This window comes from Phyllobates terribilis, unplaced genomic scaffold (assembly GCF_046119375.1).
Source record: "Phyllobates terribilis strain yellow unplaced genomic scaffold, ASM4611937v1 Scaffold_3__8_contigs__length_932513732, whole genome shotgun sequence".
In the NCBI taxonomy this organism is placed as follows: domain Eukaryota; kingdom Metazoa; phylum Chordata; class Amphibia; order Anura; family Dendrobatidae; genus Phyllobates; species Phyllobates terribilis.
In genome coordinates, this window is record NW_027362763.1 from 854,249,206 (window position 1) to 854,537,563 (window position 288,358).

General features: G+C 44.3%; 1 protein-coding gene and 1 long non-coding RNA gene across 3 annotated transcripts; one reads left to right on the plus strand and one right to left on the minus strand.

Moving 5' to 3' along the window:
- Positions 1 to 35,662: 35,662 nt before the first annotated feature.
- LOC141257698 (regulator of microtubule dynamics protein 2-like) lies at positions 35,663 to 207,170 on the minus strand. Of its 2 annotated transcripts, none has more exons than XM_073672549.1 (11): positions 206,889 to 207,170; positions 187,357 to 188,060; positions 168,429 to 168,627; positions 166,962 to 167,064; positions 158,638 to 158,698; positions 113,995 to 114,070; positions 110,605 to 110,682; positions 57,533 to 57,631; positions 50,641 to 50,694; positions 40,811 to 40,891; positions 35,663 to 36,571 (listed from the first exon to the last, which is right to left on the minus strand). In XM_073672549.1, exons 2-11 carry the CDS (start codon positions 187,794 to 187,796, stop codon positions 36,518 to 36,520), a joined length of 1,245 nt encoding a protein of 414 aa, XP_073528650.1. In that variant the 5' UTR covers positions 187,797 to 188,060; positions 206,889 to 207,170; the 3' UTR covers positions 35,663 to 36,517. The 2 variants fall into 2 exon arrangements, with proteins under 2 accessions (XP_073528650.1, XP_073528651.1); XM_073672550.1 differs by lacking the exon at positions 206,889 to 207,170 and adding an exon at positions 201,710 to 201,819.
- A 5,695-nt stretch (positions 207,171 to 212,865) lies between these two features.
- On the plus strand, positions 212,866 to 236,714 carry LOC141258376 (uncharacterized). Its single transcript, XR_012318311.1, has 3 exons — positions 212,866 to 213,014; positions 233,553 to 233,688; positions 236,523 to 236,714. It is a non-coding gene; the product is annotated as an uncharacterized lncRNA (long non-coding RNA).
- Positions 236,715 to 288,358: the final 51,644 nt, after the last annotated feature.

The window sequence follows — 288,358 nt, forward strand, 5'->3', positions numbered from 1 at the left end:
AGAGGACCCTCGACCCGTAGAGGAAAGGGAAGATATGGTTAGTACTGTGCTCGGAGACTTCCCTCGGTCTTGGACTCAAGTCAATGGTGCTGTTGTGGTACCCGTCCTCACGTTCCTCCAACCAGCATCCCAAGTGCCTACGGAGACGCAGGTAGAACTGGAAGAACAGCCGGTCCAGGAGGCAGAAGACCCCACACAAGCAGACCAGGAGAATCAACCCTCTGCTTATAGTGAGCCTGCCATACCCCTAGTGAGCCAAAGAGTCCGTAGACGGCTGCCCAGTTTACCCTTGACAGCCCCTATACCCTGTAGCTCAGGACCAATCAACCAGCTCCGTAGGTCCACTAGGGTCACTAAAGGCCAGCTGCCCATACGGTGGAGGATCTAAAATATTCAAGCTATTTTATTAATGTTTACCTGTTTATTGTTGCTTGTGTATAATTATGTGTTTCTAGTTATTTATAGGAGTCTTTGGTGGATTTACCGGGAATCCTTTGTGCATATAGTTGGAGCGTAACCCAGGACGGACTGAAAGACTGTTAAGGACTCGGGGCAGGACAGACCCCTACCTGGTTACGTCTCCCTGTGTTGGTGAAATGGACACCCTTGTTTTCCTCAAAAGTTACACCCGGTTGCGGACACGCCGTGACCACCTTATGTGTTGTCTCTATTAGAATGTTATTGTTTGCACCTTGTTATGTTTACAAAAGTATGTTTAGTCCCGGAGTACTAACTTTCACTAGGGGGGAATGTGGCACCCCAGGGGTCTGGTCTCCACAGTAATAGCAATGTTATGTCTGAGAGCAGGTGGGAGGTCTCTTGGTCAGGAATCCTATGCATGCCACACCTCCTGCCCAGTCCTGGGAGGGGAAGAACTTCCCCTATATAAAGCTGGGGCTGAGGCAGGGTTAGTGAGTAGAGTAGAGTTGAGAATAAGGGAAGCAGCTCTAGGAAAGAGAGATCAGGAGCTCTGGGGAAGTCGTGCTAAAAGGAATCAGGGGCTGGCAGCTGAAGAGCTCGCCCTGATTGAAGAGTTACCACCGGACCCGGAGTCCGAGGCTGTGGGGATTAACCCAGACCCAGCAGCAGAAACCGCCCGGCAGGGGATTTCAGGTCCTCTGGCCAAGAAACCCGAAGGCACGGTCACACGCGTGGGACCAGCACCGCCGTCGTGGAGCGGAAGCCACTAGAAGGCCCCGAGTCACCGGCCATACCGGTGAGCACCACACGGTACACTCAGGGACGTGGGCTACCTTTACCCGCCTCTAGAAAGAAGCCAGAAGAGTACAATTAGTTGGGGAGGCCTACAACTCCGCCTGGCCAAGGGCGATCCCATCTGCTCAAGGACTGACCAGGCCCCGACCACTAGCCAGTACTCCGGGAGGGTCTATCTTTGTCACCAGTAAAGACCCTGAACTACACCGCATCGTCTCTGAGTGGTTCCTACTACCCCCATCATCCACGTCGGCTGCCCTGAGGCCATACCCCTCCCGTTGGGGGTTATACCATCCACGCTGCACCATCCTTCCACCGGCCTCAGCGGTCTGCCCTGCAGCGGCAGCTCCATAGCTGCATTCAACGGGTGGCGTAGTCGTCCTACATCTACTGCTAATATACCGCCACTTAGTCTGACTCCCTGGGCACGGACCGGGTCATCGCCACGAGACTACTACCCCTATCCGATCCGGCTCCGGGTAGGCTCCCGCGTGCGCAACGCTGCGCGACTCAGGCCCAGGGGCGCGTCACTGTGATTGACCTTAAAAAAGGCAGTTCATGCTCGGAAATCCTCCTATCTGGCTGAATTACAACAATTTTGCAAAGATGAGTAGGCCAAAATTCTTCCAGAGCGTTGTAAAAGACTCATTGCCAGTTATCGCAAACGCTTGATTGCAGTTGCTGCTGCTAGGGGGGGCCCAACCAGTTATAAGGTTTAGGGGCAATCACTTTTTCACACAGGGCCCTGTAGGTTTGGATTTCTTTTTCCCTTAATAATAAAGACCTTCATTTAAAAACTGCATTTTGTGGTTACTTGTGTTATCTTTGTCTAATAATTAAATTTATTTTGTGATTTGAAACATTTAAGTGTGACAAACATGCAAAAAAATTAGAAATCAGGAAGGGGCAAACACTTTTCCCAACCACTGTATATATGCATTACATATGAGACTTAGTTCAGAACTGCCATATATGGAAATCCTTAGTAAGCTGTAGAATAAACTGGAAGCAGTTTTTCTTAATCATACACTCTGGGAACCTTATGCTTAAAATTATTAACGGAAAATGAAAATAACCAGAAAAATAGCCTATATTGTGTAATTATTATAAAAGTCTTTTCTAACTTACTATAGGAGTTAAGGAACTCTGAAGTCAACTACAGCCAATAATATCTACATAAGTCCTGGTTAGTTCTCGCAGGTCTAGGACAAGGTTACTATGCACCATGTCACAATAAGAAAACTCCTCCAGACTATAAGAATAGCGGCAGACCACATAGCCACTATGGCGCACGTGAGCTGTCTAGTTGGCACTAACCCTCTCACTCTACCCACCTGTCATCACAATTTTAACAGTATCTATGTCTTCAGGATGCAGATACTGTTGAAAAGAATAATGCAGCTTTAACTTGTCAGCTCCATGCTATTTAGTCTGTGGGTCTGAGACTCAGCACATCAGGTGCAATGATGTCATTAGATTGAGCCTGCCATGTGGAATGTTAGTCTTCACACTGCATAGGGCAATGCAGCGTATTGGGGGAATGCAGCTGGGTAAGTAGTGTTTATTTATTTTAAATGTCAGTACTTGTGGGGACTGTGGGGGAGATGATGCTGTACAGGCCATCATACTGTGTATAGGGAAGCTGTGGGGCCATCATACTGAGTGGGGGCTATCATAGTAGGTATAGGGGAGCTGTGGAAGATATCATATTGTGTGGGAGACTGTGGTGGCCATCACACTGTGAATTAGTGATCTGTGAGAGACATCATACTGTGTAAAAGGCTGTGGTGGCCATCATACTGTTTTGGGAACATTTTAGGGGCATCATGCTGTTGGGTCACTGTGAAGGCATAATGTGGCAGCATAACACGTGCGGAGGCTCTGTGGTGGCATCATACTTTGCTGGAGGGACTGTGGGGTCATCATAATGTGAGTGTGGGAGAGTTTACTGTGGGGGTATCATGTTGTGTGTGGGCCATTTTGAGGAGCATCATACTCTACAAGGGCCATGAAAGAGGTATAGTAGTGGGTGAGAAACCTAAGGGACTTCAGTATTGGTATAATTAGTGTGTACATGCTGCAATGCATGTCCTTCTCCCTGTTTTTAGAAGTTGACAGGTATTACCCCATCTATTCCACTGAATATGTTTTGGGGAGAGAGGGGCAATTAGGAGTTTTACTATTTACTTTTACCCTGTGATTTCAATGCATGCCCCTGCATATTACTATTACTAAAACTAAATAGTCTATAAAAAGGTGGCTGATTACAGTTAATACTGTTAATATTGTGTAGTGTTTGTGCTAATAAACAAATGCAGCTGTCGCTCAAACTCTAAAGGGAGAAGACACCCTGAAAACTTTTCTGGAAAATTGCATAATTTATGTATTAATATCACATAACATTATCCCCTCAAGGACAACTACCTGACTGATTCTAGACTGAAGATAAGAACATGAATTGAGTATGATATTATAACGAATCCATCATAGATTTTATATGGAACCCGATGTCAAGTACTCTGGAAATTCTTTAGTTGGCTACATCAGTCCACCAGTGTGCCAAACATCAGAAATTGTTTTTACATAGCTCAGTCCATATTAATGTGACTTAAATAGTTCATCTTCTATTTTTCAATTAAATATGGGATGTTAAGAGTCAGTCATGTCAGACGCAAGGGGTCTAATGGGTAAAATGAAACACAGATGACAAAATATCTATGTAAGAAGTCTGCTCAGTCTGTTTAGTCTGGCAATCCACTCAAGGTTTTAGATTTGGCATTAATCTTCACACTTTTTGCGATTACTGAAAAAAGTAGGGGAATAGTGCATGTAATACCTCACAAGATTAAGGTACACATTCAATTTCAGAATTTAAACAAAAAAATTTGCTAAGATCTCAATAAGGCTGCCCAGGGGTGTAACTAGAGTCCCATGGACAGCCCTCAGCAGCTTGTTGTTCAAATGCTCAGACCTAGTGGCAGAATCTTATTGCAGGTGTCTATAACAAACAAACTTAAAAAATTATATCAGTATACTAGTGGTAAATCCCATCCAACTACCACCATATTGATACTAAACAAAACATATGGTGGTAGATACCTGTTTTATACAGGTATTTTGCACACAATGTAAGATAATGTAGTACAAAAAGAATGAAGTTACGCACAAGTGTGATCTTCTGTGGATGGTGTTGTTTACTTACCCACACAATAATAGTGCCCCATACTGAAATACTGCACCCAAATATTAATTATGCCCCCTTTAGGCCCCATACACTACCACTGCTTCTTTTGGTGCCTCACTCTGTTGTTGAGTCCAGACTCAACATTTTTCCCCTTTTGCACACACAGTATTACCTCACTTTATGCCTTCATATTGAATACAGTAGCACAGTGATGTCCTCCTTATTGCTGTGATAAAGTGGTAATGTTCCCCTTTATACCTCAGCTGACAGGTCCCTCATAAAGTCCCCATATAATAGAGGCATTTCATTAATATCCTTTGTGCTTCTTCCTTAAAAATACTGTCCCTTTGTGCCATTAATGCAGTGACATCACTATGTGGTATGACATCCTCAGCTTTCTCCTACCATTTAATTTATCTCCACATTGTTATAAATGTCAAATGTATTTATATCCTGAGGTCCTGAGTGGCTTTTACCTTGACACTTGGGGTTTGAGGCCTGGATGCCCAGTGCAATGTCAGTGGTAAGCTCCCTTTAAGTGTTCAGCGAATTTGTTCGGCATTTCAAATTCGTGTTCGGAGTTTCGGCTTGTTCGCGTAAAAAAATTGGCCCACGAACATCCCTGATTTGCCACGCTGCGTGACAGCGTGGCAAATCAGGGATGTTCATGGGCGGAGCAGATTTTTGGGCGCGAACAAGCCGGAATCCCACGAACACGAATTTGAAATGCCGAACAAATTCGCTCAACACTATTCCCTTTTCCTGCACCCCCCTGAAGCTTGCTGTAGAGGTACAGGTGCATCTCACTAAATTAGAATATCATCAAAAAGTTAATTTATTTCAGTTCTTCAATACAAAAAGTGAAACTCATATTATATAGTCATTCCATACAGAGTGATCTAATTCAAATGTTTATTTCTGTTAATGTTGATGATTATGGCTTACAGCCAAAGAAAACACAACAGTCATTATCTCAGTAAATTAAAATAATTAACAAAAAACACCTGCAAAGGCTTCCTAAGAGTTTAAAAAGGTCCCTTAGACTGTTTCAGTAGGCTCCACAATCATGGGGAAGACTGCTGACTTGACAGATGTCCAGAAGGCAGTCATTGACACACTCCACAAGGTCCCAGAGTTCCAATTTTCATTTGGAAATCAAGGTCCCAGAGTCTGGAGGAAGAGTGCAAAGGCACACAATCCAAGCTGCTTGAGGTCTAGTGTGAAGTTTCCACAATCAGTGATGGTTTGGGGCGCCATGTCATCTGCTGGTGCAGGTCCAATGTGTTTTATCAAGACCAAAGTCAGCGCAGCCGTCTATCAGTAAATTTAAGAGCACTTCATGCTTCCCTCTGCCGACAAGCTTTTTGGAGATGGAGATTTCATTCTCCAGCAGGACTTGGCACCTGTCCACACTGCCAAAAGTACCAATACCTGGTTTACAAACAACAGTATCACTGTGCTTGATTGGCCAGCAAACTCGCCTGACCTTAACCCCATAGAGAATCTATGGGGTATTGTCAAGAGGAATATGACAGACCCAACAATGTAGATGAGCTGAAGGCTGCTATCAAAGCAACCTGTACTTCCATAACACCTCAGCAGTGGCACAGGCTGATCGCCTCCATGCCACACCGCATTGATGCAGTAATTGATGCAAAAGGAGCCCCGACCAAGTATTGAGTGCATTTACTGAACATACATTTCAGTAGGCAAACATTTCGGATTTTAAAAACATTTTTCAAGCTGTGGTTATAAAGTATTCTAATTTACTGAGATAATGGCTTTTGTGTTTTCATTGGCTGTAAGCCATAACCATCAACATTAACAGAAATAAACATTTGAAATAGATCACTCTGTTTGTAATGACTCTATATAATATAGGAGTTTCACTTTTTGTATTGAAGAACTGAAATAAATTAACTTTTTGATGATATTCTAATTTAGTGAGAAGCACCTGTATATGAGGAACCTAATATATACCTCAAAACAAATCATTCACATCAGCTCATTAAATCTTGGTAATTAGGTAATCTTGCTGGGTGCGGTGCACAGAGAGACCATGGGCCAGTTCCCAAGTGAAAGCAGAAACATAGAACAACAGATTACAGCAACCGCAATGAAAAGTATTGAAACTTCATTATTAACTTAAAATAAAAAGCGTAACTTAAAAATAAGAAAAAGTAAAAAAAAACACTTTTCCTACGTGTTTTGAGCCCTAATTCTTTGATTACGGCCTGGAGCCTGTTGTTCTATGTTTCTACCTAGTATATACGTGATCAACTCATCATGCCTCTGATTTTGGATGCTCCATCAGACATACTCTGTACATAGAGGTATTTTCCTCTAATAGCATTGCTACTCAGAGAGAATATCGTCACACACATGTAATTCGAAGGAATCTGTATCGCTTATACTTGACTCCAAAACTGATCCAAAAAGGAGAGAAGTATGATAGAAAGCCGGATACTCCTCTCTTATGTTTACACTCATGGCCTTGAGTTTCCTTCGAAAACTGCAAAAAAAAAAAAAGGGGCATATGTGATTCCAGCCTTAGGCTATGTGCCCACGATGCAGATGACGCGCCCCCTGGGCCTGTGTTGTGCAGGGGAACCCGGAACCGGGCCTGTTGTAGAATGCTGGGGGTTGTAGTCTCCGTGTGGCGTTGACCCGGTCCGTGCCCAGGGTGGTCAAACCAGTGGCAGTCTTAATGTATAGCAAATGTCCGACTACGCCACCCGTGGATTGCGGTCAGTGGGGTCCGCCGCTGCGCTGCCGACCGCTGAGGCTGATGTTGTTTGCGCAGCCGAGTATGGGATAACTCCCCACGGGAGAAGTATTGCCTCAGGGCAGCTAATGTGAGAGATGATGGGAGTGATGGTGTGAGGGTCCCAGTGCTAATGGTGCTGGTGCGGCAAGGAATCACAGAGACGTGAGGTGCAGTTCAGGGTCTTTACTGATGGTACAAGGCAGACCCTCCCGGGAGTACTGGCTAGTATAAGGGGCCTGGTCAGTCTGCGAGCAAGCAGGAGTTCCCCTGGCCAGGTGGAGTTGCAGGCCTCCCCGTTTATCTGCACTCTTCCTGGCTACCTTGCTGTCAGCGGTTACAAGTAGCCCACGTCCCTGAGTATACCGTGTGGTGCTCACCCGTATGGCTGGTGACTTGGGGCCTTCTGTTAGCCTCCGCTCCTGGATGGCGGCGCTGGTCCCTTCTTTGTGACTGAGCCTCCGGGCTTCTATGGCCAGAGGACCTGGAATCCCCTGCCGGCTGGTTTCTGCTGCTGGGTATATATCAGTCCCCACAGCCTCGGACTCCTGTGTCCGGTTTTAGTAACTTCAGCCAGGGCGAGCTATATCTCTGCTCACAGCCCCTGGCCTTCTGCTGCTGCTCCTACAGAGCTCCTGGTTCTTACTTCCCCTCTCCAGGCTCTGACTGCTCTGCTTGTTCTGCAGGCTCTGTCTCTGTCTGCAGCTTCACTCACTAATCCCGCCCCAGACCCAGTTTATAAGGGCAGATTCCTCCCCTCCCAGGTCTGGGTGGGCCGTGTTGCATGTTTAGGGCTCCTGACCAGAGAAACCTCCCACTTGCTCTCAGACATAATATCTCTATTACTGTGGCAACCAGACCCCTGGGGTGTCACACAGAAATGCTCCGGATTTTTTCCTGAGCGTTTCTGCATCTCCCTGGCAGAAAAAAATGCATGCAGACTGTACATGCGGATTGTACATGCGGATTGTACATGCGGATTGTACATGCGGATTGTACATGCGGATTGTACATGTGTTTTTCCTGCCAGGGACAATCAGATGTGAAGCGTTCTTCACATGCATTTCCACATGCGGGTTGTCAAGCGCTTTCCAAGTGATTTTAGCATCACTTGGAAAGTGCTTGACAACTTGGTCACACTATATAAATCCATGCAAAAGGCATGGATTTATATAGTGTGACCATAAAGTATGTTAAAAAATAAAAAATAAATATCATACTTACCTTCTGATGGCCCCCGGAGTCTTTATTCGTTCCGTCCTGGCTTGCCGGCAGCTCGCGGTACACTGAAGGACCTGCCGTCACATAACTAAATGACGCCTGCGCAGGTCCTTTAGTCTACTGCGAACTGCCGGCAAGGGACGACAAGCACACAGGGGGCCATCAGAAGGTAAGTATAATATTTATTTTTTATTTTATTCTTTTTTTTACAGGTACTATGGTACCCGGGTCCGGAGGAGAGTCTCCTCTTCTCCAAACCCGGGTACCATCCGCACATTGAAACACATGGAATCCGCTTGTGCAGATCCAGTGATGCAGATTCCATGCGTTCCAATGCAAGTCAATGGCGGTGAAAACTTAGCACTTGGTAGTGCTGCGTTTTTTTCCGCAATGATAATCCGCAGTGTAAATTTCCTCAGCATGTACACAGCACATGCGGATTATCATTGGGGAACATGGCAGGCCTTCTACCATGCGTTTTTTAAGCGTTTCTGCAGCGTTATTGCCGCTGCAGAAACGTTTAAAAAACGCATCGTGGGCACACAGCAGGGGCGGAACTACCGCCCGTGCAGCCGGTTCATTGAACGGGGGCCCCTCCAGCCTCCAGCAGGGCCGCCATCAGGGCATGACTGCCCTGACTCTAGTATGGGGCCCGGCCGGTAGGGGCCCCCTCGGAGGCCCCCCTCTTGTGCGTCTCTCTCCTCATGGGGCCCCCGGCCCCATGCTAAGCGCCGGGTCCGGAACATCTCAGTGCTGCGCTGCTCTGCTGCGGCAGCGCCTTTATGATTCCCCTGACTTCCGGTCATGTGACCGCGCCGTCACATGACCGGAAGTCAGGAGAACCTGGTGTCAGCGATTTGGACGAGCGCCAGGATTCTGCAGGGATCGCATGGGGGTAAGTATAACAAGTTTTATTTATTTTTTTAAATACAATTAACTAGGAGTGGGGGTAAATGGGAGATGCACATGGGGGGAGGGGAATGGGAGATGCACATGGGGGGGAATGGGAGATGCACATGGGGGGGAAATGGGAGATGCACATGGGGGGGAAATGGGGGATGCACATGGGGGGAATGGGGGATGCACATGGGGGGAAATGGGAGATGCACATGGGGGGGATGGGGGATGCACATATGGGGGATGCACATGGGGGGAATGGGGGATGCACATGGGGGGAATGGGGGATGCACATGGGGGGGAATGGGGGATGCACATGGGGGGAATGGGGGATGCACATGGGGGGGATGGGAGATGCACATGGGGGGAATGGGGGATGCACATGGGGGGGGAATGGGGGATGCACATGGGGGGGAATGGGAGATGCACATGGGGGGGAATGGGAGATGCACATGGGGGGGAGGGGAATGGGAGATGCACATGGGGGGGAATGGGAGATGCACATGGGGGGGAAATGGGAGATGCACATGGGGGGAAATGGGGGATGCACATGGGGGGGGAATGGGGGATGCACATGGGGGGGAAATGGGAGATGCACATGTGGGGGGGATGGGGGATGCACATGGGGGGGGGAATGGGGGATGCACATGTGGGGGGAATGGGGGATGCACATGGGGGGGAATGGGGGATGCACATGGGGGGAATGGGGGATGCACATGGGGGGGAATGGGGGATGCACATGGGGGGGATGGGAGATGCACATGGGGGGAATGGGGGATGCACATGGGGGGGAATGGGGGATGCACATGGGGGGGGATGGGAGATGCATATGGGGGGAATGGGAGATGCACATGGGGCGGAGGGGGATGAGAGAGGTGCACATGGGGGGAATGGGAGATGCACATGGGGGGGATGGGGGATGCACATGGGGGGGAATGGGGGATGCACATGTGGGGGGAATGGGGGATGCACATGGGGGGGAATGGGGGATGCACATGGGGGGAATGGGGGATGCACATGGGGGGAATGGGGGATGCACATGGGGGGGATGGGAGATGCACATGGGGGAATGGGGGATGCACATGGGGGGGGTGGGAGATGCACATGGGGCGGAGGGGGATGAGAGAGGTGCACATGGGGGGGAATGGGAGATGCACATGGGGGGAGGGGGATGAGAGAGGTGCACATGTGGGGGAGGGGGATGAGAGAGGTGCACATGTGGGGGAGGGGGATGAGAGAGGTGCACATGTGGGGGAGGGGGATGAGAGAGGTGCACATGTGGGGGGATGAGAGATGCACATGGGGTGGGATGAGAGGGGCACATGTGGGGGAGGGGGATGAGAGATGTGCACATGGGGGGGATGAGAGCTGCACATGGGGGAATTGGGAGTAGGGGGATAATGAGCTGCACATAATGAATGTGGGGTGGGGGAGAGTAAATGATGATGGGGTGGGGAGAGCACGGACATGATATAATGAATTGGGGCAGGGGGTGCATGTAAATAATGAATGCGGGGAGCAGGAAGTATAGAGTAGGGGGCGTTGCGGATGCAGGAGTGTAACTGGTAACAAATTGGTGGAAAGTATAGAGGTTCTAATTCAATTATATATTAAGTGCCTATTTACAGTTAATGGGGGCACCGTGGTGGATTACAATTTATATTTGGAATGGTGGGTTGCATAATAACTATATATTAATGGTGGGTGCACGTCTGTATTCAGCTGCGTAATGTAGAAGTTGGGGAATGTGCTCTAGATAACTGTGTTATTTTATGCAGAGCCGAGTCCTGGCTGGAAGACGTGATGGAGGTCTGTGCTGGATGAAGGAGAAAAGCGTAGCTGAAGGACTTCACCTAGAGACGTCACCAGTGAGTCAGTGTATTACATGTACACTTACACTATATACTATGTACCGGGCTCCTGTGTATAATGTCACTGGTGATCACTGTATTACCTGTACACTGACACTATATACAGAGCTCCTGTGTATAATGTCACTGGTGATCATTGAAGTACCTGTACACTGACACTATATACAGAGCTCCTGTGTATAATGTCACTGGTGATCACTAGATTACCTGGACACTTAAATTATACATACCATGTATAGAGCTCCCGTGTATAATGACACTTATGGTAATATTAGTAATGTGGTGGTAATATTAGTAATGTGGTGGTAATATGTGGTCTGGTCATGGTGTGGCAGTTTTTCTTCCTTCTGTGTGGTATTATTCGGTCACTATGTTGTGGTAATATGTGGTCTGGTCATGGTGTGGCGGTATTCCCTGTATGTGGTATTATTGGTCATTTAAAAAAAAATGTATATGATACATTCCCTTAAAGAAAACGAAATAAAAATATATCTAAAAAGAGTATTGGATATTTTAAGAAAATTTTAATAGGTGAGAGTAGGGCCCGGCCAGAAGAGTCTACCTTATCGTGGTGGTGGCTTTAAAAATCTTTTGGCCAAAACAAAAGCTGCTGGCTATGTATGTGGCACCGTCACATGGCCGAACGTCAGGAGAACCTGGTGGCAGCGACGTGGACGAGTGCCAGGATTCTGCAGGGATCGCATGGGGGTAAGTATAACAAGTTTTATTTTTTTTAAATACAATTAATTAACTAGGAGTGGGGGTAATCAGAGATGCACGGGGGGGATGAGATGCACATGGGGGGATGAGATGCACATGGGGGGGGGATGAGAGATGCACATGGGGGGGGATGAGAGATGCACATGGGGGGGATGAGAGATGCACATGGGGGGGAGAGAGATGCACATGGGGGGGTGAGAGATGCACATAGGGGGGTGAGAGATGCACATGGGGGGGTGAGAGATGCACATGGGGGGGTGAGAGATGCACATGGGGGGGATGAGAGATGCACATGGGGGGGATGAGAGATGCACATGGGGGGGTGAGAGATGCACATGGGGGGGTGAGAGATGCACATGGGGGGGTTATGTTTACATAACTTTGTTGCCTTATGAAGGGCAGGGGGGGGCCCCAAAAATTTCTTGCACAGGGGCCCACTACAGTCTGTGTCCGCCCCTGGCACACAGCCTTATGCTTTTACATTTGTTTTATCTTCTTTCCACAAGAAAACTTGTTCACTTGCTTCAAGTTTAGTGCAGGACGCTGGTAGGTTTTCCAAGAGGAACAAGCGAAGGGGAAACTGGTGAGATAAGCGGTGTATGTATCTGTAGGATCCAGTTTCATCTCACAACATCCTGTATGAATTATCGGCATGAGACGTGTTGCCAATCAGTGTCCTCCTAAGTGCGTGACTAAACCTTGTACAGTTAGCTGATTGCAGATAATAAGTTAATAAACAAATTGCTTTTGAAGTTGCCTCTGCACCTCTTACACAACCTATTATGAGAACAGCACATTGTGCAAAGCACATGTGTGGAGAATGCACGCCATGATTAACACTTACTGACATAATTACAAAGAAATCTGCAAGACTGTTGGTCTTCACCTATAATACTTCCCTATGTTACATGTTATGTTCACTATGATTGTTAAACACTTAGTAGGCAAATAGATCACGTCCTTTTTACCCCAAAAAATGGTGAAGGAAAGTTACAAAGTTTTCTGCGCAAAGAGTAATTGTGCAACAGTTTTGCAATTATTTGAGCTTTATGCCAGCTACACCATCTTTTTGAAAAGTGGCAAAGCTTAATGGGAGGGAGTTGCCTAGTGCAGCTGGATAGATTCAAAATCATTTCCACCACAAAACTGTTGTAAATTATTGTAGAAATGTACTTTGGTCTATAACCATCAATGACTAAAGTACTTTTCTGAATTTGGCACATTGGCAGCTGGAAGATGTGCCAAATTTATTAAGATGTCACAACTTACCTCAGATGACCAAGAAAATATATACACCTTTAGGCTGTGTGCCCACTATGCGTTTTTCAAGCGTTTTTGATGCGGAATTTCCACAGCGTAAACGCTTGCAAAACGCTTGGTAATACGTGCCCCATGATCCCCAATGAAAATCTGCATGTTCTGTGCCCATGCTGCGGAATTTTCCGCAGCGGATTTTCCTTGCGGAAAAATCTGCAGCATGTCCATTATTTGTGCGTTTCTGCAAGCGGATTTGACTGCCAAGACCATGGAGAAACGCTGCAGAAATGTTCTGCTTCATTTCTGCATTGTGGGCACATACCCTTAGGCCATGGCCCCACTATCAGTATTTAGTCAGTATTTTTTCTCAGGAGTAGGTGATAAATGCAGAATTGCTGACTTGTTTCTATTATACCTTTTCTCTGATTGTTCCTCACTTGATTTTGGCTCCCACTCCTGAGAAAAAATACTGACCGAATACTGACCAAATACTGATAGTGGGGCTGTGTGTGGCCTTAGTCAGAGTCTCTATGACAAACATGTGGATTTTAATTGTTTGATACTTATGGAATAACATTTGAAGTTTGTATATATTTTTTGGATGTATCATTAAACTTGACTTTTTCTTGAACTACTTTCCTGACAGTCGGCAGCATTTGAAACAGCACCCAATGCATACAGAAGACAGATTTGGTCATTTACTGCACAGAGAGCAATTTATTCACCCTTTGCTTAGTACTCCAGATAACTTTTGATCAACACTGATATAAAAAATGTCAGTCTTGATGAATTTCCCCCATAGAAACAATCAGGGCAGGACTGATATTTTTTAAAAAACTGGGCCTCACACATTCAAATGCCCATGGCCCCCTGAGCTCCGCATACATGTCCTATACTCCGACAGTTACTCAATTACATATAAAATTTGGTGGACATATGACAAATGGTTTTGACAGGTAGGGAAGCATGATCATGATGAAACACAAGGATCATGGTATTCCCATTTCCCTACAGGTTTTATAATGGGAGGTCTTGTTAATTCATTTGTCATAGAAAATATTAAGAATTTCTCTCCCCCCACCAAACCCTTTGTCACCCCTCCCTTATTGACCATCTGTCAGAGTAAAAGAAGCACTCCATGCAAATCACAGCACACACAGGAGAGGTGGCCGGGTCAGCTAAGAAACAATACGCATAATTTTCCGAATCTGTACGCCCTTCCGGTGAGCTGTATTGCTAAAGAAAGGTAAATTCGTAATTGAAAATATGGTATCACTTGCGTGCTTCTGCGATCAACCTGCGGGGTGTTATCGAGGAGTTATCGCAGAAATAAGATATTTTAATAAAAACATGAAGGGTGGTGACGTGCCCACATGATGTCATCACAGGGGGTGTGTGGGCAGGTCCCCCCCTTTGGCATAAAAGACCCAGCTGAAGATGAATTGTCTCTGCGATCTGTCAAGTAAGTTCTTCTTTAATCCCATTTTATTTGTGTAACTGTATATTCTGTTTTGTGATGTCTCTCTTTGTAAAACCTTTTGTATATTTTTCATAAACACTGCCTCCCTTTTGGCTTAAATATAAAATGTAATAGTTCTGTTTCTTTTGCTCTGTAATCGTTCCCTCCCTCGAAGTCATACACTACCAGAAAGCAGGCGTGTCCGATCAGGCCTGTATTGTATTTCAAATCTGATCGGTGGTGGCAGCGAATAATATTAATTGGGTTATCGTGAGGCTATCAGTGATAGTATGAGGCCAACTGCTTTAAACCCCGTCCTGAGCATTTTCCTGTAATGGAAAAGGTCGGGGACTTGGACATATTTCTGTGAAGGTTTGAAAAAGGCTGCAGGCAGTACCAGAAGCCAGAAGATCAGTGGGCTAGATATTTAACTCCAGAGCTCAGAGGAAAAGCTCTGGAAGTGTTTGCTTCTCTCCATCGAGAACAAGGTGGAGACTATGAGGCCATCAAACAGGCCCTGATAAAAAAAGTACCAGCTGACTCAGGAAGTTTAGCGGAAAAAGTTCAGAGCCCTCCAGCGTGGACCAAATGACAGCTATGGCGATGTGGTAGATGGGCTCAGGACCAACTCAGAGCAGTGGGTCCAAGGACTGTCAGTCACCACCTTCGAGGACCTGAAGGATCTGATGGTGAAGAACCAGTTTCTTCATCTTTGCCCAGTGGAAGAGCGACAGTTTGCGCTTGAACGAGAGCCAAAGAGAGCCGCCAAAGCAGCCCAGATCGCGGATGCCTATGAGGCCAACAACACCCCAGAGGTGCGGAAGTCAGCCACCGCCAGCTGGAAAGGGGGTAAGCAGATAACCACCCCCCCCCAGTGTTCCAGCCAGCCGGCCCTCAGCGGGTCCTGCCTCATCTTCCAGCACCCGGCCTGCATTTGACTCCCATGTTATACTTGTGACCAAACAGGTCACGTCAGCCTTGACTGCCCGGAGAGGCAGAAGACGAACCCCACACCTGAGGTCCTAGGGTCTAGTGCAGTCATTCTTTTTGTGGGTGGGGTGATTGGAAGGGCCCGGGAGAACTTACAACCGGTTACGGTGGGCAACACCATTGCTGTCGGGCTTAAGGACACTGGAGCCGAACGGACTCTCATCCGACCTGAGTTCGTGTTACCAGAAGAACTCATCCCTGGGAAGACCCTGACTGTCACCGGGTTTGGGGATGTTCGCTGTCCCATACCGATGGCCCGAGTTTTCCTGGACTGGGGTGTGGGGAGGGGGTTAAGGGATGTGGGGGCGTTGGAGAATCTCCCCACTAACGTGCTATTGGGAACTGATCTGGGATGGTAGGTTGCCCGATACATTCCTGACAACCCTCCCAGATCTTATATGTCATATAATGCTACTGTCAGTGTCCATGTAATCCATAAGAAAAATGTGTGTTGTGGTAAAGAGGAACTCAGCCACATCACGCCGCAGAGTCATGCTGCTGAGGATCCCCTAAAACGTGCCAGTATAAGTGCTATGTGCAACGGGAGCAGGCAAGGACACCAGGAAGCAGGTCGTCCCTTGCAGGTGACCAGTGTCATGACAGATGGTGACATGGTCGGTGGTAGCTGCCCCATAACTAGCACAGCTCCAGGGGAAACGAGAAAGGATGGGGAGAAACACGGGGATTATAAGGAAAGTGGTCCCATGCCACCGACCAGTGTCACGACGGACTGTGACATGGCCGGTCATAGCTGCCCCATAGTTGGCCTGGCTCTCCAGGTAACAATGAGGGGTGGGAAGGTAGGCCCCACGACAGGGAAAGGTAAAAGAAATGTGGGTCCCACTGTCTGTCAGGAGTGTGGGAGGAAGGTACCCATAGCCTGTCAGAGGGGTGGGGAAAATGTACCCCGAATTGGTGAGGGTGGTGGGTGAGTTGGGTCCACGGCTTGTCGGATTAGCAAGAAGGGTGGGCCATAAGGTAGGCTTATGGGGGGATCCAAAAATCAAAGAGGGGGAGATGTCATAGAAAATATTACGGATTTCTCTTCCCCCACCAAACCCCTCTTCACCCCTCCCTTATCGACCATCTGTCAGAGTAAAAGAAGCTCTCCATGCAAATCTCAGCACACACAGGAGAGGTGACAAGCTCAGTGTCCATTCTAATTAACATACGAATGTAGTTGTAATAGCAGAGGCCTGTGATAAATCTACACCTAAATGAAAAGGATGCAGTTCCTAGCTTCAAAAGAATTCTCTCTCACCCCCTGGGCATCCCCATTTGCTCAACAAAAATCTACAGTCTCGCCGGCACGGACACAAAATATGGAATATCGGAAGTTCTATACTTCCAATAATAATGGGACACATTATTAGTGGCAGGGTCAGCTAAGGGACAATACGCATAATTTTCCAAATCTGTACGCCCTTTCGGTGAGCTGTAATACAAAAGTAAAAAATACCAGACCGCAGCTATGCCATGTGCGGTCTCTAAAGAAAGGTAAATTCCTAATGGAAAATATGGTATCACTCACGTGCTTCTGCGATCAACCTGCGGGGAGTTATCGCGAAAGTTAGATTAATAAAAACATGAAAGGTGGAGCCCCGCCCACGTGATGTCATTACAGGGCGTTTGTGGGCAGGTCCCCCCCTTCGGCATAAAAGACCCAGCTGAAGATGGGTCCATACTCATGTTGGAAGTTACATATTTATGTGTAAGCAGGGGTCACGTTCGCTGAACGGGCATTGGAGTGCTTCCCTCCAGCTAGACTGAATCGTCTCTGTGATCTGTCAAGTAAGTTCTTCTTTAATCCTCGTTTATTTGTGTAACTGTATATTCTGTATTGTAATTTATCTCTTTGTAATACATTTTGTATATTTTTAATAAACACTGCCTCCATTATGGATTAAATATAAAATTGAATATGTTTCTTTTGCTCTGTAATTGTTCCCTCCCCTGAAGCCATACACTACCAGAAAGCAGGCGTCTGATCAGGCCTGTATTGTATTTCAAATCTGATCGCTGGTGGCAGCGAATAATATTAATTGGGTTATCACGAGGCTATCAGTGATAGTACGAGGGCATATACACATATTCCATGCTTTGGCAGGTGGTGTGTATGCCATACGCTCACTGCGAGCTTGCTGATAACTACTTAGTGAGAACAGCCTGCAGCCTCCTATAATGATCATTGGCTAATCATGCAATTGTCCGGACAATAGGGGGCAGCAGAGAGCAGTTTTCACAAGAGATCACAGTGGGTGGTCTCTGTGAGTAATGTGAAGTCCTGTGAATGTTAGAACCCTCCTGTTTGTTTTTTCCATCTTGTGCTTTGCGGTCACGTGACCATCTGCCTTTATATTTCAGCTCCGCCCTTGTGGCTGTGCTGGACTTCAGTGTTTGACTGTTTCTCTAGCCTGGTGCTTCGGTTCCTTTCTCTGTCAAGTTCGATGGGTCCTCTGGGACCTCTAGTACATTTTTGTCAGTTTGTCTTTTTGTGTTCTGCAACAATTTCTCTGTTTAGGAGGTGTCCCATTTTTGTCCCAGTCCTTAGTTCTTTTAGGGACCCCTCCCTTAATTCTATAGGTCTTCGTTCAGATTAGCCGAGGACTAAGGCGGGTCTGTTCACTAGGAACAGGCAGCCCGCTACATCGTAGGGATTCAGCTTAGTCTTACCGTAGGGACAGCTTTCCCCTATCTTTCCTTAGTGCATGTTGCAGATCATAACAGTGAATCTGTTAGGGGGACGATTGCAAACTTTATTAAATAATGGAAAGCAACTGAACCCGGGGTCCGCGATGCAGCCTGGTGGACTGCGGCCGAACACCTTCCTGGGTGAGAAGGTAAAACAACCAACTTAAATAACAATCCCCTCCGTGTTACTGCACACCGGAAAGGGATTAGAGATTCGCACTATCTCTGTTAACTGCACGAGAGATGTGCGTTAAATAACGTATCTGTAGTCCTGTTACTGCACAGGGACTACACAGTTGGCGCTAGGATGTGTGTGTGACTCACGCCGTCAAATACTCACGCCGTCAAATACGTGCTCCCAGCCGGCGTGCTACCGGACTAAGGAGTATCTCTCCACGTGGCTTACAGGTGGTACCGGGAATAGGGTGTCTGCAGACTGCTCGGGGTGTAAGGTGACCCCTTTGTCGGAGCCAGACTGTCAGATGAAGCTACCTGCCTATTTCATCTAAGCCTGCCTATTTCCACTAAACCTGCCTGCCAGAAACTAAAGCACACATGGAGCCCAAGAGACCAAGAGTCCACACAACACCATCACAGCTCAATGATCAGAGCGCGCCGCCATGTTTGTGGGCGGGCTTTTTAAATATTAAGCCCTGCCACCGTCGCACCATTGGTGACGTCACCCGCGACCAATCAGACGGTGCCAGGTCACCGGATCAGCTGACTCCCAAACCACCAATCACGGTCCGCCATATCACGGGCATGCTCAGTACAGAGAACCCTGGACTTAGGCTTTAGCAGCCTTGTCTCCCTCCGCAACCTATCCTTCATGTTGCTAGGAACAAAGACCCAAGAGACAACCTGTACATCTCGTGCACCAGCTAGGCATTGGGACTGATGATGATGCTAAGCAGCATCAGCCCTGGCTGGACCAGAATGAGAGACCACAGAATCCACTGATGGTTCAGAACCCATTTTGAATCCAGCAAACACCCGACACCTAACAGAATCCCTGACAACAAGTGTAACTGTATGTGTACCACATGACTCCAGGAAGGTGAGTGACAGCTGAAGTTCTTTCAATAATACCACTTGTACTACCCAAATAGCAGCCCAGCACTGTGTAAGTTGTACATTGTCACACCCATGAATGTTGTTTTATGATCCTTATAACTTCCATGGCACCCATAGAAGCTTATTAGTCTGCTGTACACTTATTTTTGATTCAAATTTCATACTATATAAAAAAATATTGCGGTGTGGTCAATTTCACAGGCTATAGCTCTTGAGCAAGGAACCAGGGGGTTGTTTTCCTTTTGATTGTTCTTGCGTTGAGCAGATTCTGTTACACCATATGTACTGAGGCACTGATCTTAAATTGTTGTCCTGTATTTCTGCGCACTTACGACTATTCATTTTCTGGTTTATACATATATCTATTGTACATTACTTTGCATGACTACAATCATAATTAAACATGACTCTCTCTTTAGTTCTGTTCTACATAGTTATATTCATAAAATAATTGCAAAATAAATTTCATTTTACTAAAATTTTACAGACAAATTATAAAACACGATTGAAACGGTCACTGATACAGAACTGACATTCACATTTTACAGTGTTCTTAAAACGTATTCCTATAAAACTAACTTGAGTCAATCTTGGCATGCAAGGTGTTGATGAGAAGTCTGGGTGTGACATCATACATCCAGACTTGTAACAAAATGTTATATAGTTGTCAAATCTATTCTACTGCTGAAAAGGTGGAGGTATAGTAATTAGTGATGAGCGAGGGTGCTCGCCACTGCTCGGTACTCGCCCGAGCATCTCACTGCTCGAGATGCTCGGCGCTCGCCGAATATTTCCGGGGTTGCTCGGCGGGAGTTCGGGTCTCCTCCCTGCAAGTTTGGCGCTCTTTACAGAGCCAATGAACATGCAGGGATTGCCTGCCACTCACTGTAATGCCGTAGCCATGTTGGTTGTAGCATTGTAGTGATTGGCTGGCCGCATAGCGTCATCGGGTCTATATCAGACCTGGCGCTGCCATGCTTGTCACAGTCACTCCGGATCAGACTGTGTACGGAGAGGTGCTGCTGAGCTAGGAAGATTTGCTTGTTTCTAGTTAGTGTAGTATACCAAACTATATTAGAAAAACATATCCATCTCAACAAACAGTCCTTCTGAGGACTAATCCATCTGCAGAGATATCAGGCAGGCAGTGTATATAGCAGACTGCAGTGCATATAGCACAAGAGGCTCCATTCCAATTCTGCCTTCTGCTGCTCTTAGATATTTCTATACAAAGGCCCAGGTCTCAGGGGCCAGGAATACTTTTATTTCTATCTTAATCCTCATTATTTGCTTAAAAAGCTATCCAGAGAACACAGTTTTTCTGCGCCATTTGCTTGTTTTGGGAGAGGTGCTGCTGCGTCAGGGAGAGATTTGCTTGTGTATTAGGTAGTGTAGGGAGAAAAACCGTACATTACACATATCCATCTTAACAAACAGTCGTTCTGATGACTAATCTATCTGCAGAGATATCAGGCAGGCAGGGTGTATAGGCAGGCAGTGTATATAGCAGACTGCAGTGCATATAGCACAAGAGGCTCCATTCCAATTCTGCCTTCTGCTGCTGTTAGATATTTCTATACAAAGGCCCAGGTCTCACGGGCCAGGAATACTTTTCTTTGGATCTTAATCCTCATTATTTGCTTAAAAAGCTATCCAGAGAACACCGTTTTTCTGCGCCATTTGCTTGTTGGCACTGCAGAATGCAGCCAGGTCCTTTCCATATTAGAACGCTAGAAATCCAGCTATTTAAAACTGTGTTTTCTCCGTCAAACGGATCACATATACGTTGTCAGAAAATACTGCCATTTCTGGCCTCCATTAAAAATTTCCTTTAGTGTGTCAGTGAAGCAATTCACAGTAGTTTGCTGTTCAAACTACTTACCTACAGGCCAGCTATGTGAAACTCTGTTTTCTCCGTCACACGTTCGTTCCAAACTCAGTCATTTGTAGTGAGCATGGAAGATACTGTCCTCCATTTAAAATGGGCAAGGCACGTGGCAAGGGACGGGGAACTGGACGTGATGGTAATGGTGCATGCAGAGGCCGAGGACAAGGCCGTGGGCAAGCTGGAATTATGCCACAACAAACACCCATATCTTCTTGCCTGACCTTCCTGTCCCAATTCCTAGGGGACCGCAGCACACCACTATTGAATCCAGAGCAGTGTCAAAAGGTTGTTGGTTGGATAGCGGATAATGCTTCCAGTCACTTAGCCACCACCACCACAACCACCTTGTCTTCCACGCAGTAAAGCCTCAGTAGCCGTGAGTCTGGACCGCATATTCCTCACCCTGATCCTCCTTCCTCCCACCATGCCGAGTACCCAGAGACAACTGATCCCACACTTGGACACTCTGAAGAGCTGTTCACTTTTCCATTTATAGATTCAGGACATGCAGAGCGAGGACAGCAGCACACAGGGGGAGGGAGGCAGAGCACCCCAACAGGCAGGAAGAAGCAATGTGGTGGCCGCAGACAGAAGGCAGACAACCGTTCCCCGTAACACCAACACAAAGGAAGTTGCCAGTACAACTGTTAGGTCTTCTCGAGTCTGGTTGTTTTTTAAAGACTCTGCCGATAACCCCAAAAAGGCCATTTGCACCACCTGCCAGGCCAGCATCAGCAGGGGTGGCAAAACGACCAGCCGGACCACCATCAGCATGATCAGGCACATGGCAGCAAAGCACCCGACTTTTTGGACCGCACCCCAGGGTCCAGGAACAGTGTCTGCAGGTGGCACCATTGCTTCTTCTGCTGTTGTGCATGCAAGCCAATCCCCTGTCCATGGTGCATGCAAAGACGCCTCCTGCCCTGCAACTGTCGTTGCGCACTCTCAAGTAGCAGCATCAGGAAGCACGTCCATGTCCTTGTCCCAGCGCAGCGTTCAGTTGTCCATACCCCAGTCCTTGGAACGCAAGCGCAAATATGCAGCCAACGCCCCACAGGCCACACTACTAAATTCTCACATTTCACGACTGTTTGCGCTCGATATGTTGCCTTTTAGGCTCATGGAGATGGAAGCATTCTGCAACCTGATGGCGGCGGCCCTCCCTCGGTACTCGGTCCCCAGCCGCCACTATTTCTCCTGGTGTGCCGTCCCTGCATTACACAAGCACGTGTCCCAAAACATTAGCCGTGCACTCAACAACGCAGTTACCGGGAAAGTCCAGCTAACCACGGACATGTGGACAAGTGCTTGTGGGCAGGGACAGTACATCTCACTGACGGCACACTGGGTTAACATAGTGGAATTCAGGACCCAGTCGGACCTTGGGACAGAACACGTCCTCTCGATGCCAAGGATTGCGGGTCCTAGGTCAATCAGGGTTGCCCCCACGGTCTACAGCTCCTGCACCTCATCCTCCTCAGCCTCCTCCTCAGCCTCCATCTCCGAAATGACCACATCAGTCACAAGCTGGAAGCACAACAGCACTGCCTCGGCCAAGTGGCAACAGGCTGTGCTGAAGCTAATATGCTTAGGTGACAAACCGCACAATGCTGAAGAGTTGTGGACAGCTCTGAAAGAGCAGGCAGATCTGTGGCTCACACTGCTGAATCTACAGCTATGCATGGTCGTGTGTGACAATGGCCGGAACCTGGTGGCGGCTCTGAGGCGAGGCGAGCTCACACACGTACCATGCCTGGCCCATGTGCTTAACCTCGTGGTTCAGCGGTTTCTCAAATCCTACCCGGAGCTGCTGGATCAGCTTGTTAAAGTACGCTGCCTGTGTGCCCATTTTAGAAAGCCAGCTACAGCTTCCGCCGCCCTTGCTGTGTTTCAGCAGCGTTTGCAGCTTCCAGCTCACAGACTGGTGTGTGATTTTCCCACGTGTTGGAACTCTACACTGCAGATGTTGGGAAGGATTTGTGAGCAGAAGAGGGCAGTTGTTGAGTACCAGCATCAACAAGGCCGTCGGTATTCAGTTCAGACTCCACACATAAGACCTCAGGAGTGGACATGGATGTCAGACATATGTACCATCCTCCAAAACTTTGAGGACTCCACCAAGATGGTGAGCGGCGATGGCGCCATAATTAGCGTCACCACCCCGCTTCTCTGTCTTCTGAAATGCTCTCTGCTCACAATCAAAGAGGATGCATTGCAGGCGGAGAACAATGAGATGGAGCAAGGAACCATACAGGGTGATTACATACAGCCAAGCCTCATCTCATCCCAATGTGGATTGGGTGATAATGAGGAACAGGAGGAGGAGGAGAAGGAAGGACAGGAGCTAGTTTCATGCACTATAGACGGTACTACCTGCACAGCTGTCATACCGTCTGTTCAGCGTGGATGGCCAGAGGACAGAGAGGAGGAGGAGAGCATGGTCAGTCATCCTCTTGGTGAGGACACAGAAGTCTTGCCTGTTAGTAGTCTGGCCCACATGGCTGAGTTTATGTTACGCTGCCTTTCCCATTGACCCTCGCGTTCTCAAAATTTTGGGTGACAGTCATTACTGGTTGGTGACACTTCTAGACCCACGCTACAAGGAGAACTTTATATCTCTTATTCCTAAGGTGGACAGGTCTACAAAAATGGGGCTGTACCAGAAAGCCCTTGTTGCGGAAGTATTAAAAAAATTCCCATCTGAAAACGCTGGCGGCAGAGGGCACACTTCGTTGGACAACCAAGGAGTACAGGCGAGAGAGACACAACTTCAATCCAGCAGAGGCAGGGGAACACTGTCAAAGTTCTGGGAGCGTTTTCTCAGACCCTCCCATCGCACAGGCCCTGAGGCGCAGGGTACTCTCACAAGGAGTGCAAAGTTTTGGAAGATGCTGAGGGAGTACCTTGTCGACCGTACCAACGTCCTCCGTCATTCCTCTGTGCCTTATAATTATTGAGTATCCAAGCTGGATACGTGGAATGAACAGGCTCTTTATGCCTTGGAGGTCCTGGCCTGCCCTGCCGCCAGCGTTTTATCAGAGCGGGTTTTTAGAGCAGCTAGTGGAATTATAACTGATAAGCGCATCCGCCTGTCAACTGAAAATGCTGACAGGCTGACTCTTATAAAAATGAACAAGGGCTGGATTGGGCTTGACTTCTCAACACCACCGAATGATAGCAGCGTAACATAAACTCAAATCCAGTGTCTTTTCTTGGGAGGTACATTCCCATGCACCTTTTCACACCCACACATGGGTATATGCTTCCTGATTTTGGCTATTTGCTCTTGTCTTCCTCCTTCTCCTCATCCTCCACCACCATATCTCCAGGGTGACCGTGTTCCGTGATGCAACACCCACATAATTTTTTTAAAGGGTGTTTATGATGTCCGTAAAAAATTTTTTTGATACAGTATGTTCATGTATACCCCCCAGGGGTAAAAGTTTGTCAGCCTATACACTTGTGCATGGGCATTACAAGTATAGGAGGCCCGCTCCTTTCTAATGGGAATATTTTTTTATGAGGCCCTCCTCCACGTCTCTTCCAAGAGGCATTGAAGTGCCTCCAAATTTTTGGCAGCCCTTGCATTCACTGCATAGGCCAACACTATGGGAGACTCTCTCCTTTATAATGGGAATTTGTCATTACTGTGGCCCTGCTCTATGTGTCTTTAAATTCTTAGTGGGTTTTTTCCCAAATTTTGGCAGCCCTTGCAGTCACAGCATGGGCATTACCACTATCGGAGACCCGTTCCTTTATAATGGGAACATTTTTTTACTGAGACTCTCCTCTATGTCTCTTCAAAGGGGTATTGGGTTGCGTCCAAATTTTTGGCAGCCCTTGCAGTCACTGGATACGCAATAACAGTATAGGAGACCCACTTGTTAATAATGGGAACAACAAAGCATAGCCGGCTGATGGCTCTCTAACAATAGCGAGGGCCGACTGCTGGCCTTTTAAGAATAGTAAGGGCCGTCTGATGGCCCTATAAAAATAGGCTTTATGACTTTCAGAGTCCCTCCATCATAAATAAAACAGGATGTGTCTGATGATGTGTCACACACAACATTGCCAGATAAGGTTGTAAAATGTTAAAATGACATTTCCCGGTGAATGCATTTGTCTTAAAAAATAACGTAAAAAAAAAACAATAGGATCTTTCTTTAGTATAAAAAACAGTGTCACCAATTTAACCTCAATGTAATCACATTGTTCAGCTCCTGCACCTCCTTCTCCATCTCCGAAATGACCACAAAAGTCACAAGCTGACAGCACTGCAGCACTGCCTTGGCCAAGCGGCAACAGGCTGTGCTGAAGATAACATGCTTAATTGACAAACAGCCCAGCGCTGCAGAGTTGTTGAAAGCTGTAACACAGCAGCCTGATCTGTGGCTCTGACCGCTGAACATACAGCCAGGAATGGTCGTGTGTGACAATGGGCGGAACCTGGTGACGGAGAAATGACACCCAGAGTAGATACGGTTTCCCTCTATGCCAGTCCTTTCACCGAGCTAAAGAATATGGCTGTGGTGAAATACAACTGAGCAAAAAAAGCTGTGGACTGGCTCCGTACTGTCCCTGGCCACATTCACCTGTCCACGTGTTTGTGGTTAGGCGGTCCTTCCCAGTAAGTGCACTGGGGAGGGCACGGGTAATGTTGTGGGACCTGTGCTTGTGGAAGGCGGAGACGACACCGGGAGAAACAGTGGCGGCTGGGGACCGAGTATGGACACCCGGCCGCTGCTGGCATGAGGTTATGAAAAGCTTCCGCCTCCACGAGCCTAAAAGGCCACATTTCAAGTGCAAGCAGCTGTCAAAAAATTGGCAGTATAATATTGCAGCCTGTGGGTGGGTGGGTGGCTGGCTGCATACTTGCGCTTGCAGTCCAAGGAATGGGTTAGGGACAACTGAACGCTGCACTGGGACAAGGACGGTGATTGTTGCAAGTCTGCAACGACAGGTGCATGGCGGGAGGCATCTTCGCATGTGCCAAGGATCACTTATGATGGGCACACTTTTAAGCAGTGACCTGGAAGTCAGAAATGCTTCCAGATGTCTTCCCCATGCTGTTCCCATGTCTTTTCAGCACTGTATGCATGTGTCTGATGATGTGTCACACACCACATGGCCAGATAAGGTTGTAAAATGTTAAAATTACATTTCCCAGTGAATGAATTTGTCTTTGTTGAAAGCAATGCAAAAGTTCAAAAACGCATCAAAAACGCTACGTGTGAACATAGCCCAAGGTGTGGAGGAGTATTTTTGGTTTTGGTTATTTATTTTGCCTAATATACAAGTTATTACCCTGGAAAGGATGTTCCTTAATATATTTCCCAGGAAAATCCATTTTGTTTTTGTATGTTTTATTGTGAGTCCATAAAAGTGCGTTATACTCTGACAACGTTGTTGACAGCAGTGACCTGGGAGTCAGAAATGCTTCCAGGGGTCTTCCCCATGCTGTTCCCATGTCATTTGAGCACTGTTCCCATCGATTTGGGCAATTTTTAGGCCCTCTGCAGACCACCGGGGGGAGCCACCTGAAAAATGCTCGAGTTTCCCATAGACTTACATTGGGCTCGTTGCTCGGGTCGAGCACCCGAGTATTCCAATTTGCTCGACCCGAGCAACGAGTACCAGAGCAATTTAGTGCTCACTCATCACTAATAGTAATTGCTTAACCCCTTTACCCTGAAGGCTGTTTGCACGTTAATGACCAGGCCAATTTTTTCCAAGTCAGACCAGTGTCTCTTTATGAGGTAATAACTCTGGAACGCTTCAATGGATTCCACTGATTCTGAGACTGTTTTTTTCATGACATATTTTACTTCATGATAGTGGTAAAATTTATTTAATATGACTGGCGTTTATTTGTGAAAAAAATAGGAAATTTGGCAAATGTTTTGTAAATTTTGCAATTTTCAAAATTTGAATTTGCATGCCTTTAAATGAGAGAGATATGTCAAACAAAATAGTTAATAAATAACATTTCCCACATGTCTACTTTACATCAGCACAATTTTGGAACCAACATTTTTTTTGTTAGGAAGTTCTAAGAGTTAAAAGTTGACCAGGGATTTCTCATTTTTCCAACAAAATTTACAAAACCATTTTTTTAGGGACCACATCACATTTGAAGTGGCTTTGAGGGGCATTTATGACAGAAAATACCCAAAAGTGACACCATTCTAAAAACTGCACCCCTCAAGGTGCTCAAAACCACATTCAATAAGTTTATTAACCCTTCAGGTGCTTTACAGGAATTTTTGGAATGTGGAAGAAAACAATGAACATTTAACTTTTTTTGAACAAAAATGTTATTTTAGACCTATTTTTTTTATTTTTGTAAGGGTAACAGGAAAAAATGGACCCCAAAATTTGTTGTGCAATTTCTCCTGAGTAGGCCGATACCCCATATGTGGGGAGAATCACTGTTTGGGCGCACGGCATGGTTCGGAAGGGAAGGAGTGACATTTGACTATTTGAATGTAAAATTTGCTTGATAATTAGTGGATGCCATGTCGTGTTTAGGAAGCCCCTGATGTACCTAAATAGTGGAAACCTCCTACAAGTGACACCATTTTGGAAAGTAGATCCCTTAAGGAACTTATCTAGATGCGTGGTGAGCACTTTGTACCCCCAAATGTTTTACAAAAGTTTATAACGTAGAGCCGTGAAAAAAAAAACACTTTTTTTCCACAAAAATGAACTTTTAGCTCCATTCTTTGTATTTTCACTATGGTGACAGGAGAAATTGCACCCCAAAAGTTGTTGTGCAATTTCTCCTGAGCATGCAGATAGCCTATTTTTAAACTACTTTTGAGGCACAGCGTAAAGCTCAGAAGGGAAGAAGTGCCATATTGGAGTTCATATTTTGTTGGGCTGGTTTGACGGTGCCATGTCACTTTGGCAGAGCCCCTAGGGTGTCAGAACAGCAGAACCACCCATTAGAGACCCCATTTTACAAACTACAACTCTTAATGAATTCATCTAGGGGTGCAGTGAGCATGTTGACACCACATGTGCCTTCCAGAATTTTACACCATTGGACGGTGAAGAATGAATAATTATATTTTTACCACCAAAGTTTTGTTTTAGTCCCAGATTTTCCATTTTCACACTGGGAAATGGGTAAAAATGGCACCAAAATTTGTCACACAATTTTTTCTGAATGTAGAAATACTCATACTGTATGTGGCTGTACAGTACTGCTTAGCCACACGGGGAGACTCGGACAGGACAGAGCGCTGTTTGCCTCCTGGAGCACAGATTTTCCTAGAAAAGTATGTAGACTCCATATACACAGCTCCTAAGTGCTAGAAGAGCAGAATTCCCATTCAAGTGACCACATTTTGGAAATTATACCCCTTTGGGAATTTATCTACAGGTGTGGTGAGGATTTTAACTACATGGGTATTTTCCAGAAACAAGCAGCATTGGATGCTCCTTAGAGAAAAATGGAAACTGCCGTTGTAGTGACCAGTACCTTATGCTCAGCTCGTGCTTCTGAAGACACGCACCAGTAAATTAGGCAGGCTCTCATCGCTACAGAAATGTCAAATATGTGAATGCTAACTGCGGTTTATGCACACTGTGGGGATCAAAAGGGAGGTGGGCATTTGTATTTGGGAGCACAGAATTTTCTGAATACACATTTCGCTTTTCCAGAGCCTTTGTACTACTAGTAACATGGAAGCCCCCTATATTTCCATTAACAGATGACGGACCTGAGCGAGGACTTACTTTTTTTATGGATTGAGTCGAAGCTTTTATTGTGATCCAAAATGTTATGTAAAGTGTTCCCATTTATCCTGTGCTCTACGTTGAGCATTGATATTGGAATTTCCATTTAAATCTCCGAGTGACATAATTCAGATGAAACCCCCGAGGGAGGAATCCATGCACTATAATGAGACAGCAGAGTTAGGCCTCTTTCACGTGTCAGTGTGCCGGTACATGTGGTGACAGTTTCCACACGTACTGGAGACACATACACATGCAGACCCATTCAAATTAATGGGTCTACGACATGTCAGTGTGTTTTCACGGACCGTATGTCCATGGGCAAAACAAGTTGACATGTTAGTTTTTTCCCGCTGCACTGGCCGCAAAATGTCCCACACTGATGACACCCATGTGTTATCAGTGTGATATGTACCGGCGCCTGGGAATCAGTGTACAGTTAGTGCTGTTCCCAAGCACCGGGTGCTGAATGGTGCCTTCATCATTGTCCCCTGCTTGCGCTGCGATCAGCGCGAGCAAGGGACAATGATGAGAGTAGTATTTTGCTCCTGCTGTGTCCTGGTGTAAAAATAAGAATAAAAAAAAAATCCTTATACTCACCTGTCTGAAGATGTCCCCCGCTGTAATCTACCTGACCACTCACACAGAGGAGAAAGGAAGAATGACTCGCTCCAGCGAGAGAGCTCCGGAGCTGCGTTGAGCTCAGTGAGTGACAGGACACTGCTCGCTGAGCGCAGCTCTGGGGCCCGCTCGCTGAAGCGAGTCATTCTTCCCGGCGTGAGCAGTCAGATTGGTTACAGCAGGTGATATCTTTGGACAGGCAAGTATAAGCATTCTTTTATTTTATTCTTATTTTTACACCAGGACGCAGCGGGAGCAGAATACTACTCTCAACATTGTCCCTTGCTCGCGCTGATCGCAGCGCCAGCAGGGGACAATGATGAGGGCAACATTCAGCACTCGGGAACAGCGCTAACTGTACCACTGATTCCCAGGCGCCGGTACGTGTGCTCCTGATGCGGCACATGGTTGCCACACAGATGCAGATGGGCACACATATCTCCGGTACTGTTTTGTCCGGTACCAGACATATCAGGAAGTGTGAAACCGGCCTTACTCTGGTCTCCGTCTGGCCTCTGTTTAGCGGTGTGTTTTTCAGAGGTTCACAAAACTGTGGCCGATGGTACTTTTATGCACTCCTAATAAAACGACGGACACTGTGGGATCACAGGCCAGACGGCGTCCACGGTGCCTCCATCTGCCTCATTACAGGGAATCTTCAGCCGGGAGTTCCATCTGAATCACGTATTTCAGATATTTACACAGAATCCCCGGTGTAAGCGCTCAGGGCAGAGGGCAGGATAAATGTGAGCCGAGTCTTACTGCAATCTTTGGGAGATAGAATGAACAAATCAGCAGCAGGTGAAGAATAGGTTTTATTTATTTTTACGCCGTTCCTCATGCGGTATAAGTGATTAGACGACTTTATTCTTTTAGTCGGTGTGCGATTACAGCAATACCAGATTTATATCGGGTTTTTGTGTTTGGCAGCTGTCACACAATATATACTGTTTTTTTTTTTGCAAAGACTAGTTTTTGCATTGCCATACTTTGAGAGCTATAATTTTTCCATATTTCGGCCGACAGTGTCATGTAAGGGCTTGTTTTTTCAGAGACAAGAAGTTTTTATTGGTACTATTTTCGGGAATAGTTTTCTAGTTTTTTTTTATGCCGTTCCACGCGTGGTAAAATTGATAAGGCAGCTTTATTCTTCTGGTCAGTAAGTTTACAGCAATACTATATTTATATTTTTTTAATGTTTTAGTACTTTTACACAAAAACTTTTATAGAAAAAATAATTTTTTTTGCATCACTTTATTCTGAGAGCTATAACTTTTTTATTTTTTGGCTGATGGAGCTGTATGGTGGCTTGTTTTTTTGCGGGACAAGATGAGGTTTTCAGCGGTACCTTTTTTATTTACAGTCTTCTTTTTGATCTTGTTTTATTGCACTTTTTGTTCAGCGGTATTCACTTTTTTTTATCATGTTCACTAAAAGGGCTAACTAGTGGGACAGTTTTATAGGTCAGGTCATTCCGGATGCGGCGATACCAAATATGTGTACTTTAATTGTCTTTCATTTTTTTTCATAATAATATTTATGGGTACAACAAATATACACTGCTCAAAAAAATAAAGGGAACACTCAAATAACACATCCTAGATCTGAATGAATGAAATATTCTCATTGAATACTTTGTTCTGTACAAAGTTGAATGTGCTGACAACAAAATCACACAAAAATCATCAATGGAAATCAAATTAATTAACCAATGGAGGCCTGGATTTGGAGTCACCCCCAAAATTAAAGTGGAAAAACACACCACAGGCTCATCCAACTTTGATGTAATGTCCTTAAAACAAGTCAAAATGAGGCTCAGTATTGTGTGTGGCCTCCATGTGCCTGTATGACCTCCCTACAACGCCTGGGCATGCTCTCCTTAGTCCAGGTCTCCTGTGGGATCTCCTCCCAGACCTGGACTAAAGCATCCGCCAACTCCTGAACAGTCTGTGGTGCAACATGACGTTGGTGGATGGAGAGAGAAATGATGTCCCAGATGTGCTCAATCAGATTCAGGTCTGGGGAACAGGCGGGCCAGTCCATAGCTTCAATGCCTTCATCTTGCAGGAACTGCTGACACACTCCAGCCACATGAGGTCTGGCATTGTCCTGCATTAGGAGGAACCCAGGGCCGACCGCACCAGCATATGGTCTCACAAGGGGTCTGAGGATCTCATCTCGGTACCTAATGGCAGTCAGGCTACCTCTGGCGAGCACATGGAAGGCTGTGCGGCCCTCCAAAGAAATGGCACCCCCACACCATTACTGACCCACTGCCAAACCGGTCATGCTGAAGGATGTTGCAGACAGCAGATCACTCTCCACAGCGTCTCCAGACTCTGTCACGTCTGTCACATGTGCTCAGTGTGAACCTGCTTTCATCTGTGAAGAGCACAGGGCGTCTGTGGCGACTTTGCCAATCCTGGTGTTCTGTGGCAAATGCCAAGCGTCCTGCACGGTGTTGAGCTGTGAGCACAACCCCCATCTGTGGACGTCGGGCCCACATACCACCCTCATGGAGTATGTTTATAACCGTTTGTGCAGACACATGCACATTTGTGGCCTGCTGGAGGTCAATTGCAGGGCTCTGGCAGTGCTCCTCCTTGCACAAAGGCGGAGGTAGCAGTCCTGCTGCTGGGTACTGGCCTGTCTCCTGGTAGCGTCTCCAGCCTCCGGACACTACGCTGACGGACACAGAAAACCTTCTTGCTACAGTTCGCATTGATGTGCCATCCTGGATGAGCTGAACTACCTGAGCAACTTCTGTGAGTTGCTACCACGAGTGGGACAGCACAACCAACATTCAAAAGTGACCAAAACATCAGCCAGAAAGCATTGGTACTGAGATGTGGTCTGTGGTTCCCTTTAAATACACAAGATGAACACTTGAAATGGTCTAAATTATTTTAACCAGGAGTGATCCAGGAGCCTGTGGTGCCCACAGAAGAGAGGGTAGTACTGTAACAAAGAAACTGACTCAGTGACCATTATGGTTCTGTTTTTTCCATCTGGAAGAGAAGCTTTGTATTTGCACTCTCTATAACCTTCGGGGCAAATTCCTCAACCCATTTTTTTTTAATCAGCAATGCATCTCCTTTGTAGGGGATAGTCCTGCACAGTTACTACCAACAAGGGCTGTATCTCTTTTTCCACAAGCCCTAGTGTTCTCAGGTAAAAGGGGGCTGGCCATTTATTGTGCCATATTTTCCAGTACAGTTTAAAAAACATAAAAATGTTGTACATAGCCATATAATACTATGGTTGATAAGCCTGGGCCTTGGTCTATTTGTGATAAAAAAGAGCTTTGAACATGACTCGGTCCTTATGCAAATTACTTCTCTGAAGTCAAAAACTTAAGCTGCTGTGGCCAGAAGTCAAAGCTATACATCCACTCAATATGGCTAGATTGAAGTACCCGAGGGTAGGTAATCTCAAGACCTTCTCAAATCTTGTACAAGTGCTGTCAAAGTCTACTTCAGCAAGTACTTGCAATGGCTTTATTAGTGCACTGCAGAAGGTCACCATGCTTCACTGTGCACGCATCTAAACTAGGCATCAAAAGCACACGCACAAGATTTCAGAAAAGCTTCGGCTGGTGATCTCAGGAATATTAATCATGCAACATTGGGTACAATTAGAGCACACCAAGCTTGACTCCTGGGAACAGCAACCTTACCTCCGTGACTGCAGACCAGCATTTTGTATTTGGTGCAAGCAGTCTTCAACCCCTTAATGCAAAATCAAATACATGTAAATCAGGGGATAAGATGCCTTTGCCAATTCCACTGACCATGTACATGATATATTAAAGAGAACCTTTCTTAAAATTTTTCATGCTGAACTGGACAAAGGGTGTAATAGTGGCTGCAGAGTGGAATGATTTTTATTTTATTTCACCTCTCCGTTGTGGACATATTATCAAAGTATTTGGCACCCAAGTGGGTGTTATCAAACAGATTTCACTAAGGTCTACTATACTTCTTCACAACATATGATGTGAACCAATCATAAGCAGACAGCAACACTCAAAGGAAATAAGAACATGCCCAACAATAGCTTAGAGAATATTTCTTAGTATACAGATATATTGATACAGTTCTGATCCCCTAGTCTAACATCTTGCATGAGTCAGTGTGGCAGAGTTTAGCTGTGTCACATTACAAACCCTTCTTTCAGCTCTCCTGATTACCGAGTGTGCCAGTAACCAAGCTTATGCTCTGCAGTAACATCAGGGTTGTCATTATGACTCACTCGGGAACAGTCCACTCTGGAATATTGTTGGTGTGAGATGTAATGACACCCGCTCTTATCTCACTGCAGAGTGATTAAAAGTTGAACACAACAGATGTTAGTGTAATTACTGACATCTCCAGACAGGCAGTGCAGCAGAGGTGACAGTGTTATAAGCTGAGCTGATAGAAAGGTTTGTAATGTGACAGCTAAACTTAGCTGCTCTGCTCCTCCCACCAAAGGACCATATCTGAAAGGTGTTAGTTAGTCATCTGTTCTTCCTAACTATGCAGGAGGATAGAGCAGGGCTGTCTGTCAATATATCTCTCACACACAGAGAAATATGCTCTGAGCTATGATGGGGTCATATTTTCACACTCTGATCAAACGCTGAGAAGCACTTATTTCCCATGCAGCTAGTATTTAAAGAGTTTTACCACAACAGACATTTATCACCTAACCTGTGGAGAAGTGATAAATATCTAATCACTGGGATCTCACTGATCACTAGAACAGAGATGGTGAGCCACCTTTTCCTACTTATGGCACCACCGCAATGAGGAGTAGTTTGAAGAGCTGCTCTTGAGCATGTGTCACACAAGGTGTGGGAAAGACTTAGTGTAACACAAATGGAAGAGGGAAAGGGAGCCCAGACATTAGGGAAAGGGGGGAGTGGAGACCTCCTAGGCTGATCTAATATCACCCTGTCTCCACTAATGTCCCTATATTGGTTCTTCACCAATCGCCGCACGCCAACCTCGCACTGTCTTTCCCTGGCGTGAGGCCCTTGCTAGGGAAGAGAGGGGGATGAGCGCTAGTCGATCCCCACTGACAACTAAAGACAACAAGGGGGAGCAAACAAGGGAAGATAGTTAAGCTTTAGTCGACTTCAGAGAGATGAACACCCGTCCTCATAGCTCCAGGGAGGAAGAAGTAATGCACTTGCTCCAAGGCTTCACAAGGGATAATGTGAGTATCGCCGGCACCTTCTTCAAGCAGACAGCAGGTATTTATACACCCAGGTCAGGGTGTTAAATAGCCAGAGGAAGGTAGCCGCTGGGTCCTGGAGAGGCAGCCTCTAAGAAGGTGTCTGTTATGCCAAAATTAGAGATCTTCTGCAACCAACTGCAGGGCGACTCTCTGTCACTTCTGACACACCCATGACAGCATGCTCCTCATGGCTTCCCTGGTCTCTGTGTTTTGACCACAGCGGTGATATCACACCTTCAGCTCAAATCACTGCTGCAACCAATGACTGAGCTCAGCGGCTTTTGCTGTCTACATGGACAAACCCGTTGTACTCCGTGATTGGCTGCAGCAGGGATGGGAGCGGTCAAAGTGATATCACCGCTGCAAAACAGAGAACAGAGTCGGTGGTAGGGAGCTGGCACTGGAGCTGGGAAGGATAAGTACTACCTGGCTTTGTTATTTTACATTACTAGAATGGTTTGGGCTCCACATTTCTAAAAGTGGAAAACCAATAGGTGTTGCATAGGTGATACCATGTTGCTACTTTTGACAGCAATGTAGTAGGTCTACCTTCTTTATTTTTATTTGCTTTTAAGAAATGTATCCTGTGCATTTCACAGAGAAATAATGACTCGTAAATGGCTCATTAAGAAAAACAAAACATTAATTTAACATAAAATACTTTTATTATGTTCCTTAGTATTGCTTATTCAGTACATTATTCCTTATACCCTCATACAATATATCAGTATATAAAGACATAAAGGGAAACTATCAGCAGGAAATTACATTTTATTTAAATCTGTTTTTTAGTTCTTTGTATTAAAAAAAAAGTGAAGTTATGATTTTTTCAATATTACAAACTTTATTAAAAAAAGAAAAACTAAATATGTAATCTTGAAATTTTCACACTGGCTACTAAAACTTTTTTAAAGTCATTTTCTGTACTTTTATGGCAAAGCTTCATGTTATCAGAGGCAGTATTACAATGACAGGTAACACCTCTAAATACAACTGTTAACACGGGATCCACCAATGACAATAGCTCTCCCCCTTTATAATTAGCTTTTCAAAGGCTTATTAGACATTTCAGTACAAAAGGTAGGGTAAGGAACCAACCATTGTAGCAATGTACATGTATTGTTTCTTAAAAGAATAGAAAGTTAAGAGTCTAAAAAAGCCCCAATAGCTAGCGTGAAAATTGTAAGAGTTCTATTTTTTATCTTTGACACAGATCATAATATGTAAAAACAAATGGTAAAAAGGTGTAAAAAAAACCACTTAATTCAAAAATCTGATTTAAACAATAGGTCATTTTCTAATGATAGCATCCCTTTAAAAGCATAGGTTTGGATGTAATAACCTATGCATGCAGACATCTTCATTTCAATTGGTCCTAAAACAATCTCTTAGCATCACCTTTTCAGAAATGTCAAATGCTATATCCACCTCTGCAAACATATTTTGCTTAATTTAAAATCTGCTACACCGTGTTTTAAAGCATAATTGTCTATCAGGATTACACTGCCAAGCGTTCTATTAGGTAATGGCTCTATAATATAAATCACCAAATCAGTTTTTGTAAAACAGGTCACGGTAGTCTAAATTATAATCAAAAGTTAAACAATGATTTTTGACAATCCAGTTAAAAAAATCATTATTTGCATGATATATTAGAGTTTTTTTTATCCAAAAGTGATAAATGGCTATTTGGAATCTGTTCATCTCACTGCCTCAAAGACACAGTCAAAGCTTCCAAATCTTTCTGGGCATCGATATCCTAAAATGAAGACAAATCTGCATTAATGAAAGTGTCAATATAGTAAACTAGAACATTTCAATTCTCATTGAGCCGGATTGGAATTTCACATCCAAAGAAATGCAAATCAGTTAATGCATGGTGCCTCTATACTTTTATATTAGGTAGCTTACATACAGCAGTTGCTCTCTAATATACTTTAATAAATGGAATCATTACAATCATTCTGAAAAAGAAACACTCATCCACATGGAATTCACATCTTTTACATGTCCTATAAGACAGAATAGTTTACAACCAGGCTTGGACTGGCCCACAGGAGAACAGGAGAATCTGCTGGTGGGCCCCTGTGCAAGAGTGGCCACCACCCTCTTATAGGAGCAGTACTTGGCGCAATATACTTGAATCACTATGTGCAGACAAAGGCAGCATTGTATTCATTTAACAATCTACCCAGTTCATTGTTATATAAATGTGTGATTGAGAATAATGTCAGATTTGCATGTAGCTGAAAAGTGGGGCCCTGGAGTTGGTTACTGGTGGGCCCTTGGCACCCCAGTCCAACACAACAACTTGTAGCAGCTGCTCCATAGCAAAGAAACAATCCTGTAGCATGCCGTTAGATTTTCGGGACAATCACAGGGAATTATAAAGTACATTTCCTAAAGCTGCCCTGCTTTTGCTTGCAATTGGAGCTACAGTAAAGTATAGTCAATGATTGGCTGCAGCGGTCAAGTAGGTTATACCTGGCATAACCACTGCAATCATCTAAACAAAAGATTTTAAGAGTACCAGGGATACGACACTGGAACAATCGGGATTAAAGATTTATGCTCTGTAATCTGACACTGACATGTTGTAGGGACAGAGACCCCGATACCATCAATGTATCACTTAGTTTACTGGGTGGAACAATTATGATAGCATCAAAGTTTCTCTGCTGATCTAGCAGAGCTTGGAATGCTGAGCCCTGTATAACCCCACCCACACCACTGATTAGTAGCTTTCCTTGTACAATGTATATTGACATAAAGCGGCTAATCAGTGCTGGGGAAGGGTTGGACTATGAGGCAGCTTGGCCTGTAGTGATAATCTCCTGTAGAACTGAAGTTAACTATCGAAAGCTGTGATGGTCACTACTGGTGTGAAATCACAACCCCATTGCAAAATCACTTTCCTTACATGAAAAAACTTTTTTTATGGCTACTGTCAAACTATTTAGTTCAATGGGACAGTGTCAGTGTTTAGGAGTTCACTGGGGTTGGATATGTGTGTACATTCATTGGCAAAGTATCTTCAGTCTTGATTTGCATTACAGTCCTTTCTGAAAGAGATGTCCTATTTCAATATATGTGAATGATTCACGTCAATATCTAAACAATACTGTAGGAACCATAACACCCAAGTACATCCCTATGAAACATCTGTCATTTAAATAGGTTTTTATGGTTACCTATTCATAGGAATGGCCATCAGTTCACAAATTGGTGGTGCTCCAGCTCCTGACATCCCCAAAAATGCTGACTTAGTCCCCCCTCATTGTTTACTAGCCAGATTTCTGTATACTGTATGTTATAGTAGCTGTGTCTGGCATTGCAGCTCATGCTCAATCACTAGAATTAGCAATGCCAGACACAGAAACTATAAAATATACAGGAGCGAGCCTGGTAAACAATGAGGGCACGCAGTCAATCAGCTGATCTTTGAGGGTGCCAATTGGACCCCCATCAATCCTTGCATTGATGGCCTATCCTATCCTAAGGGAAGACTATTAATATCATCATAAAAACCCAATTAAATGACATTTACGTCCTATGGAGGTACATGGGTGTTCTGGTAGCTACAGTATTGTATACATGTTGTGACTAGTAAACAAGAAGAACGAAGCAGTACCTTCAATCAGCTTGTTGGATGGATCCGATACTGATGGCCTTTCCTAAAGTTAGGTCAACAATATTATATGGAAAAGACAAACTTAAGGAACGTGCTCAAGCACATGAGTCAGTTAAAATCCAACTCCATAAGTAGATGCACATTCTTGAAGAAGCCAAACTGAAATGCATTTTGGATCTATATTAGAACCTTGCACCACTGTGAATAGGGATTGAGACGAGTCTCAAATGCATCTACTTATGGATACCTAAGGGGTAACATTTCTCTTTGCGGAGAGTGACATGTTAAGCATGTCAAGTTGCAGAGACTTTTAAAGCCGCAATGCTCCTCTGGGAAATATGCAAATTGTCTGAAGAGACAATTTGAATCTGGAGAGACAATTTGCATATTTCCCAGAGGAGCATTGCGGCTTTAAAAGTCTTCTCACCTTGACATGCTTAACATGTCACTCTCCGCAAGGAGAAATGTTACCCCTTAGATAACGGTCTGATGCCTCTCACCCAGCCAAACCAGAACTTACACTTTGCACTGATGAGGGGCAGTAACCTGAAAGACAGTGTCTGCAAATTCAGTTTCTGGTTCTGGCTTTTATGCTAAGTCATGTGATAAGGCTCGTTAAAGGGTCAATATTGACTTTTAGGATTGCTACTTCCTACAGGTGACACTAGAGATCTAGTTCTCTTCAACTTATGGAGTTTTTGACAATGATCAGTAAAACTTGGAATTTAATCAATTCTCCGATGCAGGACACATCTATCAAGCTTGCCTTTTCGACTAGTTTTCCTGGGTTCCGGCCCAGAACGCAGCTGTTTCATGTATACGATTCAATTCACCTTCCACTTATTACCAGCAGAATGGGACCTCTCTCTATGTTTAATTACAGTCCATGAAAACCCGTTAAACCTCTGAATGACACATGCCCTGGTCATAAAACTACTACATTTTAAAGTATTCTTCATTTATTTAAATACTTAAATGTTCTAAAATGTTATGACTAGCTAAGCAAATTGGATATTTAAATTAATCATGCAGAAACGTGTTGATCAATGGTTCAATTAAGGTTAGATAGAGCTCATCATCAAGAAGACTAACAGGACTGCAGCAGAGAAAACCGCTTACTGTATTTTTCGGACTATAAGACACACTTTTTTCATCCAAAATTTTGGAGGAAAGTGGGGGGTGGTCTTAGGCCACGGCCCCACTATGAGTATTTGGTCAGTATTTTTTCTCCGGAGTGGGAGCCAAAACCAGGAGGGGGTGATAAATGCAGAATTGGTGCACTTGTTTCTATTATACCTTTTCTCTGATTGTTCCTCACATGGCCTTATATAGTCCGAATGTACCTTGTTGCTGTGGATGGGTAAGGGGGGGAGGGAGCAACAGCGGCGGAGCAGTGGGGCACAGGAGGAAGGAGCCGCCTGCTGCAGCCTAAACTGTGCCAGCTGCTAAAGAAAATGAATATTCACTGCTCACCACACCCATGGGCGTGTGGAGCACTGAATATTCATTCTCCTTAATAGCGCGCGCACAGTGTCAGCCACAGCCACGGCTCCTGCAGGTGCTCGGCAATCATGTGCTGCCGCTATTAAAGAGCATGAATATTCACAACAACCCACTCCCTTGGGCGTGGGGACTACTGAATATTCATGCTCTTTAATAGCGGGCACACGTGATCGGCCGGCCGCTGCAGGAGCCGCGGCTGACACTGCGCGCTATTAAGGAGAATGAATAGCTGCCAATCAGTGGTGTGGGTGGGGCTATTTAGAGCTCAGCCTTCAGAGTACCGTTAGATCTGCAGTAGAGATTGTATCACTGGAATCGGGGCCTCAGACCCTACATCATGTTGCCCTTGGCAAAAAACCTGCTGACAGATTCCCTTTAGTGCACAGCAATGTTGCAATGCTGAAACGAGAGAGAGAGGGTCTTCTCTACTGAAGCTTGGATGCTTACAGTTCTAATAAAAAGTCAATGTATGCTACAGCCATAAAGTTTCACTGCGATTTAACAAACTTTACAGTTGGAACAATGTATTTTGACAAGGCGCTTTCTTGTGGCATCCACAAATGCAGATGTGTCTGCCAGACTCCAAGATGGTGAAGCGTTATTCTACAAACAGCACTCAGTGCGTCTATGTATTACATACCGTAATTCTTGCTGATCCTACTAAAAAGTGTGTAGCCAAGCTGCAACTTGTAGCATGTATATAAAACTGAAGTTTATACAGCAAATCTGTTCATCCAAAGGACCAGACCAATAAAACTAAAAATTATTCCATAAGGATTTAGACTAGTAAGTCAACAATTCAATAAATCAATCTATGAAATTGCAATAGTACTGTGTTAATACTGTATCACTTCCAGTCCTCACCTCTTTAGTAACTGATGGCATGGCGGATGCTTCATCATAGTATTTGAGTGCAAGAAGTTTTTGTCCTAGGTCCTTGTAGCACTGGTATGCAAGATAAAAAATAAGAAACAAGGGATACAATAAACATAAATGTACTTCCAACTTTGTAGTATATTTTATATGATAAAACTGCCTCCTCCACTTATGAGCCCCTTCTTCCATTCCCCTCGCCATCCCCTCTGAAATGAACAGCTCAAATCCATTGTTCCATACAAGATTGTAAGGAAGTTATAGCTCTTATTATACCCTAAGGAGGAGGAACAGGGATAGGGCAGCAGAGTGAGAGGCAGAGAAACAGATTGTGCAGATTCTAGCTAGCTTATGCCAGTGCTGGAGACACATTTACAATGCTCAGTACTGCTGTATCATTTCCTCCATTCGTCAGCTGTCTCTATCTGTGCGATACCAAAGGGAAATATAGCAGGAATATTTCATATTTGTGTGTATAGGAGATATGCATGAATATATATAATAGGATGTCATGTATAATACATGTTGCTTTCGTATTTTGATTAGCACTCCCGTTGTGTATTTTTATAAATTCATAATTGGGTATTCTCTGAATAGCGCTGCTTGTTACATGTTTCTAATAGGGATCTCAATCTATTCTTCTACCTTTGGTAATTTACACATCTATACTTTATGTAGTATAATCATCACTCCATAATAGCGTATGTGAGCAGTGAGTCTAGACATGCCGGCAAGTCTTCATAACTGAAAGCCGGCGGCTTCCAGGAGGAAAAGATTTCATTTTCTGTAAGACTCTTAAAAGCTTTTGACTTTTCAGAGTCATTTAAATTACTTTTTTGCTCCATTTTGCCTGAGGAAAACAAGCTACCTAATAATTCGGCATACCTTGATTAAGGGTGTTCATATCCATAGGGAATTGCTAGTCCGTGGATGGAAAATGGCATCTACAATCACACCATGCGGATGAAGATAACTGAGCAAGGCTATTGTTGGCTCATGTGCTCATAAAACTGTGACAAACCTATCAAAGTCCAAATACAGATGACTGAGATGGCACATAGAAAAAAAAGGATCAAATGCTCATATACCTGCCTGTGATGAACCTGTAGCCGCCATCTTGGTAATGATAAATCATATCCAGGGATGGCCACACTTCAGCAGCCCCCACCCTTGGGACCTTCTGTTAAAACGTCAACTAGATAGTTTCCCCCCATCCAGGCTCCTGTAAGATAAGAAGCCTACTTAACACTTGAATGCTAGGAGCTTCAAAGACTTCGAGAGGAAACACAGCCAGCAGGGGGGGGTGCTTCGTCTATCTGTACCTGACCATTTGTCCCATAGGACTAGTTTCTTTGTCTGTCACAAGCATGGAGGCATAAGATATAGAAACATGAAAAGTACACGCATGTTGCATGGGATGGGCCAATAAAAAAATATCACGGCGTCCCGGAGCCATTGCGCACACAAGCCTCCGCGGTAGACGTTTGTACGTGCTCTGGAAGCCAAGATATAGCGCGGAGCCATTCCTGAGGACCGTATGGTATCATAATTGATATCAAAAGGTCGGTTACGGCGGCCCGAATCCATGGGAACCCCTGGGGGTATCATGAGACCATCCCAGAAGAAGTTATTGGGTTCCATAGAATTTGGGCTTCTGATCGAAGTTAGACCTGAGGGTGGAGACTGAGCCAGCTGACCTCACAAGCAGTGGGCGGGACGGGGCAGGTAAGATAGCAGGACAGACAAGAGATAAGTCAGTCTTGACCCAAGAGTGGTGTGCTGAACATCTGAGCACCAGCTGAGGCCACCAAGGGGAGGAGCAGTTTGACCATGCGGTGGTAGGCCTCAGCCTGTAACAAAGAACCGTGCCTGCGATCGCAGAATCCTCTCCCTGCGTCACAAGAAAATCAAGAAACCGGTAACTGATATGCTGTGGTGATTCTGTGTGTTGTATTCCATTGTTGTATAGTTTAGCCTGACCTTATACCTGTGTATATTTAGTTGTATATCGTGTATCTAGTGTATTATTATAATCAATTACCTCAAGTAATTGTGGGCCTGCCTTTTATTCTGCATAACGAACGCACGTCCGTGTGAGCTCGGCTCAAGCCAAAAACGCTACCCAGGGTTGGTTCCTGACCCGATATAGGCCCATTCACGGACTGGGCGTATATCTAAAATAGGGACTGGTGGCAGCATACCAACTGGGGATTGGGGAAGGCTGGTAGTGACGGTCGGAGGTTCAGATATATATATTCCTGGCGCGGCCAAGGAAGATATATATACCGCCCTCACTACAGAGGGCCCCGATACCCAGTAGGTTACAGGACAGTCTCCCTGGCGACCGCTTATCCTAGGTGCAGTTCCTTGACTGACCTGAGGCTAAGAGGGCGCTAGCGAGTTGTGCTGTGTAGTGACGTTACGGTTTAGTGACGTTGAACGGATAACACACTACCGTGTTCCCTGCGCTGGTTGCAGCTTCCTGGCACTACTTTCTCTAGGTGCAGTACCTTGACTGACCTGAGAGGTAAGGGGGCGCCAGAGAGCTGCACCCACCGGCCGGCTTTCATCACATTGGTGGCAGAGCGGTGGGATTGCAGAATAATAGTGTTGTGGGACCCCTACTCCCAGGCACTAAAGACTGCCAGTGGTAACTTCCACTGCTGGAGTCTTAAGGTCAGCCCAACGTTAGACGGTCAGGCTAAAAGTATAACAAGGTGTGTGCAAACTCAGGGTTGCAGCGGTGTCGGTTACCAAGATGGCAGACGGCACCAGGAGCAAGACCCTGCAGGAGGCTAATGCTACGGTCCGTGTGGCAGGAGGGGAGGACATTGTTACTCATGGCGAGGAGGAGTCCAGCCCGGGCACCTCAGGGAGCCAGTCCCCAGTATACGGTCCCGCAGTGGGCTGCCCACCACCTACCCAGCCCAGCCTGTCCAGATCACAAGCCCTTTTACAAGCGGCTATGGCAAGTCTCCAGTCTCATGGCGATGCCGTCTACAAAACCCTCCTGGCAGCATCAGAGAAGGCAGCGGAGGAGGAGCGCGAAGCTGCGGAGCGCCGGGAGGCTGCGGAGCGTGAAGCTGCAGAGCGCCGGGAGGCTGCGGAGCGTGCAGAGCGAGCTGCGGAGCGCCAGCACCAACTGGACCTGGCCCAGCGGGGGCTTCCGCTAGAGCAACCAACCCATCAGGAGACCAAGTCGTCCAAAGTCCGAGCCTAGGACTTCCCTCTACTGGAGAAGGATGGGGACCTGGACTCCTTTCTGGTGGCATTTGAACGGACCTGTCTTCAGCACCATCTGGCCCGGGATCAGTGGGCCAGATACCTGACCCCCCGTTTGAGGGGTAAGTCCCTGGATGCCTTGGGGGACTTACCTGCCGGGGAGGTACAGAACTACGACTGCATCAAGCGGGCCCTGATCCGGCAGTACAACCTCACTCCCGAGTCGTACCGCCAGAAGTTCCGGAGCCTGCTGCGTGGCCCCAAGGACACCTGGACCGATCATATGCGGGCGCTGTTGAGAGCCGCAGAGCACTGGACCTCGGGTCTAGCGCTTACTACCCGCCAGGAGGTCCAGGAACTGTTCGTCACGGAGCAGTTCTTGTGGAACTGCCCAGAGGACCTCCGACAGTTCCTCCGTGACCGAAAACCAACAGGGGCTTCTGCTACAGCCGCCCTGGCAGACGAGTATGCCAATAACAGGGCGCCTGAGCTGAAGAAGTCTGCCAGCAGCACCTGGAGAGGGGGTAAGCCCAGTCATGCCCCTGTTTCCCCGGCCCCTAGAACACAAGGGGTGTATCCCCCTGTTGCCCTCTCCAGGCAAGGACCAGACGTAAGACGTTGTCATCTATGCAACAAACCAGGACACTTTAGGGCTGAGTGTCCCCAGCGCCAAAAGACCCCATCCCAGTCCCAGAGAGCGCCCAATGTTTTGTGTGTGGGAGGGGGTGGTGGTAGGTCCCTGGACAACATCCAACCCGTCACCATAGGCCGTTCTGCGGTCATGGGACTGCGGGACACGGGCGCTGAACGAACACTGGTACGGCCTGAGGTGGTGTCCCCCCAGGACTTGGTACCAGGAAAGACTCTTTCCGTCTCCGGGGTTGGAGGCGTGGAGCCGGCACTTCCCGTTGCCATGGTGTATTTGGACTGGGGTGCCGGAAGGGGGATGCGGGAGGTGGGAGTAACGCCAAATATTCCTGCAAATGTTTTATTAGGGACCGACTTGGGGCGTCTAGTATCGCAGTATGTACCCTCTGAACCCCCAAGTTCGGCCCCCCAAGAGTGTATTGATTTGTCTGCTGCTAATGCCAACCATGTTGTATGTAGTGTGTGTCCTGCTGAGGAGGAGGGAGTGAAACCTGAGGGTAACACCTGCACAGACACAACACAAACAGGGTTAGTGAAAGCAGGTGGGGAGTGTGGGGATGCCCGCAGAGGTGCTCAGCCGGCGTGCCGTGACCTCTTGTCCTCCGGTGAGGGAGGGGGCGGGCAGGATTCTGTAGAGGGAAGCTCAGGGATGGAGAGGGGGGCAGCTACCGGCAGTGTAGGGCTCCCAGGGGTATCCAGGCTGCTGAGTATAGGCCCACTGCAGGGGGAGGAACAGGCCATGGGAGGTGGGGGTGTCCCAAGAGAGGAGCCGCCAGGTAAGACCCCAGGGCAGGAGTTCCCCACATCCGAGATGTCCAAAGGCCTAGGAAGCCTGCCTGATCGGGCGGCTTGGTCAGAAACAGAGGGGAAGCAGGCACTACCCACGGTCACAGCGGTCATAGCCGCTGTCACCAGGAGTGGGAGCGCCGGAGCCCAAGGAGCCTTGCAGAGGTCCGACGGCTTCCCCACTTCTGACCAAGTGTCTGCCGGGTCAGACAGCGGCCAGGTGACATGCCCGGAGGGGCTGACAGAGGATGTGGCAGTTTCGTCGATTCTGGCCACATCAAGTCAGGAATTTCAGGCTGCGTTGGAAGCAGACGACAGCCTGAAAGCTCTCAAGGAACAGGCGGCACAGCCTCCCATGGAGTCAGACTGCGAGCGTGTGGTCTGGGACCAGGGACGGCTGTACCGGGTAACGGTCCAGCAGGGTTCACCGGAGGCGTGGCCCAGGGACCGACAGTTAGTGGTACCCTATCCGTTCAGGGCGGAATTGTTGCGGATCGCACACGAGATTCCGATGGCCGGACACCTAGGGATCGCTAAAACCAAGGCCAGGATAGCTCAGCATTTCTACTGGCCTGGGATGGGAGCCGCGGTGGGTGCCTACTGCCGTTCGTGTGACACCTGTCAGAGGGTGGGGAAGGCGGGGCCGCGCCCCAAAGCCCCACTGGTAACTCTGCCAATCATCGAAGAGCCTTTCTCGAGGGTCGCTGTGGATCTTATTGGACCTCTGTCCACTCCCAGCCACTCCGGGAAATGCTTCATACTCACGGTAGTGGACTATGCCACCCGGTACCCGGAAGCGGTAGCTTTGTCGTCCATTCGGGCCGACAAGGTGGCTACCGCCTTACTGGAGATCTTCTCCAGAGTGGGTTTCCCCCAAGAAATGCTCACCGACCGAGGGACCCAGTTCATGTCGCGGCTGATGGAGTCCCTCTGTAAGCAAATGCAGGTGCAACATCTGGTGGCCAGCCCGTATCACCCACAGACTAATGGCCTGTGTGAGCGGTTCAATGGCACCTTAAAGCAGATGCTTAAGATGTTGGTCGACTCCCACGGGAGAGACTGGGAGCGTTACCTCCCACACCTCCTATTTGCTTACCGGGAGGTTCCGCAGGCCTCAACGGGGTTCTCCCCCTTTGAGCTCCTGTACGGGCGACGGGTACGGGGCCCCCTGGCTCTGGTGAAGGAAGCATGGGAAGGGGATTTGGCCACCCCCGAGGTGTCGGTCATCGAGTATGTCGTGCGCCACCGGGACAGGATGATGGCCTTGGCAAAGCTGGTGCAGGACAATATGGCCCAGGCCCAGGCCGACCAGAAGCGGTGGTACGACCAGAATGCTTGTGAGAGGACCTACCAGGTGGGTCAAAAGGTGTGGGTACTGGTCCCCGTACCACAGAACAAGCTTCAGGCAGCCTGGGAAGGTCCCTACTTCGTGCACCAGAAACTCAATGCCGTCACCTATCTGGTCACCCTGGATCACGCCCGTGGAAGGAGGAAGGCCTTCCACGTGAACATGATGAAGGCTCATCATGAGCGGGAAGCGACTGCCCACCCAGTGTGCAACCTTCCCGAGGAAGGAGAGGTAGAAACCCTCCTGGATCTGCTCACCCAAGCCAAGGCGGGTGGGTCCATCGAGGATGTGGGGGTTGGCCACCAGCTCACGGAGGACCAACGGTCCCAGCTGGGGACCACCCTGCACCCCTTCCGGGGGCTGTTCAGCAGCCTGCCCGGAAGGACTGAGATGGCTGTCCACGACGTGGACACTGGCGATCACCCGCCGATCCGGCGTTCAGCATATCGGGTCTCTTTCGAGGTGCAGGGAAACATGCGCCAAGAGATAGACGAGATGCTGAAGCTGGGGGTGATCCAGGCATCCAGCAGCGCGTGGGCCTCGCCTGTAGTCCTCGTACCAAAGAAGGACCGAACTACACGGTTCTGCGTGGACTACCGGGGGCTCAACGCTGTAACGGCCACCGATGCGTTCCCCATACCACGCATCGATGACCTGCTCGATCGGATGGCCGGGGCTAAGTACCTGACCATCATGGATCTGAGCCGGGGGTACTGGCAGATTCCTCTGACCCCCGCGGCAAGGGAACGCTCTGCCTTTATCACCCCTTTTGGACTGTACGAGTCCACAGTGATGCCATTCGGCATGAAGAATGCCCCTGCCACTTTTCAGCGGATGGTCAATACGCTGCTTGAGGGACTTGAAGGGTACGCGGCTGCGTACTTGGACGATATTGCAGTCTTCAGTCCCACTTGGGAGGATCACCTAGAGCACCTGCGGCAGGTGCTCGGTCGGATCCACCGGGCAGGCTTGACCATCAAGCCGGAAAAGTGCCAGCTGGGCATGAGTGAGGTCCTCTACCTGGGTCACCGGGTAGGCGGGGGGGTTCTGAAGCCAGAACCGGGGAAAGTGGATGCCATCGCATCCTGGCCCACTCCTAGGACCAAAAAGCAGGTGATGTCCTTCTTGGGGACCGCCGGGTACTATAGGAGGTTCGTCCCACACTATAGCATCCTGGCCAAGCCCCTGACGGACCTCACCAAGAAGAAGCTGCCCGTCGCAGTCGACTGGACAGTCGCCTGCGAGACAGCTTTCGGGGCACTCAAAGCCGCCCTAAGTAGCTCCCCTGTACTGCAAGCTGCCGACTTCGACCGGCCGTTTGTGGTACAGACCGACGCCAGTGACTTTGGCCTCGGTGCTGTGCTAAGTCAGGTCAACACGACAGGCCAGGAACATCCTGTCTTGTACCTGAGCAGGAAGCTACTGCCCCGGGAGGTGGCTTACTCCACGGTGGAAAAAGAATGCCTGGCAATTGTATGGGCCCTGCAGCGTCTGCAGCCCTACTTGTACGGGAGCCATTTCACCGTGGAGACGGACCACAACCCAATCAGCTGGTTACACACGGTCTCTGGGTCGAATGGCAGGTTGCTACGCTGGAGCCTCGCTCTCCAGCAGTACCACTTCTCCATTCGCCACAGAAGAGGCCGTGACCACGGTAACGCTGACGGGTTATCCCGGCAAGGGGAGGGTGCAGAAGGACGCACGGGGGAACACAGGAATGTGCTACCCCCTCGCGCCCTCGTATAGGGGGAGGTGTGATGAACCTGTAGCCGCCATCTTGGTAATGATAAATCATATCCAGGGATGGCCACACTTCAGCAGCCCCCACCCTTGGGACCTTCTGTTAAAACGTCAACTAGATAGTTTCCCCCCATCCAGGCTCCTGTAAGATAAGAAGCCTACTTAACACTTGAATGCTAGGAGCTTCAAAGACTTCGAGAGGAAACACAGCCAGCAGGGGGGGGTGCTTCGTCTATCTGTACCTGACCATTTGTCCCATAGGACTAGTTTCTTTGTCTGTCACAAGCATGGAGGCATAAGATATAGAAACATGAAAAGTACACGCATGTTGCATGGGATGGGCCAATAAAAAAATATCACGGCGTCCCGGAGCCATTGCGCACACAAGCCTCCGCGGTAGACGTTTGTACGTGCTCTGGAAGCCAAGATATAGCGCGGAGCCATTCCTGAGGACCGTATGGTATCATAATTGATATCAAAAGGTCGGTTACGGCGGCCCGAATCCATGGGAACCCCTGGGGGTATCATGAGACCATCCCAGAAGAAGTTATTGGGTTCCATAGAATTTGGGCTTCTGATCGAAGTTAGACCTGAGGGTGGAGACTGAGCCAGCTGACCTCACCAGCAGTGGGCGGGACGGGGCAGGTAAGATAGCAGGACAGACAAGAGATAAGTCAGTCTTGACCCAAGAGTGGTGTGCTGAACATCTGAGCACCAGCTGAGGCCACCAAGGGGAGGAGCAGTTTGACCATGCGGTGGTAGGCCTCAGCCTGTAACAAAGAACCGTGCCTGCGATCGCAGAATCCTCTCCCTGCGTCACAAGAAAATCAAGAAACCGGTAACTGATATGCTGTGGTGATTCTGTGTGTTGTATTCCATTGTTGTATAGTTTAGCCTGACCTTATACCTGTGTATATTTAGTTGTATATCGTGTATCTAGTGTATTATTATAATCAATTACCTCAAGTAATTGTGGGCCTGCCTTTTATTCTGCATAACGAACGCACGTCCGTGTGAGCTCGGCTCAAGCCAAAAACGCTACCCAGGGTTGGTTCCTGACCCGATATAGGCCCATTCACGGACTGGGCGTATATCTAAAATAGGGACTGGTGGCAGCATACCAACTGGGGATTGGGGAAGGCTGGTAGTGACGGTCGGAGGTTCAGATATATATATTCCTGGCGCGGCCAAGGAAGATATATATACCGCCCTCACTACAGAGGGCCCCGATACCCAGTAGGTTACAGGACAGTCTCCCTGGCGACCGCTTATCCTAGGTGCAGTTCCTTGACTGACCTGAGGCTAAGAGGGCGCTAGCGAGTTGTGCTGTGTAGTGACGTTACGGTTTAGTGACGTTGAACGGATAACACACTACCGTGTTCCCTGCGCTGGTTGCAGCTTCCTGGCACTACTTTCTCTAGGTGCAGTACCTTGACTGACCTGAGAGGTAAGGGGGCGCCAGAGAGCTGCACCCACCGGCCGGCTTTCATCACACTGCCTAATGCCAATACACCAAATGCGTAACTCTGTATAGACCTGAATTCTAAGTATGCGCTCATGTATCCCTAGATTATGTGGAGAATAGGTCAAAAATAAATAACTGTATAATTTAAAAAAACGCTATTATGGAGTGATGATTATACTACATAAAGTATAAATGTGTAAATGACCAAAGGAAGAAGAATAGATTGAGGTTTGCTTTAAACTATTGGTAGAGATCATAGAAGCTAATCTATACCCACCAGCTCAGAGTCCGTTGCAAATTAGAGATCGAGTCTACAGAAGGTAAAAGTGGTGAAAAATGCTATAAATAAGTCATATAATGGCCAGAAATAGTGTTACTCCTCATGCAGACACAGGACAGCTTATTCTGATAAGTTACTTGAAAGCATTTAAGTCCGTAGAGCTTTGTCTTATAGATCACTGCTGCTGTATGGAATAAAACCTCCATAATACCCAATGAAGGGAGTTAATCCATATGAATCCATATACAACACTAGGGCATAGTATGCACCCATAGGAACTGTAAAACTCAGATTAAAATATCAGCGTGCATCAGGCAACAACTTCCTCCTACCTTTGCCAGATACACATAGTTGTATTTGGAGTACCCAGGATGCATTTCTTCAGCCTTTAAAATGAAGAAAAACTTTATTAAACAAAAAAAATACAAAATTATAAAAGGAAACAATGTATATCACAGAGTATTAGAGAATGTGACAACTCATACTCATATTTATTGTATACAATAATACACTGCATTTTTAATAATTGGGGATTTGTACCTAAACCTATTCAGTTCATCATTATTGAAAGGGGTTTCTTGGTATACAATATTTATGGCTTAAGGGTCAAGAACTGATTGGCAAGAATCCAAGGATAATCACAGAAAAGGGGTCACTTTGCTCACTGGAGTTCAGCCTCTCCGGTAGTAAATGACACAGCACCACTTGGTCCATGCAGCTTTGTCTGGTTCTGCAGCTCAGTACCATTTGCTTGAATGGGGCTTTATCAGCAGCATCAGACACGAGCAGAACGGAGATGATTACTGCACATTCGCACCGATGTCTATGGCAAAGTTAAATAACATAACTTAAAATTCCATCACATCATAATGACTTGTCAATTTTTATGATTCTGAATAATAGCAAACTAAGGAAATATTGTGACTCAATGGATAACTGGAGAGCGCAGTGTCACGAGTGTGAGGATCTTTGCAATTTTAACATGTGATGTCAGAGCTGGTTTATAAAAGGGAAGAGGATTATTGGAACAGGACATTGGTAATTACAAAACACTCCCAGGAAAGAAATACACATGACAATATAGTCAGAGGGCGTTTTCCAATATTAACAACTTTTAACTTATCTACAGGGTAGATGATAATTGTCTGGTCACTTGGGGTACAACTGATGTGACCTCCTGTTTATGAAGGTCACTGCTCCCATGTGTGAATGGAGCGGAAGTGTGCGTGCTAGCCTACGGCTCCATTTACGGGCTGCTAGAGTGACAGTGGCTTAGAGATATCCCGAATACAGTTGTAATAATTAGTGATGAGTGCACGTGTTCGTTACTAGACTTTGCCGTGGGTGCTCGGGTATGCACAGGGTATCGTGGGTACTTAAGGGACATTTTTGAGTCCCTGCGGCCGCATGTTTCACGGCTGTTAGACAGCCACAAAACATGCGGGAATTGCCCATGTATGTCAGGTAATCGCTGTCTAACTATTTTAATGGAAGCGCAATAAGTTGTCTTGCTTGTGCCTGGTGACTTGAAAAGGAATCTTGCACTGTTTAAAGTGAACCTGTCAGTAGATTCATCCTGTCCAAACCACGGACCGAATGAATCAAAGTCCGGCTGCACAAAATAAAGTTTCAATCATTAATAATGTCCCTGAGAGATCAATCCTCTGTAATACATAGCGCTTCAAAATAGCATACACATTGAGATGTGGGTAAAATCCCAAAGAAAGACGAGAACTATGAAATAGAATCAAGTACATGCAACTTTATTAGGAAAAAAACATTAAAATACAACAGTAAGTGCCTCACTGTAATGGACATGGTATACCTCGATTACAATAGATAATGATCTAGGCCAAATAGCATAGCATATAGAATATAGGAAGGAAAAATAATAAAGCAAGTGCAAAAAAATACTAGGTCTCTGCCTGTGGACCTTGGTCGGCTCTTCAAACTACATATTTTTTTCATTTAATGGATGCAATAGAGCAGCCAGGCTCCGATTCACACAGCCCATGGTATAGACAGCATGAATCCACTGACAGGTTTGCTTTAATGATTTGGTTGATCATAATATAGTAGGCACACTTTACCACTTTACACTTCCGGATCTAAGTCTAAGTAAGAATATGAATGTTTTCTGCTCTGTTCACCAGAAAAGAATAGACATCATATACGTAGTCACGTCTCATAGTTCTCCTATTTTATCATTTGACACTAAAGTCAATCTGCTTTGAATACCTTTTTGTTTATTCCTATAGCAAAGCTCTAAAGCCCCCGTCTCACATAGCGAGATCGCTAGCGAGATCGCTGCTGAGTCACGGTTTTGATGACGCAACAGCGACCTCACCAGCGATGTCGCTATGTGTGACACTTTGCAGCGATCAGGCCCCTGCTGTGAGGTCGCTGATCGCTGCAAAGTGTCCTGGACCATTTTTTGGTCGTTGCCCTCCCGCTGGTCAGCACACATGGCTGTGTGTGACCAGCGGGACCAGCGATCAGGCTGGTAACCATGATAAACATCGGGTTACTAGGGGCACACGCGCACTTAGTAACCCGCTGTTTATCATGGTTACGAGCCTGCTAAAGTGAGCGGTAACCTCCCGCTCACCGTAGCAGAGTGGTAACCACGATAAACAACGGGTTACTAGGTGCGCGTGTGCCCCTAGTAACCCGATGTTTATCATGGTTACCAGTCTGCTCCTGCTTCAGCAGGCTCGTAACCAGGAGCAGGACATCGTGGAAAGATTCTTTCCACGATGTCGCTGCTCCCCTGATCGTTGGTGAGCCTGCCTGTTTGACAGCTCACCAGCGACCACATAGCGACGCAGCAACGATCCCTGACAGGTCGTATCGTTGTCGGGATCATTGCAGCATCGCCAAGTGTGACGGGGCCTTAATTCTATTCATAAAGCAATTCTTTGACTGTGTGTGGAGGAAACCAGGGGACTTGGAGCTCTGTATCAGACAGATGGCGTTAAGATATATTCCATATTTGCCATGTTTTATAAACTCTTTTACCCCATCAATGCCTTGTTCTCGCATCCTAAATGTACATCTAGCCTTGAAGGCGGCTTGTGCACTTGCCATTAATGTGTAACTGATTTATTTGCTCTAAATGACACTGCTCTCCTGAATCTGGCATTGCTTTGTTTTGTCCCTCTTCTCTTTGTGTGTAAATCTAATCTTGTTAACTCATCAGAGAAGAGTTGGGGACCCGGCCTCCTTGGCTGACAAAACTAGATTCATAAACCAGGAAGAGGGGGTCGCAGTGCAAGAACGGAGAGATGCAGAAACAAATAAAATAAATAAAAACAATGCCAGATTAGGGAGAACAGAAGCATGTAGAGCAGGAATACAATAAACAAATACAAATTATATATGGCAAGTGACAGGTCCTTTTTAAATGAAAGATTAAAATGCAAACAAAGGTTAGCACATGAGGTCAGGAGCCCTACTGAAGTGCTTGCTCCAACTATTATCCTTCTATTTTACAGACTACTGAAGCACCTCCAAACCTTGTTATGGAGACTGTGACAAGGTCACTGGCAAAGTGCTGGAGAGAAGGTGAGTAACATACCATGTACAATGGGGAGTCCAGCTGTGATGCCACCCTTAGTTTACTCATACATAGAGGCGGGCACGCAGGCAGCACCCTGAATGGCATCCAAATCCTTTTATTCATTGTATCTCACAGACACGTGAAGGATTACAGCTGAAGCCGGCACTTCCTACATTTACGACTCCCAAGTCATCTTGACACTCCGTGAAACACCAGTGAGCCTCACACTTGCCTCCATGCAACTACACTCTATTCACAGAGGCAAAACTTCCTCCAAGCCCCAGATTTTAATGGTTGTCCCCATCCTGTGGGGTCCCTTCCCAAGCAGAGTGAGCCCCGGTCCTGCCACACCCTGGTCCTGGTTACCTCCAGCCGACGAGCACAGGAGCAGGAGGAGCAGCATGGCCCGGATGTGAGTGGCGAACACGATTGACAACTGGTCGGAAGGAGGGGGGCATGGCCCAGGTAGAGCGTCATGACGGGACTGAGAAATGAGTACTCAAATCGGGACAGTCCCACCGAATATGCGACGTTGGGAGCTATGGAAAAAGGTTAATCAGCCATCTTAGTGCTAGGGTGATTAAACACCTGTAGAAAGGGAGGAACTCAGAGGATAAAATCACAGCCTTTCAGTGCATTTGGTGTGGGGAGGGCCTGGAGGCACAACCTCTGGAGCGGTGGTGTTCATGTTAAGGAAAGCTAAACCTTGAGTTGCTTTGTTCCTTAAGCTGGTGGTTACCCATAGCAACAAGGTATGTGTCATACGTTATGGTTATGTTTTTTGTTTTTCCTGTCAGGCCAGGAAGGCCGTGCTTGTTCTTGCTAACTTTGCTGTATTTTATGCAGTGCTCTTAATAAACTCAGCAGAAGATTTAAAGAGACAGTGTTTCTGTGTACCTCTATGTGCAACCATGTGAGTCGATCTACCACAAGATGTGTGCATATATATATATATATTGAATGTAATCAAGAGGAAGATGCATTTTCATCCAAAAGCAGTGTGAAAGACTGGTGGAAAGCATGCCAAGACGCATGAAAGCTGTGATTAAAAATCATGGTTATTCCACCAAATATTGATTTCTGCCTCTTCGAGAGTTAAAACATGAGTATTGTTGTTTCTAAATGAATAAGAACTTGTTTTCTTTGCATTATTTGAGGTCTGAAAGAACTGTTTCTTTTTATTATTTTTCATTTGCTGCCAAAAAATTCTAAGTTTTTAGCTTTGAATATCAGACATATGTTGCCAGTAGTTTATAGAGTAAAACAACAATGCACATTTTAGTCAAAAATATAACTATAAAGAGAAAAATCAGAGAAACTGCAAATTTGAAGTGGTCTCTTAATTTTTGCCAGAACTGTATATATACATACACACACATATACACTGTGTTCCAAATTATTATGCAAATAATATTTTCTCAGATTTTCCCAAATTACCTATATGAATTGCAGTCATTGTAATTTTCCAGTCAAATAACTATTAGAGTACAATTGAAAGGTTTTTGTACATACTGCCTATGATAACAGTATATTTTAAAAAAAATAAAAAATTCAAACTGCACTCAAAATGCATGTTCCAAATTATTATGCACAGCAGAGTTTTCAACCTTTTCATTTTAATAAAGAACAAAAAAATGGTCATTTCTGCAATTATAAGCATTAGCAGGTTATTACAAACTGAAATCAAACAGTTTTCAACTCAAAACTTTATTCTAGGTGATGTTACATTTGCACATAGGACCGCTTGTTCGAAAGGAGCTTCTGAACTCTCTCGTCCATTGAATTTGGCAGGTTTTGGATGGTTTCTGCTTCAATTGTTTTGCATGAGGACAGAATACCCTCCCAGAGCTGTTGCTTAGATGTGAACTGCCTCCCGCCATCATAGACACTCCTTTTGATGATGCTCCAGAGGTTCTCAATGGGGTTGAGGTCAGGGGAGCATGGGTGCCACACCATAAGTTTGTCCCCTTTTATGCCCATAGCAGCCAGAGATGCAGATGTGTTATGTGCAGCATGAGACGGGGCATTACCATGCATGAAATGATCTCGATGGTCCAGATAGATGGAGTGGAGGATGGCTGGTTGATGGACACCCCATGCAAACACAGCTACGGCGCTAACAAGGAGGAGGTGGAGTAATGTTTTGGGCTGGAATCATGGGGAGAGAGATTGTCGGCCCTTTTATGATCCCTGAAGGGGTAAAGATGAACTCCATAATGTATGTTGAGTTTCTCAAACAGCACTTCCTTCCATGGTTCAAGAAGAAGAACCGTGCATTCCGCAGCAAGATCATATTCATGCATGATAATGCCTCGTCTCATGCTGCACATAACACATCTGCATCTCTGGCTGCTATGGGCATAAAAGGGGACAAACTTATGGTGTGGCAGCCATGCTCCCCTGACCTCAACCCCATTGAGAACCTCTGGAGCATCATCAAAAGGAGTGTCTATGATGGCGGGAGGCAGTTCACATCTAAGCAACAGCTCTGGGAGGGTATTCTGTCCTCATGCAAAACAATTAAAACAGAAACCATCCAAAACCTGACAAATTCAATGGACGAGAGAGTTCAGAAGCTCCTTTCGAACAAGCGGTCCTATGTGCAAATGTAACATCACCTAGAATAAAGTTTTGAGTTGAAAACTGTTTGATTTCAGTTTGTAATAACCTGCTAATGCTTATAATTTCAAAAATGACCATTTTTTTGTTCTGTATTAAAATGAAAAGGTTGAAAACTCTGCTGTGCATAATAATTTGGAACATGCATTTTGAGTGCAGTTTGAGTTTTTTATTTTTTTTAAAATATACTGTTATCATAGGCAGTATGTACAAAAACCTTTCAATTGTACTCTAATAGTTATTTGACTGGAAAATTACAATGACTGCAATTCATATAGGTAATTTGGGAAAATCTGAGAAAATATTATTTGCATAATAATTTGGAACACAGTGTATACACATATACACACACACATCAAGAATTCTGTATATAGCAGAAATTCATAATTTGTACAGACACTCTAAATAGGATATCATTTTGTTCTACATTGAATGGAAACAAACTATAGAGTTAAGTTTTGTTAAAGGGGTTGTCCAGTACATTGATGGCCTATCCTTAGGATATGTCACCAATGTCTGATCGGTGGGGCGACACCGCTGCCAATCAGCTGTTCCCGGTGTCGGTCGGAACTTCTCAGTTGCAGAGTTGCACAGCACAGCTCCGTTGACTGTATAGTGGTCGCGGCCGGGTACTGCACATCCACCACTTGTTGAAATCAATAGGGGGTGGATGTGCAGTATCTGACTGCGGCCACCACCTCTGCAAATGAGAAGTTCTGGTAGGCATCAACATCGGGAACAGCAGTCTGGTGGGGGTGCTGGTGTTGCACCCCCACCAGACAGACATTGATGACTTATCTATCCTAAGAATTGGCCATCAATGTTAAAGTCCCAGTATTGAGAGTTTTATATATCTGTCCTTGTAGTGGTAAAATTTAGGGAAATGTTTGTGCCAGAGTTTTCAGTTTTCTCAACTTCCTTTTAAGTTTTCATGTCAAGGACACCAAATACAGGGTTCTGATACTATGCGGTCATTCATTTATAGTAAAATTTCACAAGTAAACAGACAAGATCATTCCATTTCTAAGAAAACTGTAAATATTTACCTTGAGAAAATTCTGCAAGGCCTCTTGGACTGTCGCAGTGGGAGGATTTCCAAAAAGAGTAGCAGCAACCTTTCTCTCAATCCAGGACAACTGAGAGACCTAAGGAGACACAGGTAACGATTTGGTTCAAGAAACATATTTCTTTCTCATCAGGTTTTTCTTGGAAAAAACTACATTTTTAATAATTAATAAATCAAACACTTGTGTTTTTTTTATGAAACATTTTAACAGTAATATCTGTCAGAAAGCTATTCTACATCTTCCTGTAGGTGTCTTAGAAATCTTTTAGAGATCAAAGTTGTTTATTTTCTTTAGAGCTTTTCAATTTTTGGCAGACAGAACGCTCAGTGGGTGGGGCTTAGTCAAGGGGTGGAGTTTAACACTGCAAGTCTCCTATATTTTGGAATATTTTGATCTCCTACGCCTTGGATGTATTAAGTATTTCAATTTTTTAAGGATCCAAAAGAATGTGTCTAGCTCACACAGGGAAAATATTATTTAATGTTAATTTGAGAATAATTTAAAAAGAATCAGTAATGAACAACCTGTGGATATAACCATTACTGATTCTTTCTAAAAGATTCTCAGTACACATTGAAGATTTTACCTCCATTTGAGCTGGATATATTCTTCTGGATCCTGGGTAGGATAGATTCACATGGCTAATTTCTCCACATCCGAGAAAAACTGTCTGATCAAAGTCTGATCAGAATAATCAAAGTGGCATCAGTTTTTCTCGGACATGGAGAAATTTCTCTACCTTCTCCATTCTGTCAGTTTGTGAAAATCAGACCTTTTTTCACAAACCCATAGACTAGCATTGCCAATTTTGCTCCAGCACTCTGATCAACAATCGAACACGTTTCTGATTTTTTTCAGCAGATCAGTCGGTCCAAGGAAAAAAAAATCAAACATGTGTACAGCCCCATTGAATATCATGAAAACCACGGATATCACTTGTACAAGAAAATCAGTCGCCTGCACAAGTCCTCAGTCTGACCAAAGGCAGCGCTGATTTTCTGCTCTCTGGAGTATATCAATCTTACCTAGTGAGCTGGCTCTCTTTTTACCGATTTCAATTTTTTGCAGTTTGCAATTGCAATATCAAAATAGAAAAGATTATATAATGTAAGGTTTTTGATCAACTGCTCATTTAAATTATTTCCAAGTAACATACTGAGTTTAGTATCAATGTGCTTGGTTGAATATTTGGTACAAAACTTTGCAGTCAGTAAGATTTATTCAAAGCTAACAAATCTCACATCCTGAAATTGGCAAAATAAAAAACAACCACACATTCTCATGTCTGAGTGGCCATGGTTGGGTACTGCACATTCACCTTTTATTCAAATCAATAGGAGGTGGATGTGCAATATCCAGCGGCAGCCACTATCAAAAGATGTAGCAATTGAGCATTTCCGGCCGGCAGCCTTCCACGCCAACATCGAGAGCAGATGATCGGCGGGGGTGCCGGGTGTCGAACCCTGACCAATGATAAAGTAGTGGACAACCTCTTTAAAACAAATAATCTCCAGCAGTTTTATTTTGATAGGTGACTACAGTTATGTTGTGTAATTGTATTACTGTCTGGAGCTTAAAACCCATGAAGTCTCTGTATCAGACTTCATCCATCATCTATACATACATTATGCGTCAGCACACTGCAATTAATGAATACATGGAGAGGTAGGACATTAGTGATAGAGACCATCCATGTTTAGGTACACAATGTGGTTGGATGGCTTGTGCACTTTTTAATCACAAAAACACCCTTCGTTTTTTTTTTTTAAATATATCATTTTTTTTTATTAACTTTTTCAAAAAGAAACAAAACATACCAGATTAAGGTGATAATCAGATACCTGTTCGCAGACAGGGTATAAAGAGATAGTTCTTACATATTTGATTGGTAAAGCAAAACAATATAATATAAGAACTTAATAACAATGTAACTTACATCAGTTTAATTAACATGCAATTCAGTTGATACTCTGATTTTTTGAAGCCATCTTGTTAGATAAGGCCACCTAGGTTAGTATTATAGACCTTCACCGAATGATCCCTCCATTCCACTCCACCCCCCACAATCCATGAGTAATGGACCTAGGCTATCCCCAAGATCTTCCAGAATGTACCACGCTGTGGAAGTAAAGGGTTCCACCATTTTCTTTTTTTCATTTAATGAGCAGCAATTTCCTTATTGCTAAGGGCGTCTTGTTGCTCTATTCCCATAAAATGTTTCATTTGAGCTGTTAACTCTTCAATGAGGGGGGTGTTGGGTTCTAGCCAATATTTAAGTAATTGTTTTTTTGCCAGGATAAGTAGGGTGTGGAGCAATTTTAGAGAGTTTCCCCTCTTCCCCTCAGGGTTTTCTGTGTTGTTCCAAAAATGTAACAAGGCTAGATAAGGGTAAAGAGTAGACCCTGGACCCCATATGGTGTCGATCATAGCGGATACTTGTCGACAATATGAAACTGAAGACGGGCATGACCATAGGTTGTGCATGAGGTCGGATAGTGGAAGGTGGCATTTAGGGCAAGCTGTTAGCCTGTTTGAAAGCGGATCTTTTTTAAGTATGTTAAATGCATAAATTGCGCCATGCATGATTTTATATTGCGTTTCTCTCCATGCTTCGTTTATAATGTGTTTTCTTATTAAATTCCAGCCTGACCTGATCTTATCAGAGATCCATCCATCTTTGCTCACTTGAGTGGAGAAGATGGGATGCGTTGTCTACACCTGCTTGTCGCCGTTTCAGAAATAGTTTATTTTCATTACCCTGGGGGAATTCTGGGTTTTGCCATATCGGGAGGTGCTTTGAAATCCTGAAAGAACGCCCGTATTTTTTTCTGACTGCCTTCCATGCGGAAATAGTGTCCCTAAGGATTGTTGACTTTTTAACTGCCGAGGGAAGGGAGGTAAATCGAGAATGAAGGAGGGAAACCAGGTCAAGGGGGTATGCATAATCTGATTCCAACGTGTAGTCAGAATATGTACATCTCTTATGAAACCAGTCTATTAAATACCGGAAAAGGCAACCAAGATTGTAATCTCTGATGCTTGGGAAATTAATGTCTCCGTCGTCTTTGGAAGCCATAAGTTTGCTCATACTAATCCTTGGACGTTTTCTTTTCCAAATAAAGTGACTGAAGGCCCTATTGAGTATAGTTATGTCCGTGTGTTTCAGGAGTAATGGCAAGGTTTGTAGTTGATACATAATCCTGGCTGTACTGATCATTTTTACCAAATGTGTCCTTCCCATAAAAGTCATGGCAAGATTTGCCTCTAATTGATTGATGATTTTTTTTTATAAGAGGAGGGTAGTTTAAGGTGTATATAGATGAAGGCAAACAGCCTATTTTAATTCCCAAGTAGGTGGTATGTGAAGGTGCTAGGGATATACCATTTACAGACCCATCTGGGCAGCGTTTTGTTCCCTTTTAGTTTAATGGGAATATTTCACGTTTTTTAACATTGATTTTAAACCCCGAGTAAGAGTCCAAATTTTTAAGTAAGTCTAATACTATAGGTAGATGTTGGGTGGGGTTAGACATAAATAAAATGACATAGTCAGCAAAAAAAGCCACCTGAATTGATTTCCTAGTAAACTGAATGCCTGTGAAAATGCTTGGATCAAACAAAATGTGGACTAAGGGCTCCAGAACTAAGTTGAAGAGGAGTAGGGACAACGGACAACCCTGCCTCATTCCTTTCTCAAGGGGGAATGGAGTGGACAAGAAACCCGGAGTGTAAACCTGAGCCCTTGGAGGTGAATATAGATTACAAATGTAGTTAAAGAAGGGGCCTGCTAGTGACATTTTTGTTAAGACCATATACAGCCACTCCCAATTTATATTATCAAAAGCTATTTCCACATCCAAGGAAACAATCGCTGGGGAGCCCTTTAAATCTGGTAAGGAGTGAATCTTATCTAGTACCAGTAGTACTTTTCTGATATTTAGAGTGGCCGAGCGACCTTTTACAAAGCCCGCCTGGCAGGGGAAATGACATGGGGTAAGATGGAGGCCAGTCTGTCAGCCATTATTTTAGATATGATCTTAATATCAGTATTAATGGGAGAGATTTGTCTGTATGAACTAGGGAATAGTGGGTGTTTATCTGGTTTTAGTAGTAATTTAATATACGCTGTGTTTGCAGAAGGAAAAATGGGGTCGCCTTAAGATAGTTTATTAAAAATTGATTCCAATAATAGGGAAATTTCCTCTCTCAGAGAGTTGAAAAATTTATTTGTGCAACCGTCTGGGCCGGGTGCTTTGTTCGGTTTTAGGTTCTTAATTGTATTTGTGACCTCTTCCAAAGAGATAGGTTTGTTTAAAATAGCTTTTTGTTCCTCGGAGAAGATGGGTAGCTTAACTTTATCATCTAAAAGTGTAATTGAGGAGGAAGGGGTTTGATTTGAATTTTTGTAGAGGTCATTATAAAAAGAACCTAATATCTCATTTATTGTTTTAGGGTTGGTGTGGATTTCCCCGTTGGTACTTTTTAATTGAAAAATTCCCTGTGGTTTTCTCATCCCATTAGCTAAATTAGCCAACATCCGTCCCGATTTATTTCCAAATCTATAAAAATCTATAAAAATAAGCTTCAGTGAATTTTTTCCCTCAAGTCTGCATATTGATTGAAATCCACTTGTTTTTGCGGCCAGTAGTTTTTATTTATGATGGATGGGTCAAGCAAGAATTTGGTGTAGGCTTGTTTTAAGTCATTAGAGAGTTCCCCATATCTCTTTAGAACTTTTTTTTTGTGGGAAAATGGATACGCCAACATTTTCTCCATGAGCACTGCCTTGGCCGACTCCTACAGTAATATTGGGCTGTTTTGGTGTTCTGCGTTGTCTGAAATAAATTCTTGCCACCATAATTTGAGGGAGAAGGTAAAAGAGTCATCTTTACAGAAGTAATTGGGAAATCTCCATAGAAAATCTGTGCCTCTGGGAAAAGACTGTGATAGTTCCAGAATTACTGGAGCATGGTCCGAAATAGCGATATTGTCTATGTGTACACAGATCAATTTGGCCGACAGGGAAGGGGAGACAAACATATAATCGATTCAAGACCATGAATCATTGGCGTGTGAGAAATGCGTAAATTCTCTATTGCTAGGATTAAGGAACCTCCACGAGTCGACTAAGTGACATGTGCACATGAGAGGTGATAGCATCTTGTCATGTGTAGTTGTTGACTGTATGATGCCTGTAGTATTTTAATGTCTTCATGTACCAACACTACTAAATTGAAGTCACCCCATACTATTTTATTGTAGTTAGGGTCTAGCAAAAGTCTAGTTACCAATTGTTTGAAAAAGGATTTATTTACTACATTAGGTGCATATACATTATAAATGGATAAAACCCCGCAGGGCGTAGATATTGTTAAGTGAACCAATCTACCCTCACTATCTATTTGTTGGCTGATAATCTGGTGTGAGAAGTGTTTGTTGATAAGAATTAGGACCCCAGCCTTTCTATTCACTGAAGAGGAACCGTAAACGGCGCCCACCCATAACTTCTTCATCCTAGGGAAATCTGTCTCTGGAAGATGTGTTTCCTGAAGGAGGGATATGTCGGGTTTTAGGCGTCTGAGAATTTTCATACGTTTTTGGGGAGATCTCAAACCCTTAACGTTCCATGACACAATATACATAAATAGAAGTAATATGGTTAAATCAAATTGGTGGGGTATTTGTAAAATAATGATGGCAGTGATGGCATTCAACTGGAATAAAGAAACGGAAATCATTTTCAACATTATATACCAAAATTGAACAACAAACATTCAAAACAGTAGAACATATTAGTCCTAGCATGAGCTGAGGCATTTCATCCCAGCTGGCTAGGAGAACCTTTCCCGTGGGCTTCAGTTCTGCCCAACCATGTGTATAAGATTTTCAAATAAAATCTCCCGTTTTGTTATTTTCATTTTTTTTTTGCTTTTTCCCCTCATTTGCTCCCAGTTCTATCCCTCCTCCCCCCAATTAGTAAAACTTGTCATTTACTGTATTAGGAGTCCAAAGAGAGAGAGGGAAGGGCGGGAGCAGCAATTTCAAATTGGCTACTCAGATCGAGGCGTCCCATGTGTAGAGAGGATAATTTCCTGAATAATGAACTTTTTTTTGTCACATTTTTGTTAGGTCTCCTAATTTAACTGTTCGGCTTCCGAATCTCTCTGAGGCTCTTGGACATGAAGCCTCGTTGTCATCTTGAGGGGTCCGATCCGGCCTGACCCATGGACACAGCAGGTTATTGACAAAAGTTTTGGCTTTGTCCGGAGATATGAATTCACGAAAAGAGCCATTTGAGTCTTTCAATCGTAGAGTACATGCATGGGTAGCGGAGTTGAAAGTGGACCTTTTCTTTATGGAGTCTAGTGCAGATGGAGCTAAATGCTTTACGTTTTCTGGTCACCTCAATGAAGTAATCCTCAAAGAGCAAAATTTTATGACCCTGAATGACCAATGGGTGATTGAGTTGTTTATAAGCTTGTATAATGTCTGCTTTATCGTTAAAATCCAGGAATTTCATGATGACCTGTCTAGGTCTGGATGTGTCCCGGTTCATGGATGTTGAGGGGCCAATCCCGTGTACTCTTTCCACCTTTCTGCCCTCAGGTAACTTTAGAGTCTTTGGGATATCGTTTTCACATAGTGGTTTCAGTACACTTTGGGGATAGGATTCCGGTAGTCCCACCAGACGCAAGTTGCTCCGTCGGGAGCGATTCTCCAGATCATCAATACGGTCTCTCAGGATCATGTTTTCACGAGCAATAGCTGTCACTTTTGCTTGGTCCTCCTTTGAGTCATCCTCATTGGTCGATACCTGCGATTCTAAATCAGTCAGCTGTCTGGCTTGTTCATCTTGCCTAACATGTAAGTCCATCAGGGCAGAATTAAGTGTAGATTGAATGATAGATGTAATTTTCGGTAGCAATTTAGCGGTGACCTCAGCTGCCAGTTCCGATGGGTCCATTTGTGTGTCCCCTTTCCTTACCGAAGAGGTGCGGGGTGGTCTAAGGGAGTGCCATGCCTCCTCGTTACCATCTATTTGGGAGAGTTGTTTCTCTTGATCAAGAATTGAGGCCATCTTGGTATGATTAGAAATGTCAATATGGCGAGAAGAGGTGGGCTGCTTTTGCCCACTATGAAGGAAGTAGCGGTCCATAAACAAAAAAGTTGGTATTTAAAGATAGCCTTCAGCTAGGTGACGACAACAAAGACCTTGAGGGTTCTGAATGTGGGAATCAGATGGTTAAATGGGAAACCATAGGGGAGAACATAAGCGGTTAATTAGAATTCACATGGTCGGCGCCTGAACCGGAAGACTTACAGATTCATATTTTGCAGGATGTTCTTATTTCATGGTCATCAGAGTAAACTGCCTATTGTCCATTTATAGATTTTATAGATTTTATGCCACACCGTGGCTGGGCATTAGAAGGTAGCAGTAATAAATCTTGGATGCAGTACCGGGTTAAGACTGGTTATGGTGTTATTTTGCATATATCCACAAGATGCCGCCAGAGACTCTGCGATGGTGATATTAGAGAGCTTCTGTATATTAGGAAATGGAGAAAAGGAGCCTACTGCAGGATTTTCATGTTCACAGGCTTTTTTTTTTCCACCTATAGAGCAGTATCTATGTGTCTATAGAGGTTTTATAATGGAAGGGTGATGCCACAAATAGGACTCGGTTCTATTGGATTGACCAGTGTGGATTTATTGTGGCCTCTGTCAGAGTCTGTGCTGCTAATAACCAGCTTCTCCTCGGGTCTCACTCTCCCCAAGATGGCGGGCGCTTCTGTGGTGGGAAACCCCCTCAGGCGGCAGATGCGGCTCAGAGGGCAAGCCTCCGCAACCGCCAACAGCTCCTATGTCCTCTCCTCTATGTGGCCCGTGTGCGCCTCAGGTGTCTGTGGGGGAGCCGCCAGCATGGGCCCCCGGATGAGCGTGCGTCCAGGACTCTGCAGTGTACGGTGTGAGGCTGGGCGTCAGGGTCTTCCCCTACCTTCGCTCCGGATCTTACCGGACAGCGACTCAGCAGTCGAAGAACTTCTCTCCGGTCACCGTCTCTTGTCCTTTGCGGCAGGAGGGAGCCGAGCCCCAAGCGATCCTCAGAACCTCTGCGTGACCTCCCCAGTCAGGACCGCCGGCACCCTCCTGGGCGCACACCGGGACTGCCCAGCAGGAAAGACCGCAGCTTCAGGGATCCAGGTAGGCCCGACCTCAGAAATCGGTACCACTGCTCTTGGAGGCTCTCCGTGGGATGCCTTCCAATCCTGGGTTGTCACCTGAGATGTTAGAACGGTGGATGGACCCGAGAAACTTGTTTTAATTGCGAGTTAGACTCAGGGAGCTCCCAGCTTGATGTCCTTCTCCTTCAGTAGCTAGACATGCCCCCCCCCCCCCCCCCACACACACACACACACACACCCTTTGTTTTTAACGTTTGCAGCAATATTGGAGTTCATGTATTCATTAATTGCAGTGTGCTGACACATTATGTATGTGTATGTTTGTATATGGGCCACATAGTGTACTGGTGCATTCATTTAATACTAAAAGGTGTGAAGACCCTGTTTTTCTTTTTTCATCCATAATCTGTCTATTTAATGGGCTAATACTAAAATTCAACAGTACAAGAGGGCCCCATGAATAATCATCATGTCTAAAAGCAATAGACTACTTTAACATTTATCTCCTAGAGTGATAAAACTAAAAGCAACTTTACCGTCAGGAACCCTAGGCTAAAACTCAACCCATAAAAATATGTCTTTCGAGAAGTACAGTATTATTTTGACTAACCTGCTCCTCTTTGATTCAGTAAGTGTGGTTTGGTCTCCTGAAGAGGCACATATGGTTGCAATCAAAAAGGGTATGTAAAAAATCTGTGTTGGCATGTATACGAATAAAGAGAAAGAGGAAATGAGTGGAGTAAATTATCTATTTTGATCGTGGAAGATATGTGTTCATCTAATATATGTTTCACAGAAGAAAAAATTTACACTGTGAATTAATCAATGATAACAATAATAAAAAGGAGAGTTGGCTCAGTACTAGAGGGTCATACAAGTGCGGTCACAATATATGCACCTGTTGTAAGTATATGAAAAATACTAAAACATTTGTCTCTTGTGCAAATAAAAAAGAGTATATGATTAATTCATACATAAACTGCAACACAAGCAACGTGGTGTATACTGTGCGATGCGGTTTGTGTGACCTTCAATATGTCGGCTGTACAGGGGGGCCGGTGAAAATCAGGATAAGACGTCACCTCTCAGACGCCATCAGTAAAATCATTAATAAAAGTTCAGCAATTTCCAAACATTTTATTAAAAGCCATGGAGGTGATGTGTCTTCTTTTGAAGTGTCAGGCATAGAAAAGGTTAAAATCCCATCCAGGGGTGGTGATATCAAAAGAAAACTAATAAGCAGGGAAACCTGGTGGATCTACCAGCTGAACACTAGGGCGCCACATGGTATCAATATCAGGCAGGATCTGATTTACCACTATGAATAGAGATATGCATATTTGATGTAATGTGTGTTTTCAGTCTGTAAGGGGTTAATCCCCTGCCAGGTTTCTCTGCACAGCTGTTCCCATCTAGTGGCCGGATCTGGTGAGCGGGGACTGAATTGTGAACTAGTTTAAAATGTTCAGTCTGCCATCAGATCCTTGTCAATGATTAAGACGCACTGCTTTGCGTCGAAACGCGTATGTTTTTAATGTCTGGACTGTGACGTAATGGATTTTATACCATTTGAAGTTATGAAATAAATGAATAATGGATTTTTAATGGACTTATAGCGCTAGACTTATTCCTTTCTAAGTTCTGAAAACTTGCCGCACAACAGGATCCGTGCGCTCCAGGAGGTGGTGAGCAGACATTAACTTTTTTGTATGTTTTTCAAGTGTTTTGTGAAGTCTAGCTCCCTCTCTAGAAGTCCATCTCCCCTCAGATAAACTGGATTGTCGTGGAAGTGTATAAATCCGCCTTCACATAATCATTTTTCATACTTCTTATAAAGGAAATAATTATTCTTGATTTATGATGCTAGAAATTTAAAAGCATCTGCTATTTTTTCAAATACTAGAGGAGAATCTACTCCTGACACCCAAAAATTAGATGAACTCATGAAAATGTGGGAAAAACAGAGAATTAAAGAGCTTCGGATCTGGTGGGATTGTACCACTTTAAAATCTTACATTGATCAAGACATGATCCCGAGGGGATTGAGGATTAAAAAACTATCCACTACTCATTTCTCTGAGGGTTTTGAGAAAAAATGGTTCAATACCCTTAACGAATGCTCTTTTAAACTAATGGACCTCATTATAGAAGAGGAGGAATCTTTATTATCATCTATCAGACTTGAAATCCAAGAGACCAAGAATGCATTACAGCAATATAAGTCTCTTAGAAAATTTAATCAGTGGTCGGATAACATAAAAACCAACCTGGTAAAGTTAGAAGACCAGATTACCAAGATTAAACAATCTAAATATCAAATAGACTGTAATGATTACAACTGCAATGAGGTGTATTCCTGGTCTAGTGAGCGTCGGAAAGGACGCAAAAAAATCAATTCTCAAACAGAATGGAGATAAAACTGATGATCGGAGACACAGAGTGGTCTTTTCTGACACGGACACTTCACATACTTCCCGGGAGAACTCCGAAGATAACGATACGGATGACTCCTCAGGTCTTTTTGCAAGAAAATCTGGAGGAGTTACATCACACTATATGAAGAATCAGCAAACAACATTACAGAGGAAACCTGATTCAGAACATTCAGCTCCAAAAAAAGGAGGAGGAAAAGGAAGAGAGGTAGGAGAGCTGGATAGAGACATAGAAAGATATTCCCTGAGGAAAAAGCAGAGGAAAGCACAGTAATAAACCTCTCCAGTTACATAGTATCTGAAATGCAGCAAAAAATCCTCTCCAAAGGGCTCTCTTTTTCTCCAACAAAAGAACTGGATGTATATCATACACTTCTGGATTTAAATAAATTCGTTAGGAATTTGACACTTAAATGTCATTTTCTGGATGAGACCAGAGTAAATGAAACAGAAATTTCCATCAGCAGTGATCAAACTCCACCATTGTCTTCAATACCCGCTTTTGGAGAATTATGCTCTTTACAAAATCTCAGAACTTTGGGTGCAGAATCTATAACTCAAGATGGAGATCTTAACAAAAATTTTTGTCTGAAAAAGCCTTTTTATTATCCAATAAAACCAAGGTCCCAGATCTTAGACACATTCCAGGAAATTGTTGAACGGGATTTGATCAGTTAGAAGGAAAATACCAGCCATGAAACGATAAGAGATAATCTCAGCAGAGGCGAAAAACAGGCCCTGAAAGACCTATAATTAAACACCAATCTAACCATCAGAAGGGCGGACAAAAGGGGCGCTGTTGTCCTCTTGGACTCCTGTCTAGTGTTGAGCCACCCCCGTAGTGTTCGAGTTCGGTTCGGTTCGTCGAACACCCGTGTGTTCGCCGAACTGTTCGTCGAACTGTTCGTCGGACACCTTCGAACACCGTTAAAACCAATGGCAGGCAAACAAAAACACATAGAAAACACCTTCAAAGGTGTCCAAAAGCTGACAAACTGCTCAGAAGACACAACTAACACATGGAAAAGTGACAAGTACATATAGCCATGCGAAAAGAAAAGAGGTGGAGGAGTAAAAGGAGGGGGAGACACAGATATAGGCATGTCATGCCCTTCTAAAATCCAAAAAGTGAGAAGCCGACACGTTCAGTCCGCTCCTGCCCGTGCCACCTCCGTGTCGCCGGGTTTGTGCCAGAGCCGCGGTGAACCCTGACGGCCAGCCCCCCTCTCCCAATACTGGTGCCTGTCCGCTGGTGGGTCGAGCGAGCCCCCCTGTGGTGGAGGCAGCTCTAAGCTTTTTAATTTAAATTGTCTCTCTAATTTGAATAAATACACTTTAAATCCATTTACAAGGATCTATTGGAGGGCAAGTCTCATGCCAGCAGCCGCGTAATTCCAGCTCCAGTAGCATCCACTAAAGCTGCTGCAGTTAAAAAGCTTTTATAAGGATCGAGCTCGGCTGTCCACCGCAAGGCATCCTACTGCCAGTCCGAGCCCCTATGCCTTGGGGTGCCTCCTGATGCTCTTCACTGAGTATCCCGTGGTCCCGAAGCATTTCCTTTGAAAAAATGAAGTGTCCAAACTACAGGTGGTGTAGCTTGCTTAACAGCCGAGATAATCCGCTGACTAGCAGACACTGCTACTAGGCACAAAGTATTTCCTGGGCTAGATGCAGCTAAAAATTATTATTAATTTTAAATCTGGTGAAGCTTTAGTATAGATGGCCTAATAGGATCAGTGCTGCACACTGCTACAAAGCCCAAATTATTTTCCAGTCAAGATACAGATAAACATGATTAGTAATTTTAAATCTGGTGGAGCTTATTATAGATGGCCTAATAGAATCAGTGCTGCACACTGCTACAAAGCCCAAATTATTTTCCAGCCAAGATACAGATAAACATGATTAGTAATTTGAAAGCTTAAAACGGTTGGTAGGGTGATTTTAACCAATCATCAAGCTTTTACTCTCCCCAGGATGACACAGGGGTAGAAAAGTCGTTTCGGATCCATGATTTGTTCATCTTTATGAACGTGAGTCTGTCTACATTATCAGTGGAGAGCCGCGTGCGCTTATCTGTCAGCACACCACCAGCAGCGCTGAACACACGTTCAGACAGAACGCTGGCTGCGGGGCATGACAAGATCTCCAAGGCGTAAGTGGCTAGCTCCGGCCATTTATCCAGATTGGAAGCCCAAAAAGAGCAAGGGTCCAGTGACACAGTCGTGGCTTCAATGTTTACTTGGAGATACTCCTGTACCATCGTCTCTAGGCGTTGACTATGTGTCAGACTTCTTGTCTCCTGTGGCCTTGCAAAGGATGGGCTAAAAAAGTGGTGAAATGATTCCGCAAAATTGATGTTACCAGCAGATACTGTGGTTCTGTTACGGTTTGAGTGCTGAACACTTGACGGTCCCACGGTTGGCAAGTTGGAACTGTGAGATTCACTACGTGCACCACTGGTATTTTGTGGAAAAGCACATGTAAGATTCTGCAACAGTCTCTGCTGATACTCCTGCATGCGTGCATCCCTTTCTATGGCAGGAATAATTTCTGCAAATTTACTTTTGTACCGGGGATCTAACAGTGTGGCAACCCAGTAGTCAGGATTATTTCTAATTCTCACAATTCGAGGGTCATGTTGCAGGTAGTGCAGCAAGAAGGCACTCATGTGTGTTGCGCATCCAGGAGCACCAAGTCCCTGTTGTGTTGGTGGCGAGGTAACAATCATGCTTCCTTCCTCTGTCCTCTCCCCCCAACCTCGCACAACAGAAATGTGATCAAGGTCTCCCTCATCTGATGAGTCTTCCATCAGTTCGTCCTCCACTTCTTCCTGGGCTCCTGCACCTTCCTCACTAGTTTGGCTGCTACCATGCGCCCTGGTAAAACCATCTCCCCCACCCTCACATGCCTGCCGCCTTGGTGCTGCCGACCGTCTGGACCTTGCAGATGTTAGCCCTTCCGCATACAACTCCTCCTCCTCTACTTCCTCCACCTCCTCTTGTGCCAACACCTGACTCCGAATTCTGTTTAACGTGCTCCAGCATGTAAATCACCGGAATAGTCATGCTGATAATGACATCGTCAGCACTAAACATCTTCGTCGCCATTTCAAAACTGTGCAGAAGGGTGCATAGGTCCCTGATCTGAGACCACTCCTCCAGCGTGATTTGCCCCACCTCTGGATCTCGTTGGCCCAGGCTATACGTCAGAACGTATTGCACCAGGGCTTGTCGGTGCTGCCACAGTCGCTGCAACATGTGCAGAGTTGAATTCCACCGGGTAGGCACATCGCATTTTAGCCGGTGAAGTGGCAGGCCCAACGACTTCTGTAGAGATGTAAGTCGCTGAGCTGCGGGATGCGAACGGCGAAAGTGAGCACACAGCGACCGTGCCCTCTGCAGAAGGCCATCTAGTCTGGGATAGTGGGCTAAAAATTGCTGGACAACCAGGTTCAACACGTGAGCCATACAAGGCACGTGTGTGACATTGCCCCGGCGAAGGGCCGCACCCAGGTTTGCAGCATTGTCGCACACGGCCTTCCCTGGTTTCAGGTCCAGTGGAGACAACCATTCATGAAATTGGTTCTCCAGAGCTGACCACAACTCCTCAGCTGTGTGACTCACATTTCCCAGACATTTCAATGTAAAAACCGCCTGATGACGTTGAGCCCTACTGCCAGCATAGTAAGGAGGTGTGCAGGATCCCTTCTGCGCAGTTAGAAAGCTTGTGGCATGACCAGACAGGCTTTGGGTGCAGGTGGAAGACCGAGAGGAGGTTGAGGAGGCAGAAGCAGTGGAGGAACTTTGACATAAAGAGGATTGACGCACAACTCGTGGGGACGGCAAGACTTGGACAGCAGCCCCTTGTCCTGCTGTCACCATAGTTACCCAGTGCCCAGTCAGCGACATGTAACGCCCCTGTCCATGCCTACTCGTCCAAGTGTCTGTGGTGAAATGCACCCTGTCACACACAGAGTTTCTCAAAGAAGCGGTGATGTTGTGTGCGACATGCTGGTGGAGCGCAGGCACACCTTTCTTTGAGAAGTAGTGCCGACTGGGCATCTGGTACTGGGGCACTGCGACGGACATAAGGTCTCGAAAATCCTCTGTGTCCACCAGGCGGAAAGGCAGCATTTCTGTAGCCAAGAACTTGCAGATGGTGAAATTCAACCTCTTAGCTTTCTCATGGCTAGGAGGAAATGGTCTTTTACTTGTCCACATCTGAGGGACCGAGGGCTGGCTATTGTGCTTAGACGGGGTTGATAAGGGTGTCCCCGGCAAACTGCCGGTCTGTGAGGAAGATGCAGGCGGACATGTTAGGTTGCCTTGATCCAAAGGTGGTGCTATCGATGTCGGACAGCGCTCAACACCAACTGGTGTTACCACCTCCAAAGAAAATGATGACCTGCCAATCACGCTGGCTGTTGCAGGTAAAGAGGTGGCAGGTCTGCGCCCCAAAACAGGTGTGACTGCTGTCCCTCCAGTCACAGAGGATGAAGAGGCCGCGGATGCACAAGATATGGCAGACGGCGGTTGGCCCGGCCGGCTAGGCCACATTGTAGCACACTGAGCTTCCCACTGCAACTTATGCTTCATGTCCATGTGCCGGTTCATGCATGAAGTACTCAAACTATGTATTTTTTGGCCTCTACTTAGCTTTTGCTGACAAATGTTACAGATAACACGAGTTGGGTCATCTTTATCGATCTGAAAAAATGCCCAGGCTATGCAAGGCTTAGCACCCATGCGACCTGAAGAGCCACCACGACTTGTGGTGAGAGGCAGAGTTGTGTTTGAGGATGCAGTTGTTGACGTGCTTCCAGTACTACGTCTCTGTCCAGGAAGGCGCAACCTGACCTCGTCGTCACTAGCATCTTCCTCCACCTCCTCTGCTGACCTCATCTCTTGGCTGACTGTGGGTTGACAGTAAGTGGGATCTCCAACCTCATCATCATCACCCTGTGCGTTATCACACCCGTCGTCCTCAGAGCCAACCTGTTCCTGCCCTGACAAAAAACTAAAGTTGTCGCTCCAATCAGGTATTTGAGTCTTATCATCGTCTTCCTCATTGTCTCCACCAACAGGAGTTACAGTTTGGGAATGAGGGTCTACATTATGGTCAGAACCTTCTGCGTCTGGTCCTGGATCCGACTCAAAGATTCTGGGCATCAGTGCAGATCATTTCCTCGTCTGGATTCACAGAAGCGCTGGAGTCGACCTCTGATTCCCAGGCTATAGTATGAGTAAACAGCTCTGCAGACTCAACCATCTGTTCTACCTCATACTCAGACGGGCAGCTGGAGATTTGGGAGCTGTGAGGAAGCAAGTGCGATTGGGGTGACACCTTTGAGGACTGGAGTATTTGTGATGTTGAAGTTGATGTGGAGGAGAGCCCACTTAAAGGAGCACTTGATATCCGTTGAAGCACCTGCTGTTTTTGTGCCTCATCTGGAATTTGTAGCGATTGGCGTGGCCGTAAGAAAGGGATCTTATCACATTGTCCGCTAAAAGAAGTAGACATTTTAGTTTGGCTGGAAGATGGTCTTTCTTCTGCAGATGTTACTGTTGCTTTAACACCTACCCCACGGACACAACCTTTTTTCCCCTTCCCAACACGCCTATTCCCCTTTCCACCAGCAGCAGGCCTTTTTCCACTCATTTTGGTGGTTAACTAATTAACAACTCTGGAGTTGTTTGCACAAAAAAACAATGGATGGCAACCGAGCAGAGCTGAGTGGCCAAACTGTGGTATTAGGCCAAAACTATTGGCTGGGTTAGATGCAGAAAAAAATTATATTCAATTTGCAACCTGATGGAGGTCAGTATAGATGGACTAATACAACAAGTCCCACACACAGCTAGAAGCCCAATATTTTTTCAGAGGTAGATGCAGAAAAAAATATATTCAGTTTGCAACCTGATGGAGGTCAGTATAGATGGACTAATACAACAAGTCCCACACACAGCTAGAAGCCCAATATTTTTTCAGAGGTAGATGCAGAAAAAAATATATTCAGTTTGCAACCTGATGGAGGTCTGTATAGATGGACTAATACAACAAGTCCCACACACAGCTAGAAGCCCAATATTTTTTCAGAGGTAGATGCAGAAAAAAATATATTCAGTTTGCAACCTGATGGAGGTCTGTATAGATGGATTAATAGAACAAGTCCCACACACAGCTAGAAGCCCAATATTTTTTCAGAGGTAGATGCAGAAAAAAATATATTCAGTTTGCAACCTGATGGAGGTCAGTATAGATGGACTAATACAACAAGTCCCACACAGCTAGAAGCCCAATATTTTTTCAGAGGTAGATGCAGAAAAAAATATATTCAGTTTGCAACCTGATGGAGGTCTGTATAGATGGATTAATAGAACAAGTCCCACACACAGCTAGAAGCCCAATATTTTTTCAGAGGTAGATGCAGAAAAATATATATTCAGTTTGCAACCTGATGGAGGTCTGTATAGATGGATAAATAGAACAAGTCCCACACACAGCTAGAAGCCCAATATTTTTTCAGAGGTAGATGCAGAAAAAAATATATTCAGTTTGCAACCTGATGGAGGTCTGTATAGATGGATTAATAGAACAAGTCCCACACACAGCTAGAAGCCCAATATTTTTTCAGAGGTAGATGCAGAAAAAAATATATTCTGTTTGCAACCTGATGGAGGTCTGTATAGATGGATTAATAGAACAAGTCCCACACACAGCTAGAAGCCCAATATTTTTTCAGAGGTAGATAAAGAAAAAAATATATGCAGTTTGCAACCTGATGGAGGTCAGTATAGATGGACTAATACAACAAGTCCCACACACAGCTAGAAGCCCAATATTTTTTCAGAGCTAGATGCAGAAAAAAATTATATTCAATTTGCAACCTGATGGAGGTCAGTATAGATGGACTAATAGAATGATGCTATGCCCAAAAGATTTTACTTCACTAGGTGCAGTAAAAAAATTGGTATTCTATACACAGGTGGTATATCTTGCAACACAGATAGGCTACTCGACTGACTAACACACTCTGCAATAGGCCAAAAAGGATTAGCTTTGCTAGATTCAGCCAAATGCTGTGAAAAAAAACTTGCACAGCACTGGCACAGACCTGCCTGGCAAAAACTGACAGGAACTGATGTAACCTAGTCCTGAAAAGGACTCCAATTACAATTAGTCTTTACTCCCACAATCTATCTATTTAAGAGCACAGACCTGCCTGATAAAAGTCGTAGGAAATGCTGTAACCTAGTCCTTAAAAGGACTGCAATCACAACTATTCCCTACTCCCAAGCTATCTGTAGATTTGTGCGAAAATTGGCTTGAAATTAACAAGGTATAGCGCACACAGCAACAGCGGTGCCGTCTAACATGCAGCTGCAGCAGTGAGAAAATGGTGGCGACGGGGAAAATGGCTTGGTCTTATAGGGCAAGGACATGTGACATACACTGCCAATGACACATGCCCTTGCTTGTGTGAAAAAAAGCACTTCGCTCCGTGTGTGCGCTGCGGATAGGCTGACAGATTGCACCTCCCCACTGTAAATGCGGGAAAGAGAAAAAAAAAATGGAGATCTTCATTGTTCCTGCAGAGATCCATCCCCTGCCCCTCCCCCCACCCCGCTGTACACTCAAACTGCGTATTAACATTAATTTTCATCATTACTGAGAAAAAATCCAGTTATGATTTTGGTGCACGAACAGTTATCGAACATAACCTCGAACAGCCGAATTTTTCTCAAATTGTTCGTGTTCGCCGAACGGCTCGAACACCGCCCAAAACAGCTCGAATTTGAGATTGGCGAACAGTTCGAGTAGAACAACGCTCATCTCTACTCCTGTCTTTATGAGAAGTTAAACCAGGATATGCTTCAGAATGAGGACATTTATAGACCTCTGAATAATAATCCTACGAAGGTGTTCCAGAATAAATTTAAAATTCTTTGTCGGAAGGTGTAGCATTGGGGGCAATTACCCCAAAATTATCAGAAGATCTATATGTAGAGTGCCCTATTACTCCAATCCTGCACTCAATTCCAAAAATTCATAAGGAAATTTTTCCTCCACCTTTGAGGCTAATTGTGGCTGGAATAGGGAGTGTGGGAGAAAAACTGAGTGCCTGGCTGGACATGTATCTACAGCCTTTAGTACAACAAATCCCAGGATACATAAGAGACTCTAAACATCTTATCTCATCACTTGATGGTATTAGGCTGTCTAAAAATTGTATTTTTATTGCCTGCGCCGTCGAGTCCCGGCGCTGCTCCATGACCTGTCTTTGAAGATTCTATCCAGTCACTTGGATAAATACAGTAATTATAAAAAAAACAATCCAAGAGTTTATAGTGATGGGGGTAGAGTTTTTACTTAAACATAATTATTTTTCATTCAATAAAAACTTTTATTTACAGGTTCGTGGAGCACCGGTGGGTGCGGGGTTGTCGCCGTTGCTTGAAAATTTATATCTGGCAGCCTGGGAACAGGATTTTGTTTTTTCCGGCGCGGATCCCCTTTCTGCCCACATCAGGTGGATGGGTCGTTATATCGATGACAACCTCCTAGTGTGGGACGGGACGGTGGAACCCGCGTCAGAATTTATCCAGCATTGTAATGACAATGGAATGAATCTGAGATTTACTCATTCAATTGGAATCAGTTCTATTAATTTTCTGGATGTGACGCTTAGTTTGGATTCTGTGAATCAAGTTGTAGTGTCCCCCTATCGCAAAAGTACAGTCACAAATTCCACCTTACTGGCACAGTCATGTTGTTAGAACTCTCCTGTTAGTTTTTTTTCATCTTGCTGGTCACATGACCTTTTTTGCCTATTTAATCCTGCTCCGCCCTCCTGGCCTTGCTGGACTTCATTGTAATTTCTACTCTTAAGTTAGCCTGGTGCTTAGTTACCTTTCTCTGTCAGTTTAGCTAGGTCTTCGGACCTTTATGTTCTATGTTGTGTGTTTGTCTTTTACTGCTACAATTTCTGCTAGGAGGTGTCCAACTTTATCCCAGTCCCTAGTTCTTGTAGGGATCCCTCCCTTGCATCTATAGGTCTTCGTACAGACTAGCCGAGGACTTTAGCGGGTCTGATCGCAGGATCAGGTTCCCCGTTACATCGTAGGGATCTAGCTTAGTTCTATTGTAGGGACAGATCTCCTTTCTTTCCTTAGTGCTTGTAGCAGATCATAACAGTAAGTCCAGCCCAAAAATATCTCTAAGGAAAGATTTCCAGTTTCCATCATGGTGTCGGTTCAGGATTTGGCTCAACGCCTGCAGGGACTCTCTCTGGAGGTGGCCGAGCTCCAGCGACACGTGAGTAGCTGTTCTGGAGCACATTTTGTGGAGCCAAAGGTACATTTGCCTGATTTATTTTTTGGTGATCAACAAGAATTTTTTTCCTTTAAAAATGCTTGTTCGTTGTATTTTCGTTGGAGACCCAGATCCTCTGGTGATAAATCACAGCGCATAGGGTTCATAATGTCACTTTTGCGCAAAGAACCTCAGGGTTGGGCCTTTTCTCTCCAACCTAGTGATCCATGCTTTAGATCAGTGGATAGTTTTTTTTCTGCTTTGGGTTTGTTGTATGATGATCCTGATCGTGTCTCATCAGCTGAGACTGAATTGAGACGTTTGAGGCAGGGATCAGGTAATGTGGAAAAATATTGCTCTCACTTCCGTCGGTGGTCTGCCCAGGTGGGGTGGAACGATTCAGCTTTGAAAAGTTTGTTTCTTGCGGGGCTAGGTGAAAGGGTTAAGGATTTGCTGATTGCTTATCCCACACCTGGAAACTTGCAGGAGGCAATGCAATTAGCTATACGGGTGGACAGGAGACTGCGTGCAAGGGTTAATGAAAGTAAATCCTCTGCCATGTCAGCTCCGAGTCTTGAGAGGGTCTGTACTGACTTTGGAGAGCCGATGGAGATTGGGGCGATGGCACCCCGCTCTCAGGAAAAAGACCGCGGATCTTCTGAAGGTTTGTGCTTTTATTGTGGGAAATCTGACCATTTTATTAAGAACTGTGTGCTTCGTATGAACAAAGAAAAAAAAAGGTCAGTTACGCCCGTATTGCCTGTTTAAATACTAAGGGGGTATTTCTTTCTGCTACTACTGCTGCTCAGGAAGAATTAATTGAATTTCGGATATTTGTGGATTGTGGTTCTACTCTGAATGTGATTGATGGGGGATTCTTTGAAAAACTTAAATTAAAACCCAAACCTTTGTCATCCCCTATTGCTGTGGTTTCTGTCGATGGCTCCCCCTTGAAGAGTGTTACTCACAAGGTCTGTGAATTTCCCCTCACTATTAATGGTATTCACCAAGAAAATTTGGATTTGGTGGTATTAAATAATTTGCCTCCTCCAGTAATTTTGGGGTTACCCTGGTTAAATTTGCACAATGCTGTACTGGATTGGTCTACCAATGAAATTAAGTCCTGGAGCCCTAACTGTTATGATAAGTGTTGTAACGGACACATTGCTGCGGTGGAAAAAGGGGAATTACCTGTACCTAGTCAGGATTTTTGGAGAGTTTTTTCTGAGGAGGAGTCACAAATTTTGCCTCCCCATAGAGACTATGATTGTACCATTGAATTTGTCCCTGGAGCGACTCTTCCTAAAAGTCGTTTATTTAATCTTACTATTCCTGAGAGAAAGGCTTTGGAGGAATACATACAGACAAGCTTGGCCGCCGGTCACATTAGGCCTTCCAAGTCTCCTGTGGCTGTTGGATTTATTTTTGTTAAAAAAAAGGACGGCGGTTTACGTCCTTGTCTGGATTTTCGTGAGATTAATAAAATTACTGTACGCAATCCTTACCCACTGCCATTGATTCCTGATTTGTTTAACCAGTTAGTGGGGGCCAAGTGGTTCTCTAAAATTGATCTCCGGGGGGCATACAATTTGTTGCGCATGAAGGAGGGTGATGAATGGAAGACTGCTTTTAACACTCCTGTGGGTCATTTTGAGAACCTGGTTATGCCTTTTGGTCTTACCAATGCTCCAGCATTTTTTCAGAATCTTATTAATGACATCCTTAGACCTTTGATCGGCAAAAATGTGGTTGTGTATTTGGATGACATTTTGATTTATTCACAGGATCTGAAGTCTCATTGGCGGAGCGTACGTGAGGTATTACAGTTATTAATTGACAATTCGCTTTTTGCTAAGCTGGAGAAATGTGAGTTCGCTGTACAGAGAATTAGTTTTTTGGGCTACATTATCTCCAGCGAGGGCTTTGAGATGGACCCTGTGAAGGTTCAGGCGGTTCAGGAATGGCCTAGGCCTATTGGTTTGAAATCGATACAGAGGTTTTTGGGTTTCGCCAATTATTACAGAAAATTCATTAAAAAATTTTCTATTATTGTCAAACCACTGACCGATCTCACCAGGAAAGGTGCTAATGCGGTTCAGTGGACTACTGAGGCCATTGAAGCTTTTGTGTTTCTAAAGGAGAGGTTCAGCTCTGCTCCCATCCTTATGCAGCCTGATGTGACTAAGCCGTTTTTGGTTGAGGTTGATGCTTCTTCGGTGGGGGTCGGTGCGGTGTTGTCTCAGAAAAACAGGGATGGAGTACATCCCTGTGCTTTTTTTTCAAAAAAAATTTCTGAGACTGAACTTAATTACTATATTGGTAATCGGGAATTGCTGCCTATTAAACTCGCATTTGAACACTGGCGTCATCTCTTGGAAGGTGCTGAATTTCCCATTCAGGTTTTCACTGATCATAAAAATCTGATCTATCTTGATGCTGCCAAGAGCTTGAATGCCCGTCAGGCTAGGTGGGCACTTTTTTTCTCGCGGTTTAATTTTTCCGTTACTTACATCCTGGGTAGCAAGAATGTTAAAGCTGATGCTTTGTCTCGCAGCTTTTCTCCCATGGTCGGTGCTGAGGAGGAGGGGAGCATTTTATAAGAAGGTGTTGTGATTGCTGCATTGGACTCCGTTTTGGAAGATGAGATTCTTAAAGCACAGGAGAATGCCCCATCTAACACTCCCCATGGGAGGTTGTTTGTGCCTAGGACCTTTAGGAGAGATTTGTTTGTTGAGTGTCATGAGTCTTGGTTGGCAGGTCATCCAGGAATTTCTGAGACCTAGAGACTTGTGGGTCGCAGTTTTTGGTGGCCTGGATGGCAGAAGGAAGTCATTAAGTGGGTGCGTCAATGTATGGTGTGTGCTAGATCTAAGTCTTCACATACTCCTGCAGCGGGGTTGCTTTGCCCTCTGGAGGTTCCTAGTGCACCTTGGACACATCTGGCTATGGACTTTATTACTGACCTTCCCCCCTCTGAGGGTTTCACAGTCATCTGGGTGGTCGTGGACCGTTTTAGCAAGATGTGTCACTTGGTTCCTTTCATCAAACTGCCCTGCGCTAAGACACTCGCATATATAGTCCACACTTCTCAAATATTACTAACATTATTAAAAAAAGATTACCTATATTATATCAAGATAAAAAACTAGAGAAAATCTTGACAAATCCTGTGAAATTTATTGCAAAAAAAGCTTCCACTTTAGGAGATATTCTGTCTCCAGTCTCTATCTCAATGGAGAATTGGTTCAGTACTAGAGGGTCATACAAGAGCGGGCACAATATATGCACCTGTTGCAAGTATATGAAGAATACTAAAACATTTGTCTCTTGTGCAAATAAAAAAGAGTATATGATTAATTCATACATAAACTGCAACACAAGCAACGTGGTGTATACTGTGCGATGCGGTTTGTGTGACCTTCAATATGTCGGCTGTACAGGGGGGCCGGTGAAAATCAGGATAAGACGTCACCTCTCAGACGCCATCAGTAAAATCATTAATAAAAGTTCAGCAATTTCCAAACATTTTATTAAAAGCCATGGAGGTGATGTGTCTTCTTTTGAAGTGTCAGGCATAGAAAAGGTTAAAATCCCATCCAGGGGTGGTGATATCAAAAGAAAACTAATAAGCAGGGAAACCTGGTGGATCTACCAGCTGAACACTAGGGCGCCACATGGTATCAATATCAGGCAGGATCTGATTTACCACTATGAATAGAGATATGCATATTTGATGTAATGTGTGTTTTCAGTCTGTAAGGGGTTAATCCCCTGCCAGGTTTCTCTGCACAGCTGTTCCCATCTAGTGGCCGGATCTGGTGAGCGGGGACTGAATTGTGAACTAGTTTAAAATGTTCAGTCTGCCATCAGATCCTTGTCAATGATTAAGACGCACTGCTTTGCGTCGAAACGCGTATGTTTTTAATGTCTGGACTGTGACGTAATGGATTTTATACCATTTGAAGTTATGAAATAAATGAATAATGGATTTTTAATGGACTTATAGCGCTAGACTTATTCCTTTCTAAGTTCTGAAAACTTGCCGCACAACAGGATCCGTGCGCTCCAGGAGGTGGTGAGCAGACATTAACTTTTTTGTATGTTTTTCAAGTGTTTTGTGAAGTCTAGCTCCCTCTCTAGAAGTCCATCTCCCCTCAGATAAACTGGATTGTCGTGGAAGTGTATAAATCCGCCTTCACATAATCATTTTTCATACTTCTTATAAAGGAAATAATTATTCTTGATTTATGATGCTAGAAATTTAAAAGCATCTGCTATTTTTTCAAATACTAGAGGAGAATCTACTCCTGACACCCAAAAATTAGATGAACTCATGAAAATGTGGGAAAAACAGAGAATTAAAGAGCTTCGGATCTGGTGGGATTGTACCACTTTAAAATCTTACATTGATCAAGACATGATCCCGAGGGGATTGAGGATTAAAAAACTATCCACTACTCATTTCTCTGAGGGTTTTGAGAAAAAATGGTTCAATACCCTTAACGAATGCTCTTTTAAACTAATGGACCTCATTATAGAAGAGGAGGAATCTTTATTATCATCTATCAGACTTGAAATCCAAGAGACCAAGAATGCATTACAGCAATATAAGTCTCTTAGAAAATTTAATCAGTGGTCGGATAACATAAAAACCAACCTGGTAAAGTTAGAAGACCAGATTACCAAGATTAAACAATCTAAATATCAAATAGACTGTAATGATTACAACTGCAATGAGGTGTATTCCTGGTCTAGTGAGCGTCGGAAAGGACGCAAAAAAATCAATTCTCAAACAGAATGGAGATAAAACTGATGATCGGAGACACAGAGTGGTCTTTTCTGACACGGACACTTCACATACTTCCCGGGAGAACTCCGAAGATAACGATACGGATGACTCCTCAGGTCTTTTTGCAAGAAAATCTGGAGGAGTTACATCACACTATATGAAGAATCAGCAAACAACATTACAGAGGAAACCTGATTCAGAACATTCAGCTCCAAAAAAAGGAGGAGGAAAAGGAAGAGAGGTAGGAGAGCTGGATAGAGACATAGAAAGATATTCCCTGAGGAAAAAGCAGAGGAAAGCACAGTAATAAACCTCTCCAGTTACATAGTATCTGAAATGCAGCAAAAAATCCTCTCCAAAGGGCTCTCTTTTTCTCCAACAAAAGAACTGGATGTATATCATACACTTCTGGATTTAAATAAATTCGTTAGGAATTTGACACTTAAATGTCATTTTCTGGATGAGACCAGAGTAAATGAAACAGAAATTTCCATCAGCAGTGATCAAACTCCACCATTGTCTTCAATACCCGCTTTTGGAGAATTATGCTCTTTACAAAATCTCAGAACTTTGGGTGCAGAATCTATAACTCAAGATGGAGATCTTAACAAAAATTTTTGTCTGAAAAAGCCTTTTTATTATCCAATAAAACCAAGGTCCCAGATCTTAGACACATTCCAGGAAATTGTTGAACGGGATTTGATCAGTTAGAAGGAAAATACCAGCCATGAAACGATAAGAGATAATCTCAGCAGAGGCGAAAAACAGGCCCTGAAAGACCTATAATTAAACACCAATCTAACCATCAGAAGGGCGGACAAAAGGGGCGCTGTTGTCCTCTTGGACTCCTGTCTAGTGTTGAGCCACCCCCGTAGTGTTCGAGTTCGGTTCGGTTCGTCGAACACCCGTGTGTTCGCCGAACTGTTCGTCGAACTGTTCGTCGGACACCTTCGAACACCGTTAAAACCAATGGCAGGCAAACAAAAACACATAGAAAACACCTTCAAAGGTGTCCAAAAGCTGACAAACTGCTCAGAAGACACAACTAACACATGGAAAAGTGACAAGTACATATAGTCATGCGAAAAGAAAAGAGGTGGAGGAGTAAAAGGAGGGGGAGACACAGATATAGGCATGTCATGCCCTTCTAAAATCCAAAAAGTGAGAAGCCGACACGTTCAGTCCGCTCCTGCCCGTGCCACCTCCGTGTCGCCGGGTTTGTGCCAGAGCCGCGGTGAACCCTGACGGCCAGCCCCCCTCTCCCAATACTGGTGCCTGTCCGCTGGTGGGTCGAGCAAGCCCCCCTGTGGTGGAGGCAGCTCTAAGCTTTTTAATTTAAATTGTCTCTCTAATTTGAATAAATACACTTTAAATCCATTTACAAGGATCTATTGGAGGGCAAGTCTCATGCCAGCAGCCGCGTAATTCCAGCTCGAGTAGCATCCACTAAAGCTGCTGCAGTTAAAAAGCTTTTATAAGGATCGAGCTCGGCTGTCCACCGCAAGGCATCCTACTGCCAGTCCGAGCCCCTATGCCTTGGGGTGCCTCCTGATGCTCTTCACTGAGTATCCCGTGGTCCCGAAGCATTTCCTTTGAAAAAATGAAGTGTCCAAACTACAGGTGGTGTAGCTTGCTTAACAGCCGAGATAATCCGCTGACTAGCAGACACTGCTACTAGGCACAAAGTATTTCCTGGGCTAGATGCAGCTAAAAATTATTATTAATTTTAAATCTGGTGAAGCTTTAGTATAGATGGCCTAATAGGATCAGTGCTGCACACTGCTACAAAGCCCAAATTATTTTCCAGTCAAGATACAGATAAACATGATTAGTAATTTTAAATCTGGTGGAGCTTATTATAGATGGCCTAATAGAATCAGTGCTGCACACTGCTACAAAGCCCAAATTATTTTCCAGCCAAGATACAGATAAACATGATTAGTAATTTGAAAGCTTAAAACGGTTGGTAGGGTGATTTTAACCAATCATCAAGCTTTTACTCTCCCCAGGATGACACAGGGGTAGAAAAGTCGTTTCGGATCCATGATTTGTTCATCTTTATGAACGTGAGTCTGTCTACATTATCAGTGGAGAGCCGCGTGCGCTTATCTGTCAGCACACCACCAGCAGCGCTGAACACACGTTCAGACAGAACGCTGGCTGCGGGGCATGACAAGATCTCCAAGGCGTAAGTGGCTAGCTCCGGCCATTTATCCAGATTGGAAGCCCAAAAAGAGCAAGGGTCCAGTGACACAGTCGTGGCTTCAATGTTTACTTGGAGATACTCCTGTACCATCGTCTCTAGGCGTTGACTATGTGTCAGACTTCTTGTCTCCTGTGGCCTTGCAAAGGATGGGCTAAAAAAGTGGTGAAATGATTCCGCAAAATTGATGTTACCAGCAGATACTGTGGTTCTGTTACGGTTTGAGTGCTGAACACTTGACGGTCCCACGGTTGGCAAGTTGGAACTGTGAGATTCACTACGTGCACCACTGGTATTTTGTGGAAAAGCACATGTAAGATTCTGCAACAGTCTCTGCTGATACTCCTGCATGCGTGCATCCCTTTCTATGGCAGGAATAATTTCTGCAAATTTACTTTTGTACCGGGGATCTAACAGTGTGGCAACCCAGTAGTCAGGATTATTTCTAATTCTCACAATTCGAGGGTCATGTTGCAGGTAGTGCAGCAAGAAGGCACTCATGTGTGTTGCGCATCCAGGAGCACCAAGTCCCTGTTGTGTTGGTGGCGAGGTAACAATCATGCTTCCTTCCTCTGTCCTCTCCCCCCAACCTCGCACAACAGAAATGTGATCAAGGTCTCCCTCATCTGATGAGTCTTCCATCAGTTCGTCCTCCACTTCTTCCTGGGCTCCTGCACCTTCCTCACTAGTTTGGCTGCTACCATGCGCCCTGGTAAAACCATCTCCCCCACCCTCACATGCCTGCCGCCTTGGTGCTGCCGACCGTCTGGACCTTGCAGATGTTAGCCCTTCCGCATACAACTCCTCCTCCTCTACTTCCTCCACCTCCTCTTGTGCCAACACCTGACTCCGAATTCTGTTTAAGGTGCTCCAGCATGTAAATCACCGGAATAGTCATGCTGATAATGGCATCGTCAGCACTAAACATCTTCGTCGCCATTTCAAAACTGTGCAGAAGGGTGCATAGGTCCCTGATCTGAGACCACTCCTCCAGCGTGATTTGCCCCACCTCTGGATCTCGTTGGCCCAGGCTATAAGTCAGAACGTATTGCACCAGGGCTTGTCGGTGCTGCCACAGTCGCTGCAACATGTGCAGAGTTGAATTCCACCGGGTAGGCACATCGCATTTTAGCCGGTGAAGTGGCAGGCCCAACGACTTCTGTAGAGATGTAAGTCGCTGAGCTGCGGGATGCGAACGGCGAAAGTGAGCACACAGCGACCGTGCCCTCTGCAGAAGGCCATCTAGTCTGGGATAGTGGGCTAAAAATTGCTGGACAACCAGGTTCAACACGTGAGCCATACAAGGCACGTGTGTGACATTGCCCCGGCGAAGGGCCGCACCCAGGTTTGCAGCATTGTCGCACACGGCCTTCCCTGGTTTCAGGTCCAGTGGAGACAACCATTCATGAAATTGGTTCTCCAGAGCTGACCACAACTCCTCAGCTGTGTGACTCACATTTCCCAGACATTTCAATGTAAAAACCGCCTGATGACGTTGAGCCCTACTGCCAGCATAGTAAGGAGGTGTGCAGGATCCCTTCTGCGCAGTTAGAAAGCTTGTGGCATGACCAGACAGGCTTTGGGTGCAGGTGGAAGACCGAGAGGAGGTTGAGGAGGCAGAAGCAGTGGAGGAACTTTGACATAAAGAGGATTGACGCACAACTCGTGGGGACGGCAAGACTTGGACAGCAGCCCCTTGTCCTGCTGTCACCATAGTTACCCAGTGCCCAGTCAGCGACATGTAACGCCCCTGTCCATGCCTACTCGTCCAAGTGTCTGTGGTGAAATGCACCCTGTCACACACAGAGTTTCTCAAAGAAGCGGTGATGTTGTGTGCGACATGCTGGTGGAGCGCAGGCACACCTTTCTTTGAGAAGTAGTGCCGACTGGGCATCTGGTACTGGGGCACTGCGACGGACATAAGGTCTCGAAAATCCTCTGTGTCCACCAGGCGGAAAGGCAGCATTTCTGTAGCCAAGAACTTGCAGATGGTGAAATTCAACCTCTTAGCTTTCTCATGGCTAGGAGGAAATGGTCTTTTACTTGTCCACATCTGAGGGACCGAGGGCTGGCTATTGTGCTTAGACGGGGTTGATAAGGGTGTCCCCGGCAAACTGCCGGTCTGTGAGGAAGATGCAGGCGGACATGTTAGGTTGCCTTGATCCAAAGGTGGTGCTATCGATGTCGGACAGCGCTCAACACCAACTGGTGTTACCACCTCCAAAGAAAATGATGACCTGCCAATCACGCTGGCTGTTGCAGGTAAAGAGGTGGCAGGTCTGCGCCCCAAAACAGGTGTGACTGCTGTCCCTCCAGTCACAGAGGATGAAGAGGCCGCGGATGCACAAGATATGGCAGACGGCGGTTGGCCCGGCCGGCTAGGCCACATTGTAGCACACTGAGCTTCCCACTGCAACTTATGCTTCATGTCCATGTGCCGGTTCATGCATGAAGTACTCAAACTATGTATTTTTTGGCCTCTACTTAGCTTTTGCTGACAAATGTTACAGATAACACGAGTTGGGTCATCTTTATCGATCTGAAAAAATGCCCAGGCTATGCAAGGCTTAGCACCCATGCGACCTGAAGAGCCACCACGACTTGTGGTGAGAGGCAGAGTTGTGTTTGAGGATGCAGTTGTTGACGTGCTTCCAGTACTACGTCTCTGTCCAGGAAGGCGCAACCTGACCTCGTCGTCACTAGCATCTTCCTCCACCTCCTCTGCTGACCTCATCTCTTGGCTGACTGTGGGTTGACAGTAAGTGGGATCTCCAACCTCATCATCATCACCCTGTGCGTTATCACACCCGTCGTCCTCAGAGCCAACCTGTTCCTGCCCTGACAAAAAACTAAAGTTGTCGCTCCAATCAGGTATTTGAGTCTTATCATCGTCTTCCTCATTGTCTCCACCAACAGGAGTTACAGTTTGGGAATGAGGGTCTACATTATGGTCAGAACCTTCTGCGTCTGGTCCTGGATCCGACTCATAAAGATTCTGGGCATCAGTGCAGATCATTTCCTCGTCTGGATTCACAGAAGCGCTGGAGTCGACCTCTGATTCCCAGGCTATAGTATGAGTAAACAGCTCTGCAGACTCAACCATCTGTTCTACCTCATACTCAGACGGGCAGCTGGAGATTTGGGAGCTGTGAGGAAGCAAGTGCGATTGGGGTGACACCTTTGAGGACTGGAGTATTTGTGATGTTGAAGTTGATGTGGAGGAGAGCCCACTTAAAGGAGCACTTGATATCCGTTGAAGCACCTGCTGTTTTTGTGCCTCATCTGGAATTTGTAGCGATTGGCGTGGCCGTAAGAAAGGGATCTTATCACATTGTCCGCTAAAAGAAGTAGACATTTTAGTTTGGCTGGAAGATGGTCTTTCTTCTGCAGATGTTACTGTTGCTTTAACACCTACCCCACGGACACAACCTTTTTTCCCCTTCCCAACACGCCTATTCCCCTTTCCACCAGCAGCAGGCCTTTTTCCACTCATTTTGGTGGTTAACTAATTAACAACTCTGGAGTTGTTTGCACAAAAAAACAATGGATGGCAACCGAGCAGAGCTGAGTGGCCAAACTGTGGTATTAGGCCAAAACTATTGGCTGGGTTAGATGCAGAAAAAAATTATATTCAATTTGCAACCTGATGGAGGTCAGTATAGATGGACTAATACAACAAGTCCCACACACAGCTAGAAGCCCAATATTTTTTCAGAGGTAGATGCAGAAAAAAATATATTCAGTTTGCAACCTGATGGAGGTCAGTATAGATGGACTAATACAACAAGTCCCACACACAGCTAGAAGCCCAATATTTTTTCAGAGGTAGATGCAGAAAAAAATATATTCAGTTTGCAACCTGATGGAGGTCTGTATAGATGGACTAATACAACAAGTCCCACACACAGCTAGAAGCCCAATATTTTTTCAGAGGTAGATGCAGAAAAAAATATATTCAGTTTGCAACCTGATGGAGGTCTGTATAGATGGATTAATAGAACAAGTCCCACACACAGCTAGAAGCCCAATATTTTTTCAGAGGTAGATGCAGAAAAAAATATATTCAGTTTGCAACCTGATGGAGGTCAGTATAGATGGACTAATACAACAAGTCCTACACAGCTAGAAGCCCAATATTTTTTCAGAGGTAGATGCAGAAAAAAATATATTCAGTTTGCAACCTGATGGAGGTCTGTATAGATGGATTAATAGAACAAGTCCCACACACAGCTAGAAGCCCAATATTTTTTCAGAGGTAGATGCAGAAAAATATATATTCAGTTTGCAACCTGATGGAGGTCTGTATAGATGGATAAATAGAACAAGTCCCACACACAGCTAGAAGCCCAATATTTTTTCAGAGGTAGATGCAGAAAAAAATATATTCAGTTTGCAACCTGATGGAGGTCTGTATAGATGGATTAATAGAACAAGTCCCACACACAGCTAGAAGCCCAATATTTTTTCAGAGGTAGATGCAGAAAAAAATATATTCTGTTTGCAACCTGATGGAGGTCTGTATAGATGGATTAATAGAACAAGTCCCACACACAGCTAGAAGCCCAATATTTTTTCAGAGGTAGATGCAGAAAAAATATATTCAGTTTGCAACCTGATGGAGGTCTGTATAGATGGATTAATAGAACAAGTCCCACACACAGCTAGAAGCCCAATATTTTTTCAGAGGTAGATAAAGAAAAAAATATATGCAGTTTGCAACCTGATGGAGGTCAGTATAGATGGACTAATACAACAAGTCCCACCCACAGCTAGAAGCCCAATATTTTTTCAGAGCTAGATGCAGAAAAAAATTATATTCAATTTGCAACCTGATGGAGGTCAGTATAGATGGACTAATAGAATGATGCTATGCCCAAAAGATTTTACTTCACTAGGTGCAGTAAAAAAATTGGTATTCTATACACAGGTGGTATATCTTGCAACACAGATAGGCTACTCGACTGACTAACACACTCTGCAATAGGCCAAAAAGGATTAGCTTTGCTAGATTCAGCCAAATGCTGTGAAAAAAACTTGCACAGCACTGGCACAGACCTGCCTGGCAAAAACTGATAGGAACTGATGTAACCTAGTCCTGAAAAGGACTCCAATTACAATTAGTCTTTACTCCCACAATCTATCTATTTAAGAGCACAGACCTGCCTGATAAAAGTCGTAGGAAATGCTGTAACCTAGTCCTTAAAAGGACTGCAATCACAACTATTCCCTACTCCCAAGCTATCTGTAGATTTGTGCGAAAATTGGCTTGAAATTAACAAGGTATAGCGCACACAGCAACAGCGGTGCCGTCTAACACGCAGCTGCAGCAGTGAGAAAATGGTGGCGACGGGGAAAATGGCTTGGTCTTATAGGGCAAGGACATGTGACATACACTGCCAATGACACATGCCCTTGCTTGTGTGAAAAAAAGCACTTCGCTCCGTGTGTGCGCTGCGGATAGGCTGACAGATTGCACCTCCCCACTGTAAATGCGGGAAAGAGAAAAAAAAAATGGAGATCTTCATTGTTCCTGCAGAGATCCATCCCCTGCCCCTCCCCCCACCCCGCTGTACACTCAAACTGCGTATTAACATTAATTTTCATCATTACTGAGAAAAAATCCAGTTATGATTTTGGTGCACGAACAGTTATCGAACATAACCTCGAACAGCCGAATTTTTCTCAAATTGTTCGTGTTCGCCGAACGGCTCGAACACCGCCCAAAACAGCTCGAATTTGAGATTGGCGAACAGTTCGAGTAGAACAACGCTCATCTCTACTCCTGTCTTTATGAGAAGTTAAACCAGGATATGCTTCAGAATGAGGACATTTATAGACCTCTGAATAATAATCCTACGAAGGTGTTCCAGAATAAATTTAAAATTCTTTGTCGGAAGGTGTAGCATTGGGGGCAATTACCCCAAAATTATCAGAAGATCTATATGTAGAGTGCCCTATTACTCCAATCCTGCACTCAATTCCAAAAATTCATAAGGAAATTTTTCCTCCACCTTTGAGGCTAATTGTGGCTAGAATAGGGAGTGTGGGAGAAAAACTGAGTGCCTGGCTGGACATGTATCTACAGCCTTTAGTACAACAAATCCCAGGATACATAAGAGACTCTAAACATCTTATCTCATCACTTGATGGTATTAGGCTGTCTAAAAATTGTATTTTTATTGCCTGCGCCGTCGAGTCCCGGCGCTGCTCCATGACCTGTCTTTGAAGATTCTATCCAGTCACTTGGATAAATACAGTAATTATAAAAAAAACAATCCAAGAGTTTATAGTGATGGGGGTAGAGTTTTTACTTAAACATAATTATTTTTCATTCAATAAAAACTTTTATTTACAGGTTCGTGGAGCACCGGTGGGTGCGGGGTTGTCGCCGTTGCTTGAAAATTTATATCTGGCAGCCTGGGAACAGGATTTTGTTTTTTCCGGCGCGGATCCCCTTTCTGCCCACATCAGGTGGATGGGTCGTTATATCGATGACAACCTCCTAGTGTGGGACGGGACGGTGGAACCCGCGTCAGAATTTATCCAGCATTGTAATGACAATGGAATGAATCTGAGATTTACTCATTCAATTGGAATCAGTTCTATTAATTTTCTGGATGTGACGCTTAGTTTGGATTCTGTGAATCAAGTTGTAGTGTCCCCCTATCGCAAAAGTACAGTCACAAATTCCACCTTACTGGCACAGTCATGTTGTTAGAACTCTCCTGTTAGTTTTTTTTCATCTTGCTGGTCACATGACCTTTTTTGCCTATTTAATCCTGCTCCGCCCTCCTGGCCTTGCTGGACTTCATTGTAATTTCTACTCTTAAGTTAGCCTGGTGCTTAGTTACCTTTCTCTGTCAGTTTAGCTAGGTCTTCGGACCTTTATGTTCTATGTTGTGTGTTTGTCTTTTACTGCTACAATTTCTGCTAGGAGGTGTCCAACTTTATCCCAGTCCCTAGTTCTTGTAGGGATCCCTCCCTTGCATCTATAGGTCTTCGTACAGACTAGCCGAGGACTTTAGCGGGTCTGATCGCAGGATCAGGTTCCCCGTTACATCGTAGGGATCTAGCTTAGTTCTATTGTAGGGACAGATCTCCTTTCTTTCCTTAGTGCTTGTAGCAGATCATAACAGTAAGTCCAGCCCAAAAATATCTCTAAGGAAAGATTTCCAGTTTCCATCATGGTGTCGGTTCAGGATTTGGCTCAACGCCTGCAGGGACTCTCTCTGGAGGTGGCCGAGCTCCAGCGACACGTGAGTAGCTGTTCTGGAGCACATTTTGTGGAGCCAAAGGTACATTTGCCTGATTTATTTTTTGGTGATCAACAAGAATTTTTTTCCTTTAAAAATGCTTGTTCGTTGTATTTTCGTTGGAGACCCAGATCCTCTGGTGATAAATCACAGCGCATAGGGTTCATAATGTCACTTTTGCGCAAAGAACCTCAGGGTTGGGCCTTTTCTCTCCAACCTAGTGATCCATGCTTTAGATCAGTGGATAGTTTTTTTTCTGCTTTGGGTTTGTTGTATGATGATCCTGATCGTGTCTCATCAGCTGAGACTGAATTGAGACGTTTGAGGCAGGGATCAGGTAATGTGGAAAAATATTGCTCTCACTTCCGTCGGTGGTCTGCCCAGGTGGGGTGGAACGATTCAGCTTTGAAAAGTTTGTTTCTTGCGGGGCTAGGTGAAAGGGTTAAGGATTTGCTGATTGCTTATCCCACACCTGGAAACTTGCAGGAGGCAATGCAATTAGCTATACGGGTGGACAGGAGACTGCGTGCAAGGGTTAATGAAAGTAAATCCTCTGCCATGTCAGCTCCGAGTCTTGAGAGGGTCTGTACTGACTTTGGAGAGCCGATGGAGATTGGGGCGATGGCACCCCGCTCTCAGGAAAAAGACCGCGGATCTTCTGAAGGTTTGTGCTTTTATTGTGGGAAATCTGACCATTTTATTAAGAACTGTGTGCTTCGTATGAACAAAGAAAAAAAAAGGTCAGTTACGCCCGTATTGCCTGTTTAAATACTAAGGGGGTATTTCTTTCTGCTACTACTGCTGCTCAGGAAGAATTAATTGAATTTCGGATATTTGTGGATTGTGGTTCTACTCTGAATGTGATTGATGGGGGATTCTTTGAAAAACTTAAATTAAAACCCAAACCTTTGTCATCCCCTATTGCTGTGGTTTCTGTCGATGGCTCCCCCTTGAAGAGTGTTACTCACAAGGTCTGTGAATTTCCCCTCACTATTAATGGTATTCACCAAGAAAATTTGGATTTGGTGGTATTAAATAATTTGCCTCCTCCAGTAATTTTGGGGTTACCCTGGTTAAATTTGCACAATCCTGTACTGGATTGGTCTACCAATGAAATTAAGTCCTGGAGCCCTAAGTGTTATGATAAGTGTTGTAACGGACATATTGCTGCGGTGGAAAAAGGGGAATTACCTGTACCTAGTCAGGATTTTTGGAGAGTTTTTTCTGAGGAGGAGTCACAAATTTTGCCTCCCCATAGAGACTATGATTGTACCATTGAATTTGTCCCTGGAGCGACTCTTCCTAAAAGTCGTTTATTTAATCTTACTATTCCTGAGAGAAAGGCTTTGGAGGAATACATACAGACAAGCTTGGCCGCCGGTCACATTAGGCCTTCCAAGTCTCCTGTGGCTGTTGGATTTATTTTTGTTAAAAAAAAGGACGGCGGTTTACGTCCTTGTCTGGATTTTCGTGAGATTAATAAAATTACTGTACGCAATCCTTACCCACTGCCATTGATTCCTGATTTGTTTAACCAGTTAGTGGGGGCCAAGTGGTTCTCTAAAATTGATCTCCGGGGGGCATACAATTTGTTGCGCATGAAGGAGGGTGATGAATGGAAGACTGCTTTTAACACTCCTGTGGGTCATTTTGAGAACCTGGTTATGCCTTTTGGTCTTACCAATGCTCCAGCATTTTTTCAGAATCTTATTAATGACATCCTTAGACCTTTGATCGGCAAAAATGTGGTTGTGTATTTGGATGACATTTTGATTTATTCACAGGATCTGAAGTCTCATTGGCGGAGCGTACGTGAGGTATTACAGTTATTAATTGACAATTCGCTTTTTGCTAAGCTGGAGAAATGTGAGTTCGCTGTACAGAGAATTAGTTTTTTGGGCTACATTATCTCCAGCGAGGGCTTTGAGATGGACCCTGTGAAGGTTCAGGCGGTTCAGGAATGGCCTAGGCCTATTGGTTTGAAATCGATACAGAGGTTTTTGGGTTTCGCCAATTATTACAGAAAATTCATTAAAAAATTTTCTATTATTGTCAAACCACTGACCGATCTCACCAGGAAAGGTGCTAATGCGGTTCAGTGGACTACTGAGGCCATTGAAGCTTTTGTGTTTCTAAAGGAGAGGTTCAGCTCTGCTCCCATCCTTATGCAGCCTGATGTGACTAAGCCGTTTTTGGTTGAGGTTGATGCTTCTTCGGTGGGGGTCGGTGCGGTGTTGTCTCAGAAAAACAGGGATGGAGTACATCCCTGTGCTTTTTTTTCAAAAAAAATTTCTGAGACTGAACTTAATTACTATATTGGTAATCGGGAATTGCTGCCTATTAAACTCGCATTTGAACACTGGCGTCATCTCTTGGAAGGTGCTGAATTTCCCATTCAGGTTTTCACTGATCATAAAAATCTGATCTATCTTGATGCTGCCAAGAGCTTGAATGCCCGTCAGGCTAGGTGGGCACTTTTTTTCTCGCGGTTTAATTTTTCCGTTACTTACATCCTGGGTAGCAAGAATGTTAAAGCTGATGCTTTGTCTCGCAGCTTTTCTCCCATGGTCGGTGCTGAGGAGGAGGGGAGCATTTTATAAGAAGGTGTTGTGATTGCTGCATTGGACTCCGTTTTGGAAGATGAGATTCTTAAAGCACAGGAGAATGCCCCATCTAACACTCCCCATGGGAGGTTGTTTGTGCCTAGGACTTTTAGGAGAGATTTGTTTGTTGAGTGTCATGAGTCTTGGTTGGCAGGTCATCCAGGAATTTCTGAGACCAAGAGACTTGTGGGTCGCAGTTTTTGGTGGCCTGGATGGCAGAAGGAAGTCATTAAGTGGGTGCGTCAATGTATGGTGTGTGCTAGATCTAAGTCTTCACATACTCCTGCAGCGGGGTTGCTTTGCCCTCTGGAGGTTCCTAGTGCACCTTGGACACATCTGGCTATGGACTTTATTACTGACCTTCCCCCCTCTGAGGGTTTCACAGTCATCTGGGTGGTCGTGGACCGTTTTAGCAAGATGTGTCACTTGGTTCCTTTCATCAAACTGCCCTGCGCTAAGACACTCGCATATATAGTCCACACTTCTCAAATATTACTAACATTATTAAAAAAAGATTACCTATATTATATCAAGATAAAAAACTAGAGAAAATCTTGACAAATCCTGTGAAATTTATTGCAAAAAAAGCTTCCACTTTAGGAGATATTCTGTCTCCAGTCTCTATCTCAATGGAGAATTGGTTCAGTACTAGAGGGTCATACAAGAGCGGGCACAATATATGCACCTGTTGCAAGTATATGAAGAATACTAAAACATTTGTCTCTTGTGCAAATAAAACCACTATGAATAGAGATATGCATATTTGATATAATGTGTGTTTTCAGTCTGTAAGGGGTTAATCCCCTGCCAGGTTTCTCTGCACAGCTGTTCCCATCTAGTGGCCGGATCTGGTGAGCGGGGATTGAATTGTGAACTAGTTTAAAATGTTCAGTCTGCCATCAGATCCTTGTCAATGATTAAGGCTATGTGCCCACGATGCAGAAATGCTCCGGATTTTTCCTGAGCGTTTCTGCATCTTCCTGGCAGAAAAAAACGCATGCGGATTGTACATGTGTTTTTCCTGCCAGGGACATGCGGATGTGAAGCGTTCTTCACATGCATTTCCACATGCGGGTTGTCAAAGCGCTTTCCAATCGAATTTAGCATCACTTGGAAAGTGCTTGTCAACTTGGTCACACTATATAAATCCATGCAAACGGCATGGATTTATATAGTGTGACCTAAAGAATGGTTAAAAATAAAAAATAATACCTATACTTACTTTCCGATGGCCCCCGCAGTCTTGATTCCCTCCGTCCAGGCTGCCGGCAGCGGTAGACTGAAGGACCTGCCGACGTCAGCGTTGCGTGACCAGTCACATGACTATGACGTTAGCGCAGGTCCTTCATTCCATCGCGAACTGCCGGGAAGCAAGGAGGAGCGCCCCGCCAGAAGGTAAATATATATTTATTTTTTGCTTTATTATTTTTTTTACAGTTTCTATGGTACCCAGGTCCGGAGGAGAGTCTCCTCTTCTCTAGACCTGGGTACCATCCGCACATTGAAACGCATGGAATGCACATCTACATATACAGTGATGAGTAATCCATGCGATCTAATGCAAGTCAATGGCGGCGAAAACGCAGCACTTCCGCAAAATAATTGGTAGTGCTGCGTTTTTTTCCGCAATGATAATCCGCAGCGGAAATTTCCGCAGCCTGTGCACAGCACATGCGGATTATCATTGGGGAACATGGCAGGCCTTCTACCATGTGTTTTTTAAGCGTTTCGGCAGCGCTTTTGCCGCTGCGGAAATGCTTAAAAAATGCATCGTGGGCACACAGCCTAAGACGCACTTCTTTGCGTCGAAACGCGTATGTTTTTAATGTCTGGACTGTGATGTAATGGATTTTATACCATTTGAAGTTATGAAATAAATGAATAATGGATTTTTAATGGACTTCTAGCGCTGGACTTATTCCTTTCTAAGTTCTGAAAACTTGCCGCACAGCAGGATCCGTGTGCTCCAGGAGGGGGTGAGCAGACATTAACTTTTTTGTATGTTTTTCAAGTATTAGATGTAATTACAGAGAGATGGGAGCCACAGCAAAAGTCGGCTTCCCTTTACAGTGTGGGGTTTTATGACCCCAGACAGAAGGCCTTGTTGTTTGGTTTCCGCTGCAAAACCTATGTCCCTTGGGTAAAGTCCACATCACAGTGCTTCCTAACATTTCTTCTGTTGATTGGGATCTAAGGGGTAACATTTCTCCTTGTGGAGAGTGACAAGCTGGGCCTGGCATGTCAGAATGAGGAGACTTATATCCCATGCATGCTCCTCTGGTAAATTAAATAGGCAAATTGCCTCTTCAGAGATGAAGAGGACTTAAACTCTAGTGCCACCTATTAGAAGTAGCAATCCAAAATTCAATATCGACCCTTTAACGAGCCTTGTCATATTCTGTACATTAGAAAAGAGGAGTACTGATCTGGTTCTTGACACTAAGATGCAAAGGTAATTGGATCAATCAAGGAGCTATTCTCCATAATTGGCTCTTAGCTCTGTTTAAAGGGAACCGGTCAGGTTTTTCATGCTTCCAGAAACATCGGCAACCCTGACACATGCTGCAAACTAGTCTTCTCCAGCGGTGCTCCAGGTGCGCCAAACGCCTGTGGAGAAAATCCAATCTGGCCAAAGATTTCATCCATTATAAGTTTATGCTTAAAACATAGAACTCTGCCCTTCACCTCTCCAAACATACTTCACCGCACTCGTCACTTTGCTATCCAACAAACCTAAACGACTCCTTGACACTTTTCATTCCCTCATCAGTCCAAGAGTGCAGGCCCCGATCACCTACCTCAAAGCAGACAATCTGGCCAATTATTTCAAAGAAAAAATTGATGGGCCCATCCATTACAGGGTCCAATGTAAACTTATCAAACTCACCCACAAAGCTCTCCATGGTTCAGCACCACCCTACATCTCCTCCCCCATCCGTCTATCACCTTTCCTGTTCCCTCGTTCTGCTAATGACCTAAGACGAACATCCTCAATAATCTGAACCTCCCACTCCCGTCTCCAAGTCTTCTCTCGTGCTGCACCAATTCTCTAAAATGCACTACCCAGGACAATCCGATTAATTCCCAATACCAACAGTTTTAAGCATGGCCTAAAAACAAATTTCTTTAGACTGGCCTATTGCCTCATCTCACTTCTATAACTATTCCCGTTTTGCCCTTATAAAATTTTCTTCCAAATTAGTACCCTCACAGCATTTGTTTACACTCGCTCCATGCACTTAATATCACTCTGTAGCTGTACTGTACAGATACTGGCTGGTGACTGATTCATGCAGAATTATGTGAATACCAGATTTATAGTCATAGCCGAAAAGTGCGGGCACCCTTGAAATTGTTCCAGAAAATGAAGTATTTCTACCAGAAAATTATTGTAATTACACATGTTAATTTCCTTTCTGTGTATTGGAACAACACACACAAAAAAAAATTGGACATAAATTTCACACAAAACCCCAAAAATGTGCTGGATAAAATTGTTGTCCTTTTTCCAAAATTGTGGCTAAACAACTTTGTTTTATGCATGTGATGCTCGTTCAAACTCAATTGTGGCAAGTAATAGGTGTGGGCAATATGAAAATCACACCTGAAACCAGATGAAAAGGGAAGATGTTGGCTCAATCTTTGCATTGTGTGTCTGTGTGTGCGCCACAATAAACATGGAGAACAGAAAGAGAAAGAACTGAGGACTTGAGAACCAAAATTGTTGAACAATATCAACAATCTTAAGGTTACAAGTCCATCTCCAGAGATATTGATGTTCCTTTGTCCACAGTGTGCAATATAATCAAGAAGTTTACAAGCCACGGCACTGTAGCTAATCTCCCTGGATGTGGACGGCAGAGAAAAATTGATGAAAGGTTGCAACACGGGATAGTCCGGATGGTGGATAAGCAGCCGCAATCAAGTTCCAAAGAAATTCCTGCAGGCTCAGGGTGCATCAGTGTCAGCGCAAACTATCCGTCAACATTTTAATGAAATGAATTTTATGGCAGGGGACCCAGGAGGACCCCACTGCTGACAAAGAGACATAAAAAAGCTAGAATGCAGTTTGTCAAAATGTATGCAAGTAAGCCAAAATCCTTTTGCGAAAGTGTCTTGTGGACAAATGAGACCAAGATAGGGCTTTTTGGTAAAGCACATCATTCTACTGTTTATCAAAAATGGAATGAGGTCTACAAAGAAAAGAACAAAGTACATACAGTCAAATATGACAGAAGTTCAAAGATGTTTTGGAGTTGTTTTTGCTGCCCTGGGTGCCTTGACTGTGTGCAAGGCATCATGAAGTCTGAAGCTTAGCAGAGGATTTTGGGTTGCAATGTAGTGCCCAGGGTCAGAGAGCTGGGTTTGCGTCTTAGATCATGGGTCTTGCAGCAGGACAATGACACCAAACATACTTCAAGAAGCACCCAGAAATGAATGGAAACAAAGAGTTCTGAAGTGGCTAGCAATGAGTCCGGATCTAAATCTCACTGAACTCCTGAGGAGAGATCTTAAAAATTGCTGTTGGGAGAAGGCACCCTTCAAATATGAGAGACATGGAACAGTTTGCAAAAGAAGAGTGGTCCAAAATTCCAGTTGAGAGGTGTAAGAAGCTTGTTGATGGTTATAGGAAGCGATTGATTGCAGTTATTTATTCCAAAGGGTGTGCAACCAGGGCTGTGGAGTCGGTAAGCCAATCCTCTGACTCAAACTCCTCAAGTTCCCTGACTCCTGACTCCACAGCCCTGCTTCACTACTGAGCATGTACATAAAGTGCAGCACAGATTCATCTCAACTAAAAGCCGAGATCCTTAGATCAGGAACAGAACACACATTTATAGGACATTTCATAACTTTCCCAAATTCTTATGAAAACATTTACAGCACATCCTGCATTTGACAATTGTACCCAATTTATTATATATTTTAGGAGTTTGAGTCTGTTGATTTTATACCAACTTCACCAAAACGAACACCGACTACGACTCCACAGCCCTGTGTGCAACCAAATATTAAGTTAAGGGTGCCAACAATTTTTCCCGGCCCATTTTTGGAATTTTGTGTGAAATTATGTCCAATTTGCTTTTCTTTCTTTTTTTTTGCTGTTTTGTTCCAATACACACAAAGGACATAAACATGTGTATAACAAAATATGTGAAATTGCAATAATTTTCTGGAAGAAATGTTTCATTTTCTGCAACAATTTCATGGGTGCCAACACTTTTGGCCATGACTGTATTATATTGATGGCTGAACCATACAATAAAAGCACTTTTTACCATTCACCTTTTGTGTTCCCCTATTTCCTCATAGATTGTAAGCTTGTGAGCAGGGACCTCACTCATCTTGGCATCTGTTGAATTATGTGTTACTCTGTAACGTCTTTATTGTCTGTACAAGTCCTCTCTGAAATGTAAAGTGCTGCGGAATATGTTGGCACTATAGAAATAAAAATTATTATTATCGGTAGTATGAATTAGGGAAAGGCTCCCTCAGTTTTAGACCTCACTCAGACATCCTTGTTTCACGTACATGTTCTATCCATGTTGCTCATGGATTGTTTGTGGACCAATTGACTGCAAAAAAACTCTGACATATACGCTGTCTATTCAATTTATGAAATTTAGCATAAATTAAGAGAGAAAAAGAGAGAAAAAAAGAGGGGGAAAGCGAGAGAGAAAAAAAGAGCGGAAAAAAAAAGCAAAAAAAGAGCGAAAAAAAAGACAGCGAAAAAAAGAGAGAAAGTTTACAATTCACTTTTAATTGAAGAACTGAGCAGTAGCCCCTAATGCAGAACTTCACTACTTTTTATCAAACTAGTGCTATGTTTCCTTTGAGTCAATGTGAGCGCTTTCTAAATTTACTTACATTAATAGCCTATGTCCCCAAGTTTTAAAAAAAGCACATTCCCCAGACAAAACAGTCATTTTTTCCATCAACTCTGTACAAATAAACTATAACATTTGTGTATTTTAACCAAAGGTAAACATAATAAATCAGGCCCAATCATATACCGCGTGCCTCATATTAAAAAAACCCCCTAAGAAATAAGTAAAAAAAAAGTGCTACACAAGAAGATATAGTATACAAAATTTAGAAATAGGAAACCTTGTAATAACCAGAATTGAAGGAAACAGATTACCGGATATCAAACAAACGTAAATCGCAAACATGGTGAAAAACACAAAATAAACAGGATAAAAATGATCAGGATGATGTTTGAGTACACATTTAATACGCACTCACATCTGCCAAAAGATTAAAAAGCTGAGCGTTTCAAAGAAATCCGAGAACAGAGGTGAGCTGTATTCACATATGCTTTTTTGCCATGTTTTTGTTCCAAACTAACAATTTTGGCTTTGGTTCATTACCAATTTTACTGAAAAGAATTGTAATATATTCAGGAACATGTAGGAGATCAAAATGTGTACAGTCACCTGTCATACAAAGTGTGCCACGTAAATGTATAGCATGTCACCTCCGACTATCATTGTCATTTAATTTTTTGCAACAGACCAGGCACCAAATCAATTTGAACCATTTCCAAAAATCTACACTGCTTACATCTCTATGATGAACACAATGAGGTAGATTTACTAATATAAGACAGATTTTTTTTCTCAAATTGAGACAGAATTCTAATGCACATGTCATATATCACATTTATTAGGGGTTTTAGACATTTTTACACCTCTCTAAACAATGAAGGAATTGTAGCCAAGTACATTCGCAAAGTGCACTAAATAATTGCCTAGCATCAGTTTTTTGGGAAAAAAATTCTAAAGGTAAGCCAACCAGTATGTGGTGTAAAGTCAGACAAGAGTGTTTATCATCTCGCATGAGCCACTGTCAAACATTTAGTGCATTTTAAGATTATGTGGGGCACACCATATAGAAAATGGACAGGATTAGGAAACCTGAAACATTGTAGCTAGAAAACCGATAAGGGCTTGTGCATTATCGGTCAGACAAAACATTAGATCGTACTCAGGCCAATCTTACTACATAAAGAGCTTAATGTTGAGGTGAGTCCGAGAAAAACATCAGCAGCTGACGTTGGAGCGATGACTCTGTTGTTGTAGATGACGACGATGAAATGGAACATTTTCCTATTGACTTTTTAAATGGCTTAACCCCATCAGGCACGCCATGTCATTGCCTTAGACTTAAGGTGGGCAGCATTATTATGTTGTTGAGAAATTTGAATACAAAGCGAGGACTCTGCAATGGTGCACGATTAGTTGTAACATCATTGAATAGAAATGTTCTTGAGGCAGAGATTTTAACAGGATCAGCTGAAGGTGATAAGGCAAACAGAGAGATTTCCACACAATCTGCTGTAGGCAATTTACTTTTTGAATTGGCGAACGTCTCTGTAATCTTCTAAAAAATGTTTTGTTTTCCGTAATGCCATTTACTAACTTATTAATTATGACAACTTTGTTGTTTATTGTGTAAAGAGGCTGAAAGTAAATAGACATGGGTAATTTGAGTTAGTTTTTATTATGTAAAGCACACTTTTCTAGCTTCCAAAACTTATTTGTTTCGGAACTCGGGCTGCTAGTATAATATGGGGCCATGCACATGTCCGATTTATACCTCAGACGGAGCCGGTCCAAGGAAAAAAAAAAATTGCAGCACGCCAGAGTTGGATCCGATATCTGGATCGTATTCAGCCATGCAAGTCAATGAGTCCGTGGGAAACATCGGACTGGACTCGGATGACATCTGAGTGCAGTACGATTTCTGCGCACTCACAGAATGGAGAAGATACAGACATTTTTTTCTACACCTGCTCCTTATCTGAGAGAATCGGAGCACACTCTGATCAAACTTTGATCAGAGGGTCATTTGCATAATTGGCACGTCTGCACCTAGCCTAAGAAGAAGTGAAAATATGATTTATGCTTAAAATTTGTTGTATCCTATCCAGGACATCAAATAATGACATCAAATAATTCTGAAATCATACCATACCCGATGGTTACAATGGGAACCAGACAGCAGCTTCATACTGCCCAAGCCACAGGCAGCGTAAATCAGAGCCTGAGTGCATTATTGCAGCCGGGTATGTTTTTTACTTTAAATCACTGTGAGATTTCAGAAAAAACATACATGTAAGGGTACGTTCCCAAGTTCAGGATCCGCTGTGGCCCCGACGCTGCATAACATCCGCACCACTTCCACATTTTTTTCTTCACATGCAGAGTTTACTCATTGATGTTAGTCTATGGGGAAAATCCACATGCGGACCCGCAAGAGAAATTTACATGCTGCGGATCTGAAAGACGCGCCGCATGTCAGTTTCTGCGGGTGATCCACAGGTGCACAGAGACGCATAGTGGACATGGGATTTCTAGAAATTCCATCCACTATGCTGCAACATCTGGCCGCTGCACTTTTGATGCTGCATAAATCCTGAACGTGGGAATGCATCCTAAAAGCCACCAGGAATCTTGAACCTCAGATGACTGGTCTAAGAGTCAGACCTCCGGTGGCTTCTATCAACCCGGTTCCCCTAGACCAGCAGCGGTCCCCAACCTTTCAGACCTTGAGAGCCATATTCAGCTCTGAGAGAGGGTTGCGAGCCACATCCAGCTCTCGCCCCCCTAACAGTAGTGGCAACCAAAGCCCCCATTACGGGTATAATGATAACCAAAGCTTTTTCACAGAAATCACCTCGAAGCAGAATACCAAGATTCAGACGTTCCCACAATACCCCCATTTAGTATTCTCCCATCAAGCACTCCCAACACACTGTCGCATCCAGCTTCAAGCACCTCCTCTGACAAGTAGTATCATCCTGTGTTCAGCATACCAAACTATCTTCAAACCCCTAAGACCAGTATATGTGCACCCATATCTGCTCTGCTCTGCTCTGTGCAGGACTACTCACAAAATTCACCATTTTCAGATGTGCTCTTCATACTGGTTTGCTAGACCTGGAGCTAATGCACCAAGCTGGCAGACAGCCGCAATCCACAATTCATGGGACCGTGAGCCACTTGTGGCTCCCAAGCTGCAGGTTAGGGACCCCTGCCCTAGACAGGTTTCTCCTTGCTATTCAAGCAGCATGAATCTGCTGTCAGGTTCACTTTAAGTCCAACAGTGCTAATAAGGGTGCACTTTGCAGTGCCTAGTTTCTGTTTTTTTTTACTAGTGTAAAGTACCAAAGCGTAAATTGGCAGCCATCAAATATTCACCATTCACTTCTGGCAATTTATGTAAAGATTAACTTGTAGAGTCTTGACAGCAAGTGACCCTGATATCAACGATGTTCTTTTAAAAGACAGGAATTGTGCATAAAAAAAAACGAAGTGAAACAAGTGTTTGCAAGAATGCATTTGTAGTCTTCACTTGGATATCAAGTCCTGCCATGCTCTGAGAACAATATTATTCCTGCTCCCAACCAAAGATCTCTGGGACCCTCCTACGATCCCAGCTTTAGAACCTTGAATCAGGCTCTGCCATGGAATGGGAGGCCTGTATGCTCAACCTCTGCTTCATTTACGGTCTATGGCACTGCCGAAAAAAAATATTTATTTTATTGGCTTTTATGTTTGCAACTTTTCCTTTTTTCCATTGCATCATTTTTGATAATTTTTTCCCAATGTGTTTCATTACCTATAGCATTCTAGGTTATTAAGTCTTCTTGAATACTAGTCCTATAAGAGTCAAAAGATCAGCAGATCTATATAATCTCTGCATTTCTAGGGGAGGTATTTATTTTAAATATGGTCTCACAAAGCAATATTCCTTACTTCATCACTTCAACCACAAAACAGGACAAACAAAACAAAAGGATCATCAGCCGACTGGACATACAATAGTAGTTGTTATTGGGGGTGGTTCCTGACCAATATTCCTTTGCCTCACAGCCAACTTTTCAAAACTACTTCACTAGGCCTCCAATTACAAATGTTGACCATATCACCTATATGGACATTAGTCTCCTCCAACATGTTTTGGGGATTTCCCCTTAGCTAACTGAATGAGTGATCCCCGAAACACATCAACTGATACTAATAGATCACAGACTGCACATAAGTCAACAGTGTGATGCAGCAGCAAGAAAGGCAAACACAGTTCTGGGATGTATTAAGAGAAGCATAGAGTCTAGATCACATGAAGTAATTATCCCCCTCTACTCCTCCTTGGTCAAACCTCATCTGGAATACTGTGTCTAGTTAGGGCTTGACATTTTAAAAAGACATCGAAAAACTGGAGCAAGTATAGAGAAGAGCTACTAGGATGGTGAGCGGACTGGAAAGTATGTCCAATGAGGAACGGTTAAAGGATCTGGGAATGTTTAGCTTGTAAAAAAGAAGACTGAGAGGAGACCTAATAGCAGTCTACAAATATCTGAAGGGATGTCACAGTGTAGAGGGATCATCCTTATTCTCATTTGCACATGGAAACACGAAAAGCAATGGAATGAAACTGAAAAGGAGAAGATACAGATTAGATATTATTTTTGACAGTGAGGATGATCCTTGAGTGGAATAGGCTGCCACGAGAGGTGGTGAGTTCTCCTTCAATTGAAGTCTTCAGAGGCTGGACAGACATCTGTCTGAGATGGTTTAGTGAATCTTGCATTGAGCAGGGGGATGGACATGATGACCTAGGAGGTCCCCTCCAACTCTAACATTCTCTGATTCTATGAACTGTTTATTCTGTCTTTATGTTATTTGTTGTTGCTGTCATCTTTCATTGGTAATCTTAAGGGGTGATCGCTGAATCGTATCGACAGTTTATCCTGTTTTTATTTTCATACTATTTGTTATTTCTGTTATTATTAATTGGAAAGTTTAAGTATAAGTATAAGTTAATAAACAGCGACATCGCTATGAAGCTGGAGACGACTGGTAGCCGTGAAAGGTACTTTCTAAATAGTGAATTACAGATGGCACGATTTAAGACTTTGACAAATATAATAACAGTTAGATCAATGGTTTACATGAGAACACACGCAGTGTGACAGACTGTGGACAGCAAGACTCACTGCACTGCGTGGAGATATTTAAAGCTGAACAGTAAAATATAAGCTTTGGAGTAATGACCGTTTTAGCTGGATGAATCACCGACAAGGACGGAGTCCAATAAGTTCAAGTACCGAACATGTGAGTCAACTATCTAGTAGGTGTCAGGGTGTGAGACAGACAGTTCCTCTTGACAAAAATACAGGCGTTATTTTTAGCACCTTGCCCTGTGGATTTTTTAAGTTACAAAGTGAACTGTTAGTCACAGATTAGTCACAACAAGACCGCCTATTCCAAAAATGTTTACAACCATACTGTGAATTTAAATGCTTTATTAAAAAATAAATAATACATTTCCATATTTGTGTCTTCAGATGCCATAAAATATTGAAGAGTGTTTTGTTCCATCATAGCCCTTATGTAGCCAGTTTTTTTCCATGGGACAACTATTGCTAATGACCGCTCTCACGAAAGCTCGTTTAGCCAATTATCAGCTTTTATTGTATAAAAGGGCTTTAATTCAACAATGTAGTGAAAAGTGGTCAATTAAATAGTACATTTTACTTTGGAAACACTTTAAAGAATGCAGAATACACTACTAAATTGTTTTATGAACAAATTCATAATAACTGGATTTATGGAACTGGTCCCATAGGTTACAGGAATGCTTCAAAAATACCTTTAGTGTAGCCATGTCACCATGGTCAAAAGAAGTTTCTGCCAGCAAGATATAATTTGCCAAATAATGAATCTTACTTAACTGCAAACTTAAGGCTTATTTTCTATTGACCCTGCAGAGAAGATACTAAGATGGTAGCAAGTGTAGCTCCTTTAAAAAGTATGGCTTGGGAGACGACCCATTGTACTACTGAGTGCAGGGTTATTCCACTGGGAACAACAGTAACTCCATCTGCGTTGGAAGTCCTATACTTGCTGGGGAAGTCAGCCATCCCCTGCACAGTGGGAAACTCTCCACAGTATGTAATGTGCAAATTGTCCCTTCAGAGAGGAAGAGGACCAAAACTCTAGTGCCACCAACAGGAAGTAGCAATCCTAAAAGTCAATAGTGACCCTTTAACTAGCCTTATCACATGACTTAGGATATAAGCCAGAACCAGAAACTCAAATTGCAGACACTGTGTTTCGGGGTACTGCCCCTCGTCAATGCAAAGTGTGAGTCCTGGTTTGGCTGGGTGAGAGGCGTCAGACCATATGCAAAGGGCAACATTTCTCCCTGAGGAGAGCGACCTGTCAAGCATATCAGGGTGAGGAGACTTTCACAAGAGTTCTGGTCCTCTTCCTCTCTGAAGAGACAATTTGCATATTTCCCAGAGTAGAATTGCGGCTTTAAAAGTCTCCTCACCATGATACGCTTGACATGTCACTCTCCGCAGGGAGAAATGTTGCCCCTTGGACACAGTATGTAATAAAAGGACAAAGTAGCCTTCTTAATTACACACATTACTTTTCATCTATCTGTTCACTTGTCAAAAAAAAAAAAAAACACAACTCAGAAGTGCACAATGGATGTGACTAAGGACCCTGGGAAAGAAGCAAGATAAAAACCTATCAAGATATTAGAAAAAACTTTTTGACAGTGAGGATGATCAATGAGTGGAACAGGATGCGAGAGGTGGTGGGTTCTCCTTCAATGGAAGTCTTCAAACAGAGTCTGGAAAGACATCTGTCTGAGATGGTTTAGTGAATCCTGCATTGAGCAGGGGCTTCGATACTATGACCCCGGACGTGCCCTCTAACTCTAACATTCTATGATTCTTTAAGGTCCAACACCGTTCTTTAAGCATCTTTCTAGCAATCAATCACAAAAAACCCCAGAAAGGACATGGTTTCTAGTCTGGTGGGGGCAGCTCTATGGAATAAGGGTGTCAACATTCCGATGAGAAGTAGTTTACATTTGAAAGACTGATAATTGCAATCTTGTATGGGTAGTTGGTCTGGTTGATAATTTGCCTGATGGATGTGAACATTTTGAACTATTCCACCTCTTCTACATCCATCTGTGATCTCTACAACTGAGGAGCTGAGAATATACCTCAACTAACATAACTGTGGATAAGCATTGCTCCAGTGACTCAGATCTATAGGTCTTATCTAAACTGCTTAGTGAGATGGTGACTGGTAGGAAACTCAGGGTTGTAGTGAGACCAGCTCCTGTACCTACAAATGGTTGACTTTGTATTCACCTCTGTTTATTTATGTACAATAAAAAATTACATTGTGGTACCGTGATAGTCAGAAAAATCAATGTAAATACTGTTCTCTGAAAGACTGTAAATACCATGTTTTTGGTTTAGCCAATAAATCACTCCTGGAACTCTTTTGTCTTTCTTGGACATATAAGTATTTACATCGATATTCACCGCCTGAGAAGTAATGCAATTTGGACACTTTATGGTTTCTTGAATATTCCCTGATACGAGGGAGAGTCATTTTCAGGATATCAGTTATGGATTTCCATCTGGGACATTTGGATAAATGGTTGCCAGTGGCCAAGTGGAAAATTACTTATTTCACAAATGGCAAGCTATGACTGAAAGCATTTTACTTGTTACGGATCCGGGTGGTGGAACCTCTGTGCTGTGATACGAGGGACCAGAGGGGCATAACCAAGTGCCTACCTGGACCGACCCTGGCCACATGGCGGCTTAGTCGACTCCGTGAACCAAGGAGGGACCGAGAAGGTGAACCAGGTGCCACTCAGGGTCCGACCTTGTGTGGGAGCAGGCGACTCCCACGGGATTGATGGCCGAAGCCGACAGGCACAGCTGATGAGCATGGCTGGTAGACAGGCAGGTGATGCGGGTAGACAAGCAGGCGGGCATGGCATCTAGACAGGCAGCTAGATAGGCAGGCGGGCACGGCAGCTAGACAGGCAGGCGGGCACGGCAGTTAGACAGGCAGGCGGGCACGGCAGCTAGACAGGCAGGCGGGCACTGGAACCTGAGGGCTGGAGAGAGTGTTAGCACACAAACAACAACTTTGCACAGGTACCTCCATTATGGAGGAGGTGCCGTAAATAGGGGCAGTCCTCCAGCCATTGGCCAGGGACTTTTAGGAAGGCGCGCGCGTCCCCTTTAAGAGGAAGGGAGCGCGCGCCCCAAGTACAGAGACCGGGGATCTACGCGCGGTGCGCGCACCCCGGACAGACGCTGTGATGAGACCAGGGGGAGGAGCGGGGAACGCCAGACCAGAATCGCGGTGGTGAGTAGATCGGCGTCTCTGTTGGGCAGGAAGCAGAGACGCCGACGCTACATTACTGCTCAGCTCTTAAAGAGAATCTTTGTTAGTACGATCAACCCCTTTAACCCCTTCATGACGCGGCCAATTTCCATTTTTGCATTTCTGTTTTTTCCTCCCCTTCTTCTCAGAGCCATAACTTTTTTATTTTTCTGTCCACATAGACATGTAAGGGCTTGTTTTTTGTGGGAAGAGTTGTACTTTTGAATGACACCATTAATTTTACCACATAGTGTACTGGAAAAATTAGAAAAAATTCCAAATGGGGAGAAATTGTGAAAAAAAACGCAATTCTGACATTGTTTTTTGGAAACTGTTTTTACACTGTAAAAATGACCTTGCAGTATGATCATGGTGAAACTAAACATGTCCAGTTTTTTTTTTTTATTATTTCAGTGGTGAAAAAAAAAATCTGAAATTTGCAAAAAATAAAAAATTTGGGAGTTGTGTCGCCATTTTCCGAGACCCGTAACATTTTTCGGTCTGTAGAGCTGTGCGAGGGTTTATTTTTTGCGGGGCCAGGCAATATTTTTATTTATCCCATTTTGGGATAGATGTGATGACAGACAGTTTTGATCGCTTGTTACAGCATTTTTTGTGTGGAATTGCAGCGACAAAAAAAAAAGGGAATATTGGCGTTCTTGATTTTTTTTTTTGGTTTACGATGTTTACAGGTTAATTATTTTTTAATTATGATAGATTGGAGTTTTCTGAATGCGGTAATACCACGTGTATTTTGTAATATCTTTATTTTCAATAGGGAGAAAGGTGGGTGATTTGAACTTATGTTTTTTTTTTTAAACATTTTTTTTAAGTTTACACAGTATTTGTTAATCACGGTCTCCTTTGAAGTGCGGCCACAGGAAGGGTTTCAAAAGGAGTTCCATAAAGCACGGGGGTCTTCAGCAGCAACCCATCGACGACCCACGACCCACGATCACGGCACGGGCGTGCCGATGAACGTCATGCTGGTGCATTTCAAATGTCGCTGTCAGTTTGACAGCAGCCTATAATAGGTTAACACCATCAACACTTTTCTCCACCCGCGATTGTTAGAGGCAGGTCCTCGATGTAACATGTGGTCATGACCTGCCGGGGATGGGGCACACTCACCCACCGAGCCCGATCCATACACCTGCTTCTGACTTGCGCAGTACATGTACGCTGCATGTCGTGAAGAGGTTAAGCTATCTAAATGGGTATGTAGGTCATAGAAAGTTGAATAAAGTGATACCTTGATATCTGCGATCTGATGCCTTATTCCAGAGAAATCCACATTTTTCTTAAGATGTAAACAAGCTTTTAAGATCTATGGGCCGGACATAGATATGCATGAGAATCTGCCTCCAAAGATTATTTTACATGAAATAAGGAGTGCGAGACATGAAATGACTGACAGTCTGCTCTCCTGATCTACGTGTCTCACACCGGTACCTCCCCCTTTCATTTAAAATAATCTCTGGAGACAGATTCTCAAGGAGATCAGTGTCTGCCTAATAGAAACTAACAGCTCATTTACATATTGAGAAAAACATGGATTTCTCTGGAACAAGACATCAGATCCCATATACAAGGTATCCTTTTATTCAACTTTCTATGACCTACATGCTCATATAGATGGCTTCGGAGAGTGGATCCTACTGACAGATTCCCTTTAAGACAGAATTTTGTGTTTCCTTGGGCTATCTTTGTCTAATAGTTCGATGATATGAAATGTTCACATGTGGCAAATATGCAAAATCAGAAGAAGGTGGCAAATACTTTATTAGCACTACATGACCAGAGAAGAATTGTAAAAGTTCTCCAGCAGACACACACTGTTCTCTGATTGTCCCAACAGCTTCCAAGAAAAAAATGCAACAATTTAAAGAACGCCTAAAATTCATCATGGTACACCCAAAGATGGTAACATAATTTAATAGTAAAAGTGTACATTAATTGTATGGAGATCAGGTTACCAAACCTGTACATCAGACAGAATTAATAGTAACAGGTGTAAGTTATCATTACTTAATGATACAATGACTACTTACAGCATAGCACCATCTGCCTAGGAGGTAGTATTGAAGAGGGTCCTCTGGATGGAGTTCTATTGCTTTGTCCAAATGCTCCTGAAATGTGAACATCATTCAGTTGTTCTTTATTTCATTGATAAAATTAGCAGGTGATTATCAAATATTATCAATTTTGCCAAAACTATTTTGGATGTCTGGAGACCTTTCCTCTAACATGACAAATACTCAATTATAATGCAGCACTGTTTTTCCCTATTTAAATTACATTTACAATTGTGGAAACTGCCCTGCCGTGTACATTTATATGACCGCGATTCTAGTCTGTATGCACATTCTGTTACACTCAGAGCAAATCCTTTTCTGATCTTTTCTTGCAGCCATGCAATGCACGAAGCTCCATTAAAAATGGGTGGTACGTAGAAGCCATCGGTTGCTAACAGACCCGTTTTTTTTTGCATTCACGAACACAGGCCTAGGCATGTGAATGTGCCCTAAAGCATTAATCAGCATACGGAGGGAGATTTAACAAAGCAGAGGCTGTGGCGATAGGGTATGCTCACAAGGAGCATTTCTAGGCCTTTTTGGAGCAGGTACGGTTAAAAAAAAAAAAAAAAATTGCTTAAAAGATTCTTCTTACTCATTTCTATTGAAAAAACTATTAGGCTTTAATCATTTTTTATTATCTTCAGATTTTCAAGCAGTTAAAGGGATTCGGTCTGCAAATTTTTGCCATTTAATCAGAGCGTAACATGAGGTGGAGGCAGACACACTGATTTTAGCAATGTGTACCTTATTAGGCTATGTCCTGTTTCCATACAATGAAGGTTTCATCAGCAGGAGATTATCACTAACAGATTAGGTGCCAGCTCCTGCATCCTGGTTCAACTCCGCCAACCACCACAGATTAGCAGTTTACTGTCAATATAAAATGTACACAGAAAGCTGGAAAGGTGTGAGCGGAATTAGCTTTCTGAGCTCTGCTACATGCTACAACTAAAAACTCTGATTGTATCACAACTGATGCACCCAGTAACCTAAGTGATACATCGCTGGAATCAGGGTCTCTTTTACTACATTATGCTGCACTCAGATGAGGTAGCAAAAACCTGGTGACAGATTCCTTTTTAAAGAAGTGAACTGACCATTCTTCAGACGTTTTCCGCTATAAAGCTGCTCCATAATTTACAATATAAGTCAATGGCAAGGCACCAAAATGCCTGGATGTTTTTTTTGAGTGTTTTGCAAGTATTTTAAGGTGTTTTCACATAAAAGAATAACAAAAAAACCTTAAAAACTGCTAGTGTTTTATTCACTGCCAATAGATTTAAAAAAAAAAGAAAAAAAAAAAGATCGCCCCCATTAAATTGCACCTACAACCAGTCTTCCCTTTTTATTTAAGAAAACAATGGGCAGGCACAGGCAGGATGAATTTTCTAAATTATACCTATTGCTGAAAATGCTGCCAAGTGCCATAAGGGCCTTCTGGAGACCCCAACTTTTAAGCAAAGATTGGGTCCAAACTTCCGGGTTGAGAGATCCTGGCATGCAGAGCAGGATTCCACAATCCTCTGCAGCCCCCCTCACTGTGAAAGATTTCGCATGTTATCATGAGATCTTGGTACCTCGTTGATCCATCCTTTATTAACCAGTTACCGATTAGTAAAATCATAGGAGTGGTGTAGGGGTCCACAATATGTTGCATAGCAGCTGCTGTGAAAATAAAAGTCCTAGCATGGCCTGACAGCAGGGGGCTGTGATAGCATGCTGGGTGTTGTAGTAGAGCTGAAGTGAAACAGATTGGTGATGGCTGCAATAGTAAATGAATGCAGCGATAAGCCATGATATATTTTTCGGATTATAAGATGCACTTGTGGGGGAAAAAGGGGTCTTGTAATCAGAATGTAGCTTACAGACTGCGTTGGAGCGGGGTCCCAGGGTCGCTGCCTCAGGAAACTTCTGGCGGCAGGAGTGGGGCGATGCTGTGGGTCCCAGGCTGGTAGGAGGGGATGTGAAAGCCCCCGCACTTTCCATGCTTTTCAACACGGTGGATTCTGTGAAAATGGAAAGTGGGGGAGCTCCAAGCATTCACAAAATGCCAGTGGAGCCACTGCACCACCGAACACCGCCTCTGACCTCCTATCAGCCTGAGGCCCGCAGCATCGCCCCACTCCTACCATTACCGAACCCCACCTCCTACCAGCCTGGGGCCCGCAACATCACCTAACTCCTACCTCCACTGAACACCCCCTCTTCTGATCACCTCTTACCAGCCTAGGGCCGGCAGCATAGCCCCAGTCCACCTCCTACCAGCCTGAGGCCCGCAGCATCACGCCACTCCTACCTCCGCCGAACAGCACCTCCTACCAGCCTGTGGCCTGCTGCATCGCCCCACTCTACCTCCGCCGAACACCACCTCCGACCAGCCTGGGGCCTGCAGCATCGCCCCACTCTACCTCAGCCGAACACCACCTCCGACCAGCCTGGGGCCCGCAGCATCGCCGACAAGCTCCACCTGCTACCAGCCTGAGGCCTGCATCATCGCTCCACTCCTACTTTCGCCGAACACCACTTTCTACCAGCCTCAGGCCCGCAGCATCGCCCCACTCCTACCTTCGCCAAACACCACCGCCTACCAGCCTGGGGCCCGCAGCATCGTCCCTCTCCTACGTCTGAAGAACACCATCTGCTATCAGCCTCGGGCGCGCAGCATCGCCCCACTCCTACCTCCGCTGAACACCCCCTCTGCCGAACATCACCTACCAGCCTAGGGCCGGCAGCATCGCCCCAGTCCACCTCCTACCAGCCTGGGGCCTGCAGCATCACCCCACTCCTACCTCCGCCAAACACCACCTCCTGCCAGTCTGTGTCCGCAGCATTGCCCCACTCCTACCTCCGCCGAACAGCACCTCCTACCAGCCTGTGGCCTGCAGCATCGCCCCACTCTACCTCAGCCGAACACCTACTCCTACCAGCCTGGGCCCTGCAGCATCGCCCCACTCTACCTCCGCTTAACACCACCTCCGACCAGCCTGGGGCCCGCAGCATCGTCGACAAACTCCACCTGCTACCAGCCTGAGGCCCGCATCGTCGCCCCACTCTTACCTCCGTCGCCAGCTTCCTGCAACAGCGACCCTGCCACCTGGGTCCCCGCTCCACCGCTGCCGCACCCCAGGTAAGCTACCGTAAAAGAGGATTATAAGACACCACCATTTTATTAAACTTTTTTTTCCTATTTTCCACCCCAAAATTTAGGGTGCGTCTTACAATCCGGGGCATCTTATTTCTGAAATACACATGCTGCAACTCAAAATTAATAGGTTACATCTATAAAACCGTGGACTGATGATTAAAAGGTGAATCTAAGCTTCATATGTTTATTCTCCTTTCCAGCAAAAGTTTTCAACAAACCTTAAAGAGATAGCCGTTCTTGATTTTATTCTGCACATTATCAAATTCAGACATGTAGCCGCACATGATCGCATACCTGGAAAAACAAGGAATTGAGAATCACATGATCAATGATATATTTACCAATACATTGCCTATTTGCAAGATGTCCATTTTCTTAGTTAGTTTTATTACTCATTTATTAAATATCTCACTTAGAAATATGCAATACAATAACATTTGTGGAATTCTGCAAATACATCTACAGGTGTCTGAGCTGATATCAGATCCAACAAATTGCACAGTAAAGGAAGAAAACAAAAAACAAATTGCACAAATATATTGGTTGAAAGTTATCGTTCCCTGACTGCCCTATAAATATATTTGGATGACTGCCATGTTTTTTCAGTATAGAAGGGAAAGCCTTACTTACTTACTGGTAACGGGATTTTTCGGAGCCCATGACAGCACCACGAGAGAGAGGATCCGCCCATCAAGGACAGGAAACCTACAGGTTAAAAAGGGCGGCCCTCTCTTCCCGCCTCAGTTTAGTTAACAGAGCATGAGAGTACCGCCAAGGTTAGTTATAACAAAACATAATCACATTAAGTACATTACTTTTCATCAACTTCCCGCAAGGGTGCATAAAAAGAAATCAACTCTTCGGGAGTGCACAACACCAGTGAAGGGAGGGAATATAAAAGGTGCTGTCATGGGCTCCGAAAAATCCCGTTACCGGTAAGTAACTAAGGCTTTATTCGGTCTCCCATGACAGCACCACGAGAGAATTACAGAGACGAAGGAAATTAGGGAGGGACCACAGCTTGAAGCACCCTTCTCCCGAAAGTGAGATCTGCAGAGCCACCCAGATCCAATCTATAGTGCCTATAGAAAGTAGAGGGAGAAGACCAAGTGGCAGCCTTACAAATTTCCTCAATGGAAAGCCCCGTCTTCTCCGCCCAGGAGGTTGATACCGCTCTGGTAGAATGCGCCCTCAACCCCTCTGGTATCTCTTTGTCCCCCGAGGAGTATCCGAGGGAAATGGCCTCCTTGATCCATCTAGCGATTGTAGCCTTTGAGGCCTTACAACCCTTTCTAGTCCCCTGATAGCATATAAATAGGGACTTATCCTTTCTAAACCCACGTGATACTTCTAAGTACTTTAGTACACACCTCCTAACGTCCAAAGTGTGAAGCCTCTCCTCCTTTTGATTTTTGGGGGGGGAAGCAAAAAGTCGGGAGAACTATCTCCTGGGTTCTATGGAATAGAGTGGCCACTTTAGGAAGAAAGGCTGGATCAGGTTTTAACATAATTCTATCGTCCAGAATTTGCGTAAATGGAGGGCATATTGAAAGGGCCTGTAGGTCACTGACTCTCCTGGCTGAAGTTAGGGCTACCAACAGGACCGTCTTTAGGAAAATAATTTTGGGGGATACCAAATCTAGTGGCTCAAAAGGAGGACTGGTCAAGGCATCTAAGACAAAATTCAAATCCCAGGGAGACATCTTTACTTTGGTAATGGGTCTACACCTAAAGGAAGCTTTTATAAAACGGGGTATCCAATAGTTATCTGCAATATTGGAAGAAAATAAAGCTCCCAACGCCGACACCTGTACTTTCAAGGTACTGGTAGTGAGACCTAATTCTAAGCCCTGCTGCAGAAATTCCAGAATTTTCCCAATAGGGGGCCCCTCCTCCATCTTAACTTCTGCAAAGGACAGAAACTTTCTCCAGGTCCTGGCATAAATACGGGTGGTAACAGGTTTTCTGCTAGCCAGGAGAGTATTCACTACATTTGCGGGGAATCCTTTGTTGGTCAATAACACCCTCTCAAATTCCACGCAGTCAAATGTAGACTCGAAGCTGGAGGATGGGAAAGTGGCCCTTGAGTGAGGAGGTCCGGACTCTCCGGAAGAACCCAGGGATCCAATATGGACATCTTCCGGAGACAAGGGAACCACGGTCTTTTGGGCCAAAAGGGGCATATGAGTATCACTCTGGCCCGGTCTGCCCTGATCTTTCTCATCACTGCTGGGAGCAGGATTATGGGAGGGAAGGCATATGCCAGAGGGAAACTCCAGGGAACCATGAAGGCGTCTACTGCCAGAGGTCCCTCTCTGGGGTCTAAGGAACAAAAATTTACCACTTTCCGATTGGCCCTTGTTGCGAATAAGTCCACAGTCGGAAGGCCCCATATTTCTACGATTCTGGAGAATATTTGCGTATTTAGGGACCACTCTCCCTCTTTTACAGAAGTACGGCTGAGGAAATCCGCTGTGATGTTTTCCTTCCCTTTTAGATGAGTAGCCGAAAGAGAGGGACAATGATCTTCGGCTTTCTGCAGAAGTGTGTTCGCTACTCTCATCAAGTCTCTTGAGCGGGTTCCCCCTTGGTGGTTTATGTAAGCTACCGTGACTTGATTGTCCGAGAGTATACGGACATGCTGGCCCTGTAAATATATAAGGAACTCGTTGAACGCATGCTGCACCGCCAGAAGCTCCTTAGCATTTGAAGACAACTGTCGCTCACTGCTTGACCAGGTTCCCTGCACTAATTTCCCTTCAAAGTGAGCTCCCCAACCTGCAGCACTTGCATCAGTCGTCAAGACTGCAGTTGGACTACATTCCCAGGGAACCCCTTTAGCAAGATTGTCTTGTCGTAACCACCAACGAAGGGAGCGTATGGCACGAGGACCTAGAGTAAACTCACGGTCTAGATGCCCCTCTAAAGCTGCGTTATTGTACAACACATCCCACTGAAAAGCTCTTGAATGTAATTGTGACCAACGAACCGCGGGAAAAGTGGAGGTGAAGGTTCCCAATAGTGACATGGCCTTACGGAGTGACATAGAAGGTTTACGTATACACTGTGCTACCAACCCCCGGATTCTATCAATTTTTTCTTCTGGAAGATAACATAGCTGTTTCCTAGAATCTAATATGACCCCGAGATATTGTTGTACCTTGAGTGGAGATAGTCTAGACTTTTCTAAATTTAGAAACCACTCCAAGCTCTTTAAGATAGACATGGTCTCCCGCAGGTGGGACTCGCACTGAACAAACGAGTTCCCCACTATCAGGAGATCATCCAGGTAAGGGATAATTAGAATGTCCCTTTCTCTTACATGGGCCATAACTTCTGCCATTACTTTAGTAAAAACTCACGGGGCTATAGCTAAACCGAAGGGGAGTGCAGTGTATTGAAAGTGTTTAACCACCCCGTCAATTTCAATGGCCAGCCTCAAGTATTTCTGATAGTCACTATGAATTGGGATATTGTAATACGCATCTTTGAGATCGAGCACTACCATATAGCAGTGGGGAAAAAGTAACTTTATTACGGATTTTAAAGACTCCATTTTAAAGGTATGTATTTTAAGGAAATTATTCAGGGATTTCAGATTTATGATTGTCCTGAGACTTCCATCCGGTTTCGGAACCAAGAAGAGCGGGGAGTAGAAACCGAGACCCTTTTCAGCCTCTGGAACCTCAATCAGGACGTGTTTTCTTACTAGGGCTTGTATTTCCGAAACGAGGGCAGCCTGGCGTTCTGGGGAAGAACTGGAGGGAACAACCATGAATCTTTTGTGAGGCAATGCTTTAAATTGAAATTTAAGACCATACTTAATCAGGCTTAAAATTCAATGGCTATGAGAAATCTGTTCCCAAGCTGGGACAAATAATGACAATCTCCCTCCCACCTGGGCTGATTGTGTATCCCCTGGCTTCTGCTCAATTTTTGGAGACGGACCAAAGAGTAGACCTCTACCTTTTCGACCCCTTTCGTCAGACTTGTCTTGTTTCCTGAAATATCTTTTCCGGAAAAATTTCCTCTTCCGGAACGATCTCTTAAAGGAGGGTAGAGGTACTGATGGAAACCCCCTCTTAGGGTCCCCAGCTTTCTCCAGTAAGTTATCCATGGTCTGACCAAAGAGGTATTCCCCTTTGCATGGGATTGTGCACAGTCTGGATTTAGTCTGTAAATCCCCTGGCCAGCATTTAATCCACAAGGCCCGCCGAGCCGCATTTGACAGTGCTGCTGATTTTGCTGCCAACCTTAATGAGTCCGCAGATGCATCAGCAAGAAAGGCTGCCACCCCCTGAACCAGTGGAAGGGAAGAAATAATGTCTTTCCTAGAAGCCCCATCCTTCAACTGACTGTTTAGTTGTTCAAGCCAAACCATCAGGGCTCTGGACGTGCAGGTAGCTGCTACTGTTGGCCTCAGTGCTCCCGCAGCTGTCTCCCATGCCCCTTTCAAGAAAGTATCAGCCCGTCTGTCCAGGGGGTCTCTCAATACACCCATATCATCGAACGGGAGGGAAGTTCTTCTCGCTGCTTTGGTAACAGCAACATCCAGTTTGGGTGCTTTTAACCAGGAGGAACACATAGCATCCTCAAATGGATATCTCCTTTTAAAGGATGGAGGAACACTACCCTTCTTGCCAGGCTTTCTCCACTCCTTATCAATGAGGTCTTTCACCTTTGAGTTTACCGGAAAGCCCCTTCTTTTCTTTAGTCCCAGACCACCAAACATAATATCCTCAACTGACTTCTCTGCCTTCGTGTCCACTATCCCCATTGTAGATTGGACAGCTTTTACTAGAGCATCAACCTCCTTCAGGGGAAAGCACTGTCTATCTGGCTCACTGTCAGAAGAAGAGAAGGCGGAGGAGGAGGTGACCGATAGTTCAGCCCTTATTAAAGTTCTTAGGCCTAGGGAAAAATCTGGGGTTTCCTCCGACATCATCTTGCTAATACAAAGCTGGCATAACTTCTTGGTATATGAATCAGGGAGTGGACAGCTACATAAGGCACATTCTCTGTGTTTGGATTTTGAGGAACATTTCTTGCTCTAAAAGAAAGTTATAGATAGAAAGAAGGAGGAAATATTAGCAGAACATTCACGAAGATTCCACTCACCCCACAGAACCTTCGGTACCGTAGAAGCAGAAGAATCCAACATGCTTGGCGAGTCACGCCGCACCGGACCGTCCTTCCTGCTCTTAGTGGTAGGATTTCTAGCTGAACGACCAGACCCTAGCCGGGAAAGACGCTGCGCCACTAGTTGTGAGGGCTCCCCAGAGGGCTGCTCCTGCAGCAGATGTTGTTGCCTAGGTGACAGCTCTTGTGAATCTCCCATAGGTTACACTGTAATAATGGGCTGGGAAGCACCTCTGTATGTTACCAGACCCTTTATATACTGGCCATACCGGTACCATGTGTGGGTGTGTGTTTCCTTTTTTTTTTTTTTCTTTTTTTTTTAACCCAGGAGGGCGTTACCTGCTCCTTGGTCTTCCTCCCCAGGTGGCCTCAACCCGTTCATCGCCCCAGGTAGGCTCCTCACCGCCAGGTCCTTTCACCCGGCGTTCTGTGCTCCGGCCCCTTCCGGTGACGTCACAGGGACTTCCTGCCCGGCGCACCGGAAGTCACGTCACTAGGCCGCGCCTGTCACGTGCCCCGCCGGCGCGACCTGGATCTCCTGCGATTGTAGCAGAGGGAAGGAAGCCCGCTAGTGGCCCCACACCTGGCGGACATCTACCTCACCGCAACACTCACGGATGCGCCCCACTGAGCCCTACCGTGGTGTCTCCAGAGGACCGGGACGGACCGGCTCCAACCACATGCTGTGGCCCTCTCTGGGACAGGAGTCCAACTTCTGCAGGTAAACCTGCGAGGTCTCCCATCATGGACAGGAAACCTAAACTGAGGCGGGAAGAGAGGGCCGCCCTTTTTAACCTGTAGGTTTCCTGTCCTTGATAGGCGGATCCTCTCTCTCGTGGTGCTGTCATGGGAGACCGAATAAAGAAGGAATTGACAGACACCAAAGATGCGGATTATGTTCTAGGGAAACATAAACTAGGAGAAATTAAAATCCCAAACTTTACTTTCTTCTATGAAACATTTGATTATCCTCATGCGCATAAGAATTAAGAAAATCTACTTAAAATTGATGTACCATCAGATTTTACAATACTAACTGTATTCATTGTTAAACAGATTTTTTTAAAACCAGATGAGGCAGGTGTACTTCCTTTGAAAAATGAATATAAAAATAGCGGTATATTCCTTTGTGAAAGTTGGCCTGCCTGATATTCTTAGCACTAGCTGGAATCATAAAAAGTTAATTTTAACTTGTGGATTATTATACAGCCATTCTGATACTGATTTATGCAAACACACCAGTCTCATCAGGTCTAAGAGATTCAATTAATAATATATGAATATTGCATTTTGAAATCTAATGACTGGTCTGTTTTAAATTGCTGTAATTTTGTGGATCAATATGTTTCACTAGAGTAAGTGCAGGGGCCTAGCTAAAGTGAGGAAAGGAAGCAGTCACATCCAGAACGGTAAACTGATGGAATAAAAAAGCACGATAAGAATACACCAGCATATAAATGGTACATGGTAGGCAATAGGCCCCGGCTGTTACAGATTTTGAAGTGGGGTTTAAAAAAAATAGAGAGCAATACACTTTTATTTTGTTTAATAATTTGTCCAGCAAGTTATGAAACTTTGCAAATTGCATTATTATGGGATTTGGCTTTGTTCCTATGAGAACAAAACGCTATTTCTAGTCTATTTACATTGATATCTGAATGTAATCATTTGGAGTACAGATGATGGCAGTGAAACAGATAGCTCAGCAGGGGTGTAGCTCACTAAGGCATTAATCAGACGCCTATTTTTCTCATGTACGAGAAAAACAAACCAATTCTTTTCATCAGACTTTAATCAGAGTTTGAGCAGAGTGTCATTCGTCTTTCTCGTATGTGGAGAAAAAAAAAAGCTTCTCCACCTTCTCCTATGTGACAGTCTGTAATAAAAGGACTGCACTCGGATGGCATCCGAGTGTTGTCCGATGTTTTCACGGACCCATAGACTTGCATTGCCTATTTTCCTCTGACCTGCAGATCAAAATTGGACAGGTCTCTGCAATTTTCTACGGACCATTCAGTTTGCGAAAAATAATAGACATTTTAACCACCCTATAGACTATCACAAGTGCGAGTGCTATTCGTGAAAAACACGGACATGAAAATCAGACATCTGAATGAGGCCTAACTCTGGGAATAAGCTGCTCCAGGAGATTGTTTTGATAAGCACAACACCCAGAGGAGGACATGGGGTGTTGACCCTTTCACTGCCATCATTTGTACTCCAAATTAGTATGGTTTTTATATCAATGCAGCTATAAGTGGGCAAATAGACTGGGGACAAAAGGGGTTTGGAAGCTATTTTTTTTTATTACAGGAATGAAGACAAACCCCCTAATAAATTGATTTGCAAGTGTCAGAAATTTCCATGCTGGACATAATAATAAACAAAAATAACTAATAGTTATTCTTTTAAGTTACTCCTTTGGATAAGTGTAAATAACTGCAAAAGTTTAACGTTAATATTATAAAAAACAGTAGTAAAAATAGCGGAACTGCTGAGCAAGGCTAGGTCAGATCCATACATAAGAAGGACTTTTGCATGTAAATCAGTGTCTTGACCATTGCCCCTGGATCCTTGAAACGCATTGTTCTGAAAGGCACGTTCCTCCCCCAGACAGAGGCAGTCTGTTCCTGCATCTATTCACCGGACAAAAAAACACTGTAAAAAGTGTCTCGCACATGCTAATTTCCCCTCTGAGAACCAAGCAGAGGTCATTCTCTCATATCACAATACCAACCAGTTTTCAGTTGTTCTCTGCTTCGCTGCCAATGCATAAACCATGGCAAAAAGAAAGGTGGTAAATTCAGCCCCCCGAATAACACTTCCCCAGACCGGTATGGGATAAACTGTGCTGTAGAAAAGTAGAACATCCCCTAGAAAACATCCAAGAACACAACTAATTATGAGGCTGCAATTAATCTGCCAGTGAAAGGCAATGCCACAGTTCCTCGGAAAGTAAACACAGTAGTTGGCCTTGCGTGAGTCTTGGCCGGGCTGTCAAACATTGTGGGGAAGGATGCAGACTATGATCAAAGAACACTGAAAAGAATCTGGCTAATCTTGCTGGTGCTCCTGTCAGCTGCAGAGGTGGCGTGCAAGAACTTCTCACAAGGAGGAGGCGGAGGGGGTGTAGTAGCTCCAAGGGTCAATAGAGTTCATTCATTAAAGAGACAGCTCCTTAAACTACCAGAAGAAATAACACAAGAAAAACAATCTATTTCCTTTTCCAAATGCATGAAGTTCCTGATTGCTTTACAAAGGTTCAGCTTCATTAAGCTTAATTTTACCTTCATTTTGAATTTAAAGGAGAACGGTGCCATTATAATTTAACCTTTCAAATGGACCATGTGTAATATTAAAATATTATTTTAAGTGCTCGCTCACACGAGTGTATACATCGGACAAGTGAAATCCGGTGTTTTATCGAATAGCACTCGGCCCAATGTTATACTATGGGGTAAAGGAGTCGGAGACCAGCATTTTTTTTTTTCACATGCCGATTTGGTATGAGAAAAAAAAAAATCGCAGCATGCTGAGCGTGGTTCCAGAATTCGGATCATGCATACCCATAAAAGTCAATGGGTGTGTGTGGAAAACATCAGACTGAACTCAGATGGCATCCGAGTGCAGTCCGATTTCTGCAGACTCACAGAATGGAGAAGATGGAAAAATCTTGTTCTCCATCTTCTCCTCATCTGTGCTATGAGAGAATCGGATCACACTTGTCTAAAACTCTGATCAGCGTCATTTAGATAATCGATCCGATTCTCTTACATGAGAGAATCTACGCTATTGTGACCCCGGCCTTAAAGGGATTCTCCTGGAATAGAAAAGAGGAAAATAAAAAAAAAAAAGACAATGCTTCGCTGCGGTGACCTAGAGATAGCCTATACCACATACTGTCCATCGCTCTCCAGGTCACAGCAGCGGAGCGGACTACTGCACATGCTCACAGGCAGCTGACCTGTCCTAACCTGCTAGGTCAGGTTTCTGACAATGGTCCATCATAAGGCAATACAGTGATTACCTATGTAGACAAAACAAGCGCGATTTGCTAATTAAAGTATTTAGAAATTTATAATGACATTATCTTTTTTTTCTATCCCTTTATATGTACAGTGGGGTCATTTTGGTTGAACACGTTGAAATAGATAAATGTCAGCGGGGGTTTGTATACGGCATACTCTGCATCCCTGCTTATATTCCATTACAAGAAACATCATGTCCCTCTGACCTTCTTGGTGACTATTTCCTATAAATTGTATTCTAATTAGTAGTAGTAAGGCGAATATGGCGCAAAGTTAGTTGTTCTTTAAACAATAATATGCTGGCTTTTAAAGATAACCCTGATGCAAGGTGGATACACATGGAATTCAAATTATTAAAGGGGCGATCTAGGATTTAATTGAGGGATCTTTTTTTCCTAGAAACTGCATCAGATACGTACACAGACTGTGCCTGAGATTGCGGTTAATCTTTTTTCTACTAAATGGGGTTGAACTCCATACCAGCAGCTTCTGGGGGGATTCTTTTTTTTAAGTCACAGACTATTAGTTTAGACGAGGTTCACAATCTGCGCAGTCAAAGCAAATTCTATACATGTAGAATCTACAGCATTTTTCAATACCAAAAGAGTGGTCAAGTTTTAACATAATATTATCCTCAATCAAGACTTTATTTTGGTGCAGAATTCACATTGAAATCGGCTTTTGATGCTTTTTTTTAAATTCCACAACATGTCAATCTTTGTTGCGCAAATGCACCTTTAGTGCAGATTTTACCCATATATAAATCCATAGGGGTTGTTACATATTTTGTTTTTTGAAACAAAAGAAAACATAAAAATGCATGAACTGCGGAAAATATGTGACAATTTTAGATGCATAAACGCTGGCTATTTTAATTAATGAACTGTCAGAATCTGCACTAATCAGGCAACATGTGAACTGGACCTTAACCTCTTCCCGCAAAATGATGCAACTATGTCAAGATTGCAGATGATTTGCCACAATCTGACATCCAGTGGTATCAGAGATGGCACAGGCTCAGGAGTTGTGCAAGTTACACACAGCCAGGCTCCTGCTGCATGTGCAGACACCAGACATAATGATGATCCCGGCACTTTAACCCCTCAGACGCCTGTTAGTAGAGACAGCACGAAATCCCTTTGCCTGCCCATCAGCCACGCCACAGGGCAAGCAATGGGTGTGGATGGTTGCAATGGCAACAAGGAGGGCTGACTATAGCCTACCCATTTGACATGTGTCTCAGCCAATCAGATACTGATGTTAGTCAAAGTGGACATACTGCATTGTACTACAAAGTATTACAGTGTGTTATCGGTGCGATCAAATGATTGCACTGGTGGGACTAGTAAATATTGTAGAAAAATAAATAAAAAATATATATATTTTTTCAAAAATAGAATAGATCCATCTATCTATCTATCAAATTCTAGTTTTAAATAATAAAAATGGTTTAATTGTACATAAAAAAACCTAAAATATAAAAAGTAAAAAAAAAACACCTGTAAAAACAACCAATATTTGGTATTGTTGCATTCGCTATGACCTGTACTATAAACCTATCTTTTTATTTTACACAGTGAATCAGTAAATAAAAAGCGGTCAAAAAATGTTATGTATCTTAAAGCAGTTAACAATATAGTCCACAGCTCTTTAAGCAAAAGACAAGCCCTTATACAGCTCTGTATTTAGAAAAAAACGGAAAAAGTAATGGCTCTTACAATTTGTCAAAAAAATGTTCTATTGCAAAAAGTAGTAAAACATGGCATGGGCATCACCATAATTGTATCGACACACAAAGTAAAGTTAACACGTCACTTATATTGCCCGGTGAACTACATGTAAAATAAAATTAAAAAAAATCAGATGCATTGTTTTTTGTTCATGACTCCTAGCAAAAAATTAATTCCAAAAATTATCAAAAAGCCCTGTGTACTCAAAAATGGCACCAGTAAAAATGAAAACTTGTACCGAAAAAAAGAAGCCTTCATACAGCTCCATCTATTGGAAAATAAAGTTATGGGTTTCAGAATATGATAACCAAAGAATATATTTTTTTTTCTTTAAAAGATACTTTTTGCACAAAAGTGGCAAAACATAAATAAACCTATATAAATGTGATATTGTCGTGATCATACTGTACTGCAGAATAGAGAAACCATGACAATTAAATAATTAATTTCAGAATCACATTTTTTGTTCATTTTGCCTCCCAAAGAGTGTAATAAAAAGTGATCAAAAAGTTGCATGCTCCACAAAATGCTATCAATAGAAACTACAGTTTATCATGCAAAAAATGAGTCTTCAAATAGCTGTGCTGACGGAAAATTGCCTGATTTATGGAAAACGGTGACTCAAAAATAAATGTTTTTTTTTAGTCTGTATTTATTCTACAAAATAATACAACAAATAAAACTATATAGATTTGGTATAGCCACATTCGTACTAAGTCACAGAATAAAGTCACTTTATATGAGCAGCACGGCGAATAGAATAAAGTTCAAAAAGCAGAAAAAAAAAGGTGGAAGAATTGCTGTTTTCTTTATATTCCTTTCCAAAAAAAGGTAATAAAATTTTGATAATAACATACGCACTCCTTTAATGTCACTTGCCAAATACAACTCATCTTGATAAATCAAATAATATGTCGCCAAAAAAAAAAAAAGTTATGGCTCCTGAAACACAACAATAGAAAAAGTGAAAAAGAGAATGCACTGGCATCAAGGCAAAAACTGGCTGTCACTTATCCCTTAGCGACATATGACGTACTGGTATGTCATATGTCGGCTCCCTGACTTTGATGCGGGCTTGCAAGGTGAGTCCACATATTTCCCGGCAGGTGATGGCTGCGTTATTCAGCCATCATCTGCCTCTTACAGCCGCAGGTGGAGCTGAGCCAGAATTCGTTTTTTCGGATGCTGCAACACTGCAAAAAATGCAATAAGCGATCAAAACATTGCATCCAACTCAAAAATCAATAAAAACGTCAGCTTAGCACGCAAAAAATAAGCCATCACACAGCTCCATTGACCATAAATTAGAAACGTTACCAGTCTCGGAAAATGGCGATACAAGCAAAAAAATGATTTTTTTTTTTTTTTACAAAATGTCCCAATTTTTTCCCGCCACTTAAATAATAATAATAATAATAAAAAAAATAAAAAAAACTATACATGTTTGGTATCTCCGTAATCGTAATGACCTGGAGAATCATATTGACAAGACCGTTTTACATGGTAAATAAAAGAATAAATAAAATTGTGGAATTGCACTTGTTTTTTTGCAATTTCATCGCGCTCTGATTTTTTTCCCCTGCTTTCTAGTACATCACATAATAAAATGAATGGTGTCATTTAAAAGTACTGCTTGCCCTGAAAAAAAATAAACAAAACAAACCCTCATATGGCTAATTATACAGAAAAATAAAAAAACGTTAGGGCTCCTGGAAAAGAAGAGGAAAAAACGAAAAAAAAAAAAAGAAAAATCGCCTGGTCGTCACAGGGTTAATGACTTCACTCCAAAAACAATGAGTAATAAACAATATGTAAATGTCCCTTTAACAATAATTTTTTGTCTGGTGTGGGGAGGCTATGAGTAATAATGTGCCAAAATCTAATTTATCAAAATAGGTTAAAAAAAAAGAACAAATATTATTGTGGACGGTGTCTGACTTCTCCATCTACTTACGCTCTCATAATAAATACACTTACTTTCTAGTAGGATGCTATTAAGCTAAAATGCCTATTTCTTAACATACTTTTAAGTAATAAAAACCTTGAAAAACAGCCTCGAAGTCCGATGCTCCTGAGCAGAGAATTCGGACATAATCTAGGAAATGTTACAATGCCACATCTGTCTGGTGAATGAGCGCTCTCCATCCCATTCCCTTACCCTGCAGGAGCTAATCATATAAACTCAACATACCATAACTAAACGGATTGCAACTAAAAAGAAAACAACCAAAAGCGAACAGGATTATCCAACGCCTCTTAGACTTTGTTTCTCTTTGCGTGACAAGGAGATAGAATGGGGCTAGTTAAAACTGGTTAAGGCCGAGGGGTTTAAAGGTAATTACAATGTGTGGTCTGAAGAGCTTGTCATGTATTCCACCAACAAACACGCATGGTCACTTATCTGCTATTAGCGGAGGGCCGGCTCCTAATCTACAGCACTAACTAAAAGCTGGAGAAAAGACAACGGAAAAAGAGGCTTCTATCATAGGAAGAAAATATGCAAGGGGGGACCAAACCTAACTTTTGCTCCATGGGCTGCTACTTTGCCAATCATCAGTAATTTCTGATATGAGCAAGGTAATGAAAAAAAAATAATGCAGTATTTAGTCAATTTGTAGGGTAAACAGGTTGCTAATGGTTGGTGGGAAGGGATAGGTTAGTCCAAAAACTACAGACACATTTATGATTTGTCGCAACAGATTTAAGAGTAAAAATCCCTAAATGAGGCTGTTACTGCAGCACGGGCAAACACTTCTGCAAACTCCATCAAGATGAATGGAAGAATCGCACTAATGTCAACAACAAATCTGCATCATGTAAACAGATCCTTAGGTCCGTTTCGCACTTCTGATATTCAAGGGCCAAGGAAAGACCATGATCTCCGAACCCGAACTCAATATTCTCATACATGCCTAGGAGTATGGCGAGATTCGGGTATGCAGACCAGAGGCTGCTCCAGACACTGCAGTCCGTACTCAGACTGTGAATGTCGGATGTGTGACATTGACCTTAGGAGTACGTTTTTAAAACTATTTACAAGCGGTATTGTCGAATCACAGCACAGCTTGGGCAACAAAAAGTTTTTTACCTAGACCATTTCATAAATCTGCACTATAAGAATGTGTTTCATACACATTCCTACTGTTAGAACCTTGCTGTTAGGTTTTTTTTCCTTTGCTGGTCACATGACCTTGTTGGCCTATTTAATCCTGCTCCGCCCTTCTGGCTTTGCTGGACTTCATTGTATATCTACTTTCTAGCTAGCCTGTGCCCTGTATCTAACTCTGTTAGTTTGCTTGGTCTACGGACCTCTATGTTCTATATATTTTGTTTGTTCGTCTGTCTGCTACTATTTCTGTTAGGAGGTGTCCCATATTCCTCCCAGTCCTTAGTACTTGTAGGGATTCCCTCCCCAAATCTATAGGTCTCCGTACAGACTAGATTAGGACTTTAGCAGGTCTGATCGCAGGATCAGGTTCCCTGTTACATCGTAGGGATTCAGCTGAGTCTTATAGTAGGGACAGATCTCCTCTCTTTCCTTAGCTTTGGTAGCAGAACATAACAGTAAGTCCAGCCTGTAAATTCTCTAAGGAAAGATTTTTTTGTTCCATCATGGTGTCGGTTCAGGATTTGGCTAAACACCTGCAGGGACTCTCTCTGGAAGTGGCCGAGCTCCGTCAGCACGTGAGTAACTGTCCTGGAGCATATTTCTTGGAGCCTAAGGTATGTTTGCCGGATTTATTTTTTGGTGAACATCGAGAATTTTTTTCATTTAAAAATGCTTGCTTATTGTATTTTCGTTTGAGACCCAAGTCCTCTGGGGATGAATCCCAGCGCGTAGGGTTCATAATGTCACTTTTGCGCAAAGAGCCTCAGGAGTGGGCCTTTTCTTTGCAACCTAGTGATACATGCTTCAGATCAGTGGATAGTTTTTTTTCTGCTTTAGGACTATTATATGATGATCCTGACCGTGTGGCATCAGCTGAGACTGAGTTGAGACGTTTAAAACAAGGATCAGGTAATATGGAAAAATATTGTACACATTTTCGTCGTTGGTCCACTCAAACAGGGTGGAACGATTCTGCTCTGAAAAGTCTATTTCTTGCTGGGCTCAGTGAAAAGGTTAAAGACCTGCTAATTGCTTATCCTACACCTGAGGATTTGCAACAGGCTATGCAATTAGCTATACGGGTGGACAGAAGACTGCGTGCTAGGGTTAATGAGAGCAAATCCTCTGCTATGTCAGTTTCTGGTTATGATAATGTGTGTACTAACAGTGGTGAACCGATGGAGATTGGATCGGTGGCACCTCGCTCTCAAGAAAAACACCGTCGTTTTTCAGAAGGCTTGTGTTTCTATTGTGGAAAATCTGGTCATTTGATTAAAGGCTGTGAGCTTCGTATGAAGAAAGAAAAAAAAATGGTCAGTCACGCCCGTATTGCCTGTTTAAATTCCAAGGGTATATTTTTAGCTGCTTCCACGATTGCTCAGGAAAAATTAATGGAATTTCGGGTGTTTGTTGATTGCGGGTCTACACTGAATGTTATTGATGGGGGATTCGTGGAAAAACTCAATTTAAAACCTGAACCTTTATCATCCCCCATTGCTGTGGTTTCTGTGGATGGCTCCCCTTTGAAGAATATTACTCTCAAGGTCAGTGAATTTCCTCTCACTATTAATGGTGTTCACCATGAGAAATTGGATTTGGTAGTGTTGAATAACTTGCCTTCTCCAGTAATATTGGGTTTGCCCTGGTTAAAATTTCACAATCCTGTACTGGATTGGTCTACCAGTGAAATTAAATCCTGGAGCCATAAATGTTATGACAAGTGTTGTAACGGGCGTATTGCAGCTTTGGATAGGGGAGAATTGCCTGTTCCTATTCAGGATTTTTGGAGAGTTTTTTCTGAGAAAGAATCGCAGGTTTTGCCTCCCCATAGAGACTATGATTGTTCTATTGAATTTGTCCCTGGAGCGACTCTTCCTAAAAGTCGTTTATTTAACCTTACTATTCCTGAGAGGAAGGCTTTGGAGGAATACATACAGACAAGTTTGGCCGCCGGTCACATTAGGCCCTCTAAGTCTCCTGTGGCGGTTGGATTTTTTTTTGTAAAAAAAAAGGACGGCGGTTTACGTCCTTGTCTGGATTTTCGTGAGATTAACAAAATTACGGTACGCAATCCTTACCCACTGCCATTGATTCCTGATCTGTTTAACCAGTTATTGGGGGCCAAGTGGTTCTCTAAAATTGACCTTAAGGGGGCATACAATCTGTTGCGCATGAAGGAGGGTGATGAATGGAAGACTGCTTTTAACACTCCTGTGGGTCATTTTGAGAATCTGGTTATGCCTTTTGGTCTTACTAATGCTCCTGCATTTTTTCAGAATCTGATTAATGACATCCTTAGACCTTTGATCGGTAAAAATGTGGTTGTGTATTTGGATGACATTTTGATTTATTCGCCAGATCTGGAGTCTCATTGGCGGAGCGTGCATGAGGTATTACAGTTATTAATGGACAATTCGCTTTTTGCTAAGCTGGAGAAATGTGAGTTCGCTGTACAGAGAATTAGTTTTTTGGGCTACATTATCTCCAGCAAAGGTTTTGAGATGGATCCGGTTAAGGTTCAGGCTGTGCAGGAATGGCCTAGGCCTATTGGTTTGAAATCAATACAGAGGTTTTTGGGTTTCGCCAATTACTATAGAAAATTCATAAAAAAATTTTCTAGTATTGTCAAACCTCTGACTGATCTCACCAGGAAAGGTGCTGATGCGGTTCAGTGGTCTTCTGAGGCCATTGAAGCTTTTGTGTATCTCAAGGAGAGGTTCACCTCTGCTCCCATCCTTATGCAGCCTGATGTTACTAGGCCGTTTTTGGTTGAGGTTGATGCTTCCTCTGTGGGGGTTGGCGCAGTATTGTCTCAGGATAACGGGGATGGATTACATCCCTGTGCATTTTTTTCAAAAAAATTTTCGGAGACTGAATTGAATTACGATATTGGTAATCGGGAATTATTGGCTATTAAACTCGCATTTGAACACTGGCGCCACTTCTTGGAAGGTGCGGAATTTCCCGTTCAGGTTCTTACGGATCATAAAAATCTGATATATCTTGACGCTGCCAAGCGCCTGAATGCCCGTCAGGCTAGGTGGGCACTGTTTTTCTCGCGGTTTAATTTCTCCGTTACTTACATCCCTGGTACTAAGAATGTTAAGGCGGATGCCTTGTCTCGCAGTTTTTCTCCCATAGTCGGTGCTGAGAAAGAGGAAAACATTTTACAAGAAGGTGTTGTGATAGCTGCTTTAGACTCCGTTTTGGAAGATGAGATTCTTAAAGCTCAGGAGAATGCCCCATCTAACACTCCTCATGGGAGGTTGTTTGTGCCTGGGACCTTTAGGAGAGATTTGTTTGTTGAGTGTCACGAATCTCGGTTGGCAGGTCATCCCGGAATCTCTGAGACCAAGAGACTGGTGGGTCGCAGTTTTTGGTGGCCTGGATGGCAGAAGGAAGTCATTAAGTGGGTGCGCCAATGTACTATATGTGCTAGATCTAAGTCCTCACATACTCCTGCTGCGGGGTTGCTTTGTCCTTTGGAGGTCCCCAGTGCTCCTTGGACACATTTGGCTATGGACTTTATAACTGACCTTCCCCCCTCTGAGGGTTTTACTGTCATCTGGGTGGTCGTGGACCGTTTTAGCAAGATGTGTCACTTGGTTCCCTTCGTCAAACTGCCCTGCGCTAAAACTCTCGCTAAGGCCTTTGTCAAGGAAATTGTCAGACTTCATGGCGTTCCTACTGACATTGTTTCTGATAGGGGTCCTCAGTTCGTGGCTCGTTTTTGGCGTGCCTTTTGTGACAGGTTGGGAATTCATTTGTCGTTTTCGTCCGGATATCATCCTGAATCTAATGGCCAGACAGAAAGGAAAAACCAGGATGTTGAGCAGTTCTTGCGTTGTTTTGTGGCAGACAATCAAGAGGGGTGGTCTGAGTTTCTGCCACTTGCCGAATTTGCTCTGAACAATCATACATCTTCTTCTGCTGGTTGTTCGCCTTTTTTTTGTTGTTCTGGGAGACATCCGTCGTTTGGGTCGTTCTCCAAGTTGGGATCTGCCGTGCCTGAGGAGGAGAATTTTTCCGGTGATTTGGAAAGAGTTTGGACGGATGTGCGTGGTAATCTTCAGGAGGCCAACAGAAAATCTAAAGACTACTTTGATAGGAAACGACAGGAGGTTTTGTTCGCTGTTGGTGACATGGTTTGGTTGTCCTCTAGGAATCTGCGGTTGAGGATTCCTTCTAAGAAATTGGGTCCCAAGTTTGTAGGGCCCTTTAAGGTGCTTCAGGTTGTCAACCAATCTGCTGTTAGGTTGGAGGTTCCTACCTCCTGGAGAATTAATCCGGTCTTTCATGTCTCTCTGTTAAAAAAAGCTGTTGTGTCGGATGGTGACGCCTCTGCCTCTGTTCCTCCGGTGGTGGAGGACGGGGAATATGAAATTTCTCGCATCCTTGACTCTAGACGGTATAGAGGTAGTTTGCAGTATCTTGTGGCCTGGAAAGGTTTCGGACCCGAGGATAACTCTTGGGTGAGGTCAGATGATGTTTCCGCGTCCAGACTTATCAGAGCGTTTCACAGGAGATTTCCTGATAAGCCTGGTCCTAGGGGATCCGGAGGATCCTCTTAGAAGGGGGGGTACTGTTAGAACCTTGCTGTTAGGTTTTTTTTCCTTTGCTGGTCACATGACCTTGTTGGCCTATTTAATCCTGCTCCGCCCTTCTGGCTTTGCTGGACTTCATTGTATATCTACTTTCTAGCTAGCCTGTGCCCTGTATCTAACTCTGTTAGTTTGCTTGGTCTACGGACCTCTATGTTCTATATATTTTGTTTGTTCGTCTGTCTGCTACTATTTCTGTTAGGAGGTGTCCCATATTCCTCCCAGTCCTTAGTACTTGTAGGGATTCCCTCCCCAAATCTATAGGTCTCCGTACAGACTAGATTAGGACTTTAGCAGGTCTGATCGCAGGATCAGGTTCCCTGTTACATCGTAGGGATTCAGCTGAGTCTTATAGTAGGGACAGATCTCCTCTCTTTCCTTAGCTTTGGTAGCAGAACATAACACCTACCTCCAAAGCAGATGGAATTGTGCATTATGATGAGTTATTAGGCTGCAAGGGTCCCATATACTGTTCTCTCTTCTGTCTGTATCCACCAGTGCCATACACTATAAAATATATATTATGTGCCATGATGTTAAGCATATCTACGTAACCGCTGGGCCGACCCTACACCAGACCGTGGAAATGGGATCACTAGTAAATTAAAATTGGGGGCACGTTGGTAGACTGAATATGCAGCGGGTTTTTGCTACGTAATCTGAAGACAGTATGCTTTAGGGGTTGAAACACAGATTTCAGTGATGCCTCTCTTATCAAGACCTGAGGTTTTGTTTGCTTACAATGTTTGTCAGGAGCTAACTGTATTATTGCTAAGACTAGCTGATCCTGTGAGCCTCGGTCCAACACGCCCCCCTCCTGTGATAAGCATTTCACTGTCTATAGACATTGTAGATAGAGCCTGCTGTGGGCAGGGTTAGCTGTGGTGTGGGCGGGGTTAGCTTCCTCAGCTCTGCTGCATTGTTAAATCTAAAAACTCTAATTGTGTGAGAACTGCTGTACGCAGTAAACTAAGTGATATCTCATTGGATTCAGCTTCTCTTTGCCTACATTATGCTGCTCTCAGGTTAGGTAGCAAAAACCTGCTGACAGATTTCCTTTAAGAGGCGTGGCTTTAGGGCGAATTCACACACTTTTTTTTTTTTATGTTTTGTTTTTGATTTTTTTGGTACATTTTTTAAAAAAGTACTTCTTTGTTGTCTTTTTTGTGGCACATTTGGCAGCGGCTAGATATTGGCTGGAAGTCAATATGAAATGCAGTACACAAGCTGAGTCTTTTCTGGTAGCGATTTTTCACATTTTTGGTATATATTTTTGTGTCCCTGCACGTTTTCAAAATGCAGCATTCTTTAAATGTGGTTTTTTCTCAGGTCTTTTTTGCACAGTAAAAATTAATACATGTCAAGAGTGTGTGCAGGATCACCAAAGAAAAGCATGTAAAACATTCATAAAATACATGGCCTCTTTCAAAAGCACCAAAAAAAATGCAGGACTGTAAGTGTTAATGAAGGCCACTGTAAAGTGTAATACTTATAATGTGTAATAATAAAAAAACCTAGAGCTAAAACCTCTAGTAGGAACATTCCTTCTATCCTTTCATTCCTTGTAACTTCACAAGACTTGTGCGGTGACAGCGCCCTCTGCTGGTGACTGCTCACCACACATCACTATTTCATTCATCTAGGTAAAAAAAAATACCGCTTTTTAAAAAAAAAACAAAAAAAAAACCAAACTTTCAAATGGAATGGAAAAGCCTTTGAAAACAATAAAAATATTTAGGATTCAAACGTTAGAGCCTGGTATACATTGAATACCAAAGTCCAAACTAACAAATCTAAAAGATGTATTTTCCCCAATCTGCGAACCTTATGGTTGAGATGTGTGTAACAAACATCCCTCCTGCCCTCAACAAGTACATCTGACAGAACATACTGGATGTTAGAAATGTTAAGCGCTGGACATAGTTAGCCCGTCTAGCCATATTAACTACAAGATTAGGATGGATGAAAAACAACATATATAAAACCACGCACACTTTTTAATTGATGTACTGTATATTGCAAATGCACTTCTTTTCATCTGCACTATTGAGTTTTGAACAGTACTTTTCATGTGACAACCCCTTAAAGCTGGCCATGACTACTTCATGGTAAAGGACCAATCACATCTCCATATTAACATTCAGATTAAATGGATTTTCCAACTGCAGTTAGTATTAAAAAAAATATACAAAACAAACAAACTGTACTTTATGAACCCTCCTCAAGTTCAGCACTGAGTTGTCTGTTATTGTCTGCAGTGCCGACTTTACGTTGACAGTAGTGTTGAGCGAGTATGTTCTGTTAACCCTTTCGCCAAGTATGCTCGGGCCGAGCTTCGAGTATTTATAGCTGCTCGATGATAAGGTTAAATCGCTCCCGTGTGCATGATTTGCGACTGTTTGACAGCTTTATTACATGTGAGGAATGATTGTTTCTTTTGCATTCCTCACATGTAATAAAGCTGTCAAACAGTCGCAAATCATGCACACGGGAGTGAGTTAAACATAACACCGAGCAGCTGTAACTACTCGGTACTTGCCCGAGCATACTCGGCGAAAGGGTTAACAGAACATACTCGCTCAACACTAGTTGACAGCGCTGCAGCCAAAAGCTGGGCTCTGCTGAGTTGACGCACGATCTGATCAGAGCTGCTGAACTCACTGAGACCAGGAGCAGCTGCAGAGACTGGATCCAGGGATGGGGAGTAAAGAGCTTCTTTTTTAAAAAACTGAAGATAGAGGTTTTCTGAAACTGCAAAACAAAACAACTTTAAAAAGGAGTTATCTGAGATTTTGAGAATTTTTTTCCTAATGGGTTAATATCTTACTGGCAAGTTGTTGCTAACTACCTGCTGCCTGTTCTGCAAGATTCTCCTGCTTCCATTGACCTCACGTCAACAGAACAGATCTTTCTTCTCTGCCAACGTCATGCTGATTGATAGCCGGCTCCCTGCACTTAGGCAACGAACACTGGCCATCAATCAGCATGACATTGGCAGTGATGCCCCTTCAGCAGAGCAGAGCGGAAGAGAAGGAGCTGCTGTGTCATCGTGACATCACAGGAAGCAGCTGAATTACCAGCAGGAGTGGTTCATGACGGCTCAGAGATCAGCGCCGGGTAGAACAGGCAGGTAGTTAGCAACTACCAATCGGTAAGTTTTTAGTCCCAGATGTCTCCTTTAAGTTTGGCTAGTTTTCCACATTGATTCCATAATGGGAGAGAAGAGGGATACCACGTGAATCACTTTTCAGAGGCAGCATGGTGGCTCAGTGGTTAGCACTGCAGCCTTGCAGCGATGTGGTCCTGGGTTCAAATCCCACCAATGACAACATCTGCAAGGAGTTTGTATGTTCTCCCCGTGTTTGCCTGGGTTTCCTCCGGGTTCTCCGGTTTCCTCCCACACTCCAAAGACATACTGATAGGGAATGTAGATTAAAAGCCCCAATGGGACAGTGCCCATAATGTCTGTAAATTGTCTGAATTGTAAAGCGCTGCGGAATATGTTGGCGCTATATAAATAAAAAGATTATTATTATCATCATCATTGCTCATCCGAGCTCGGGTTTAAACTTTGATGTGATTTTACTATTATGATTAAATAAACAATTACTTACCTTTTAACTATATATCCCTTTGTGAATAGGTTTCTTCTCTAGTAAATAGGGATATTATCTAGGAATAGATACTTATTGCCAAACCATAGTGCCATTACAGAGTGTATGTACTAACTCAGGACTATTATCATACTTAGACACTTTAAATATTGCTGGAAGTTTGTGGTTTTCGTGACATAAATGAGACCAAAGCTTTAGGCTGGCCATACACATTAGATGGCTGATGGCCAAATGATGCCATCTCAGCCAACGCTCCCATATACAGGAGCATTTGCATGGTCGAGCGCTCCTGTGTACTCTACGAGAATGTTGACGGCTGTGCGATCGGCAATCCAAGACCAGACATGCATGATCGACATCTCTTCCTAGATCAGTCGAATGGCGCTACCATACACATTAGATCAGCGGGTTCAGTCGACTTTATTCTAATGTGTATGGAGCCCTTACACTGCATGGATTGGAAACAGCTTTGGACATACACTACCGTTCAATAGTTTGGGGTCACCCAGACAATTTTGTGTTTTCCATGAAAACTCATGCTTTTATTTATCAAATGAGTTGCAAAATGAATAGAAATTATAGTCCAGATATTGACAAGGTTAGAAATAATGATTTTTATTTGAAAGAATAATTTTCTCCTTCAAACTTTGCTTTCGTCAAAGAATGCTCCCTTTGCAGCAATTCCAGCATTGCAGACCTTTGGCATTCTAGCTGTTAATTTGCTGAGGTAATCTTGAGAAATTTCCCCCCAAGCTTCCTGAAGCCCCTCTCACAAGTTGGATTGGCTTGACGAGCACTTTTTCCGTACCATACGGTCAAGCTGCTCCCACAACAGTTCAATGGGGTTGAGATCTGGTGACTGCACTGGCCACTCCATTACAGATAGAATACCAGCTGCCTGCTTCTTCCCTAAATAGTTCATACATAATTTGGAGGTGTGCTTTGGGTCATTGTCCTGTTGTAGGATGAAATTGGCTCCAATCAAGCGCTGTCCACAGGGTATGGCATGGCATTGCAAAATGGAGTGATAGCCTTCCTTATTCAAAATCCCATTTACCTTATACAAATCTCTCACTTTACCAGCGCCAAAGCAACCCCAGACCATCACATTACCTCCACCATGCTTGACAGATGGCGTCAGGCACTCTTCCAGCATCTTTTCAGTTCTGCATCTCACAAATGTTCTGTGTGATCCAAACACCTCAAATTTTGATTCGTCTGTCCATAAAACTTTTTTCCAATCTTCCTCTGTCCAATGTATGTGTTCTTTTGCCCATATTAATCTTTTCCTTTTATTAGCCAGTCTCAGATATGGCTTTTTCTTTGCCACTTTGCCCTGAAGGCCAGCATCCCGGAGTCGCCTCTTCACTGTAGACGTTGATACTGCCGTTTTGCGTGTACTATTTAATGAAGCTGCCAGTTGAGGAGCTGTGAAGCATCGATTTCTCAAACTAGAGACCCTAATGTACTTGTCTTGTTGCTCAGTTGTGCAGCAGGGCCTCCCACCTCTCTTTCTACTCTGGTTACAGCCTGTTTGTGCTCTCCTCTGAAGGGAGTAGTACACACCGTTATAAGAAATCTACAGTTTCTTGGCAAGTTCTCGCATGGAATAGCCTTTCTTTCTAAGAACAAGAATAGACTGTTGAGTTTCACATGAAAGTTCTCTTTTTCTGGCCGTTTTGAGAGTTTCATAGAACAAACAAATGTAATGCTCCAGATAGTGTATGTCTAGCTAGTGGCAGCTTCGATAACCTGAACCTGTGGCAAATGATTGACAGGGAAACTTCAAGGGATTTCTTTTAGTTAGCCATTGAACATGTGGCCAGAACATATAATGCACAAGCTTAATTATTGTTTGTTGGCTGATAAATGTATCATAAAATTGTAAAAACAAAAAAATGTTACATTGGCAGGCAACAGGCAAACTGAATAGAAATATCAGATGAAGAAAGGATCGATATTAAAATGTAAACTTTTGGCATTTCTACTTGAATATTTCTACTAGAAATTAAGAAAAAGGACAAGTTTTACAAAGGAGACAGTTTCCAATATGAAGTTCACCCAGAAGGCTGTAGCCTATGCAGACATTCTTCAGCTCTCGATGAACACTGGCACGCTGCCATCAGCGGAGCTTACATTATCAATCTTCTCTCACATTGCAGACGCGGCCAAGTTCATTTATCGCTATGGAATGCTGGTAAAAAAACGACAAAGTGTACAAGGCGAAACATTTCCTTTACAAATGGGTCACTAATGTTTGGAAAGAAACATCTCTTAACTGAAGGACAGGAAATATGCTTTTAGGAAAGTGAATGGTTGTGTATGAATGACTATGATGATGCCTCTCACTTGCCAAAGAAAAATGTACATTTCACTGAAATGTAATACCGTGCGGCTCCTGCAGCTTTACATTAAAGACAAAACTAGAGAACATGTAGATCTTTGTGAAATCAGCTCTTTGTAAACTACAAGTGTACTTTGCTGCAATATTAAATATAGAATAAGGGTCGCGATCACAATCACTAATTAAGGAGTGCAAATAAGAAATATGTCATCCAGATCTGTAGTCTCGAAAAAGAACGCCGCAGTACTGGGATGTCTTTCTTCACAAATTATTAGACGTGTTTCAGTGCATTTCATTATAGTATTCATCTCCAGTTTCTCTGTATACCCTACATTTTAGAAAGCACCATGTACCTGTAAGTGGGAACTATGGGCAGCAATCAACTACATTCTCTGTTAAACACGACCAACCACTTGCCATAAGTTTATCATTTTTCACCTGGTCTAAAATGCGCTATTTGTCCAGTATATTATCTTATTGCTCCTATTAGCCAAACGGTACAATATGTGTGTGCCATTTTAACGGATTGTAGAGTGGATTAGACCACATACTATGACGCCCTTAAAGAAAGTAGCATATTCTGAGGCTTTAAGGTGTGCTCCTAGCCAAAAGGAAAAATGTGATGGTGTTCCTATATTCTAATGGGCAGGACACATGGAATATTCTTTTAAAAGCGCAGTATTTCTTCTCATACAGCTGGTTCATGCACCAGAATCTGAAGGCAGATGTGTATAGAGCTGCCATTATCAACAATATTCATATTTTGCACTTCTCCATAGTGTCCTCTCCCATTCTCTCAAGGTCTTCTCTCTCTTCCTGAGCAGAGACATACTTGATATATAGAGTGAGCAGGTATAGTGACAAAAAGAGTATTTGTTCAGAATGAGATAAAAAAACACTTTGGTACTTTCTCTTTATCTTGAGGATTTTAAAACATACACAAGTAATGTGAAAGCTTTTACATGAAACCTTACAGAAGACTGACCTAAAATGTCAGCAATGTCCTGCTTGTCAATCATATGCCATGCATGTGAAGAGGGAAGTAGGCTACGGCCAAACGTCTCTAGTGATGGCTTATCTCACCTGGGGATCAAAAGGATCGGGCTTCTTGAAAGCCAATTGCCTAATTCTTCTTTCCCTGACATCTGCCACTGAGGGAGTGTTGGGAGGCCACCATGCACATTAGATGATCAGATGTTCCCAAAAACCAATGTTAATCTATCCATCTGTTTTGAGATTATGTTTCACTCAGATCTTTCCTTCATTTCCTATATCCAATCACGTGCATGGCCATGCTACTTCTAAATCCTGTTTCCCAAAAATATCTCAAGATTCCACTCTTTTCTCACTGAAGAAACAGCAAAAACTCTTATTTTTGCTTCAATTCATTATGGTCTCAATTACTCCCTGCTAATCGTCTTCCCATTTTCCAACTATATTCTTTACAATCCAAGACTTTCCTCATGATGCACCAGTTTTTTGGAGTGCACTACCCCAGTCAGGTTAATTTCCAACATAAACGGTTTTGAGCATGAGCTTAAAAAAAACTCAAAATATTAATGTTCTTTAGGATTAATTTCCCAATATAATTATTTTCCCTCTAACCACCCCCTCAGGCTCGACTTTATTCTTCACAATCGAACACCTTCATCTAACAGCATAAAAATGCATTTCATTAGGTCTACAGTTACTGGCTGTGACGGTCTCATACAGTCCTATGTATAGTACAGGTTTATACGTGCCTCTCCTGAAATGTAAATATCTTAATTTGTATGGCGGGGGCCATATGAAACCCAAGTCCACATTACAGGCAAGGGGCTAGCTTATGAAGCATGCATAGTTATACAGAGTCCCAGTTTCCCCGTAATTTCATAAGTAGCAAAACTGTTCTTGAAAGGTATTCAGTACCTTAAAACAGCTTGCCTTCTTATAGGTATTAAGTCTTTTAATTGTGACGTCAGATCTCAGATAGAATATCCTGAAACTGGTCAGTAATCTGTAATTTAACTTTAATTATTGCTATTTCACTGTGCCATTTCCCATATTAAAGTAAATCTCACTAGGGAAATAACATGTGACATGTACATTGGTATAATGGGCTCATTGTGATTGTACAAGTGCTGTATAGTTCATTGTAAATATATTACACCCTAAAGAGCAGACCTTTCATTAATTCATTCACTGATAACTACAGGTTTGAAGAACATGTTCTTTATGCAATACAAGGCCTGTTATAATGTTGTAACCTTCTGTAATTTACCAGGATGTCATGAAATGAAATACCATAAGCAGCTATAATTTACGTATATAGTAAATTATTGATTAATTACCAATAAACCAATGACAGTTATGGCCAAATCGCTGAGCTCTTTCTCAAATTCATAAAAATGACTGTAAATAATTCAGAAAACTATTGACCAACATCAACAGAAATGCACCTGCTCCTGACAGTCATCTGACAATCTGTCTGTGCCATTTACTGAACAAAACAATAAAAGCTTCCAGTTACATAGAAAAAAAAATTCTTCTGCAAAAAAATTTGATGAGGATTTAAAGAAAAGTCGATGAGCACTCATGGATTTAAACTCTAGTGTAATTTAATCACAGGTACGACATTTCAGCTCCTCCTTGAAGACTTTTTTTAACTGGAGTTTTTATTGATTTTCCAAAAGTAAATTTACAAAACTACAACATAAAATAATAAAAAATCAATACAATACAGTTTTACTAAACAATCTATTAGGCAACAATGAATAAACTCAACCCTGAAGAGTTCGCCTCTATCGTCTAATCCTCCCTATATCCAAAAAGACTAGTGTAGCAGCACAGTGAAGATTTAGAGTTAAGACCTCAAGGAACTTGACTCTAACGAGTGTCCCATACAAATCAATGTGGAGACCAGTTTGAAGAGCGTCTACCATCACAAAATGACTGTTAAAACCAAGTTAGAAGGTCAGATGGTCAAGAGGATACAAGCTGACCCGACTAAAGGACTCTGACTACAAAAGTCTAAAAGAGACCCGCCAGCACCCCTCACTACAAGGTAAAAAGACTAGCTGCGTGAGCATTTGCCCCTGCTTCTGGAATTAGAGGAAAGGTCCCTACTAAAGATCAGAATGACAAACCAAAATGAAGCTATCCTTATCCAGCACAAAAAGCTGGAGCAAAGCTACCTGGACTGCTTGAGGGATACACTAAACTGAGAGGTCTCTTCCACAGGAAAAGATTATAGCTGGAAGTTGAGAAGCGCACCAGAAATCTTGCAGCTTTGCCAAACCAAAAAGTCTTAATTGATAAGTCTGACTTGCTCAAGGAAGTGGTCAGAGATCTGTCTAGTCTGCTTGTGAAGTATGCTCTACTGAGGGGTCCCAGCAGAACTCACTCAGGGCAAGGCCAGAGCACTGTCTGATCACGGAGCACAAAATGTCCTACCAAGTGGTCTCTGCTTACGTGTTCTGGACACTGGACAGAGTACTGGCTGGATTGAGTACACGATCTACCCTACGAGTCACCTCGCTTATTGCACTGATTTGTTAATAAAAATGGTCGGAGCAATGTTTGGTTCACCAGTGCTATATGCCTTACTAAGGGCCTCATAAAAGTTCAGGAAACCCGAGGCACCAAAACTGGAGATTCTTGATAAAAACTTGTTCTATATTCCATGTCAGTTAAAAACATCACAGGAAGACACAGCAGGCAACGTTTCGGCCATAATTGGTCTTTTTCAAGCCCTCAAAGATTTCATACAGCTCTACTGAGGGCCTCAGTTAGCTTGACTGACCTATGAAGAGGCAGTCACCCTGGGAGGTGATCAGAGTCCAATCAGTATTGGTTGCTGTCGAGAACTCTCACACCAATGGTCTGTCTCACTCAGCAAAGTGGTCAGAGTACTTTCTGGTCTGCTAGCACTGTATGCCCTGTGAGAGGTCTCACTTGTTGTACCGGTTAGCTGAGGGAAGTGGCAGAAGCACCGTCTGGTTTGCTTTTACGATACACCCTGTGGAGAGGTCTCAGGCTCTTCTAACTCACTCAAGAGAGTGGTCAGCGTACTGACTGGTTCACTTAGATGATATACCCAGCTGGAAGGTCTTTGTTTGCTGATCTGAAATATCCTTGAAGATGTATCCTGTGGCTTGTTTGAGCAATATGACCTAACAACGAGAAAACACTGCTCACAGGTCAGCCTCTCTCTGGGAAATAGAGTACAGCTGGGTTTGCTTGCAAATTAGCGAAGAGTACTCTGCTTGATAATCCGAACCCTCTGGAAGAAAGTGGAGAGAGGACTGTAAGTGATCGATCACACTGAGAAAGGAACTTGATGGTCCAACCCCTTGGGAAATGGTTAAAATATCATCAGGTCTGCTACCATAATCACACTACAGAGAGGATACAGCCATAGCAGTTCTCATACCATGCACCACGGGGAGATTGCGCAGCTCCACGAACCATCAAGAGTAGATCGATACAGAGGGAGTGGGCACATGGAAATAGACCAGTACTACTGAAGGACAGAAGAAGTGCCGTGAGCCAGTGAGGAAGATGTCACAAGCAACGGTTGTAAGGATGGACACCAGCGCAATGCAGGACCAAAGTGAGGGACAAACTTGAATGTCCTGAAGAGGTTTGGTTCTGGGGTCCTGGGTCTATCTTCTGCTCCATTCAACACACCATGCTCTGTGGGACAGGCAAGCGGGAATCAGAAAGCGAAAGAACAGTCTGCCCGGACTGTGTGAAGGTACTATGGTCCTCCTATCCTGACTAGAGTGGATTCAGACTGACCAATACAGGCTGTTCTTTCCGATGCTAGTGGGGTGAGTCAAAGTGGCCCATCTTGCTCTGTTACTCAAACTTAAAGGAGAAAGGTTAGTAATCTGCTTAATCTGCTGGAAAATGCAAAAGGTAACAACAGGTCTAAAACCCAGACCTGTGTCAGCCTCCTACATGACACTTAGTGTTGAGCCACCCCCGTAGTGTTCGAGTTTGGTTCGGTTCGTCGAACACCCGTGTGTTCGCCGAACTGTTCGTCGAACTGTTCGTCGAACACCGTTAAAACCAATGGCAGGCAAACAAAAACACATAGAAACACATAGAAAACACCTTCAAAAGGTGTCCAAAAGCTGACAAACTGCTCAGAAGACACAACTAACACATGGAAAAGTGACAAGTACATATAATCATGCGAAAAGAAAAGAGGTGGAGGAGTAAAAGGAGGGGGAGACACAGATATAGGCATGTCATGCCCTTCTAAAATCCAAAAAGTGAGAAGCCGACATGTTCAGTCCGCTCCTGCCCGTGCCACCTCCGTGTCGCCGGGTTTGTGCCAGAGCCGCGGTGAACCCTGACGGCCAGCCCCCCTCTCCCAATACTGGTGCCTGTCCGCTGGTGGGTCGAGAAAGCCCCCCTGTGGTGGAGGCAGCTCTAAGCTTTTTAATTTAAATTGTCTCTCTAATTTGAATGAATACACTTTAAATCCATTTACAAGGATCTATTGGAGGGCAAGTCTCATGCCAGCAGCCGCGTAATTCCAGCTCCAGTAGCGTCCACTAAAGCTGCTGCAGTTAAAAAGCTTTTATAAGGATCGAGCTCGGCTGTCCACCGCAAGGCATCCTACTGCCAGTCCCAGCCCCTATGCCTTGGGGTGCCTCCTGATGCTCTTCACTGAGTATCCCGTGTTCCCGAAGCATTTCCTTTGAAAAAATTAAGTTTCCAAACTACAGGTGGTGTAGCTTGCTTAACAGCCGGGATAATCCGCTGACTAGCAGACACTGCTACTAGGCACAAAGTATTTCCTGGGCTAGATGCAGTTAAAAATTTGTAATTAGATACTCTCGTTGGATGCTGAGAAAGCATTCCATAGAGTCTCCTGGCACGCCATATATGATTCTCTTAAAAAGCTTGGGGTAGGGGTCTAGGGGACCCTTTTATAGCCCAAATCACGGCCCTGTATCACAATACGTCACCTAGGCTGAAGATAAATGGAACTGTAGCACCCTGAGGGCTCGGTTGCTACAGAGGTATTGCACCTCACCCAGAGGTGTGATATCTCACTCTCAGGTAAGGATGGAGTGTGGATCAGGACCCGACACCTGCATGCATTACACCACATTGCCGTGGGGCAGGGCGACCAATATGCCTCTGAGATGGGCACGACAGTCCCTGTCCCTGGCTGGAGTGGGGGGAGGGAACACTGAGGAAGGGGAACCCTGTAGTGCAGGAGCAGGGAGGAAGCAGTTCCTGGGTGCATTGAGAAGGGAGTATAAAAGGTGGGCACCATCTTAGTTCAGTGCAGAGAAGTCTGAGCAGAAGTGGCAGGGAGCAGGGGCTCTGCATGAGCTCTGCTCCGGAGGCGGGCTTAGTAACAGAGGCCCAGGCCTGGAAGAGGGAGAAGGAAGGAAGAGGAGCGGAGAAGGCTCCAGGAACGAGGAATGAAGGGATCCCAGGGGTGCGGACGGGCGAGTCGCCACCGCACGTCCGAATCCACCTGCGTGGAGGGGTCAGGCCAAAGGGGGAGACCAGTCCCCGAAACTAGTGGAGGCAGAAAACGACCCTCAGCTAGAAACCGGAGGCTGTGACATTTTATGTGGCGCAGCCCCTCGCTACACCCACTAGGAAGGCACCACATAGGGTCAGGGAAACTGGCGCCAAGTTTACCAAGAGGAGGCCCGAGGCAGCCGGACAGAAGGGTTGGTAAGAAAGGCCAGACAAAGGACACACAAAGGGGGTCCTGTGAAGCGCTCCAAAGTTATCTGGGAGTTGTCTGAGCCCCTCACCTGGTGAGCACAGTACGACGTGGGCAGCCGTTACCTGCAGACGTGGTCTGGATAATAAGAACTGTGAGTAAAGGCCCTGGACTGCATCACTGACTCCGTGTCGTTACTGCTGCTGCCCTGCACCATCACCCCCATCCTCCGCATACACTACCCTGAGGCTATACTCCTCCCGTGGGGAGTTATGCTACGCTCTGCTGCACCCACAACACCAGCCTCAGCGGTCTGCCCTGCAGCGGCGGTTCACTCTGACCGCAATCCACGGGTGGCGTAGTCGGACATTTAAACATCAAAACCACATAAATAGTTCCGCCACTGGTTTGACCACCCTGAGCCACGGAACCGGGTCGCCGCCACGAAGACTACAACCACCAGCATCCACCAAAAAGGGTCCGGCTCCGGGTGTCCCAAGGCCCAGGGGGTGCATCAGAACATTTTCATCACCTTTCACAATCACCAATGGGACAAGGCAGGGATGTCCTCTGTCCCCTCTCTTATACATCCTAGTGACGGAGCACCTGCTCTCATCAATTCGCCATAACCCCAATATTAGGTGGATTGAGGTGGGAGGCACCGAGTACAAGTGCTCTCTATTTGCTGATGATGTCCTAGTATATATCACTCAATCACATATATCCATCAATGCTGTTATGGCTGAAATAGATCACTTTGTTACATGGTCAAATTTTAAAATCAATGCAGCGAAGTCTGAGGCCCTCGATGTCTCCCTCCCCAAATCCATATAGGATTCCATCCAGTTCAACTTTCCCTTTGCCTGGCCCTCACAGGGTATCAAATACTTAGGAATTCCTATTCATAGAGACCTCTCCCATCTATGTTATCTTAATTTTGGGCCCTTTATTGAACAACTCCATACAGACCACGGTTAGCAAGTTAGAACTGTAAGATTCACTACGTGAACCACTGGTGTTTTGTGGAAAAGCACATGTACACTGTGTTCCAAATTATTATGCAAAAAGTGTTTAGGAGTGATAAGGGAAGAATTTGTTTGTTTGTCAGTTAAACTCATTGATGGTGATGTGTGTCAGGGCTCTTTATATCACTGTAAGCAATTGCAGACACCTGTGCTAATTAGTTTGGCAGGTGTGTCCAATGAAAGGCAAGACTACTTAAGAAGGCTGTCTCACATTATTAAGCAGCCTACATTTTCTGCCAAAATGGGAAAGAAAAAGGATGTGTCGGCTGCTGAGAAGCAACAAATTGTGGAGTGTTTAGGTCAAGGCATGACTACAATCAACATTGTGCGATGATCAGGATGAAGTGTCTTGGCAATCAAGAAGTATGTAGCTGATTCACAGTACACACGTGTGCGTGCTGATAAGGGCAAATTGAGGACTCTTTCCTACAGGCAATTACGTCAGGTTAAAAGAGCAGCGGCAAAAAAGCCTTGTCATAGCAGCAGACAAGTTTTTGAAGCTGCTGGTGCCTCCAACGTCCCCCGAACAACAAGATGCAGGGTCCTTCAGAGGTTTGCAGCTGTGCATACGCCATCCTGTCGACCTCCTCTATCCACTTCACACAAGCAGAAACGGCTCCAGTGGGCCAAACATTACATGAAGACTGATTTCAAAACTGTTTTGTTCACGGATGAGTGCCGTGCAGCGCTCGATGGTCCAGATGGATGGAGTGGAGGATGGCTGGTTGATGGACACCCCACGCAAACACGGCTACAGCGCCAACAAGGAGGAGGTGGAGTAATGTTTTGGGCTGGAATCATGGGGAGAGAGATTGTCGGCCCCTTTAGGATCCCTGAAGGCGCTAAAGATGAACTCCATAATGTATGTGGATTTTCTCAAACAGCACTTCCTGCCATGGTTCAAGAAGAAGAACCGTGTATTTCACAGCAAGATCATTTTTTTGCATGATAATGCACCATCTCATGCTGCACATAAAACATCTGCATCTCTGGCTGATATGGGCATAAAAGGGGACAAACTTATGGTGTGACCCCCATGCTCCCCTGACCTCTACCCCATTCAGAACCTCTGGAGCATCATCAAAAGGAGTGTCTATGATGGCGGGAGGCAGTTCACATCTAAGCAACAGCTCTGGGAGGGTATTCTGTCCTCATGCAAAACAATTGAAGCAGAAACCATCCAAAACCTGACAAATTCAATGGACGAGAGAGTTCAGAAGCTCCTTTCGAACAAGGGGTCCTATGTGAAAATGTAACATCACCTAGAATAAAGTTTTGAGTTGAAAACTGTTTGATTTCAGTTTCTAATAACCTGCTAATGCTTATAATTTCAAAAATGACCATTTTTTTGGTCTTTATTAAAATGAAAAGGTTGATCGAAAAGTTTGGGGGATCTAAGAGTGTGGCAACCCAGTAGTCATGATTACTTCGAATTCTGACAATATGAGGGTCATGTTGCAGGTAGTGCAGCAAGAAGGCACTTATGTGTCTTGCGCATCTCGGAGCCCCAAAATTATTTTCTGGGCTAGATGCAGCTAAAAATTATTATAATTTTAAATCTGGTGGAGCTTAGTATAGATGGCCTAATAGGATCAGTGCTGCACACTGCTACAAAGCCCAAATTATTTTCCAGTCAAGATACAGATAAACATGATTAGTAATTTTAAATCTGGTGGAGCTTATTATAGATGGCCTAATAGAATCAGTGCTGCACACTGCTACAAAGCCCAAATTATTTTCCAGCCAAGATACAGATAAACATGATTAGTAATTTGAAAGCTTAAAACGGTTGGTAGGGTGATTTTAACCAATCATCAAGCTTTTACTCTCCCCAGGATGACACAGGGGTAGAAAAGTCGTTTCGGATCCATGATTTGTTCATCTTTATGAACGTGAGTCTGTCTACATTATCAGTGGAGAGCCGCGTGCGCTTATCTGTCAGCACACCACCAGCAGCGCTGAACACACGTTCAGACAGAACGCTGGCTGCGGGGCATGACAAGATCTCCAAGGCGTAAGTTGCTAGCTCCGGCCATTTATCCAGATTGGAAGCCCAAAAAGAGCAAGGGTCCAGTGACACAGTCATGGCTTCAATGTTTACTTGGAGATACTTCTGTACCATCGTCTCTAGGCGTTGACTATGTGTCAGACTTCTTGTCTCCTGTGGCCTTGCAAAGGATGGGCTAAAAAAGTGGTGAAATGATTGCGCAAAATTGATGTTACCAGCAGATACTGTGGTTCTGTTACGGTTTGAGTGCTGAACACTTGACGGTCCCACGGTTGGCAAGTTGGAACTGTGAGATTCACTACGTGCACCACTGGTGTTTTGTGGAAAAGCACATGTAAGATTCTGCAACAGTCTCTGCTGATACTCCTGCATGCGTGCATCCCTTTCTATGGCAGGAATAATTTCTGCAAATTTACTTTTGTACCGGGGATCTAACAGTGTGGCAACCCAGTAGTCAGGATTATTTCTAATTCTCACAATTCGAGGGTCATGTTGCAGGTAGTGCAGCAAGAAGGCACTCATGTGTGTTGCGCATCCAGGAGCACCAAGTCCCTGTTGTGTTGGTGGCGAGGTAACAATCATGCTTCCTTCCTCTGTCCTCTCCCCCTAACCTCGCACAACAGAAATGTGATCAAGGTCTCCCTCATCTGATGAGTCTTCCATCAGTTCGTCCTCCACTTCTTCCTGGGCTCCTGCACCTTCCTCACTAGTTTGGCTGCTACCATGCGCCCTGGTAAAACCATCTCCCCCACCCTCGCATGCCTGCCGCCTTGGTGCTGCCGACCGTCTGGACCTTGCAGATGTTAGCCCTTCCGCATACAACTCCTCCTCCTCTACTTCCTCCACCTCCTCTTGTGCCACCACCTGACGCCGAATTCTGTTTAACATGTGCTCCAGCACGTAAATCACCGGAATAGTCATGCTGATAATGGCATCGTCAGCACTAAACATCTTCGTCGCCATTTCAAAACTGTGCAGAAGGGTGCATAGGTCCCTGATCTGAGACCACTCCTCCAGCGTGATTTGCCCCACCTCTGGATCTCGTTGGCCCAGGCTATACGTCAGAACGTATTGCACCAGGGCTTGTCGGTGCTGCCACAGTCGCTGCAACATGTGCAGAGTTGAATTCCACCGGGTAGGCACATCGCATTTTAGCCGGTGAAGTGGCAGGCCCAACGACTTCTGTAGAGATGTAAGTCGCTGAGCTGCGGGAAGCGAACGGCGGAAGTGAGCACACAGCGACCGTGCCCTCTGCAGAAGGCCATCTAGTCTGGGATAGTGGGCTAAAAATTGCTGGACAACCAGGTTCAACACGTGAGCCATACAAGGCACGTGTGTGACATTGCCCCGGCGAAGGGCCGCACCCAGGTTTGCAGCATTGTCGCACACGGCCTTCCCTGGTTTCAGGTCCAGTGGAGACAACCATTCATGAAATTGGTTCTCCAGAGCTGACCACAACTCCTCAGCTGTGTGACTCACATTTCCCAGACATTTCAAAGTAAAAACCGCCTGATGACGTTCAGCCCTACTGCCAGCATAGTAAGGAGGTGTGCAGGATCCCTTCTGCGCACTTAGAAAGCTTGTGGCTTGACCAGACAGGCTTTGGGTGCAGGTGGAAGACCGAGAGGAGGTTGAGGAGGCAGAAGCAGTGGAGGAACTTTGACATAAAGAGGATTGACGCACAACTCGTGGGGACGGCAAGACTTGGACAGCAGCCCCTTGTCGTGCTGTCACCATAGTTACCCAGTGCCCAGTCAGCGACATGTAACGCCCCTGTCCATGCCTACTCGTCCAAGTGTCTGTGGTGAAATGCACCCTGTCACACACAGAGTTTCTCAAAGAAGCGGTGATGTTGTGTGCGACATGCTGGTGGAGCGCAGGCACACCTTTCTTTGAGAAGTAGTGCCGACTGGGCATCTGGTACTGGGGCACTGCGATGGACATAAGGTCTCGAAAATCCTCTGTGTCCACCAGGCGGAAAGGCAGCATTTCTGTAGCCAAGAGCTTGCAGATGGTGAAATTCAACCTCTTAGCTTTCTCATGGCTAGGAGGAAATGGTCTTTTACTTGTCCACATCTGAGGGACCGAGGGCTGGCTATTGTGCTTAGACGGGGTTGATAAGGGTGTCCCCGGCAAACTGCCGGTCTGTGAGGAAGATGCAGGCGGACATGTTAGGTTGCCTTCATCCAAAGGTGGTGCTATCGATGTCGGACAGCGCTCAACACCAGCTGGTGTTACCACCTCCAAAGAAAATGATGACCTGCCAATCACGCTGGCTGTTGCGGGTAAAGAGGTGGCAGGTCTGCGCCCCAAAACAGGTGTGACTGCTGTCCCCCCAGTCACAGAGGATGAAGAGGCCGCGGATGCACAAGATATGGCAGACGGTGGTTGGCCCGGCCGGCTAGGCCGCATTGTAGCACACTGAGCTTCCCACTGCAACTTATGCTTCATGTCCATGTGCCGGTTCATGCATGAAGTACTCAAACTATGTATTTTTTGGCCTCTACTTAGCTTTTGCTGACAAATGTTACAGATAACACGAGTTGGGTCATCTTTATCGATCTGAAAAAATGCCCAGGCTATGCAAGGCTTAGCACCCATGCGACCTGAAGAGCCACCACGACTTGTCGTGAGAGGCAGAGTTGTGTTTGAGGATGCAGTTGTTGACGTGCTTCCAGTACTACGTCTCTGTCCAGGAAGGCGCAACCTGACCTCGTCGTCACTAGCATCTTCCTCCACCTCCTCTGCTGACCTCATCTCTTGGCTGACTGTGGGTTGACAGTAAGTCGGATCTCCAACCTCATCATCATTACCCTGTGCGTTATCACACCCGTCGTCCTCAGAGCCAACCTGTTCCTGCCCTGACAAAAAACTAAAGTTGTCGCTCCAATCAGGTATTTGAGTCTCATCATCGTCTTCCTCATTGTCTCCACCAACAGGAGTTACAGTTTGGGAATGAGGGTCTACATTATGGTCAGAACCTTCTGCGTCTGGTCCTGGATCCGATTCATAAAGATTCTGGGCATCAGTGCAGATCATTTCCTCGTCTGGATTCACAGAAGCGCTGGAGTCGACCTCTGATTCCCAGGCTATAGTATGAGTAAACAGCTCTGCAGACTCAACCATCTGTTCTACCTCATACTCAGACGGGCAGCTGGAGATTTGGGAGCTGTGAGGAAGCAAGTGCGATTGGGGTGACACCTTTGAGGACTGGAGTATTTGTGATGTTGAAGTTGATGCGGAGGAGAGCCCACTTAAAGGAGCACTTGATATCCGTTGAAGCACCTGCTGTTTTTGTGCCTCATCTCGAATTTGTAGCGATTGACGTGGCCGTAAGAAAGGGATCTTATCACATTGTCCGCTAAAAGAAGTAGACATTTTAGTTTGGCTGGAAGATGGTCTTTCTTCTGCAGATGTTACTGTTGCTTTAACACCTACCCCACGGACACAACCTTTTTTCCCCTTCCCAACACGCCTATTCCCCTTTCCACCAGCAGCAGGCCTTTTTCCACTCATTTTGGTGGTTAACTAATTCACAACTCTGGAGTTGTTTGCACAAAAAAACAATGGATGGTAACAGAGCAGAGCTGAGTGGCCAAACTGTGGTATTAGGCCAAAACTATTGGCTGGGTTAGATGCAGAAAAAAATTATATTCAATTTGCAACCTGATGGAGGTCAGTATAGATGGACTAATAGAACAAGTCCCACACACAGCTAGAAGCCCAAATATTTTTTCAGAGGTAGATGCAGAAAAAAAATATATTCAGTTTGCAACCTGATGGAGGTCAGTATAGATGGACTAATAGAGAAAGTCCCACACACTGCTAGAAGGCCAAATATTTTTTCAGAGCTAGATGCAGATATAAATTATTTTTAATTTGCAACCTGATGGAGGTCAGTATAGATGGACTAATAGAGAAAGTCCCACACACTGCTAGAAGGCCAAATATTTTTTCAGAGCTAGATGCAGAAAAAAAATATATTCAGTTTGCAACCTGATGGAGGTCAGTATAGATGGACTAATAGAACAAGTCCCACACACTGCTAGAAGGCCAAATATTTTTTCAGAGGTAGATGCAGATAAAAATTATTTTTAATTTGCAGCCTGATGGAGGTCAGTATAGATGGACTAATAGAACAAGTCCCACACACTGCTAGAAGGCCAAATATTTTTTCAGAGGTAGATTCAGATAAAAATTATTTTTAATTTGCAGCGTGATGGAGGTCAGTATAGATGGACTAATAGAGAAAGTCCCACACACAGCTAGAAGGCCAAATATTTTTTCAGAGCTAGATGCAGACAAAAAATATATTCAGTTTGCAACCTGATGGAGGTCAGTATAGATGGACTAATAGGGAAAGTCCCACACACTGCTAGAAGGCCAAATATTTTTTCAGAGCTAGATGCAGACAAAAAATTATTTTTAATTTGCAACCTGATGGAGGTCAGTATAGATGGACTAATAGAGAAAGTCCCACATACTGCTAGAAGGCCAAATATTTTTTCAGAGCTAGATGCAGATAAAAATTATTTTTAATTTGCAACCTGATGTAGGTCAGTATAGATGGACTAATAGAGAAAGTCCCACACACTCCTAGAAGGCCAAATATTTTTTCAGAGCTAGATGCAAAAAAAAATGATATTCAGTTTGCAACCTGATGGAGGTCAGTATAGATGGACTAATAGAACAAGTCCCACCCACACACAGCTAGAAGCCCAAATATTTTTTCAGAGGTAGATGCAGATAAAAATTATTTTTAATTTGCAACCTGATGGAGGTCAGTATAGATGGACTAATAGAGAAAGTCCCACACACTGCTAGAAGGCCAAATATTTTTTCAGAGCTAGATGCAGATAAAAATTATTTTTAATTTGCAACCTGATGGAGGTCAGTATAGATGGACTAATAGAGAATGTCCCACACACTGCTAGAAGGCCAAATATTTTTTCAGAGCTAGATGCAGAAAAAAATTATATTCAGTTTGCAACTTGATGGAGGTCAGTATAGATGGACTAATAGAACAAGTCCCACACACAGCTAGAAGCCCAAATATTTTTTCAGAGGTAGATGCAGAAAAAAATTATTTTTAATTTGCAACCTGATGGAGGTCAGTATAGATGGACTAATAGAGAAAGTCCCAAACACTGTTAGAAGGCCAAATATTTTTTCAGAGCTAGATGCAGATATAAATTATTTTTAATTTGCAACCTGATGGAGGTCAGTATAGATGGACTAATAGAGAAAGTCCCACACACTGCTAGAAGGCCAAATATTTTTTCAGAGCTAGATGCAGATATAAATTATTTTTAATTTGCAACCTGATGGTCAGTATAGATGGACTAATAGAGAAAGTCCCACACACTGCTAGAAGGCCAAATATTTTTTCAGAGCTAGATGCAGATATAAATTATTTTTAATTTGCAACCTGATGGAGGTCAGTATAGATGGACTAATAGAGAAGTCCCACACACTGCTAGAAGGCCAAATATTTTTTCAGAGCTAGATGCAGACAAAAAATTATTTTTAATTTGCAGCGTGATGGAGGTCAGTATAGATGGACTAATAGAATGATGCTATGCCCAAAAGATTTTACTTCACTAGGTGCAGTAAAAAAATTGGTATTCTATACACAGGTGGTATATCTTGCAACACAGATAGGCTACTCCACTGACTAACACACTCTGCAATAGGCCAAAAAGGATTAGCTTTGCTAGATTCAGCCAAATGCTGTGAAAAAAACTTGCACAGCACTGGCACAGACCTGCCTGGCAAAAACTGATAGGAACTGATGTAACCTAGTCCTGAAAAGGACTGCAATTACAATTAGTCTTTACTCCCACAATCTATCTATTTAAGAGCACAGACCTGCCTGATAAAAGTCGTAGGAAATGCTGTAACCTAGTCCTTAAAAGGACTGCAATCACAACTATTCCCTACTCCCAAGCTATCTGTAGATTTGTGCGAAAATTGGCTTGAAATTAACAAGGTATAGCGCACACAGCAACAGCGGTGCCGTCTAACACGCAGCTGCAGCAGTGAGAAAATGGTGGCGACGGGGAAAATGGCTTGGTCTTATAGGGCAAGGACATGTGACATACACTGCCAATGACACATGCCCTTGCTTGTGTGAAAAAAAGCACTTCGCTCCGTGTGTGCGCTGCTGATAGGCTGACAGATTGCACCTCCCCACTGCAAATGCGGGAAAGAGAAAAAAAAATGGAGATCTTCATTATTCCTGCAGAGATCCATCCCCTGCCCCTCCCCCCACCCCGCTGTACACTCAAACTGCGTATTAACATTAATTTTCATCATTACTGTGAAAAAATCCAGTTATGATTTTGGTGCACGAACAGTTATCGAACATAACCTCAAACAGCCGAATTTTTCTCAAATCGTTCGAGTTCGCCGAACGGCTCGAACACCGCCCAAAACAGCTCGAATTTGAGATTGGCGAACAGTTCGAGTCGAACAACGCTCATCTCTAATGACACTGAACTAAACTGAATAGCTTGGTGCTGGTAAGCCAGATGTAGCCTGCTGGCAAGGAACCCACTTTTCTTTAAAAAAAAAAAAGTGGTGTGTTGTGTGTGTCAACCTTCAGGTGGCAGCAGACTTCACCCATGGTCTCACGTGCCTTCCAATGAGGCATCCTAGAAAGGTATTGAAACCAGTCAACATTTTTTATTTACAATTCAGTTTTTAGCAAAAGAAAATCTTTTTAAAAAGACTCTATGTCCTATAGTCATTGTTCAGTGGGCCAGGCAGTACCAGATTCTCCTAGACAGATTCCTAAAAAGGTTGTGTCCTATAGTCATTGTTCAGTGGACAGTCCAGGACCAGACCCTCCTAGACAGATTCCCAAAAGGGCTCTGTGTCCTATAGTCTTCGTTCAGTGGGCAGGGCAGGACTTGACCCACCTAGACAGCATCCATAATGATTGGGCAGATCACTGAAACACAATGTTTGATCATTAAGAGAACTGTACAGATGCTCATAGTTGCACTCTATCCCATTCCCCATCTGACACTGATCTGATCAGAATGATCAGTACAGTGACATCACATTCAGCTTTCTACTATAGACGGATCACAATTTTACTTAAAAGTTACCAGCTTTATATCTGTAATGCAAGGCAAAATCAACAAAAGTTCAAGGATGCCTGCTGATGTAATACCCATTATCTGGATGTGCTGGATTACAGATGGGTGACCTTTCCTTAAATCATACTAATCTTTACAATATGTTGGGTTTGCTAGATGAAGCCAATATAAAGTGGTCCCATTATTGCTGCCTCTTTAGGTTACTCATCATCGGGCATGGCACTCCTCACAGGTGGTAATTAATACCAAGCGGCACATATGAAGGAGCAAATGCATGAGCAAACACGCAACTGACATGGTTGGAGGACTGAGGGAACCAGAGCATGTGAATTATCATAAGATATGTCAGACAGTGAGACTTATAATAGGACATGCTGTCTAATGTGCTTTATAAGAACTTCCAAGCAGGATGAAGCTTATTAGCTAGAATATCTTTAAAAAAAACCAAAACAAAACAGAAGAAAAGAGGTAATACTCCCAAACCAACCAAAATTCACTAATTGCTGACTATCCTGGCACTCAGCTTTTCCTCTTAGCTCCATCAAGAATGAATGGAATGGAGTTGCACAAGCTCGACCCTCTGCTCCAGTGAAATAGGGATCTGCAAAGTCCTATTTTCGGGACCACAGCAATCAGCAAGTTATCCCCTATCTTATTGATAAACAGCATAAAGGGGTTGACTTGTGAAAACAAGTTATCACTTACCCACAGGAAGAGGTAATAACTTATTGATTGGTGGGGGTCTGACCATTGAGACTCGCATCTATCCGCAGAACTGGGAACTTTTATACCCAATAGAATAGAGCGGCAGCGCACATGCTCGACCGCTGTTCCATTATTCCCTGTGCAGCTGACGACCGCTGCTCGTGGCTTTTTCCGGCAGCCACACAGAGAATAAATGAATGTGGCAGTCAGGCATCTGGCCAGCTGAACCATTTTGTAAATGGCATATAAAGTGCTCTGTCAGGAATATTAATGCCTTAATTTGCTGATCGGAGTGGGTCCCAGCAAGTTATAGTAGCTATACTCTATATCGTTGATAAAAAGGGTTTTCCAGTATAAACAAGTTAAGAAAACTCGATAAAGCCCCTGTAAGGATATTAATCCCTCCACTAAAACCACAAGCAAAGTTTTAATGAGTATAAAATATATATATATTTTTTTTACATTTTCTGCCTCAGGTGCACCCTATAGTCAGATCCCACAATCAGAAAAATACACACTTAATGTAACCTGCGGTTAGTCACGCAATTAAGAAAATCAGGATTCAGTTCATAAAAAATGAATTAAACTGAAGCTTGTGATGTACAAAAGTGTCCAGTGAAGTTAGAAAGCAATATGGTACGGCAAAAGTTCACACACACACTCAGATAGGGGTATGCGTATTTCAATGAAAATGTATTTATCCATCACAGTCCCTAAGGGGGTAGTGTTGCATTAAACGCTGATATCATGTACTTGGGAGATGATCCAAATCCCTGCTGACATGTTCCAAAACCATGTACAGTACAGACCAAAAGTTAGGACACACCTTCTCATTTAAAGATTTTTCTGTATTTTCATGACTATGAAAATTGTACATTCACACTGAAGGCATCAAAACTATGAATTAACACATGTGGAATTATATACTTAACAAAAAAGTGTGAAACAACTGAAAATATGTCTTATATTCTAGGTTCTTCAAAGTAGCCACCTTTTGCTTTGATGACTGCTTTGCACACTCTTGGCATTCTCTTGATGAGCTTCAAGAGGTGGTCACCAGAAATGGTTTTCACTTCACAGGTGTGCCCTGTCAGATTTAATAAGTGGGATTTCTTGCCTTATACATGGGGTTGGGACCATCAGTTGTGTTGTGCAGAAGTCTGGTGGATACACAGCCCATAGTCCTACTGAATAGACTGTTAGAATTTGTATTATGGTAAGAAAAAAGCAGCTAAGTAAAGAAAAACGAGTGGCCATCATTACTTTAAGAAATGAAGGTCAGTCAGTGCGAAAAATTGGGAAAACTTTGAAAGTGTCCGCAAGAACAGTTGTAAAAACCATCAAGAGCTACAAAGAAACTGGCTCACATGAGGACCGCCCCAGGAAAGGAAGACCAAGAGTCACCTCTGCTTCTGAGGATAAGTTTATCCGAGTCACCAGCCTCAGAAAATCGCAGGTTAACAGCAGCTCAGATTAGAGATCATGTCAATGCCACACAGAGTTCTAGCAGCAGACACATCTCTACAACAACTGTTAAGAGGAGACTTTGTGCAGCAGGCCTTCATGGTAAAATAGCTGCTAGGAAACCACTGCTAAGGACAGGCAACAAGCAGAAGAGACTTGTTTGGGCTAAAGAACACAAGGAATGGACATTAGACCAGTGGAAATCTGTGCTTTGGTCTGATGAGTCCAAATTTGAGATCTTTGGTTCCAACCACCGTGTCTTTGTGCGACGCAGAAAAGGTGAACGGATGGACGCTACATGCCTGGTTCCCACCGTGAAGCATGGAGGAGGAGGTGTGATGGTGCTTTGCTGGTGACACTGTTGGGGATTTATTCAAAATTGAAGGCATACTGAACCAGCATGGCTACCACAGCATCTTGCAGCGGCATGCTATTACATCCGGTTTGCATTTAGTTGGACCATCATTTATTTTTCAACAGGACAATGAACCCAAAAACACCTCCAGGCTGTGTAAGGGCTATTTGACCAAGACGGAGAGTGATGGGGTGCTACGCCAGATGACCTGGCCTCCACAGTCACCAGACCTGAACCCAATCGAGATGGTTTGGGGTGAGCTGGACCGCAGAGTGAAGGCAAAAGGGCCAACAAGTGCTAAGCATCTCTGGGAACTCCTTCAAGATTGTTGGAAGACCATTTCCGGTGACTACCTCTTGAAGCTCATCAAGAGAATGCCAAGAGTGTGCAAAGCAGTCACCAAAGCAAAAGGTGGCTACTTTGAAGAAGCTAGAATATAAGACATATTTTCAGTTGTTTCACACTTTTTTGTTAAGTATATAATTCCACATGTGTTAATTCATAGTTTTGATTCCTTCAGTGTGAATGTACAATTTTCATAGTCATGAAAATACAGAAAAATCTTTAAATGAGAAGGTGTGTCCAAACTTTGGGTCTGTACTGTACATATAGCTCTACAGTCGGTTTATGCTTCCGTAGAAGCCTTCTTAAAGTTTTGGCTCCATGTTTTTAATATGGGGATGAAATTAAAGCTTGGTGTGTTCATTTATATGAACAGTGAGTATATAAAATGTCCTAATCATATTTTTTTTATACATATTTTCTTCCTGGCAAAAAAAATTTGATTATTTGTCATTAATGGATTATTTCCAAAATTCCCTACCAAAAAATGACAGTAAAAAGGGGTTGTCTGAACCAAATCCTTACAAAATGAATTCTATTAATGAAGATACAATGTTCAGATAAGACAAGCATGACTACAAATAAGATACATCTGAGATGAGACCAATTACCCACCATCTGTGACTTCCAGCACTCTTGTCATCTAATTCAACAGCTTTGCCAGCAACATTCTTCCCTGTGAAAATTTAAGCATTATCATCATTAACATTATTACACATACACAGCAATACGTCCATGTTGATGACAGTCTGGCAAGTACTACAGACCAGCAGTAGGTGGCGATGTACTACATTCTTGAGTGTTAGCAGGTCTTTAAGCATTTTCTTAAGAACTCTGAAATAAGCTGTGATTGACTTGTATCCAGGGTCACATTATAAGGGGGAGGGTGTCAAGCAAGGCAAATACCATCACCATTCTCTCAGGATCATTAACAGCAGGGACCAACTGAAAAAAAAAACCTTGCTGCATCAGCAGTGATGGGCTAGGAAACCAGTTATTTTGGGATTGTCAATTAAGACTTGTAGTGCATAGGGAGGGGGAATTGGTTCAGTACTCTATAGTGGTATTCTAGAGCATTGTGGTCAAGGTTTCATCTTTTACCTAAAGTAATGTTCTTTAGGAGTGCACCACTCCTTTGCCTCCCGGGTTCCTGCTTGGCAGTGCGCTCTTCATGATTGACAGCTCAGACCAGCAATTTCTCATGTTGAAAGCATAGGCATATCAGAGGAGAGCAGGGAGACTGAAGCTGGTTAGATTCATGGATGCAGCCAGCTTCAAAGCAGTGCTTACAAACTCTATGGTAAAGATAGCAAGCAATTGTGTGCTTTTTGCCTAGGAAACTGGTCACCGCTGACTGACTGCAGAGGTGGCTTGTAACCTTAGAAATGAGCAGTATAAGATAGAATTAAAAATTCCTTTGTGCTTGAGAACATAGAGAAACATAGAGGATTTTTAATTGGAGCAAAGTTGCTTGTTTTTGCAATTTTAAGGAGTAACTGTCGATTTTTTTGTTCTATAAGTCAATATTACACGTGAAAATAAACCTTGTAAAATATCTTATTAGAGAAACTCACTACTTAATCCACTTGGATTGACTGATCATTCTCAAAAGTTCTCAATTAACTGTCTACAGTGAATACAGATTTTACCATTACTGAGATAGGAGATGACCGATTGGAGAACTGTAAAAAAGAAAAAATAGGGCTTGCACACCTTTACTATTGAATTAATGTACAGATGCACAAATACGCTATGTGGCCAATATACGAACATATACATACACGTTGCGCCAGCACACTACGATTAATGAATACATGAATTCCAATATTGCTGTAAATGTTAAAAACGTAAGGTACTTAGTTAGCATTTTTTGATTAAAGAGCGCAAAAGCCATCCAACCATGTCAAGGTATACTTAAATATTGATGGTCTCTATCAAATATGCCCTACCTGTGGATGTGCCAAGCCAGACCTCATCTGAATGCAGAGTTAAAAGAAAACCAGGCCTAGCTCGCAATTAAAACCGTGTCTGGGAAGGATGGGTGGATAAGGGTGCTGAGCCCTGAAGGGGGCTACACCCCCAAATATGTACAGGTGAGGTCTGGCTTAGCACATGGAGAGGTAGGACATATTTGATAGGGACCATCCATATTTAGGTACACCTTGACATGATTGGATGGCTTTTGTGCTCTTTGATCAAAAATGCTACACTAAGTACCTTACGTTCTTAACGCTTCCAGCAATATCCAAATTAATGTATTTATTAATTGCAGTGTGCTGACGCATCGTGTATGTATAAGTATGGAGAACAGTAACTGTCGTTTCAGAACTTGCAGCAGAAAATCTGTGTCTGCCTCCAGCTCCTCCACCTTCCCCATCCATAGAATTATAACCGTTATCTCCTATCTCGGTAATTGGGAAAATCTGTTTTCACTGAAGACAGATTTTACCCATAAAGTGAGAGCGAAAGATCAATTCAGGAGGAGGAAGAAGCTAATTTCTCAGATAAGAAATATTACAAAGTTTCTCATTTTCAAGTATATTATTGATTTATAAAATATAAATATGACAGCTATTCTTTAATCATTTACTATGATGATAAAACACCTTTCTTTTTATCTTGAGTCTTTTTCACTTTCTTTCCATTGTGAGGAAAAAAAAAAGAAGAGGTGGTTACCCCCAAAATGTGGTTTACATTCCTTGATGCAGGCAGCATGCATAGCAAATTAATTGATTGATCTCAGTGGGAGAAACAAAATAATAATCTTGTAGATATGATACCTTTTTATGGTGAACAAAAATAAAATGAGTGATGTTACAAGCAAGCTTTCGAGACTACTTAGGTCTCTTCATCAGACATGGTATAACAAAGTATCTGAAGAAACACAAATATATACACAAAAAGAGCAGTGACATGACATAATGAATGGACAGTTAAAAAACAAACAAACTGAGCTCAGAGAATGAATCCTTCATTATCTCAGATAAGTGGTGTGAAAGTTTTATTGACCCAATATCCATGTAAGATCAAGAACTGATGCCCTCCTGTCTCTGGAGCAGATTCCTCAGATTTTGTAGTGATACATAAATCCTTGTGACAGATTTGGCCCTGTGTGGACAGTATCAAAGACTGTCATGAATTTTTATTCCCAGCCCTGATTTAAAAAGGTCTTTCTGAGGCCACCATGGTGTTTGTGATAGGGTTGGAACATATTCGATTGCATCTGATGGCTTGGCTGTAGACAATAGAGTTTTTGGGACAGTTTCCATCCAAAACACAAACTCTATTGCCTATAGCCAAGCCATCACATACAATCGGATATGTTCCAACCCTATGGATAGAGACAAACACCTTGGTGGCCTCAGAAAGACCTTTTTAAATCAGGGCTACCATCCAAGAACCAGATTACAAGAGCCATCAGAATACCAAGGAATCATCTCCTACATTACAAAACTAAACAAGAAAGCAATCGGGAGCCTCTAGTAGTCACCTACAACCCAAATCTGGAGGCGCTAAAGGGAGCTGCACGGAAATTACAACCTTCACTACAAAAAGATGCCCGATTACATATTTTATATATTCCATATTTCCAGACCCCCCACTCCTGTGTTTTATGCAGCCCCCAAATCTAAGAAGCATCATTGTCAGAAGCTCCCTGTCCTCTCCACCAGCTACAGGAACCTTTCACTGCAACCAGAAAAAATGTAAAACCTGTCCATTTATAATGACCACAGACAAGATAAAGATTCCCAACTCACATCAGGAATACAAGATCCCAGGTACGTTCAGCTGTATCACATCTAATGTGATGTACTTAATTATATGTACCAAATGTCCAGCTGGGGGTCTGTATGTACGGGAGACAGGACAAAAACTCATCGCCACAAAATAAAAGAAGAAAGAATAGATCTACCTGTGGCAAAACATTTTTGCTTCCCTGAGCACAACATCATGGACATGAAATTACAGGTATTAAAAGGTAATCTCAAACCTCAGAGAGACAGAAGAGTCTGGGAATATAAACTTATTACAATCTTTGACACACTCAATGCAGGAATGAATGTGTCGCATGGATTTATGTCATTCTACATCAACTAAGGAATGTGCTCCTCGGACCTGTGGGATCATCACAAAACTCGACCAGACCTCAATCACATAACAATAAAACTTTCATACTCCTTATCTATGAACTGCTCCAATATTTAAGGCCACATTTGATTATCCCTTTCTCATACTCAAAGCTCTGCTTCACGTCACTTGTCTCATCTATTGCATTATTTCTGTGTCCTATTGTGTATAAATATGTGACTCTTCAGATTTCATGTTATACTATGCCTGATGAAGAGATTTGAGTAGTCTCGAAAGCTTGCAATTTGTTACCATCTTTTCAGTTAGCTATTAAAAAAGTATCAACCACTGGGGACTCTCAAATCTTAATATTTTCTTTGTCGGTAATTGTGTAGCGATGAGATCTCATCCACGGTCTCAGTCTATGTCCTGTTTCTCTAACATACAGACTCCCAATAGGACATATAGTGCACAGAATTAAGTACACTGCACTGGAAGAGTAACATCATTCTGGGGACATTCCAATCTGCTCCAGAGAGAGGAGGGCATCAGGTCTGATCTTACATGGACAATGGGACAATAAAACTTTCACACCACTTATCTGAGCTAAGGAAGGATTGACTCTCTGAGCTCAGTTTGTTTGTTTGTTAAATGTCCATTTATTATGCCTGGTCTCTGCTCTTTATGTATACTTGTGTTTCTTCAGATACTTTGTTATACCATGTCTGATGAAGAGATCTAAGAAGTCTTGAAAGCTTGCTTTTAACAGCACTCATTTTACTTTTGTTAGCCGCTAAAAAGGTATAATAATGACAAGATTACTATTTTGTTTCTCCTACTGTGAATAATCAATCTTTTTTCAACTGTCTAACACGGTACCAAAATTTTTTTTTTTTAGTAAACACATGAGAACTATAGAAAGAAAACTAAGAAGCTCACATGAGACAGTTTCCTTAATATGATCGAACATAGAAGATACTGTATACAGCGGTGCCACCTAGTAGCTATTCCACACTACAAATGAAAACTACAATAGTAGTAGAGTAATTACAATTACATACAAATAACACAATTGTGCAAATCAAGTGCATTCAGCACAAACTAATAACTTGGCATTGCCACTGACTGGTTACTGCAGGCCAAATGTCCTAGGCACCCTATCCAATAGCACATCTGTCTGTTCCTTGGTGCTTGTCTGCTTCAGCTACACTTATGCCGGATGCAACACGGACAGCATCGGCATGCTATTTTTTGCAGATCCATAAACAAAGTATGATCATTTACTCACACTATACAAATGTGTATTAAGAGATTATAGGATTTACAGCTAAAGTTTTGATTTTTTTTTAAAGATTACTTCTGTCTCATTGTTGTGATGTCATTTTCCTTTTTAGTAAACTGGAAGAAAATGGCTGTCAGCTATAAGGACGAAAATTGTGTTTGACATTGTTTTATCCATTTGTGTGTTAGTTTTTAACATTTGCTGGGCCAAATGTTTTGCATATTTTGTCAAGGGTAGCCGAATTTTGCCTAAAATTATTATTTTTTTAATGTGTGTTTTTAGGTTAAGACATGGCGAAGAAAGCCAAATTTATCACCGGGTGTCAGGAAGCTTATTATTCTGAGAGTGAAGTCAGGCAAAAGTCAAAAAGAGGGAGCTATGAGATTCACCTGTTCTCAGAGTCAAGTGTCACATATATTAAAGAAAGAAATGAAGACAAAGAAAGAAAATTATGGAACAGCTGACAAACCTAGAAGTGGACGACCACGGAAAACTTCCTTCAAAGTTGATCACATTAAGAAAAAGTCAGTATCTGATGTCCTTTCATTTTGTGCAAAATCTGTTGAGCACTTTTATGAAGAACATGGTCTCAAAGTGAGTCGCCAAACTGTGGTACGACGGCTAAGAGAAGTAGGGCTGAATGCAAGAGTTCCAGTCAAGAAGCCTTTCATCTCTGCAAAGAACCGGAAGGGCCGACTTGAGTTTGCCAAAGAACACAGCCAATGGAAAGAGACAGATTGGTCTAAGATGTTGTAGTCGGATGAATCAAAGTTCAATCTGTTTGGTAGTGATGCCAAGCACTATATATACCACCCAATTGGAATACGTAATGATGTATACTACCAAACACCTAGAGCTAAACATGGTGGTGGCAATGTCATGGTTTGGGGCTGCTTTTCTGCATCTGCCATTGGCTCTCTGCATAGAATTGCTGGAAATATGAATGCCATCATGTACAAGGATATACTGGAGAATATAGTGATGCCACATGGTAAAACTAAAGTAGGCAGGGGATGGAAATTCCAGCAAGACAATGATGCTAAGCACACATCCAATTTAGTCAAAAAATGTTCAGAAAAATGTTTGCCTGTTGCAATGGCCAAGTCAATCACCTGATTTAAACCCTATAGAGAACCTTTCGGATGAGTTAGGGCGACGAGTTGGGGCCGGCGTACCCATAGCAATAAAGATTAATTGTTTGCAATTTTCAAATGGAATGGAACAAGATCCCTCATGATGTCTTGAATACCCTAGTGGCTTCAATGCCCTGTCGGTGTAGTGCAGTAATTAAAGCCAAGGGTTATGCTATAAAATGCTAAGTTATGAATTACTCTCTATGTTGTGATCAATAAATAGTATATGCAAAACGTTTGGCAGTTTTCTTTAATTAAATGACCATACCTACATACAGTGGGTACAGAAAGTATTCAGACCCCTTTAAATTTTTCACTCTTTGTTTCATTGCAGCCATTAGGTAAATTCTAAAAAGTTCATTTTTTTTTCTCATTATAGTACACTCTGTACCCCATCTTGACTGAAAAAAACAGAAATGTAGAATTTTTTGCAAATTTATTAAAAAAGAAAAACTGAAATATCCCATGGTCATAAGTATTCAGACCCTTTGTTCAGTACTGAGTAGCAGCACCCTTTTGAGCTAGTACAGCCATGAGTCTTCTTGGGAATGATGCAACAAGTTTTTCACACCTGCATTTGGGGATCCTCTGCCATTCTTCCCTGCAGATCCTCTCCAGTTCCGTCAGGTTGGATGGTGAACGTTGGTGGACAGCCATTTTCAGGTCTCTCCAGTGATGCTCAATTGGGTTTAGGTCAGGGCTCTGGCTGGGCCAGTCAAGAATGGTCACAGAGTTGTTCTGAAGCCACTCCTTTGTTATTTTAGCTGTGTGCTTAGGGTCATTGTCTTGTTGGAGGGTGAACCTTCGGCTAAGTCTGAGGTCCAGAGAACTCTGGAAGAGGTTTTCATCCAGGATATCTCTCTACTTGGCCGCATTCATGTTTCCTTCAATTACAACCAGTCGTCCTGTCCCTGCAGCTGAAAAACACCCCCATAGCATGATGCTGCCACCACGTTTCACTGTTGGGATTGTATTGGGCAGGTGATGAGCAGTGCCTGGTTTTCTCCACACATAGAACTTTTTGGTGATAATTCTAAGTGATATCTTCGTCTCATCAGACCGGAGAATCTTATTTCTCATAGTCTGGGAGTACTTCATGTGCAAACTCTATGCGGGCTTTCATATGTCTTGCACTGAGGAGAGGCTTCCGTCGGGCCACTCTGCCATAAAGGCCCGACTGGTGGAGGGCTGCAGTGATAACGACTTTGTGGAACTTTTTCCCATCTCTGGAGCTCAGCCATAGTGATCTTGGGGTTCGTCTTCACCTCTCTCACCAAGGCTCTTCTCCCACGATTGCTCAGTTTGGCTGGACAGCCAGGTCTAGGAAGACTTCTGGTGGTCCCAAACTTATTCCATTTAAGGATTATGGAGGCCACTGTGCTCTTAGGAACCTTGAGTAATGCAGAAATTCTTTTGTAACCTTGGCCAGATCTGTGCCTTGCCACAATTCTGTCTCTGAGCTCCTTGGGCAGTTCCTTTGAGCTCATGATTCTCATTTGGTCTGACATGCACTGTGAGATATGAGGTCTTATATAGACAGGTGTGTGCCTTTCCAAATCAAGTCCTATCAGTTTAATTAAACACAGCTGGACTCGAATGAAGGAGTAGAACCATCTCAAGGAGGATCAAAAGGAAATGGACAGCATGTGACTTAAATATGAGTGTCTGAGCAAAGGGTCTGAATACTTATGACCATGTGATATTTCAGGGTTTTTTTTTTTTAATAAATTAGCAAAAATTTCTACATTTCTGTTTTTTTTCAGTCAAGATGGGGTGTAGACTGTACTTCAATGAGGAAAAAAATTAACTTTTTAGAATTTACCAAATGGCTGCAATGAAACAGAGTGAAAAATTTAAAGGGTTCTGAATACTTTCCGTACCCACTGTATATATTCAAAAACATTTTGGTCAAAATTAAGGTCTCACATGACGGCAACTTCATGCACTTTCAATTCATCACCAGGAAAATGGCATCACAAGAACCAGACAGATCACAAAACTTTTGGTCACCAATGTATGCCGCTTTCTTCTCTTTACTTTTCCAAGAGTTATCATCACTTATTTTACTTTGGGTAATAACTTAGCATTTAATTTATTTTCTGAGGAATATGGGGGTTATCAGTGATCATGCCCCCCAAAATGATATTTCAGCTTATAAAGACACCAGTATGTGAAAAATACCATTCATGGAAAAAAATAAAATAAATCATTGATTGCCAATTGGCAGCAGCAGTCATGTGTCACAATCTCAAGTCACCCACTAGGAGCAGCAGCATCGATGTCCGGCGCGGCTGCGTAAGGCAAGCATACATGGCTTTTATTTCCTGTGGGGCACTGAATTAATTAACCTCAGGATGTCCAGTTGTGGACAACCCCTTTAAGATTGCAAATATGTAACATAAAAAGAAACCGGAGACGTTGATGTTTCCTGCACTATATTGGAAAGCTCCTCTTACCGTCGGCAGCATAGGTTCTCTTCTCTTCTACAATATTTGTCAGATAAAACATGTCGCTGTACGCCCGCGCCAGCCTCCAGAGGAATTCAACCTTATTTCCATACTGAAAAGACAAATGCAAAACTTCTTAAAACACGACAAACTCATCCCAAACTGAAATGTCTAACCAGAGCTGAAGGTGGAGAAAATATTAAATATGCAAAACAAATATACATATCACATGGTCATTATCATCCTTGACCCCTTTCCACCACGTCCAATTTTTTGTTTCTACACGTTCATTTTTCCTTCTCTTCTTCCAAGATCTATAACTTTTTTACTTTTCCATCAACATTTGCCATTTGATCACTTGTTCTATATACTGCAAAACTACTGTTGCAATACCACCGTATAGCCATACAGACCCAAAATGAAGTTTTCCTATTAGGACCAGCCACTGACTGAGCTTCAAAGGAGGAAAAAGAGGCTTTCGGCAGGCTTCCTGCTGCTATGACAACCCACTGGCACCCTGAGATTGATCTTTGGGGGCCCATAGGGAGCCGGTAACCATGTGCATTGGCAATCGCGCCATTTAAGTAACTGACAGCAATTGTAGCAATAGTTTAAAGGGCTTGGGTTATAAGGATGAACCCAGTCTATATGACCTATTAAAGAGGATATCCCACATAGTAAATTTTAATTAACAGATCTTGGAATGATATTAAGTTCCACAATTGGATGTGTTAATTTTTTTTCCTGTGCTGAGATAATCTTATAAATGTGCTCCTGCTATGTAATGTTTTATTTGTGCAATTCAAACATGCAGGAACATGGTTGGTATATACCACAGCTCCTGGAAAGGGAAGTACACATAAGAGTATACAATCCACATAGAAGGGGCTCACAACTGCTTCTTTCTGTGAGGCAACACATGTCCCTGCCTGTTTTATCACAGGAGCAAGTGTTTTGGCTAGTTTCCACCCTTTGGGCTCATGATAAATCAGGTCAGTGATGATGGAACTCTGGTAGTCGCTAATCTCATATGTCACTTGATTTAAAATGAGCTCATAAGACTGGAGATGTGGAAGAAACACTCACACCTGTGCTAAAATTGGCAGGGAAATGAGTTACCTCATAGAAAGAAGCAGCTGTTAGCACGTGCTGTGTCATCTGTAAACTCACTTATCATAAGTGACTTCTGTTTCTACCCCTGGCCAGGAGCTGTGATATGCGCCATGAACTTGAGCAGACAAAGCATATATAACATTACATAACACAGGCACATTTATACGATAATCTCAAAGGAAAACATTTTAACACATTCAATTGTAGAACTTATTATTATATCAAGATATTTTAATTAAAATGCACTTTGTAAATGGGACATCCCTTTTAAGGATTTATGAATATGGTAAAGATGATCTTACATCATGAGCCAGAATGGCGAGCAATACTGGGCCTCTCCATGGCATTTTGTCGTTCATATACCTTTTCCTGCTTGTTAAGCAACATCCTGAACCCGTCCTGCTTCTCGGACTCTGTCCCATTGTGGCTAGTATCTGCTTGCTTAAGAAGAAAATGTAATTCAGCTTGTTCTTCAGGGATTTTAGCAGTCTGTGAAGGGACAAGTCCCACTCCAGGCTCATCCTCTGATTCTACTTCTGTGTCAGTCTGAGCAGTGAGATATCTGCAGAAAGATCATGGAAAACTATAAATGTACATAAATTACCGTTTGCTTTAATTTTTCACAAAATATTTTTGCATTTTTAAAGATTACCATGAACATGTGACAGCTGCGTTATATCAACAGCACCTATCCCATAAATGCCCAGCAGCTTGGCCACAGCATGCAGGCTGAGAAAGGAGAGAAGACACAGCTCTCTCCATTCACTTCTTTTGACATTACATAAATAGCTCCCATAGTTAAAGGGAATCTGTCAGCAGGTTTTTCCTGTGTACTCTGAAGACAGCATGCTGTAGGGGTTAAAACACAGATTTCAGGAATGCCTCTCTTATCAAGCTGAGTGGTTTTGTTTGCTTACAATGATTGTTTCCAGCACCAGGATCTTATCATTGCTGTGACTAGCTAGTTGAATGAGCCCTGATCCAGCAAGGTCCCCTCCTGTGATAGCCACCTCACTGTCTATGGACATTGCATATACAGAGCCTGGGGTGGGCGGGGTTAGCTTCCTCAGCTCTGCTGTATTGCTAAATCTAAAAACTCTGTGTGAGAACTGCTGCACCCAGAAATCTAAGTGATACATTGTTGGATTCAGCTTCTCTTTGCCTACATCATGCTGCTCTCAAAAGAGGTAGCAAAAACCTACTGACAGATTCCCATTAAATGGGATGTATAATGAACGTGCACAGGCACGACTCCATTCATCCTTTGTATATGGCAGACAGGAAATGGGAAAACCTTGTATTGAAAACATGCATGTGTCCCAGATATGGCAATTTGGGTAGTATAATACCAGCATGCCAAATTTTTATATCTATTCTGCTTTCAAAATTCAGTAAGTGAATTCTTTTGAGTTGAATGTGGTTCACAGGACGTAAAAGGTGGGGGATCTCTGTCAAAGCATGTGGCCTGGATCCACATGGCTGCACATTAAGAAGCATGGAGGCGCATAGGTGATTGATTGATTGATTGATAGATTGTGCCTGCAGTTGCATTTGTTACTTTAATCTTGTACAACCCCACCAGATCTTACCAGGCAATCATTTAACTAATTCTCCAGAAACAGCACCATGGTTACATACTCTCCAACAGTCCTGCAAACTCTGGCAATGTTCCCAGACAGCACAAGAATAGGATATAAAAAGTCCCATGGTTTAGCACTCAAATGTTGGCAAATATCTGTAGCAAGGTTTGTATTAATAGTGACCTTGCTTTAACTAATTATCTGAAGATTAAAACATCCCAATGTCAGAGAGAAATCCATGTTTTAATGGAGCCTCTGAGATCTTATTTTGTGCCTAAGGGTGTGTGCACACGTAGCGTTTTTGCAGCGTTTCCGTGACGGTTTTTCCGAGGCAGAAACGCAGCGAAAATGCTTGTTAATCGGTCTTCCAGCTATTGCAATGGTAATCCTGATGTGCTGTTCACACGATGCGGAAATTTTCGCTCAGGATTACCATTGAGGAAACAACCGCAGCAAGTCCATTGTGTGCGTGTTTCCGCCATGAATTCGCGCCCATTCAGGTCTATTGAACTGCAGCAAATCCACAGATATAATATGCATACCAGCGGATTTGCTGCGTTTTAAATTAAAGCCAATGGGTGCGAATTTGCGGCAGAAACGCGCTGCGGGAGGTACCCGGGTCGGCAGAGGAGTAATACTACTCCTCTCACCTGAACGCAGCTCCCGCTGAGAGAGAGCGGCACGGCTGAGAGGAGCAGTAGTCTCCTCGGCAGAGTACCACGCGGTGTAAAAAAAAAAGCTAAAAAGAAATAAAAAAAACACTATACTCACATCCTCGGCGACCTGATCAGGTAGGCGGTACACTGCCGGGAGCGCGCTCGTTCCCATCGGTGTACTGCGCTGCCAGGACCTGCGGTCACGTGAGCTCTCAGCTGAAGAGCAGCTGAGAGCTCACGTGACCTCACCGTGGGAACATTCTCAATGGTGGTGAGCTCACTGGGGCTGATCAGCTGATCTTCAGCTGATGAACCCCAGTGACCTCACTCCTGCAGCAGCAATGTATACTGACAGGAGTGATTGTACACTCCTGTCAGTATACATTGATGTCTTCTACAACAGTGACATCAGTGATTGCTGATGTCACTGCTGTAGAAGTGACACGGATCGCCGAGGGACAATTGTTGGCGGTATTCGCGGACTACGTCGTGACGGCGGACAGGTGAGGGATATGATTGTTTTTATTTTACGTTTTTTTCAGAAGATAGAGGGATTCGGGGACAGTAAAATAAAAAAAAAAATTTTTTAAAACCATGTGTTTTTTATTTCATTAAAATATTTTATTCTGGCCGTGTATTTATTGAAAAAGCGGCGACAACTTTACTACACGGTTAGTAATGGAGGGCGTCTTATAGACGCCCTCCATTACTAACCTGGGCTTCACGTCAGCTGCCAATACAAGGCTGAGGTGAACCCCAAGCACATTACCCAACTCGCCACCGCTACAGGGCAGTGGGAAGAGTGGAGGCTAAGAGCCAGATTTGGTGCATCTTATGGATGCGCCATTTCTGGGACTGCTGTGGGGTGATATTAATAGCCGCAGAGGGGGCTAGTATCCATGACCCCTTCCCTGGCTATTAATATCAGCCCGCAGCTGTCTAGTTTAGCCTTTGCTGGTTAGATTTTATAAGGGGACCCCACGTAAATTTTTTTCTGAGGTCTTCCTGTAATCTAGCCAGTAAAGGCTAAACAAACAGCTGTGGGCTGACATTAATAGCTAGGGAACATTGTTTGCTAATGGCCCCTTCCCCGGCTACCAATATCAGCCCCCAGCAGTCGGCTTTCCCTCTGCTGGTTATAAAAATGATGCATGAGCCCACACCATTCTTTTTTTTTTTTTTTAATTTTAGGCTCTGTGCCCACGATCCGGTTGTAGCAGCGTTTTGGACGCGTCCAAAACATTGCATTCTACTGAACGCAGGTAAATCCACATGTTCACTGAACCATGCGTATTTACCGCATCCAATACATTCTAGTGGTCAAATTTCTGTTGCAGAGACTAGCGACTCCACAAGAGAATTTGACTTGCTGCGGTCCTGAAAGAAATGCCGCATGTCAGTGTCCACAGGTGATTTCTAGAAATCCCATCCACTATGCTGTAACATGCGGACACTGCGGGTTTGACGCTGTATAAACACTCAGCATCAAACCTGCAGCGGCTCCTGAAAGTGGCCACGTACCTAAACTTACCCGCAGCATGTCAATTTCTGTAGCGGACACGCTAGTCTCCACTGCAGATTTTGACCGATTGAAGTGTCATTATATGCAGTGGATTCACATGTACTGACAACAAAATTGCGGCATTAGAACACCGCATTTTGGATGCAGCAAAAATACGCTGCGTCCAAAGCGCTGCTGAGTGCTGATCGGGGGGACGTAGAGGCTAACTAAACAGCTGTGAGCTGTTAATAATAGCCAGGGACCAAGTTTGCCTAATGCCACCTTTCTAGGCTAAAAGTAGCAGCTCACAGCTGCCCAGTAATAACATGAATGGAAATACTAATGAGATTGGGTGAATGGGATTAGCGGACACCTAGCTCTTTTGTTTGGTGATGACAAGGTGTCAATCAGACCCTTTCATCACCAAACCTAATTAAAGTAAAGTAAAGAGTTAAATAAACACACAAATACGGAGTAAACACTTTATTTGAAATACAACAGACACATTCTTTAACCATTTAAATATACTCACCCCAGTTCTGACTGTAATCCAAAAAGCAATGTCCCAGCAAATAACTTTATTTAGCTCCAAAAGGCATTCATTGATGTACAAAAACGCTTCAAAAAATGATTGAAAAACGCATAAAAACGCGTCAAAAGCGCACGTTTTTTCTGCAGCGTTTTTCCTGCCAAGGCGACTGTAGAGCATGGCACTCCTGGATGGTGGTGCACAAGTAGGATCCTGCCCCTTACAATAAGATCAGTGCGCTCTTTCCACAGTTGTGATGACGCATTCCATTTGCACGATAACGAGTGTTAAATATTAAATTAGGTCATATAAAATGACCATGGCCGGGCACTCATTACGGGTGGAAGAAAGGCGATTCCGGCAGCCAAATAGGAAAGGGTTCTTTACAATTAGAGCAGTCAGACTATGGAATGCCCGACTACAAGAGGTAATAATGGCAGACACTAGAACAGATTTTAAAAAAGGGCTGGATGATTTCCTCGATACACATTTGGGTTATAGTTAAATTTGTGAATTGGTGGACGAAGGTTGAACTTGATGGGCCTAGTTCTTTTTTCAACCTATGTACCGTATTTTTCAGACTATATGACGTGCCTTTTTCCTCCCAAATTTTGGAGGAAAGTGGGGGGTGCGTCTTGTAGTCCGAATGTATACTTGATGCTGTGGCTGTGGATGGGCGTGGAGTGGCAGCGGCAGAGGAGCGGGGCACAGAGGGCAGGAGCCGGCGCCTAGAGCTCTTGCGTATGCCTGCTGTTAAAAGAAAATGAATATTCACTGCTCCCGTGCCCATGTGTGTGTAGAGCACTGAATATTCATTCTCCTTAATAGCGCGCACAGTGTTAGCCCAGCCGCCAGCTTCTTGCAGCGGCTCGGCAGTCACGTGTGCCCGCTATTAAAAAGCATGAATATTCACTACTCCCCACTCCCATGGGAGTAACGGGAATTATATCGGCCAGAAACCAGCCCTGGTAGCATGTGAGTTAAAATGAACAACAGACGTGTGGATTCGTGGATCGAGACAAAAGACCAGCCCAAGGTTAAATTATATATTTAATCGCCTTAAGGGCACACTAGACAATACACTATATACATAAGGGTTATACATACATAATGGTAAGAGATGCAAATATAATAGTAGTGGTACAAACGTATGTAGATATTAAAAGTCAGTTACCAGTCAGATGAAAGGCCTGTCTTGTGGGGGAGGGGCTGCCACATGGGAGGCTTGTGGTTCCCTCTGTTGGGTGATTTCTCCCACACAATCGTCGCGACCTCCCAGAGAAAAAGCTAGAGGCCAAAAGCTGCAGGAGCATTTTAACCCCTCAGGGTCACCCCCCTTCTGCCCCCTCGGCTGAACTCAAATCTCCACCCCTGGCTTCTAGCAGCTAGAAACTCCAGAAACTAAGATGGGTCATAACTAGTGATGAGCGCGCATGCTCGTTACTCGAGATTTACGAGCATGCTCGGGTGTTCTCCGAGTATCTTCAGTGTGCCTGGGTGCTATGTTTGAGTCACTCCGTGCGCATGATTTGTGACTGTTTGACAGCTTTAATACATGTGAGGAATGCCTCTTTCTTAAGACATTCCTCACATGTATTAAAGCTGTCAAACAGTCGCAAATCATGCACACGGAGTGTCTCAAACATAACACCCGAGAACACTGAAGATACTCGGCGAGCACACGAGCATGCTCGCCGAATGGGTTAACAGCATACTCGCTCATCACTAGTCATAACTCCTTAATGGATGGTCCTAGGGAGCCGGTTCTGGTGTCATCAGATCCAGCCGGGCACTTGCTAAGTGTGGAGACTAAACATAGTGGCTCTAGGGGTTTCCAAATGGCTGTACCGTGTATCTCCCTATCCCTATGTGCTAGACTGGGTCGAGACCAAGGCGGACCTTCACCATGTCCTCCGGATTTCAAAAATCTAATTGGTGTATGGCTAAGCCATATAGTATTTCCATAACTTGAAATGGAATTCCTTTCTGCCTAACTAAAGAAAACCTACATGGCTTGGAACCACATGTCATGCTAGTCCTTTGTTCTGAGTTGAGCTTGCTCGAGGTGTGATATTTATCACCCACAGTCTCTTGACCCCTCCTCTTGCAGCTGCTCAGTGTCCTGTTACAACTGCACACTGAAGTGTGTTTTTAGAGAATATACAGCTGTGCAGGGTGTATACCTGGCAAGTGTCTGTAGGATCCTTAGATGAAATATTCATTCCCTTTTGGAGTAAATGCACATAGGACGTATCCATTGTGAAATTTTCATAGCGTAAAATCATTGCAGGAATAACAGTGCAGATTTGCCACTGATAAGTATTTAAAATCTGCATCACAGGTTACTTTACACTGCAAATTTTCTTTGCTTAGTGTACAAGCGACTTATTAAAATCTCATTCACGATATTCCTATTGTAAATGCTCAGATTTTCTGTCCTCATGTCTGCAGCATATAGAGTACAGACCAAAAGTTTGGACACACCTTCTCATTTAAAGGTTTTTCTGTATTTTCATGACTATGAAAATTGTACATTCACACTGAAGGCATCAAAACTATGAATTAACACATGTGGAATTATATACTTAACAAAAAAGTGTGAAACAACTGAAAATATGTGTTATATTCTAGGTTCTTCAAAGTAGCCACCTTTTGCTTTGGTGACTGCTTTGAACACTCTTGGCATTCTCTTGATGAGCTTCAAGAGGTAGTCACTGGAAATGGTTTTCACTTCACAGGTGTGCCCTGTCAGGTTTAATAAGTGGGATTTCTTGCCTTATAAATGGGGTTGGGACCATCAGCTGTGTTGTGCAGAAGTCTGGTGGATACACAGCTGATAGTCCTACTGAATAGACTGTTAGCTGCGTTTTGGTCTCACAACAATCTTGAAGGAGCTCCCAGAGATGATTAGCACTTGTTGTCCCTTTTTGCCTTCACTCTGCGGTCCAGCTCACCCCAAACCATCTCGATTGGGTTCAGGTCTGGTGACTGTGGAGGCCAGGTCATCTGGCGTAGCACCCTATCACTCTCCTTCTTGATCAAATAGCCCTTACACAGCCTGGAGGTGTGTTTGGGGTCATTGTCCTGTTGAAAAATAAATGATGGTTCAACTAAACGCAAACCGGATGGAATAGCATGCCGCTGCAAGATGCTGTGGTAGCCATGCTGGTTCAGTATGCCTTCAATTTTGAATAAATCCCCAACAGTGTCACCAGCAAAGCAACCCCACACCATCACACCTCCTCCTCCATGCTTCACGGTGGGAACCAGGCATGTAGAGTCCATCCGTTCACCTTTTCTGCGTCGCACAAAGACACGGTGGTTGGAACCAAAGATCTCAAATTTGGACTCATCAGACCAAAGCACAGATTTCCACTGGTCTAATGTCCATTCCTTGTGTTCTTTAGCCCAAACAAGTCTCTTCTGCTTGTTGCCTGTCCTTAGCAGTGGTTTCCTAGCAGCTATTTTACCATGAAGGCCTGCTGCACAAAGTCTCCTCTTAACAGTTGTTGAAGAGATATGTCTGCTGCTAGAACTCTGTGTGGCATTGACCTGGTCTCTAATCTGAGCTGCTGTTAACCTGCGATTTCTGAGGCTGGTGACTCGGATAAACTTATCCTCAGAAGCAGAGGTGACTCTTGGTCTTCCTTTCCTGGGGCGGTCCTCATGTGAGCCAGTTTCTTTGTAGCGCTTGATGGTTTTTGGAACTGCACTTGGGAAACTTTCAAAGTTTTCCCAATTTTTCACACTAACTGACCTTCATTTTTAAAGTAATGATGGCCACTCGTTTTTCTTTACTTAGAATTTGTATTATGGCAAGAAAAAAGCAGCTAACAGTCTATTCAGTAGGACTATCAGCTGTGTATCCACCAGACTTCTGCACAACACAGCTGATGGTCCCAATCCCATTTATAAGGCAAGAAATCCCACTTATTAAACCTGACAGGGCACACCTGTGAAGTGAAAACCATTTCCAGTGACTACCTCTTGAAGCTCATCATGAGAATGCCAAGAGTGTGCAAAGCAGTCATCAAAGCAAAAGGTGGCTACTTTGAAGAACCTAGAATATAAAATATATTTTCAGTTGTTTCACATTTTTTTGTTAAGTATATAATTCCACATGTGTTAATTCATAGTTTTGATGCCTTCAGTGTGAATGTACAATTTTCATAGTCATGAAAATACAGAAAAATCTTTAAATGAGAAGGTGTGTCCAAACTTTTGGTCTGTACTGTACGTCCCATGTGCACGTACCCTTTGTTCAATAGCAGGCCTTGTGTGAATGACTGAGAATAGACTATTAGCTATCTGTTTGCAAATGATAGGAGTTAAGTACAACATACTCATATTTTATCATTGCTAATGTCCACACAATGACCTGAAGTTTTGCTGTATGACTGCACCGCCCCAAAAAATGAAAGATCTTTCAACTGCTATCATTCGCAAACTGAGCCAATCTGTATATCAGCCCAGCTTACCGCCCACCACGGCGGCTCCATTTATGTTGCCTAAATGAGTGAACCCAATATCACACTGAACTAGTGGAAGATGGAAACACATTTTGATCCCTCTGCTTTGGATGATAGTAGAGCTTGTCCTCAATTGATGGCATAAATTATACCCACGATGGCCACGATTTATCCATGTTCCAACAATGCAGTGTAACAAGGATTGCAGCTTCATTGAACCAACTTTTTTGTACTCAACCCACAGCAAAGATCTCTAGACTGAAGTGGAATGGCATGGGGCTCTACCAAACTGATTTGCAGCAGCTGCATGATAGCTCTCAATCCAGTCATATAGGGACGTGGCCAGTAGCACAGCTGTCCTTCTCCTCCTCCGTGCTCTCCACGCACACGCTGAGATGTCAGGTACACTCCCGTGGGCATGCTCCCCCGCGCAGTACCATTGATTCACAATGGCCAAAGACTAGTCTGGTGCAAAAAAAAAACATTTCATTTTAGGGGGTGCCCTCCTCCGGGGCTGTGCACTCTTATCCTCCCATGTTTCCTAGGAAGGTTTTAGTTAAGAGCGAAGCCTGGTTAGCAACCATCCTGATAAAGGTATACCTTAACATGGTTGGATGACTTTTACAATTTCTGATCCAAAAATCTTATCAGAATACCTCCCTTTTATATGTGTATAGCAATATTGGAGTTCATGTATTCATTAATAGCAGTGTGCTGACACATTGTGTATGTGTATGTCCGGACTAGAGCTGTGACCGCAGGCAAGGACACAATTAATCTTAATTTATACATGGACATTTATAGTTTGGGGCTAATTCAGACGTTATAAAATAGGGTATTAATGGGAGATAAAAAGTACTCCTAAGGGCTCTCTCACACGAGAGTATAACATGGCTGAGTGCTATGCGATGTTTTATCAGATAGCACTCGGAACAATGTTATTTTATGGGGCAGTGCAGATCTGTAATTATTTTCTCATGCCATTTCGGAATGTGAAAATCGCAGCATGCTGAGAGTGCATCCAAGAATCATTTCACGTGCACCCATAGGAGGATATGGGTGCGTGTGAAACATCGGACTGCACTCGGATGACATTCGAGTGCAGTCTGATAACCGCAGATGCTGGCAATGGAGGAGATGGAGAAATTACTACATCTGGGCAATAAAAATGAAAAAAGCATATACAGAATGGGAGCAATAGAGCTAAGCAACAGTACATGTGAAAAAGACTTAGGTATACTAATAGATTATAGACTGAACATGAGTCAACAGTGTGATGCAGCAGCAAAAAAGGCAAATACAATTCTGGGATGTATTAACAGAAGCATACAGTCTAGATCACGTGAAGTCATTATCGGTCTTTACTCCTCTTTGGTCAGACCTCATCTGGAATACTGTGTCCAGTTTTGGGCACCAAATTTTAAAAAAGACATTGACAAACTGGAGCAAGTTCAGAGAAGAGCGACCAGAATGGTGACCGGTCTGCAAACCATCTCCTAGGAGGAACGGTTACAGGATTTGGGAATGTTTAGCTTGCAAAAAAGAAGACTGAGAGGAGACTTAATAGCTGTCTACAAATATGTCAAGGGCTGTCACATTGTAGAAGGATCATCTTTATTCTCATTTGCACAAGGAAAGACTAGAAGCAATGGGATGAAACTAAATGGGAGGAGACACAGATTAGATATTAGAAAAAACTTTTTGACAGTTAGGGTGATTAATGAGTGGAACAGGCTGCCACGAGAGGTGGTGAGTTCCCCTTCAATGGACGTCTTCAAACAGAGGCTGGACAGACATCTGTCTGAGATGATCTAGTGAATCCTGCTTTGAGCAGGGGGTTGGACCAGATGACCCAGGAGGTCCCTTCCAACTCTACCATTCTATGATTGTATGATTCCTACGCACATGTTCTGGGATGGTCTCTCGCATGAGAGAATCGACGGCCGTGTGAGTGAGGCCTAACATTGTCTAAGGGAAAATCCTGATGACAGGTTCACTGTAACCTTGTCTATATATCCGTATACTTCCTATGCTAGAACTACATAAAGAGTACGTGCACACTATGTCTTTTTCGGCTGAAAAAGCATTGCAAAACTGAGGTTAAAAAAAAAAAACAGTACACAGCAATGTTAGGCTATGTGCCCACGTTGCATTTATGAAGCAGAAAATTTCTGCTGCATAAATGCAAGTCCTCTCCCGGAAAAACGCATGCAGAATTCCGCACGCGTTTATCGCGCTTTTTTCGCGCGTTTATCACGCGTTTTCCACATGCGGAATTGCCTTGCGTTTTTTATGCATTGGACAAAGGCAATTCTGCTTGCGGAAACGCAAAATTAATTGACATGCTGCGGATTTTTGAACGCAGCATAAACGCTGCGGAAAAATCCGCAGCATGTGCATAGAACTTGCGGAATCCCATTGGGGACCATGGGGTGCGGGTTACCAAGCGTTTTACAAGCGTTTCCGCTGCGGAAATTCCGCATCAAAAACGCTTGAAAAACGCTACGTGGGCACACAGCCTTACACTGACCATACTTTTGTCTTCCTGCCATACTTCTACATTGCCATGATTAACCACATCACATTCAACTCAGGGTCCAAGATGGAACAATCACTTCTTAATTATTAAGAGTTATTACAGACATGGGCAAAAACTCAGGGAAAAACTTCACAGTACACATTGTCTCCTCGTCAATTACTTTTTTATAAAGCTAGAAACTAGTTATTTAGCATATGGTAGAAAAGCACAAGTGAATATCAAGACAATATGCTAAAAGCTAATAAATACAAGAGTTGGTGGCCAAACCCATTCCTCCTGGAAGATTACTGTGAGCACTGGAGAAGAAATGTATCATGTCAGATGGTTGAAATGTGATCCAATAAGCCCAATACCCCCCCAGCAAGAAGACGTTTTACTACCCCACTGCATTTCCAACCAAGTTACACGGAATATAACCACCTAAATCAGCCACTAGATTCATGTAAATGTGGATATTCCCCTGGAGGTGAAGGGCAACTTAAATGTCTGATCATTATGTTTATATGGGAAAATATAATCACTATCATTTGATATGGTGCCTTCTAATCATTTTATGATAAAACTAGCAGCCCAAGTTCCAAAACAAATACGTTTCAGAAGCTAGAAAACTGTGCTCTACATAATAAAAAACTAACTCAAATTACGCATGTCTATATACTTTCAGCCTTTTTACACAATAAACAACAAAGTTGTCATAATTAATAAATTAGTAAATGGCATTACAGAGACATTCGCCAATTCAAAATGTGAATTGCCCACAGCAGATTGTGTGGAAATCTCTCCGTTTGCCTTATCACCTTCAGCTGATCCTGTTAAAATCTCTGCCTCAAGAACATTTCTATTCAATGATGTTACAACTCATAGAATCATAGAATGGTAGATAGTGGTGCATAGAATCGTGCACCATTGCAGAGTCCTCGTTTGGATTAAAATTTCTCAACAGCATAATAATGCTGCCCACCTTAAGTCTAAGGCAATGACATGGCATGCCTGATGGGGTTAAGCTATTTAAAAATTCAATAGGAAAATGTTCCATTTCATCGTCGTCATCTACAACAACAGAGTCATCGCTCCAACGTCAGCTGATATTTTTCTCAGACTCACCTCAACATTAAGCTCTTCATGTAGTAAGAAGTTTTGAATTGGCCAGATTACCTGCACCTCTCCTGACATAGGGTGGACCTGTCGAAAAGTCCATACCTGTATGTTCAAATGTCTATCCACTACACTTTCCTACCACTTTATATCCCTGATGAAGTTGATAACACAGAAGCAATTATTTGAATTTTTAGTTTTCATGTTGATTTATTAAAAATTTTATACTAGTAAATTGATGGTGTGTCTTTTTAATGAGGGTGAGGTAGGGACCTTTTCCAGGTATTTAGGATGTGTAGTGTTAATGCCCCCACAACTTTGGGGATTTTTTTTCCGATGTTATGCCCCTTAATTCTGAGCAGATCAGTAGGGGCCCGGGTCCCGATACCCCCACCAATCTCTTAACAGAAGTCTTAGAAGTGTGCAGCTCAGGAGACAGGAGGCTTTGTACTGCATCTGTACTCCGCTATGTGTGCTCCTATCTCCTGAACTGCACACTTCTGAGAGGGTTTTTGAGCGATCAATGGGGTACAGATCCTAAGAACTACTTAGAATTATAGGGCTTAAAACATAAAAAAAATCTGATAAAAGTTTAGTTACTCTAAGTCAGCTAAACCTGCTAATTTCAGAAATGGCGCAGCATGGTGAATATGATCATGGAAGGCACTCTTTCGAATAAAATACTGTGATCCTTTATTATATGTTCAATATGTATAAGCTGTGAACGACAGCCTTTGCCTTAGTTTCTGGTCCTATTTTAAAGATTTATTTGTTTTCGGTCCATTTGTTTTTGGAAATTGTTAGTCCCGACAGGAGGATCCTAGGTACAACTGCCCGATGGTGTGAAATATTTCAGCCATACTTTTTAGGCAGTTGTGACCACTAGTTTACTTAACATTTCAGAATGAGTGAAGGGCCACTTGATTCTACTAATATACCGTAACATTTTACAAATTACTAGTTGGCAGGGGAGAGAGTTGCTCTCTTTTTTTCCCCCAGAGGATGCTGCTATTGGAACATCATATGACTAGAAGATAGTGTTATACAGAAAAAAATCCCTGAGACTAAACAGCCATACACCCACACATAACCATGGATGTCAAGAAACCACATCTTCATTCCTATCAAAGCACAAATATTCAATCAAAGGCTTCTGGCAGTGCAGAGTGTGCAAATTAATTCCTTAGGTACATAATGAAGACATCAACCATGATACATGCACTGATCTGCTCACTTATGGTGCTTTTACATTGCATTCCAGCACCCGTTCGGTGGCCCCATCAGGGCTTTTGTCAGAACCCCCCGGAGGGCGGGATTCAGATGTATGCGTCAATGGGCCATAGACTATAATGTGAACATGCGCTCTGCCGTGCATCATTTTCGAGCGTGTACGCCTACTGGAGGCAGACACTCAGACGTAGCAGACGGGGTCTGAGTGTCTGCCTCCAGGAGGCGTATACATGGCCAAAACTGATGCATGGCAGAGCTCACGTTCCCTCTGCCGGCACCATTATAGTCTTTGGCCCTGTCAGCGCATATGCTTATCACAGAACAGAAAAAGGATTGGCAGTACAAAATCGGACATATTGGATTCTAACTTCCCCAACTATCAATTGTCCGGGGCACACATATACATTAGACTGTCGGCCCAACCCAACAATATTGGCAGATTCAGTCGTCATTACGGGAAACTTAAGGGTTCACAAAAAGCAGAAACCATGAAGCATTTGAAGAATTCATAAAAAAAAACTAAACTAAAGTTCTAAAAATTTCCAAATTTATAAAGAAAAACAAATATAAGCTAACATTGGGATATCCCGTTAAAAAAATCATTCTATTACTATAGCTAATAAAATGAAACAAAATCAATAGGATATTTTTTCAGTAAACAATTGCAATTTCTGGGATGCTGTCCAAGCCTACCCCCCACCCCCAATTTCAGGGCTAGTGGCTACAAAAATGCGCAGTGCAACCTGTAGTACACATGCTTCAAAACATGTTTTATGTCTGGGCTGAAAGGACGTTGAGCAGTTACTGCGTTACATACCATGTCTGTTTCTATAGGATATGCCAGTCTCTAGTTTTAATCTTGAAGTTGGAGTGCATCACAAAAAAACAGAGGATTTATTTTGCAAACTAATCTTAGAGGACCCAATATAGATGACTGACTTAAAGGGAGTCTATCGCCTCCAATATATGAACATTACGCCATCCTATATAGTGAAAAAAAGTTTTGCCAACGCATATCAGCCCACGATATGGCAAAAAGTACGCTCTTTTGGCATACGATGGTTTCATTTTGGGGACAAGGCACAGACACGTTATTATTTTTTTATTACACACAAACAGCCCATGAATTCTGACAGCACTGTGTGCAGTGGAAGTGCTGAGTTGAGATGCGTGCCTTTAAACAAAATATATCGCCCGTATTTTTTACTAATTCAACCCAATTACAGATTCTTTTTTTCTAATCAGTTTTCATTTTCTGGTTAGAGATATTTTATTTCTATTTTCTGTACACAGTTATGGGAATGGTTATCGAGCTTGACTTTCTGTTAACAGCATTTAGAGATATGCTTTACAGCATCCACATGACCAATAGGAAACAATAGTCTGGAGATGCTCATTGGCTTTTATGAGCAAGTTTTCTAGCATGCTGTGACCTGTGCAAAGGACATAGCACTGGGAGACACCTTTCATTGTAATCCAGTCTGTGAGGATGAGACCGCTGAAATTGATCTCTACAGAACAGTAAGTATCTCATATTAAAAGGGTATGTAATCCCGGTGGCCAATCAGGGCTGGATTCACTCTCTCCTTCTTCAGACAAATCAGACATCAGTAGGAATGGGAGCTGCGGCTGCTCAATTACGTCCGAAGGAGAGAAAGAAGCAAGTGCTGATTGGCCAAAGGAATTGCGTGACATAATGTCACACAAGCCCTGGGAGAGCCAGTGCTGACACTGCTGGAACGGCGCTGGCACAAGAGGTGAATATAGGTGTTAAAATATTTAACTTGGGGCAAACATAGGGATTGAGAAGACATTTTCCAGGTAGTGGACAACCCCTTTAAACTGCATAGTGTCACTAAAGAAAACTACAAGATTTTAGGATTTTATATACATAGTGATGAGCAATATAAAAAACATCAAGCCGATGATCAGTTTTTGCCCTCTAATTCCTCCAAGAGCCATCATTTTTCATTTCTGCATTGACATAGCTGTATGCGTACTTTTTTTTTGCGGGACAAGTTGTACCTTTGAAGGACACCATCCATTTTATTATGTAATGTACTGGAAAGAAATTCCACAATGTTTTTTGAGTTTTGTATGTATGGCGTTCATTATACAGAGAAAGTGATTTTTAACCCCTGTGTGACCACCAATACACACACCTTGAAGATATAAGTGATTAGCATCGCCGACAGGTAAAAATGCAGCAGCTGTCAGCTGTACACTATAGGTGACACCTTGCTGCATCAGTCACCATCAGTGTTGACAGTGACCCATCGCCTTTTAACCCTTTAGATGCTGCTGTCAATAGTAACTACAGCATCTAGATGGTTAACAGAGTGTGGGGGCTCTCTCTTTAACTTTATCAGCAACCTGAGATCACGTTTGTGTGGCCCTAATGTTTGCCATGGCAATTCATGGCCAAATAATGGCCTTAAGGCCCCGTCACACTTAGCGACGCTACAGCGATCCCGACAACGATACGACCTGTCAGGGATCGTTGCTGCGTCGCTATGTGGTCGCTGGTGAGCTGTCAAACAGGCAGGCTCACCAGCGATTTGGGTAGCAGCGACATCGTGGAAAGAATCTTTTCACGATGTCCTGCTCCTGGTTACCAGCCTGCTGAAGCAGGAGCAGGCTGGTAACCATGATAAACAGCGGGTTACTAGGGGCACACGCGCACTTAGTAACCCGCTGTTTATCATGGTTACCACTCTGCTACGGTGAGCTGTAACCTCCCGCTCACCGTAGCAGAGTGGTAACCATGATAAACAGCGGGTTACTAGGGGAGGTTACAGCTCACCGTAGCAGAGTGGTAACCATGATAAACAGCGGGTTACTAAGTGTGCGTGTGCCCCTAGTAACCCGCTGTTTATCATGGTTACCAGCCTGATCGCTGGTCCCGCTGGTCACACACAACGATGTGTGCTGACCAGCGGGAGGGCAAAGACCAAAAAATGGTCCAGGACATTTTGCAGCGATCAGCGACCTCACAGCAGGGGCCTGATCGCTGCAAAGTGTCACACATAGTGACATCGCTGGTGAGGTCGCTGTTGCGTCACCAAAACAGTGACTCAGCAGCGATCTCGCTATGTGAGACGGCGGCTTTAGGATTTTCTGGCTATAGTGACCTATTCAGAATTTAGCAAAATTTAGGTGGTAAAAATAATATTTTCCTTTCCTGTCATGCCACTTTGCATTAATTCCAGAAAAGCACTTGAAGGGTTATAAACTACTTGATAGCAGTTTTGAATATGTCGAGGGGGCGCTGATTTTATAATGGTATCCCTTTTGGGGTTTTTCTAATATATAGGTCCTCCAATGTCACTTATCTGAATAGGTCCCTAAAAAATAAGCTTTGTAAATTTCCTTGTAAAAATGAAATATTACTGCTGCAATTTTAAACCTCCTAGCATCCTAACAAAATAAAAGAACATGTTGCAGATGGAACTGATGTAAAGCAGATATGAGGGAAAAGTTATTAAATATTTTGTGTGATATGACTGCCTGAATAAAAAAAAATAATCAAAGTTTAAAAATTGCTAATTTTTAGAAATTGTTGTCAAATTTCCGATACTTTTATAAATAAACACAAAACATATTGACATAAATTTCCCATTATCATTAAATATAATATAATATAAGGTGTCACGAAAAAAAAAACAATCTCAAAATCGCAGGGATATGTTGAAATATTCAAGAGTTATTGCCCCATAAAGTGACACAGGTCAGATTTGAAAAATTTGGGCTGGTCACCAAGGGGTTAAAACTAGAGATTAAATCCAAAGGCGGTGAAGGTAGAGATATACGTCCGCGCCGCTGAAAAATCCTCAAGTCAGGAACATGTAATAAAATCCTTGTTTATTGGTAAATGCCTACACGTTTCTGGGTGTTCCACACCCCTTCATCAGGGCACCAACAGATATATCTGGACATTTTTGACCTTGTGACAGGTCCACTTTAAATGGTGGTTCTCAACATTATTCTTCAGGAGCGCATCTCTCCCCAGCCTTCAGGCTTTCTGATTGCAAAGACAATGTGCTCCTGATGGAGCTGCCCTGAATTGTGCACTCTCTGATTCTGCAAGTACAGGCAGCTTTACCTCTGTAGCATCGGACAAGAGCAAGGACAATGAAGGTGGCTGCTTTGGAAGTTATATAGCAATTAGCTTGTAAACACTCCGCTCCTCGCCCATGAGGCCAGCTACCCCTAATAGACTGCAGAAGTGGCCAGTAAATTAAACAATCAGCAGTTAACTATAAAATTAATAATTCTTCTGTTTTAAGAACAGAGAGGATTTTTAACAGCAAGTAAATTGCAAAATTGCTTGTTTGTACAAGCACTTTGTAATTTTACTATTTATCATGACTTTTAATACTTTGATTTGATTTACACAAGATAACTGTGATTTTACATTCCCTGGAAAGGTATCTGACTTTTTATCTGAGAAAGTATGAATTAAAAACAGCTTAAAGTGGGCGTCTTAAATTCAAAGACTTCAGCACTCTGCATAATAAATCTGGCAGGTAGAATAAGCTCTTTATTACTAATCTCAACTCAGGAGTAAGGAGATTACACATGGAGTGTTTGCATATATACAATTCCTATGTCTGTAGGGAAACCTGGCACATTCAGCCACTAAAACGCTGTTTTCTGATCTTCATAATAATGAGCTAACGTTAGCGTACAGTAATAATTGTTGTAATAAAGTAAAAAAATATGTTTGGGCCAAAGCTTCATAATGAACAATGTTGCCAGAGGGCGACATGGTCAAGCTTTAGAGAATTGATGGTAAAATGGCGGAGGCAGCATGAGGATGCACACAACCAGAACTGTTATTCATACGTTCCCCGGGCAGACAAAATAAGAAATCTGGTAGAAACAGTGAAAAACGAGTAAAATTGGCATTAAGAAAGATTGTTTTTATTATTCGAATATAAATATATAAATAGTAATACAGAAGAGATACATACAATAATAATGGGTGATTATTGGATAGGAAAAAATTCCGCTACATCTTGATAAGGTGCCTCTTGATAAAGCCGACGCGAAAAGCGCGTCGAGGCCTCCCGTGGATGACAACTATCTGCCCCCCTGTGCCCCCCATATCATAGAGACTGTACCAACTGTCTGGGTGAGTACCCTAAATTATTGACTATTACAGTTTCTTACTTGAGAGAATGGGTATCTCACCCTGGTTGGATTGACATTTTGTACTCTCCCTGTGTTCTTATTTTTCCCGCGGCCTCTTGTTTTTTCTTTTCTCCCTCTTTTTTATTTTTACTTCTTTTGGACACTGTTTGTATCCATTGTATATATGAACATATATCTATGAGGGGTCTCAAGATGTAGCGGAATTTTTTCCTATCCAATAATCACCCAATATTATTGTATGTATCTCTTCTGTATTACTATTTATATATTTATATTCGAATAATAAAAACAATCTTTCTTAATGCCAATTTTACTTGTTTTTCGCTGTTTCTACCTTGTTTCTCGAGTAGGCATGATGTCTTGCGGTAACGGGTGGCGAGCAGGAGCCTCGTGTCACCACCCTCCCGTGAGTTAGTAGTATGCTGGCCATAGTGTTTTTCAAAATAAGAAATCTGGTATTAGTATGGAATAAAAAGCATGAGAAGCGGCCAGCACTGCCATAATCTATGTAGGCAAAGTACATATTCTTGACACTTACCCCCCTTCACTTTCTGCTTCCTCCGAACTAGGATATTCACCCGAGGCCTTTGTTATCTCACTTTTCTTCCTTTTTAGACTTCTGTGTTGGGGACTGACTTTCCTCCCATCATTCTTGCCTCTTAGCTCATCCTTAATTTGTTCTTCTAATTTAGGAATGGTTTCCTTCAGAAACTTTACCTCCTCCCTGAGTTCCTCAACGCTTTTTAGCAGGCTTCCCAGTTTCTCCAAGATTTGCAGTTGACGACCCTGAAGGACCACGACAGCTCCTTGGTTGTCCCGATCCTGTTTAGTAGCAGATGACCAGTTCTCAGGCAAGCCGAGGAAATAGCCATGTTTCCCATATCTTCTCCAACACAACAAGGCGATACCAACGCCTGCAGCCCCTGAAAGGATGCCCAAAAGCAAGCTCCTTTGCTCAGATTGAATGATATTACTCATGTTAGCACAGCAAGCGCTGAACTAACAATGCTGAGATTTTTTGTAATGACTGATCAGCAAAGAGTTACAAAGTACAATACGTAGAAGGCTACATTCTTCCTTTGCTAGATTTATTACACAGATTTCTATGATAACGTTCTCCTAGTGAAGGCTGCCATCAAGAACGCAATGGTCGCAGAATGACCATAAGTCCCAGTTCTATGAAACACATCTCACTTCTCAAAGGTCCAAAGTCATCGCTGAACGTCAATGATTTCTGTAAGCCTGCCAAACAGAGAAGTTGTTAAGTAACCAACACAAGCTTATTGAGCAGACACAGAAGCTTACAACATGTATATTATCAACCCAATATGCAAGAAATGTAACATTTTTTAATGTGGTTAGTTGCTATTGCTCACTAGCACATTACACCGCCGGGTACAGATGCTCCAATTTAATAAATGCAGTCTTCAAAATTAGTAAATGATTTCTAAGTGATGCAAAAACCTCCAGAGACCTGTAGTGACATAAATCAGCCCAATGTAAGAAATGTTAGTAATTTATGTCTATTTGATCATTCCCTTATTAGTGTACTTTCCAGCAGGTCGAATACCATGAAATGACTGATAAGTCATGTATCTGGACTCAAAGTGTTAATTTGATCAGTCCAGATAGATTTCCTAGGCTAAATGCGGTAGAATTCTGGCAAAAAACACTAATTTACCTTGTACTACATGCATTATATGTTTTAGATACTTGTTGTGCCTTATTAGGCTATGTTTCGATTTTTCTGCTCTCTTGGCTGTAAAGAAGCTGCTTTACAAAAAGCAGGTTTTGCTGCGTTTTTCAGGATCCCAAATGACAATTTTACTTTTTTCCCACCAAAATATTGATTTAGCCCCAAATTTTGCATTTTCAAAAAGGTAACAGGAGAAAATGGACCCTACAATTTATTGGGCAGCTTCTCCTGAGTACACAAATACCCCATATGTAGTGGAAAACTAGTATTTGGGTACACGGCAGGGAAGAGAGCACCATTTGACTTTTGGAGCGCCAAATTGGCTGGAATAGATGTACCTAAACAGTGGAAACCACCCACAAGTGACCCCATTTTGAAAACTACACCCCTCAAAGAACTTATCTAGAGGTATCTTGAGCACCTTGAACCCACAGGTGCTTCACAGAATTTTATAATGCTGAGCAGTGAAAATGGAAACATACATTTTTCCTGCAAAAATATTGCTTTAACCCCAGATTTTTCCTTTTCACGAAGGTAACAGGAGAACCTGGACCCCAAACTAAGTTGCGCGATTTCTCCTGAGTACACCGATACTCTATATGTGGTGGAAAACTACTGGCTGGGCACACGGCAGGGCTTGGAAGAAAAGGAACGGCAATTGAATTCTAGAGCGTAATTTTGGCTGGAATAGATTATGGATGCCTTGTCACTTGTGAAGAGCCCCTGACATGCCAAAACAACAAAAACTCTTACAAGTGACCCCATTTTGGAAACTATACCTCTTGCGGAATTCATTCAGGGGTGTAGTGAGCATTTTTAACCCTCAAGCGATTCACAGAATTGTATAACATTGGACTGAGTCAATGGAAAATTACCATTTTTTCCACTAAAATGTTACTTTGGCCCCAAGTTTTACATTTTCAAGAGGGATAATAGGAGAAAATGGACTGTACAATTTGTTACTCAAATTCCCCTGAGTATGTCAACACCTCACAGTGAGGCACAGTGGAAAGCCCAGAAGGGAAGTAGCGCCATGTTGGAGTTCAGATTTTGCTGGAATGGTTTGAGGGTGCCATGAGCCACTGGGAGAACCCCTGAGGTGCCAGAACAGCAGAACCCCTCAGAAGTGACCCCATTTTACAAAATACACATCTCAATGACTTCATCTAAGGGTGCAGCGATCATATTAACACTATGGGTGTGCCACAGTATTTTTTACCATTGGGCAGTGAAGAAAAAATTATCACATTTTTACCACAAAAATTTTGTTTTAGCTTCATATTTTACAATTTCACACAGGGAAATGCGGAAAACTGGCAACAAAATTTGTTACACAATTTCTGCTGAACGTAGCAATACAGTACTGCTTAGTCACATGGCGAGACTCAGGAGGTAAGGAGTGCTATTTGACTCTTGGAGAACAAATTATTGTAGAATGGTTTGCAGACTCCATATACAGAGCCCTTAAATGTCAGAAGAGCAGAATATCCTCTCTAGTTACCCCATGTTGTTACTTAAACCCTTCTGGGAATTTATCTACAAGTGTAGTGACGATTTTGACTCCATGTGTGCTTTCCAGAAAAAAGTAGTAGTGGATGTTGCTGTGTGCAAACTGGAAATCTGCCATTGTAGTGCCCAGCACGTTGTAGTGCCCATACATTGTGCCCAGCTCATGCTTCTGAAGACATGCACCCATAAATTAAGCAGGCTCTCATCGCTACAGAAATGTCAATGATTTGGGAGCACAGAATTTGCAGGATTTATTTTGGGGGGTGAGGAGCCATAGCGCTTTTCGAGAGCCTTTGTGCTACCAGTAAGGTGGAAGACTCATATTACCATTGACAGATGACGGACCTTAGTGGGGACTTGCTTTTTTTGTGGATTGAGTTGAAGCTTTTCTTGGGAACATTTTGGATCACGTTTATCCTGTGCTCTATGCTGAGCACTTATATTGAGGTTTCCATCTAAATCTCAGATGAAAACCCTGAGGGATCCATTCACTATAATGAGGCAGCAGTTACTCTGGACTCTGTCGGGCCTCTGTTCAGCATTACCCAAATTCAGAGGTTCACAACACTGTAGCTGACCGTGCTTTTATGCACGGTTAAAATAACGAACACCGTCGAATCATAGGACAGAGAGTTCAAAGTGTCTCCATCTGCCTCATTATAGGAAATCTTCCATCTAAATCAAGTATTTCAGAGATTTACATGAAAACCCCAGTGTAAGTGCTCAGAGTAGAGAGCAGTATAACTGTGAGCAGACCCTTACCGTGATCTTTGGGAGGCAACATTAACAAATCAAGAGCAGGTCAAGAATTGTTTCTATTTATTTTTTACGCCGTTTATCGTGCGGTTTAAGTGATTAGATGACTTTATTCTTTGGGTCAGTGCGATAACAGTGATACCAGATTAATATAGATTTTTTTTTATGTTTGGCTACTATCACACACTAAAAAATGTTTTTTATTGCAAATAAATTTTTTGCAACCCCATATTTTGATAGCTATAATTTTTCTATATTTCTGTCAGAGTCATGTGAGGGCTTGTTTTCTGCGAGGAAGAGTTGATGTTTTTATTGGTACTGTTTTCTGGCACAACATTTTTTGATTGCTTTCTATTACGATTTTTGGGAGGCAGAATTAACAAAGTCTAGCAAGTCAGGATTTTTTTTTTTTTTTTGGGGGGGGGTTTGGCTCAAATATTTTTATTGAATTTTTTAGTTATTAAAAAGATAAATAACAAAAATACACACTATAAAACCAGGGAAAGTGAAGAGGGTGAAGGAGATGTGTAGGGAAGAAGGAAAACGAACCAAGTCTTCTTGGGTGGAAAAAGGGAGTGGGGGATGAGATGCAAGGAAAGGGAAATTTCCCAATATACATAGGGAGAAGACAAGCACACATTACATAATACCAACCTATGCTTATTATTTGTAGTATGCAACATAGTTAGCATTAGGGTATTGTAGCTTATATAGATATAAGAGCTAGAAAAGAAAGGAAAAGAAAGGTTAGTAACAAACACAAAACACAAGCTTAGCTAGTTGCAACATGTACACTTTCCAAGGTCGGGAACTATTCCGCGACCCTGAAGGAGGGGAAAGTTCGGTTTAATATTTCCATTAGCCTAAGAGTAGATCTTCTTGTAATATTCATTAAGGAAAATAAATGGGAACTCAGTCTGTTGTAAAAACATTGTTGTAACCTGTATTATAGTCACGTTTTATTGTCCAGTTTGTAATCCAGGCTTGGTCTTCAGAGGATCTTTCCTTTGTCTGATGAATTGGTGGTAATAATGGCAAATATTTGTAATCTGGTTGGGTGAGAGAAGAGTTATTTTTCAAATGCAAAGAAAGATTTCTAATCCAAAAAGGAAATATGTTCAGTATCTACAACCCCTGGCAAAAATTATGGAATCACCAGGCTCGGAGGATGTTCATTCAAACCAGAGGAGGAGTCCTGAGGAGATAATTTGCATATTCCCACTGCATTTTGGGGTAAGTGAAGAGTCTCCGCGAGCTCAAAGAACACTGGATTTTGGCTGTTGGAGCTGAAAGGAGGACATCGGCATTTTGAAGCTTTTTTTTAAGTTTTTTCACTGTTTTCAGAACATTAACAATAAGAACATGGAAGAGTCCAGGAGCCATTTGGTGAGCTGCATATCCTGCTACATGTTCACAGACTTGCCAGTGGAAAAGCCAAACTTTACATGCCAGAAATGCAAGCTTGTGTCCCTGTTGGAGGAAAAGTTGCAAAATCTAGGAGAGAGGTTAACTACCTTGAAAATCATTAAGGAAGGTGAAGAGTTCTTAGACAGAGCAGAATTATCTCTTCATGATTCAGAAAGAGAAGAAATTCGAACTGCACCTGACGAAACAGAGGAATGGAAGCATGTGACCCACAGAAGCAGGAGGATCGAGAGGCAGTCAGCACCCATACTGCTCAGGAACCAGTACCAGGCTCTCACGCAGGAGAACCATGAAGAAATACAGCAAAATAAGACTTTGAGAGCAATGAATAACCTTGTAAGCCCTCAGAATCCTCCTGGATGGAGAAAGAAGAATGTTGTGAAGAAAAAACGGAGAGTGGTGGTCATGGGGGATTCCCTGTTAAGAGGAACAGAGGCCGCTATCTGCAGACCAGACATAACCTCAAGAGAAATGTGCTGTCTTCCAGGAGCAAAAATTAAAGATGTGTCTGACAGGATATCAAGACTCTTCAGACCTACAGATCACTACCCATTCCTGCTAATACATGTGGGGACAAATGACACCGCAAGAAAGGACCTGGAAACCATCTGCAGTGACTTTGAAGACTTAGGCAAGAAAGTGAAAGAATTGGGAGCGCAGGTGGTCTTCTCATCCATCCTCCCAGTGGATGGCCATGGACCAATGAGGTGGAATAAGATTCTACAGGTGAACAACTGGCTACGTCGATGGTGCCGTCAACAAGGATTTGGATTTCTGGATCACGGAATGAATTACCTATACGATGGACTACTTGCTATAGATGGGGTGCACCTTACGAAGACTGGAAAACATGTATTTGGAAGTCGCCTTGCTACACTCATCAGGAGAGCTTTAAACTAGAACAATGTGGGAAGGGAAGCAAAAGGCCAGAAAAAGCCATACAGCTGACAAATACTATTGAGATCTCTGCTACTGGAAGTGGAAAGGAAGAACAAAGACAAAACAATTTAAATAATAAAAATATGGGAGGAAGAGAAACCAATCACAAACTAAAATGTTTTTATACAAATGCACAAAGCATGGGCAACAAACAAGGAGAATTGGAACTACTAATGCAGGAAAAGGAATATGATGTCATTGGAATCACTGAAACTTGGTGGGACGATACATATGATTGGAATAAAAGGCTAAAAGGCTACAACTTATTTGCAAGAAACAGACTTGATAAACGAGGAGGAGGTGTCGCATTGTATGTTAGAAAAGCGTATATCTGCACAGAGATTGAAGCTTCAGAGACTGGGAGTACTGCGGAAACTGTTTGGGTAAGAATACAAGGAGAGAACAACGGAAAGGACACCATTGTAGGCATTTACTACAGGCCACCTGGGCAAGCTGAAGATATGGATGAACTCTTTATGTATCAAATGACCAAGTTCTCCAAAAAATATGACGTAGTGGTCATGGGAGATTTCAACTATCCAGACATTTGTTGGGAATCTCTCTCAAGTAAAACTAACAGGTCAAGCAAATTCTTATCCTCTCTTGCTGACAACTTTATCTTCCAAAAGGTAGGGGAGAAAACAAGGGGATCTGCTACTTTGGATCTAATCCTTATAAACAGGGAGGAAATGGTTGAGGAGGAAAGGTGGCTGGGACCCTAGGAGGCAGCGATCATGCTATTATAGAATTTTGGATAACTAGAGGAGGAAGACATGTGAAGACTCAAACTTCAAGGTTAGATTTTAGAAAGGCAGATTTTAAGAGACTCAGAAAGAGAATAGGAGGGATCCAATGGCTGGATGTCCTTAAGGACAAAAATGTCCAGGAAGGATGGGAAATTTTTAAAAATGAGATTCTCAAAGCACAATCGTTAACAATCCCGAAAAGTAGGAAGAATGGGAAGCATTTAAGGAAACCAGGATGGATGAACACAGAACTTAAACACATGCTAAAAAGAAAGAAAGAAATGTTTATTAAATGGAAAGAGGGAGGCATATCTAAAGAAGATTATAATGCAGTCTGCAGATCCTGCAGGGCACGTATCAGGTTAGCTAAAGCTGACAATGAATTAAGGCTTGCAAGAGATGTCAAAAGCAATAAAAAAGGATTTTGGGGGTATGTCAAAAGTAAAAGAAAAGTCAAAGATCCTATAGGATTTTTACAGGATGAAAATGGAGAAATGGTAAGAGAGGATGTTGAGAAGGCCGAACTTTTTAATTCCTATTTTGCATCTGTTTTCTCTCAGAAAGAAAATGTAACATCAACTGATCTTCACTGTCCTTTTAAAGGAATAGAGGAATCCAAGTTATCTGTAAACAGAAAGATTGTGAGGGAATATTTAGCTAACATAAATGAGTTCAAGTCTCCAAGTCCAGATGAATTACACCCCAGAGTACTGAAGGAGATCGTAGAAGAAATTTTAGAACCACTCTCCATAATCTTTGAAAATTCTTGGAGAACAGGAGAAGTCCCAGAAGACTGGAGAAGAGCAAATGTTGTTCCTATCTTCAAAAAGGGGAAGAAGGTGGACCCAGGGAACTATAGGCCGGTGAGTCTGACTTCTATACCAGGAAAGATCTTTGAACAAATTATTAAACAACATGTATGTAAGTACATGGATAAGAATGAAGTGATTAACCAGAGTCAGCATGGGTTTGTAACTAACAAGTCATGTCAGACTAACTTAATTTCCTTCTATGACAGAATCACTGACTGGGTGGATCAGGGAAATGCTGTAGATATAGTATATCTTGACTTCAGCAAAGCATTTGACAAAGTATCTCACACCATCCTTATTGAAAAAATGACCAAGTATGCAATGGACCAGGCAACTGTTAGGTGGATTCATAACTGGCTTAGTGATCGGACTCAAAGGGTGGTTGTAAATGGCTTCACATCCAGCTGGATGAATGTCTCAAGTGGGGTACCACAGGGCTCTGTCCTGGGACCTGTATTGTTCAACATCTTTATCAATGATTTAGATGAAGGAATTGAGGGTAAACTGATTAAATTTGCTGATGACACAAAGCTAGGAGGGATAGCTAATACTAGAGAAGAGAGAGAGAGGATTCAAAAAGACCTAAATAAATTGGAGCAGTGGGCAGCAACCAACAGAATGGTTTTTAACAGGGAAAAATGCAAAGTACTACATCTGGGCAATAAAAATGAAAAAAGCATATACAGAATGGGAGGAATAGAGCTAAGCAACAGTACATGTGAAAAAGACTTAGGTATACTAATAGATCATAGACTGAACATGAGTCAACAGTGTGATGCAGCAGCAAAAAAGGCAAATACAAGTCTGGGATGTATTAACAGAAGCATACAGTCTAGATCACGTGAAGTCATTATCGGTCTTTACTCCTCTTTGGTCAGACCTCATCTGGAATACTGTGTACAGTTTTGGGCACCACATTTTAAAAAAGACATAGACAAACTGGAGCAAGTTCAGAGAAGAGCGACCAGAATGGTGACCGGTCTGCAAACCATCTCCTAGGAGGAACGGTTACAGGATTTGGGAATGTTTAGCTTGCAAAAAAGAAGACTGAGAGGAGACTTAATAGCTGTCTACAAATATGTCAAGGGCTGTCACATTGTAGAAGGATCATCTTTATTCTCATTTGCACAAGGAAAGACTAGAAGCAATGGGATGAAACTAAATGGGAGGAGACACAGATTAGATATTAGAAAAAACTTTTTGACAGTTAGGGTGATTAATGAGTGGAACAGGCTGCCACGAGAGGTGGTGAGTTCCCCTTCAATGGACGTCTTCAAACAGAGGCTGGACAGACATCTGTCTGAGATGATCTAGTGAATCCTGCTTTGAGCAGGGGGTTGGACCAGATGACCCAGGAGGTCCCTTCCAACTCTACCATTCTATGATTCTATGATTCATTCAGTTGTTTAATGTTGTTGAAAAAAAGCAGATCACAGACATGGCACAAAACTAAAGTCATTTCATATGGCAACTTTAGGGCTTTAAGAAACAGTAAAAGAAATCAAGATAAAAAATGTGGTACTCAGTAAGGGTAATTTTTTTCAGACCAAACAGAGGGAAAAAAATTATGGAATCACTCAATTCTGAGGAAAAAATTATGGAATCATGAAAAACAAACACACAAAAGAACATTCCAATACATCACTAGTATTTTGTTGAACCAACTCTGGCTTTAATAACAGCTTGCAGTCTCTGAGGCATTTACTTAATGAGTGACAAACAGTACTCTTCATCAATCTGGCTCCAACTTTCTCTGATTGCTGTTGCCAGATCAGCTTTCCAGGTTGGAGCCTTGTCATGGACCATTTTCTTCAACTTCCACCAAAGATTTCAATTGGATTGAGATCTGGACTATTTGCAGGCCATGACATTGACCTTATGAATGTTTTCACAGTTTTTGCTCTAGATGGCAGGATGCATTATCATCTTGAAAAATGAGGTCATCATCCCCAAACATCCTTTCAATTGATGGGATAAGAAAACTGTCCAAAATATCAATGTAAACTTGGGCATTTATTGAAGATGTAATGACAGCCATCTCTCCAGTGCCTTTACCTGACATGCAGCCCCATATCATCAATGACTGTGGAAATTTGCATGTTCTCTTCATGCAGTCATCTTTATAAATCTCATTGGAATGGCACCAAACAAAAGTTCCAGCATCATCACCTTGCCCAATGCAGATTCATCACTGAATATGACTTTCATCCAGAGTCCACGATTATTTTACCTTAGCCCTTAGTCTTCCTTGGTCTACCAGTATGTTTGCCTTTAACAACCTTCCCATGTTGTTTGTATTTGGTCCAGATTTTAGACACAGCTGACTGTGAACAACCAACATCTTTTGCAACATTGCATGATGATTTACCTTCTTTTAAGAGTTTGATAATCCTCTCCTTTGTTTCAATTGACATCTCTTGTGTTGGAGCCATGATTCATGTCAGTCCACTTGGTGCAACAGCTCTCCAAGGTGTGATCACTCCTTTTTAGATGCAGACTAACGAGCAGATCTAATTTGATACAGGTGTTAGTTCTGTAAATGAAAATTTACAGGGTGATTCCATAATTTTTCCCTCTGCTTGGTCTGAAAAAAAATTAGCCTTACTGAGTACCACATTTTTAATCTTGATTTCTTTTAGTGTTTCTTAAAGCCCTAAAGTTGCCATTTGAAATGACTTTAGTTTTGTGCCATGTCTGTGATCTGCTTTTTTTCAACAACATTAAACAACTGAATGAACATCCTCCGAGCCTGGTGATTCCATAATTTTTGCCAGGGGGTGTAGATGTAAAATCAAATATTTAACTGTTGTAGTAATCCCAGTCCTCCTTCTGGAGATGTAATGGTGAAAATTCTGCTTCCTTGGTAGACTTGCAGGGCTGCTGATTGTTCTTCTGGCTTGTAAAGTTGTTTAGATAGATCTGACGCGCCCCCTGGGCCAGTGTTGTTTGGGGGATACCCGGAGCCGGATCAGATGGGGGTTGTAGTCTCCGAGTGGCGGTGACCCGGTCCGTGCCCAGGGTGTCAAGCTCAGTGTGTGGCAGTCCTTATAGATGTTACTAGATGTTCTTTTATGTCGACTACGCCACCCGTTGATTTGCGGTCACTACGGCCGCCGCTGCAGCAGGGTCCGCTGAGGCTGGTGGTGTGTGTGCAGCTCAGGTAGTATAACCCCCAACGGGAGGGGTATAGCCTCAGGGGGTCAGGTGTAGAGGATGGTGGTAGTGAAGGTGCAGGATGATTCAGCAAGAAGACTCAGAGTCGGGCTGTGCAGTTCAGGGGTTTTTACTTACGGGTGTTCTTATGGTCACTCTGGCCTGAAGCGACCACCCGAGCCGTGCTGCGTCCACCAGGTCCTGGACTCGGCTAACCCCCAGGCAGTTCTGGAGCGTGGTCCTGAGCTCCTGTCTGACCTTCCCTCTCTTCTGGCCGTTCTCACCAGGGATCCACCTATGTCCGGCTCCCTCGGGTCTCTTGGTGGGTACACCCCTTCTGGGTTCCCTGACCCTATACTTGGTCTGCCTTCCGGGTGGATTTGGTGAGGGTCGTGGCAGATCCTGCCCACGACCTCCGGTCTCTGGCTAAGGTGTGCTTTTCTCTCTGCCAGCTTGGGATCCGGTACCCTAGGTGCCAACCCTTCACCCTGTTGCTTGTATTCTGGGGTCTTGGGATTCCTTCTCCTTCTCTCTGGGTCCTTCTGACTCCTCTCTCTCTCTTGGCCTTGGAGCTGGGCCCAGCCGGAACCACAACTCCCTGTCAGCCCTTCTGGCTGAGCTTCTCTGCTCTGCTTCTCAGGTTACACTCTGACAGACTGACCCTGATCTAAGATGGTGCCCACCTTATATACTCCCTATATGTGTGAGCTCAGGTGACCAGCACCCAATGAGCTCCTAGCTTTACCCAGACTGCTCCCCCTATCTGCCCCTACACTACTGGGATGTTCCACCCCCCTCCCACTCCAGCCAAGGACAGACACTGTCGTACCTGCACATTTCTCTAGTGGGAGTACCATTGGTCTGTCCCCCGGAAATGGGATGTGTGTAGTGCATGCAGCCTACTGAGCTCAGTTCCACACTCCATCCTTACCCGGGAGTGGAATACTACACCTCTGGCTTGAGGTGCAATACCCCTGTAGCAGCCGAATCCTCAGGGTGCTACAGATCCTTAAAGAGAATGGAGTTGTAAGGAGCTTGTAAGTTTTTTGTGCCTTTGGTCATGGCAATTAAAGCTTATGAGGATGTCCCTTGGTACTTTATCAGATAGATTCAGAGATTTCAGAATTCTATATGCGTTGACTATAATTTCATCAGGTAAATCTGAAACCAGCTGAGTTGTCATTTTCAAGACATAGTTCTGGAGTTGAGAGGAAGTCACGGTTTCAGACACATCCCTTATCTTAAATTATTTTTCCTTGAGTGATCCTTAAAGTTTGCCATTCGCGTATTGAAAGCAGACATTTCTTTTTGTAAAGCATTAACAGAATCAACCACATCTTTTTGGTTTTGAACTACTGTATAGTAGCCAATTCTGTTTCAGTTTTGTCCAACTTTGTGTTAATGTTTAGAAAAGATGATGTGATGTCAGTAATTTGGGGTTCAAAGAGCTTTTGAAAAGACAGTCGCATTTCACTAATTATGTCTTTAAGAGATATCTCTAAAATTGGGTTGTTAAGCGAGTTGTTTATATTTATTTGGTTCCCTATATTTTGTTCTGGGACGGGTTAATATAATTCTTATCTTTACCTGTGTCTGTATTGGTACTGTCTGAGTCTATTTCACTGACCATGATTGGTGTATAATAAAAGGATGCAAATAATGCACTAAATAACCACACATTGGAAGCTGGTGCATTAGTTGCAGTTCTTTAAACGGATTATTAGTTTCACGTTATTCCGGTTTGCCAGATCTGTTCCTATTAATGTTATTAAGTGATGATGTTGCATTGACAATCCAACACAATGGGCAGCACTTTGAACACACTTTATAAGTGGTCATAAACTTGTAAAAAACTCAGGAAAGAATACTGTTACGTTAAAACCAAGCACACCATTGTTTTTCTTATGAAATTCTCAATTAGTTTGATGTGTCACATGACTCTCTTCCCATTGAAAAAAATAAAGTTGGATCCAAAATGGCCGACATGGTCACCACCCATCTGGAAAAGTTTTCCCCCTCCCATATACTAATGTGCCACAAACAGGAAGTTGATATCACCAACCATTCCCATTTAATTTAGGTGTATCCATATAAATGGCCAACCTTGTAGATTGCGAGCCCCAATGGCGACAGTGCCAATTATGTCTGTATAATTGTTTGAATTGTAAAGCGCTGCAGAATATGTTGGTGCTATATAAATAAAAAGATTATTAAAGATTATTATTATTCCAAACATAAAACAGGTGTGTACAGGTGCTTATTAAGAGCAGCCTTCTCCATACATAACTAATAAAAAAAAGTAGCACTCTGTTGTGCTATAGCATGCAAGCATGGAATTTGAATTTCATTACTGCTCTAGAAAATATGAAAAATTGAGAACTTAGAGCATAAATTGGCCCATTCATGTGAACCCAGTAGCCATGATAAGGCGATTCTCTCAGCTGGGAACCTATCAGAGAGCCTATGTATACAAATATCAAAGACTGACCGTCACTTACAAACTGAAAACAGGTGTGTACAGGTGCTTACTAGAGTAGCCATCTCCATATATAACAAAAAAAGTAGCACTTTGTAGCGCTATAGCATGCAAATATGACATTTGAATTGCATTACTGCTCTAGAAAATACTGCAGGATCCTACCTTACCATATAAATGCAGGCTTCAGCCTAGGAGAGGATTCACATTAGGATAGGTCCCAGCAGACAAAAATCGCCTTATCGTGGCTTCCGGGTACACATGAATTGGCCAATTTATGCACTAAGTATTCTCAATTTTTCATATTTTCCAGTGCAGTAATGCAATTCAAATTTCATATTTCATGTTTGCATGTTATAGCGCTACAGAGTGCTACTTTTTTTGTACCAGCATAATCAATGAGATTTCTGAACTTTCATGCACACGCTGTTTTTTTTTTCCGTGCATAGTTTGAGTCCTGCAGTGTTTTTGCCAAGACAGCATGTCAATTCTTTCAGTGTTTTTGTAGCACTTTTCAAACATTCAAATAAATTAGTCAAAAACGCAAGAAAAAACATTGAAAAAATATGTGTAATGTACGCGTCATATGAACATGCACTTATGTATGAAAGACTATTAATCATTGAGAAAATGTACCCATACACATTAGGCTTTGCTGATCAGTAGAGTCTGGCTGCTAGGACCCCAGAATCCCAAGAATGGAGCTTTGTGCATTCCCTATGGGACTGTGAGAGATAACGGAGTACAACGCTCTTTTCCGCCAGAGCATTTCAGAGCCCCATTCTCTGGATCGGTGGGGGTCCAAACAATAGCATTGCTGCCAAGTTATACATTTCAATGTTAAAAACAACCTTTTAAAGGGAACCTGTCATTTGTTTGAATTTCAGAGAACACAATATGAAAAGCTGGATGGGCAGTATATATAAGAGATACCTGTCAATCAACTGGAGTGGGGCAGCGAGCGGCCGCACTGGACTAGTCAGGTCTCTCTCTATAGTCCCCGGACGGCTTTTCAATCTATCTTCTCCAGAACATCACAGTGTAAAACATACCTGGTTGCAGTTGCGCAACTAGTCTCTGATTCATACTGCATGAGGTTCGGGCACATTAATCTAATGACATATTCCCTTAATGTCAGAAATGGCAGAGATTTCAATAAATCCAATTTTAAATTTATACATTTTTAAGTAATGTTTTATGGGAACAGATTTAGAGTAAGTTTCCTCCGTTTCCTGTGCTCTAATGCATCATTCTTACAAACTGAACAACATCTGTTAGATACACTTACCGTACCACGCAGCGGGCACTAGATGACTCAGATGTAGAACTGTGGCAACTTTGTGGTCATAATTGCTTAATAATAGTTTTGACAAGTTTACCTTCTATTGCTCGTCTGAGGACACTCATGCATCTTGCCCCATGTGTCTTAAACTAGACCCAATGAATTGCCATTTGCCAATTAGCCGCACAAGCTTGAAACCAACAGACAAAGCAGCATATGAGGAGTAAAATAGATGCCTAAAAGGAGAGCCTGCGGCATGCATTTCTCATCATAGTCAATGGGGAATGTTGGGCATGTGCTCAGCTGTTTCTATGTTGGTTGCTATGTGTGTGACTGTATTATTCAAGAAATTTCCACATATCCTGAATACAATATTATGTACGAGTCTTATAGGCATGTACAGAAGCATATTGGTTTAGTAAAATAACAATCATGGGAATGAGTCTTCAAGCAGAGACACTGGTGCTTGCTCCCAAGAAACTGAATTTTTTATGGTAGCATGAACACGGATCACCTTTAGGGTACGCTGCCACGACTGTCAAATATTGACAACACATTAACTTAAGCAAATATTCTCTCCCAATATTTGAGTTACAGGATGCAGCTTTTTTCGTTTTTTTTTTTCTCATCTGACCATCTAATCAAGGAAGGGTGACAGGCCAACTACAGGTACCAGGACAGTAAAATGCTGACCCTACAGATCACTTGGCTTAGACATCCCCATTACAGTACAATGAACCTACAAACTCCTACAAATCTGTAATATACCATGTACAATTAATGAGCTGAACATATTCATTTCTTATTTTTATATAATGTTTTTATACGATATATAAGAGCAAAAAAAAAAAATAACTGATAATACAACAGGCAATGTACATATGTATAAAGTGCCAAGCCTTGTTCCTTTAGAGCAGTGTTTCCCAAACTCCAGTCCTCACTGCCCCCAAAAGGTCATGTTTTCAGGGTTTCCTTTATATAACACAGGTGAGGAAACCTCTAGCAATTTCTGATACCTTGATAATATTTCCATCACTTGTGCAATACTAAGGAAATCCTGAAAACAAGACCTGTTGGGGGCCGTGAGGACTGGAGTTTGGGAAACACTGCTTTAGTGCTATGGCACAATACTCAGCTTTGATTGCCGACTACATTATAAAGTTCTAGTAGTTTTCCAGTTTCACAAAAGAGAAGCCAAAACAATTGCATGGATCTCGGTCACTGACCTGGCATTTGTTTACTAACTGGCGGTGATGTCACAACTAGAGTGCACGTCATAGCTGTAGCCAATGATGTCACGTCTAAAGTGCACGTCGTGGCTGTAGCCGATGAGGTCACGACTAAAGTGCACGTCGTGGCTGTAGCCGATGAGGTCACGACTAAAGGGCACGTCGTGGCTGTAGCCGATGAGGTCACGACTAAAGGGCACGTCGTGGCTGTAGCCGATGAGGTCACGACTAAAGGGCACGTCGTGGCTGTAGCCGATGAGGTCACGACTAAAGGGCACGTCGTGGCTGTAGCCGATGAGGTCACGACTAAAGGGCACGTCGTGGCTGTAGCCGATGAGGTCACGACTAAAGGGCACGTCGTGGCTGTAGCCGATGAGGTCACGGCTAAAGGGCACGTCGTGGCTGTAGCCGATGAGGTCACGACTAAAGGGCACGTCGTGGCTGTAGCCGATGAGGTCACGACTAAAGGGCACGTCGTGGCTGTAGCCGATGAGGTCACGACTAAAGGGCACGTCGTGGCTGTAGCCGATGAGGTCACGACTAAAGGGCACGTCGTGGCTGTAGCCGATGAGGTCACGACTAAAGGGCACGTCGTGGCTGTAGCCGATGAGGTCACGACTAAAGGGCACGTCGTGGCTGTAGCCGATGAGGTCACGACTAAAGGGCACGTCGTGGCTGTAGCCGATGAAGTCACGACTAAAGGGCACGTCGTGGCTCTAGCCGATGAGGTCACGACTAAAGGGCACGTCGTGGCTGTAGCCGATGAGGTCACGACTAAAGGGCACGTCGTGGCTGTAGCCGATGAGGTCACGACTAAAGGGCACGTCGTGGCTGTAGCCGATGAGGTCACGACTAAAGGGCACGTCGTGGCTGTAGCCGATGAGGTCACGACTAAAGGGCACGTCGTGGCTGTAGCCGATGAGGTCACGACTAAAGGGCACGTCGTGGCTGTAGCCGATGAGGTCACGACTAAAGGGCACGTCGTGGCTGTAGCCGATGAGGTCACGACTAAAGGGCACGTCGTGGCTGTAGCCGATGAGGTCACGACTAAAGGGCACGTCGTGGCTGTAGCCGATGAGGTCACGACTAAAGGGCACGTCGTGGCTGTAGCCGATGAGGTCACGACTAAAGGGCACGTCGTGGCTGTAGCCGATGAGGTCACGACTAAAGGGCACGTCGTGGCTGTAGCCGATGAGGTCACGACTAAAGGGCACGTCGTGGCTGTAGCCGATGAGGTCACGACTAAAGGGCACGTCGTGGCTGTAGCCGATGAGGTCACGACTAAAGGGCACGTCGTGGCTGTAGCCGATGAGGTCACGACTAAAGGGCACGTCGTGGCTGTAGCCGATGAGGTCACGACTAAAGGGCACGTCGTGGCTGTAGCCGATGAGGTCACGACTAAAGGGCACGTCGTGGCTGTAGCCGATGAGGTCACGACTAAAGGGCACGTCGTGGCTGTAGCCGATGAGGTCACGACTAAAGGGCACGTCGTGGCTGTAGCCGATGAGGTCACGACTAAAGGGCACGTCGTGGCTGTAGCCGATGAGGTCACGACTAAAGGGCACGTCGTGGCTGTAGCCGATGAGGTCACGACTAAAGGTCACGTCGTGGCTGTAGCCGATGAGGTCACGACTAAAGGGCACGTCGTCGCTGTAGCCGATGAGGTCACGACTAAAGGGCACGTCGTGGCTGTAGCCGATGAGGTCACGACTAAAGGGCACGTCGTGGCTGTAGCCGATGAGGTCACGACTAAAGGGCACATCGTGGCTGTAGCCGATAATGTCACAACTAAAGGGCACGTCGTGGCTGTAGCCAATGATGTCACGACTAGAGGGAACGTCATGGCTGTAGCCAATGATGTCACGATTAAAGTGCACATCGTGGCTGTAGCCAATCAGCGGCTCTGCTGATGTGAATGGCATGCGCTGTTGAGCTCAGTGACAGGCTGCAATTGTGAGGTGCACTGTAGCCATGATATCACCGCTGCAGACATTAAAGAATTGGCGCTGGACCCGTCATGGCTGAGTACCATCTGTCTTTGTTGTTTTACAACTATGGAAATGTTTAGACATTGATTTTGTGAAAGTGAAAAAACGCTTTAATGAGCGGCCATACTACACTAATATAATAAATGTTGCTTTGGTAACTATCCTGACTGGCCAGCAGCAGATATCCCCACTCCCCAAATGACAGATGTGCTGCACAATGTCTAAACCACCATCTACGTGAATGGACTGGGCTGGCACAGTTGGAGACATCACTCACAAATGGCTGCATGCCTACTTCATTCTCAAGCCAGAGGAGAGATTCTTTTTTTTTTTTTTTTTGCTCCACCTATTATAGATATACAATATGGCATATGGTAGACCCATAATTAGTCATTTGTCCATTCAGGAGACTGGACAATTGCATTAATTTTAGGGTACCCATTAAGTTAACCAACAAAGAGATGTTAATGGAGGCATCTTAAGTTTATAATAGGAGAGTGAGATGAAAGTTTTTGCATTAAAATCTCTTGGCAAATCAGCTCCATGGAGGATCACATGCCGATTGTTTACTATACTTTCAATTTGCCAACTGAGGCTTCATTAGTAAATGTGTAGATTAGGTCTTATATAGTAGCAGATAGGTGCCCATCATTCAGTTTAGATGTGGCCACAATGCGGTTTGCTCAAATAACAAAAGGGTTATTCTCAACTTCAGGTTAAATACGTAAAATTGGAATTCATCTTCTATTATAAATCCTATCCGATCTTAAGAAGAGAAGGATTTTTAATTTACTTTCTAGTTATTGCCTAGGTTACCGTCCACTGCTGCAGTCTATCAGCAGCGGCCAGTCTACTAGGCATGGGGCGCAGTTATTACAAGTTATTTTATATGGAGCATGTAAGCGATGCTCTGAAGCTGGCCAGACCGCTAGATGCTCCTCCGATGCCTCAGCATGTGCATAGAAGAGACAACAGTCCCGGACAGAAAAAGTCTAAGGCTATGTTCACACACGTTGGGTTTTTCAGCGTACTTTGCTGCAGATTTTTATTCAAATTTTCAGCTGCGTTTTGCAGTACCAGTAAAGTCTACGATAAACCAGAATTCTCTGTTCACACATCTTGTTTGTTTTTTTGCTGCATATTTTCTGCCTTGGTTATTTTTTTGGAAAATAGAGCACGTCACTTCTTTCACCCATAGGAAGTAATGGGTGGTGAAAAAAACGCACCAAAAAACTCAGGTAAGTTTTTTCAGCGTTTTTTATGTCAAAATAGAATGGGTTCTTTTTTTTCCACAGAACTTTATAGGAACAGAAGGACAGTGAAAAAAAAAACGCACCAAAAACGCATCAAAACCTGCGTTTTTGATGCAGCTGATTTCCTGCCTGAGATCAGTTTTGCTGCAGATTTCTGACTTAAAAAAACACATGTGCGAACATAGCCTTACTGGTCCAAACTTTTAATCAAGAGCGCACCGACCCTTCGCAAGCAGGAGGTTGGGAGGCAGGGGAACGGTGTGCTCCTAAAAAGTCAAGCCCTTAAAATTTGAATCCAATTTTAAACTGTTAGAACTGGAGTGTGAATTTGCTGATTGCTGCGCGGTTTTGGCAACGCATACAGCCATCAATTCACACTGAACCTGAAACAACCAGTTTGCATGTCATACCGAGCTTTGCAACGGAGTCGGCTTTGGCCATTACACAGAGGACATTATTAGTGACAGTATAAAAGTTTTCTGGACTTGTGTCAGCACAGCTTCCCCAAAGACAGAGGTCAGGGATAGATGGCTGGTCCCCTGCTCCTGTGCCACAGCCAGAGGGGTCTACAGGATACTGGGCAAGGCTTACAGTCAGGTATGTCTGACAATATATAATATGTAGTTTGTGCGTGTGTATTCTGGCTATAAACCTTCCCTTGGTCTCCTATATGCTGCTGTGAGATATTGTCACTGCCATGATATTATTCCCTGCACAGAGAGGACACCATGTCTGCTCCAGCAGCAGCAGCAGCAGCAGCAGCAGCACAGGTCAGTGATGGACACGACAGCCCCCAGCGCACTCACCAATGTTACGGCTCCAGCAGCAGCTCCTCGTATTTGACACCTCGGTGTGTGCCAGCAGCGCGGTCTCGGTTGCTACACAGTAATGTAGGAACATTAGTTCCGGAAGAAAAAAGGTCCCTCCCCCTCTTACACAATGTAGGCGGGTTGTGGGAGCACGAGAGGAGCTGTACAGTGATGCCGGAGGTCGTGGTGCCCTGGAGGCCAAGGACAGTGGAAATTACAGCTCCGGCTCTGTGGGACACTGCTACTGGAGAGAGAGACGTGAGAGAGAGAAAGAAGAGACAGAGAGAGAGAAAAGAGGGGGAGACAGAGAGAAAGAAGAGACAGAGAGGAGAGGGAAAGAAGAGAGAGGAGGCAAAGAAAGGAGAGAGGAGACTGAAAGAGGAGAGAGAGAAAGAGGCATAGAAAGAAGAGACAGTGAGAGGGAGATAGAGAGAGAAAGAAGAGACAGAGGGAGGGAGAGAAGAGAGAGGGAGAGGGAGAGAAAGAAGAGACAGTGAGAGAAGAGAGAGGGAGAGAAAGAAGAGACAGTGAGAGGGAGATAGAGAGAGAAAGAAGAGACAGAGGGAGGGAGAGAAGAGAGGGAGAGAAAGAAGAGACAGTGAGAGAAGAGAGAGGGAGAGAAAGAAGAGACAGAGGGAGGGAGGGAGAGAGGAGAGAGAAAGAAGAGACAGAGAGAGAGAAAAGAGGGGGAGACAGAGAGAAAGAAGAGACAGAGAGGAGAGAGAAAGAAGAGAGAGGAGGCAAAGAAAGGAGAGAAGAGACTGAAAGAGGAGAGAGAGAAAGAGGCATAGAAAGAAGAGACAGTGAGAGGGAGATAGAGAGAGAAAGAAGAGACAGAGGGAGGGAGAGAAGAGAGGGAGAGAAAGAAGAGACAGTGAGAGAAGAGAGAGGGAGAGAAAGAAGAGACAGAGGGAGGGAGGGAGAGAGGAGAGAGAAAGAAGAGACAGAGAGGGAGAGAAAGAAGAGACAGTGAGAGAAGAGAGGGAGAGAAAGAAGAGACAGAGGGAGGGAGAGAGGAGATAGAAAGAAGAGACAGAGAGGGAGAGAAAGAAGAGACAGTGAGAGAAGAGAGAGGGAGAGAAAGAAGAGACAGAGGGAGGGAGAGAGGAGATAGAAAGAAAGACAGTGAAAGGGAGACAGAGAAAGAAGAGACCCAGCGAGGAGAGGAGAGAGGGAGAGAAAGAAGAGACAGTGAGAGAAGAGAGAGGGAGAGAAAGAAGAGACAGAGGGAGGGAGAGAGAAAGAAGAGACAGAGGGAGGGAGACAGAGAGAGGAGAGAGAAAGAAGAGACAGGGAGGGAGACAGAGGAGGTAGAGAAAGGAGAGAGGAGAGTGAAAGAGGAGAGAGAGAAAGAGGCATAGAAAGGAGAGACAGTGAGAGAAGAGAGAGAGAGAGAAAGAAGAGACAGAGGGAGGGAGAGAGATTTATTTCATTGCAGCCATTTGGTAAATTCTAAAAAGTTCATTTTTGCAAATTTATTAAAAAAGAAAAACTGAAATATCAAATGGTCATAAGTATTCAGACCCTTTGCTCAGACACTCATATTTAAGTCACATGCTGTCCATTTCCTTGTGATCCTCCTTGAACTGCATGAACTGCTTTCTTCTGTGTCTCGGATGAAAAAAAAATAGGATCCCACACCCAGGGGTGGATTAAGAGTAGCAAGGCCCCCCCCCCCCCACACACACACACACACACACACACACACACACCTGATTTATCACGTGACATGTCACATGATCCCCTGTGATAGATCACGTGATAGTTCACGTGAAATTAATTTGGCACAATATTAATTAGAATATTTTTTTTTAGGCTGTGTGCCCACTATGTGTTTTTTAAGCGTTTCCACAGCAGCAATTCCACTGCAGAAACGCTTAAAAAACGCTTGGTAGAAGGTCTGCCATGTTCCCCAATGATAATCCGCATGTGCTGTGTACATGCTGCGGAAATTTCCGCTGCGGATTATCATTGCGGAAAAATCCGCAGCATTACCAATTATTTTGCGGAAGCGCAGCGTTTTCGCCACCATTGACTTGCGTTAGAACGCATGGAATCCACATCCCTGCATCTGTAGATGCGGAATCCATGCGTTTCAATGTGCGGATGGTACCCGGGTGTGGAGGACAGGAGACTCTCCTCCGGACCCGGGTACCATAGAACCTGTAAAAAAAGAATAAAATAAAAAATAAATATTATACTTACCTTCTGATGGCCCCCGGTGTCTTTATTTGATGCATCCTGGCTTGCCGGCAGCTCGCGATGGTCTGAAAAGGACCTGCCATGACGTCATTTAGTCATGTGACGGGTCACGCGACCGCTGACGTCGGCAGGCCATCAGAAGGTAAGTATATATTTTTTATTTTTTACCATTCTTTCACAGTCACACTATATAAATCCATGCTGGTTGCATGGATTTATATAGTGTAACCAAGTTGTCAAGCACTTTCCAAGTGATGCTAAAATCACTTGGAAAGCGCTTGTCAACCCGCATGCGGAAATGCAAGTGAAGAACGCTTCACATCTGCATGTCCCTGGCAGGAAAACGCATGTACAATCCACATGTAAAATCTGCATGTACAATCCACATGTACAATCCGCATGCTTTTTTTCTGCCGGGCAGATGCAGAAACACTCAAAAAAAATCCGGAACATTTCTGTATCGTGGGCACATAGCCTTACATTAATTGTATGACTCAATATTGAGCACACGTAGCCATCTATACACAGCGGGAGGCCGCACGGTGCCATCTATACACAGCGTGAGGCCGCACGTAGCCATCTATACTCAGCGGGAGGCCGCACGTAGCCATCTATACACAACGGGAGGCCGCACGTAGCCATCTATACACAGCGGGAGGCCGCACAGCGCCATCTATACACAGCGGGAGGCCGCACGGCGCCATCTATACACAGCGGGAGGCCGCACGGCGCCCCCCCCAGAGACAGCAGGAGGCCGCACGGCGCCATCTATACTCAGCAGGAGGCCGCACGTAGCCATCTATACACAGCGGGAGGCCGCACGGTGCCCCCCCCAGAGACAGCAGGAGGCCGCACGGTGCCATCTATACTCAGCAGGAGGCCGCAAGTAGCCATCTATACACAGCAGGAGGCCGCACGGCGCCATCTATACACAGCGGGAGGCCGCACGGCGCCATCTATACACAGCGGGAGGCCGCACGGCGTCCCCCCAGAGACAGCAGGAGGCCGCACGGCGCCATCTATGCTCAGCAGGAGGCCGCACGTAGCCATCTATAAACAGCAGGAGGCCGCACGGCGCCATCTATACACAGCAGGAGGCCGCATGGCGCCATCTATACACAGCAGGGGGCTGCACGGCGCCATCTATACACAGCAGGGGGCCGCACGGCGCCATCTATACACAGCAGGGGGGCGCACGGCGCCATCTATGCACAGCAGGGTCCGCACGGCGCCATCTATATACAGCAGGGGGCCGCACGGCGCCATCTATACACAGCAGGGGGCCGCACGGCGCCATCTATACATAGTGGGAGGCCGCACGGCGCCCCCTCCCAGAGACAGCAGGAGGCCGCACGGCGCCAATTATACTCAGCAGGAGGCCACACGCAGTCACGCATGCAGTCACGCACACACACAAACATATACAGACATATACATACACGCAAAAACACATTTGAAACACAAAAATACATATAAACAGACATCACACAATGATATCTGCCTGCACACACACACACACACACTGGTTGCATGGATTTATATAGTGTAACCAAGTTGTCAAGCACTTTCCAAGTGATGCTAAAATCACTTGGAAAGCGCTTGTCAACCCGCATGCGGAAATGCAAGTGAAGAACGCTTCACATCCGCATGTCCCTGGCAGGAAAACGCATGTACAATCCGCATGTAAAATCTGCATGTACAATCTGCATGCTTTTTTTCTGCCAGGGAGATGCAGAAACGCTCAAAAAAAATCCGGAACATTTCTGTATCATGGGCACATAGCCTTACATTAATTGTATGACTCAATATTGAGCACACGTAACCATCTATACACAGCGGGAGGCCGCACGGCGCCATCTATACACAGCCAGAGGCCGCACGGCGCCCCCGCCAGAGACAGCAGGAGGCCGCACGGCGCCATCTATACTCAGCAGGAGGCCGCACGTAGCCATCTATACACAGCGGGAGGCCGCACGGTGCCCCCCCCAGAGACAGCAGGAGGCCGCACGGCGCCATCTATACACAGCAGGAGGCCGCACGGCGCCATCTATACACAGCGGGAGGCCGCACGGCGCCCCACCCAGAGACAGCAGGAGGCCGCACGGTGCCATCTATACTCAGCAGGAGGTCGCAAGTAGCCATCTATACACAGCAGGAGGCCGCACGGCGCCATCTATACACAGCGGGAGGCCGCACGGCGCCCCCCCCAGAGACAGCAGGAGGCCGCACGGCGCCATCTATGCTCAGCAGGAGGCCGCACGTAGCCATCTATAAACAGCAGGAGGCTGCACGGCGCCATCTATACACAGCAGGAGGCCGCACGGCGCCATCTATACACAGCAGGGGGCCGCACGGCACCATCTATACACAGCAGGGGGGCGCACGGCGCCATCTATACACAGCAGGGGGCCGCACGGCGCCATCTATACATAGCGGGAGGCCGCACGGCGCCATCTATACATAGTGGGAGGCCGCACGGCGCCCCCTCCCAGAGACAGCAGGAGGCCGCACGGCGCCAATTATACTCAGCAGGAGGCCGCACGCAGTCACGCATGCAGTCACGCACACACACAAACATATACAGACATATACAGTACAGACCAAAAGTTTGGACACACCTCATTTAAAGATTTTTCTGTATTTTCATGACTATGAAAATTGTACATTCACACTAGTAAATGTGTAGATTAGGTCTTATATAGTAGCAGATAGGTGCCCATCATTCAGTTTAGATGTGGCCACAATGCGGTTTGCTCAAATAACAAAAGGGTTATTCTCAACTTCAGGTTAAATACGTAAAATTGGAATTCATCTTCTATTATAAATCCTATCCGATCTTAAGAAGAGAAGGATTTTTAATTTACTTTCTAGTTATTGCCTAGGTTACCGTCCACTGCTGCAGTCTATCAGCAGCGGCCAGTCTACTAGGCATGGGGCGCAGTTATTACAAGTTATTTTATATGGAGCATGTAAGCGATGCTCTGAAGCTGGCCAGACCGCTAGATGCTCCTCCGATGCCTCAGCATGTGCATAGAAGAGACAACAGTCCCGGACAGAAAAAGTCTAAGGCTATGTTCACACACGTTGGGTTTTTCAGCGTACTTTGCTGCAGATTTTTATTCAAATTTTCAGCTGCGTTTTGCAGTACCAGTAAAGTCTACGATAAACCAGAATTCTCTGTTCACACATCTTGTTTGTTTTTTTGCTGCATATTTTCTGCCTTGGTTATTTTTTTGGAAAATAGAGCACGTCACTTCTTTCACCCATAGGAAGTAATGGGTGGTGAAAAAAACGCACCAAAAAACTCAGGTAAGTTTTTTCAGCGTTTTTTATGTCAAAATAGAATGGGTTCTTTTTTTTCCACAGAACTTTATAGGAACAGAAGGACAGTGAAAAAAAAAACGCACCAAAAACGCATCAAAACCTGCGTTTTTGATGCAGCTGATTTCCTGCCTGAGATCAGTTTTGCTGCAGATTTCTGACTTAAAAAAACACATGTGCGAACATAGCCTTACTGGTCCAAACTTTTAATCAAGAGCGCACCGACCCTTCGCAAGCAGGAGGTTGGGAGGCAGGGGAACGGTGTGCTCCTAAAAAGTCAAGCCCTTAAAATTTGAATCCAATTTTAAACTGTTAGAACTGGAGTGTGAATTTGCTGATTGCTGCGCGGTTTTGGCAACGCATACAGCCATCAATTCACACTGAACCTGAAACAACCAGTTTGCATGTCATACCGAGCTTTGCAACGGAGTCGGCTTTGGCCATTACACAGAGGACATTATTAGTGACAGTATAAAAGTTTTCTGGACTTGTGTCAGCACAGCTTCCCCAAAGACAGAGGTCAGGGATAGATGGCTGGTCCCCTGCTCCTGTGCCACAGCCAGAGGGGTCTACAGGATACTGGGCAAGGCTTACAGTCAGGTATGTCTGACAATATATAATATGTAGTTTGTGCGTGTGTATTCTGGCTATAAACCTTCCCTTGGTCTCCTATATGCTGCTGTGAGATATTGTCACTGCCATGATATTATTCCCTGCACAGAGAGGACACCATGTCTGCTCCAGCAGCAGCAGCAGCAGCAGCAGCAGCACAGGTCAGTGATGGACACGACAGCCCCCAGCGCACTCACCAATGTTACGGCTCCAGCAGCAGCTCCTCGTATTTGACACCTCGGTGTGTGCCAGCAGCGCGGTCTCGGTTGCTACACAGTAATGTAGGAACATTAGTTCCGGAAGAAAAAAGGTCCCTCCCCCTCTTACACAATGTAGGCGGGTTGTGGGAGCACGAGAGGAGCTGTACAGTGATGCCGGAGGTCGTGGTGCCCTGGAGGCCAAGGACAGTGGAAATTACAGCTCCGGCTCTGTGGGACACTGCTACTGGAGAGAGAGACGTGAGAGAGAGAAAGAAGAGACAGAGAGAGAGAAAAGAGGGGGAGACAGAGAGAAAGAAGAGACAGAGAGGAGAGGGAAAGAAGAGAGAGGAGGCAAAGAAAGGAGAGAGGAGACTGAAAGAGGAGAGAGAGAAAGAGGCATAGAAAGAAGAGACAGTGAGAGGGAGATAGAGAGAGAAAGAAGAGACAGAGGGAGGGAGAGAAGAGAGAGGGAGAGGGAGAGAAAGAAGAGACAGTGAGAGAAGAGAGAGGGAGAGAAAGAAGAGACAGTGAGAGGGAGATAGAGAGAGAAAGAAGAGACAGAGGGAGGGAGAGAAGAGAGGGAGAGAAAGAAGAGACAGTGAGAGAAGAGAGAGGGAGAGAAAGAAGAGACAGAGGGAGGGAGGGAGAGAGGAGAGAGAAAGAAGAGACAGAGAGAGAGAAAAGAGGGGGAGACAGAGAGAAAGAAGAGACAGAGAGGAGAGAGAAAGAAGAGAGAGGAGGCAAAGAAAGGAGAGAAGAGACTGAAAGAGGAGAGAGAGAAAGAGGCATAGAAAGAAGAGACAGTGAGAGGGAGATAGAGAGAGAAAGAAGAGACAGAGGGAGGGAGAGAAGAGAGGGAGAGAAAGAAGAGACAGTGAGAGAAGAGAGAGGGAGAGAAAGAAGAGACAGAGGGAGGGAGGGAGAGAGGAGAGAGAAAGAAGAGACAGAGAGGGAGAGAAAGAAGAGACAGTGAGAGAAGAGAGGGAGAGAAAGAAGAGACAGAGGGAGGGAGAGAGGAGATAGAAAGAAGAGACAGAGAGGGAGAGAAAGAAGAGACAGTGAGAGAAGAGAGAGGGAGAGAAAGAAGAGACAGAGGGAGGGAGAGAGGAGATAGAAAGAAAGACAGTGAAAGGGAGACAGAGAAAGAAGAGACCCAGCGAGGAGAGGAGAGAGGGAGAGAAAGAAGAGACAGTGAGAGAAGAGAGAGGGAGAGAAAGAAGAGACAGAGGGAGGGAGAGAGAAAGAAGAGACAGAGGGAGGGAGACAGAGAGAGGAGAGAGAAAGAAGAGACAGGGAGGGAGACAGAGGAGGTAGAGAAAGGAGAGAGGAGAGTGAAAGAGGAGAGAGAGAAAGAGGCATAGAAAGGAGAGACAGTGAGAGAAGAGAGAGAGAGAGAAAGAAGAGACAGAGGGAGGGAGAGAGATTTATTTCATTGCAGCCATTTGGTAAATTCTAAAAAGTTCATTTTTGCAAATTTATTAAAAAAGAAAAACTGAAATATCAAATGGTCATAAGTATTCAGACCCTTTGCTCAGACACTCATATTTAAGTCACATGCTGTCCATTTCCTTGTGATCCTCCTTGAACTGCATGAACTGCTTTCTTCTGTGTCTCGGATGAAAAAAAAATAGGATCCCACACCCAGGGGTGGATTAAGAGTAGCAAGGCCCCCCCCCCCCCACACACACACACACACACACACACACACACACCTGATTTATCACGTGACATGTCACATGATCCCCTGTGATAGATCACGTGATAGTTCACGTGAAATTAATTTGGCACAATATTAATTAGAATATTTTTTTTTAGGCTGTGTGCCCACTATGTGTTTTTTAAGCGTTTCCACAGCAGCAATTCCACTGCAGAAACGCTTAAAAAACGCTTGGTAGAAGGTCTGCCATGTTCCCCAATGATAATCCGCATGTGCTGTGTACATGCTGCGGAAATTTCCGCTGCGGATTATCATTGCGGAAAAATCCGCAGCATTACCAATTATTTTGCGGAAGCGCAGCGTTTTCGCCACCATTGACTTGCGTTAGAACGCATGGAATCCACATCCCTGCATCTGTAGATGCGGAATCCATGCGTTTCAATGTGCGGATGGTACCCGGGTGTGGAGGACAGGAGACTCTCCTCCGGACCCGGGTACCATAGAACCTGTAAAAAAAGAATAAAATAAAAAATAAATATTATACTTACCTTCTGATGGCCCCCGGTGTCTTTATTTGATGCATCCTGGCTTGCCGGCAGCTCGCGATGGTCTGAAAAGGACCTGCCATGACGTCATTTAGTCATGTGACGGGTCACGCGACCGCTGACGTCGGCAGGCCATCAGAAGGTAAGTATATATTTTTTATTTTTTACCATTCTTTCACAGTCACACTATATAAATCCATGCTGGTTGCATGGATTTATATAGTGTAACCAAGTTGTCAAGCACTTTCCAAGTGATGCTAAAATCACTTGGAAAGCGCTTGTCAACCCGCATGCGGAAATGCAAGTGAAGAACGCTTCACATCTGCATGTCCCTGGCAGGAAAACGCATGTACAATCCACATGTAAAATCTGCATGTACAATCCACATGTACAATCCGCATGCTTTTTTTCTGCCGGGCAGATGCAGAAACACTCAAAAAAAATCCGGAACATTTCTGTATCGTGGGCACATAGCCTTACATTAATTGTATGACTCAATATTGAGCACACGTAGCCATCTATACACAGCGGGAGGCCGCACGGTGCCATCTATACACAGCGTGAGGCCGCACGTAGCCATCTATACTCAGCGGGAGGCCGCACGTAGCCATCTATACACAACGGGAGGCCGCACGTAGCCATCTATACACAGCGGGAGGCCGCACAGCGCCATCTATACACAGCGGGAGGCCGCACGGCGCCATCTATACACAGCGGGAGGCCGCACGGCGCCCCCCCCAGAGACAGCAGGAGGCCGCACGGCGCCATCTATACTCAGCAGGAGGCCGCACGTAGCCATCTATACACAGCGGGAGGCCGCACGGTGCCCCCCCCAGAGACAGCAGGAGGCCGCACGGTGCCATCTATACTCAGCAGGAGGCCGCAAGTAGCCATCTATACACAGCAGGAGGCCGCACGGCGCCATCTATACACAGCGGGAGGCCGCACGGCGCCATCTATACACAGCGGGAGGCCGCACGGCGTCCCCCCAGAGACAGCAGGAGGCCGCACGGCGCCATCTATGCTCAGCAGGAGGCCGCACGTAGCCATCTATAAACAGCAGGAGGCCGCACGGCGCCATCTATACACAGCAGGAGGCCGCATGGCGCCATCTATACACAGCAGGGGGCTGCACGGCGCCATCTATACACAGCAGGGGGCCGCACGGCGCCATCTATACACAGCAGGGGGGCGCACGGCGCCATCTATGCACAGCAGGGTCCGCACGGCGCCATCTATATACAGCAGGGGGCCGCACGGCGCCATCTATACACAGCAGGGGGCCGCACGGCGCCATCTATACATAGTGGGAGGCCGCACGGCGCCCCCTCCCAGAGACAGCAGGAGGCCGCACGGCGCCAATTATACTCAGCAGGAGGCCACACGCAGTCACGCATGCAGTCACGCACACACACAAACATATACAGACATATACATACACGCAAAAACACATTTGAAACACAAAAATACATATAAACAGACATCACACAATGATATCTGCCTGCACACACACACACACACACTGGTTGCATGGATTTATATAGTGTAACCAAGTTGTCAAGCACTTTCCAAGTGATGCTAAAATCACTTGGAAAGCGCTTGTCAACCCGCATGCGGAAATGCAAGTGAAGAACGCTTCACATCCGCATGTCCCTGGCAGGAAAACGCATGTACAATCCGCATGTAAAATCTGCATGTACAATCTGCATGCTTTTTTTCTGCCAGGGAGATGCAGAAACGCTCAAAAAAAATCCGGAACATTTCTGTATCATGGGCACATAGCCTTACATTAATTGTATGACTCAATATTGAGCACACGTAACCATCTATACACAGCGGGAGGCCGCACGGCGCCATCTATACACAGCCAGAGGCCGCACGGCGCCCCCGCCAGAGACAGCAGGAGGCCGCACGGCGCCATCTATACTCAGCAGGAGGCCGCACGTAGCCATCTATACACAGCGGGAGGCCGCACGGTGCCCCCCCCAGAGACAGCAGGAGGCCGCACGGCGCCATCTATACACAGCAGGAGGCCGCACGGCGCCATCTATACACAGCGGGAGGCCGCACGGCGCCCCACCCAGAGACAGCAGGAGGCCGCACGGTGCCATCTATACTCAGCAGGAGGTCGCAAGTAGCCATCTATACACAGCAGGAGGCCGCACGGCGCCATCTATACACAGCGGGAGGCCGCACGGCGCCCCCCCCAGAGACAGCAGGAGGCCGCACGGCGCCATCTATGCTCAGCAGGAGGCCGCACGTAGCCATCTATAAACAGCAGGAGGCTGCACGGCGCCATCTATACACAGCAGGAGGCCGCACGGCGCCATCTATACACAGCAGGGGGCCGCACGGCACCATCTATACACAGCAGGGGGGCGCACGGCGCCATCTATACACAGCAGGGGGCCGCACGGCGCCATCTATACATAGCGGGAGGCCGCACGGCGCCATCTATACATAGTGGGAGGCTGCACGGCGCCCCCTCCCAGAGACAGCAGGAGGCCGCACGGCGCCAATTATACTCAGCAGGAGGCCGCACGCAGTCACGCATGCAGTCACGCACACACACAAACATATACAGACATATACAGTACAGACCAAAAGTTTGGACACACCTCATTTAAAGATTTTTCTGTATTTTCATGACTATGAAAATTGTACATTCACACTGAAGGCATCAAAACTATGAATTAACACATGTGGAATTATATACTTAAGAAAAAAGTGTGAAACAACTGAAAATATGTCTTATATTCTAGGTTCTTCAAAGTAGCCACCTTTTGCTTTGATGACTGCTTTGCACACTCTTGGCATTCTCTTGATGAGCTTCAAGAGGTAGTCTCCGGAAATGGTTTTCACTTCACAGGTGTGCCCTGTCAGGTTTAATAAGTGGGATTTCTTGCCTTATAAATGGGGTTGGGACCATCAGTTGTGTTGTGCAGAAGTCTGGTGGATACACAGCTGATAGTCCTACTGAATAGACTGTTAGAATTTGTATTATGGCAAGAAAAAAGCAGCTAAGTAAAGAAAAACGAGTGGCCATCATTACTTTAAGAAATGAAGGTCAGTCAGTCCGAAAAATTTAGCAAACTTTGAAAGTGTCCCCAAGTGCAGTTGCAAAAACCATCAAGCGCTACAAAGAAACTGGCTCACATGAGGACCACCCCAGGAAAGGAAGACCAAGAGTCACCTCTGCTTCTGAGGATAAGTTTATCCGAGTCACCAGCCTCAGAAATCGCAGATTAACAGCAGCTCGGGTTAGAGACCTGGTCAATGCCACACAGAGTTCTAGCAGCAGACACATCTCTTCAACAACTGTTAAGAGAAGACTTTGTGCAGCAGGTCTTCATGGTAAAATAGCTGCTAGGAAACCACTCCTAAGGACAGGCAACAAGCAGAAGAGACTTGTTGGGCTAAAGAACACAAGGAATGGACATGAGACCAGTGGAAATCTGTGAGTCCAAATTTGAGATCTTTGGTTCCAACCACCGTGTCTTTGTGCGATGCAGAAAAGGTGAACATATGGACTCTACATGCCTGGTTCCCACCGTGAAGCATGGAGGAGGAGGTGTGATGGTGTGGGGGTGCTTTGCCGGTGACACTGTTAGAGATTTATTCAAAATTGAAGGCATACTGAACCAGCATGGCTACCACAGCATCTTGCAGCGGCATGCTATTCCATCCAGTTTGCGTTTAGTTGGACCATCATTTATTTTTCAACAGGACAATGACCCCAAACACACCTCCAGGCTGTGTAAGGGCTATTTGACCAAGAAGGAGAGTGATGGGGTGCTACGCCAGATGACCTGGCCTCCACAATCACTAGACCTGAACCCAATCGAGATGGTTTGGGGTGAGCTAGACCGCAGAGTGAAGGCAAAAGGGCCAACAAGTGCTAAGCATCTCTGGGAACTCCTTCAAGATTGTTGGAAGACCATTTCCGGTGACTACCTCTTGAAGCTCATCAAGAGAATACCAAGAGTGTGCAAAGCAGTCATCAAAGCAAAAGGTGGCTACTTTGAAGAACCTAGAATATAAGACATATTTTCAGTTGTTTCACACTTTTTTGTTAAGTATATAATTCCACATGTGTTAATTCATAGTTTTGATGCCTTCAGTGTGAATGTACAATTTTCATAGTCATGAAAATACAGAAAAATCATTAAATGAGAAGGTGTGTCCAAACTTTTGGTCTGTACTGTACATACACGCATAAACACATTTGAAACACAAAAATACATATAAACAGACATCACACAATGATATCTGCCTGTACACACACACACATACACAGACTCACCATCCCCCGGCTCCATTCCTCCTGCCTGCTCTGACTTCTATGTTGCAGCAGTGCAGGCCGGGCGCGCACTGCATGACGTCACACTAGCAGACACGGCCGCGCACAGGGCCGTGTCTCCTAGCAGTGACGCAGCCGGGCCAGCACAGGGAAGTTAACTGCTGCAGTGCTGGCCCGGCCGATGAAGAAGTAGCGGCGGCCGCTGCTGGGGGAGCGGTCCGGGGCCCACCCTCCCGCCACTGCTACCGGTATGTGCCGCGGTGGCCCGCACATATAATGAGGGCAATCCGGCATTAGACACCCCACCCGGAGCCGCGGGCCCCCTGCAGGCTCGGGGCCCCGGACGGTAGCGCTGATTGCCCTCATTATAATCCGCCTATGCCCACACCGAACATCCGAGTGGCATCCGATTTTTATGGATACATTTCTTATTATAAAGCTAGGAAGCTGTATTTGATGATGTACATTTTTAATATAGGTTTATGAAAACAGATTGTGCACAGATGTTACTCGAACATCACTCAGATGTTATGTGGACGTATAAAACTTTACACATGGATGGCATACGGATGAAATTAAGATGAAAAGTGTATGAAAATCATCCAAGTTTCATCCAGATTTTTCATATGGCAGATTTTTCGTGCGCTCTTCTGCGGGGGCTCTTACTCAGCCTCCCCTGGTCCAAGGCTGAGTCTCTGCCACTGCTCCAAATGTCTGTTATTGTCTTCCATGTCGTCATTGTGACGTCAGATCTGGAAACAATAACAGACACAGTAAGCAGGGGCAGAGAATCAGCGCTAGATCTGGGGCTCGTGAATAAAGCTCAGTTGTTTTTTTTTTAAACCTTTATAGGGAATCTGTCAGCAGGTGTTTGCTATGTAATCTAACAGCAGCATGAAGTAGAGGACAGACACTTGATTCTAGCGATGTATCACTTAGCTTACTTGGTGCAGCAGTTATGATAGAGTCACAGTTTCCCATGCTCCAGATCTAGCAGAGCTCAGTTGTTGATCTGTGTGTAACCCTACTTATTGAAAATTAAGACATACTTTTTATTGATTACACATAAATCATTAATTCATCATTAGAAAAAAATCATGTACCAGGGAAATATACACATAAGTTGACGTTCAATACTGATAAACAAGGTGGGTATAATGTCCAAAATCAAGAAAATGTTACATGCATGATATAGATCAAAAGCAGACTAATTTAACGTAGATAATACAGTAGACATAGATACTGATATTAAAGTGCATGTGCGTATAGCGGCATATAGACAAAATATGTAAATAAATGCAAGTAGTCTCCAAAACGCCACTAATTCCACAGCGCTTTACAGACATTATCGGCACTGTCCCCTTTGCAGCTCACAATCTAAATTCCCAAGCAGTATGTCTTTGATCTGTACTGGAAGCAGTGGGGACCTCAAGGATCTGTATTGGGAGCAGTGGGGACAACAAGGATCTGTGTTAGGCCCATTTTTTTTACTCTCTTTATTAATAACCTTGTGGATGGTATTGAAAATAACGTGTCTGATTTAGCTACTGACACAAAGCTATGTAGGATAATGAGAATTGAGTATGACAGAATAATATTACAGAATGATCTGGATAAGATGTCTGCCTAGGCGAACACATGTTGGATGAGGTTTAATGTTGATAAATGTTAAAGCGCACCTGTCAGCAGGATTGTGCTCAGTAAACTACATACACTGTCAGGTGGGCGACATTACACTGATTAAAATGATACCTTGGTTGATTAAATCCATCCTGTGGTTCTTGTGTAACCTTTACTTTCAGTTTGGAGATAATGATATGCTCATGCTTCGGGGCGGCCTTTGGGGTGGGCTCTATCTGGTGCTCTGCTTACATATTCATCTGTATGCTCTTATGACAGCTCACTGTGACTTCACTGACCTGCCTCCTATTTTATATAATGCATCTAGTATTTCGGGGCTAGGTAAAATAGGAGGCAGGTCAGTGAAGGCACAGTGAGCTGTCATAAGAGCATACAGATGAATATATAAGCAGAGCACCAGATAGAGCGCCCCCCACAGGTCCGCCCCGAAGCACAAGCATATCATTATTATTTTAATCAGTGTAATGTTGCCCACCTGACAGTGTATGTGATTTACTGAGCACAATCCTGCTGACAGGTGCTTTAAGTGATAAACCCAGGTCAGAGTAATCCTATTGCTGCATATACAAACAATGGAATTAAACTGGGGATAAAAGAACAGATGAAGAATTTGGGTATTCTGGTTACAAGTAAGCTAAGTAGCAGTACTCAATGTTAGGCAGCAGCTGCAAAAGCAAATTAGATATTAAAGGGGTTGTCCCCACTACTCAGACAACCCCTTCACAAACCCTATGTTTCCCCCTTGAAAAATAACACTCCGGAGATGGCGCAGTTTTAGCGATGCCGGTAATGGCTCTCCCAGGGATTGTGTGATATTAAAAACATTGTCACATGATTCCAGGGAGAGCCAGTGCTGACACCATTGGAATGGCGCTGGCACCGAAGGTGAGTATGTGTGTTATTATTTTACAATAGGGAAAGCGAAGAGGTTGTCTGAGTGGTTTACAACCCCTTTAAGGTGTATAAAAAGAGAGATAACATCCTTTAATCTCAATGTATTTTTTTCCCTTTATAAAAACTTTGCAAGCTTATGTCTTTTAGACTCTAGCGTACCCTCATCGTTTTGAAGCAGAAGAGGGTGTTTTTCATGCGATTTTGCACTTATAATAAGTGACTTATGCTTCCGCCTCTGGCCAGGAAATTTGCCGACCATGGACTGGAGCAGCTCTGCACGGTCAGACACAGCCATTACACGGTACACAGCAGGGGCACATTTATAAGATTATCTCAGCACAGGAACATTTTTTAACACATCCAATTGTAGAACTTATTATTATTCAAAAAATCTGTTAATTAAAATGCTCTTTAGTCATGGAAAACCCCTTTAAGTCATATTTTGTAATTTAAACATATTTACCCAGATTACCGAAATAATTTAGTAGTAATAGTTACTGTATCTTTTAACCTATATACTATAAAAGCTCATTTAACAGCAAATGACTATCCATACTGTACATCTGAAATGTCTTGTTTACTGCTTCTCCTGTTGCTTTCCCCTTGTATATCTACATAAGATCTTAAGAGCGTATCAATTTCTTTCTCTAAAGTCTTAATATTTTAGCAGTTGCTGAATAATGACATTTATAGAGGCTCCTCTTACTGCATTGTTTTATTCTAAATCCATCTCTTCTGTTAACCCCTTCATGACTGCACTTTTTTTTTGTTCCCCCTCTTCCAAATACCATAACTTTTTGATTTTTCTGTTGACATATCAGGGCTTGTTTTTTGCAAGACGAATTGTAGTTTTGAATGTAGTTTTGAATTGTAGTTTTGAATGGCACAATTCACTTTACAAAATAATGTACTGAAAATGAGGAAAAAAATTCCCACGGGCCATTGGCTGGACTTCATAAAAGGATCATCATGTCAGTCATGAAAACCCTTTGGCCCTTCTACATTTCTGTTTTTTTCAGTCAAGATGGGGTGCTGAGTGTACTTTAATGAGAAAAAAAATGAACTTTTTAGAATTTACCAAATGGCAGCAATGAAACAAAGAGTGAAAAATTTAAAGGGGTCTGAATACTTTCCGTACCCACTGTAAGTCACATTATAATAGGTGATAGGATGTGGATGGGTGCTGGGGCAGAAAGAAGCAATCTATTTAAATGCCGCTGTCATTAATTGGCAGCGGCATTAAATGGTTAAGCAGCTGCGATCAGAGCTGTTATTGGCAGAAACCTGTGCCCTTGCTAGGTATGTTGTGGCCTCTGGAAGCCTGCTCTTGCACCCATAATGCAGAATTCAGTGATCGCCCACTCATGCTGGGAATAAATTATGAGATTCTGCAGTCTGCAGTCTCATTCATCTCTATCTGTTCATCCACCTTCACATAGCTCAATCGATAGTCCTATTCTACCTGCTAAAATGAAATTTCCCAGAAGTACTTGCTTTTCTTGAATACTTCGGACTCCTCATTCCCTCTTTTATGTGCTGTCATCAAGCTAATTTAAGTGTAGAATTCACCCTATGCTTCTGTGCAGTTCCCTCACTGACTGATTATCTGACTTCTGCACGCTCCACAACAGAGCTTGAAATAATTAGGAAATGCAAAGCTGAGCTTTAGTTGTTGACTACAGCTAAGAGATTACTGATGTGAAATTAGAAATGCACTCTGTTAGTGCCCATGTCAGAGGGTTATTTTGTGCCATATGCATTAACAGAGCAGCATTGTCACGGGTGTGTCAGATGTGACAGACAGTCATCCTGCAGTTGGTTACAGAAGATCTCTTCGTTTGGCATTACAGACACCTTCTTGAATCTGTCTCACTCTAGGACCCAGCGGCTACCTCCCTCCTGCTCTGATTGACACTCAGGCCTGGGTGTTTAAATACTTTCAGTTTGCTGCAGGGAGGGACCGGTGATATTCACCTGTTTCCTTGTGAAGGCTTGGAGCTGCAGCAGTCTGCTTACTTGCTCTCTGGTGCTAGGAGGACGTTTGGTGTAATCTCTCTGAAGTCAGCTCAAGCTAAGTTACTTTTCCCCTTGTGTGTCTCCCTGGTTGTCTTTAGTTTCTAGTGGGGACTGACTAGTGCTCAGCCCCCCCCTTCCCTATCCAGGGCCAAGCGCTAGGGAAATACAGGGTTTAGGTTCCTGTGTGGCGATTGGCGAGGAACCAATATAGGGATGATAGGGGAGTCATTGTGTTGTCAGATCAGCCTAGGAGGTCTCCACTCCCCCTTAACCTAGCATCTGGGCTCTCTTCCCCTCTTCCCTTCGTGTTGCACCCTGCGTGACAAGCATTTGGAATTTCAAATTACTGACTTCTCAGCAGCAGGCAACAAACACAGCTCAACTTCTCTCAACCCCTCTATATATAACCCCATGGTGCACTATATAATTTCTTGCAGTTCCCCACATACAGCCCCATCCTGCAGTATATCACTCCTCTCAGCCCCATCCTGTTGTATACTAGTCCCCTCAGCCCCTTTATTTGCAGCCTATTCTGCAGGATTACTCCTCAGACCCTCTGTATCCAATCAATTCTTCAGTATATCATTCAACTCAGCTCCACAATACACAGCCCCATCCTGAAGTATATCACAAATTTCAGCTCCATTTTGCAGAATAATATGCCTCTCAGCCTCTTTATATGCAGCACTACCCTGTAGTATATAACTCTTTTCAGTTACAGTGTGTGGTAAAGCGACTTGCTCGGCTCTCCAGAGACAGACACAGGACGCACAGTTCAGGTAAACTTCCTGCGGGTTTATTGTGCGGCATAAACTCCAACAGAGTCCCATAAAAATTAAACAGTCCCTCTCGGGGTTAACGGGAAAACAAAAGATAATGTATAACAGAGTCCTTTAGCCAGCGAGGCTCTGCCTGCTGCAGGTAGCACAGTGAAGTCTCAGCAACACCAGTCCTCCAGTATTGCTCTCTGGCTTCAAACCAACACAGCCTTGAGATTTCTCTCTCCAGACCACACATTAGAGGCAGGAAACAATAGTGACTGAGCATTTAAACCTTGCTCCGCCATACCCTGAGGGGAGGTAGGGGGAATGGCTTCCCACCCTCTTTGCCATTCCCATAAAACCACACCCTTTAAGAGAGTTAACCCCCAGCATATAACATGCTGGCAGAAATTTAGAAGATTTTAGTTCACACAGGAGAGCAACCTGAGTGACATACAGTTAGGTCCATATATATTTGGACAGAGACAACATTTTTCTAATTTTGGTTCTAGACATTACCACAATGAATTTTAAACAAAACAATTCAGATGCAGTTGAAGTTCAGTCTTTCAGCTTTCATTTGAGGGTATCCACATTAAAATTGGATGAAGGGTTTAGGAGTTTCAGCTCCTTAACATGTGCCACCGTGTTTTTAAAGGGACCAAAAGTAATTGGACAATTGACTCCAAGGCTATTTCATGGACAGGTGTGGGCAATCCCTTCGCTATGTCATTCTCAATTAAGCAGATAAAAGGCCTGGAGTTTATTTGAGGTGTGGGGCTTGCATTTGGAAGGTTTTGCTGTGAAGTAAACATGCGGTCAAAGGAGCTCTCCATGCAGGTGAAACAAGCCATCCTTAAGCTGCAAAAACAGAAAAAAAACATCCGAGAAATTGCTACAATATTAGGAGTGGCAAAATCTACAGTTTGGTACATCCTGAGAAAGAAAGAAAGCACTGGTGAACTCATCAATGCAAAAAGAACTGGGCGCCCACGGAAGACAACAGTGGTGGATGATTGCATAATAATCTCCATGGTGAAGAGAAACCCCTTCACAACAGCCAACCAAGTGAACAACACTCTCCAAGAGGTAGGCGTATCAATATCCAAATCTACCATAAAGAGAAGACTGCATGAAAGTAAATACAGAGGGTTCACTGCACGGTGCAAGCCACTCATAAGCATCAAGAATAAAAAGGCTAGACTGGACTTTGCTAAAAAAACATCTAAAAAAGCCAGCACAGTCCTGGAAGAACATTCTTTGGACAGATGAAACCAAGATCAACCTCTACCAGAATGATGGAAAGAGAAAAGTATGGCGAAGGAGTGGTATAGCTCATGATCCAAAGCATACCACATCATCTGTAAAACACGGCGGAGGCAGTGTGATGGCTTCGGCATGCATGGCTGCCAGTGGCACTGTGTCACTAGTGTTTATTGATGATGTGACACAGGACAGAAGCTGCCAAATGAATTCTGATGTATTCAGAGCCATACTGTGTGCTCAGATCCAGCCAAATGCAGCCAAACTGATTGGTCGTCGTTTCATACTACAGATGGACAATGACCCAAAACATAAAGCCAAAGCAACCCAGGAGTTTATTAAAGCAAAGAAGTGGAATATTCTTGAATGGCCAAGTCAGTCACCTGATCTCAACCCAATTGAGCATGAATTTCACTTGTTAAAGACTAAACTTCAGACAGAAAGGCCAACAAACAAACAGCAACTGAAAACCACCACAGTGAAGGCCTGGCAGAGCATCAAAAAGGAGGAAACACAGCGTCTGGTGATGTCCATGAGTTCAAGACTTCAGGCAGTCATTGCCAACAAAGGGTTTTCAACCAAGTGCTAGAAATGAACATTTTATTTACAATTATTTAATCTGTCCAATTACTTTTGGTCCCTTTTAAAACAGGGTGGCACATGTTAAGGAGCTGAAACTCCTAAACCCTTCATCCAATTTTAAAGTGAATACCCTCAAATGAAAGCTGAAAGTCTGAACTTCAATTGCATCTGAATTGTTTTGTTTAAAATTCATTGTGGTAATGTCTAGAACCAAAATTAGAAAAATGTTGTCTCTGTCCAAATATATATGGACCTAACTGTATGCCTCACCTCGTATATAACACCAGTGACTCTGTCACATATTCCCCCCTTCCGCCCAAAGCTGGGGGTTTGGGCACCTTCTGATACCAGGTAGGGAATTCTAGTGAGGGCATCCGCATTCCTGTGTAACTTCCCGGGCCTGTGCTCCACGTAAAAGTTAAAGTCCTGAAGACCTAGGAACCATCTAGTTACCCTGGCATTTTTACCCCTCTTTTCCCTCAACCATCTCAAAGGGGCATGGTCTGACACCAACTTAAACTTCCGGCCTTGTAGGTAGTATCTCAGTGTATCTACTTTATGGCTAAACACTCCTTTTCTACTATTGCGTAGTTCTTCTCGCAGGACGAAAGCTGCTTCCGGCTCAGATAGAGAATGGGATGTTCTTCTCCATTTATCTCTTGAAAGAGTACGGCTCCTAGACCAACCTCTGAAGAGTCTGTCTGGACCACAAACTCTTTCTTAAAGTCTGGTGCGACCAGGACCGGCTGCTTACACAGTGCTAGCTTCAACTGTTGAAATGCGGTCTATGTTTCCTCCGTCCAGTTAACCATGGTTGATCTGGTGCCTTTTAGGAGATCCGTCAACTGCGCGGCCATCTTGGCAAAATCCAGGATAATATCCCACCATTCCCAGGAATGCTCTTACTTGCTTCTTGGAGAGCGGTTGTGGCCAGGTCTGGATTGCCTCCACTTTGTTCATTTGCAACTTTATTTCGCCTCTCCCGACGACATAGATCAAGTACTTGACCTCCTCTTTACCAACGGCACATTTTCTCGGATTTATAGTAAATCCCGTCTTCCTCAGCGCATCCAGAATGGCCAGTAGTTTAGATAGGTGACTAGCCTAGTCTGGGCTAAAGACTACAATGTCGTCAAGGTAGGCTGTGGTATACTTCTTATGTGGGGCCAGGATACGATCCATAGCCCTCTGGAAGGTGGCTGGGGCCCCCTGTAGTCCGAACGGCATCCGAGTATATTGAAAGCACCCATTAGGTGTCGAGAAAGCTGTCTTCTCCTTGGCCGTCTGGGACATGGGGATCTGCCAATAGCCCTTCGTCAGGTCAAGAGTGGTGATGTACCTCGCCGGTCCAAGCCTCTTGATGAGTTCGTCGACTCGGGGCATCGGGTACGCGTCACACTTGGACACCTCATTAAGCTAGCGGTAGTCATTACAAAACCTCCACTCTCCGTTGGGTTTTGGCAGGAGGACGATTGGGCTCGACCACCCACTCTTTGACTCCTCTATCACACCGAGGTCTAACATCCTCTTCACCTCAGCTGAGATCACCTCCCGGCATGCTTCCGGAATCCGGTACGGCTTCAGATTCACTCTTACATGTGGCTCTGTTAGCATGTCATGCTCTACCACATGAGTATGCCCCGGCAACTCTGAGAAAAGCTCCCGCTTCCGCTGTAGTAGTTTTCAACACTGTTGCTTCTGGGCCGGCTATAGAGTCTCTGCTATAGTGACCTCCTCCACCTTTCCTTCGGGAGTGGCTTCCAGGCAAGGAGTTTCCACAGGTTCCCGGTCCCGCCACGGCTTCAGCAAGTTCACATTGTATATTTGGTGCGGCTGTCTTCTGCCAGGCTGGTGGACTTTATAATTAACCTCTCTGATTTTCTCCACCACCTCGTATGGACCTTGCCATTTGGCCAGGAACTGTCTCTCGACTGTAGGGATTAGCACCAAAACACGGTCCCCAGGCTGGAACTGCCTCCGCCTCTCTGATCAGTTATAGACCCTTGCCAGAGCTTCCTGCGCATGGAGGAGATGCGTTTTCATGATCTGCATCACTTTCAATATTCTTTCCTGCATCTGGGCGACATGTTCAATTATGGTCCGGTGTGGCGTAACCTCAGCTTCCCAGGTTTCCTTAGCGATGTCCAGGAGCCCTCGCGGATGTCGCCCATACAGGTGCTCAAACGAAGAAAAACCGGTAGAGGCTTGTGGAACCTCCCTTACGGAGAAGAGCAGGAAGGGCAGCAGGTAGTCCCAGTCATGTCCATCCTTCTCTACAACTTTCTTGAGCATCACTTTCAGGGTCTTGTTAAAGCTCTCTACTAAGCCGCTTGTCTGCAGATAGTAAACAGAGGTTCACAGCTGGATAATCTGGAGGACCTTGCACAGCTCCTTCATTACCTTGCTCATGAACGAGGTCACTTGGTTCGTTAGGATTTCCTTTGGCAGACCGGTTCTGGCAAATATATAGACAAGTTCCCTGGCTATGCATTTACTCGATGAGTTTCTTAGCGGTACCGCTTCTGGATATTGGGTCGCATAGTCCATAATCACCAGAATGTATTGGTGGCCTCGGGTTGATTTAACTAAGGGCCCTACTAGGTCCATAGCAATCCTCTCAAAGGGGATCTCTATCACTGGTAGTGGAACTAATGGACTACGGAAGTGGGAAGAGGGAGCGGTTACTTGGCAGGTGGGGCAGGACCTACAATAGTTCAGAATTTCTCGGTAACACCCTGGCCAATAAAACCTTCTTAATATCCTCTCCTGAGTTTTCTCAACCCCTAGGGTTTCCCCCAGAACATGTGAATGGGCCATATCTAGTACCCTCCGTCTGTATGGCCCCGGCACTAACAGCTGTTCCACTATCTTACCACCCCTTAGTTTGGCCACCCGATATAACAACTCCCCCTGCACTGCAAAGTGGGGGAACCTGATGTCGGCCCCCGGCTCTTGGGCAACTCCATTATACACAGTAACCTGGACAAACACCCCCTTTAAGGTCAGGTCCCGAACTTGAGCAGTCCCAAAATTCTCTCTGGACACATCTAACATAGGGAGGTCAGTCTCCTTGGCCACCGTCTCGCCCTCATCGCCGGCAAGGACGCACAGTGGGAACTCATCCACTTGAGACTTCGTCGGGGGTTCTTCTCCAGGGACCTGGCTTTTGGCCATGCTACTTAGTCCGGTTCCCTGTCCTCACAAGTCCCAAAACAAAGGAAAATCACGGCCCAGTATGACGGGATGTATTAGGTCTTTTACCGCCCTGACCTCGTGGAACTGGGCACCACAGTCTGTTCCCACTGTCACTGTGACCACGGGATAGTCCTTGGCATCCCTATGGATACACCGAACACCCACAGTTCTGGAAGGGACCAACTGGTGCGGAAGGGTAGCTTTGATTAAGGTCACCAGACTTCCAGAGTCCAATAGTCCAAGCACCTTTACTCCATTAATGGGCACGGCACACGCCTGCGGTCCCTCGCCGGGTCGACATTCCACACTGCAGGCTGGATAAGCATAATAGGAGACCCGTCTGCCTAGACTGCAGGCCATGGGCTCAGGGGACATATGACATCGGGCGGCTACGTGTCCAGGGTTGTGACACCGCCAGCAGACTATATCCTTAAAAATCGTCCTTGTGGTACCTTCAGTGGAAGTGGGACACCCCCCAGTGGTGGCTCTAGATCCCTTCCGTGGTGAACTCACCCCCTTATGGGTATCCCAGCATGGGGAAGTGACTGTATCCGGTTTCCCGAGGGATTTTGTCAACCACCTGGTACTCCTCTACCAGGCCGACGTAGTCATCTGCGTTCTGGGGATCGCCTTGGGCCACCCAAGTCTGTACCAACTTGGGAAGGGAGTGCATGAATCTATCAATCACCATCCGCTCAACCATCTGGGCCGGAGTGGAGGACTCTGGCTGAAACCATTTCTGGACGAGATGCAGTAGGTCAAACATCTGCGAGCGAGGGGGTTTGTTGCTGGCGTATGCCCAGTGGTGGACTCGTTGGGCTCTCACCCCCAGGTGTGCCAAGAGCTCTGTCTTTAGCTTGGCATATTCCTTGACATTCTGCAGTGCCAAGTCGTAATATGCCTTTTGGGGTTCACCCGACACATCTGGCTCCAGAACCTCTGCCCACTGTTCTGGTGGAAGTCTCTCCCGATCAGCCACCCTCTCAAAGACTGTCAAAAAGGCTTCTACATGATCCCCAGGTGTCATCTTCTGCATGGCCCGTTTTACCGCCTTCCTGACGTGTGAGTCATCAGTCGGCCCTGGGGGTGGGGCGGTTGCTCTGCCCTGGATGGTGTCTGCCAGAATCTGTATCTGCTGCTGCTGCTCCTGCTGGTGCTGCGCCTTTTGCTGCAACTGGATCTGTTGTAGTAACAGTTTGGTCGTCTCCTGTTGAACTTGCCGCTGTAGTTTGGTCGTCTCCTGTTGAACTTGCTGCTGTTGCAGGATCTGCTGCTGTAGCTCCCATTGTTGCTGTAATTGTTGCAGGTGCTGCTGATGTTGCTGCTGCTGGCTCTGGACTAAATTCTTGATGAGCTCTTCCATGCTGCCGGACATCTCTGGCAGGCTGACGGCCTTCACCCAGGACATCTACCGTTCTCTGTAGCAGGTACACGTGTTCCTGGATCTTTGCCAGCACTCTCACACCAACTGTGGTAAAGCGACTTGCTCGGCTCTCCAGAGGCAGACACAGGACGCACAGATCGGGTAAACTTCCTGTGGGTTTATTGTGCAGCCTAAACTCCAACAGCGTTCCATAAAAAATAAACATTCCCTCTCGGGGTTAACGGGAAAACAAAAGATAACATATAACAGAGTGCTTTAGCCAGCGAGGCTCTGCCTGCTGCAGGTAGCACAGTGAAGTCTCAGCTACACCAGTCCTCCGGTGTTGCTCTCTGGCTTCAGCCCAACACAGCCTGGAGACATCCCTCTCCAGACCACACACTACAGACAGGAAACAATAGTGACTGAGCATTTAAACCTTGCTATGCCACACCCTGAAGTGGGGTAGGGGGAATGGCTTCCCACCCTCTTTGCCATTCCCATAAAACCTGGGGCTCACAATCTAGATTCCCTATCAGTATGTCTTTGGAGTGTGGGAGGAAACTGGAGAACCCAGAGGAAACCCATGCAAACATGGGGAGAACATACAAACTCCTTGCAGATATTGTCCATGGTGGGATTTAAACCCAGGACCCCAGCACTGCAAGGCTGTAGTGCTAACCACTGAGCCACCGTGCTGCCCGACGTCCCATTTCATCCTTGATGGTGTCCAACCAAGGGGCCTTTGGTCTTCCCTGCTTTCTTTTATCACTAAATATTCCGAGTACTATCTCCCATTCTAATGAATTTTCCCTCATCACATGTCCAAAATAGGTAAGTTTTTGTCGGGTGACCTTGCCTTCCAGGAACATCACTAGGTTTATATGATCAAGAAGGTCTTTGCTGGTGACCTTAGCTGTCCATGGGATTTGAAAAAGGTTTCTCTAGCACTCAACTCAAAGGCATTAATTTTTCTTCTGTCTGCTTTTACATGTGGACACAGGAATACAATACAATATAATATATTGAATAGAATATAATGGGATAATCATATATCAACTTGATATTAGTAAATTGAATAAATAATAAATTTAGTAGAGGAGAACTAATTTAAAAAACTAATGGAATAAATTTGATATACTATAGTATTGTGGAAATTTTTTTTTTGTATAATATATGATTCATCAATATAGTTCTAAATAATTAGGTATATCTAATACAATGATGTCTATATAATTGTGAATAGTATTTATTTTTTCGTATTTTTTGAATTGTTATAAGGGATTTATGTATATAGAATTATATTGGGTAGGCGTTTTTTTTGTGTTTTGCATATGATGTCACTTCCGAGGTGTAACCCTTTATAAACTAGTGATTGTATGTGTATTGTATGAACACGTGAGTGCCGGGAAATACTTCCTTTCTGCACATTTTACTCCACGTGCACCACGCTAACGGAGTGCGATCGATTATTCCTGTGTCCATATTATCTTTTGGGATACGTACACACGTTTTCACCATGGTTGCAACAAGTCGTATCTTCAATGAGGAAGAAGCCGCTAGAATTATGGCGCAATCTACACTATCAACAGATTTACTGAAAATGCCAAGTGAGTTTAAAAGACGGGACCTTGAGAGGGAATCTAAGAGGTTGATTTCATATGAGTTGCATGCGGTTACACTTGCAGAGTATTATCGGGAAAAGAAAATACAGCGGGGTTTAAGGATTAACCTACGTCCGACGCTGTTTTCAGAAGATAATGCATTCTGCAATGATTTTGAGTAAGTGCTTAATAAATGCTCTATGGTCCTGATGTTACTAACAATTGATAGACTGCATAAAGCCATCGCTGACCTTAAAATTCAGACTACTAATACTGAACAGCAATTAACCTCCTGTTTGAAACCTGATGAACTTTCCATTATGAAAGAATCTTTGAATTCTGTCCTGGATACTCATCGAAAGGACCTCCAAGAGAGAAAAAGAAGGAAATTTACTTGTGACACGGAGGACTATTTGTCTAATAAAGTGTATAGATGTCGAGAGCAAACTTTCAATAGTATTAGAAATCCCAGATGTTTTGGGAATGATTTTTATTCATCTTATTCTAGCAGCGAGTTCTCAGGATGCTGGAGGAATTCACGTCCTTTTTCCGGGAGAACAAAGAGGCAGACCACCACAAGAAGAAGAGGAGAGCAGATCACCATCACTGACACAGCTACACCTGCGATGCAGATAAGATCTCAGGTAGAGAGGACTCCCTTGTTATAAACATTTCTTCAAAAACACTTCAGATGCAAGTATTGCAGAAAGGACTTTCATTTAGTGTTATGTCCAAACTTAATACATTCCAACTAGATTTGGACATTAATAGGTTTCTCCGTAATGTCAGATTAAAGGCTCATTTTTCTAATGTGATTACACCTACATGCACTTTACCTGCATCACAGTTAAAAAAGCTTTACTGCATCTGAACTGGGACAAAGACAGAAAAGCTTTGAATTGATTCATGGTACTAGACAAAGTGGAACTTTTCCAAAAATGGGTTTGGGTTTTAAAGAGAGACAAGCATTGACTTCTTTAAAGAAGTTGTCCAGTACTTTAACTTTAGATTACCCCCCAATGTATCCCCCCGGGCCCCTAAGCATTTTTGTAATTAGCTTCAGTTGCAGATACTGCCTGTGGGTGGCGCTATCCTTGGTTGCTCACGGGCATCACGTGACCCCACGCTGATGTCACGACAAGTGAGGCATTACTCAGCGCTGGGGTCCCCACGGTGGCTGCTGGGTTGTGGGTGGGGTTACCCCCCACGTCACACCCAGCATCCACCGCACGGTTTCCCATTGAATGGGGAAAGGCAGAGCGCGCGGTGGATGCTGGGTGTGACGCGGGGGGTAACCCCACCCACAGCCTGGCATCCACCGTGGAACGCAGAAAACAGAGACCCCCAGCTGCTGCCAGCACTTGTCGTGATGTCAGTGGATGTCAGAGCTGGCTGCAGCCGGGGGTCACGTGATGCCTGTGAGCGGCCAGTGATGGTGCCGCTTACAGGCAGTATCTGCAACGTGAGCTAATTACAAAAATCCTTAGGGGCCCCGGGGGGATACATTGGGGGGGGGTAATATAAAGTACTGGACAACCCCTTTAATGAATGATGATTCGATTGAAATTAAACCAGCAGATAAGGGTGGTTAAGTGGTCATAATGGATCGTTATAATTATAAAAAAGAAATTTTGAGACTTGTCAGATCAAACAACAAAGGTACCACAGAGCCATGATCCCTTGTTCAAAATTTAGAGGAGAATTTCCAACATGATTGGTAAATATAAAAACCTGGGTATTATTGACGATAAACTAGCGGAGTTTTTGGTGAAGATGGATCCCCTTACACCTGTATTTTATATACTGCCCAAGGTGCATAAAACCTTTATAGACCCTCCTGGCAGGCCAGTTGTGGCATCAACTAACTCGATATTATCCCCATTATCAATCATGTTGGAAAAGATCCTCACACCTTTAATTAAAAAAAAACAAAAGCATTTTTACTGGATACTAGTGATTTTTTGGAAAACATTAAAAGTATTGATGACATTGGACATGATACTATATTAGTTACTATTGATGTAGTTAATTTATATACTTCAATAGAACATCACAAGGTACTTGAGGCGCTCAATTGGATTTTGAATTTGAATGAATTTACACAGCTCCAAATTGATTGTATTATCGATTTTCTGTCTTTGGTCCTCATTGAGAGCTATTTTCTTTTTCAGGACACTTTTTATTGCCAAGCGGAGGGGTTCAGCGATGGGTGCTAATGTGGCCCCCCAATATGCAAATGTATATATGGCATTTTTTGAAGAACAATTTATATATAAACATACTCTATTTCAAACACACGTGAAAACGTGGTATAGATACATTGATGATGTCATTTGCATATGGGAGGGGCCACTAGAGGCAATGTAAAATTTTTAAAAATATCTAAATAATGTTTGGGATGAACTAAAATTTACCTTGACATATGACTTGCGCAAAATAAATTTTTTAGATACATTAATTATTGAAAATGATAATAATAGCCTGGATACGGATTTATATAGAAAAAATACTGATAAAAATAGTGTTTTACATTTTCAAAGTGCGGACCCTTATTCTCTAAAGAGAGCTATCCCTAAATTGCAGTTCGAAAGAGTACGCAGAATTGTGTCCGAACCATCTCTGTGTGAACAGAGACTTACTGGAATGCAACATGATTTTATGACAAGAGGTTATCCAATCCACCTGTTAGAGAAAGCTAAACAGGATTCTCTGTCTGAAAAAAGATCTAGTAATGAATCATCACACAGGATACCTTTGTCAGGGACTATCATCCAATTAATTTAAAAGTTGATTAAATTGTTAAAAAGCATTGGCATTTTTTACACCATGCATATCCTCATATATCAGAGTTTTAAAATCTTCCATTGATTTGCAACAAAAAACTGACTAATATTAAAGAAGTTAGTGCGTGCGGATTTAGGTAGTGAAACAAAAGAATTTAAACAAACCTTTATTGCTAGTAAAAAAATGGTACTTATCCATGTTTGGGATGTTCCCAATGTAACAATGTTACTAAAGGAGAATTTTTTTTATCATCCTCAAACTGGACAACCACAAAAAATACAAGTTTTTTTACTTGCCTCTCCAATAATGTGATTTATATGATGAAATGTCCCTGTGGTTTAGCTTACATTGGAGAAACCACGCAGGCAGTGGGTACAAGGATTAATAAGCATAAATCCACAATAAGGTGCAGATATCACATTACCTCTTCCAGCACATTTTCGGGGAAAAAAACATACTATCGCACAATCAAAATACCAAGTGCTGGAACAGGTGATAATCCCTAGGAGGGGTGGTAACATTAAGACAATGCTCCTCCGAAGAGAGGCGTATTGGACACATAATCTAAAAACATTATCCCTGAATGGATTAAATAAAGATTATGAAATAAGTCGCATTATATGAAATTAGATTTTTTATTTTCTCTTTGAATTTGTTTGTGTTATTAGGATAATATATATTTTTTTTTTTCTAGACAACACTGTTGCGCTGATTGAATATTGATGAATCACTATGTTATGAAATATCAATGATGATACCCGATACAGTTCAAGCTGGGAATATTTTTATCTCAATGGAAAGGAAAGGGAAAGAGAAAAATATATTTTTTATTTATTTTTATTTATTTTTTTGATAATTGACATAATTTACATATGATATAATATAATGGGATAATCATATTTCAACTTGATATTATTAAATTGAATAAATAATAAATTTAATAGAGGAGAACCAATTTAAAAGAACTAATGGAATAAATTTGATATACTATAGTATTGCAGAAATTTTTTTTGTATAATATGTAATTCATACATATAGTTCTAAATACAATGATGTCTATATAATTGTGAATAATATATATTTTTTCATATTTTTTGAATTGTTCTATGGGACTTATGCATAAAAAATTATATTGGGTAGGCGTTTTTTTCATGTTTTTCATATGATGTCACTTCCGAGGTATAACCCTTTATAAACTAGTGATTGTACGTTGACTGCATTGTTGAAAAAAAAGCCTGGGACAGGCTGAAATGTCCTTTGGAGCAATGTAATAAAAGATCAATTATTCATTGAACACGTGAGTGCCGGGAATGACTTCCTTTCTGCTTTTACATGTGTCCATGTCTCACTGCTTTATGTTGCAGTTGGTAACACAATTGCTGTGCTCAGTCTTTTCTTGATTGTGATTGAGACATCCTTCAAAAACCAGAAAAACATATTTTCCTTTTCCTCGTCTTATTGCCGCCACACAGCCACTCCTCGCTGTTTTAAAACTAAAGCAATAAAGACCAAGGAAATCTTAGCTTCTTGATATCAATATTTCCCTTATCTCGAAAACTATATCCATTTTCATTATTCAAATATAGAACTTACATACATGAGCAACACCACAGTGTATGGATTCCAGACATATTGCGGTATAGACGACTTGGAGATTTCTTTCCAAATAAGAACAGGCTCAAATCACCCACTCCTGAGTGACGTTTCGGAAGGCCACCATCTTTTTTAAGCACCAAAACTGGGCACATATCCAGCATAGTGTGGCAGCCACATGATAACCCGCCCCTTTATCCCCCCCATACAAATTAGATGAAAGTCAGCTAAACCCTCTGATTGTGGTGGGATAGGACAACCATCTAATGTGTATCAAGGCCTCATGACTCATCGCAATAAACTCTAATAGTTGTAGCTTGCTTTATTACCTGCAAATCCAAAGCAAAATCTGCAAGTCAAGAGGAGAAATGAAACTTTCAATAAGGAAATAAATTAAATAGATAAAAAGCCCTTTATACTCACCTCCACTGGCACTTCCATAAACGTTACATAATCTTTATGTGGTTGTTACATACTGTGATATGACCTACTGTTCCCCAGGCTGAGCATTGTAGTGGCCATGCTTCTCTGAAGAATTGTATTCCAATTTAGACAAGGAAAGAAGATCAATCACATGGGAAATAACTGCATGAATATTCCAAGACATAATGTTGTTCCAGCCAATTATAGAAGCACTTCCGCTAATATTTTTATTGTTTAAATGTGTGTATATGTGCATGTAATATAATGTGAGAATATTAATATACTCACCTATTGCCTCTCTCTCCGGTGTCCAGCGCCGTTCTTCTTCTCTTCTCAATGTTGTCACCGCAAAAAAGACCTTCCGGCTCATTCTACACTCTATGCCGTGAGCTGGAAGTTGCTGTTACAATGTAAGCCTATGGAACTTCGTTATGAGTCACCTGGAGGAGTCTGCAGAGTGGTGACGTTAATCAGAAGAGAAGAAGAACTGCACTGTACACCGGAGAGAGCAGCAGTAGGTGAACATAGTAATACTTTCACACTACATGACATTCACATACACACACATTTAAACAATAAAAATGTTAGTGGGAGTGCTTCCTTAATTACATCTTACAGCATTTAAAAAAATGAGCGATTGTCTTGATATCCTTCAATCTATTAGGATATAGCACGGTATAGTTGAGTTGCCTGTATCTGAGAATTCTTTTGGAATCTGTAAATTTTTGTTGCGTTCTCGGCTCCTCTTAGGAGAAGTTGGGAAAAATTCAGACCTATTGCCCATCAACTTTGAGAGTAACTTGGCATCTGTTCAGATCCAAGGTCTTGTCCTGGTCCACATAATGATTTGTAATAAAGGTATGTGGGATCCTATCCACCTGGTAAACACAGAAGAGAGAGGATAAAAGTGACCTCCATAGGTATCTCCAAGGAGTGATTCCAAAAACCCACATGGTTCTTTTCCTTCAGTGTCTTCCAGGAGCCTAATCAGCCTAATGTTACATCAGCATAGGGGATTTTCAAGGTCCTCCATCTTAATTTTTGGCCAGTGGATGCAGACTCCAGAGTGGTTGCGTGACCTGTCACATGACTAAATGACGCATGGAAGGTCCATTTACACCACCGCGAGCCACCGGGGAGCCAGGACGCACCGGAGAGAAGACAGCGGGCCATCAGAACGTGAGTATAATGTTTATTTTTTATTTTTAATTCTTTTTTTTAACAGGTACTATGGTACCCGGGTCTGGAGGAGAGTCTCCTCTTCTCCAAAACCGGTTATTTTTTTATTTTTTACCATTTTTATTCTTTTTTTAACTATTAACTTGGTCACAATATATAAATCCATGCCGGTTGCATGGATTTATATAGTGTGACCAAGTTGTCAAGCTCTATTCCAAGTTATGCTAAAATCGCTTGGAAAAGCACTTGATAACCCGCATGCGGAAATGCATGCAAAAACACTTGAGAAACGCTTCTACCTGGCAGGAAAAACGCATGTAAAATCCGCATGTTTTTTTCCTGCCAGGGAGATGCAGAAAAAATCAGCAGCATTTCTGCATCGTGGGCACTTAGCCTTAAACCCAGCCCTCCCCTCCCAAATTGGGGCAGCTCCCTAACACCTCTTAACTGTTCCTACGCTACTGTATATCGATCTATTTCCTGGTTCTATTGTGCCCTCCACTGCACTGCCCATTCCTATCTATGTCTAACACTTTATCCTATTCCTATACCTTTGTCCTAATTTCCTATCCTTATACTTTCCCTATAGCTAATACATTTTAGTCATCCACATATGAAATACGTATAACATCCTATAACATTGTACATGCTATGTCATTCACATTATTACACATAAACCGTTCACATTAGTGCTCGTGTCACTCTATGCACCAGAAATACATAAAAAATGTCTGTTTTAGTAGTGAGGGAAGCAGAGTACGTTTGTCCCAGACACACTCTTACATATGTGGTCCGGTGAGCATAATAAAAAGGGGAGGGGGGCCCAGACTGGGTGAGAGATGCCGCGCAGCCTGTGCTGAGGCAGCACAGCCGAGCCACTGTATAAACGGCCTGGCAGACTGCGTAGCATGCTGGGGCCTGGGCTAATTACTTTACTTTGCTTTATTAAGCCCCAGGGCCCTAGTCATTCACAGCCGCAGCTACTTACATTGTATAGCCACACCAGAGGGGGCCGGCCGCATCTAACATCAGTGATGTCGGACGCTGATGGCCCGCCCTCTGTTCCTAAGCTCCCGGCGCGCCCCTGGCCCTTGTGGCACATTATATGCAAGAGTTGAGGGCCCAAAAGTGATGATTGGTGGAGGACGTGATGCAGAAATGGAGTTCTTCCAAGAGTAGGCGGTGGGACTGTAGAAGGTTCAAGAGGTGGAGACAAAGCTTGCGTGGAGTCTACTGTATGCGGAGTCTCAAGGGTGGCTGAAAATTTTGCCAGTGTGGAGCCCTGAAAATCCTGGTGGCAGCCCTGATGTTACCACATCTTCAAGATCAGAGATTCAGTTTTACACTCCTATTCTTCTCACCTTCTGGTATTAAACATCTGTGTTCAGCAGACCAAAGTTTATGTTACACGCACGCCACCTAAGTTCAGATAGGGGCGAGACCGTTTACATGAATTCGTTGGAATCCTGGGGGAACCGTTACTCAGGGCGACCATAGGTTGCAGCTTCTCTCAGGCACACAATAGATTCAGTTGCTGACCAGACACATCTGACAAGAGTTTTCATAAACAGTAGAACAGTAACATTGAATGAGGCACGGCCAGTGCAATTCAAATGTCTCTTTGAGCAACAGGCTCCAGTAATAACTGTACAATCTCCTTTGCAGCACAGCAGTATACAGTCTATTATCCGGTAGCACAGTACAGCACAGTTTTAATGCATACACAACCACAGGCTTTTCCTTCACAAGGACTCAATAGTACACAGCATTCTTTATCCTGCATGGAGATGGAGGGGGGGGGGGGGTGTGATGAGGAAGATGATCTCTATGACAGGCTTCCTTCCAGTCCTTATCTTCCTGGCCGATTATACTCCACACTGTTAGCTCAAGGAGTCTAACTGACCTTTGTTTAGCTTCTCTCCTGACCTGAATTATGTTCCCTTGCCTTCTGTGAGATGCAGATCATACACCACCTTTCTCTTCGGCTCCGGCCAGACAGTAAACAACTTCCCCACAATCCCCCTGGGGCTCTGCTAAAGCACTCCCCTTCTCCTGTGACTGTGTTAACCCCTCTAGTTGCTGGATGCTTCTGGAGCACAACACTTCCTGTCTCCTGTGCTTGTGTTACCTCTAATAATTGCTGAATGCTTTTAAAGCAACAGCACTACTTCTGCATATCACACTCTGCAACAGCACTACTTCTGCATGTCACACTCTTAATCAATCTGACCAATTCTAAGACAGTGGTGAAAGTTGGATAATTTTATATACAAATTGGCATTGTGAAATTGGTATAACATTCATAAACATTGATAACAACCTAATCTTACGACCTTTTTCTTGTAGGATGCCTGTAAGTAATAAACAATTAACACAATTAAAACAATCTGCATCTCTTCAGCTGGAGCTTTTTGTACATCTTCAACCAGCTCTCTCTCTATGCATTAAGGCTGCGTGCCCACGAAGCATTTTCCAAGCGTTTATGCTGCGGAATTTACGCAGCGTAAACGCTTGGGAAACGCTTTGTAATCCATCTCCCATGGTCCCCAATGAGAAGCCGCAATTTCAATGCCCATGCTGCGGATTTTTCAGCAGCATTTTTGATGCCCTCAAAAATCCGCAGCATGTCCATTAATTTTGTGGACATGCAGCGTAATCGCCGCCATTGACTTGCATTGAAATGCATATTATCCGTGTGAGCACATTTGCCCACACGGATAATATGCGTTTCTATGTGCGGATGGTACCCAGGTGTGGAGGAGAGGAGACTCTCCTCCCGACCCGTGTACCATAGAACCTGTTAAAAAAAGAATAAAATAAAAAATAAATATGATATTTACCTTCCGATGGTTCCCGCCAGCAGATCGCGGTGGACTGAAGGACCTGCGCTGATGTCATAGTCATGTGACGGCAGGTCCTTAAGTGTAGTGTACCGTGAGCTGCCGGCAAGCCAGGACGGAGCGAAGCAAGACTGCAGGGGCCATCAGAAGGTAAGTATATATTTATTTTTTTATTTTTTACCATTCTTTAAGGTCACAGTATATAAATCCATGCCATTTGCATGGATTTATATAGTGTGACCAAGTTGACAAGCACTCTCCAAGTGATGCTAAAATCGCCCGGAAAGTGCTTGTCAACCCACATGCGGAAATGCATGTGAAGAACGCTTCACATCCGCATATCCCTGGCAGGAAAAACGCATGTACAATCCGCATGCGTTTTTTCTGCCAGGGAGATGCAGAATCGCTCAGGAAAAAATCCTGAGCATTTCTGCATCGTGGGCACATAGCCTAACAGTTCTTTGTTTCTACAAAGTGTTTTAAGGAAAATCAAAGCATGAAAACAAGTCTTTCCACCTGCCTCTCGGTGGTCAATACCACTCAAGTGGGCTTACCTCGTCCGCAGGCAGAGATACCTGTTTCCAGTCGACAATCCTTGGCACTTGACTCGGTTCACCAAATGTCTCATACGTCAGCATCGCGGGCCTCCTCACTTCTCGAGTCGGCATCCTCCTGGTGGGTTGTTCCTCAGAGACCACGGGTTCTTCGGTCACAGAAGTTTCTTCCACCGCATTAATTTCCTGTGCTTCCTCAGATGCTCTTGGAGCTGCCTCTATAAGTTCCTGTAGTTCTCCTGAGTTGCTTGTTTCCACACGGTTTGGTAATTCTGCTCCTCCTGAGTGTCGATCGGTCTCTTCAGGGGCGGGTGTTCGATTATCAGATCTGAATTGAACATCATCTGTATTTCTTGGTTCGAACTGTGGAGCCTCAGGACTTAGTTCACTCTCCTGAGGATGGTACAGCCCTTTCCTTGCCAGTCCGAGAAATACAATGGTGTGTTCTTCTCCATCGGAACTTTCAAGGTCACTATCCACCTCCGGAGCTTCAGTCTGTGGTGGTCCCTTAGTCGATCTCGGACGATGTCGGTCTACTTCTGGGAAGTCTTGTTGTGGTGGGAGATAATCACAGGGTAGTAGTAAATTCCGATGGACTATTCTGGTTTTCTTGTCTCCCGTTTCCAATCGGATTTCATACACTGGGCTGTCATCAGCTTTCCTCCTTATGACCACATATATCTTGTCTTCCCAGTACGAACAAAGTTTTCCTGGACCGCCTTTCTCACGTACGTTCTTGACTAGCACCTGGCTTCCCGGTGCCAATTCTGCTCCATAACATTTTCTATAATAATACTTCTTACTCTTGCTTTCTTGCGTAACCACTTTGGACGCTATGTTGTATGCCTCTGCCATCCATTCCTTCCATTTCCGAACGTACTCCGGATGCGTTCTTTAAGTCTCTGACACCGGAGTATCAAACATGATGTCAATTGGCGATCGTCCATACAATAGGAAAAAGGGTGAGTAACCCATTGCATTGCTCTTTGTACAGTTATAGGCATGTACCACTTTTGACAGAGAACTCTTCCGGTCTTTCTTCTCATCAGCTGTTAAAGTGCGCAACATCGACAATAATGTCCAGTTAAAACGTTCCACTTGTCCATTACCCTCTGGTGATAGGGCATTGTGTGGAATCTCTGAATTCTACAGTACTTTCCTAGCTTGGCAAAGAGCTGGTTCTCAAATTCTCTTCCTTGGTTGTGGTGTAACCTCGTAGGGAACCCAAATCTCAAAGCAAAATCATTGTAGATCTTCGACCCGATTTATTGGTGGTGGCATATGCTTGAGCAAATCGAGTGAAATGGTCCATCACCACCAAGATGTGTTCGTAACCACCCTTGCACGTCTCGAGATATAGAAAGTCTATTGAGACCATCTCAAACGGATGCGTAGTTTGGATGTTGCCCATAGATGCCTGGGTTGATGTGTTGGGACATTTATTTTTCAGACACCCACACTCCCTGGTCACGTTTTCATGGAGTTCTTTGAAGACCAACCTACGGAATACTCTGGGTAGTACCAACTGCCGGTTTTGTCCTCCTTTACGATACAGGATACCGTCTTCACTGAGGTAGAGCATCGTCCATTCTTTAATTAAAACAGATAGTGCTGGTGACTTATTGTCTCTCTCCCGTTTACTTGGAAACCGATTTTGGTCCACATAAAGTAGTATTCTACCAATTATCTGATCTACCCGTTGTGCTCTACGGATTTTCCCTTTTGGTAGTTGTTGTGATTTTGTTCTCAACGGACACAACAATGGTGTGTCTTCCTCCTGATAAGCTTGTACTGCTTGGGTAGTGCTCTCAATTGCTTCCAGACTGACTTCGAACATTCTTGCATGAACTCCTCAGGCTCTAGTGGCATTCTTGACAATCCGTCAGCATCCGCATTGCATTTTCCTGGCCTGCACTTGATGCGACCCGTCTCTGACCCGTTGCATTCAGTTTGGCTGTAGTAACGACATAGGTCAAAGGGTTGTTGTCAGTGTATACCTCAAACTCTTTGCTGTAGTAGAGATAGCCCATTTCAATATCAGGAACTCCAATTTTCTGGAATGTAGATAGTAATTTTTCTCGGCGTCTGTCAACGTTCTGGGACCGTAACCGATGACTCTCATTTTTCCATCTTGATGCTGATACAGGGCAGCTCACAGTTCAACTTGAGAAGCGGCACAATGAAGAACAAATGGTGAATTGAAATCAGGATATCCTAAGATGGGTGATTTTCCCAGGTAGTTTACTAGTTCATCCAATACCTCCTGGTGGTCTGCTGTCCAGAGAATGGGCTGTTGGGACAAAACTGCATTGTTTTTTTTTAGGTCCAGTCCTACCCGCATTCTGCTTTTTATCCGTGGGTGTTGTTGCCTCTGTCGTCGCCCAAGAGGAGGTATAGTGGGGCGGCAAACCTGGAGAAGTTCAGAACGTAAGTACGATAGTAGGAGAGGAATCCTAATATCTGCCTCAACTCCCTGACGGTAGAGGGCCGCTTGTCTATTAAGGCCAGTACCAGAGCGATTTCTGCTGGGTCCATGGTATATCCTTCACCGGACACAATTTTCCCTAGATATTGAACTTGTCTTTTGAACAGTTCACACTTCTTTGGGGTCAACTTAACTCCGTGTTGTTGATACCATTGTAATACGGTCCTCACGTGTTCAACATGCTCCCGGAAGGTTTTGCTGTGTACCACATCCAAGTACGGCTGGCAGATATCGTCCCTCAATCCTTCTAAACAAATCTCCATGCTCCTCTGGAATTCTGCTGGAGCTGAACTGAGCCCAAACAGTATGCGGATCCACTCATATAATCCCCACGGTGTGATGAATGCTGTCAAGGGTCTACTGGACTCTTTGACAAACCCTTGGTGGTATGCCTTACCCTGATCAAGGACAGAGAACCAAGTGCTTCCTGATAGGCTATCCAGCATATATTGGATCTTTGGTATCAGGTGTCTATCAGGTACTGACTTTCGGTTTAGTTTCCGATAATCACAACAGAGTCTCAACGTACCATCCTTCTTTCTAACACAGACAATAGGAGAGGAATAAGATGACTTCGACTTTTGGACCCAACCTCTATTGATAAGATCTTGTAAATATTCTTTCACTTCACAATGTAATAGTTTTGGCACAGACATTTAACTTCTGGTTACTGGGGTCGTGTCTTTCAAATTGATTTTCAAATGCAATGACGGGATACAGCCTATATCAGAGTCATCTTTGGAGAACACATGACACTGTTCTCTCAGCATGTGTTTTCGTAGATCTTCAGCATACAAATGTTCCAGGTGTACTGGGGGTTCCCAGGACCCCGAGGTGGGTTGCGCAATTTCCTCCCCTGGGCAACTCCTGTTCCTTGGTGGGGAGACTGAATTCACTGTAGACCCCTGGGCTGGTCTCACACTGGTTGGATATACCATTTTAACGGTTTTGATGTGACCTAACACAGTCTTTGGATCCAGTCTAATTTTGTGTTTCGTAGTATTCATCACCGGTACTGTCACTCGAGCAAACCCACCAGTAGGAATCGTAAGCACAGTCTCACCTTGAACTAGGCCTTCCAGAAGTTCTGAGGAGTCTTTTGGCACGAACAGTCTTTTCTGGACTTTTCTTCCCGGTTCTACCCGGACTCCACACCTCACCCCCACCATTTGGTTTGCAGGGATGATGGTTGGGCGCAAGCCTACCTTGACTTCTTTTAGGTCCATTTTATTCTGTACTTTCTTTACTCTATGAGTCACGTTTTCCGCCACGGCATTGGGTATGGCGAGCGATGTGGCGATTGCATCCACCACCAGCTCCCCTGCCTTGTGTTTCGTGATGACCTCACTGATTACATTATAAACCAGGATAGAATCCTCTGCCACGTTCTGATCACTGGTCACGAGAAAAGGTGCCAAAAGCGCGATGGTGTTGCTGTTCTTCGTGGCCCTGAGTTGGAAAGTCACTTCCACCCAGCCTATGAAAGGGACTTCGGTCTGGTTGACAGCTTTGCCGTGGAGTTCTACTGGTCCCAAGAGTTCTTTTAGTGGCGGATGGCAAGTGTGTGGCAGGTAGCACCTTCTCCATTCTTCATTTAAAAGGCTCACTTGGGCTCCTGTGTCCCACAGTGCTTTTACCAGGAGTCCATCTAGCTGGCATTGTATAAAGCACCTTTCACCGATTAGGCTGATGAGGCTATCTTTACTGACCAAGGAATCCTCCACCCAGTAGTACATTGTTTGACCTCTGCAGTGGGCATTAAGTAACTGATGCTCCTATCTCCCTTGCAGCTGTTGTAGACGGGAACAGACTTGGGGATAGTACTAACGCAGCCGTTTTACCTCGTGCCATTCTGGGGTTTGGTGAGATTTGGATTTGCTTCTGGGGCCACCTCTGTGTCGAGGTTACCAGTCGCCCCACACTGGTAACCTTCTGTCTTTTAACCCAAACGACCGTGACCATTAGCATTCCTTGGCATAATGTCCTTCCTCACCACATCTTAAACAGTGGACACACACCGTACTCTGATTTGATGAACGGCACGCTTCACAAGCCTGGTATTTTCTGTTTTGGAACCCACTCCTGGGTCTGAGGGATACAGGTTTAGGCCTGGAACGAATCAACTTTTTCACCTCAATCAACTCGGCTCTCAGGCCTCCTATTACTTCCTCCCAGTCAGCGCTGGCGGCCTTCTCTTTTGTTGGTGATTTAAGGTTTCCTCTCGGAGGTGGCACTGGAGGGACTGTATGATGATCTTTGGACTGGCCACTGGGGGTCTCCAACTTCAGCTGACTCATTTTGGTGATTTTAGGAGCAGAGCCTTTCTTTAACTTCTGTTCGCTCTCTGACTCCAAACTAGCAGCCTCATTCATTTTTTAAATTAGGACTTCGTCCAAAATGCCAGGATCTTCTAGGTACTGTTTCAGCTGCAACTTGATATCTTTGCTGATTAATCCCATTCCCAATGATCTCAAGAACTTCTTCTGGACTAGTCCAGCATCAAACTTCTCTTCCGCTTCTACATCTCTGGATACAAACAACAGTCTATCCTTCAGTTCAATTGCTCTGAACAAGAAACTTTGGGGTGATTCATTATTTATCTGTGAGAGGTTAATGAGTCGGTGGAACAATTCTGAAGTACTCTCTTCTTTATAGTGCCCTTTTAAAATCATCTTCAGCTGTTGCAAGGTCAATTGACTTTTCATTTCTAGCATACTACGGAGGTTCAGTCCTGGGCTGATTGCTTTCACCACCCCCTCAACGATCTCATCTGGCTGGTAGCCTTTCTGTAAGCCTGCATCGATCTGGTGCAACAAGTTCCTATAAGACCGTCTCTCTTTCTGTTCACACTCTCCAGTCTGTCCCAGGATCTTGAATTCTTTCTTTATGGTTATTTGTGGTGTTAGGGAGGTCTGTCTCCCTGATTTATCTAACCCGAGCAGGTTAAAGGTCCTGTCTGAGTCTATCACCCATTCAGAGGTTTTGGTCGATTCCTGCAGGGCTGTTGTTAGGGCTTTGAATTGTTCTTTCAATTCCTGTAGTTCAGTCTGTGGATGGAGATTCCCGCTTTTGGTAATTGGTGCCGCCCCTCCATCCTTCAACTTCCACCTGGTTAGAAACTGTGTTAGTTCCTGGAGCAATGTCCCCATTATGTCTTCAGCTTTTTTCTCCGCCAGCTCATCCATTTTTACATTAATGGCAGCTAACAGTCGCCTGCGGTTGTGTGCTTTGGAAATCTGTTCTACTGACATCTTTATATGTTCTGCTACTGTTCTCAATTTTTCACAGGTTAACTGAAGAAGCAGCTCACTAATTCTGTCCATTTGTATTTCCACATCCATTGCTGCTAGTGAGTTTTTCTTTAGGGCTGGTCCTCTTTAGCTGGTTATATAAAAATTTCCCAAAATCATCTTAAGCTAGGGCACAAGAACATGCATATGCAAGAGTGCATCCATAAAACTCTAAAGAGCATATAGAGAATCAGAGAAACTTGGAGTTTTTTGTGCAAAAGTATAACAAAATCTTTATTAAATACATGTACATAGAAAAAACAGACAAAATGGACAAAATGGATAAAACCAATGTGTATAGGGACCAGTGTTAAAACGCCCCCCTCTAAAAAAGACCAGTCAGAGGTAATGAGTAGACCTATATGAAGATGTGGGCTAGGGAAGCAAGGGTCATTGAACTAATAGTAAAAAGCTGACCCAAGTAGTCTGTGCTAAATCAGGTACTAGTAATAGAATCACACAGTGTGCTGTAATGTTGTGGAGTACCAGGGCCACCGACAATAAGTTTGTGAATAACAAGATGATGAATTAAACATCTAGAGCCGCTCACCCTTAGGTAGTAATATCACACAAGCCCCCCGACCAGTAGATAGGGTGGTTTAGCTTCTTCCCAACGTGCGTTTTGCATTGCCTGTGCACTGCTTTCTCAAGGGAAGTGATAGTATTGCCTCTCTTGGACCTTTATGTATCATAGCGACCAGTCACATGGAAAACCACGTGACCGGGAGCTGGCTAATGGTGCTGCTGTGTGCGGCGCATTCGCCCCAGGAAAGACACGCCCCCCCCCGGCTGCGCACCCTGCAGTCAAACCCATGGAGGGCATATGCCGCTCAGGAAGGAGCCGACACTGCGCCTGCACAGGCAGGAAGGCGCCGGACCGTGTCAGGGAAGCACAAATCCAGGGAGTGCATGCGCACCACAGCGCCACCTATGATACATGTATATAAGGATCTGGTAAAACTATCCAGACCTGTTATTGTGGATATATTTGGCACCCATATGGGGACTGAGATAAAACCCATAAAACAGAGCAGTATACATATGAAAAAATGAAAAAAAGGGGGAAAACACACATATTACATATACATAAATACAATATATATCAGAGATCTTCTGAGATTTTTTTATGCAGATGTTTCAGCCCAAAGGGTTCTTCCAAGGTGAGCAGAGGGCAAAACAATGGCCATTTAAAAAATACCAGACGAAAATTAAGACCTAGACTAAAACGAAAAATGAGAACAATAATATTTGGATAAGAGTATTAATGGGGACAACACATATACAAAAAACTAACACACCCAAACAATGTGAAAAATTAAAAAATAAATATAAAATACGAGAGGAAGGGAACGGGGAGGACAAAATATCGGGGGGAGGGAACGATGGGTAGGGCCAAAATTAGGGAGGAGAGGGCAGTACCAAACTAAGCATGTGCCACAGTACATGGGGAAGCAATGGATGGATATATAAATTAAGAAGAACAATAAAAAATACCATCCTAGAGGAAAGAAGAAAAACTGAGGGCCTCGTTTAGGCCCTTAGGAGCCATTGTGTCGAGAGTCACAATCCAGCGCGTCTCACGCTGTGCAAGAATTCGTTTAATATTTCCTCCCCGTGTACCTAAATGAATCAAATCAATGCCCCTAACCATCAGCGAACGTGGATCGCAATTATGGAAGTCCCTAAAATGGCGGGGAATTGTTTTGAGTTCTGATACATTGGTTACTTTCCTGGCAGCGCAAATGTCCCTTACGTGTTCGCGGACTCTGACTCTGAGCTCTCTGGAGGTGAGCCCCACATAAATGAGTTGGCATCCACATGTTGCATAATAGGTGACGTTGGTACTGCCACATGAGATTCAATGTTGGATTTTGAACTGGCGCTCACCTCCAGCAGAGTCAAAAGTCTTACAGCGGAGAACATTGGCGCATGCCAGGCAGTGACCGCACGGAAAACATCCCACTGTGGGTGTAAATGAAGCCAAAAAGGTATTATTGGCTGGAACGTAATAGCTCCTAACAAGAAGATCGCTGAGATTATGCAATCTCCTTGGTGTCATAGATGGTTTGGCACCTAGGAGTGAGGATAGCGACGGTTCAGTACTGAGAACAGATCAATGTTTAGTTCGAATTGATCTCATAGTATTCCATTCTCTGTTGTATGTAGAGATAAACCTTATTTTATTGTTGCATATGTCCTCTCTCCTACAAGGGTACAACAGCCGTGATCTTGGAGTCCTTTTTGCCCTGGCATAACCTCTTTTGATGGACCGCCGGCTATAGCCTCTTTGTTCAAAGCGGGTCCGAAGGTCCATAGCCTGTGTTTCAAACCTTTGGACTGAGAACAGATCCACCTAACCCGGAGAAACTGTCCGACCGTGATGGCCCTGATAGCAGCGGGATCATGGGCAGACGAAGCATGAATCAATGCATTAACTGACGTTAGTCTGGATGGTCAACGTGGAGTCGACCTCCAGACTGACGTCCAGGAAGTCAATCTTGGTGGTATCATACTTGTAAGTCAAGTGAATATTTTACAGTTTAGTCTGTCCATGAATATCCCGAGCTGCTGCGCTGTGCCCCTCCACATCAAAAAAATGTCATCAATATATCTGTACCAGCACAGCACATGGTCAGCGGCCCATGCCCCCATCGCCAAAAATGGATCTCTCCCTGTAGCCCAGGAAGAGATTGGCGTATGAGGGGGCACAGTCCGCACCCATGGCCGTGCCGCGTACTTGTAGATCTTTAAAGGTGAAAAAATTATGAGTGACAAAGTGCAGCAGCTCTAGAATAAACTCGCATAAGGGGCCATCCAGGTCAGAGACCCCAAGGAAAAAGCGGACCGCCTCTATTCCATCGTCATGGGGAGTAGTCCTGAGGAGATAATTTGCATATTCCCACTGCATTTTGGGGTAAGTGAAGAGTCTCCGCGAGCTCAAAGAACACTGGATTTTGGCTGTTGGAGCTGAAAAGAGGACATCGGTAAACCGCGTGCCTACTGGCGCGCGCATTTTGAAGCTTTTTTTTTAAGCTTTTTTCACTGTTTTCAGAACATTAACAATAAGAACATGGAAGAGTCCAGGAGCCATTTGGTGAGCTGCATATCCTGCTACATGTTCACAGACTTGCCAGTGGAAAAGCCAAACTTCACATGCCAGAAATGCAAGCTTGTGTCCCTGTTGGAGGAAAAGTTGCGAAATCTAGAAGAGAGGTTAACTACCTTGAAAATCATTAAGGAAGGTGAAGAGTTCTTAGACAGAGCAGAATTATCTCTTCATGATTCAGAAAGAGAAGAAATTCGAACTGCACCTGACGAAACAGAGGAATGGAAGCATGTGACCCACAGAAGCAGGAGGATCGAGAGGCAGTCAGCACCCATACTGCTCAGGAACCAGTACCAGGCTCTCACGCAGGAGAACCATGAAGAAATACAGCAAAATAAGACTTTGCCAGCAATGAATAACCTTGTAGGCCCTCAGAATCCTCCTGGATGGAGAAAGAAGAATGTTGTGAAGAAAAAACGGAGAGTGGTGGTCATGGGGGATTCCCTGTTAAGAGGAACAGAGGCCGCTATCTGCAGACCAGACATAACCTCAAGAGAAATGTGCTGTCTTCCAGGAGCAAAAATTAAAGATGTGTCTGACAGGATATCAAGACTCTTCAGACCTACAGATCACTACCCATTCCTGCTAATACATGTGGGGATAAATGACACCGCAAGAAAGGACCTGGAAACCATCTGCAGTGACTTTGAAGACTTAGGCAAGAAAGTGAAAGAATTGGGAGCGCAGGTGGTCTTCTCATCCATCCTCCCAGTGTATGGCCATGGAACAATGAGGTGGAATAAGATTCTACAGGTGAACAACTGGCTACGTCGATGGTGCCGTCAACAAGGATTTGGATTTCTGGATCACGGAATGAATTACCTATACGATGGACTACTTGCTAGAGATGGGGTGCACCTTATGAAGACTTGGAAGTCGCCTTGCTACACTCATCAGAAGAGCTTTAAACTAGAACAATGTGGGAAGGGAAGCAAAAGGCCAGAAAAAGCCATACAGCTGACAAATACTATTGAGATCTCTGCTACTGGAAGTGGAAAAGAAGAACAAAGACAAAACAATTTAAATAATAAAAATATGGGAGGAAGAGAAACCAATCACAAACTAAAATGTTTTTATACAAATGCACAAAGCATGGGCAACAAACAAGGAGAATTGAAACTACTAATGCAGGAAAAGGAATATGATGTCATTGGAATCACTGAAACTTGGTGGGACGATACACATGATTGGAATAAAAGGCTAAAAGGCTACAACTTATTTGCAAGAAACAGACTTGATAAACGAGGAGGAGGTGTTGCATTGTATGTTAGAAAAGCGTATATCTGCACAGAGATTGAAGCTTCAGAGACTGGGAGTTCTGTGGAAACTGTTTGGGTAAGAATACAAGGAGAGAACAACGGAAAGGACACCATTGTAGGCATTTACTACAGGCCACCTGGGCAAGCTGAAGATATGGATGAACTCTTTATGTATCAAATGACCAAGTTCTCCAAAAAATATGACGTAGTGGTCATGGGAGATTTCAACTATCCAGACATTTGTTGGGAATCTCTCTCAAGTAAAACTAACAGGTCAAGCAAATTCTTATCCTCTCTTGCTGACAACTTTATCTTCCAAAAGGTAGGGGAGAAAACAAGGGGATCTGCTACTTTGGATCTAATCCTTATAAACAGGGAGGAAATGGTTGAGGAGGTAAAGGTGGCTGGGACCCTAGGAGGCAGCGATCATGCTATTATAGAATTTTGGATAACTAGAGGAGGAAGACATGTGAAGACTCAAACTTCAAGGTTAGATTTTAGAAAGGCAGATTTTAAGAGACTCAGAAAGAGAATAGGAGGGATCCAATGGCTGGATGTCCTTAAGGACAAAAATGTCCAGGAAGGATGGGAAATTTTTAAAAATGAGATTCTCAAAGCACAATCGTTAACAATCCCGAAAAGTAGGAAGAATGGGAAGCATTTAAGGAAACCAGGATGGATGAACACAGAACTTAAACACATGCTAAAAAGAAAGAAAGAAATGTTTATTAAATGGAAAGAGGGAGGCATATCTAAAGAAGATTATAATGCAGTCTGCAGATCCTGCAGGGCACGTATCAGGTTAGCTAAAGCTGACAATGAATTAAGGCTTGCAAGAGATGTCAAAAGCAATAAAAAAGGATTTTGGGGGTATGTCAAAAGTAAAAGAAAAGTCAAAGATGCTATAGGATTTTTACAGGATGAAAATGGAGAAATGGTAAGAGAGGATGTTGAGAAGGCCGAACTTTTTAATTCCTATTTTGCATCTGTTTTCTCTCAGAAAGAAAATGTAACATCAACTGATCTTCACTGTCCTTTTAAAGGAATAGAGGAATCCAAGTTATCTGTAAACAGAGAGATTGTGAGGGAATATTTAGCTAACATAAATGAGCTCAAGTCTCCAGGTCCAGATGAATTACACCCCAGAGTACTGAAGGAGATCGTAGAAGAAATTTTAGAACCACTCTCCATAATCTTTGAAAATTCTTGGAGAACAGGAGAAGTCCCAGAAGACTGGAGAAGAGCAAATGTTGTTCCTATCTTCAAAAAGGGGAAGAAGGTGGACCCAGGGAACTATAGGCCGGTGAGTCTGACTTCTATACCAGGAAAGATCTTTGAACAAATTATTAAACAACATGTATGTAAGTACATGGATAAGAATGAAGTGATTAACCAGAGTCAGCATGGGTTTGTAACTAACAAGTCATGTCAGACTAACTTAATTTCCTTCTATGACAGAATCACTGACTGGGTGGATCAGGGAAATGCTGTAGATATAGTATATCTTGACTTCAGCAAAGCATTTGACAAAGTATTTCACACCATCCTTATTGAAAAAATGACCAAGTATGCAATGGACCAGGCAACTGTTAGGTGGATTCATAACTGGCTTAGTGATCGGACTCAAAGGGTGGTGGTAAATGGCTTCACATCCAGCTGGATGAATGTCTCAAGTGGGGTACCACAGGGCTCCGTCCTGGGACCTGTATTGTTCAACATCTTTATCAATGATTTAGATGAAGGAATTGAGGGTAAACTGATTAAATTTGCTGATGACACAAAGCTAGGAGGGATAGCTAATACTAGAGAAGAGAGAGAGAGGATTCAAAAAGACCTAAATAAACTGGAGCAATGGGCAGCAACCAACAGAATGGTTTTTAACAGAGAAAAATGCAAAGTACTACATCTGGGCAATAAAAATTAAAAAAGCATATACAGAATGGGAGGAATAGAGCTAAGCAACAGTCAACAGTGTGATGCAGCAGCAAAAAAGGCAAATACAATTCTGGGATGTATTAACAGAAGCATACAGTCTAGATCACGTGAAGTCATTATCGGTCTTTACTCCTCTTTGGTCAGACCTCATCTGGAATACTGTGTACAGTTTTGGGCACCACATTTTAAAAAAGACATAGACAAACTGGAGCAAGTTCAGAGAAGAGCAACCAGAATGGTGACTGGTCTGCAAACCATGTCCTATGAGGAACGGTTGCAGGATTTGGGAATGTTTAGCTTGCAAAAAAGAAGACTGAGAGGAGACTTAATAGCTGTCTACAAATATGTCAAGGGCTGTCACATTGTAGAAGGATCATCTTTATTCTCATTTGCACAAGGAAAGACTAGAAGCAATGGGATGAAACTAAATGGGAGGAGACACAGATTAGATATTAGAAAAAACTTTTTGACAGTTAGGGTGATTAATGAGTGGAACAGGCTGCCACGAGAGATGGTGAGTTCCCCTTCAATGGACGTCTTCAAACAGAGGCTGGACAGACATCTGTCTGAGATGATCTAGTGAATCCTGCTTTGAGCAGGGGGTTGGACCAGATGACCCAGGAGGTCCCTTCCAACTCTACCATTCTATGATTCTATGATTCATGGCCGATACAGGTGTAAAGTGTTTCAACATCCGCCATGACGTGAAGAATGTTGTCATCCACAAAGATGCCATCAACCCGGGTGAGGACGTCTGTCATGTCATTGATGTATGACGGGAAGGTCTCAACGAATGGCTTCAGATAGTAATCAATAAATTTGCAAATTGATTCACAGAGACCCTTAATCCCTGACACGATCGGACGTCCCGGTGGATTGACAGCATCTTTGTGGATTTTCAGCAGTAGATAAAAGGTAGGGACCCTCAGAAACCGGACGGAAAGACCGTCAAGTACCTTCTTAGGTATAATACCAGATTCGAAGGCACTAAAGAGTATGGACTGGAGTTCTGCCGAGAAGGAGGCAAGAGGGGAGTGGGATAGTCTGCAGTAGGTATTTTTCTCCCTTAGCTGTCGAAAGGCCTCGCGTTCGTAAAGAGTGAAGGGCCACACCACAATATTCCCCCCCTTGTCCACCTGTTTAAAAACCACTTCTCTATAAGACTGTAAGTCTTTAATGGCGTTCCGTTGTGCATGAGTTAAATTATCATGCTTACGAGTTGTAGATAAGGTTTTAAAATCTTCAGACACCAATTTAGTGAAAATTTTTATTGCAGGAATTAGGGACAAAAGGGAGAAACGTGTCGACTTAGGTGAAATATGCTGGGGGAACCTGCCTTGATGGATAGATGTTTGTTCATCCAGTAGATCCTCCAATACCTGTATTGCCTCCCTCTCGGCTGGACTCACCAGGATTGGAGTATTATGGTTTTTAAAAAGTCATTTTTTTAGAATTAATTTTCGAGAGAACAGCTGAAGGTCTTTCAGAGCTGTAAAATAATGGAAAACATTAGTTGATGAGAAAGACAAACCCTTACTTAGTACCTCGAGCTCATATTTAGAGAGGACAAGGGTAGATAGATTAATCACCTGGAGGCCTCCCATATTATCCGTCGCTGCCTGGCCACTCCCGGGTCCCTGTCATTTGGTATTTTGTCGCGTTTTCACACGATACGTGGGATATGAAGCTTCATGCGTCACAGTATTGGAGACTTTAGTATTGGGTTGTGGGTTGTCCTGAAAGGATATACAGTACAGACCAAAAGTTTGGACACACCTTCTCATTTAAATATTTTTCTGTATTTTCATGACTTTGAAAATTGTACATTCACACTGAAGGCATCAAAACTATGAATTAACACATGTGGAATTATATACTTAACAAAAAAGTGTGAAACAACTGATAATATGTCTTATATTCTAGGTTCTTCAAAGTAGCCACCTTTTGCTTTGTTGACTGCTTTGCACACTCTTGGCATTCTCTTGATGAGCTTCAAGAGGTAGTCACAGGAAATGGTCTTCCAATAATCTTGAAGGAGTTCCCAGAGATGCTTAGCACTTGTTGTCCCTTTTGCCTTCACTCTGCGGTCAAGCTCACCCCAAACCATCTCGATTGGGTTCAGGTCTGGTGAATGTGGAGGCCAGGTCATCTGGCATAGCACCCCATCACTCTCCTTGGTCAAATAGCCCTTACACAGCCTGGAGGTGTGTTTGGGGTCATTGTCTTGTTGAAAAATAAATGATGGTCCAACTAAACGCAAACCGGATGTAATAGCATGCCGCTGCAAGATGCTGTGGTAGCCATGCTGGTTCAGTATGCCTTCAATTTTGAATAAATCCCCAACAGTGTCACCAGTAAAGCACCCCCACACCATCACACCTCCTCCTCCATGCTTCACGGTGGGAACCAGGCATGTAGAGTCCATCCGTTCACATTTTCTGTGTCACAAAAAGACACGGTGGTTGGAACCAAAGATCTCAAATTTGGTCTCATCAGACTGAAGCACAGATTTCCACTGGTCTAATGTCCATTCCTTGTGTTCTTTAGCCCAAACAAGTCTCTTCTGCTTGTTGCCTGTCCTTAGCAGTGGTTTCCTAGCAGCTATTTTACCATGAAGGCCTGCTGCACAAAGTCTCCTCTTAACAGTTGTTGTAGAGATGTGTCTGCTGCTAGAACTCTGTGTGGCATTGACCTGGTCTCTAATCTGAGCTGCTGTTAACCTGTGATTTCTGAGGCTGGTGACTCGGATAAACTTATCCTCAGAAGCAGAGGTGACTCTTGGTCTTCCTTTCCTGGGGCAGTCCTCATGTGAGCCAGTTTCTTTGTAGCGTTGATGGTTTTTGCAACTGCACTTGGGGACACATTCAAAGTTTGCCCAATTTTTCGGACTGACTGACCTTCATTTCTTAAAGTAATGATGGCCACTCGTTTTTCTTTACTTTGCTGCTTTTTTATTGCCATAATACAAATTCTAACAGTCTATTCAGCAGGACTATCAGCTGTGTATCCACCTGACTTCTGCACAACACAACTGATGGTCCCAACCCAATTTATAAGGCAAGAAATCCCACTTATTAAACCTGACAGGGCACACCTGTGAAGTGAAAACCATTTCCGGTGACTACCTCTTGAAGTTCATCAAGAGAATGCCAAGAGTGTGCAAAGCCGTCATCAAAGCAAAAGGTGGCTACTTTGAAGAACCTAGAATATAAGACATATTTTCAGTTGTTTCACACTTTTTTGTTAAGTATATAATTCCACATGTGTTAATTGATAGTTTTGATGCCTTCAGTGGGAATGTACAATTTTCAAAGTCATGAAAATACAGAAAAATCTTTAAATGAGAAGGTGTGTCCGAACTTTTGGTCTGTACTGTAGATCTGAGATAAGAGGATCTCGATCTAGAGGAAAAGTCCTCTCTAAAACTTGGGCGGGATCTATCTTGAGAATTTCGCCATTTATAAACTTTATTGTTTTTAAAGTCGTTGATGTCCCTTTGGAGCTTCCTCATTTTAGTTTTTTGTAGATCCTCAACCCATTTCTGTGTGTCCTGCTCAATTTCATCATTGAGTTTTTTGAGGGTACTGGCTGGTACCTCTTTTTTGATAGTAGAGAGGAGCTCTTCTATTTCTGTTTCCATACTGCTCAAAGAAGCGTGATTTCTTTCTTTCAAAAGCTGTATAAAACTATGTGAGCAAGTATTAGCCAGATCTTCCCATTGGCTTTTATCCCCTTTACCCCTGAGGGTGGTTTGCACGTTAATGACCTGGCCAATTTTTACAAATCTGACCACTGTCACTTTATGAGGTAATACCTCTGGAATGCTTCAACGGATCCCGCTGATTCTGAGATTGTTTTTTCGTGACATATTGTGCTTCATGATAGTGGTAAAATTTCTTCAATATCACTTGCGTTTATTTGTGAAAAAATTGGAAATTTGGCGAAAATGTTGAAAATTTCTCAATTTTCAAAATTTTAATTTTTATGCCTTAAATTCAGAGAGATATGTCACATAAAATAGTTGATAATTAACATTTAACACGTTTACTTTATATCAGCACAATTTTGGAACCAATTTTTTTTTTATTGGGGAGCTATAAGGGTTAAAAGTTGACCAGCGATTTCTCATTTTTACAACAAAATTTACAAAACCATTTTTTTAGGGACCACATCACATTTGAAGTGACTTTGAGGGGCCTCTGTGACAGAAAATACCCAAAAGTGACACCATTCTAAAAACGGCACCCCTCAAGGTGCTCAAAACCACATTCAAGAAGTTTATTAACCCTTCAGGTGCTTCACAGGAATTTTTGGAATGGGGAAGAAAAAAATGAAAAATGTAACTTTTTTCACAATAATGTTACTTTAAACCCCAATTTTTTATTTTTGCAGGGGTAACAGGAAAAAATGGACCCCAAAATTTGTTGTGCAATTTCCCTTGAGCACGCAGAAACCCCATATGTGGGGAAAAACCACTGTTTGGGCGCACGGCAGGGCTCAGAAGGGAAGGAGCGCCATTTGACTTCTTGAATGTAAAATTTGCTTGAATAATTAGCTGACGCTATGTTGCGTTTGAAAAGCCCCTGATGTGCCTAAACAGTGGAAACCCCCCACAAGTGACACCATTTTGGAAACTAGACCCCTCAGGGAACTTATCTACATGTGTGGTGAGCACCCTTAACCCCCAGGTGCTTCACAGAAGTTTATAACATGGAGCCGTGAAAATAAAAAAATCAAACTTTTTCCACAAAAATTATCTTTTAGCCCCAATTTTTTTATTTTCACAAGGGTAAGAGGAGAAAATGGAACCTAAAAACTGTTGTGCAATTTCTCTTGAGTATGCCAATACCCCATATGTGGGGAAAATACACTGTTTTGGTGCACGTCAGGGTTCAGAAGGGAAGGAGCACTGTGTGACTTTTTGAACGCAAAATTGGCTGGAATCGAGAGTGGACGCCATGTCGCATTCCGGGAGCCCCTGATGTGCCTAAATAGTGGAAACCGCCCACAATTGACTCCATTTTGGAAACTAGACCCCTAAAGGATTTTATCAAGGGCAATAGTGTACATTTTGAACCCAGAGGTAAGACAGAATTTGATAACATTAGGTCATCATATTGAATAAGTTGTCATTAGTCTTGAGCGCAAGTGCTCGCTACTTGAGTTTACATCGGGTACTCGGGTATGCACCATGTATCACGGGTGCTCGAGTGACATGTTCAAGTCCCCGCCCCGCATGTTTCACGATTGTTAGACAGCCAAAAAAAAACATGCAGGGATCGCTAGTGCATGGGAGGCGATCCCAGCAACGTTTCTTTTGGCCGCGAAGCATATGGGGCAGAGACTCGAGCATGTCACTCGAACACCCGTGATACTCAGTGCATACCCGAGCACCCGATGCAAACTCAAGTAGCGAGCACTTGTGCTCAACACTGGTCACCATATCATCATCATTTTTTTTCTTTACTTTTGAAAAAAATTGCAACCCTAACTCCAACCCTAATACAACCCCAACCCTACCCCAGGCCCAACCCTAATCCTAGCCCAACCTTAACCCTAGACCAACCCTAGCCCAACCCTAACCCTAGCCCAACCCTAATCCTAGCACAACCCTAATCCTAGCACAACCCTAAGCCTAGCACAACCCTAACCCTAGCACAACACTAACCCTAGCACAACCCTAACCCTGTCATAACCCTAACCCTAGAGTTTATTTTTTACGCCGTTCCTCATGCAGTATAAGTGATTAGACGACTTTATTCTTCTGGACGGTGCAATTACAGCGATACCAGATTCATATCAGGTTTTTATGATTGACAACTGTCACACACTAAAAGACGCTTTTTTTTGCAAAGACTAGTTTTTGCATTGCCATATTTTGAGAGCTATAATTTTTCCATATTTTGGCCGAGAGAGTCATGTAAGGGCTTTTTTTTTGCGGGACGAGTTGACGTTTTTATTGGTACCATTTTCGGGCACATGATATTTTTTGATCGCTGTCTATTCCGATTTTTGGGAGGCAGAAAAAATAAAAAACAGCAATACTGGATTTTTTGGCGGGGCTTTTTTTTATGCCGTTCCGTGTGTGGTAAAATTCATAAGGCAGCTTTATTCTTCGGGTCAGTACGTTTACAGCAGTACCACATTTATATTTTTTTTTTATGTTTTGGCGCTTTTACACAATAAAAACTATTTTCTAGAAAAAATAATTTTTTTGTATTGCTTTATTCTGAGAGCTATAACTATTAATTTTCGGATGATGGAGCTGTATGGTGGCTTGTTTTTTGCAGGACAAAATGACATTTTCAGCTGTAGCATTTTTATTTACATTCATATTTTTGATCGTGTGTTATTCCATTTTTTGTTTGGCGATACGATGATAAAGCACTGGTTTTTGCTCAGTTTTTTATTTATTTTTTTTACCCTGTTCACTAAAGGGGTTAACTAGTGGGAGAGTTTTATAGGTCAGGTCGTTATGGAGACGGCGATACCAAATATATGTACTTTTATTGGTTTATTTTATTTTTTTCATAATAAATAAATATTATGGGTACAATATATTTTTATTTTTTTGGGGATTATTTTTTTCATTTTCTTTTTTATATTTGTCCAATTTTTTTTTTTCCACTTTCCTACACTTTTTTTACTTTAACACATTGTCCCACTTTGGGACTTTCACTTTTTGCAGCCTGATCGGCTGTATAGCATAGAGAGCAACAGCTCCCTATGCCATGCAGCCTGTCAGTGCTGCACACAGGGAGACGTTACTTTGGTCAGGCACTGCGCATGACCAAAGTAACTTCCTGCCTCCTGGTGACCCGGATGTTGTCATGACAACATTGGGTCATCATGACAACATCCGGGAGTCGCCGCAGACATCGCTGGACACCGGAGAGGAGGTAAGTATTGTCGCTTACCTCCCCTCTTGCCCCCGCAATACTGCAATCGACTCGACTGTGACAATCAGCTGACACCCGGCGCCGTTCGCCCCACACCACTTGTGTGCAGGCGCGATCGCAGCGCGTGTAATAGTACGTAGCTGGTACATAAGTCCCAAGGCGCAGCTGTAAGGGGGAAGACCGGGTAAGTACTTTCAGAACAAGGGATCCGGAACTGCCAGGGCCATGCCTGTGGTTGCAGGGGGAAGACAGACTGCGAGCACAGGAGTCAGGTGACTGGGAAGCTGGGGGCATGTCCAGAGCGAGAGCTCAGGAGTCAGGTGACCGGGGAGCTGGGGGCATGTCTAGGAAGAGGGAGAAAAAGGAGGTTTGCGTGGGAAAGCAGGCAGTTGACAGTTGAACTCAAGCCCCACTAGAGGGAGAAGAGACGCAGGGTCTGTGGAGCTGAGCAAGTGAGGTGCAGTGTTATGGACTAGGGGCTCAGCGGGTCAAACCGGAGACCGCCCGCTGCCGCAAGAAGACGGAGCATTGCTTAGGCGGGGAAGCCAGAAGAAAACAACACCGGCATCAGCCGGCAAGAGTCAGCTAAGTGTAAAACTGCCGATTACAACCGTTTCGACTCTGCTACATCTAGCCAAACTGTGGATTGTCGGTTATAGCCTGTTACCTGCTACTTCCCTTGTTGTCCCCATATTTTCCCTGTTACTCCCTGCGTGGAGATTGACCCTGTTACAATAAATCCCCCCTGTTTATTAACCCTGTACTGGCTGCTCTGTGTTTCTACGTCACTGCATCTAAAGTACCTGTGTCGCACAGCTACCTACTAATACTGACTTGGTCGGAAAGGGTTTAAAATTCTCATCCTCAATGGGAAATGAGGGGAAGATCTGGACTCGTAGACCTCTATGAATAAGCCCCCATTGGAGGTACTTTTCTAAAAATGCATGAGTCCACCATGTACGTGTAAGTTTTTTAATTAAATCCTTCAATTGGATCATCAACGTATTAGCACTTATGTTAATTCCTTCAGTGCTGCCCACGGCACTGTCCTTGCACAACCATCAAGTATGGAGAGCCACATATCATCGTGGGCTCGGAAATCCATGGTAGGATTGGGAAAAACTGTGAGGAACACAGAAGCAATAGTTATATAAAAATTTCCCAAAATCATCTTAAGCTAGGGCACAACAACATGCATATGCAAGAGTGTGTCCATAAAACGCCAAAGACCATATAGAGAACCAAAGAAACTAGGAGTTGCCATTGGTTGAGACCCTCAAGTCATCCATCAAGGACACGACGGATGTCCTCACCCGGGTTGATGGCATCTTTGTGGATGACAACATTCTCCTCGTCACGGCGGATGTTGAAACACTTTACACCTGTATCGGCCATGACGATGGAATAGAGGCGGTCTGCTTTTTCCTGGGTGCCTCCGACCAGGACGTCCCCTTATGAGGGTTTATTCCAGAGCTGCTGCGCTTTGTCCTCACTCATAATTTTTTCACCTTTAAAGATCTCTTTCATCTACATGTACGTGGCACGGCCATGGGTGCGACCTGTGCCCCCTCATACGCCAATCTCTTCCTGTGCTCCTGGGAGAAATCCATTTTTGGCGATGGGGGGCATGGGCCGCCAACCATGGGCTGTGCTGGTACAGATATATTGATGACATTTTTTGGATGTGGAGGGGCACATACCTTTTTGGCTTCATTTACACCCACATTGGGATGTTTTCCGTGTGGTCACTGCCTTGCATGCGCCAATGTCCTCTGCTGTAAGACTTTTGACTCTGCTGGAGTTGAGCGCCAGTTCAAAATCCAACATTAAATCTCATGTGGCAGTACCAACATCACCTATTATGTAACATGTGGATGCCAACTCATTTATGTGGGGCTCACCTCCAGAGAGCTCAGAGTCATTTGCGCTGCCAGGAAAGTGATCGATGTATCAGAACTCAAAACAATTCCCCACCATTTTAGGGACTTCCACAATTGCGATCCACGTTCTCTGATGGTTAGGGGCATTGATTTGATTCATTTAGGTACACAGGGTGGAAATATGAAACAAATTCTTGCACAGCATGAGACGCGCTGGATTGTGACTCTCGAGACAAAGGCTCCTTTTTTAATTTTTCACATTGTTTGGGTGTGTTAGTGTTTTGTATATGTGTTGTCCCCATTAATACTCTTATCCAAATATTTTGGTCTTATTGGTCTCATTTTTCGTTTTTGTCTAGGTCTTTATTTTCATCTGGTATTTTTTAAATGGCCATTGTTTTGCCCTCTGCTCACCTTGGAAGAACCCTTTGGTCTGAAATATCTGCATAAAAAAATCTCAGAAGATCTCTGATATATATTGTATTTATGTATATATAATATGTGTGTTTTCCCCCTTTTTTTCATTTTTTCATATGTATACTGCTCTATTTTATGAGTTTTATCTCAGTCTCCCTATGGGTGCCATATATATCCACAATAGGAAGTCTAGATAGGTTTACCAGATCCTTATATACATGTATCATTGGTGGCACTGTGGTGCGCATGCGCTCCCTGGATTTGCGCTTCCCTGCCGCGGTCCGGCGTCTTCCTGCCCACGCAGGTGCAGTGTCGGCTCCTTCCTACCAGTCGCTATGATACATAAAGGTCCAAGAAGGGAAATACTACCACTTCCCTTGAGAAAGCAGCGCACAGGCAACGCGAAACGCGTGTTGGGAAGAAGCTAAACCACCCTATCTACCGGTCTGGGGGCTTGTGGGATATTACTACCTAAGGGTAAGCGGCTCTAGATGTTTAATTCATCATCTTGTTATTCACAAACTTATTGTCGGTGGCCCTGGTACTCCACAACATTACAGCAAACTGTGTGATTCTATTACTAGTACCTGATTTAACACAGACTACTTGGGTCAGCTTTTTACTATTAGTTCAATGAGCCTTGCTTCCCTAGCACACATCCTCATATAGGTGTACTCATTACCTCTGACTGGTCTTTTTTTTGGGGGGGGGTTGACACTGGCCCCTATGCACATTGGTTTTATCCATTTTGTCCATTTTGTCTGTTTTTTCTATGTACATGTATTTAATAAAGAAACTAAAGCACATGTGGAGCCCAAGAGACCAAGCATCCACACAACACCATCACAGCTCAATGATCAGAGCGCGCCGCAATGTTTGTGGGCGGGCTTTTTAAAGATTAAGCCCTGCCCTCCGTCGCACCATTGGTGACGTCACCCGCGACCAATCAGGTGGTGCCAGGTCACCGGATCAGCTGACTCCCAAACCACCAATCACGGTCCGCCATGTCACGGGCATGCTCAGTACAGAGAATCCTGGACTTAGGCTTTAGCAGCCCTGTCTCCCTCCGCAACCTATCCTTCATGTTGCTATGAACAAAGACCCGAGAGACAACCTGTACGTCTTGTGGACCAGCTAGGCGTTGGGATTGACGATGATCAATGGCTGGACTAGAATGGGAGACCACAGAATCCACTGATGGTTCTGAACCCATTTCAAATGCAGCAAATGCCCGACGCCTAACATACCCATTTGAGTTTGTTTATTGTACTCATATACTCAAAAGTTTTACACACCTATCAGCTGCTATATATTTATACCCTAAGATATTTGTATTATATCAGGTATATCATTATTTATTATATATACACACTCCCTCTAACCTTACTTTTTCTGGGATCATGTATTTTTCCCTTGTATATTCCCTTTGTCGTCTTGTCTGATTTTACACTGTCTTCCATATTATTATGCAAATATTATGCAAATAATATTTTCTCAGATTTTCCCAAATTATCTATAATACCGAATTGCAGTCATTGTAATTTTCCAGTCAAATAACTATTAGAGTACAATTGAAAGGTTTTTGTACAAACTGCCTATGATAACAGTATATTTAAAAAAAAAAAAAAAACTGAAACTACACTCAAAATGCATGTTCCAAATTATTATGCACAGCAGAGTTTTCAACCTTTTCATTTTAATAAAGAACAAAAAAAATGGTAATTTTTGAAATTATAAGCATTAGCAGGTTATTACAAACTGAAATCACACAGTTTTCAACTCAAAACTTTATTCTAGGTGATGTTACATTTGCACATAGGACCGCTTGTTCGAAAGGAGCTTCTGAACTCTCTCGTCCATTGAATTTGTCAGGTTTTGGATGGTTTCTGCTTCCAATTGTTTTGCATGAGGTCAGAATACCCTCCCAGAGCTGTTGCTTAGATGTGAACTGCCTCCCGCCATCATAGACACTCCTTTTGATGATGCTCCAGAGGTTCTCAATGGGGTTGAGGTTAGGGGAGCATGGGTGCCACACCATAAGTTTGTCCCCTTTTATGCCCATAGCAGCCAGAGATGCAGATGTGTTATGTGCAGCATGAGACGGGGCATTATCCCTTTTATGCCCATAGCAGCCAGAGATGCAGATGTGTTATGTGCAGCATGAGACGGGGCATTATCTCATATATTAAATAAATTATACATTTTATTACATTTTTTTGAGTCTATTCACTTTTTTGAGAAGGATATATTTATGAGTTAGTGAATATTCATACATATAATACATGGTATAATATTGTAGCACTGTTGAAGTTCTATTATACTCCTATGTGGGGTAGGCTCCTGTTCCCGCGTTTCTTTGGCTACATCCAGCAGACCCCTAGGATGCCTGCCATACAGTAGCTCAAAGGATGAGCACCCCGTGGAAGTCTGTGGTACCTTGCGGAGAGCAAACATTAAATAGGGCAGTAACATGTCCCAATCACTCCCATCCTTTGAAATCACTGGAAACCACCTTTTTTAACATAGACTTGATCAAACCGCTCGACTAAACCGTCAGTCTGTGGATGGTACACCGACGTGCGCAATTGTTCTCTTTTTAGCAGCTGGCACAGATCCTTTATCACCTTGGACATAAAAGGAGTCCCCTGATCTGTAAGGATCTCCTTAGGCAGCCCAAGGCGACAGAACATGGCAAACAACTCCCGGGCAATAAGTTTAGCCGAAGTATGGCATAGCGGAATGGCTTCTGAGTAACGGGTGGCATAATCTACGACCACCAGTATGTGTTGGTGGCCACGAGCTGACTTTACTATGGGTCCCACCAAATCGATCACAATCCATTCAAAAGGTACCTCTATAACCGGCAGAGGTACCAATGGGAAATGGAAGCTTGCTGTGGATGTGGTCAGCTGACATTCTGGGCAAGATTCACAATATTTCTGTACCTCAGCGTAAATCCCAGGGCATAAGAACCGCTGCGTTCTTGTGTCTTTTTATCCCCTAGATGACCACCCAGCAGATGTGTGTGGACCATCTCGAGTACCGCCCAACGGTACGAGTGAGGCACTACTAGTTGCTCCACAACCTCATCCCGGACCTTGTCAACCCTATAGAGTAAACCTTGGTTGACCGCCATGCGTGGAAAAACCGTCTCTGCACAAAGTTGCTGAGGCACCCCATTTACCTCTATTACCCTTTCCTGTGCCCAGGTCAGTTTATGATCCTGTAGCTTAGCTGTCCCAAATGCTCCTTGGGACACTTCCAGCTCTGGGATCGATGGGGTCTCCTTGACCTCTCCTGCCAATACTTCTAGGGGAAACCTATCGAGTTTACACTCTGTCCCTAGGTTCGCGGCCCCTATGGCAGGCATCCTGATTGTGATCTTCGGGGTCCGCGCCTAGAAAGACAGTTACTCTGGGAGGGTTCATTTTATTCTCACACAGGTACCAGAACAGGGGCAAGTCTCTTCTCAAAACAGTCTCATAAGGAAGGGTCTTCACTGGTGATGAGCGTGCATGCTCGCCACTGCTCGGTACTCGCCCGAGCATCTCAGTACTCGAGATGCTCGGAGCTCGCCGAGTACTTTCGAGATGCTCGGGCGGGAGCTCGGGTCCCCGTCCTGCATGCTTGGCTCTATTTAGAGCACCAATCATGCAGGGATTGTCTGCCACTCACTGTAATGTCACAGCCATGGTGGTTGTGGCATTACAGTGATTGCCCAAATCGATGGGAACAGTGCTCACAGTGAAACATGAAAAGCCGGCAATTCATCAGAGGCATACACCGGTACCCGACAATTTAGAACAGAAAGAATAGAGCATCACACATAGATTAGATAGATAGAAACATGTCAGTCACATATATAATAAGTACAGTGACAGTGTTGGTTACTGTACTTGTTATTTAGTGTTAAAATAAAGGATTTATTAAAAAAAAAAAAAATAGTGTTTTCATGCACCCGTCTCTTTCAAAAAGCCGGCCGGCAATTCATAAGCGGCATACATCCGTACCCGACAATTTAGAACAGAAAGAATAGAGCATCACACATAGATTAGATAGATAGAAACATGTCAGTCACATATATAATAAGTACAGTGATAGCGTTGATTACTGTACTTGTCATTTAGAGTTAAAATAAAGGATTTATTAAAAAAAAAATTGGCGTGGGGTTCCCCGTAATTTTAGTCTCTAGCGGAGGTTAAGCAGACGGCTGGGGCAGATGTTTGAAGCCTGGAAAGGGGGTAATACCCACGGAGCTTCCCAGGCTACTAATATCAGCCCCCAGGTGAATACCTAGTGTAACTGGGCCGGGTGGTGGAACCTCTGTGCCCAGGAACAAGGCGGAGCCCCGAGGGGCAGATGTTTTACTGGGGACGACTTTGTAATAGAGCAGGTGGCTCCCACGGGTCAGGTAGCCGGGACTGACCGGAGTAGCGGGTGGATACAGCTGGTAGGTAGCAGTCTCTGGGTGAGTAGGCGGGTGGTCACGGCAAGTGACGGCTGAGCGGGTAAGAGTCTCTTGGCTGGCAGGCTGGCGGTCACGGCAAGTGACGGCTGAGCGGGTAATAGTCTCTTGGCTGGCAGGCAGGCGGTCACGGCAAGTGACGGCTGAGCGGGTAATAGTCTCTTGGCTGGCAGGCAGGCGGTCACGGCAAGTGATGGCTGAGCGGGTAAGAGTCTCTTGGCTGACAGGCAGGCGGTCACGGCAAGTGACGGCGGAGCCTCCAGGTAGGCTAGCAGGCGGGTAGCAGGTGAGCGCTCCCAGGTGAGTGGGCTAGCAGGTACGGCAGGTAGCAGGCAGGTAATTGGCAGGTGCTTCCTGGTCCGCAGGTGGACTCGCCCATAGACAGACTGGCGGATGCAGAAGGCACACTGTCGGGCTGAAGAGAAGACAAGCAGGCAAACAGGACTGGTAGTCAGGCTGGCAACGGGACCTGAGGGCTGAAGCAGAGGTGAGTATGCTTTGCAAAAACTTTGCTCGGGCACCTCCATTTTGGAGGAGGTGCCTTATATATGGGAAGTCCTCCGGCTATTGGCCGGGGACTCCTTAGGACGGCGCGCTCGGTCCCTTTAAGAGAGGGGGAGCGCGCGCGCGCCCTAAGCACAGTGCCTGGGGAGGAGCGCGTGCCGGCAGCAGCGAGGGAAGGAGTGCTGGAGGACGCCGCGCGCTGAACAGGAAGGTGGGAGGGACGGCGTCTCTGCCTAGCAGGAGGCAGAGACGCCGATGCTACACCTAGCCTTTACTAGCTATTAAAATGGGGGACCCAAAAAAAAATGACGTGGGGTCCCCCCTATTTTAATAGCTAGCAAAGGCTAGGCAGACAACTGGGGGCTGATATTAATAGCCCAGGAAGGGTGCCATGAATATTGGCCCCCTCCCAGGCTAGAAACACCAGCCGTCAGCCGCCCCAGAAATGGCGCATCGATAGGTACTGATCAAATTTCTGAAGATTTTAACACTACATTTTTTTTAACACACAAGGACATATTCCTTGTGCTTTTATGGTGATGAAGCTTGTACATTGTAGAGGATTGGTCTGACTTATCCAGTTGTGGACTGGAGTTGCAATTCTGGAGTTAAAAAAGCCGGCACTTTGGTAGAATTTGACGTGCGGAAAATAGCTATACTGTGTCCCGCCCAGGATCTTCCCCAGCTCCTAAACCAATTATAGTCTGGCATAAGATAGTATGTCTGCTGCCTTAATTAAATTCAATTGCAAACCCATAAAGAATGTAAGGAAATATACAGACCCAAATATGTAGATATAAAAAACTAAATATTTATTAAATATGCGTTAAAATTGTAAATGTAAAAATGGTACAACAGTACACAAGAGAAGGAATGGACTACAATAGGAGAATAATTCTCTTGTATACTGTGTGGGGCAAATGCAATCTCAGCGCGCGTTTCACCCCTGCCTTGCGGTTTCGTCAGGAGGTGAAACGCGCATTGAGGTTGCATTTGCCCTACACAGTATACAAAATGTCTCAAGGTAAATATTTTGGTTGATCTACTATTTCTTCACTGTTATATTCTAATTTTATGGTATTTAAACTAGTAATATGACCTTTTGTAATATTACATGTGACAGATACACTACTGACTAGTGTTGAGCCACCCCCGTAGTGTTCGAGTTCGGTTCGGTTGTCGAACACCCGTGTGTTCGCCGAACTGTTCGTCGAACACCTTCGAACACCGTTAAAACCAATGGCAGGCAAACAAAAACACATAGAAACACATAGAAAACACCTTCAAAGGTGTCCAAAAGCTGACAAACTGCTCAGAAGACATAACTAACACATGGAAAAGTGACAAGTACATATAGTCATGCGAAAATAAAAGAGGTGGAGGAGTAAAAGGAGGAGGAGACACAGATATAGGCATGTCATGCCCTTCTAAAATCCAAAAAGTGAGAAGCCGACACGGCCAGTCCGTTCCTGCCCGTGCCACCTCCGTGTCGCCGGGTTTGTGCCAGAGCCGCGGTGGACCCTGACGGCCAGCCCCCCTCTCCTAATACTGGTGCCTGTCCGCTGGTGGGTCAAGCCCCCCGCGGTGGGGGGGGAGTAACATCTGCAGAAGAAAGACCATCTTCCAGCCAAACTAACATGTCGACTTCTTTTCGTGGACAATGTGATACGATCCCTTTGTTACGGACACGCCCATCGCTACAAATTCCAGATGAGGCACAAAAACAGCAGGTGCTTCAGCGGATATCAAGTGCTCCTTCAAGTGGGCTCTCCTCCACCTCAACTTCAACATCACAAATACTCCAGTCCTCAGAGGTGTCACCCCAATCGCACTTGCTTCCTCACAGCTCCCAAGTCTCCAGCTGCCCGTCTGAGTATGGGGTAACACAGATGGTTGAGTCTGCACAGCTGTTTACTCATACTATAGCCTGGGAAACGGAGGTCTGCTCCAGAGCTTCTGTTAATCCAGACGAGGAAATGATCTGCACTGATGCCCAGAATCTTTATAAGTCGGATCCAGGACCAGATGAAGAAGGTTCTGAGCATAATGTAGACCCTCGTTCCCAAACTGTAACTCCTGTTGGTGGAGACAATGATGAAGACGATGATGAGACTCAAATACCTGATTGGAGCGACAACTTGACTTTTCGGTCAGGGCAGGAAGAGGTTGGCTTTGAGGACGACGGGTGTGATAACACACAGGGTGATGATGACAAGGTTGGAGATCCCACTTACTGTCAACCCACAGTCAGCCAGTCGATGAGGTCACCCGGGCCTTTGCCTGGCCTTTGGGATGTCGCGGTGGTCGGCTCCCTGGCCCGTACCCTGGGGTCACTCTTTAAAAGGGTGGATAATTGTTAATTTTATAAGAGTTTGTGACACCACCTGTGGTATCTGGTGAGAAGCACCAGCGCTGCAGCAGTCCACTGAGGCCCGTGATAAGGCAGCTCGATGGTATAGCTCCCCACAGGTGGAGCTAGGTCTCAGGGCAGCGTATGCAGGGGGAATGCAGGACAGGCGAGACCCAGCTGGGTCAGAGCAAGAACGGAAACGGACACGGTAGTCACTTCAGTACCTTTTACTGGAGGAAATTCAGGCACATCCTGGAGCACTGTAGGGTGAAGGGTGCATATCAGGATCCTCCCCAATGAGCGGGTGTAGGGCCTCCTGTTTCTTGCCTCTGCGCAGTAAGTTTCTGACCTGCCTGGAGCTAGGCCTAACTTTGTCTCTGTCCTGCGCTGGCTGACCTTGTGGTAGGGCCTTCTCTTGAAGTTCACGCTCCCAGTATGCGGGGCCTAAGCGTCTCCTGGCTCTGTTACGTATCAGCACCTTAGCGATCCTGGGACTTGTAGTTCTCCAGGGATTCCGGTTATGCCTTACTGGGTCATAGAGATCCCGGTAAGCTCGGATCCGGTGTCCGGTAAATGCTTCGGGGTGAGCTGGTTAAGCTCCTCTGCCCCTTATGTACTAACTCGCCACTCGCCTTTGGCCTACTCGGGCCCTCAATAGGCTATACACACTAACGGCAGCTTGCCGCGCTTCACCGATCTTATGACGCCGGCACACCTTAAGCTCTATCTGGGCTCCCTGAATCTAGCTAGCAGGAGCCTCGTGCTCCACTGCTGAACTATTAACTGATTTCTCTAGACTAGACTGTGCTCCACTGCAGACTGACCTCTCTTAGGCTTCTCTACTGCAGGAACTCTTCAGAGGAACTGAACTGCCTAGCTCCACCTTCCCTATTTATATCCCTAACGGGCTCCCTCTGCTGGTCTGAGGTGGAAGGTGGAGATGTGTGAATGTTTATGGGGGCCTCTTGTGGAGGATTCCATCAATACACTCTTCTAGGATCTGTGATACCAAGCGCAGCGGGGCGTCACAGATGCTATTGACGACGAGGTTAGGTTGCGCCTTCCTGGACAGAGACGGAGTACTGGAAGCACGTCAACAACTGCATCCTCAACCACAACTCCGCCTCTGACCACAAGTCGTAGTGGCTCTTCAGGTCGCATGGGCTCTAAGCCTTGCATAGCCTGGGCATTTATTCAGATCGATAAGGATGACCCAACTCGTGTTATCTGTAATATTTGTCACCAAAAGCTAAGTAGAGGCCAAAAAATCCATAGTTTGAGTACTTCATGCATGTACCGTCACATGGATATGAAGCATAAGTTGCAGTGGGAAGCTCACTGTGCTACAATGCGGCCTAGCAGGCTGGGCCAACCACCGTCTGCCCCATCTTGTGCATCCGCGGCCTCTTCATCCTCTATGACTGGGGGGACAGCAGTCACACATGTTTTTGGACACAGACCTGCCACCTCTTTACCTGCAACAGCCAGTGTGATTGGCAGGTCATCAGTTCATTGGGAAGTGGAAACACCTGCTGGTGTTGAGAGCTCTCTGACATCGAGAGCACCACCTTTGGATCAAGGCAACCTAACATGTCCGCCTGCATCTTCCTCACAGACCGGCAGTTTGCCAGGGACACCCTACTTAACCCCGTCAAAGCACAACAGCCAGCCCTCGGTCCCTCAGATGTGGACAAGTAAAAGACCATTTCCTCCTAGCCATGAGAAAGCTAAGAGGTTGAATTTCACCATCTGCAAGCTGTTGGCTACAGAAATGCTGCCTTTCCGCCTGGAGGACACAGTGGATTTTTGAGACCTTATGTCCGTCGCAGTGCCCCAGTACCAGATGCCCAGTCGGCACTACTTCTCAAAGAAAGGTGTGCCTGCGCTCCACCAGCATGTCGCACACAACATCACCGCTTCTTTGAGAAACTCTGTGTGTGACAGGGTGCATTTCACCACAGACACTTGGACGAGTAGGCATGGACAGGGGCATTACATGTCGCTGACAGGGCACTGGGTAACTATGGTGACAGCAGGACAAGGGGCTGCTGTCCAAGTCTTGCCGTCCCCGCGAGTTGTGCGTCAATCCTCTTTATCTAGAAGTTCCTCCACTGCTTCTGCCTCCTCAACCTCCTCTCGGTCCTCCACCTGCACCCAAAGCCTGTCTGGTAATGCCACCTGCTTTCTAACTGCGCACCTCCTTACAATGCTGGCAGCAGGGCTCAACGACATCAGTGTTTACTTTGAAATGTCTGGGAAATGTGAGTCACACAGCTGAGGACTTGTGGTCAGCTCTGGAGACCCAGTTTCATGAATGGTTGTCTCCACTGGACCTGCAACCAGGGAAGGCCGTGTGCGACAATGCTGCAAACCTGGGTGCGGCCTTGTATGGCTCACGTGTTGAACCTGGTTGTCCATAAATTTTTAGCCCACTATCCCGGACTAGATGGCCTTCTGCAGAGGGCACGGTCGCTGTGTGCTCACTTCCGCCATTCGCATCCCGCAGCTCAACGACTTACATCTCTACAGAAGTCGTTGGGCCTGCCAGTTCACCGGCTGAAATGCGATGTGCCGACACGGTGGAATTCAACTCTGCACATGTTGCAGCGACTGTGGCAGCACCGACAAGCCCTGGTGCAATAGTTTCTGACGTATAGCCTGGGCCAACGAGATCCAGAGGTGGGGCAAATCACACAGCAGGAGTGGTCTCAGATCAGGGACCTATGAAGTTGACGCGCCCCCTGGGCCGTGGGGTACCCGGAGCCGGGCCGGTAGACGCTGGGGGTCGTAGTCACTGTGGCGGTGACCCGGTCCGTGACCTAGGGCGGTCAATCCAACGGTAATTTGTATATATGGATTTTATAATGTCTGACTACGCCACCTGTGGAGTGAGGTCAAAGGGGCCGCCGCTGCGGAACAGTCCTCTGAAGCTGGTGGTTTTGCTGCAATGGTATTATTACTCACCACAGGAAGAGTGTAGCTTCAGGGCAGTGTGGGTGGATGATGGTGGTTGTAGTGCAGGGAGTCAGTAATGAACACAGAGTCCGTGTGATGCAGTCCCAAGATCTTTACTCACAGTTGTTGCAGTCCAGATTACAGGTACCAGAGCTATCTCACCCGTCGTGCTGTGCGTACTCAGTGAGGGGCTCAGTCCACCCCCAGATAGCTCCGGAGTACTTAGCAGGACCCCCTTCTGTGTGTCCTTTCTCTGGCCTTCTCCCTGCACCTCACACCCAGTGACACTTCTATCCGGTATCCTCGGGCCTTGGTGGGCGACTTGTGTTCCGTCCCCTGGGTCCTATGTGGCTACCTTCTTAGTGAGACTGGTGTGGACTTTTGCCTGCAGTACATGAAATGCTGCAGCCTCCGGTTTCTAGTTGAGCCTTGCTGTTTCTCCTCTAGTTGAGGGACCGGTTCCCCTTATCTGGCCTGACCCCTCTACCTCCTGGTAGCAGCGGGAGTACAGGTGGCCTTCTGCACGGCCCGTAGCCCTAGGGTCCCTTCGGTTCCTGGAACCTTCCTGCTCGGACTCCTCTCTTCTCTCCTTCAGTCCTGGGCCTCCCAGGCTAGGCCCGCCTCCGGAGCAGAGCTCATGCCGAGCCTCTGCTCCTGTCACTTTTCCTCCTCTGACTGGCTTGCTCTTTCTAAGATGGCTTCCTATTTATACTCTCCCTGTCATGTGCTCCCCTAAGCTGCTCCCCTAAGCACCCACTACATAGGATCCTCCCACCAGCTAGGGACCTGGGACTGTGCTCTCCCTTAGGAGCAATCTCGCCCAAACCCCACTGCGGGTATGTGTTGGATGCAGGTGTTAGGGTCCCGAGCCATACGCCTTCCTTACCTGAGGGTGAGATACCACACCTCTGGGTGAGATGCAGTAACTCTGTGGTGACTGCACCCTCAGGGGCGCCACACACCTTTCTGCACAGTTTTGAAATGGCGACGAAGATGTTTAGTGCTGACGACGATGCCATTATCAGCATAACTATTCCGGTGATTTACATGCTGGAGCACACATTAAACAGAATTCAGAGTCAGGTGGTCGGACAAGAGGACGTGGAGGAAGTAGAGGAGGAGTCGTATGCGGAAGGGATAACATCTCCAAGGTCCAGACGGTTGGCAGCACCAAGGAGGCAGGCATGGGAGGGTGGGGGAGAGGGATTAAACAGGGCGCATGGTAGCAGCCCAACTGTTCAGGAAGGTGCAGGAGCCGAGGAAGAAGTGGAGGATGAACTGGCGATGGGCATGGAAGACTCATCAGATGAGGGAGACCTTGATCACATTTCTGTTGTGCGAGGTTGGGGGGAGAGGGCAGAGGAAAGAAGCATGATTCTTACCTCGCTACCAACACAACAAGGACTTGGTCCTCCTGGATGCGCAAGACACATGAGTGCCTTCTTGCTGCACTACCTGCAACATGACCCTCAGATTGCAGAATTCGAAGTAATCTCGACTACTGGGTTGCCACACTCTTAGATCCCCGGTACAAAAGTAAATTTGCCGAAATAATTCCTGCCATAAAAAGGGATTGACGCATGCAGGAGTATCTGCAGACGCTGTTGCAGAATCTTACATGTGCTTTTCCACAAAACACCAGTGGTGCACGAAGTGAATCTCACAGTTCTAACTTGCCAACCGCGGGACTGTCGAGTCTTCATCACTCAAACCGTAACAGTAACACAGTATCTGCTGGTAACAGCAATTTTGTGAAATCGTTTCACCACTTTTTTAGACCATCCTTTGCAAGGCCACAGGAGACAAGAAGTCTGACACATAGTCAATGCCTAGAGAGGATGGTGCAGGAGTATCTCCAAGTGAACATCGAAGCCATGACTGTGTCACTGGACCCTTGCTCATTTTGGTATTCCAATCTGGAAAAATGGCCGGAGCTCGCCACTCACGCCTTGGAGATCTTGTCATGCCCTGCAGCCAGTGTTCTCTCTGAACGTGTGTTCAGCGCTGCTGATGGTGTGCTGACAGATAAGCGCACGCGGCTGTCCACTGAGAATGTAGACAGACTCACGTTCATAAAGATGAACAAATCATGGATTCGCAAGGACTTTTCTAATCCTGTGTTATCCTTGGGAGGCTAAAAGCTTGAGGATTTGGTAATATCACCTCACCAACCGTTTTAAGCAACTGTGGGGCAATTGATGCCACTTAACCCTAGAACGCATGACCATAAAAATCTACACTTTCATATACCTGGGGCCTTTTAGGCCCATGTGCAAATAACATTGAATAACTCAAACTCAAATGACAAACAACTATATACATGAAGAATACCTAGAGTTTCAAAATTCTAACTAAAGTAATCTTGCAGAAAATAGAAAACAATTAACAGGGCGGGACTGCGAGGCCCCAGGTATGCGTTCTAGGGTTAAGTGGTGTCTGTGCCACAATTTTGGGAAAAAATGGAAACTCTTTTTGGAGTCCCCTTGCTGTGTCTTACGTGACGTTGGCATCGTCAATTCCAGGTGGGTTGGGTCGCTCCCCCCCCCCCTTTTAACTGTAAGAAACTACATACACTATAGCTTGGGGTAACACAGATGATTGAGTCTGAAGAGCTGTTTACTCAGAGGTCTGCTCCAAATCTTCAGTGTCTGCTAGTCAGCGTAGAATTTTTAACTGCATCTAGCCTAGGCAATACTTTGGGCATAGTAGCCCAGCTGCGAAGCAAGCTGCACCGCCTGTGTATCTAATAAGAATTTTTAAATGCATCTAGCCTAGGCAGACTGTGGGGACCCCCAACCAAACCCAGACGCTCAGCCCCCCTACCGCCCCCCTTTCCTTGACAATACAATAATGTAACTCTTACAACTGGATGGGTGAGGATCGGTCACAGCTTTATTAACTCTTTATACTCATTCCATTAGAAAGACATTTTATTTCTAAAATAATTCAGCTTGTTGCAGCATGCCCTGGGTCTCCACTCCGGCAACTTGGCCAACAAGTGTAACTCTCCAACATGTCCTTTCTATTTCCAGGCCACGGAGGATCCTGCGTACTCGTATGCAGGACTCTGACCCCCACCCATCACTCTTAACGCTTGTTCCACTCCGTCCTGGAGTCCTGACAGGAATATGTCCAGTCCAATATCCATTAAGTGAACACCGTCGGGCCGTATGAGGCCTGCTTTATCTCCTTCCAGTTGTCGGTGTCGTACCACTACACCGCCTCTGTCTCTTCTAAATTTTGCCATCCGAATATTTATTACCCGCCTTGTCCGTTCGATGGCCGTGATGTCTCGCGCACCTTGCCATACCGCTATCGGCACAATCTCTGACCATACTATAGCTAGTTTTGTGAAAAATTCTCTGAAGCGCTCAGTGTCTAGTTTCATTATTGCCATTAGTTATGCGCTCTTGTGATGACCTAGGTTGTTTCCCCCGGCCTGTATAACTAAGATGACCAGACATCTTGCCTCTCTCCCTACCTTGATTACCTCCATTAGTACCTGTGGCCATAGCAGGCCTCTAATACCTCTCCAGTTGAAATATGTGTTATGAAACTCTAATTTCCTCCCGCCTGGGCGGACTTTCGCCCTTTAATCTGCCCAATATATATACGAGTGGCCTATCACCCACACTGTTGGCTTAGCGTCACCTGTAAAAGAAACAAACCACGTTAGGATAACAAGTCCGGTCTTATGTATCTTGCCAAACACGTGGATCACCATCTCTCTATCCTCTGAACTTCCGTTTCTGACAGTCCTGCTCTTGCTGCTTCTGTGGCCGCGCCTATGCGGAATAAGTGTGTCCCGTAATCTTTGGGGTGGTTCCCTGCCGATGTTATGCATTTATTAAATATAGCTTGAAACTGGTATCTTGATAATGGCGTCCCATCAATGTGTGATAGGAACAAATTAGAATCATAGAATCATAGAATCATAGAATGGTAGAGTTGGAAGGGACCTCCTGGGTCATCTGGTCCAACCCCCTGCTCAAAGCAGGATTCACTAGATCATCTCAGACAGATGTCTGTCCAGCCTCTGTTTGAAGACGTCCATTGAAGGGGAACTCACCACCTCTCGTGGCAGCCTGTTCCACTCATTAATCACCCTAACTGTCAAAAAGTTTTTTCTAATATCTAATCTGTGTCTCCTCCCATTTAGTTTCATCCCATTGCTTCTAGTCTTTCCTTGTGCAAATGAGAATAAAGATGATCCTTCTACAATGTGACAGCCCTTGACATATTTGTAGACAGCTATTAAGTCTCCTCTCAGTCTTCTTTTTTGCAAGCTAAACATTCCCAAATCCTGCAACCGTTCCTCATAGGACATGGTTTGCAGACCAGTCACCATTCTGGTCGCTCTTCTCTGAACTTGCTCCAGTTTGTCTATGTCTTTTTTAAAATGTGGTGCCCAAAACTGTACACAGTATTCCAGATGAGGTCTGACCAAAGAGGAGTAAAGACCGATAATGACTTCACGTGATCTAGACTGTATGCTTCTGTTAATACATCCCAGAATTGTATTTGCCTTTTTTGCTGCTGCATCACACTGTTGACTCATGTTCAGTCTATGATCTATTAGTATACCTAAGTCTTTTTCACATGTACTGTTGCTTAGCTCTATTCCTCCCATTCTGTATATGCTTTTTTCATTTTTATTGCCCAGATGTAGTACTTTGCATTTTTCCCTGTTAAAAACCATTCTGTTGGTTGCTGCCCACTGCTCCAGTTTATTTAGGTCTTTTTGAATCCTCTCTCTCTCTTCTCTAGTATTAGCTATCCCTCCTAGCTTTGTGTCATCAGCAAATTTAATCAGTTTACCCTCAATTCCTTCATCTAAATCATTGATAAAGATGTTGAACAATACAGGTCCCAGGACGGAGCCCTGTGGTACCCCACTTGAGACATTCATCCAGCTGGATGTGAAGCCATTTACAACCACCCTTTGAGTCCGATCACTAAGCCAGTTATGAATCCACCTAACAGTTGCCTGGTCCATTGCATACTTGGTCATTTTTTCAATAAGGATGATGTGAGATACTTTGTCAAATGCTTTGCTGAAGTCAAGATATACTATATCTACAGCATTTCCCTGATCCACCCAGTCAGTGATTCTGTCATAGAAGGAAATTAAGTTAGTCTGACATGACTTGTTAGTTACAAACCCATGCTGACTCTGGTTAATCACTTCATTCTTATCCATGTACTTACATACATGTTGTTTAATAATTTGTTCATAGATCTTTCCTGGTATAGAAGTCAGACTCACTGGCCTATAGTTCCCTGGGTCCACCTTCTTCCCCTTTTTGAAGATAGGAACAACATTTGCTCTTCTCCAGTCTTCTGGGACTTCTCCTGTTCTCCAAGAATTTTCAAAGATTATGGAGAGTGGTTCTAAAATTTCTTCTACAATCTCCTTCAGTACTCTGGGGTGTAATTCATCTGGACCTGGAGACTTGAACTCATTTATGTTAGCTAAATATTCCCTCACAATCTCTCTGTTTACTGATAACTTGGATTCCTCTATTCCTTTAAAAGGACAGTGAAGATCAGTTGATGTTACATTTTCTTTCTGAGAGAAAACAGATGCAAAATAGGAATTAAAAAGTTCGGCCTTCTCAACATCCTCTCTTACCATTTCTCCATTTTCATCCTGTAAAAATCCTATAGCATCTTTGACTTTTCTTTTACTTTTGACATACCCCCAAAATCCTTTTTTATTGCTTTTGACATCTCTTGCAAGCCTTAATTCATTGTCAGCTTTAGCTAACCTGATACGTGCCCTACAGGATCTGCAGACTGCATTATAATCTTCTTTAGATATGCCTCCCTCTTTCCATTTAATAAACATTTCTTTCTTTCTTTTTAGCATGTGTTTAAGTTCTGTGTTCATCCATCCTGGTTTCCTTAAATGCTTCCCATTTTTCCTACTTTTCGGGATTGTTAACGATTGTGCTTTGAGAATCTCATTTTTAAAAATTTCCCATCCTTCCTGGACATTTTTGTCCTTAAGGACATCCAGCCATTGGATCCCTCCTATTCTCTTTCTGAGTCTCTTAAAATCTGCCTTTCTAAAATCTAACCTTGAAGTTTGAGTCTTCACATGTCTTCCTTTGTGATCTGATGGTTAGATATGGTTTTACTATTGTTACCCGACTCAGTGTACCGTTTGTGGGTTGTAGAAGTACCCAAGTGCCCCTGCCCGCTGGAACCATTTTCGATTTGTGTATGCGTAGACGTATTGCATTATTGCCTATGACTACGTCCTGGTGTAATAAGCCTCCACTTGTGCTAATTTTGGATTGAGGGACTAATTCGCTTATGCATAGCGCCCCGAAGAAGGCGATCACAAATGCAGTAGACAGTAGTGTTGCTTCAAATTGTGAGTGTCATGTTAATGGTGTTAGGGATATGATGTGAGAAATCAGTTTTAGTGACACGGGACGGGACGTCTACACTCCTGACTTGGCTGACCCCTTTTCCACCCTTTTATGGATTGTCTGATGATGAATCTTTGTCACATCTCCCCAATTCAGTAGTTGGAAGTGAAATGCTACTCCGGTCAGACACCGCTGCGCTGACGCCCCTGATATGCCCCTCATCATTAGCTGGTGGAGAAATTCTATGGTGACTTGTGATCTGGCTTGTTCACATTGGTCAACCCGTCTGCCTGCTACTAGTCGTGTCCACTCTTCCCATGCCTTACCGTATGCTTGCCACGTCGACGGGGCAACTGACGCTCTGATTAATGGCATCAACTATTCGCCACTAGATCCCATAGGGAAGGTGGGCAACTGTTGTCCCGATGGGTGGGCATTGTGGAAGAGCTCTGTGAAAATCTGCCAATTGAATTGTTATAAAGCGTTAGCAGCAGCTTTAGACCCCTCAGCATAGTGGCTAGCGCGGACCCATACATTGTGTTTTAGGCACAGGAATGCTAGCCTGGGTAGTAGGCCTAGCACTGGGAGAGACGATGATGCCATCTTATTAATGCAGTGCGCTAAGCTGGTGTTTTTTGTTATGAAGCGTATATTTTTGTAAGCCAGGAGCGCGCCCCATATTTCTATTGCTACCACTATTGGGAAGAAAAATTATTTTCAGGGCTAGATGCAGCGAAAAATTATTATTAATTGAAAAGCTGGTGGAGCTTGGTATAGATGGCCTAATACAATGAGACCCACACACTGCTAGAAGGCCAAATATTTTTTCAGAGTTAGATGCAGAAAAAAATTATATTCAGTTTGCAACCTGATGGAGGTCAGTATAGATGGACTAATAGAACAAGTCCCACACACTGCTAGAAGGCCAAATATTTTTTCAGAGGTAGATGCAGACAAAAAATTATTTTGAATTTGCAACCTGATGGAGGTCAGTATAGATGACTAATAGAACAAGTCCCACACACTGCTAGAAGGCCAAATATTTTTTCAGTGCTAGATGCAGAAAAAAAATATATTCAGTTTGCAACCTTATGGAGGTCAGTATAGATGGACTAATAGAACAAGTCCCACACACAGCTAGAAGCCCAAATATTTTTTCAGAGGTAGATGCAGAAAAAAATTATATTCAGTTTGCAACCTGATGGAGGTCAGTAGAGATGGACTAATAGAACAAGTCCCACACACAGATAGAAGGCCAAATATTTTTTTAGAGCTAGATGCAGACAAAAATATATTCAGTTTGCAACCTGATGGAGGTCTGTATAGATGGATTAATAGAACAAGTCCCACACACAGCTAGAAGCCCAATATTTTTTCAGAGGTAGATGCAGAAAAAAATATATTCAGTTTGCAACCTGATGGAGGTCAGTATAGATGGACTAATACAACAAGTCCCACACACAGCTAGAAGCCCAATATTTTTTCAGAGGTAGGTGCAGAAAAAAATATATTCAGTTTGCAACCTGATGGAGGTCTGTATAGATGGATTAATAGAACAAGTCCCACACACAGCTAGAAGCCCAATATTTTTTCAGAGGTAGATGCAGAAAAAAATATATTCAGTTTGCAACCTGATGGAGGTCTGTATAGATGGATTAATAGAACAAGTTCCACACACAGCTAGAAGCCCAATATTTTTTCAGAGGTAGATGCAGAAAAAAATATATTCAGTTTGCAACCTGATGGAGGTCAGTATAGATGGACTAATACAACAAGTCCCACACACAGCTAGAAGCCCAATATTTTATCAGAGGTAGATGCAGAAAAAAATATATTCAGTTTGCAACCTGATGGAGGTCTGTATAGATGGATTAATAGAACAAGTCCCACACACAGCTAGAAGCCCAATATTTTTTCAGAGGTAGATGCAGAAAAAAATATATTCAGTTTGCAACCTGATGGAGGTCTGTATAGATGGATTAATAGAACAAGTCCCACACACAGCTAGAAGCCCAATATTTTTTCAGAGCTAGATGCAGAAAAAAATTATATTCAATTTGCAACCTGATGGAGGTCAGTATAGATGGACTAATAGAATTATGCTATGCCCAAAAGATTTTACTTCACTAGGTGCAGTAAAAAAATTGGTATTCTATACACAGGTGGTATATCTTGCAACACAGATAGGCTACTCCACTGACTAACACACTCTGCAATAGGCCAAAAAGGATTAGCTTTGCTAGATTCAGCCAAATGCTGTAAAAAAAACTTGCACAGCACTGGCACAGACCTGCCTGGCAAAAACTGATAGGAACTGATGTAACCTAGTCCTGAAAAGGACTGCAATTACAATTAGTCTTTACTCCCACAATCTATCTATTTAAGAGCACAGACCTGCCTGATAAAAGTCGTAGGAAATGCTGTAACCTAGTCCTTAAAAGGACTGCAATCACAACTATTCCCTACTCCCAAGCTATCTGTAGATTTGTGCCAAAATTGGCTTGAAATTAACAAGGTATAGCGCACACAGCAACAGCGGTGCCGTCTAACACGCAGCTGCAGCAGTGAGAAAATGGTGGCGACGGGGAAAATGGCTGGGTCTTATAGGGCAAGGACATGTGACATACACTGCCAATGACACATGCCCTTGCTTGTGTGAAAAACAGCAGTTCGCTCCGTGTGTGCGCTGCTGATAGGCTGACAGATTGCACCTCCCCACTGCAAATGCGGGAAAGAGAAAAAAAAATGGAGATCTTCATTGTTCCTGCAGAGATCCATCCCCTGCCCCTCCCCCCACCCCGCTGTACACTCAAACTGCGTATTAACATTAATTTTCATCATTACTGAGAAAAAATCCAGTTATGATTTTGGTGCACGAACAGTTATTGAACATAACCTCGAACAGCCGAATTTTTCTCAAATTGTTCGTGTTCGCCGAACGGCGCGAACACCGCCCAAAACAGCTCGAATTTGAGATTGGCGAACAGTTCGAGTAGAACAACGCTCATCTCTACTACTGACCAAACAGTAGTTCTTGTCTAGCGCTCACCATTTACCTTCCTCTTCTTACTTTGGGAGGTGAAGCTCAATAGGAATAGCTCTTTTTAGACAGCGGAGTATTCTAATATATCAGAATGAAAGCTGGAAGAAATGTACAGTCAGTTCTTCAGCTCTACTAGCTCATTTACGACAATAATTTCTATCCTATCAATCTGACGCGCCCCCTGGGCCATATTCTTTAGGGGGAATATCCGGAGCCGGATCAGATGGGAGTTGTAGTCTTCCGAGTGGCTGTGACCCGGTCCGTGCCCAGGGTGTCAAACTCAGTTGTATGTGGCAGTCCTACAGATGTTAATAAGTTCTTAATGTCGACTACGCCACCCGTTGTATTGCGGTCACTATGGCCGCCGCTGCAGCAGGGTCCGCTGAGGCTGATGGTGTAGGTGCAGCTTTTGATGGTATAACCCCCAACGGGTGGGGTATAGCCTCAGGGGGTCAGGTGCAGAGGATGGGGGTTGTGGTGGTGCAGCATAGATGTTAAAGGAAGACAGAGTCGGGTTATGCAGTTAAGGGTATTTACTCACTGCTGATGTTCCGGTCACTCCAGCTTCAAGTGACCTCCCGAGCCGTGCTGCATCCACCAGGTCCTGGATCCAGCCAACCCCCAAGCGAGTCCGGAGCGTGACCCTGAGCTCTCCTTCTGTCCTTTCTCTGGCCGTCCCCACTAGTGATCCACCCAGGTCCAGCTCCCTCGGGCCTTCTGTTGGGAGACCCTTGGCCTTGGGTTCCCTGACCCTCCACGTGGTATGCCTTCGGGGTGGATGTGGTGGGTGGCCGTGGCAGACGCTGCCCACGGCCTCCGGTCTCTGGCTGGGGTGTGTTTTTACCCCCACCAGCTTGGGTTCCGGTACCCTGATGCCGACTCTTCACCCGTGGATTGGATTTGGGGTCTCAGAGTCCTCTCTTCTGTTTCCCCCTCTGGGTCTCTCTTGCTTTCTCCTCTCTCTCTCTCTGGGGCTACTCTGCTCCTCTGCTTCTTACTCTGACAGACTGACCTGCCTGCAAAGACTGACTGACCCTGTTCTTTGATGGTGCCCACCTTATATACACCCTCTATGTGTGAGCTCAGGTGACCAGCACCCAATGAGCTCCTATCTTTACCCAGGCTGCTCCCCCTATCTGCCCCTACACTACTTGGGATGTACCACCCCCCTCCCACTCCAGCCAGGAACAGACTCGGTCGTACCTGCACATTTCTAAGTGGGAGTACCGTCGGCCTGTTCCTCGGAAATGGGATGTATGTAGTGCATGCAGCCTACCGAGCTCAGTTCCACACTCCATCCTTACCCGGGAGTGGAATATCACACCTCTGGGTTGAGGTGCAATACCCCTGTAGCAGCCGAATCCTCAGGGTGCTACATTCCCCCCTGGTAAATCACAGCACGTCCTCGGGCTGTAAGACATAACACCAAAAACATACAAATTTTTGCATAAACATATAAAACATATAAAACATTATATATATATATATCAATATAAAACATTCTCGTCGCCTCTGGCTCCTCCTCCGGTCACTGTGCAACGTGTGACCGGGTAAAGTGCGACAGTCTCTCTGGAAAACTGGTTTTCCTATAAAACCGGTAGGGGGCGCTTTAGGACGCGCAACTATATACAAGGATATGGCCGCTCTCAGTCCTCGGCCAGGTATTAGGGAGGAATGACCGCTCTCAGTCCTCGGTCAGTGGGATTTAGGGAAATACGGGTAACAGTTCACACATGCTGGTCCCAACGGGGACTATATTAGCAACAGCAACAGTTTCAGTTTCAGTTTCAGTTTCAGTTCACGGTTTCAGTTTCAGTTCACGGTGCCCCGACGGGCAACTATATACAGCTTCTGCTTCGCTGTCCTTAGCGACGGCGTCCTCCTGCTCTTGCTTTATGGTTACCTTTGGCTTCAGACCCGTCCGGGTCCTCTTGCTCTTCCTCCTCACACCGCAGCTCTTCCTCCGTCAGGCGATGCACATGGAGGGCGTAGGGACCTTTGGCACACTTGTGCCGGGTGAAGGTGACCTCGTCCCCGATGTAAAGGTCACGACCTCTGTGTCCCTCCGGTAGGTGGGACTCAACGTCTCTCCTGGTTACGAAGACGTCGCCTAGGGTGTGGTGGTCTCGGATGAAGCCCCACCCATGCTGCAGGTTAAACTTTATCACAGTCCCGGTGGTGCGGGGACTATGCGCTGCACGGGGGTCTCTCCTGGCCCGGCTCTTCTGCTCCGCGCTCTTTACTTGAGCTTGCTGTTCCCGGACCCGCCTCTCTCTCCGCTCCCTCTCGAAGTCCTCGAGCTGTTGGCGGCAGCACTCAGCACGCTCCGCTGCAGCTGCCCGAGTCTCTTGAGTGAACCCCATAAGATCTTCTCCGGTGGGGTCCCATTCAAACTGTGCTTCCGCTAGCGGGGGCGAGATCCTCTTTACGGGCTTTGGAGCCGGGATCAGGGGTTCATCCAGGGGTCTCTCTCTCCGGAGTCGGGGATGGTGAAACTCCGGTGGCCATATAAATGGCTGCCCATCCGGGCACGTATGCTGGGCGTACAGGTCCTCTCCCAGATGCGGCACTCTTGGTCTTATGGGCGCGGTGGTGGTGGCGCCCGGGTTGCCCGGGCCTTGCGGCCAGGCCTGGGGTATCTGGAAGGTAAAGGGCACCGTAAGGACGGCGGCGCCCTGGGCTACTTGGCCCTGCGACCAGGCCGGGGGCTCCGCGGAGATAGGGGGCGCTGTTGGTATTGCGGCGCCCGGGGGTACTAGGCCTTGCGACCAGGCTGGTGGTACTTCCTGCTTGGTCACGCTCGGGGTCGAGGCGTGTGACGTCACAGGGGTCGCGGCTCCCGTTTGAGGCCTAGTCTGCGGCGGTGACGTTGCAGCGACGGGCACGGCAGGATAGACTTCGGGCTCTGCGACGGGGAGCTGGAGCAGGTACGCGGTTTCCCGGTCTGGGGTATAGACGTCCCCTTTACCTGCCTCCACTCGTTCGGCTCCCTTCTCGGCGCCGTCTCCGGCCTTCAGTCCTCCTGCGCCATCCTCAGAGGCGGTCTGTCTCCTCGTCTCGGGTGGCGTGCTCCGCTCACAGGTCTCGGTCTGCTGGGCCATCTCACGGCTCCACTCCGCCAACGTCTCTCGCTGCACCCGGGCCATCCTCCTTGCGAGGCCCTCCAGAGCGGTCTGTGCACACTCCCGGTCTCGGGGGAGCTGTGCTAGGACCTCCACTAGGCCTAGTGGGGTCGTTGTTTCCAGCAGGCTCCTGACCAACGGGTCGGTGCTGCTCTGCTCTCCTACAGTCGTCTCCAGCAGGCTCCTGGCCAGCGGGCCGGTGCTGCTCTGCTTTCTCGCCATCTCCGGGTAAGCTCCTCCGATACTCTTCTCCAGGCTTCTTGCCTCCGGGTGCGCTCGCTCTAGACTGCTCCAGGCGGCACCCATCTTTTCTCTCTCCTTTCGTCTCCTCCCACCTCGAGGGCGGTCCCGGGGCCACTTGGTGACTGTCAGCTCCAGGGGCTGTTCTTTCACGCTGACAGACACCTCTAGCATCACAGTCTCTGTTGGTGGGGGCGGTTTCCACTTTTGGCGCCATTTTCGGTCCTGGCCCACGATGGGAGGTGGCCTCTCGCCACCCTCTGGCACGCCCATAATGGCGTCCGCTCTTCCAAGGCGGGAAACCTTTGGAAATGGCGGGAATCGCTTCCCAGTGGCGGGAAACTCTGCAGATGGCGGGAAAACGCTGTTAATGGCGGACAACCGGCGGGAATCGACTGGTGATGGGGTCCGATGGCGGGGACCCTCCGGAACCGGCAGGAGACTTCTTTCTGAGGTAACGATGTTCTTTTCTTCAGGCACGCAGTACCCGGGTGTTGCGGGCACATAATCCTGCCGACTACGCCAAAGTTGACGCGCCCCCTGGGCCATATTCTTTAGGGGGAATATCCGGAGCCGGATCAGATGGGAGTTGTAGTCTTCCGAGTGGCTGTGACCCGGTCCGTGCCCAGGGTGTCAAACTCAGTTGTATGTGGCAGTCCTACAGATGTTAATAAGTTCTTAATGTCGACTACGCCACCCGTTGTATTGCGGTCACTATGGCCGCCGCTGCAGCAGGGTCCGCTGAGGCTGATGGTGTAGGTGCAGCTTTTGATGGTATAACCCCCAACGGGTGGGGTATAGCCTCAGGGGGTCAGGTGCAGAGGATGGGGGTTGTGGTGGTGCAGCATAGATGTTAAAGGAAGACAGAGTCGGGTTATGCAGTTAAGGGTATTTACTCACTGCTGATGTTCCGGTCACTCCAGCTTCAAGTGACCTCCCGAGCCGTGCTGCATCCACCAGGTCCTGGATCCAGCCAACCCCCAAGCGAGTCCGGAGCGTGACCCTGAGCTCTCCTTCTGTCCTTTCTCTGGCCGTCCCCACTAGTGATCCACCCAGGTCCAGCTCCCTCGGGCCTTCTGTTGGGAGACCCTTGGCCTTGGGTTCCCTGACCCTCCACGTGGTATGCCTTCGGGGTGGATGTGGTGGGTGGCCGTGGCAGACGCTGCCCACGGCCTCCGGTCTCTGGCTGGGGTGTGTTTTTACCCCCACCAGCTTGGGTTCCGGTACCCTGATGCCGACTCTTCACCCGTGGATTGGATTTGGGGTCTCAGAGTCCTCTCTTCTGTTTCCCCCTCTGGGTCTCTCTTGCTTTCTCCTCTCTCTCTCTCTGGGGCTGCTCTGCTCCTCTGCTTCTTACTCTGACAGACTGACCTGCCTGCAAAGACTGACTGACCCTGTTCTTTGATGGTGCCCACCTTATATACACCCTCTATGTGTGAGCTCAGGTGACCAGCACCCAATGAGCTCCTATCTTTACCCAGGCTGCTCCCCCTATCTGCCCCTACACTACTTGGGATGTACCACCCCCCTCCCACTCCAGCCAGGAACAGACTCGGTCGTACCTGCACATTTCTAAGTGGGAGTACCGTCGGCCTGTTCCTCGGAAATGGGATG

Coding starts and splice junctions, on each gene's coding strand:
- LOC141257698 (XM_073672549.1), bottom strand. CDS start 187,796: ATGAGTAATATCATTCAATCTGAGCAAAGGAGCTTGCTTTTGGGCATC. Junction 114,071..158,637: donor AGTGCTGGAAGTCACAGATG/GTGGGTAATTGG, acceptor TTGTTTTTCCAG/GTATGCGATCATGTGCGGCT. Junction 36,572..40,810: donor TGCCATCAGTTACTAAAGAG/GTGAGGACTGGA, acceptor TCTTCATTTTAG/GATATCGATGCCCAGAAAGA.